The following is a 269,975-nucleotide window of genomic DNA, read 5'->3' as shown; positions in this document are numbered from 1 at the left end:
AGTATTAATTGAAATAAAATATGAGTATACTAACAAAAGTTTGTATTCTGATGATTTCTTGTTAAGATATTTCTGTATGAAGACTTCATTTCATGGATGTTAATGCTTTTGTGCTGTCACACAGAAACACTCCCTTGCCATGTCCAGACTTGATAAGCTTAATCTTAAGTTTACAAATCCATTGAAAAGGCCCTCTTTGTCTTTTATTTTTGGTATCTGAGTATTCTGAAGTATTTTGTAGTGCAAAAGCACTGATATCAACCAGCTAACTCCTAATTTATTTCATTAAACTGTATGTATTTGTATATTATCCAGAAAAGGATTGTCTCAAACTAAAGAACAAGCTAAAAAGGATTGCATTCCTTGCCTATTTTAAATTAACCAGGAAAATGTTGCAATATTCCATGTAAAGCACTACCAGTGGGAAGGTCCTCAAAGTGCAAGACCATTATTAAACAATTGAAAGCTTGTATATACTTTTCAGTAGCTTTTATCTTAATACTAAAAACATTTTTAATGGTAGGTCTGAAAGTGAAGTAAATGTGCATCCTATTACTTCCAGTGCTTCCCTAGAATGCACAAGCAAGGATATAAAATAGAAGTGGCTCTCAGGTTCTTGCCACTTCCTAGACAGGAGAGTGAATTGGTGTGGATTTAGGAACAAGCTGGTATATATTTACATGTATATGGTCATAATTAATCCCTGTCTATCCAGGAAGTTTCTTTTTACCTTTGTTTAAATGCACATTAAAAGGGGTGAGTAGTGATCTACTTGTGGCCTTCTAGGCTCACCTAAGTCTACTTGTTTTAATAAGAGACAAATAAATTTGAAGGGTACACAGAAGTACTTTCTCTTAATGATATTAAACTTCACAAGTGTCTGTTACCTTTTGTGAGAAGCAAATCTGGTCAGTTCTATACACCTTTGTCCTCTATAGCTATGCTTAAGGTTTAGTTTTCACTCTATTCAATCTTGTCTTATGGAGTTGTTGTTTTATGTCTGCCCTGTGCAAGATTTTTAATTTGCCTTGCTCGGGTTCAATGTTAGAAATCAGTCTATACTAAATATCATCAGCAGAATGTTTACTTCTTTTTTCCTTAACCAGTAGACTTGTTTGCATTTGATAATTTGGCATGATATGTTTTCTGTGAGCTGTCTATGCTTCCAGAATTTCTGAAGGAATCAGAATCTATCTTAGAATTAGGGTTGGAGTTTTCCTTTCCAGATTCATTCATCATGCAATAAATGGCATTAAGTTCCATCTGCTGCTCTGTGCACAAGGATCTTGTTAGAATCAAGATCTTTTAGAGTCTGCAGCCAGGGTTAATTCTGAGTTTTCTGTTGGGGTTGGTTGGTTTGGTTTTTTTTTTTTTTTTTGGGGTAGTTTCATTCCTGTCTTCTTTCCACTTTTTTCCCTTTTCTTAGAGAGAGATGCGTCTTAAGTTTCAATAAATTTAATTTAAAAATATTCTATGATTTTCTATTAGATTTTTGCTTTCTGTTACAACTGAAGTTTTGTGTTGGTATATCTGATGCAGAAGAAAAATTTTTCTCGTCAGTGGCTCACACAGAATATTGGCATGATTTTACACTGTGGTGTAAAAATATCCCAATAGAATCACACTGTTAGTGAAGTAATAATTTGCTGCTGCTTGTGGTGAAATACCCACATGCCACCAAGTGACAATGCTGCATGTAAGGTCCAGCCTTTGCTGTTCTCTTTTTATGAGACATCTGGTTAAAAAGGCTAACGAAAAGAGAGTCCATTCTAGACATGACCTACTATTATGATTTCACGCAGCATAAAGGATATAAGTTTAGTGGGTTTAGTACATCTGGAGAGAGATCAAGAATGAAATACAGTCTACTTAAGACTCCATGGTGAACACTTAAAAGTTTCACCAATCTTGTTCTTTAAATAGCTAGGCAAATTTAAAGCTTTATTCTTTAAAAACTGATCTGGTTTAATGCAAAAACAAAGCAGAGACTGTATTTTCTACTAAAGCAGTATCAAATTATTTCACATATTTATAAGCTTTATAACTTTTTATATTTGGCTATTTGTTATCATTAGGCTGGGGCCATTGCACTATGCTGAAAGCTCATTTTGAAGAAACACTGATTGGAATGATAAGTCACTTGAGAGTACTTTGTTCTGTGACTTCTCATGAGTATTTATAAGAAATCTCTCCTCAATTAAATTTGCCTTGCTCCTATTCCATCTACAGGCTTTTTGGAATATAAATATGTTAATTCAGGCATCACTCACCTAACTGCATTTATGATATATCATGCTGAAGTAGTGAAGCAAAACAAAGGGATTAGTTTTAGTCTCGGTAGGTGAAGTGGGTCTAAATCTAGTAACTGTTCATTGGTGCAAATGAGCTCATTCACCCCAACTGCCACCCTGAGGGGCTGTGTGTTGGGGCTGTGCAGTTCACCAAGAAACCTGCTTTGTTTGATGAATGCTATGCTCTCAACTGAGTGATAACATTACAATTCTCCCTTTTGTTACTCATTAGAAAAGTGAAGACTGATGGTAGAAAAATAACCAGGTTTGCCTGAGAGTAGTCAAAGGCTATTAAGTATAAGCTATAAGCCCTGTTACAGGCTGAATGACATGAAACCATACTCTTTTTTGTAAATTTTTATATGTATGCTGGGATTATGTGAGAGATTTGGGGAAAAGAAAGAAGAGGGAAAGATATAATATAGTTTTATATCTGCACACTTCTCTTTATTCTGGCTACATTTGATAGCAAATGTAGGAGTGCTGCTTTGGATCTTCTTTGACTAAATCTGCAAGAATGTTAATCTATTCATCAAGACTATCAAACAGAGGGGGGAATATTTACATACCTATGTATTTATTCCTGTTCTCACAGACTATTGAAAAGCATGACATTTCCTATTTCACTTCCTTTTAGTAAATAGTTACAATTGATGAGACACAGTGATCAATGGAATGAAAAAATTAAAACCCTGAAAAATATACTTATGGAATAATGTGCTTTGTCCTGGACACTTTTCTGTGAACAGGGCTACACAACCACGAAGAAACATTGTGTTATGTTCTATGCAAGGGTCTGGCAAGGCATAATTTTTTATTTTTTATTTTTTTTTAATTGGTAAAAATTGTTGGGAGACTACCTCGGAAGTCAGGTACTCTGCAGGAATTTTAGTTCAGAGGGGCTTGTCAATATCAGAGCTTGTGTAACCTCATAGTAACAGAGATTTGTGATCTCAGGGATATATGGTGTGTTGTTTTTAATCTGAAGTTTGGGTGCAGGTATTAATTCATGCTAGAATAAGCTTTATGACTCCTTGTGGTCTTACATTAACAAATAAGCCTAACTGATACTGCATGGGAAGCTTGGAGGTAATACTCAAGTAATAATGGCTGCTTGTCCTAGCTACTTCTTCTGAGTTGATGGTTAGTTGACTGCATCTTCCTCACTTTTCTTCATGCTTTCTCATAATGTTACAGGACCCTTCAATTCATGCCAAGAGGGTGAGAATTTGGCTGAATGCACTAGAATTGAGGGAACAACGTGCGTGCATCTCATGTGTTCTGGTTCGGATCAATGGAGGCAGACATGTCTTACCACACTAGAGTTTATGACATGGAAAAAATCCTGTTTATGGTTGTTACAACTCAGATCTATATAAACCATTTTTTCTTAAAGCATTCTACTTTTGGTTTCAGATGCAAGTCTCATTGGATTTTTCCACACATCAATACTTTTGCTTACATCAGTAAAGGTGGCCTGACATTTGTCACTGCAGAGAGGACTTACTCTGTTCAGTGGACTTTGATGTAAAACTCAGAGATTTCCTCCTATGCTTTGATAATATAATTCTACAGCTTTGACTCAATGCAGAAATAATGAATGTAAAACTGAAAATACTCATACTTTTTCAGTTTAGAAAAGCATAGAAGCTGTCAACAATGACTTGCCATCTTCAGATGTATGTGTTTATTGTAAGACACAAAGTTATTTAATTGACCACACATATTAATAAATGTATTTCAACAAATATACTTTGTTGAATGTATGAGCAGGAGTAGCTAGAAACAAGCAGAGGTCTAGAAAGAGCAGAGTGCAAAAAACCAGGGAAGGAAAAATGCTGGGAATTCCTGCTTTTAGCACTGCCTGGGTTCAGAGACAATAGGTCATGCAGATGTCTAATTCATTTAACATGGTAGCAAATGAGGTAATTTTATTTCCTTTTCAGTGGTATATTGCACACTAAATCAGAAATGGTATGTGGCCTATGATTCAGCCTGCTTTTCAGACTTTCTACTTCTAAGCGAAGACTCATAGTTTGGAAAATGAAAGAAAATCAATAGCTCTGCAGAAAAAAACTCTTAGCAAGCTACTCAAAAAGATTGCCAACTGTAATGTTCTCCAGATTTTAGTAATGGATCCTATTAGGCTCATCACTTCAGGATTTTGTTCCTCTGAAGTGTAAACTTAGAACAACATACACACAACATACTTTGCTGGTAAACTGACTAGAAGAAATAAAGCCAAGTACAGCATAAAGAAGGATGCAGGTTTTTTTCCAGAAATAATGTGTTCTCTTCCACATACCCAAACTGAAGTTATTGGTTTCAGGTCAAGTATGGCACAAGTTTTTTTGAGTTGCTGGTATGCCCTAACATACCATGACTTTTTTCGGCATACTTCTGTAATTAAGTTAGCTTATGCACTAAATACTGTGTAGCCCACAATTTTATAAACTCTTTTCTTTAACTTCTGCTCATTTTCTTTGGAAATTGCTAGGGAATGCCAAGAATTCATCATGAAGCCTTGAGAATTTGAGTATGTGAATTTATGCTGTTAGAGAGGGGCTGATGATCTTCCTTTTTGACTACAATGATGGCAACTGAATGCAGATTTGGTTATCAGATAAGAGCTCTCTCTCTATATTTGGATATAGAGTTTAGGTATGAAATAAAATGGTGAAGAAAAACAGTGAATATGTTATACACCCTCCTGAATGTACCTCGTATCTCAAGCTGCTTTACAACACTCATTATTGTGCTACTGTCACTTCAGGAACCATGAGCAGTTGCTATGAAATTAGTAACAGCTCCCAAGTGACCCTTGGACAGGACCTGATTTATAAGGAAGAAAACATAGATAGGTGACCACCACTGTTTAATGGTATGGGGTTGTCAAGAAAATTGTTGCATTTTCTTATTAAATGAAGATGTCACTCCATGTAAACTGTAGTATGATGGTAGAGCTGCTCTCTCAGCTGTCTCTGGCTTTAAATCTATCAATTATAATTTGAAAGGGCTGCTAGAATCTAGCTTTAAATCTTCTAAAAAATAAGGTATGCACAATTAGTTGGAGGTAACTAGGACCTATAAGAGAACTAATGCAAATGTAAAGTAGATCTTCAGTCAGTTTTACCAAAATTCAATTAAACCCTGCTTGTTTACCTCAGCAGAGTCAGGCCACCCCTCCTCTCTACAAGACTTAGTTATCTTTCTGAGGTTTTCATAACCCAATGTCTAAGTAGATTTGAGGTTCTGTCCTCAGTCTTGCCTTTTTCTTACCTCAGTAGCTCACCTCACCATTCCTGCTCAGTGTTGTGCTGCCAGGTGCCCAGGTCTGGGGTTGTATAAAGCTGGGTTATTTATATAATTTCTCACTGATTTTCATGCTGTTAACCTGAACTCATCTTTGGTCTTGTTCAGCAGGGTGTCATAAGTTTCCAGCTTGACTCATATTGTTTCTCATGTATTAACTTTGTGCTTCACTTTAGGAATTGTAACCTTTATTCTTCTTCCATGTAGTTGATTGGTCCTTCCATTATGACTTCTGCACTTCAATTGTAAATTACTTCCATTACACTAGTTTTTGTTTTTGTTCAGAGTAATTGTATTATAAGTAAGTCTACCTTAAGAAGGTTATTTAATATCTTGTATGTTAGTGTGAGCACAGAAACAAAAAATGCCTTGCAATTTGTAATCAGATTCATTAAAGTAGTTATAAACTGTGTCTTTGTTTTTTATTCAGTTGGATTTTTCCATAGTTTATGTATGTTTTTATTGCCTTGAGATTTGAGAACAAGTTGGACTGCTTGAGAAGTTCTCACATAAAATTCAGTAGTACAAAATGCTGTTGCCATTTTCTTGGGGAAAAATAAATGAGAACTGAATACTTCATATATTGAAAAGGGAGTGGAGAGAAATTGTTTTTCCTTTTTCAATTGTCAAATTGCAAAGCTTCAAGTAAGAATATCATATGGATCATCTGTTTTCTTATATCCCCAGCTGCCTTTCAGATTCATGCTGGCAAAGTTTATTGTGGTAGATTCTATAAATTGCATGTTTTGAAGTAATTTAAAATAAAGATTTTTAGGGTAGGGTTTTTCAGGAGAATTCAGAACTGGATTCTTTCCAGTCTTTCTGAAGAGTTTTACTGTTGATATCAATAGAACAAAATTTGGAAAAACCCACTGCTAGTTACTAAAATAAAAATCTGTGGTATTCCTTAATCTCTTCAAGTGCCAGGGTGTGTTTGCTTGAGCCAGGTAATTTGGGTTGGCCACACAGAAACTCTTGTAATGTAATTCCATACCTATGTCATGAAGCCAACAGGAAAAAACAATTTATTACCTTGTCAGCACTGAAGGAAATATAGAACACACAGATGTGGTTATAGACTGTCTTTCTATAAGTGTTACTTCATGTACAGTCAAATGCATTAGAAAATATAGATGGTCTTGTAAATATGAGCTATTTTAAATGGCAGAAGCTTGATTTGAGAAAATTTTGTTACTCACATTGCAGTTCACTAAGAACCTGAGCTAGATCTGTGTAATACTTAACTGCTTGATTGAATTTTATTTCCTAAAATACAGTTCTAGAAGACTAGGTATTATTGATAGCTCACACCTATAGTCTCTAACACACTACAGTGCCAATCTGTAAATCAGAGCATCCACAGAGATTAAGATTTCTAGGGGAAAGATAGATTCATATGGAGAATGCTATGGAAAACTCAATCTAGAACACAAGGACAGTTTCAGAGTGTAGTGTGCATACCTCAGTGTTATCATGGGAATATCATAGGCTAAAAGAAAATCCTGCTTAAACAGTAATTAATTGTAATTAAAAGATAGAACATAGAGTTACAATTATTAGACAAATCTGCTTAGAATATGATAACTTGAGGAAGCACCATGAGATGAGTGAAAAAGCATTTATAACCATCCTACACAGCAGTGTTTAATTTCAATTTTACTTTGAGACTGGAAAGCTACCACAAATTTGATTTAAGTTTTTTGGGCTTGGACTGAATGTTTTGTATGTTGTTCAGGAACCTTGAGAGTTCAGTTTGGTTGCTCTGGTTTAGAATACTTCAATAAACACTATTAACTGAGTATCTCTTAGTGTGGGAATTGTATTTTGTCAGTCTCTTAAAAATATTAACTCAGGGGGAAAAAAAATATCAAAGTGCCTGCTAAAGAGATGTTAAATATTTTTCATGACAACATAAGTCTAATGATCTGTTCCACCCATAAACTGTTGATATAAAATATTCAAAATCTAAGTTAAAATGAGAGTTAGTTGGTTCAAAGTTCATCTAGAGCTGATATAAATTTGGCCAAAACCAGAAAAAAACACAGAACAAAATGCAGATATTTTGGGAAACTGAATATCTCTAGTGTGCATTAAAGCTAAATCAGTTTTTCTTCTTGTTTGATAGTTTATATAGCAAAATTAGAAATATTTTACACACCTCTCACATTTCTGGTCTATAACATTAGCAAGAGGTGTGATAGCCAATACAAATCTTTTGTTATCATTGTCTGTAGATTTGTTGTTTAGGGTCTGAAATACACTTTGTTCACAACCATAATTTACTAAAATGATGTCTAAAACACAAATGATATGATAAAGTATATTACATAAAAACAAAGTGATGTTGCTCTAAAAGTTCAATCTGGTATAATTTCCCCTACCTCCCCCTGCTCGTCCCCCCCAAAAAACAATAAACCAAAAAAACAACAACCCAAAACTGTTTACAGGCAGCTTGTCCAGAAAATGAGTTATCCATATAGATAATTGCTGTAATTCAGCTGAAAAAGCCCAAGTGTAATGTCACCCCTGCTTGTTAGAAGTGTGCAAATTCAGCAAAATCAACTTTGAGTTAAAAAAAAAAAAAAAAAAAAAAAAAGTTTGTATTGGCTGTGTGGTTTCTGTGCTTGTCTAACTAGAAACAGAGGCATTTGGGATCAGACACTCTTGGCTCCTTGTTCAGCTACTGCTCTACTGAACCCAGTGCTGGTGGGGTGGGTTATCCGTTTTGCCTTCTGCTTTTGATTCCAAGCTCTTTGGAGCAGGTCTGTTTGTGTAAACAGGCATATGGAAAGGATCTGCACTCAGAATGGGTGGCTATTCAAGATGAGTCTGAGCAAAGGTAGAGGACTCATCAGGAATGAAGGTCTCAGCAGCTTCTGTGGGATATTATGTCTTCAGAGGGGAGTTAAGTAGTGAGGAGGGAACATAATGGAAATGGATGGGGCCTCACTCTAATGGTATACCTGTGACAGTGTCCTCTCAGACATTTGTAGAACAGCAGGACACAGCTTCCTCACTCAGGAGTTCATTCCTGTTCTCTCCATGGAGCTGCAAATCTACAAAGGGATGCAACTAATGCAGTGTGAAAAAAACTCCACTGTAATTTATATAGAATATAGAACCTTGTTTCAGGTTTGGTGGTGCTAGCAGAGAGGAACATGGAAGACAAAGCTATAGGGAACTCCATAAAACTGAAGCCTTCTTGCAGTATGCAAATTAATCTGCTTAGACCTAATTCTGTGGGGCAGTTTGTGTCATGGAATCTGGATATATTGTAAGGGACTTGGCTCTCTATAGCAATGGGCACTCAGCAGCAGTGCAGGATATATGGTATTAATTATTTTATCACAAAGATAATTTTGATCTTCTGCAACTCTTTCATGGCTGGAATTATGTGTAAAGCAATAGGAGCAAATCTGTCTCCTTATAATTATACTTCTATAAATAACTGATTTTACTGCACTGAGAAAATTAATTCCTTCTGGCATTATTCATTACCTCACTGTTCTCTCTGTGCCACAGCCAGACACCTTGGCTACCCAAGGACAAAAGTGTGGTTTTGTTTAAAGATGTGCTTGTGTCCCATTATTTCAGAGCATTGCAATTGTTAGGTTTGCTGCACATGGCAGCAGAGATGTTCTTTCCCAAGTGCTAGTTTATAGCAGGTTTACCCTGACTCACAGAAAATTTAAGGAAACTTCCCAAATCCCAGAAAGGTAAAATTCTAATGAAGTGTTACATATAGGCTTTTGAAATCTAATTATTTGTAACAAAAAGGCTTTTTGATTTGTGAGGGAAATGTTAGTGTATCAAATCTAGGATATTTTGTATAAGGTAGAGACTTTACCTTGGGCAAGTTCAAGGCTCAAATAATGGGTTGGCCTGAAAGAATGAAAACCTGAAACAAAACAAGTGATAAAATGCTGGACCATACCAATGAAAAGCAAAATGAAAAGCATTGTGTCATCAACAAAATGGACACTTCCCCCCATTACTCTAAATTATTATGAAATTAACTTTTGTAATCTAGGTTTAATTTTTATTCCATTTAAAAAATCTCAAACTAACACAAAGAAAAGGAGCAAGAGAAGAAAATTATCCAGAGGGTTGCATTAAGGTTTGCATGAGCCTCTGTAGGGTCCAGACCCACTGTTAAAATAAATAAGGTTAATAATCAACACTGAGGTAATGTGGGGTTGGTAAGACTGGATTGGAGGAAAAACTACTGACTTTCTCCTCTTTGCCTTTATTTTGTAACTCAAAAAATCTGACAGCTGAGGTATTTCCTAAGTAGTTGCTAGTAACACTAATCTCATTGTAGAATGACTGCAGGTTTATGCCAGAACCTGGTGATTCTTTTCTTGGTGAGACAGGCTGCTAGTGAACGATTTTGTACTCATCTGATCTCTCAGTATAGTGGGAACGAGTGTACAGGTACATTTTGTTCCCATAATAATTTCTGAAGAGGTTTCAAAATCATTTGGACATAATCCTTCACCATTGGTGTTCACACTAGCCTATCCTCTAATTTACTGTTTTCTACATGTACAGCATATAGTAAGTAAACACAAAGAACTCTGCTGACCTTCCCTTCTTGTTCCAGCACAGGGGCAGGGAACTCACCAGCACCACACAGTAACACTTGAGAAAATTTTCAGCTGATATTGAAACACCAAGAGACAAAAATAACTGCATGTAAAGTATCATAAAATCATATCTCCAAGGCCTTTTGTTACCAGAAAATAGACTAATTTGTGCTATTTTTAAGGATGCTTATGACCTTTCTGGTAACTATCCTGTTGGCTTGGCGATATGCAAATTATGATTCTATTTAAAAAATAACACCTGTGTGCATTTGCTGTTAGAATATCTAAATGGAGGACAAAAGTCTTAATGAACTCCTAATTGAGTGAAATATGGCTGGCCCACATTTTTGTTCCTGCTGATCAACTGCTCTGGTTTAGCAGCTCCTACAGGTGCATACAAATCCTGGGTGCCAGAGGCCCTTTTCAAGAATTCTGCTAATTCAGTTTGACTGCCTATAATTCTTGTATCTTTTCTATGTCCCTAATTTAAATTGGCTGTGCTTGTGAGTGGTATCAGGTTGTCAGCACCAGGGAAATGAACTGTTCCTTTTGTTCCTAGAACTAGTACATTGTGATCTCTCTCATCTGGTCACACAGGATGACTGGGATGAAGAGGAAGGAAATAGTCCCATCTATCTTTCATCTAATTTTTTTTTTTTTTTTTTTGGAGGACAATGTTGAATAACTAAATCCCTTCTATCACAGAGAAAAAGTTCAGTGTAATATATCCCACAGTACATCTGAACCTCCTTATTTGACTGTTAATGAACAATTAATTTATTATAGAATCATCTTAATATTAATAATGTCATCAAGATCAGAGTGGCCAAAAAAGTATGTTCTGTAGTACTTGCTGTTAATCAAATTCCATAAATCTGTTATCAAGGTTTCTTTGTTTTACTGTCCTGGCTTAACCCCAGCTGGCAACTAAATACCACATAGCCCCTAATTCACCTCCCTCAATCTCTGGTAAACTTTGTGGGTTAAGAACACTTTAATAATTGAAACAAAATATTGTAATACAAAAAGCAGAGAGAAAGGGAGAGAAGAATAAGCCCCAGTAGAAACAACAGATGCACAGCACAGTTTCTCACCCCTTGATACCTGATGCCCAGCCTATCCCTGGGTGGTGACCAGCAGCTCCCTGCCAGCTTCTCCCCACCCTGCTCCTGGCAGTTTGTATCCTGAGCATGACATTCTGTGCTATGGAATATCCCTTTGGCTAGTTCAGGTCAGATGCACTGGGCATGTTCCCTCTGGCTTCTCATGCACCTGCTCACTGACAGAAATGGGAAACTGAGGAGTTCTTGACTTAGAGTAAGTATGGCTCAGTAACAACCAAAATATCACTGTGTTATTTATATGACTCTTGTACTGAATCAAAAACACAGCCCTGTACCTGTTACTAAGAAGAAAATGAGCTCTATCCCAGCTGAAACCAGGACAGTACCCACCCCTTATTCCATATCATTTACGTCATGCTAGGTCCCACACTTTCCAGTGCACCATTAACTGTCCTGTTTTTTGACAGTTGCATATGCAACTATCACTCCCTTAGTCTGTTGACAATGTCTATAAAAGTCTGTTGAGCTCATTTAGTTTGTGACCTGGAGCTCCTTCTCATAGGAGTCTGTGGTGTGTTGTTTTGGACTGTTGCATGTTAAAGTCAATCCTGATTCTGTCACTGCTGCACTTATCCAATTTTATTAAAGTTCATTCTTTATCAACATGGTGATCAAAAGGAAGTCAGGTTCTTAGCCTCAAATCTGGAGTGATGGATACAGGCACTTAATGTGGTGGTGGGCATAAATCCACCACAGAGATTATAATATGCCCCATTATACAGCAAATAACTCCGTACATTTTAATCTACTGATCATTATTGCCCAGAATCAAATCCCCCTTAAGGCACATACTGGACTACTTCATCCTCCTGCATTACCCACCAAGGGCACACAGGTCCTTGAACAGAAGCAATCCCATGGACAGGTTTGCCTTTGCCCAAGGCAGAAATAACCCAGATTGTTTTCCTCAGCATATTTTTAATGTGACTGCAGGAATTCTATCCCTTTCTGCAGTACATAACAATCTTTTTTGAGCAGTGCCAGCCCAATTGGCAGATGCCCTAGTGTTTTCTAAGGAGGTGGCCTTTGCTAAATGTGTATCCCAGTGTTTGAAGGTCCCACCACCCACAGCTCCCATTGTAGTGTTTAACAGTCCATTGTATTCTTCAGTCTTCCTAGAGGCTGGTTCAGGGTAGGGAATGTGGTACACCCACTCGGTGCTGCACTCTGTGGCCCAAGTGTCTATAATGTTGTTTCAGAAATGAGCCCCAGTGTCTGACAATTCTCTCTGTGGTGTCATGTCTCCTTAAGGCTTGCCTTTCAAGGCCAGGAGAGTATTCCAAGCTGTAGCATTGGGACATGGGATATATTCCCAGCCATCCAGTGGCTTCTTCCACCATTGTAAGCACATAGTGCTTGCATTGGTGGATTTGTGGGAGTATGATTTAGTCAATCTGCCAGGCCTCCCCACATTTATATTTTAGCATCATTCTCCTTCCCAGAGAGACCTTAATCACTTGGCTTTCTCAATTGCAGTGCCTGTTTCACATTCATAGATAATCCTTGTGGCAGTGTCCTTGGTTAAGTGCACCCACTGGTCATGAACCCATCTATTTGTTGCATCTCTTGATGGCCCAGGGTGTCATGGACCCACTGAGCTAGAAACCATTCACTCTTATGTTGCCAGTGCAAGTCCACCTGAGCCAATTCAGTTACAGCAGCCTGATTCACCTGTTGGTTATTCTGTTGTTCTTCAGTGATCTGACCCTTGGAGCATCTATCTACATGATGTAGCTTCATAACCAAGCTGTCCATCTTGTCCATACTGTATTGGGCCTCAATACAGTAGCCCAGGTGTCTTTACCTCTGCACTGCCAGTTAATCTTCTTCCATTGCTGCACCTACCCCACAGGACATCTGCCACCACCTGTGAATCAGTATGGAGGTGAAGTGTTGGCCATTTTTCTTGTTCAGTGATGTCTAAACCCAGATGGATGGGTTTCATCTCTGCAAACTGACTTACCTTGTCCTTCAGCAGTTTCCATGTCTTGTCATAATGGATTTCATAAAGTTTTCTTCCACCTGTGATGCTTTCCTACAGCAGGACCTGTGATTAAACAAGGCACATTGCTTCTCACTTACCAGTTTACATACTGAGCACAACATTTAATGGTGTAGAATATCCTTTTGGCCAATTTGGGTCAGCTGTCCTGGACATACTCCATCACAGCTGTGTGTCCACCAGCTCACTGGCAATGCATGGGAAACTGGAAAGTCCTTGAACTGAAGTATGCACTGCTAAGCAAATATCAGTGTGTCATCAAGATTATTCTCATACTGAATTCAAAACACATCCCTGTACCAGCTACTGAGAAGACAATGAATTACATCTCAGCTGAAACCAGGACACTTACCTAGAAAAGGGAGTGGTTTTGGCAACTGCTGCGGATGTAATTGCTCTAATTCAGATCTAAAACATTGTTTGTTCATGTAAAGGAAACAAGTTTCCTGCACCTCCTCACACGAAACAAATTCTCTGTATAGCTTCTCCTTAGCTGGCAAGCACCCTCCTGTGCCCCCACATCTCCATGCCCAGAGTTGTCTCTGGCTTGCCTCCCCAGTCCTGGCCTTTTAACATCATACTTCACCTCCATCTACATTTTCTCCAGCAAGCCTGCAGCAGGGAAGGGAAGGTGAACAGCAGGTCGGGTTAAATTATTTTCCTTCCAAAATGTTAGTTGTGCCTCTGACATGTCTTCTTCCTGCTACCCACTGTAATCTCTCCTCTCCACCAGGTGAGCCTGGGAAATCTACAATCCAAGGTACAAAACACTTAGAAAATAAACAGAGTAAAATGGACCCATATAAATTTAAAAAACCCAGGTATGTAGTGCACTACTTACAAGCCAGTTGTAAATGATTCAATTGTGTATTTTTCACATAGGTTCACTCAAAAAACAAATGTGTCTGTTTAAATATTCAACAAATAAATATTTCTGTTTAAGTCTATTGTCAAGGTGAAGCAAAAGCATGTAGCACAAAATCACTTTTGTTAACATTAGAAAATGATTTTTGCTATTTTTTGTGGACTTTGGATCAGAAATCCTCTGTGTTGTATGTGTTCTCCAATGAACAATGCTGTGTAATTAGGCCCTGGTGTTTCAGCAGAAAAATGCCCTCTAGCCTGCTGCCAGACCAGCACGCTCCCTGCTGCACCTGCACAAATCTCCCTGATAAGGCTGCTCCAGTTGGCACCTGGAGGAATGTGGGATAGATCAGCAGCAAGTCTCCAGTACAGTGGTTCCACTGTATCCTCAGTTTAGCTGTAACTGATATAGAAACAGGAAAAAAAGTTGACTTTTTGTTTGTAACAAGCAGTGCATAGAGTTAGAGAGGATTAGATTTGTATTTTGGAAAGAGCAAATTTCAGTGGCTTTCAAACACTTGGATTTGGTTCAGATCCTGCAACAATGGAAAAGGTTTGCAAATCTAAGCCCAAGCAATTTTAGAATTACTAGATTTTTTTCTCTATAACTTACACTTCTTCTCATAGATAGGACCAAATGAATAGTTCCCCTTTTATTAAATGTAAGTAACAATTATAATCATTCTGCCAAAAGTCATGTATTTTTTCTAGCACTTTCTTTTGAGTATGCATTGAAATTATTTGTCATACATTAACACTTAAATGATCAGTTAGGATCCAAGCCACATTTTGCTGAATGCTGCACACAGTAGTCATGCTCAGGCAGTCTGCATTTTGATAATCTATTGAAATAAAACATACTAATAGGAGGAGAGAAATATTTTCCTACCCGAATACAGGTCACTGTAGAATCATACAGACCAATAAGTTTGGCCAATAGGATTTAGAGGGTCTGAATCACTGTCTCATGGCCTGCTGCTCTTCACACTCCCTGTTATATCCTGGATTTTCACCAAATGTTACAGGTGGTATACCAGCACTTAAAAAGGTAATTGGTGTCTATAGCTCCCTTCATTTAGACAATTGGCTTACCAAGATAGATATTAAAAAGAAGATCAGATTAATCCTTGAGGTTATTTTTTTCAGATATGCCATGTACTTCTAGCTGAATTGTTATCAAGAAGTCAGAAGAGACTGAGGGCTAGAATGGGCCTGGGTGACTGATTCTACAGCTTTTGGAGGGTGTGGCTCTGTCAGCAGGTTGTGTGCCATATAATGCTCATTTTTTGTCTGCCCTTCAGTGCTAGAAAATATGCAGAACAGATTGAGACTTTGTATTGTCATTGCAAAAACCTGTGTTCTAAGAGCCTTTATAAAATCACAGCCTATAAATTGCTTTTTTCCCTTTCTAATATCTGAAAACCAGATAAGCTCTTACTGAAAAGCTTTCAAATATCCTTCTGCTTCAGCTCTCCAAAAAACAGACCACTGGGGCAGTGTTGCTATGAATAGACCACGTCTCAGCAACTTGAAAAGCTTTCCTGACTATGGATGTTTCCCTGACTCAAGTCCAGACCTGTGACAAGGCAGCCCCTTTTGGAGCCACTTTTGCTCTGGTATCTGAGTAGTTTTGGAGTTTTTGAGTCTATTTATCTTCTCTGTGATAAAGTTAACCAGTTACAGCAGCAAGGCAATCAGACTAGAATCTCAGAAATCAAAGACTACCAAAACATGCCTCACCTTGTTAATGTTTTACTAATGGTATGGATGCATTTTACTCCTTTTTTGGTGGGGGAAGAGAAAGGTGGGGGGCATGTTTTGTTTTGCTTATATTCCTAAATACCCTGATCTATCACACTTTGAGATTTAAAATTGCAACTAGAGTTAAATCCCCCTTCATTTTTAGCTTTGTTTTTAGTATGTGAAGTATCATTTGATGTGTTTTGCAATGATTTAATTATTATCCTTTCACCCAAGGTGAAGGAAAACAACAGAGCCTATAGTTTTCAGAATGTTATTTGCAAGATTTTGCAAGAGCCATCCTCTGACCCAGGCTGTGTCTCCACCTTGGCAGGATGCAGTTTTGAGTGGGGGAATCTATAAAGGAGTCCCACTGTGACATGGTCTCAAGGTCACCACAGCTGTGATCTCAGAACATGCAGCTCTGGATAAATTATAGCCTTACAGACCTTTCATGTGGCATATACATCACTGCTGCAACAATGGGCTCACAGTGATACCAGCACTGGAGGAGATAGCCATAAATGTGACATAGCATGTTTGCTCCATGCCATTTATGATGGCACCAGTTCCCACCAGGGAGGCTGGTGAGAGTCTCAGGGTTCTTTTAGAAAGGTTAATGAGGGAAGGGAGACACAAGTATTGCAACTGAATTTCAGAATAACTCTTATCAGATTACTCACAGTTCTCTTGCTGAGGGTGTGGGGCTGTATTTGAAGTGTTTCTACAAGACCAGATACATCCTACTGCATTATTCATGGAAAAAACCTCACTTACTTTAGCCTGAAAGACATGTAGGAAGAAAACTCAGTTCAGTTTGTTTGCAGCATGAGATTACCTTAAATTCTTACATAGCCAGTGTGGCTGTTGGGTTAGTGGTGAACCTGTGTGCTGTTCACAGGGCATGATGCACTCCTGCCACGTGTGACACACACAGGTGTCAGCAGGGTGATGCTGGTATCCTTCACCTGTGGAAAAGGTATAATTAAAAGAACCCAAGCCTTTACCTCAGGACACAGTGAAACAGAGTGAGCTATGTACCAATCGTTTTCATTTCTGAATTTTCATTTCTGATATTTGTCATGTGCACATCATAATAAAATCCAACTTCACTCAGTTTTAAAGATTTGCTGCCTTTTTGAGTAGCTCAGAGATGGAAAATGCAAGGGCAGATCCAGCTCAGAGGTCTGGCTGGTTTCTGTCTGGCCCTGAGGTGCTGTCAGTTTACAAACCGCTACTGAGACTTCCTTTCCTTGAAGATGGTTTTAGATGAATTTGAGACAAGGCCAGTTTCAAAGTGCAAAAGCTCTGGAAGTGTGTTTTTGTGTATTTCCTTCACTAAGCCCACAGGAGCTTGGCTGGAGGAGCTCATTGAAGAAGGTGGGGTACATTCAACAAGTGTCTCTGAGTTACTGGTTATATCTTTGCATGGCTATCCAGAAAAAAAAATATCTTTCATTTTGTTTTACTTGCCCTGTTTATTAATTTGCACTTCATTATCTCAGCTTAAGCAAAGGAAGGAATTTCTCCTTCTTAATTATTATCATTAGTGATAGAATCCTCAGACGTCCATCTTCAAAATGCAATATTCATTAATGTAAAAAGAAGTGCTTTTAAAATAAATGGAAATTATTCATACCTGGTTTTGTTTTGCTTGTGGGGTTTAAGTTTAGGTAAAGTTAGTCTAAATAATAGCCTTCAGACAATGAAACCCTGGCAAATATCAATTTATATTATGCACTGTTATCCAAAGATTCAGTGATGTGGCAGTCAATAGATGCACATATCTATATCCACTTTCCCTGTAGTTAAATAAACTTTCAAAGAAAATGCTCCATTAGCTCCTCATCATCAATCTTCATGTAATAATGGAACTGTTTAAACTCAGATAGGCTTCTCCCTGCCCCCCTCCCAAATACCACCCCATTCTATTAAAATATTTACATTGCAATAACTCAGTAGGGTTTGTGCTTTGGGTTTTTTTTTCCTAAATTGAAGGCCTGTAAGTGAGTGAAAGTATTTTAAAGCAGGGTGAGACTGAAGGGACGTGACATGTTATTGAATTAAGGGCCTTAGAAGGTGAGGGCTGTGCAGTCATAAATTCCAGGAATGCGGATGTAACTCTCTGAATGTGTATATGAAGTTGACAGGGTTTGACAGCTACCATCTGTGAACAATAATGTATAGAACAGCAGGGCTACATGATGCAGGCTGGAATGTACCTATCAGGCTCTAAGGACTATAACAATTTACTACTCATTATCAGCGACTGTGGTCATGATTAGCTCCAGGGGTTGGAATGAAACTTGGAAATTATGAGAACAAAGTTCCCCTTGTTAAAGCAGAATAATTAGTTTAATACATATGAAGAGAAAACAGGCAGGAGACTTCCTTCTTTTTCCTGCTCATGAAAACTAAAAAAATGCACAGTGAAAATGGATAGACTGTTACCTCCTTCTGCATCACCTGAAATATGAGAAAATGGCTATTTTGTAGTCATTCCCTTACTGTACAAGGACTTTCCACAACTCTGCAACCTTTGCAGCATAGAGCAGCAGTGACATAATTATGTGATAACTGTGTTAATGCTACATTCATTTATGAAAGCTGATTTCTTGTGGTCTGTGCTTTCCTGTGTTCCATCACAGCATAGCATTGTGGCCAAAATATACCTTTGAAGCACAGCATCTTGCAAGTAAAGTCTCTATTAAAAAAAAAAAAAAAAAGTTTTTTTTGTTGGAAGATAGGTTGAAAGGATAGTAGAGAAGGCAATCTCTCCCAATGAATTACATCTGTAGTGATTACTGAGGAGTGGAAACATCTGTGCCTGCCCAATGAGTTTGGGTGTTATAAAAGAATGGGTCAGCTGGCCACTAGCTGCAGTTTAAGCTGGAGACCCAGAGTCTGCTGCAGTTCAGAGGGGAGGGGGGGACAGACAGCTCGGTTCGTTCTTCAATTTGTTTCTCCTGTAAAATTGTTTCAGCTAGCTGCTGTACCAGAGTAATACATTCTGACCTAGCACTTAATTCAGCTAACTGCTGTGCGGGAGAGGGATACACAGGTTTAACACAGTCTTTCAGGGACAGATACCAAGAGATGCTATCAGCTTGTCACTTGTTTCCTGCAACAACAGACTCTGGAGAAACCACAGAAGCAGCTCCAGCAGGATCTACTTCAGGGACAGTCTCAGACTGAACTTCACTTTCCTGTTCTTCCCCATCAACTTCAGTTTCTTGCTCTGATTCTTCTTCCCACTCCCTCTCATCCTGCTCTGCTTTCCTTTTCCTTTTAAGGTTTCATAAAGCACTCTCCAATTAGCAGCCAAATCTGTAACTGGCTTGTCCCCTTTAGATATCACATCCTATTGTCTCTTTTCAATGTCTTTTCAAGCTCTGACACTAAAAGCAATGCTTGTATCAGTCTCAAAATCTTGTGACTTAGTCCACAATAGCACACTATGAAGGGCATAGTTAGAGGTCTCAATACCTTTTCTTTTTCAAGAAAGCTTTCCATGTAGATAAAACAATATTTTCTTCACTCCATAAACCATTTCCCATATTGTCCCCAGCAGCTCATATGTCCAGGTATCAAAGTCACTTAGGTCCAGACCCAGCAGCTTCCTCGCTGCTGTCAGCTTCACTGGGCTCATTCTCCAGCTGTACCTCACCCTATAGCCCAAATCCTGATCATCATGTCGGGGTCACCATTATATTGCAGTAGTTGTGTTGAGATGGACTGGACTGGCATCAACACCAGTCCTTTATTAGAAAACTTTCTATGTCTCCTTTCCACAGGCTTGTTTCTAGCAACTTTGATTCCTTCCCTCATGGGAAGCTTTTCACAGTACTGACTCCTTTTCTTACAGGCAACTCCACACAGGTCTGACTCCTCCTCTCCTCTCTGCATGACTGGCTAACCCCAACCTATCCCTTTCCCAGCCACCTTACCCTGACTGTCCCTCACATAACACCTTCTTACCTTGTCTGTCCCTTGCACAACTGCATGTCCCTAAGCTCCACACAACCAGCAGACTCTGGATCTCAAGCTCTAACTCAAACTTCAACTAGTAGTCAGCTAACCCACTTTTTTGTAACACCCAAACTCATTGGGCAGGCACAGATGTTTCCACTGCTCAGCAATCAGTACAGGTGTAATTCATTGAGAGAGACTGCCTTTTCTACTATCCTTTCAACCTATCTTTCCATGTGGTTTTTTTCTGTTTTCTCAGTTTGTATTGCAAACAAATCTGTGGTTTTCCACAGGTTTATATTTTCCTTGGTAGGCATCTTAAAATATAGTGCAGATGGAGCCACAGAGAAATATTGTGAATTCTCATCTCAGGCTGCCCAAGTACACTGTGTGTTGAGACTGAGAGACATTTTATTGCTTAGTATAAATGCACATGGGTCAGTTCCTCCAGAAATTGTTTATTTAAGCTGAGAATCTGACCCAGGAAATCAAGGAAATTATCAGATAAGGAACAGAAAACATACAGTCTCCACAATGTATATCTCAACGTCCACAATAATATATATTCATTCCCATTCTTTTCCTGCAAACATTTGCTTTTCTTACAAAAGTGGCATTAATCCTAGTCTACACACATTAGTCAACAGTGAACTCTGACAGCAGTTTAAGATCCAACAAGGTGCCTAGATTCCTAGGAGGGGCATTTGACTTTGAAAAACATCCAGCAGAAACAACACACTGAAAGAGAGAAACAGCAGGAAGTCTACTGAGCAAGAACAATATCATCCATCCTCCTTTAACTGAAAGAGAAAGGTTAAGGTTGGTTGAGAAGAATGTGTGACCAGACAAGAAAAGTATAGTAAGCAGTTCCTGTGATAGATGGTTTAAATTTAGTTGTTCCTGCCGGGGGTGGGGGTTGTGGGGCTGGACTGTGTGACCTTGTTGGGTCCCCTTTACAGATTTTTAACAGGAAAGGATGAGGTTATTTCTCAGTTGGAAAGGTTGTGTGCTTTTCCATTATCTGCTTTAGAAAAACGTACTCCAGTGAGGTTATCAATAGAAAGCCATTAATAAAGACATATCTTATCCCTGAAAAGTGACTGACTTCAAGATGTGTCTGTCACAGTCACAGACATGCATCTTGGCTCATAGATAAGGGAGCTCTCAGTTGGCACCTCTCTGGTGTTTGGGCTAGCTTGGTATGTTTGTTTCTGCATTGAGATGACTGCAGGCTGAACATGCAATATGCAATGGCAAACAGCTGCAAAAAGTGGAACAAAGGGAGACTCCTTGCTCCTGTGTCCCTCAGCTTGATGGGAAATTTTGCTGACACCAGTCAATGCATACATAGCCTGACTGCCAGACCAGATTGTTTTCTGAATGGATTTTTTTCTACTAAATAACATGAAATCAGTTTAACATTTACCTCAACGTTGTAATTTTTTTTTTTTTTCTTGCAGCAAGCTCTATCTTAGAAAGGGAAGAAAGGTGTGTAGGGTAGATTTTTGATGGAAATGGTTTTTGTTCCAGAGGAATAAAACCCATTTTTTTTCCAACTAGCTCTAACTACCCATGTATAAAACCAGATCCTGAACAGAATGAGCATGCAAATTACTCTGTTACTGGTGTGGGAAGGAGCAAGGAGAGTAATGATTCAGAGTTGTAAGTAGTTATTTTGATAATGATAAACTTGAGTTGTGTCTTGTATAATTCTCAGGTAAGTGGACTGACAAAGCATGGACACAGAAGCTGCTTCTTCTGCTGCTACTGATGTGTCATTTTGTGCCTTGCTTTCTTGTTCAGAGCTTGCCTAGTGCCTGTGAATCCAAATTAATAGCATCAAGTCCATTTCCCCCTTAGAGTGGGCTTCCCTTTTGCTTTCCCCTATTTGCACAGCACCTGCCCCAGCACAAATAACAGTCTTAATGATGATTGCTAAAAAAAAGTTAAGCAATAGGCAGGAGATGTTAACCAGACCTTCTGGTCACTACTTGTAAGGCTGGATTTGAGACAGTCTAAAGACAAAGAGTTTTACTGATTATTTTTGATCTTGTCTCCAGTCATTCCCTAAGTGGTTTGAATCACCCATAGAGACACAGGCTGCCAAACATCTAATAAAAAATACCAGTCAGGAGCCTTGGGTCTTTGTATTCTAAAACTTCCATCCCTGCAGATATTTTTTCCTAGTATCATAGTTAACATGGATGTGATATGCAAAATAACCCCCCTGCTAACAGTCTGTGATAGTGTTTGATGTTACATGTTTCAGTTTTGTCCATAGCCTATTGAGATTTCAGTGGGTCTGTTAATTAGGCATAGTTATCATTCTCATCTACTGCCTATAGGACAGAAAACATGCCTACACAACATGATGGACAGACAGGGACTGTCTGGAGCAAAAACCAGCAAACCAAATATAAACTCTGCTGGGGCAGTCTCTGTAGATATTACAGACACAAGCTGGTGTGAAAAGCCCTTTCTACCTGCTAAGTTTTTGATGCTATCATTATCTGCAGTAGCAAGATAAAAGCTTGTTGAGGATTACCACACTATTTTGTGTCCTTTCTTTTGCTGTGTAGATGTTTCCAAAGGCATTGAGGCCTTTGAGGCTATAGCAGCCTGTAAAAGAGAACCATTTTCTAAGCCTACCATTTTAATGCAGGTAATCTACTGCATTCCTTCAAAGCAGTAAAGAAAATAGCAATGGGACTGAAATTGCCTGTAATTTTCCTCCTAGCATTTTGTAACAGGAGTATTGCTATGTTATTTTACCCCTCTTTTTTATGTGGCTGTGATTTCTGAGGCTTTGGGATCACATTCCTCTGAAAAGTATTTTTTAAAATTTGCTTTAAAACATCACTATTACATTAAAGTTGGTAGAGAAGCTACCAAACAACTTAATGCTAAGTTACAAGTATTTCTTATCTTTACCAGTGTTTGTTCCTCTCCATTCCAGCAAGCCAGTAAGGTAGTGAGTCTGAGTAGACTGATCTCATTCTCTACATTTCCTGCTTGCTCATTTTTAAACCTGTGAGACAGAAATTTGTCTTACAAGTTCCCAGCTCCTTGTTCTCCTTTGCATTCAAGCTGTCTAGTAGTGATTAACCAATTTGTAAACACAGGAGGAATTAATACCAAAAATGGGTCTAACCTAAAAGATGGTAATCTCAAAGGGTTTTGTGGCTACTTCATGCCCAGCAAGTTCAATCTCAACAGCTTGCAGAGTTAACACATTAATTTCTGTGATGTGGTTTTGAGACCTTATGGGATTGTTGAGATTTTTACCCCATCTTGATGCTTTTGCTTAAGCAATAACTTTATGGAAATATTTTCAAAATGTGGAACATCAGTGTAACACAGCAACTATTTTTTGATTTTCACTGATTTTCACTATTCCATGCCATTCTTTGCCTCTATTCCCAAGACACTAACCTATAGAGATCAAAGGACAAAAAGCTAATTCTTAAAGATAATCTACTTTATTGTTGCCTGCCCTTGCAAAACTTATTTTTAGTTTTACTGTCTTTCTTTCCACTGAACACAGCTTTTTAAAGCATTTTTATTTCCACTCAAATACCTGCTATAAAGCTTAACCTTTGTGCAGGGTTCTAATATGTTGAATATACACTGATCTCTGAAAAGAAGTACAAGCACCTTTTAGTCTGTATTTTTTGTCTTATTTAACTCACTTATTTCTGAGATGGTATTTCTCAGGTTTCAGGTATAAGGCAGACCTTAAGATACAAATATTGTAATTCCTGTGAATTTAATGTTTAGTGATGTCCCTGACTATCCAGAAAATGGATTCAAGAGTAAAACCTACTGCTGTCTTTTTGATAAGAAATCTGATAGTGAATAGAAAGCCTCAGCCTCCAAAAATGGGCTGGAGGAGCATTAAACATCCCTGACAGGGCAGCATTAGCAGCAAGCCTGGGGAGCAAGGCACATGCAGGCACCTTGCACTGGCCCCATATCCTGGCTACTGGCTCCCTGCTTCTAAAATGAGAGATAATTGAACTTGACCTTCACTCCTTCTGAGCCTTTCAGAAGTCTGGATCACTGTCAGTCTCTATCCCCTGCTGTTCTTAAAAGCAGAGTTGGGGCAGGGGGTGAAAAAGAACACCACAAAATCCATGCACTTGCTTATGACCTTAACAAATTTTACCCACCCCTCCAAAGTGATCCCTGTTAGGCTGCCTTGCTGCTGAGTTGGCAATTTTTGAGCCCCAGTTATCACCCATTCAGATCTTACCCTGTGACTGGAATAGTCACAGGACTGGTCTGTGAAGTCATGTCTTTGGACTACTCCTGATTCCACCCAGCATGAGAGGGCTCCAAGGGAGGTCTGGGCAGTTGCCACAGTGCATATTGGCTCGTTATAATTATACAGGTTGGCTTGGGCTGGCATCCAGTTTGAGCTCTAGTGAGAGATAGAACATTACATTCACCAACAGGACAGCAGCCCCTACCTGTCCAGCTTGAAGTGTTTGCCTCTGCTCATATGGGTTATGGCATTCTAGCAACAGTCATTGTTGCTACAGAAAACTTGTATTTTTCAAGAGAAGGACCACTCATATTAATTATTCTTACAGCTGGAATGGATGTATACAGCTTCTAAAGTCCTTTTGCCATTCAGAGTTAATAAATGCCAATGAAGACTTCTGTATTTCATTAAATAAAGCTACAGTTTTCAGTTGTTTGGGGTTTCTTTTTTCTCTGAATATTTAGTGCTGTAAAGCATTGGCTGAAAATATATAAACTCTTCTGGAGCCAATGCCTCAATCCTTCAGCTGAATGTTGCAATAGTGGCTGACACAGGGAGGCATTTTCTTGAGTGTTCTCTCTCTCTCTGGCCCTCTGAAGCTTGTTTCTTGTCTGTGCTATCACTCTGCTTTGAGAAAAGAGGCAGGGAATGCCCTGTCTCCATAGAAGTCTCCAGTCCAGAGGTTGGAGAAGATTCCTGAAGGGAGCAAGATATGGCTTTGACTAATCTGAGGCTGAGGAGAACACTGAATGTAGGTCTGCTGCTTTCTGAATGAGCACTCCAGCCTCTCATCTGCCATGGGCAGGCATAGGCAGTCTCCATCTTTCTGCCTTCTGAAGAGAACAAAGTCAGCAGAAGATCTGCACTCAGAGAACTGACCTGTGCCTCTGTCTTAGTGAAGCTAGGTCTAAAAACTTCACAGCATCAGTGTTCATACAACCAAGATCATCATGTGACCCTTTGGACATAAGGAATGGACTGGCTTTGTATCCTTCCTACTAACTCTGTCAGACAGCAAAATCCCTGTGAAGCTCTGCTGGGCCACAGAAAGCCCTGTGGATGTCCTGCTGAAGCTGCTTTGGCCATCCCCCAGGAGAGGATGACCACCACTGACAGCAGGACAGGCAAAGCCTCCAGACTTTTTGCCTCATTCTTGGGTTAGCTGTTGGTACATGGCTCTGCCAACTTGCCAACTTGATAAAAGTTAATCCCTTTTAGGAAATAATGGGATTTCACTCCCAGAAAGCTGCTCCAGGCTTCATCCTTAGGCAGCACAACTTGGCCTCACTTGGATTCAAAAGAACCTGCATTTTTTTCTTTCTTTGCAGGCCACCATTTTACTAAGGATGCATCACACTTTGATAGTGCTTTTCATCCACCTACCTTTGTGTACTTGATGGTGATGTGAAAGATTATTGCTTCATTCCAGAGATGGGGAAAATGGAAAACCAGGCAATTCAGCCTGTTTATGAGATAGTTCAGAACTGGAATTTGCAGCTAGCCTCTAGGTGAATGTTTCAATATTCTGGTCAGTTGGAGAGGGCTAACTACATATTTTGTAGTTAGGCAAATAGCACAGCATGTTTTAGAAATGTGGCCACAATTAATACACCCCCTAATATCTATCAGCAGACTTAGAGGGTAGGCAAGAAGAAGAAAAGAGAGGGGGAAGCATCCTGGCTTTCTTGAAAACAGTGAAGTGCTGTCTTGAGTTTTCTGCAATTAGGAAATCACCTACATGTACATCTTTTCCCCTAATATTGTTTTTGTATACAGCATGTTTTCTCTTGTTAAAGCTGATTGAATACTGGGGATTTCAAGAGGCAAGTATGTAGAAAGGCACTAGCAGGAGGTCTAAGAAACCTCCTGGAGCCATGGTGCTGATCCAAGAATTCATGTTTCTGGTATCAGTGGTCTTGTTTGGGGTTTCATGGAGAGCCACACTAATCTTACTCTGGCTCTCTAAAAAAAGGCATGCACCACAAAATCATAGCCCGCTAGTACTTGTTACAGCACATATTGCTTCCATTTGTCTCCTTGAATGATACTGTATTTCTTTACCCGAAGTTATTCCTGACTCGGAGGAGCTTGACTGTGCTGTGTGCCATCTGGGTCTGCTCTTTCCTCACAAAGGGCTGCAAGGCAGGACATGTCAGCTGAATTTGGCAGGCAAACAAAAGCCATTTGGATGCTATAAGAAAAACAACTGCTCCATGGTTTGGAAGCTCTTGCTGGATGCAGGGTGAATCAGAGCGTGTCCCTTGCTGTTTCACAACAGCTCTGCTCCCAAGGGCACAGCCCTGCAGCAAAGCCAAAAACAAACCTTGTGGCCTATGGATTTTCAGCTTGTAACAACAGCTTCATTTTCTAGATGTGAAATACATGTCCTCCAGTAATATGTGATGAAATGTAAATTGTGCATGTTCTGTATCCAGCCTCACTGCCTGTGCTGGCAGCCTCTCCTTGGGAGCCTCACCAGCCCTGCATACTCTCATGCTTAAGTTTCCCCATACACCCTCCAACAAAGCCACTCTTGAAGCCATAAGTTTCACCTACAATCCACAGGCAGTATCTTGCATGATCTTCATGGCAATTAGCCAGGGTAAAATTAATGAACAGATGTTGAGGTGACAAAAAAAAAATCAGAAAAAAACCCTTTTGAGAGTGAACAGACTAACTTGCAGTGAGAGATTTGGCTTCCTGACCTCAGAGCCAGGCCATTATCATTTACAGCACCACTGCAGTGTGCCAGTGCCCATGCCTCTGCTAGGAAGACCATGAGCAGATGTGAACCCCAAACTGGAGCTGCCTCTCCCTTCCTCTTTGCACCACTGGGATGGCAGCCACCTGCTGTCTGTGCTCCTATCAGCACTGGTGCAGGATGGAGGAAGCTCTGGCTTCTTGCCCAGCAAGCCCTCAGGTGTGAATGCTCCCTGCAGGAACACCACCAACACAGGGGCTGTGCTTTTGGCTCAGGACACCAAAAGACTGCTCAAGGCATAGGGTAGGAGCCAGCAGACAAGCACAAGGGCTGGGCTCAGAATGTGAGCCATTTGAGGCTATAGGAGTGGGAGAAGGATAATGCAACATAGTTCTTCATGTAATGGAGGAGCAAAAAGACAGAGCTTTATTTAAAGAAACATTACAGTTATATATAGGGTAGTTCGTGCAAAACAGAATAGAAAAGACTCATTGGTCCAAGAAGGCAACACCTCTTTGAAAACATACTTTCTGCAAAACATCATGTAGCACACATAAGGCTCTGTGATCAACAACAGGTATTAATCATTGCTATAATTTCTTGTCCTTGAGTGGGCTGAGAAACCCAAGGCTTCAAGGCTGCCTTTTCCCTGGTTCCCAGCAGTATCCATGGACAACTTCGTACAGGACAAAGGGGGTGGTGAAGAAAAGCAGGGGAGCTTGGTTTGGCTTGGCCTGGTGTTAGTTTGGGTGACAGGAAAATGGAGCAAGCAGATTGGGACATGCTTCATCATAAGGTGTGACCAGAGACAGACCCATGATCACTGCTGTTCAAGGTATTGTCCATCTCTTTACATTTTGATGCCTACTGCTGTCAGTGGTGGCACTCCAGAATCCCATGTGATGTCAGTAAGCTTCTGATCTGGCCATGGACAACAAACAAAGCAAAATATAAAGGTTTCTTACTTCTTCTGCTCATGGCAGCAGCTACTCTGTTTTCTGAGCAAATGAATCCTGTTTGTGTTTCCCTATGCTGGATCACAGGAGTCCATAGCTGAGAGCCTGCAGGTGAGGCTTGCAGCAGGCTCATCTCTCAGGCCATGGACACTGCTGCACATCACTGCTCTCACTTCTGGTGACTGACAGAATGCAAAGGATGTAACCACTGAAACAACTACCTGCAAAAAGTATGTATGTGTGGCTCTATTTAAGAAACTTATGCATTATGGACTACAAAATATTATAGTGCAAAAACATTCTTCCCACAGCCCCACTTCCCATATCCAGCCTGCCTGCAGTGTCTTTCTTTCCCCATCTCAAGTGCTGGTTGTGATTCACTTCCTTTGCAGGATTTGTTTTCCATTCTCTACTTGTAGGATGCTTCTTTTATCATACTCAAAGGATTTTTCACTGAGAATATGTTGGGCAGTTTTTAAAGTGTTAGTGGAGCTATAGACCTGAAAGACAAACCAAAACTCACATAATTTGCCTCTGCATTTTATTTAAAATGATAAAAGATGACAAATAAAATATCCTTGCTTTGTACCTCTTTGTTAACTAAAAGACAGCCTGTCCTAATGTGAGGAAAAATTGTAAGCTAAATTGGTGTAGATGAGATGCTGCACAGCTTGCAGAGAGTCTTGAGAAAAAGGTTTTTCTGTAAATGCAATCTTTTATTATAACTTTGAACAAAGTTTTCCACTTCTACGAAAGATTTAGTAGTCAAAATAATGGGACATCCATTAATAAATATAGATGTTGGTTTAGAAAATACTGTATTAGTAGAGCTTGAGAAAATTATGCTTTTTTGTAACAGTTGTTCTGTTTTTTTTCCCCTGGAGTATTTTTACTGAGCTTTTTTTTTTCAGCTTTTATTTCAGAGTTAACATTACAGTCTCTCCCAGATCAGTAATAATGTAGTTGTACTGCTTGCTGAGAGGACAGAAGAAGGAACTGCAACTTCAGTTTTTTCATAGCTGATTCATAGACCAAAAGAGAATGAATCTTTTATGTACCACTGCCTCCTGGTATTTCAAAAGAATACATATTTTGAAACAGCTGAGATTGCAGTTACTGTTCAAATACAAGTGAAAAACATTCTAGTTAGGTGTTAATGTTTTATTCATTGCTATATATAATATTAATGCAAAATACTTCCACTCCTTAGTTAGAAATCCTATTATCAGTTTATGAGGCTTCAGCTATTTCAGATGTCAAGATGTTTGAGAATGTGGGGTTTTAAGCAGTGAGTCAGCTGTTATCTACATCTACAGCTTAACAATATGACTGGAATAACACCTATTGGACTGGTTTTTCTAATTATTTGTGCAAAACTTACTTCCTATCACTCCCATGGGAATTAAGGAAAGATGCTGACAATAACTACTGGGGAGAATGACCATTTGTAGTTTGACCTACAGATACAGTGATCCTTTGGCTTGAATGCAGTAAAAACCAATATGTATAAAATTTCAACATTGCTTAATTTTCCAGTAGCTGATTCTAATGGAACTACTCTTAAGCCTGACTTATGACACCATAGTTTTCTATTGCTCCTAGCAAGCATATAGCTTTTTTTACAGCTAGTTTGACGCTGATTCTTAGTATTCTTTTCAGCAACTTGAAATACTGTCTCAAGTCAAAAGTCAGTCTTGGCCAGAATCCCTTTTCAATATAAAAGAAAAAATCTGGCTTACAAACACAACTGTGAAAAAGTATAAATTTTCCCAGACCTTCTAGATGCCTTTTTTCCCCAACTTCAGACTATGGGATTGCATTCTGTAGTCTGTAATTCTACACCCATACAATGAAAACGAATGTAAACTTTTATTAATACCAACAGTGGAATTAAACTTCTAGGAAAACACATACTGCATTAGTAGTACAGTGGATTATAATGAGGCATTTTCTTATATATTCAGATAAAGGGGTAAAGGACATTTAACTGCCCCTTCATCTTAAGTTTAAAGTGCAGTATTTCAGGTTGACACATGGAGACTTTAGCTCCAGTCCTTCCTTTGCTGGTTAATACGTGAAAGCAGAGGAGTGCTGAGGTCAGAATAAGCCCACTGGTAGCTAAGCTGTCCTGAAGCCTCTGCAACCTGCTCCAAGTACAGGAAAATGCCCCTGATGCAAAGAGCACAGAGTTGTTGTGAGGTCTCATCAGGAGCAATACTGAAATGAGGATAAGCCACTTGATGTCTTGATTGTTTAGGTGATATTGCAGAGATTTAATGTTTTGTAACAACAAAACCAAGCCCAGTCCTACATCCTAAATGGTGGCTTTGCTGCTGAGAGCCCTGGAGGAGCCCAGTCACTTGCTGGCATGTGCAAGGCTGCCATCAGTCCAAGCCATCTGCCCTGTCTGGACAGGGGGCAATTGCTGTGGTGTATTTGTGTCCCTTCTGTGGCCATCCCATAACAGCAATTCCACGGAAACTAGAAGTTATGGAAAACCACATTAAACCAACAGATCCAGATGGAAATCCCTCTGCCTTTAGCCAGCTGGTTTGTTCTCCAGGCCTCATACCCTCAACAAAACTTGCTGCCCCAGCATGCACCCAGAAGAGAGCTTTCTCAGAGGAGCTAGTTTAAGCCCAGTTTACTTTCACATCTTCAGCTGTGTCCCACAAGAATTAGTAGTGATGGGCTTTATTTTGGACAGTGTGAACAAGAAACTTCCTCTCGAGGTTGTAGTTCAATCTGGTTGGAATGACAAATACTTCCTATCAGTGGACAAAACTCCCCCCGTGCAATGGTGTGTCAGGGCATGGGGTACCCAGGCACAGCCTGTCTGAGGCTCTTACCTCTCCACTTTCTAGCTAGAAGTTAGACAATAAGCTGCTCTCTCTGAGCATTTTTCTTTCTCATTTGGTGGAGATTTCTGTGATTTATTCAGAAGAAAACATGAGCAACGTATTCATACATTAAGACCTTTTACATCTGTTTGTTTTCTGAGAAATCAGTGAGACTGAGTTAAAGGTAAGTTGCAGTTCAGCCACAGAAACACGTCTCCAGGCTATTCTGGGCAAGATTATTTCTTTTCAGAGTTCCTGAATATTTTGGGCAGAAGGCAAAACAGCTCTGTTGTAGCTTAAGAAACACATGGAAATATTTTCATTTTATCTGTAATTGATGCTTTTCTTCCTTTCTATTATCAATATGGCATTATACCTTACAATGTGCAATTGAATGTGGTGCAGCAGCAGTGTGCCCCTCAGCTTGGCCAGCCTGCAGGCTGCTGGGGGAGGCCAGGGTGGAAGGAGGGGAAAAGCTGGGGGCTGGCAGGACCTGGGCCCCATTTCCTTCCTCGCCTGGGGATCCATTCCAGCCATTCCACACCACAGCCCTGCAGGTAGCACAGGGCAAATAACTCTGGGCTGTGAGCAAGAAAGCAAATACAAAAACGACCATGAAAATTGCCCAACCGGTTAAATCTGGCTCCAGCTGGGAACTGGAGTTCTACCTTGAAACACTTAAATCCCATTTGGACAGCATAGATTTACATTCCAGATGAGGAATTAATGGCTTTCACACAATATTCTCAGCAGAGATGCCCCAGCATACCAAGCTCTGTGTTTTTGGTAGATGGAATTTGTAATTCCTCCAGGAGCTGCATTCTTCCAAGTGTTACTTCTATTTTTGGACTGGCTACTTGCTTTATTTAGGGGAGAAAAAAAGAAACCAAAAACCTGTGCTCTTGTGTCAAACTGTAGATGCTAAACGAGTCATCTATATAATAACACCAAACCATACTTCTCTGTTGTGGTGCAGTTCATCATCATCACAAAGGGGTTTATAGAAAACAAACAGAGATGACAGTTTGCTCTTAAGCTTCCTGTTTAATCCTTGTGCATATTTAGCCAGCTGAACAGTTAGCTGTTGAAAAATGGATTGTTATTAAAATGTTGGGTGTTGCAGTAGCTGCAAAGTCTACATTATTAGCATTTTTTGCTAATAAAAATGAATGCCATTCCTCTGACAATTTTTGGCTGCTTATCTGTTGTCATCTGCCTGCACAGTAATTGTGTGAATGGTAATGACGATCCTGAAACTGATGAATAAAATGTTTTTAAGACTGTTAAGACTGCCTTGTAGACAGCAAAGCCTGCTCATTTAAATGCTTTGAAACACATCCTTCACTAAGGATCACCAGTGGTTTTGAGCCTCGAGCATAACAGAATATAGAAATTTATGGTACAAAAACACAGTGATGCAGAATATAACCCATTTTCTGTAGTCTGCAAGCCTATATAAATTGTTAGTAGGGTCTGCCAAGTGGGAATCACTTACCTTCTGGTGTTCCCTGTTACCTTTCTGTTGTTTATCTAGTTTGGATATTGACTAAATGTTTTGAATCACCTGGTTCCTTACGGAAATCTTGATAGTTCCAGGCTTTTTAGAAAACTGTTACAAATCCTTAACAGCAACTGCATTTCTAAAATGGTATGCAGATCAATTTCCTACTGAAAGACAAGATGAAAAGAGTACCTAGTTCTTTTAGGCATTTAAGGTTTGCAAAACCCTCTCATAAGGAAAACCCCCTGATGAGCTGCTCCTTGCTCTAAGGAGCTCTGCTCTCCTCCTTGGTCCCTCTCATGAGAGCTGGCAGCAGGTAATCATCTCCTCTCACAGGCACCATTTGCTAAGCTAAGGCAGTCTGTCCTTCCTCCTCTCTTCTTGTAAAACTGTCATTCCCCCCCTGATTGCCCTTACAGCCTTTTGCTGCACCACTTATACCTGAAAGAGCTAAGCCTGGTACTCCTGGGGAGCTCCCACCCATCTCATCACCCTTTCCTGACAGGTACTTGGCCTAATATGACCTTCTTGCTGCCCACATATCCAGGCTGCCTCCTTTCTCCTTGGTTTTAGGGAAGCCCTTGGCCTCAGCCTGTGAGATTTACAGAAGGCTCAGAGACATGGTCTGGAATGTAGGCTGAGATGTGGTTCTCTCAGCCTTCCTGACCAAGTTGTTCTAGTCCTGAGGGATTTGATGTTCAGTCAGGTAGAAAGAGAAGGACCCCTCCTGTGTTTGGAAACTTCAGGGCTGCAGTCTGCTCCAATGCAGTGTGCTTATGGGGCTTTGCCACAGAGTGTTTGGGTGCATAAAGTATTGAGGTATTTCAAGATGAGGTAGAAACTGGAAGGAGTTGGAGTGGCAGGTACATGCTGGGCTTTGGCAGCCTAGCTTACTTGGAGTTTGAATTTTCCTCATGCATCTTTGAAATACATCATGATAAGCCTATGAAAGAGTTAGTAATACCTGTACAAAGGGAATACTTCCTCTGCTGCAGCATGGGCTGATTAATTGAGGGTTTAAAATAAATGTGGAATAACATCAAGATCTTCAAGTGTATTTAGGTTCTCTGTTCCTATGGACAAGTAGAAGACAGACTGCCAGTATGACAGGAGAGAGTGTAATGGTAGGACATTATGCAATTAAGGCTCTAATAAAATGCATATGCCTGTGGGAGGATGATTAAGGTTGCCCAGGCAATCTTATTTCTGGCATTATCTATATTTTCTGCAACTGACTTTGCAACCTACACATTCACGCATCATAACTTTCTGTTGTAGTCTGTAGCTATGACTTGAATTTACATCCTTCTTGCTAAAGAAGTTAGAAATGTAACCTTCTCAGTATCTTATGAGTTCAGCACAAGGCAGCTCAAGCCATGCCCAGTGAGGGTGTGTGCCATCCTGGCTGAAACCCTGAGCAGGGCAGGACAGGAGCACCCAGGGCCACCCACCAGCTGGCCAGTTGCTGCATGCCCAGAGGTGCCAGCTGAAATCTGGGGAGGTGGTAATCAAAATGCTGCCTTCCCTCTCTGCTATTTCAGGGATGCAACTTCTGGCATGACCCCAGAAACTTAAAGGATCTGCAGTAGTTAGACTTGCAGAACGAACATGAAACAAACTCTTCATTTACTTAGCAACTGAGAGAAACTGTACCAGCCCCAGAACTTGTCTGCCAGTGTCAACACCATCCTAAAGGTGTCCTGGCAGAGCAGGACTTGTCAGTGACCTTCCCTAATGCAACCCAGGCATTAGCCCCTCGATGAACTGACTCTGTTGTAACATCAGGTGAGATTGAGAGAGGTTGGTAATGTGACTTTAATCCCATAGTTTTTAGAAGGCTTAATATAGATCCTGAGGCATTCCTAAAATGGTAAACAAAAATTTTGTTATGTTCCCTCATATACATTTTTGAATGAAACATTAGAGATTGTATTAATTCAAGACATTTTGCCAGCACTCTGTGTGCAGAACAACTGCTTGTACTGTGGAGGCACAAACCAGCACAAAAAAATACTGACAGCAGATGGGCAGCCCTGAATGAAAAACAAAACCTTTGAGCTTTTCGCTTCTTGGATTAGGGTTTGGTACCATTACATAAAGAGGAAATAGGGAAAAAATGCAAGCTTAAAAGAAGATAAAATCTGATTAAAATGCAGACTAATATAATTGCAGAACATTACTCAGGCTTTCTTGTGGAGAGAGAAAAATGTCTACTATTGTGCTGCTATAGAAACCACACAGGGGCTGTGAGTAGGTGAGAGTGCACGGAGCATGTCGTTCCCTCTCTCCCGCCTTTCTCTCCCCTGGAATGAAGATCATATCTTGCTCTGGAAGCTTGGCTTCTGCTGCCCAGGAGATCTCTCCCAGTACAGAGAAAAGTTGTTTTCCTGCTTATGTAGTTTCTTTTAATATCTCTGCTCCCTCCCACTTTTGTTTTGCTCTTGGAAGGTGGTGCAGGGTGTTGGAAGAGGGATAAGCTCCAGTTTTCTCAGGCTTTTCACAGGGGCTGGTTCACTTGGCTTTTAAAGGTGGGAGCATGGAGCACGTGCCATGGAAAGGGAGCTTTCTTGTACTTACTCTTATAAAGCCACAGAAAGATCTCACAGTGCTTTGGAAAGTAAATGCTCATCTGGAATGTTTCTGCACACCACGTCCACAGCACTTGCTTCTCTGAGGAACTAAGAATTACCAAAGCACTAGGCAACAAAGTAAGGTTTATTCCCTGGAAATAGAAAGTGTAAAAGAAAGAAAGTGTAGAAACCACACAGAAAGTGTAAAACCACATACAAACATACCCTCTGTCCAGCAGCATAAAAAAAGCCCTAGGAATGTGTCCCTGCATTGTGGAACTGTATTCCCACCAGCTCTGCCCTTTGACCTGGGCTGAGGCCTCATCTCTGGCAGCAACAATTTCTGCCTGAAAGGATGATATAAGAATTTTTTTATTAAAAACACTGAAGGATGAGAAAGCCTGTCCACATCACATTAGAACACTTTCTGGTTCATAATACTTAAGAAATTGGTATAAAATTTGAGAAGATTATTCACTGCCGCTAATGAATTCTAAGGGAGCATAAAGCACTGAAAAATACATCTCCTCCTTATTTATAAATGCATCCTCCTTTTTATTACAGATGTAATTTTAGTTTTTGTTCCAGTGCCTTCCTACAGAAATTGACTCATTGACTCAAGCATGCATTTTACAAAAAGGTATTTTGTATCTCAGTTTTTCCAGAGGTTCCACCTTTCAATCTGGCTGATTGTTTTGCTTTTGGTATTTTGAGACAGAGGAAGAAAATTCCATTCTCCAGTTATTTTAGCACTTTCACCCAGTCCCTAATTAATCATCTCCTCTATAAAACCAGTTTACTGAGGCGTCGTCTCATTTTCATCATCCTTTCCCCTTTCCCCTTTTTGTGGTTTCTGCCACACCCTTTCATGTGTTGGAGACACCAAGGCTGTATGCATTGTTATATGTTAGCATATTTATTTATGGAATGATGTTAGAATAATCTCTGTAGGTCTCTAGGAGGGATCATTGAATCTCATTGCCACTGGAGTCAATCACACCACATATTTCCTTCTATAAAATCCTCCAGCTCCATTTTACAGAAATTAGGCTTGATTTTGCTCCTTCCACACTTGTTAGAGATGTGTTCTGGTGTTTTGCTACTCTGACCCAGTTTCTACCCACTTATTCTTATGCTGACATTGGCCCTCAGCTTTAGCTTTCCTGGCTCATCCATTTTCTAAGCTCTACTTTTGTATATTTTATTTTGTCTCAACTATTGAACTGTTCTTACCTGAGCCATGAGCTTTACTTTCTCTCTGATTCTCCTTCCAAGAGAGGCAGGCGGGGGGAGCAAGCAAGCAGCTGTGTGGTACTTAGAGGCTGACTGGGGTTAAACCATGACAAACACTGATTTACTCTTGACTGGCTGACAGAATCACACACTCAACTGAAGATCTTTTCTGGAATTACTTATCTGACATTGTTGGGTTTACACTTCCCTTTTAAAATAGCTCCTGCTCATCTCAAGATTAACTAGTCTCTCTTATGCAAATGCTGATCTTATAGCCAATGGAATAAATTTTTTTATTAATCTCTGCATGTCATTAATTTTATTGAATTTAATTATATTTTCATTAAACCTGTTCTAAGAGACACACAGTTTGCCCAATATACTAACTACTCCCAGCTCTGTCAACAGCAGATTTCATTAGCTTGCTTGTGTTCTTGATGACACCATTGTAATGAAAACATGAAGGATGACAGGAGCATTGATGAATCACACTGAGCACCTTCCTTCAGTCTGACACTCCCCATACAAAACATCCCTCTGTCATTGTCTCCTGATCCACATGCTCTTCTTTTTCAACAGCTGTTTCCTGTCTGGACAGCATCAGCTATTATTGATCCCCAATAGACTACATCTACTCCATTTAATTTCTTGAAGTAAAAGGGAAACAGAGAAAGATATCCTGCTGAAGCAACACCTCATGTAATTGCATACTTAATTTTTATTCCATTTATTCTCATATCTTTTATGATTCTTTCCTCCAAAATTTGTCTGGATTATTGTAAATTATTTTCCTCCCTTTCTTCAGTCCAAGTATTACAGAATGACTTGAGTGAAAGTTTGTGCTCCTTTCACCCTCATCTCCACACGCTTGGCCTGTTTGCACACTGGACAAGATCTTTTGTTTTCCCCTACTGTAATAATTACCCGTGACTTTCTTCCCATTACTCATCTTCCTTCTGCATCCATCTTCATGCAATCATCTTTATTAAAACTAGAAGCAAAATGCTGCTTGATTTTCTAAATATTGTCAGACTTCCTTCAATCTGTATGCCATGCGACTGCAGCACCCTGTTTCTTTTTCCCTGGTTGAGGAAACTACTTCTAGCTGACATTATTTATCCTCTGCATTTCCTCCTCTTGAAGACAAAACTTGTTTAGGAGAGTGATCCTCTTCACTTTCACCTTTAGATTTGCTATTTCCAATGACCTTAGTTACCAAGATGCCAGATAATCTTCTGGCATTCCCTTTGCTCGGCATGGTTCAGAGTCTGCTCTCACGTCTCATAGGCAGGCAAGGCAAAGGCAGGGCAAGGCAAAGGCAGGGCAAGGCAAAGGCAGGGCAAGACAAAGGCAGGGCAAGGCAAAGGCCGGGCAAGGCAAAGGTAGGGCAGGGCATCAGAGGTGGGTGGCGGGAGGTGTAGGACGGCAGGTGCAACCCAGACTGACAGCCACAGGACCGATGTACCCGCCAGCCTGGGAACCAGGCTGAGCCTCTATGGACCCGCGCCTCTCAGTCAGCCTCCGGGATTTGGGGAGAAGACGGCAGCACCGAGATCTTCGCAAACGCTCTACCCGGGGCCGTCAGGGTGCTGCGGGGGTCTGACCCCCGAAGAGAGGGAGGTCACACATGACACATGACACAGACACAGACACAGACACAGACACAGACACAGACACAGACACAGACACAGACTCCCCATTTCTGACATCCTTCCCCACGCCCCCCGCCCGAGGCGCTCACCCGCTCACCCTGCCCGGCAAGGGCGGAGCGCGGTTCGGGGCGCGGTTCGGGGCGCGGTTCGGGGCGTGTTTCGGGGCGTGTTTCGGGGCGTGTTTCGGGGCGTGTCGCGGCGGTGCTCGGGCGCTCTGAGTGGCCGGCAGGGCCCGGGGCGGGCCGCGGGGGCGAGAAAAGGGCCGGGGGCGCGGCGCTGGCAGCGGCGGGCGCGGGTCGCGGCCGGGATGCGCCTGACGCAGAGCATGTGCACCATCGCCGAGTGCGCGCCCGGCGGCGACGGCCCCGCCAGCGCCCGGCCCCGCCTCGTCAAGATCGCCGTGGTGGGGGGCAGCGGCGTGGGCAAGACAGGTGAGGGGGCAGCGGCCGGGGCGAGGCGGGCGGGGGCTGGCGGCGGCCGAGGGCGCTGATGGTGCCCGTGTGTGGCGGCTGATGGTGTCTGTCTGTGCCTGCAGCGCTCGTGGTGCGGTTCCTCACCCGGCGGTTCATCGGCGACTACGAGCGGAACGCAGGTAGGCGGGGGCGGCGCGGCTTTGTTCCCGGCGGGGCGGGGGAGCCTCCCCTGAGGGGGCACGGGCTGCCAGCCCTGAGAGAGAGGGTGCAAGCCCGAGGCACGGGTGGGCAGGGCAGGACTCGCTCCCCGGCACCGCGGGCGCTCGGCAGGCGCTGAATGAATCCCGGGGCTCCGCAGCCGCTCCCCTGAGAGCCGCTCCCTGCCCGCTCCGCTCGCAGCCCTCGGAAGGGGCACCGGGCACTGCCACATGCGGCTTGTGGTCGCGGCGGCTCGAGAGATTGAACTGCAGGTCCCTGACAGAATTCGCTTTATGTGGGCGAAGTACCCCTTTTTTGAAGGAGTCTTTTTGCTAAGATAAGAAAACATTCTGTAAACCCGCTGTTGAATTGTTTTTTGCAAACTGGGTGCCAGCAGCTACGTGGGCAAGGCAGGGCCAGTTTAAAGGGGAAAAGGGAGAGGTGATGTTATGTGCCTCGTTCAGTGAGTACTGTGCAGAGTAAACTAATGCTGGTGCAAAATATACAGCCTTCTGTTGAGGAAATTACTTGAAATTCCTTTTCACTACATTGTGGAAATACTAAATGACAAGAAAACTGCTTTTCTATGTAAGGAAAGCTGGTTATTTTGCACTCTTACCTTTATCATTAAAGATAAGACAGTCTTTAAAAATGATTAAGTTCCAAGCTGCCTACCTTGTAATGCCCAGCTTCAATACAAGTCAATTCATTTTTTAATCCTAGGTTTCTAGTAACATCTTAAATATAACACCAAAAAAAGCTTGTTACACTGGTTTCTTGCTTCATGAGTGGCAATGAGTTTCCCTACACAACTAATGGGCAGCAGAAGTAACATTTGTCTGTAGAGTGGTGACTGTACTTGTGAACCTGTTGTGTTCTTGTCAGGTAATCTCTACAGCAGACACATCCAGGTAGATGGAGAGATGTTGGCCATCCAAGTGCAGGATACTCCAGGAGTTCAGGTGAGCTAGATGTAACCATGCTACCAGAGTAGTTCTAAATGTTGTGTGCTTGCATCCCTCTGTGCAGCAGCTTGTTATGGTCTTTCTGTAAAATATTTCGCTGTCTGTTTCAGTTTGGTGTTCTGTGTGGGAGAACCTGGGGTAATGTGTTTTAACCAGTCAAGCCAGCTGTGTTGAGAGACTGTTTCAATGAATCATTTGTTCATTGGAGCTGCATTACTTTTGAGTGGCTGAATTACTGAAGTGCCTCATATATATTGGGAACATTAGGCACAAACCCAGAAACAATTCAAACTGGTATGTGAAATACGGTATTTGAGAAAATGCCATGACCACTGCCCAGCAAGCTTTATAAATGTGGATGACAGAGTGAAGTCTGCTACATTGTGGCTGTGCTCATTAGTGTGTCACAAGTTAGAGTTTTGTATAGACCTGAGTAATGCTGGATTGTTGCCTTTTTGAACTGGGCAACACTCCAGGTCTAAATGCTTCCAGCTCATATCTTTGCTTCCCCAGACTTACTGTCTAGCCAGTTAATTTCCCATTCTGTGGAACTACAAAGTCTTTCTCTGCATGCAGAACTACTCAGGTCAATTTTCCATTTGAGTATAGCAAACTCCAGTGTTAAATTCCAGCTTTTTGCAGCTGAATCAACATCTGCATTTATTCGCTATGCTAAGATTAAGTTCATACTTACTATGTGAAATCCAAATATATGTCTGGAACTGTAAAATGCTATTTGGCTTTACAGACTCTTGAAGACAGGTTCCTTTAATCTTTATGACTTCAGCTATCTAATTTGAGACCATTCATTTTTCAGATCCATGAACACAGTCTGGATTGTAATGAGCAGCTGAACAGATGCATTCGCTGGGCAGATGCCCTGGTGATTGTCTTCTCCATCACTGACTATAAGAGCTTTGAACTACTCAGTCACCTTTACCACCACGTTCGACAGCTGCATCCAGGGAACATGGTCCCTGTCGTCATTGTGGCAAACAAAGCTGATCTCTTGCACATCAAAGAGGTGGAGCCTCAGCAGGGACTTCAGCTGGCCAATATGCTGGGCTGTACTTTCTATGAAGTGTCTGTCAGTGAAAACTATAATAACGTCTTCAATGCCTTCCATCTCCTCTGTAAAGAAGTCAATAAACAGCAAATTACCAGCACCCCTGAGAGGAGGAGAACCTCTCTTATTCCACGGCCAAAATCACCCAACATGCAGGATCTGAAGAGAAGGTTTAAGCAAGCTTTGTCTGCCAAAGTGAGGACTGTCACTTCTGTTTGACAGCACAGCCCTTGGTCTAATCAATGTTTAGCTTGAGATTGAAACCTGGGGTGTTTAACACTGGCACATGTAGAATCCAAGGCATTGTGAAATGAGGATGGTTTGAGTAGCCTTTTTCATGGTAGGAGCCTTTAAGCAGTGGCTTAAACAAGGAACAGTATCAGATTAGAAAATGGGAAAAAAAAAACAACCCCTAAAACCTCCTGAAAAAGTTCTAGGATGTGACTTGCTGAACAGGTATTTTCATTTGGAAAGGTAACTTTTTGGTAAATGAAATAATTTGCCTTTTCCCCAGTTGGACAGATTTGGCTTTCATTTGTGCAGAAACAACCTTTTTGCTGTAACTCAGCTTGAGCAGGGAAATGTCCTGAACTGCAAGTCCCTGTTCAGAAGTAACCACTTGAGTTTTGTTCTCACATGGATGAAGGACAGCATGATGCAACTGCTTAATTTTATTGCACAGTAGAACTGTTTTTTTCTGTGTATTTCAAAACAAACAAGCAATCATCAAATGGTTCTGTAATAATAAGTGTAAAATAAGTGGATAGGACTGAGCATCAAGACTGTAAACAATGGTCCTTTATTTTTTACTAGCCATGTTATTGCTGACAACTTGACCATACTCTTTGTATGCAAAGCTATTGTCCACAGGGTGTAAACATATCTAATTACAAGCAACTCTTTTACTGTGTTAAAGTACTTTCCAGACTAAATGATCCAACATGGAGCTTCTGAGGAATGTGTGTGGAGTGATAGTCTATTACAGATGCCATTCTAAGACATCCTTTTTTTTCTCTGTCTCTCCTGTGTGCAGTAGGCACAAAAAGAACAAAAGGTGTGAAGCATGGCTGGCTCCAGGCAATGAAGCTGATGTCTTGTTCTGAGCTGAGCCAGACCCTCTTCTTTCTTAAACACATGGCAGATTTGTATAAATACTTAACTTTTTTTTTTTTATGTTGAGCCAATGGAATTCAGAGCCTAAGGGCCTTATACACATGCACTTTAAAAAGCCACTTGTGCTTTTGTTTAAACTGTAACTTATTTATTTTGTGTACAGTTACTCTTCCTAGGGCGTGGACTTTTCATTCTTACTGCCTGGTACAATATTAAATTTTTTTGAATTGCATGTTTCCTTGTGTGTTCTTTGGGGGTGAGAAACAAGGAGTAACAAACCAATGAAATGTTGAGAGAAAGTAATAGCTTTCTTAAGGTAGTTAACATCCTGCAGAAACAGCAAGGTGTCCTTTCCTGCCTATGCTGTTGCTTGATTAGCATAAACCACAGGGGTTTTGCTCACCCAAGTGCTTTACAACTTCCTTTTAAGAAATCCTTCTAGGAGAGGAACTGAATAAGGCAAAGACCTTTCAAATTAAAATGGGATTCTTCATTTCCACTTGTAAAAAATACTTTGGTCTTTAGTGAGAAAGAAATGGTATGAGGTAAGTCTTGAATTCTAAGTGACTGCCACTTTCCTTTAAAAAAAAAAAAAAGATATTTATGTTTTGAGCTATATCACTATGAAGATCTTAATCAAATTGCAAGTCTTCAACTACTTTTCCCATGTTTAAATAGCTTTACTAAAAGCCTTCCTGAGGAGGATGTTTGTGCTGGTACTAGGCTGATGGCCATACAGGCTCACCTTGTTACTGCACAGCTGAAAGAAGTGATGCAGGGTTCTGCTGTTGATAATCTTTTGGACCCAAGAGTTACCACCCTAGTGACTTAAGAATTCGAGTTGTAAACAAAACTGAGCTTGCCCTTCTATTCTAAGCTTATACCATATAGTGCTTGGCTAATTAATAGAGAAGTAAATCAATTTCCCAAGGGAAGCTCTATGTTTTCTCCTTGCTTTTTGAGTATTGCTTGGTGTTGCAGGCAGAGGACTCAGACACACTTTAATGTGGTCTTGCCCCTGCCCATGCAACTTTCTGCTGTGCTGTTTCTACTCCCATGGAACTGGCAGGAGATTGCTCATGCCTTGACCTTTTCCCCAAGCACAGGGTCCATGTAGCTGCTACAGCTATTTCCTAAAAATAAGCTTACTATTGCACTAGGGTCATTGGAAAGACTCCACTGTACTTTTGGTCTATAAGTACTTAAGTATGAATGGTGGCTGAGTTCCAGCATCAATTACCAGAGCTGTGACCCCACAGGAGAGGAGATTTCCCCAAAGTGTGTGTGGGCCTGGAAAGCCACTCTCTGTCCCAGTTAAAGGAGCTACTTGACCCAGAGGAAGTGCAAGACCACCAGTGTCAGCTTAGACTCACCCCCTGCTTTCTCAATACAGTAGCCTCTATCAGCTCAGGAAAGCAGCAGCATCTCAGAGGTGTGAGTACCTGAGCTCAGCAATGGCCACTGAACACAGGCAAGCCTTTCTGCTATGAGCAGAGTGTAGGAAATGTTCCAGGACAAGATAGAAGGTCTAGATTCCTAGGGGCAATCAAATAATGCAAAAGTAAAAGGGGTTGCAAGAATATGCAGTTCTGGCATGTGTAGCTCTGCATACTAGGAGAAAAGGAGAAGACAGATCAGGTTTGGCATTATGAGAGCATTGCTTTATTGATTACAGAATTTACAAAACAACCATATTCTAAGAAAGATTGAACAGTACGGAATGACAGAAAAACTAAGAGACCAGCTAATTGCTTTCCAGTTGCTCAATTCAAGCTATTCCTTGAGCTTTTAATATTGCAATGTCATAGCATTTCTCTCTCTTTTTTTTTTTTTTAATAGCACAAAGTTCCATTCTATAATCATTCTTATAAATTTCTCTGCCATAGAGGCAACATTGTCCATGCTTTATAATCAGTCCATTGTTTCCTTCCAGCCACTCAAAATTGAACTTAAACCAAAATGAACCCTTCTCTGAAGACCATTATAAACATTTAGGAGAATTAATGCTAGTTAGTGAACAAAATTTTAAAAACTACTTCCCATTTAATCTACTCCTTTGGCATAATAAAGAATGCTATGATAGAGTGAATGTCACTTAATTTGACATCCTTATCTCAGTATAAGCTGTAGTCACAGCATTACTTGGATGAAGCAAGAGGATGCAGCTTTAGAGCTCCACCATTTTATGTTGCAATTTGGAAATCTCAGTGCTATATGCAATTAAAATCTCTATTGGCTGCTGCTCTTTCATCACAGATTGTAGAAAAGTTTTATAAAAAAAAAATTGCATAACTGAATTTGATTGCAGCTCTTCCATGATTATAAATTAAAAATAAAAGCTGTTTTCTAATCATGCTATTCAGAAATCTAGCTCAAGAAAGAATCTGTGCTGTGGCCTCTTGAAAATGGGATCATGCTCTTTTTTTTTTTTTTTTTTTTTTATTTTATGGTTCTTTCTTTTTTAAATGCATGTGAAGGGAAGGTTCTTTTGGGGTTATCATCAAACCATCACAGCCCATATGGCCTCCTGCATATATCTACAGAGAAGAGTGCCATCAGAAACTGTCTTTTCTTCTGGGACTGTGGGTGGAGAAACTAGAGCAGGAAACAGAAAGCTGAGAGAGAAGCAGCCATGTAACCCAGCCCTTGGGTCTGGCTCTCTGCTTCCCTGCCTCCAACAGTCCTGCTGAAAAAGCATCACCAGGCTGGGAGCTGCTGTGCCAGCTAAATCAGGGCAGTGTTCCATGATCTCTCTGGAGTGAGGGACAAAGTAAGAGTAGGCTGTTAACATTGTATAAGGCACACATTTTGCTAGGTAGCATGACAGAGGGTGGATTTTGCTTGCCTCTCACTCCTTTAGCAGCATTTCCCACCAGCCATAAGCCCAGCAAAACCATCAGGAAAAATGTACTGCTTGGAGAGTGCAAATTGTGCATCACCTGGTTCTCAGCTGCTCCTTTTCTAGGGAATTATTACAAACAATTATGACCCTCACCGTGCTGAGTGAGGCTGGGAGTGATTCAGCACAGTGCCATCAAAGAGGGGAGATTTGTTGTCGGCCAACTGGACCATTTTAAAGAGCTGCCCATGAGCTGCAGATGTTCCCTTGCAGCCAGCTGTTTCACTGGGACTTGTAATTGAAGCAGTTGACACATCAGTTTTTGGAGAAGAGTGACAGAGCAGGGATTTGATGTTTCCAGGCAAGGCACTCACTCCTCTTCCCCACAGCCTCCCCCATCAGATATGAGCGTCAGGCTGGAGACGGTCTGGGGCAAACAACAACTCAACAGCACTGTGTGGTGTCAGGAGTACAGAGGAGAGCACAATTACCTGAAAGAAGGGGAACAAGAAGCAACAAGTCAAACTGAAAGGGATTGAGACAGCACTAATGAGCCATAGATAGCAACTGTTAGCTTTACCCAGCTCTAGGCAGGCTGGCTGTTTCTGGTGTTTATTGACATGGCAATACAAACTTGCCCAGTGAAACTGTTTGCTTGTTAATAACTGTAGTTAAATCCCTTTAAGGAGCATAATGACTGGTAGTATTGTATGCTTAATGAATGTGTGCTTTGACACATTCCTACCCATATCTTACCTGGTGATTTATTGTGGCTGCCAGTGTATTTACTACGAGGCACCAGCTGATGAAGCCGAGGTTTCCTCTCCTATAGCACGGATTTGAGTGATGCCTGTTTCCTCTCAGTTGAAGGTGAGCACCATAGAAGTGCCTGCTACAGAGAGCCAGGCTCCCTGTTCCAAAACGTTTTTATAGGCACAGGCTGTTCTGCACATCAGGCTCAACCTTGAGCACTGTCAAATGTAATCACTTTGGTTCCTTCCAGTTTTTAATCCCAGACAGGTCTGATGAATGAAACCATTGCTCACCACAACCATGATACACATCCTGCTAGGTGCAGGTATCTGTTTTCCCTAAGTGAAAACCAGTATATAATTATGTGGTGTGAAGGCTTCTCTGCAGAGCAAAGCTATCATCCAGGAGTGAGTGTGTACACTCTTGCTGTGAGGATCTAATCCAAGGTCAAGATCATGGGACACTGCCCCAAGTTTAGCAGTGTCCATATGGTCAGGATTGCAGGCAGGGCTCTTAGGGCAGATTTAATCACACTAACTCACTTGAAAATGGATTTGCTTCTTCAGCACAAAAGCAAGGAGAGGAAGCACAAACATCAACAACAAAGTATGCCTGTGTGTCCATCTACTGCAGCAGCTATCAAATGCCTTATGCTGTCCTCCATGTGGCTTAAGTATGTGCTTATGCTGCATTTCAACTTTTTTTGTTGTTCTTTCTTTCATCTTTTCACTTCAGATACTGAAAAGATCCCTTCTGTATTGGTAGCCTCCCCCTCACTTCTCCTCTTCCCTTGTCCTCCCACACAATCTGCAGCAAACTGACACTGATTATCTCTTCCTTCATAAGCCTGAAAAACTCTCTGTAACTAGAAGATGCCAAAGGCTGACACTCTCTTATGTTACACGAGAATCAGACTATAGCACAGTATGTGCTCATCTTGTTATCACGCAGCTTAACTCTGAAAAACACGAAGGGACACGTTACCAAAGTTTTTTCAGCGTATAAGCCAAACACCAACAATAGCCATTGACAGATAAAAGCAATTTCTTCTTGGAGTCCTACCACTGAACCCTCAGGGGATTTGTGCAACAAATAGTAAGCCCAGAGAGAAAAATGAGATCTGCATCTTTAAGGTCTCAGAAAAGATGCATGAATCCAGCAGGACTTCTTTCCCTCTAGTGTCTCCAAGGGCTTGTTGAGAGGGATAAATGTGAATATTTGTTCCTTCATTTCTACAGAGAAGAGGGGAATTGCCCAGATAAGTAATGTCCCCCTCTTCTCCAGGCAGCTCTCTTCAGGACAGTCCTTTGCAGACCTTCTCCTTATTCTGTATCTGTGCCTGTCTTGCACCATGCCTGTCATTCACACTTCACCTGAAGGGCTATCCCCTCCTAGTGGCAGCCAAGGTGGAAGAGCCAGGAGTCCCATCCTGACCACCTGAACTCCAATGGGAAGTTTCCCCCCAGTGCAGCAGAAGGCAGGGAAGGATGCAGCCAACATCTAAAAGTGCATCCTTTAGGTGCATCCTAACATCTGAAAGAGTTTATCTGTCTGCCTGCCTCAGCCACAACCACATAGATGAGAGAAGGGAGGGGGAAACATTCTCTCATGCTCTTTCTCCTTTATAACTCTCCTGATTAAAGCAGAAAAGGAGAAGCAATTTCTTCCTTCAAAAATACTCCTCACTAGTTATGGGGAGCTATTTACCACCATCCAAAACCAAATGGTGCACAGGCAACATTGTATTCCTTTGTGCTTCTCCACGAGAAATAAAATCGTCATTCACATTCAGATGCAGAGCAGTTCTGTGGATGGAAATTTCTCTTATTCCACATTTAAATGTCATTTGCCTCAACTCCAAGCCGTTGCTGAAGTAATTAGTGCACCCTGTCAGTTTTTCTTCAACTATTTTACTCTATTTTTGTACTTACACATTTCTCCATTTTTCCAAGAGCCAGTAATCAGTATAAATGTTAGTGCTTTGTTTGACTGGAAAGGACTTGGAAGACCAGTGTTTCCCTATAGCCTGAACAGCACAAAAAGGCTCTGTTAAACCCTGGCTTGAGTTAGATAAATGCCTGGCTTTTTGAAAAGAGAATAATCCTAAACAGGTGGTGCATATTCACAGCTATAGTGCAGAAATCCAGGTAAAGCCAACAAACACACCAACTTTTTTTTTTGTCAGAGACTTGCACAACTGCTTAGTTTCTTCTTTCTCTTCCTCCTCCCACCTCTCCCCTGAAGTTCTTTCACCTCTCTAACACAGCATTTTTGGATAAAGGGCAAGATGCAGTAAAAGCTTAAAATGCTTTAGGAATCTGCCTCAGAGGGTGACCTGCTGCCAGGGTTAAGCCAAAGCAAAGCAACACCAGATCCCATGTCACCACTGTCAAGCCTTAAGTCCCTCTAGAAAGCCCGTTGGAAATCTCCCTGCATAGTTCTCAACCAAATCAGATGTTAACCCTCTGTTTATCTTTCAGGGTGTCTTAATACATTTTGTGTGTGGATTAACTTGTCCATCAGTGTACCACAACTCAATTCCCCTCCAAGAGGGAAAATTTAATTTGATATTTTGAGGAGATTAGCAGTAGACTAATGGGGAAGAAAGAAACGTGTTATCAGATAAAAAAACCTGTTAAAATGGTACTTCATCTTACAAAATACTGCTTGAGACTGCCTTGCAAGGACAATTGAAACATGGAAAGCACATGCCAGACTGAGGGGCTGCTCTGCCTTTGGTTGGCTCCATTTTGCTAATGATTTCTCACTAATCAAAAACGCCTTCCATATGAATTGAAAACAAGATGTTTACAAGCCACCCTAGAAACCAGAGTTATGTTTATGATGCAGCTGGTTACACAGCACTTTAGAGGTTTTGTATTACCCTGTGTATCTGCAGACACCTGATTGGTCCTCCTCAATTAATGATGATTTTTAACATCTCAGGTGCCACTAGAGCTCACCCATCCTCCTCCTCTCCCTCCTCCATTCAGTTTATTCAGGTTTTTATTCCTGTGCTTGCAGGATTACAACTGGAAAGTCACTAGGTAGTACCCAGACTCCTGAGTATCCCTGCACTGTGTCCCGCAGATGCACTGCCAGGGACCCTGTAGCTTTTTGGACAGCAAATGTTTCTGTTTATAAAGAATACAAAGAAACTAATCTTTTGAAACATAACAGAAGCTACTTCAAATTAATACCAGTCTGTTCTGAACTCTCCAACCTGAGTTTGAACTTTTGTTGCTGACTATAACCTGAAAAAACAGAGCCTTTGTGTTGAATACTTGCTGCCTACAGATGTTTCACAGCAAAATCCTAACATCAGTCCTGCCCATCTGGCTGTGGCTTTCTGTAGGTTTGGTACCAGGGCTCTAGGGAACACTGATGAATTTTCTTAGTTTTTGTTTGGATAGGAACTGCATGCTTAGAGCTGTTTTTACCTGGGTACCAGGTTTGCGTGCTGCTACCAAATCCTTCACCATTTTGACCTCAGGGACTGACACTCCTCCAACCATAAAGATGATCAGAAGAGGATGATCACCAGGGTGAGGCCGATTCACCTGTGAAATGAAGAAAAGCATTATTTGTACCTGCTTCATGCAGGTCCAAACCTATGGATTATTAGTGATCAGCTCCCTAGGTAGCTAGAGGAAGACCAAAGAGGAAGCTTAGAAAGAAATATTCATGGAATGCTGTAGCAGCTGAGAGGGAAATCAATGGGGATGATGCCCAGTTAGAACTAATTAACTTGTTTGTTGGGAAATAAAATCTCCATGGATTCCACTGAAACCTGTGGTACTTCCTCCTGAAGTCTCAGGGTTTCTACCTCCATTCCTTCTTCATTACTTTCCTCCCTTTCCCAGAGTGGGAGGAGAGTACTTGGGTGGATGTTTACTTTGGATACACATACACAGGAGACTTTAAGGAATGAGGGGTAAATTACTACCCAGTAGAAGCAAGAAGTCCAGCCTAAACATGCTGGAATCCCTGCCTGAGGTCAACATGGAGAAGAATTTTATGCAATGTGTTTTCACTGGTGGAGTGAATAATCTTTTACAATTCATCCAGTAAAAATAAATCAGGTCCATTATAGTATAAAATCAGTTTATAGGCTTGTTTCAGTTCAGAGTTTTCAATGTTTCTATGACTGCCTTGCAACTAATAGAAAATCTAGCTCCAAGAAAATACTTGTTTAATTTTCTCCCAATTATCTTTAACAAATTAACATCTCACTTCAGTTATTTAATTTTAAATGTGAAGGTGATGCTTTACATCAGTTTCCTCTTAGCTACTTCTAGAAGTTTGAATACTTTGCTGTTTCCTACCAAACTGTTTTCTTCTTGAGAAAACACACTCCCCTGACACTACCTTGATCCATTCTTTAGGAGGGATGTCAACAGGGCCCATGCAATTCCTCTTGTCACATCACCCTGGAGTATGAAACACTCCAAATGTTTGGCTCTGAAAGTGACAAAATACTTTAATTCCTTTTTAGACCCTCTGCCTCCTTTCCTTGCATGAGTGTAGGCCTTTAACAGCATTCACTCAACAGAATGAAAGTGATGTCAACCCATGCTTGGGCAGAGCAGGGTTCTTTTGCTTTCCCCACCACAGCAGCTTGCTTTGATCCTTGTGGCTCCAGCTCCTGGGGGTACAGCTCCTCTTCTTTTCCTTATTGTGGCTTTCCTATATTTAGTCTTTTGGCACTTTTTCATCCTGCAGGTCTGCCAGGCTTTTTGCCTGGTAACCTCCAGCAAGGACTCTTTTGAAGCACAGGGAGATGCCATGTTCTCTCCAGGCTAGCTGGCTTTGATTACATGGGGCTCCCTTATTCAATGCTGCTCTCAGGCAAGGAGCTCTTGAATTCCTGAGAGTTTGAAACTAGTAGAAAAGCCTCAGACAGACGTATTAGGGAGCTGAGTATTTGCACACTGAGTATTTATTCTCTTACCCACCCTGACTTTGCTGGCCATCTTCACTGAGCTGATGGCACAGATAGCATATATACTACAATTCCAAGGCACTGGAACAGGCTTGCCAGGAAAGTGGTCACAACACCATGCCTGCCTGGATAATACCCTTGGGCACATGGTGTGATACTTGGGAATGGTGCTGTGCAGGGCCAGGTGTTGTGCAGGACTTGATAATCCTTGTTGTTTCATTCCAACTCAGAATATTCTGTGATTCTGGAATTCTATGATTCTTAATATCTTTCCTAGCAAAAACAAACTCATAATAAACATGCCTGCATAACACTGGGCACACTGAAAGGACACCCAGTATAAGAATCAGAAAACATGAGCTTTCAGGGTAATGCTAAAGAGAAAATATCTTGACAAATCATTTCTTTCAGTCAAAATAAACCTAGATCCAAACACATGGTGCCTATATAAAACTTATTATTTAGCAGAAGACTAAAGTTCAAACCACAAATTCCAGAAATGCGTATTAAAAATACTATTAGGCATGCAAACCCTAAATTAAATTAAAACAGAAATGAAAAGGGTCTTGGAATCTGTAATTTTGTTATGCTATGTGTAAGTGTTTTGAAGGAGGACAATACTTTGGGTACAAAATATTTGGCTGTGTTAAGAATGCAAGTTTCTGCCAATATTTTTTTTTGTTTGATAATACAACCACCCAAGACTCTCTCTTTTGAAGGAACTGGCTGCATGTAGTTAAACACAAGTAATTTCAGTGTTACAGAAGAAGATACAGAAGAAGAACTGAAATGGATTGCAACAAAAGCAATATGTGTCTTCTGGGATCCTTCTACAGTTTGATTTGGGACATTTCCACTGCTTCTGAATTTACTGTGAATTCTGAATTTTGCCAAAATCCCTGGGTGAAATTCGCTTTCAATCCAAAATGTCATACATTAAGAAAAATTCAGAAAGCTGCCTCAGACAATTAAAAAGATTAACCAAAAAACTCTCAAAGCCATTATGTTGACATGAAAGAGCCCAGAGGAAAGGGGATGGTGCCCTGAGCCAGCAGAGTGTCCCAGCAGGACATCAGGGCCTTCTCCCAGCTCTGAGCTCACCATACAGGGTATGCTCAGGATGCTGGTGGTCAGAGGGCACTTTGCTGGTGCACGTGTCTATGTGGATGAGAGAGAGGAGAAAGTGGTAAAACAGGGTGGCAGTGGCCAATAAAACTCTAAAACTGAAACAGGAAGGTATTAGAGGACAGGTTGCTCTCATGGCTCATGGCAGCTCACAAAAGCTTTTTTTCTGAGAAAAGTCAGCAAAAACAGTCATTATTGTTCTGTAGCTTATCCAACAAAAACAGCAGCACTGATGATTCTGGTATTTGTGACCAACCAGAAACCAATTAATTTAGCTTAATAACTGGAAAAAGGAAAACATGTCAACCACCAGAAACTAGGCTGCTGTGTAGGGCACTTGGTATCAGTGATGGCAAGTTCATAATCATCATAATACATCATAATATCATAAGATCATAATAATAGACATGTGGTCTAGAGCAGCAGTCAAAACAGGAGTCCTTGAGGCAGTGCAGTTTTTCCCTTCACCATTCCTTAACTTCAAAACAAACATATCTGCCAGACAAACAACTTCTGGATGAGAGGTATCTTTAAAAGTCTGTCCTGAACTAACACACCTGAGGCAATCACCAAAGTATTTTTATGTGAGTTGGCATTTATATTCAGGCATTGAGAAAGAAACAAAAATAAGGAAGCTCGCAAAATAATTACTGTGCTGATGTGTGATTGTGTCAGAAATACAGGCTGCTCAGACACTCATTCATGCAACAGTTGAGCAAATGCCAGCAAACCAGGCTACAAACTAAGAGAGCAAGAACAGACACATATTTGTGATGTGATGATGCCTATGAAATGTTTATCTTACACAAAGTTCACTTGCTCATCTCTTAATATTTGTCTCACCAGGAAAGATTCACTTACAGGTAGGTACATATTGCCATAACTACTTAAGTCTCTCTCTCTTTCACACCCACACCCACACCTTCTAAAAGGACAGATTACTCCTCAAAAGGTGTCAGTGTCTCCATCTAACCATTTAGGCCTTCTGAAGTCCTTATATTCTTTTTTTTAAATTTATTTTTCTTTTTAAGAATAAGCTATATTCCTGACTAAAAATTCTGCAATATAAAAATACAATGAGATCAATAGAATTGTGAGAATTACTGGTAAATGAAACCAATAATTTAAAAATTTACTTGAGTGTGCCAGCCTGGTTGCTTTGATAGTGAAATGTGCTTTTAATTCTACCATTTTTGGAGTGTTGGCATAAATTTTTCAGTTCTGACACAAGAATGGAGATACATTGGGTCACTTATTCTACATGTATCCTCTGTTGTCTTAGGGCTTTATCATTAGCTGTGAAGAGCTGAGAATTTCAATTTAGGAGCCTAGCTGAATGTATATTGGAAATCCATTTCAATTGTGGAAACAGATTCCTGAAAACAAACACTGGATTTCTTGATTATGTGCTCAATTCTAGCTTCTTTTGAAATAACAGAAAAATAACTGTTATTCTGGTACTGAGTTCTAGAATAGTTCAACATAACAGTCAAAACTATTTTTGCCACCTGACTTTAAATGCAGGTCTAGCAGGAATTTTCACAAAGGAGAAAAAAACCTTTTTTTCTTTTCTATTACCATAGAATCACAGAATCAAGTTGGAAAGAATCTTTGTAGCTCATCTAGTTCATGTTCCTGCCCAAAGCAGGGCCAACTTCAAAATATCAGGTTGCTCAGGGCTTTGTTTGGCCAACATTTGAATATCTTAGAGATGGAGAATTCTCTGGACTTAACCACTGCTACAGTTAGAATTTTTTTCCTTTATTCAACTGGAATTTCCCTTGTGTCCACTGCCTCACACAGTTTGCTGATGTCTCTTCCATGTGGAGGGGTGATAGTGGTAAAACTGAAAAAAGACCACTGAGCACAATACTGAAATGTGCTGTACTCATAACCATAGTATTGATGTGAATTTAGGGTTGTTTTCAATGGAGAATTCAGGATATGGAGTAAGACAAGGCTGAATGTTCCACATGCTGGCTACTCCATACTTCAACTCTGTAAATATTTAGTGGACACTCAGCATGAGCAAATTTGTAAGGCAGATTAAATTCTTGTAGAATGACTGTCTTAAAACATGCTTAGAGGATCCCCAAAGGAATTTCTAACTTACGGGCTTCCTTCCTCCCCCTATGGTACAAATTGAACCATATCAAATTATAGAAAAGGTATTGAATACAGAGCTCCTCCTTCATTCCTTGTGAGTCCAGATTGTTTATATTTACTTCTATCTCAAGGGTACTGAATGTCCTTCAAGTCCTTTGATGAGGTGCTATGTGAATGCCTTTTGGAATGCCAGGTAGGTAATATGAACTGACACTCCCTTATCAATTTGTTTGCTGGGTGTATCTGAAGAGCTCTAAAAACTGAGTTAGGACTTCCCTTTAGCAAAGCCACATTGCCTCTTCCCAGCTACATCATCCTTATTTTGGTGTCCCCCATCACCCTTATTTAGATGTTCAGTCTGCTGCACTATTATTTTGTTCAGCAGGTGCTGCCTGTCTGCACTGTACCTGCAATGTGGTGCCTCAAGCTATTCCCAACCCCCTTCAAGGATTTAACGCTCCTAAACTCCCCTTAAGTTCTGCTGAACACTATAACAAAATCAGCTACTGCTGCATGATGCTCTGACCTCAGGAAAATCTTACAGGTGAGCTTGGGAAGGCTGGTTTACCTTCATGAACATGCTGAATCCAGTTTTAAGGAGATCAGTGAGGCCTGATGAAATATGCTCAATATCAACAGGATCAGGCCGATCAGGATTGCAGATCTCTTCCACCACCTGTTTCAGCAGAGGTTTGTAAGAAGCCTGCACAAAGAGAACAATGCATTGTGAGTAAACCTGTTTAGACTCAGTGCAACCACAATTCTAAATATGCTATTTCTATTAAAGGGTACAGAAATAATTATCCCAGAAATGAAAGCATTCAGGGAAGTTGTGATCTTGACTGCAGATGGTGTGCACAAGCACAACATCAGACTGAAAAGACTGGAAGACAGCCACACATTTACTCTGTCCCATATGTATTATATAAGTAAAGAGAGACAGGGAATAAAGAGGGGACTTTTACTTTCTCTGGAATTTTTTTGGAGGTAATACAGAAATGGGTAACCATGTGCATGCGACTCTGTTGCCCACTGTGCACCCAGATCTCATTCCCTTTTTAATGATTTTACAAACACCTAATCAGAGATTTTTTTTCTTTAATTGATCACTCCTGCCTTATTCCAAGTGTCACGTCCCCACTGAAGTCTGGATACCAGCAGGGAAGGGAAGAGGCCAACATGCCCATTCCTGCCTGTTTGTCCCTCATGGCAGAGCAGAGCTAAGGAGTCCCTGTTACTCCTTTAGCTTCCATGGCCATGGTATTCCACATAATACTTCCATCTGTGGAAGACTTTTGAAAAACAGGCCAGAGAACCATTACCATGAATGTCAGAGCTTCAGAGCAGTTAGGGGCTAGAAGAACTGGAAAATGTAAAGGTACAAATGGTCAACATGCTGGAAAGTCTACTCCCAAAGGATCAACCTTGTATCCTCTTCAGGATCCACAAACCCAGGCTGAATATGAAGTAGCAGCCTAATAATCTCCACATGCCAATGCCAAGGTTTAAACCACTATGACATGCTGAAAAAATTTTAAGATAAATCTTTTAGGAACCAATGGGAAGATCTTTAATGAAAATTCAAGCTTACTTGGTTTACAGATGGAGCTTTGTTTTACTGCTTTTAACTTTGCCCAAACTGCAACAGAACCATAATAATTTCAGAAAGTGCAATTGTCTTAGAAAATGAGCAGCTTTAAAATTAGCACACTTATTTGGCTTTGGGACTACCCCAGGTATATATCATTCCTTAGATTACTTGGGAAATCAAGCATAACATCATTAATTTTGCAAAGATGATATCTACAAGAGATCTTGCAAGATAATAGCAAAAATGGATGGAAAATAAAACACAAACCACTTGGCTTGAGACTAAAATTTTCTGGAGTCATTAAAGAAATGTTTTTCATCCAACACTTTAGAGTGAGAAACAAAGCTTACAGTTTTTTAATACAATCCTGTCAACAAAGATTTATACAACTCATCTAGTTCTTCTCACAATATGTGCATAACTTTTAGTTGAGCCAACAAAGCAAATTACAGCAGACATGAGCTACAGGATCTTTTAGAACATGTCAAGATTTCTGTCAAATCTAGTCACGCAATAAACAACTGTTTGAAAATACACATGCAGGCATGAAGTCCTATTTATAAAAATCTGTTTAATATCTTCATAGATGAGGAACAGAAAAACATTAGGAATGAAATATTTTTGGAGCAGAGATCAAATCACAGTTTAACAGAGAGGATTACTCCACAAAATTAAAGGAAAAAGATCATCTGCCTGAAATGAAAAATATCATTCAGACAAAACTATGTACTCAAAAGACATTAAAAATGTGCTGTGATTTTGCATGTCTGTATTTTCAGCACCAAAGCTCAGTGCCCTTCAAAACAACCCAGTCAGATTACACATATACTAAAATACAGATAGTATGATCACCTACCTTTTTAAAGTATAATGGTTTCAAATATTTTAAAAAATATTTTATGACTTGAAATTAATCTATTATATTTTTTGCTTTTTTTTTATTTTGGTTTTTTTTTTTACAACTCCCAACAGCTGCATTGGTTTTTATCTCATATAATGAAACTTTTATCAACTTCAAATTTTGGCAGGCAAAAATTGGTTTAAAATAGCTGTTCAAAACCACACAAGATTATAAAGGGGAGAAGAGAGAGAAACAAAGAGAGAAGGAGAGAGAATGAGAAAAGAAGAGTGAGGGTTGGAAGAAGGAATAGAGGAAGGGAAAGAGAAAGGCAGAAATATACCTATATCAAGATGAAAGTAGTTTTAATAGGCAAAATTCTGCTCTTACATGGTCACTACATGAACTAGTTTGAAAACCTGATGAAAACATTTGTCATTTTATGTAAGAAATACAAATTACAATGCTACAAAAAATAGGGGCTATCCAATTCCCAGCTACTTATCCATAGAAACATTTTTATGAGTTTTTAGAAGAAATGGAGGCTTCCCAGCTTTTAACAGACAAGGTGAAAAAGTATGTAAAAGCTAAACCCATTCTCATGGCACTGAGCAGGTTTGGTGATGAACGTGGTCACCACTTCTTCTGAGGAGCTAAACTGAACACACACAACACCTGCCAGTCAGAAGAGAGGCCCATTTCTAGACAGCTGTAAGTATCATGGACAATCACATACTGCCTGCTTATTTCTACTATTATAAATCTCCTGGACTTCCCTCAGCAGAAGGTTTGTTCTACTTAAGAAACTGGATCCCTTGCATGGCTAGATTAAGGGGCTTCAAGGTGTTATATATCCCTTGCTGTGTTCCAGCACTTATCCCTAAGCAAGCAAAGTGGATAACATCCAAAGGACATACTGATGCTAATTACATTTCCAAGAAAATTTTCTTATCATCTCACTGCTCCTGCACTGAACTGTATTAAATTTTTAAGAATTTTCCCCATTTTGGACATCAGACTAGTCCAATCTGCTAGAAGACTTCAGGAACAGGTTTTCTTCACTATGGATTTCAAGTGACATTTTGCAATACTCATGTTCTTACAAAGTAATGCTTAACTTGAACTACATCCCTTTGCTGGTCTACAGCACTGCTAGGAGTTTGGAAGGATTTATTTTCTGGCTCAAGGCTAGATTCATGTTTTATGATATCTCTCTAAATCACTGCTTTCTGCTGTAAAACTCTATTTTTAATTAGAAAAGGTCTTCAGGGGAGACAGGAGAGAAAGAAAAACCACTGCCTATTAGTCCTGATGACCTAAAGCAGTATTGTAGACCATGTGCTCCTGTTTCAGAAACAGAAGCTGCATTTGTCACCTATTTACAAACAAGTTTGTCTCTCATGCTTACAGGGATGGGAGAGAAAATACAACAAGAATATAGTTGCTGTATGGATGCAGACATCCTGCTTCACTCTGCCTTGAGCAGTCTAAGTCAAGAGCCATCCTGACCCAGCCCTGCTTTTCACAGGCATTCACGTCATTCCACAGTGCTGCAGAGCAAAGCCCAAATTTCTTCCTCAGAGCTGCCATTGATATGCATATACCTGAGTCTGGACAAAGGACTTGAGGAAGTTTTTGATGACTAGGTCAATCATAAAATCTCTGCTCAAGTATCCTCTTCATGGGCAGAATGTTTATAGGATTAGCACATCCACAAAATAAGTGCTGTAACTTTGACAGCATGCTAGGGAAATAACAAACACAGGGAAAAGAAAGCTATACTTGCCTGATGGGTGTTGCTGCCTGGATTATGTATGGAATGAAACTGTTTCATGTGCATTCTGACTCTGGCAATATCCCTGAGGCACCGAAAGACACCGTCCACTGCATCTGTGGCTTTCTGAGATGTCAGCTTCAGTGACGAGTCACAGCCTAAAAAATAAAGAAACACACAGCTGAGTGAGTGAAAAATATTCATGTGCTTTGATAATAAACAGTAGGAAAAGGGTAACTGGGAGGAAATTTAAAATTATTTTCATTGTATTATATTCTAGAAACTCAGGGGTTTGTTAGACAGCATGTCTTCAGCATGGCACAAGTCTCTGCAAAAAAGCAAGAAGGCAAAAAGTTCTGGACAACAAAAGGTGTCTCTCCTTGTAACCTGAATCACACAGCATTTTCAGCAGCACAGAGCATGTTTTGCTCTTCACAGCAAACAGAAGGTTCCATGCTAGCAGACCCCAAAGGAGAGCCCCCTGTTATGTGGAAAGGAGCCAGCTGCTTTGCTGGTCTGCTTGGGTAAACAGATATGAAGAAGGGAACTGCTCCTCCCTGGCTGGCAGCCTGCTGACTCCAAATACATTTCCTACCTTTGTGACAAGAAAAATGGAAGAGTCTGTGCTAAATACAGCAGAAATGTCAGCCAGGCATTGGAAAGAGCTGCATAATCATAAAAAAAGTTCTTATCCCTCAAAGTGTCAGAGTTATTACTTCTAATGTATTTTTCCAATGCACTTCTGCTAAGATATAATGCTTATCTTCCACTAAGGCTAAGTTCCAATTACAGGACCACCTAAAATGTCCCTCTGGGTGGCCAGACAGTGTCTTGGAAAAAAAGAAATTCTTAGTCTTGGCTCCATCCCCCTCACCACATGACCTATATTGAACAGAAGCATTGAAAGAAATGCCTTCTCAGCTCTGTTGCTGATGAGAATTAGCCAAGTGAGAGGTAAGTGGGTCACCTGATATTCTTATTGCCTTGTCAACACAGTTCTACTCCTCTTGACATCTTTGCCTGCCTCTCTTCCTGCTTTACTCTTCATCTCTGTGGCAGAAAATCCATCACAAAATAACCCTTCTTGCCACATGCTCTCATCAACACACTCACTCCTGCTCATGGCTATTGTCATCTCCAGGGATGCTGCTGTAGTGGCTTCTGTGTCCATCCTCCAGTTAAGAAACCAATCCTGCACCAGCAAACCTCTGTGTCTGTACAGAATCCTGCTGAGAGGGCAGGGTGTCCCTGCAGGCCCAGCTTGCACTGTGCTGCACCCAAGGAGCCTGGCACTGGAAACAGGCATCCAGACTGTCTACAAGGAACCTGGATTTTTGGGTAGGAGATCCCTGAACAAACTTTCCTCTGCAACTGACAAATGACAGAATCCTTATGTACTAAAAATGTCAATAAAAAGGTGGTAAGTTCAAAAGTCCAGGGAATATTTGACAGTGAATCTGAATTACTTTCATACCTTTGTGTTCCACACAGTAAAAAATAGATACAATATAAATACATACACACACATACACTTACAGGGTTCTGAAACTACTCCTACGAGATGGTGACAGAGCTTTCATTTGTCTGAATATCATGTGTTGAGGAGAGGTGTGGGAGCATTGGTGCACTGGGCTGTGTTCAGCTGTGCCTTCTGGCAAAACCAAAAGTGTGTCTCAAGGAACACTGGAGCAGGGAGAGGTCAATGCCCATTTCCAGTCTCCATGGCAGAGTCTGTGCTGGACCCAGTCTGGGACCCCAGGATGGCATCAGGAGTTGAAGATGCAGTCTGGCTGTCTATGGCTGGCCCAACAGAGGGAAAGGAGGTGTACTTTCAAAGTTTCTCTAAAATGTGACTTCCTTGGTGCTGGGAAAGATAAGGATTTGACAGGAAGGTCTTACAGATATGTATGCATAACAGTCAAGAGCCATAACTGAAAGATCTTTGAATGTAGAATTTGAAGAAAGAATAGAAATGATAGCAAGTTTTATATAAAAGTAAAGAATTGATGAGCCAGTCTTACTGGGTAACAAAGAAGGCAAAGTGCAGGTGAGTTGGAAGGGGCTTTTATGATTTTGAGCAAAGGACAAATTCAGCTCAAACAAAAGATGCTTTTACCTAGCAAAAAGGTTTTCACAGACAAACAAAAATGTCATGTTGCAAGTAGAGAAAAGATGTCAGAATTTTCCACTGCAAGAAAACTAAAAAACAACTTCTAGCTTAAACTATAACATACTAACTTTTTGTGATTGGAAAACAGTAAAATGTATATGATGTTAGTAGTTATGATAGGCTATAGGTAATAGTAAAGGTATTGATTGCTTGCCATGTTGTAAGATGCTCTGTAATGAAAAGTATATAATATATTGTAACCAGAACTAGAAGAAGGTTTTCAGACCAACCCACAGCTGTGGCTGTCAGGCTGTGGGCTGGGCTCTTGTCACCCATGACCCTGAATTGCTGCATCATTTGGATACAATAAACAGCATTTTAAAGAGCCTGCCTAGAGCTCTACATCCCTCATTTAGGCTCTTACACCTTGGGACTTTCCATCAAGAAATATCATGTCTGAGGAAACCAGGGATATTTATTTCCAGCCTGACATCCAGTCCTTCTTTTTTAAACGCAAACGAAAAAATGAGTTTTCTTTACAATCTCTTATTGTTGAAATTGAAATCTCTGAAGGTGCTGTCTACCTGTTGCACTGCACTAGGGTTATAGAGGGAAGCCAGGTTTCCTTCCAGCCTGGAGAACAACAGAATCTTGTTCTTTACAAGTGGCAGGCAGCTACAAATCGCCTTCCGTTCACACCTTGCCTGTGAATGGGGCTCTGCAGCATATGGAGAGCAGAACACAATCCCTCTTCTCTGCTCACTCCACACTACCAAGAAATCTGCTCCTTTTACAACAGTGAAGAGGTGGAATACATTAGCTGCTGCACAGCTCATGAACTAATTAAAACAAAACTTCCTGTTACTGTTTTTTCTTAGGAAGTGAAATGCCATTTCGAGAGCATGCTGAATGAATTCTTTTGAATCCCAAGCCCTATTATATGTGGGAAAAGGCATTTAAATCAAATTTGGGGATTTCTTGTTGGACTTGAAGAAGCCCAGTTGTGGAGGAAAAGAAAATCACCACTAACCTGCAGAGGACTCAAGATTTCAAAGAATACAATCTAGTTCTGCAGCAAGTGGTGCCCATCCTCACTAACACTGCTTCTGTTCTTCTCCTATCCCCTTGTGCCAAATTATGTAAAATGAGTCTGTCAGGAGCTGCATTCAGTGCCTACCAGGATGAGACTTTTGAACTTTTTCATGAGACAAAGTACCTCCTCTTAAGCAACACATCTGCAAGAAATTTTAAAAAAGGAGAAGGAATGGAGATGCTGTTTTCTACAGTACTGAGTGACCCAGGAACCAAACAGGAGCTGCATTTCCACTGATTTCTGAAGCTGGAAGGAAAAGAAAAGGATATGGGCACTGTGAACCCATGAGACCTGTAATTATAGAGCAGTGTGTGATTGATTATCATCTCTGTACCTCCAAAAATGTAACAAATAAGTTTTTCAGACCTGAGTTTCTGTAAACCTTTTATGTGCTTAGTCTTTTTTGGTACACATAAAGCCATTATAAACAAACATGCTCTTTCTCTAAAGCAGTATGATAATTATCAACATTTTGTGAAGGACTTTGATAATTCAGAGACATCACTAGGCCTATGATTCTTACAAAGTAAAAAGTTTAGGAAAGTTGAAAGTTTACCACTCCACTCTGTTTTATTGGTATTAACTTCAGCTCTCTCAACCTTAGGCTCTCTCTGTAGCCCTTTTATAGAAATAAACCAATGTAAACCCTGCAAACGCTGGAACAGAGCCAGCAGAGTAACCAAGCCATTTCAGAGGCACAAATTGAATCATGGGCTAAACCAGAAAACTTGCACTTTGAGGGAGGGAAAATCCAGCATCAGGATTTCATTATGCAGGATTTCATTATTTTCTAGATATGCAGAGTTAATATGCTTGTCAGCAAAAGACAGAAGAATGAGAGATAAAGGGTTCCTTGAAGGACAGAACTCAAAATAAAGCATTATGATATTATTAATTAAAATCTTCTATTTTTATACTTTAGGTGATAGCATAGCAATGGGGGACCTTATTTTTCTAGCAGATAAATCTAAGGACCTACATATGCATAGCCAAAGACATATGTTTTACAATAGTTTTGTTGTATTTGTGCATTAAGACTTTTTATGCAAAAGTAGGTACAAATGTGTACAGGGACACTGATCATTGCCTGTTTTTTCAGGGTAAAAAAAGTGCAAAACCCAAAACTAGGATGTAATTTGTATAATTCTCCTGTCACTTTTCTTCCCTGTGGATTCTACCATACATTTGAATCTTCATTCTTCAATCTGATTTGTACTGAAATGCCTAATGCTCTCTGGTGCATCTAAAAAGTGAAGCTGCTGAGCGAATGTGACACTGTGGGACAAGAAAGGACAGGCCAGAACACAAGAAATCTGCCATTTCCCTATAGTTACATCAGCAGCAGGTGAAAAATTGTAATTGATTCCATTTTAGTCTGGGAGATTTCAGAAGAAAGGTGTGTTCTATAGCCCTTGAGAAGAGAGTGTCCAGGAGGGACAGACACAGTGGTGCCTGTGACAGCTTCCCTGCAGCACATCCATCCCTGGGGCTTGGAGAAGGTCCTGCTCTGCTTGCTCTGTCCTCTGCATTCCCAGCCAGAGCATGTGTGGTGCTGGATGGACAGCCAGGTCTGTGCTGCTGGCATCATCATCACATCATTAAAAAAAAAAAAAAATAAAATTAACATGACCATTTGGCAAAGCAGTGTGTTGGTGCTGCCAGCAGAGAAAGGAAGGAGCTCATCAGCTGGGGAAGGGCAGGCACAGACCTACACAGATAACCTGTCCCTACCCACAGCCTTGGGATGCTCTTTTCCCATCTCCTCTGAGCAAGCATATCAGATTTCTACGGTATCATCCCAGTTCAATCCCTTTTCTCACCCTCCCTCTTCCCTCCATCTTCTGGGGTGGCTCCTTGCCCCAGTCATGCCTCAGCCCTTTGTGGCTTTGGGAGCCACAGCTTGGACCACACGGCTGCAAAACCACTTCAACCTCATGAAGGGCAAGTTATTTTTGTACCAGAAGTGAAGAGACCCAAAGTCTTCCAAGGTGTCCAAGAGTTTAGCATCACTGCCAGACTGGCAATTTGGGAATTCCCAGTCATGGATGTGACCCTTCTGTCAGTCCACACAGCACTAAATCACAGAATCATAGAATATTAAGGGGTTGAAAACTGAGATTTTTAAAGATCATCTAGTTTCAACTCCCCTCCCATGGGCAAGGACATCTTTCACTAGACCAGGTTGTACAAGACCTTATCTAACCTGCCCTTGAACACTATTGGGGGTGGGGCACCCACAACCTGCATGGCCAACCTGTTCCAGTGTCTAACCATGCTCACAGTAAAAAATTTCTTCTTAATATCTAACCCAAATTTCCCCTCTTTCAGTTTGTTCCTGCTACTTTTTGCCCTATCACTACAGTTCCTGACAAAGAGTTCTTCTCTGGCTTCCTTGTAGGCCCTCTTCAGACTCTGGAAGGTTGCTGGGAGATCTCCACACAACCTTCTCTTCTTCAGGCTGAACAGCTCCAGCTTTCTTAGCCTGTCTTCACAGACAGGGGAGGTGCCCCAGTCCCCTTATCAACTTTGTGGCCCTCCTATGGACTTGTTTCCATATCCTTCTTTTGTTGGGGATCCCAGAGCTGGATGCAGCACTCCAGGAGGGGTCTCCACAAGAGCAGTGCAGAAGAGGAGAATCACCTTCTTCAACCTGCTGGCCATGGTCCTTTTGATGCAACCCAGAATTTGGACTGTAAATGCTAGCAGGCAGAAAAGATAGAGAGCAGGAGGAAAGCACAGAATAGCACCATTTGGGAAAAACATTAGAAAAGGGAGGAAAAATGCACACAATATCAAAAATAAAGTTTCTGTGTTTATATAAATTTAATTTATGATCTGATTGGCACATAGAGAATGATGTGCTTTGGGGTAGTCACCAGCACCATGCTGTGCAAGTAGATCTGGTGTCTATGACAGGAGAGTGCATCTGACCAACTTCCAAGGAAACCACAGAAGCCAGCATTGTGAACAACAAAGATGCAATTTGTAGTTTTATTCTCATCATAACAAACATCTCCCATTTGAAAGAAAAGCCCAGGATGCTTTTTTAAAGAGTTAACTAAATTTAGAATCCTATATCTCTGCCTCAGCTTCTAAATGTGCACCCACACTTTGGCAGTGCTGAGCATCCAGGGATTGCACATGAATGCCTCCAAGGGCATTTCAGCACATTATCTGATCTTTATTACATAGGGACACATCCTGCAGGCTCTGGAGTTCCCTGAGGAGCACTGTGCTTAGAAAGGTTGTTTTTGGCACCAAGTCTTTGAACCCTCTTCTGGAAACTGCTTTTTGGTGTACAATGGACACAGCCCCTGTGGATAAGTACTTTGCTGGATCTCAAGCTCTAAAGCTGCACATGTAAAAATCTGGCCACTTACCTGTGTAATTAAATAAGGATTTAAGAGCTACCTTAGGAGAGTAATTTTTTTTTTTTTTTAATTTTGGCCTTAATATTTGTAATTTGTAAGTTTTTTATTCTACAGGAATATTTTATTGCCTTCTTGCCAAAATCCAACAGCACAACACGTAATATCAACTTTTATGAAGTATAGCAAGCTTGGTACTGCTGGTTCTTATGTTACATGAGATTAAGCTTGTCAATTCAATGAACAATTACAGGGAAAAACTACAGAATTTACTACAATAAATTACATGAATTAATTGCATGAGGAATTTAATTTAGGCTCAGATGTACTTTCTGAAGGAAATTAATGGAACAAATTCATTAGGGAACCATTCAGTTGCTCCCTCAAGCTGCCCATATCTTAATTAAAAAAACACAGATGCTAATAAAGCTATGGTAAATGCTCTGTAAGTCCAATAATGCCTCCCAATAATGTTCTTGCAAGAATTCAGTAAAACTCCAGGTTTTGCTAAACAATATAAAGCTGAACATACCAGCCCAGGACCCACATGACCAAAAGTCCTTGCTCAGTCTTTTGCAAATTATTCTCAGATACCCTCTTCTTGTCTTCAGACTGTGGCTACATTGTGGCAAGGACCAAGTCCATGCACACATGGGAGTCTAGATGCTTTATCCACTTGTATTCAGAGGGGAACATCCAGAAAATATGGCAAGATCTGTTAATATCCTTATTAAAAAAAAAAACCCAAAAAAAACCCAACAACAACTTTTCTTTTTTACTTCGATTTAAATGAATCATACTTTTACAACTATAACAAAGTAAAATAAGCATTTCAGTATTTTTATTTGATTTTTTCCATATTTTTTCTTGGACAATGAAAATGAATACAATCAATGTCTTTTGCATTCACAGTCCAATTTGTTTGTGTATTCCTCAAACTGCCAAATCAGGCTTGCAGATTGGACATAATTGGAAAATGCTTCCTCCTGAAAACAATAGCCATATCTAGAATTTGTAAAAATGCAGGAAATTGTTTTAACTCATGGATCTAAGAATGATGATAATGGATAAATGTCCAAGAGACATTTTCTTCCTGAGTTTAAGTTCTGAGCCAAGATCACAGGACTAACAGTAACCCTAAATTAGTGTAGGCAGCTTTATACAATAATGTAAATGTATAGAAACATAAAAAACCCCAGTATTTTTAACAGAAAGACAAAAATAATCACATTCTAATACTATGTATAATTGTCTTTTCCAAAAGGTCTCTTCACCCAGTATACTATAGCACAGGTGAAAAGCCATCTGAAAACTGACAATGGGCACCTAGGTTGCATTCAATGGGCAATATTTAATGACAGAAAAAAAAAAAAAGAGAATAATTGCAATTTAGACATAGACAGCTATGTCAGATACTGCTACTGGCCAAATAAAAACCTAATTCCAGGCTCAGCTCAGAGCAGGTTTGCTGAGGGAATTATGATTTACTGCAGCCTGTTGAGCACAAGCTGAGCAGAAGTCAAGTGGCTCATCTCCCAGGGGCTACAGGTGTTAGGAGGAGGAAGGAAGGCTTCCCTTTTTTCTATACTATCAAGAACCTGCCAAGTTATTAGAGGGAACAATTTTCTACCTGGCAGATTGCACAAGACCTTCTCTTGTCTTTCCATCAGTAGTGCAAGAGCCATGACATGCTGTGCCTCTGCAAATGTAGCCCAAATCTGACTAGGGTGTATGAAACTGATTACAATGCTGAAAAGCAGAGAAATGTGGCTTGTGATGCTCTGCTGGAGACCAGAGATTGTACTGGGCAAGGACCACATTATACTCTTTTTTTTTGTTCCTGATGTTGCTTCTCCTGAAAATGGACATTAACACTTTGGACACTGAGGTGGAACATGGGGGTAAAACAGGGTAAGCACAGAACAACTGTTCTTTCATCCTGCAAGTGAGGATAATTGAAGTATAACGACTTCCAGAGAAAAGCCAGAAATATTTATGGTAAAGGGCTTAACTGCATAACATTAAAAACCCCCTTTTAAACACATAATACTGAAAGCAACAGCCACAATTCTCCTCACTGAAATCAGAAATTCCACTTTAATGGCAACTTGCCACATTGCAAGTCACACATGACCAAGGACAAAAGGACTAAGAACTGGAACACTGAAAATTTCTGCATTCACACTGTGACAACACTCGTCCTGCCACCATCAGTGGTGCTGTGCACACAAAGAACAGACTACATTCCCTCTGGTGTCCCAGCCTTGCTGGGAGGTGCCTCCAGCAAGGAGCTGAGGCTGTAGGAGAGCTGCAGAGAAGCCATGCATGAGTCCTGCAGCTGGTCACACACGCCAGGGGTGAACACAGGGCATAGATGTCCCTATTCTGTGGACAGATGAGAAGTTACACTGAAGCACAGCCCTCCCAATCCCTTCCATCACGATGAACAGAGATCATGGTAAGGAGCTCATGTGGCTTAATCCATGCACAGCATCTACTCTGTGTCACCAGCTCGACCATATGGCATGCTGTGCATAAAACAGACCCTCTGGAGACAAACTCCTGCCTCTGGTACTGTGCTTGATCTACTGAATAAATGACCTAGTATGAAGTTACTGTGTTTCAGATCTTTCTCTGGAGAATACACAGAGAAAAACTGCCCTTGTTGGTACAGATATCACAGCATTGTACATGTGGGCTTAGGATGCATGAGTCAATTTTTGAAGCTATGAATCACGAACAATTTAATTTTAGTATAAAAGCAACATGTATTATCTGTTACCTACCAGAGTCTGATACTAAAATGCTTTACATTTAGGTGAAAAGGGAAATGATAACTTAGCCTACAGTATAGGTGATTATGTTTTTTGGGATAAGCATTATGTCTCTGATAAGAGTAGGAAAACCATATTTTGCAGAGGCATTTGCTCTTTATAAACCTCATGGAAATATGTTTTCTGACTCCATATTGCATTTGGAGTCAGAAAAAAACCAGGAGAGGTCTTCGCCTATTTCTCTTTTCAGCTTTGGTTTAAATGGTTGTTTGTATTTCTCATCACCTGCTGTAAAACTATTTTATTTGAAATAGTTGCTGGAGTACTGTTTCAAAAGATAACTCTTCTTGTTTTTGGAATATGTCACATCTGATTGAGGATAATATCCTATAAATAGTACCTTCACAGAAGACTTTTTTAGCTTTATGGAAGTATAAATTATTTAAAAGTCCTCCTATGCACATCTACACTCATAACCCATTGAAACTGCACTGCCCTTTGCAGAGATCATAAACACACAGATCAGTCCAAACATTTTACAGTCTGCAGATGAACAAGAAAAAGCAAGCAAGTAAAAAGCCTGGGAAGAACAGGAATAAAGCAATAAAAAATGCAAGTTAGAAAGAAAGCACTGCATGAATTATCCCACTTTCTGTTAATTTTTAACTTGAAACTACTTTATACAAGAGACAGGCAGCATGAAGCATGCTGTGGATGAAAAGTAAAATGAAAGAAGTGAGACTGTGGAAAGGATTTGAAGAGAAGGAACCCTACTATGGGAAGATGGACCAATGCAGTGCTATTTTTTCCCAAAGAAGAAACAACACAACCATGTGCCAAGCCACTCCTTCCTCTGAATACATGAGGGTTGCAGCTGCCCTCAGACACAGCAGATCCTCAACTATGAATAATACAAAATTATACAATCAATGCTCATTTTATTCCTCTTCTTGTCTGTTAATTAGAAACCACACTGTAATGCAGATGGCAAGTATCAGTCAATGAATAAAATGATCAGCAGTACAAGCCTCAAGTGCACGTAGGAGTATCCTAGAGTATTAAGTGGAATAAACTCATATTCATAAAACAGACAATAATTCATAATATGTGCAATACATAAAAAAAAAGATGCTAGCAGAGGTCTCAGTTTAACAGAGAATGTAAACACATTCAACTCAGAAGGTGTGATAGGATGGAGTTAGGACAGTGGTAAAATGCCTTGTTGAATAACCCTCTGGTTTAAATTCAGAATTATTTTGCTATTTTAATTAACAAACAATTGGATGGCTTGTGGAGTTGGTCTAAAATGTTTCTTAAGCACACAAGAAGTAACATTTTTTGTCTTTAAAACCAACTGAAAATGGGTGCATTAGTGAAAACACAGCTTTTAACAGAGGTTTGAAGAAACAAGTAACTGACAGAAAATGCCTGAGATCTGTAGTCATTTCCATTTAGTATAAATTGTTCATGTTTTCAGGAAAAAGAAATAATGAAAAACACTAGTCATCTTGTAGTCAAGTTTCAACACCTGCTTATTTATTGTGGCCAAAAATAAAGACAACTTGATTTATGTTCCAACTATGTGACAGAAGAACAGGGATTTTTTGCTTTGAATTGTGCCTGCCTAAAAATGAAAGAAGACACACAATCTCAGAATTAACTGGGTTTTTTTTTTTGTCATTGATGTCTTTTAGGAGACAAAGACATTACTAAGTGCAAACAACCAGTCAAGTCTGATGGGCTGGCAGCAGAAGTTTAGTCATGAGGTTTGTTTGTGGCAGCTGACTGCTGTTTGCTGTCCTGGGACTGGGCAGATGCAGGGTGCTCACACAATGAAAATTGTGTAGCTACAGTAGAAATACCAATATATAATAATCTAAGCCAATAGGTACTCAGATGATCAGCAGACATAGCTTCACTTCCATGGATATATAATGAAGCCTGTGGAGGAGAGGAGACTCTTTAGACTCCTGCCATAACCATGTTTCATTTCAGATAGGGAAAATATTAATTCTGATAGGTTGAGTTTACATGGAAGCACGCTTCTGAACAACAGAAGGCTGCTATCAAAACCCTCCCCTGCCTGATGGACATCCTTCAGTCAATCCTTCTTCTTCCTCCTAAGGAGACTCCCCACAAACACACAGAGGGAGATACAGAGGTCATGCACAGTAGAGCAGCTCAGTCCTGTCAGTGCTGCCACCAGAGCAGCCTCCATGTGCATCATTTCCCCGCTCCTGACAGAGATGTGCAGCCAGCCATGGGGCTTGGCAGCAGCAAATATCACCCTGGAATTGAATCCTGGAGTAAGAAAGTATTTGCATTTTCAAGCAATGAAAAATATTTAACGAGAAAGCTTCCCTATACACTTTATTACTATGAGGTTTTTTTTTTGTCAGATAAGCAGATAAGCAGGCAGCTTACTGCAGATTCTGTGCAACCTTACAGTCTTGGCTAATGTCATGGTGATGTTCTAGATAATTTTGGTTAAGTTTTTACCAACATCAGATGTAAAATTGTGACAGCCTCCATTATCTGTAATGCAATAATGTCTTATTTTCCTCGTATTGGCAACCTAACTTTATTTTTCTTAAACAGATTTTTATTTTTACACAAAAAGATTAGAAATCAGCTATTCTATATGGCATCTATATGGCACCGTTTATGTGCACAGGCATTTAGTCTTTTCACTGGGGCAGAACAGCTCCTATAACTGAATAAAACCTGAGAGTAGAGCCTGGAATCATTACACAGTGATCTTTATGCTAGAGGGAGATGGCAAAAGACAACACCATGCTCAAGCTCCTGGGTTGGGCTCAGTCTCTGCTGCAATACAGCAACAGACCATTTTCAGCTCCCAGGAAAAACACTGACTCACAAGGATGACACCTGATTCAAACCTACCAGGTTTGCCCATTGCAAGAGTGGAGTGCTGCATTTTCTGTGCACAGCAGTTCTGCATCCAGTTCCTGAGCTGAAGGGACTCACCCCAGATGTCACCAAGCAGAGCACACAGCAAGAGAATATTGCTCTGCATTAGGTGTAATATCATGTTTAAGCTTCTACTGCGATGTCCCAGTCTTGGATTGTCCTGTCACAGATTACTGTAACTCTCTGCACTCCCAGAAATTCAACTGGGCCATTTGTTGCTCTTGCAGAACAGCACTAGCACTTGTTTTATGTTGATTATTTGCCATTAAAAAGCATTCTAAATTGGGATTAATCTCTAACAATTAGCCATCTTAAAAACAGAAACCCAGTCCATAGCAATTATTCCATCCCACAAAACCTCCTGGAAAAGGCCAATCTGTCTCCACTGACTAGAAGCAGACTTTCTAAAGTTTCACCTGCTAACATCAAAGTGAAATAATTCCCACTTTCAAGTAAAGGGCCAAATCATTAACATGGAATAAGCTAAAGCAATACAAAACTGAGATAAGAAAGAAGTATTAATCTGTAGACCAAAAGAACTATGACAAACATAAAGAGGCATGTGCTGTTCATCTAAAATCCAGCTATGAATAGATGCCACCGTCAGCCCCCGGCGCATTCAAAGTCAGAAACGCTTACTCTGCAGATATAAATAAACTGTCCTACTTTCTGCTTCCACCAACACTACAGAAAGGAAAAGGACAGAGATATCAGCTAGAATATACCTTGTCCTGTGAACGATAAATGGAATGCAATCCATTTGTGAGGATATGGATCACACTTAATATGTATAATGCTTGCTTAATTTACTTGAGGTTATTTAAATTTTTTTTTTCATAGCTTCTCCAGAGTGCTGACCACAAAATTCAGGGTCTGGCATTTGCAAAGATTACCTCAACCAACTCTTGCAGACAAAGGGAAACAAGTGATGGCAGAATGAAGCAGAAAAGCAGTAGATACAAAGCTCCAATGCATGGAGCCAAAATGGACATAGGTTGGCTTAAAAATCTGAGCACGTTTTTGCAGAGATAGCAGCTAGAAAAACATATTTTCAGTTGTAAATTGAGCAAATTTTATATGAGTCACAGTGGCTGTAAACATGCAACCCCCACAGAGCTGTTTGCAAATTGTTTCTCTCCATATACCCACTTGGTTCAATTGAAGACTGAAAAACTGAGTAACTGCAGAACACCAAATACAGCACATAAATGTAAGGGAAAAGGAAAAAAAATTTACAGGAACCAACAGTCAAGTCACTTGCCTTTCAAAGAGGCACAAAGTTCAATCAGATTTTGAAAAGAAAAACAAAGTGTGAAAAATGAATGAGGAAAGAGGACAAAAGCTGACAAAAGCAAGTGATAATCTAGCTTGCCATACTCATATTTATAGGTGAGATAACTGAGTGTTCAGCTGACAGAAGTCTGGTAGATGATTATTCTGGTTTCAGTTAAACATTTGATACAACACCACCTGGAGAATTAGTTTGGAGTGAAGAGATGGGACTTCATAAAAGAGTTGTAAGGAACAGGTAGAAGGAGATACAACAATGGCCTGGGTTACACACAGTCTTAGAGATGTTCCTTGAGGATTGGTCATACTATGTTTATTGATGACTTTTGCACAAAAACTAGGGAGTGCTGATGAGAAGGCTATGAGGTTTTGAAAAAGGTAGCAGAAGCTGAAATATTATACAAGATATAAGTTCTGAAGAACCAGAAATGAGACAAAAGAGACCAATACAGCAATACAAAATGAGATAAATCTCACATGGGCCATTAACTTAGTGGGCAATAATAGAAAATCTCTCCAGCTGGAACTCTGTGATCAAAAACAACAGGAAGAGAAGAATCTGGGTGGCATTAGTTGATTCAGGGATGACTCTGGGCTACCAGAACGGCATGAGACATGCAAAACTCATCAGACAATATACTGGCTGTAAATATACAGATATGCTAGTTCTGTCCTAAAAATGGTAGAACTACAACACAAACAATTCTGGTTCAACTGTAGCAGACTTAAAGCAGGTCTGTGAGCATGACTACAGAAATAAGAAAGCATTTTTATCTGAAAAAAATGGGGCTTGTTCAGCTCAGCAGTAGGAAAATTGAAGATTAGTAAACTAGAAAGTAGAGTGATGTGTCCAACCACTAAAGGAGCCTTTGTGTGAAAGTAGCTGGATGCATCTGGAAATAAAAGCAGTTTCAAGATGGATTTTGATACCTTTGTAAGTGAGCTTACACAATATATTTGCTTTGGAAGGAGGGTCTGGTTTGGTGGTGAGAGAGGCACCTCCTTGCCCTGCCTTTCCACATACACTCCTGATCATTCTGAACGATTTTTGTATTTAAAAGATTTAATATTACATCAAGGAGAAAAACCATGCAGTTGCTCAAACTCTCTATAAATGTTCCCATAAATGCTAATGTAGGATTTTGACTATTAAAAGTGCAGCAACGTCTGGCAGCCTTTTTGAAAGCCTGCTCAGTCTAGCTGCCAGTGACCAATTTCACCAGGCACATTTTTCTGCCCTGACAAATGGCTCAGTAGATAGCTATGGGACAGCCTGTCTGAGAGGTTTACAACCTGCTATTGATGAACTGCTCTGAGCTGGGAATCAGTCTCTAATAGAAATGAAAATATTTCTCCCCACAGAAAGTTATTACAGTTCTCCTTCCTTCTCTCAAAACATATATGTTGAGTAAGTTATCTAACCATTGGGAAAGCCTGGTAGGAATAGTAAAGCCATCAGAAAACAGAGTTGTGTAGCTCTTTAACTTTCCCAATAAACCAAGCTGCTTCTGCATTGAAATATCAAAGGTCATGTGAGAGGTGAAGCAATGAAATAGTCAAGGCTGAAAGGAAAACAGGCAGAGGAAAACACTTCAAACTAGTGTTATGTATTATATTACTAAAAGGCAGGAGAAGCAAGAGGTTTTGTGGTATACATGGAATTCTGTAGGATGTGCAATTTATTCTTGCAGGGAAGGACTTGCATCACATATTTTTGGGTAGTACGGAAAGGCAGACTTCAGTTTCTTGCTATTTAGAAAACTTAGCTGAGAAGGGAAGGATGAAGCAGGGGATATATCTGTTAAAAAGTATATTTTAAACACCTCCTGCTGCCTGCACTCCAGAGAACAGGGAGGTGGCATTCAGCAACTGCCTGGTTCTACAGCCAGGGACATGCATTTCCTTGCTCCTCTGAAAGTCTGGGCAAGCTGTAAACCTCTGCAAGATCATCACTCACACATGCTCAGCTAAGCCTTGCTGGATTTTCACCATTAAGATGTCTGAGGATGCTCTTGCCAAACATATTCCAGTCTTTCACAGGACATAGTGCTAACAGAACAGTCCATCCATCACTCCTAAAGTGCAACAAGCTGTGATCTGTTACTTCCCAGCTCCTAACTGTGATCAGATAGCTAAAAATGTGTCATTCTCAAAAAACACCATGAGCCTGGTGCATTTCCTGGGCTTTACCCAGACCAAGGCTGCTCACCCAATGCCCTGGTGCCATGGGTTTATACCCAGCGCTTCAGAAAGGAGCAGGCTACTAATGACACCCAGACAATGATGAGACTATGTCTAAAGATAAAGTCCATTTGGAAAATGAGTTATAGAAAGATAGTCTTTCCTTCTTTTTTTAATGTTTAGTAAGCTGTTAAACTAGAGAGGAATTTAACAAAAAAAAAACCAACAACAACAAAAAAAAAACAAAAAAAACAAAAAAAAACCCCCAAAAAACGAAAAACAACTGTACTTATCAATCAATCTATTTATTTTATTAAACCTATTCCTTGCCAGGTTAGCTCCACAAAATTCAGCATCCTGTTTTCATAGAAGACTCAGGAAAAAGACATTCATACTTGAGATGCCTAAAGGGCTCCAATCATGCTCTTCATATTTACTAAGAATGTAAACAAAATGACATGACCTCTGCAGGAATAATTTACTCCATACTTTTCACAAACAATAAACATATGGAAGGAATTACAGAAAGGGAGTCACTAAAAAATACTAGTTCATTCAGAGAAGTTGTTTGTATTATAAAAAAGTGACAAAAAATGGTGAGCACAGAAAAATGAGTGGTAAGGAAGAGTACACTTTTCTTTGGGCAAATGTTTCTTGATGTTCTTGATGAAGTTTCAAGAGCAGCTGCTGCAAGAATGTAAAATGAGATATCAGGAAGCAACAGTCTATGTGTCATATGCAAGGAAGGAAGGAATTTTATCAGGTTTGTTTTAGGGAGCCTTAAAATGCTATAACGGGCAAAAAAAAAATCACAAAAAGCATTAAAAAGTAACATGATTATAAATGTAGAAATTACTAGAAATACAGGACCTAATATGGCTGAGGTTTATTATGCAGCATTGTAGAGGAATTGGAGGCAGTATACCTAAGAATAGTTGGCAGTAAGCATTGAGGAGGACATCAGGATGGACTGGGCATTTTCTGCTGCTTGAGATCCTGGTCAACGTGAGAAGTTCCCCAGGGACAGAACCTGAACTGCTGCCCTCAAGATGGAGAAAGCAGGAATGATCAGAATCAAAAATACTATCTAAAATAAAAGCAATACAGTCTGGAAAGAACAAATCCTCATGGTTTTGTGCACCTTTCAGCTCTTTGGATTTTGCAGAAGACTCAGTGACATATAGCTAGACTTCCAGCTCAAAAGGAATACACTTAGGGAGGATACATGGAACACTATTAGATGAAACCTCAGAAGATTGAGCAGTTGTGGGACATCATGAACTTGGTTTCTTTGGAGAAACTAAGCCTAGCAGACAATCTTTTTACTAGCTTGTAAGTGTTGCTTTTGCATCTTAATGAGGAAAAAAATCCACCCAAAGTTACTGAAAAAGCAGTATTTGAAAGTGACATCATTGGAGCTACATTAAAAGGAGATTAACAGTAAATCTGGGAAGAAGTTTTAAGAACTAAAAGCTCCAGGAGTATTAGTCACTGTTTAAACGCAAATTAAGTAGTCTCAAAATATTGCACTAATCTGTTCTGCAAATATGACTTTAAAACTGTTTTAGAAAGACTCCTTTGGCTAATGGAAAAGTGGGAGACAAAGACCTTGACTTCTAGAGAAGAGCTCTGGAGATCTCTGTGTGGCTCAAGTGTCTCTTCAGGCAACCACTGATCTTAACAGAAGCCTATTCACAAAGTGACCTGAGTTGATAGATCTTTTTTAATCTTATAGACAGCTGCAAATTAGAACACCAAAGCCAGCTTGGTCAAAATAAAAGTCAAAGACTGAACTGTTTCACAGAACAGCCTGGATCCTCCCAGGATGCTGGGAATCATAATGAAACTTGCAATACTGCTGCTGCTTTAGGTTTCTCTGCTTTTAAAATGTTATATGTGTTGAAATCAGAGTTTATTGTTCCCCTGAATGTCAGTGTGTAGCTTCCACAGCCACTGCATTTACTTCACAAACTGAGAAGACCATCTGAAAACACCACATATTTGTTACAACAGGATTTTCACTGCTAAAACCTCTATGAACTATTAAAATACTTTAAGAAATTAACCATATGGGCAAGACTGTACTTTTAGTGAAAATACATTTCATCCCTTGCTTCACCAGGGGAAATACTAAAGCAAAACTGAGCTTCAATGAAATTTGCATTATAGCTGCATTAATAAAAGTCAGATATGCTGGAAGTGTATTTTACACTGAGCATATTTTCAGCTAGGAATCTGAAATGTTATGATAGGTGTCAGCATGATAGGTGGTCAGATACTTTAAATCCTTCCATCTCTAAGCATTAAATTTGACCTGTTTTTCTTAAGAGAGCTACTGGCATGCCAGCCTGCTGTATGGGTGGAGAGCCTGAATGCACAGGGCATACCAGAGCTGGTCACTTGGTGCTGCACCCTGAACAGCTGATGAAGCCCCTCTGCATCATGGCTTCAACCTGGCCTACTTCAACAGGTAGACAGTAGAGAAATATATTTAACCAGTGGATCATACATCTAATATCAGATCAGAGTGATAAACATACACTAAAAAAGGCAGTGGGTCAAATTCTTCTGAAGAGTACACCTGCATCCCTCTGCATCATTTAGGAGAGATAGTCTAATGATAATACATAGAAGCTATAGTTACAATAAACTCTAGTGTTTATTTTAAAGGTGAGATGTCTTCCTTTCACTTTAAGATCTTTCCGTTATAACATGATGGGGGAATTATTTCTGCTTTGATTAGTCTATTATTATGTAACCAAGAGAAAGAAAAGACAGGCAAATTAAATGCACCAGCATTACAGTTCTCTACAGTGTACAAAGTATGCAAAATCACTGCTTTAATCATTTCAGTTCATAGTTCTGATCTTATCTACCCATAAGATACTGCAGACAACACTGAAGCAGAGGCTGAAGTCTAGTTTGCCAATAAACTCTGAAGCTCAACAGGGAGACTCACACTTTCTTCACAGTTGGAGCCACTTCTCAGCAGTGACAGCCTTTAGATCTTCACCACCAGGTTTCATCTTAGCCCTCCAGTAACTGCAACAACTGTTCAGCTATCCAGCGACTTAAAAAAACCACTGAACACATTTTAATCATATTTTCACAGCAGTTTGCAGCTATAGAAAACGGTACTTGTGTGGTGTGATCAGACAGCTCTTGGCAAAGTACAAGTAAAGGCTGTTTGGTCACTGCTTTGGTGCAGGCAGCTCAGGCTTTCCCGAAGTCTCCTTCTCTCCTTCCTCTCCTTTCTTTAGAGAAATCCCTTTGGTAATTCAATACTTCGATACCCTTCAAATTAAAGGAGTTAAGCCAATTGCTCTGACAGACATCTAGGAGATTCCTCACCCTAAGGAATAAAGAACGAATTTTAGCACAAGTCAGTGTGAAAAAGCTACTTCAAAGAAACAGCAATACAACCCACAATTCTATAAACTACTTGAAATGATCCCTCTACACATTCATTAGACTGAAAAGGGGCATGCCATTGTATACAACCACTCCCAGCCTTAATGCTGCCTTCTGGCCTCTGATGTTCAAGGCATGGCCTCAGGGAAAACAGAAACATTTAGAAAGAAGCAAAAGACTTTTTAAAGGTAGCTGTCTACCCAGTCATCCTCCCTTGGGTAATAGCATGAGTCTCATCAGTTTCTATTTGTTATTCAAAAAGGGCTCTTGCAACTGAGAGGCTAACTGAAAAAAAAATGGGAAAAACTAAGAATTGTGTGTTTAGAAATGTAGAAAAGTGCTAGAGGAAATCCCTTGTAGAAAGCTGGTGAACACACAGGCACAGGCAATTATCTGTTATTTGGTAGTGTCTCAGTACAAACTCATTTGTGCTTTTAACAAATTAAAGGGCCTCCTCAAGTCAAGAACTTAAATTTGTCAAATTGTGTTGCATTACTTCCATTGAGCTTTTTTTTCTCCTCCCCTTGAGGCGAAGTTTACTGATGCAGTATATCTAGCAGTAAATCTATGTAGGCTGGAAAGAGGTCAGCACTGTGCATGCAGATTTTTTTATACTTATAAATCCACCTGGTAAGAGAGCTTGGGATCAGATTGTTGATTACCAAAGCTTGAGCCTGAACATTTTAGAAATCAGATAAAGATAAGGCTTTTGTCATGTTCCTACAGAGCTCATTCCCCAACAGTGTTTATTTCTAATATATATAACAGCTCTGTTATCTGTATAAGAAAATACTTTATCCAAAACAAGTTTTATACCAAAAAACTTATGCTACTCAAACTCAAAGCCAAGAATATCTAACAGATCTAAAGATTTCAAATAAAATAAAAATCACACAACTAACTAGCTAAGCTATGACACATTTCTTGGTGGTGTCACTCCAGTTATCCATGCATGACCATGCTTAAAGTCAGTTGTATGTTCCCTTAAAAAAATCATGTAGACAAGCTGACAAGTAATTCTGATTCACTTCCAAAAGTACCTTTATGGTACAGGCACTAAATCCCATTGGTTGTATCTACATTAGATTTTAGTTTGGATTAGGAATTTTGATCTTCTAATTTCCATTTGCTGTGCTTTGATTTGCATTAGAGAGTAACCTTGAAGTGCATGAACAGAATTCCTTGTCACTGAAACTAAACCAAAAATGCCCTCCAATGACTTATGCATATGAAGGATCAGACAAGAATGAGTCTCCAGCTCACCAAGCTGGATTCCCAGCATGAGCTGTGACAGTGTGTATGGAGAATAAGCAGAAGGGAAACAGAAAGTTACTTCACTCAAAGAGAAAATGCTATGATATACACACTGAGCTAAGTGATTTAATGAAAGAAAAGTAACATTAGCAGGCAGCAAAGATATGCAAAACTGCAATGAAACCTTCTGCTGTTTGAAAAGCTCAAAAAATAACAAATGACCCAGCTGCTAACTTCCATAAAAGATAATGGTGTGGAAGTAAACATTTTAGAATTGTTAGGATAAAAAAGGAAGGAGATTGTTAGAGGATGTCTCTGAAAAGGAAAAAAAAGAATGAAGTAAAAAATCTGAGTGAGTCTAGGTCACCCTTTTTCTAAAAGGATGCACAAAACAAAGCAGACGTGCTCAAGGAATGACAAATGTCATTAAGGTCAGTCTTTAAACAGATCCTATTTTTTTGTTGTTGTTGTTTTGATTGAGTTCCTCTCTAAATCTCCTCTTAAAAAAAAAACAAAACCAAAAACCAAAACAATAACATAATATGAAAGAAAACCCCAAGGCAAATTCTTTTGCCTCTTTTTTATTTCCATGAAGTTACTGTGTTTCATATTTTCATTTAGCTATGTGAGTAGAAAAGACCCACCATCAGCTCACAGTACTGAACCTTCCAAAATAAACCAAGCAGCAAATGTATACTGTCTCCTGTGTCTGTGGTTTGGGTCTTCAGAACTGGTACAACTGGGTACACCTGGGTTGAGACATGCAGAGTAAAGATGAACCCTCATGCTGACTCCTGTATCAGTGTTTGGCACATGGATGCTAGGAGGGATTTAAGGAGCAGAAGTTTCTCTCTTCCTTGTACTGACAATTGCTTGTACAGCATCAGGTGGCACAGTGACCCCTAACAGGTCTGTGTTACCATAAATGATGATCAGGTCTTTCCTAGCAGATTCTTCAAACCTGCTAGTAGGAGATCATTGCATCCTTCTTAGTTATGTTAATATAATGCTTCCCTGTTTCAAGAAATAAAGGGATCTTTAGGAAGACTGTGACACCTGAGACAATCTCTGAAGACTAAAAAAGGCTGTAGCTCAGCTGACCAATTTGTCTTATACCAGTCCCATATGTCTCCTGTGTCAAAAGACCAGACTGCCAAACTCTTATGTCCATTGATGAGCTGGCCTTGTGCTGTTAAAGCTGTGTTTCCATACTTTTGTAGAGAGGAGGGAAGGATTTCCTCCTGTCTGGAGGATCACCTTCTTCCTTTGCCTACAATCACCCGAGTCACCCTGTAAGACATGGATTGTTTTGGTGGGGAGTCAGAGAAAGGCAAAGCTCAGCGGGTGAGCCTCCTCCCAGGAGAGGAGGAGGAATTAGGCTGGCAGGATGCACAGCAACAGTAGATGCTTATTCATGAGCTCATTGAGCTGTACATCATTGTGGAGAATTAGAGCACTGCTGTTCTGTGAAAGAATTGCACTAAAAGGCTCAACTGCTGTCCTGTGTCAGAAGGCAAAGCTGTCCCTCCTCACGCCATGGCACATGCTTGGAGTGCCTCTGGATTAAGCAGTGCCTCAGCACATTCCCCCTGCTCAGCCACACCACAAATCCCAGCACATGCAGCTGGATGCAGGGATGCAGTGCCATGAAACTGATTTAATGCAGCTCAGGAAAGATACCTGAAAGCGTGTCTAAAATCCCAGATTATCCTCAGCTGAATTAAAAACTGCTGCCTTGCTTTTTTCAGCCCCCATAAGAAACATCCTCTCTTTATCACAGTAAATAAACCCAACATGTCAACATAAATAGTATCCTCTAGTTCTAGCCACTAAACAATTCTGAATTTAATTTACAGTGTATCTATGATACAAAAACATTTATTTCAAAAAAGCAAATGGAGTTTTAAGAGCTTCTCTCTTGTCACTGATGAGAACAAAACATGCTTCCTAAATACCCATATCCCTGCTCACCCTATTTTCTCTGACAGTCTGGGTGCTCAGACACTCCTGTACTGCCCTCTCCTGTTCCAGCTTCAGCTTGCTGGGTTTGGACAAAAAAACAGGCAGCTGGACAACCAAGCAAAGAACAGATTATTTTCTTTTCTTGTGAGGTAGGAAAAAATTAAATTTTAATGCCAGCTGTCAAAACAAAGCTAGAGATTTACAAATTTTAAGAAAGGATATAAACTTCTAATGTGGATGGTAGGTAACAGCACAGACTGCACTGAGGACTGAAAGGAACTGCTTGACTGGATACAAAGCTTTGTGATTTCTATTTGTTCCCCAATCTTTCACCTCTCTCCTTCCATTCTCAAGTTTAACCAGGGTCATCTGAAAGATGCTGCATGAGGGCTGCTCAGGGAACCACATTTCCTGATATCTATGGGAATAGTGTCAAATTTATCATGCTCATAACTGCAGCTCTCTAGGGACAAATACACATGATAATAAACCCTCTTGGGCTGCTCTTGCAAATTACATTTGTCATTAAAAAGCTTTTTGGTACTCTGGGGCAAAGACTAAAAGCTGCCCAGGGTCTGTTGTTACACACCCTCCAGTCCTCCAAGTGACAGAAATTGATGTGTGGAGTCTCCAACCCCACATCCTTTTAATAACTTCTTGAGGTTAATGGCACTGAGAATTCAGAGGATCCTTCTAAAATGCAGTTTTTGCATTTATGACTTGCCAAAAGATACCGTTTTTTAACTACAGAAAAACTAATCTGAATTAGCAATTCCTTTCTGGAGAAAGAAAGACACTGTTTTTGCCAGCTGAGGCCTGAAATATCCCAAGTGCTCTCTGGTTTCCCCACTTCTTTCCTAACGAGCACACTGACCTCTGCTGTCTTGTGAAAGAGCCTGTTTGGAAACGCAGCAAGAAGAACCTCCCTGCCTTCCTCCTCTTCATCCATTCCCTGCCTCACCCTGTGAATAAACTTATTGCCTCTTATTTTTCTTTATGCCACAAGTAAGAGAGAATCCTTCTGGGTATCTGTCTGTCTCAGCAGTGGAAAATCTTGGAAACTCTGCTCTGGGTGGGCATCACCAGCACGTCCCAGAGGTGATTTTGTTGTCCTATGCTTTTTTTCAAAGAACAAGGTGATAATCTGAAGGCTTCCTAATTAAAGCAATGATTCACTTACTCTCCTATAAGATATAGGGATTTTTTTAATCAACTACAACCATGTCAACAGCTTCTCACAGCAGAAGAAGAACTGGTATCCATTTAAATCCATTCTGGGAATCATAAACAGCTTGTTGACAGAGGTCACATCCACAGGGGAGCTCACAGTTGATTAGTTCTCCTTCACAGAGCTTTTGCAGGCAGAGTGACTTATGCTCCAGGAGAGGGTTTAAGACAGGGATGTGCTGAACTAACCAGAAACAATTTCAAGAAATGGTGTTGTGTCTGCCAAGATGCCTAAATAAATGGTAAATTAAAATAGCCATGAATTTTGAACCCAGCTTTGCTACTTTTGCTGTGCACTGTATGTCTGCATTTTGATGTATTGGCTTTTGTTCCCTATGCTGTGTTACACTGAATTCACAGCTTCTACCTCAGTAAAAATACCTCCTATATAATGGCATGAAAATGCTTCCCATCACATTTATTAGGTTTGAACTACAAAAGTGATAGTAGTAGGGAGATTTTTAGTATACTTGAGACACACATCTATAGGAAAGGCATCACTTCATCAGTTCTGAGTCTCTCCAACCATTTTTTTGCATAAGCACTTTCTTAATTTCCTTTACAATTATTTCCACTGGATAGTATTGACTGAATTCCTATTTATTTACTTACTATTGTTTCATTACTATATATTTGCAAAACTCTTGATAAATAAACAAAAAGAATGATAATGTGCAAGACATTCTAAATAAATAAAAGTCCCAGTACCATATATTATATGAACATTCTACTGAATTAGAATCGATGAGTTAAATATTTCACAGTCACTATTTACCCAGACTGTTTGCACTAGCTGGTGTCTATTAGTACTCCAAGACAATGTCCCTTCCAATTACATTTTATACCTTCACCTGTATTTTTCTAAATGAGTAACATTTCTCTGCTTCTTTAAGCTCCCCTCTATTGGCTCTGTCCCCAAAGGATACTTCAGAGTGTACCCTGGCAAATTTTGACACAATAGGCAATTCTTGCATGGCATACAATATTTAGGGTTAATTACTTATCTAAACCATCTCATTAAGTGGAAACAATTATTAGAACTCTAAACAAAAGATATTTTGCAACCCTTTGCCCATATATTTTCAGTAGCTGTTAACATACAACCTGAAACAATATTTGTTTGCCTAGTACTGTTTATTCATATGTATTTCAGTTCTGTATAATATTTTTCCAGTTCTGTTTAATATATTTCCCAAAGACCTCCATGAGGGGATAGTAGGCACCCTTGTAGGCACAAGTTTACAGAAAACACCAGATTGGGTGGGAGTGTTGATCTACTGTAAGGCAGGAAGGCTCTGCTGAGGGATCTGGGCAGGCTGGATTGATGGACCGACACCAGTTGTATGAGATTCAACAAGGCCAAGTTCTGGATCCTGCACTTTGGTCACACCAACCCCAGGCAGTGCTACAGGCTGGGAGAAGAGTGGCTGAAAGCTGCCCAGCAGGAAAGGACCTGGGGGTGCTGGTCAGCAGCAGCTGAACATGAGCCAGAGTGTGCCCAGGTGGCCAAGAAGGCCAATGGCACCTGGCCTGTACCAGCAATAGTGTGGCCAGCAGGAGCAGGGCAGGGATTGTCCCCTGTGCTCAGCACTGGGGAGGCTGCACCTCAAGTGCTGTGTCCTGTTCTGGGCCTCTCACTGCAATAAAGACATTGAGGGGCTGGAGCATGTCCAGGGAAGGGGAAAGGAGCTCGTGAGGGGTCTGGAGCACAGGAGGAGTGGCTGAGAGGGCTGAGGTTGTTTATCCTAGAAAAAAAGAGGCTCAAGGGAGATCTTAATGTTCTCTACCACTTCCTGAAAAGAAGCTGTAGCCAGGTGGGAATCACCCAATTCTCTCAGGTAACAAGGCACAGGATGAGAGAAAATGGCCTCAAGTTGTGCCAGGGGAGCTTTAGATTGGATATCAGGAGAAATTTCTTCTCTTAAAGGCTGGTCAAGCATTGAAATTGGTTGCCCAAGGAAGTGGTGGAGTCACTCCTCCTGGGATTATTTATATGATGTGTAGACGTAGCATTGAGTGACATGGTTTAGTGGTGGTACAGGCTTAATGGCTGGACTTGATGACTTAAGGGACTTTTCCAATAGAAATGATTCTTAAAATTTGTCATTTCATGATTCTATATATATGCACATGTAAAACAGGATTCATATAAGGTCATAGTCTGACCTTTGATTTCTTACCTTTCCAATGTCAGCAAGCACATGCATATGGATAAATAATACTGAGAAATGAAGTTATTACTGAACAAAGAGGTTTCACCTAGTGTTACAAAAGCTGATATTTCTTAATATCCATATATACCAGTGGCTGAAGATTTTAATGGCTGTACCATGAATTGCAGCAAAGGAGAAATGCTGGCATTTTGTGGACCTTCCCCACTATAGCAGTGAAATATCTTACTTAAAGAGAATTTCCTTCCATGCTTCCCCAACTGCACGTTGTTTCATAAAAAGCCCAATCAAACTAAGACCTCAACCCACAACATAGAATACATATACATTCATACTGCCTTTAGTAAGACCCTATGCACCTGAGCTATCCTGTAACCACATTTCCTATATCAGATCTTAGTGCAAGTCAGCACATCATGCTTTTGATTAAGCCAGGGTCTGGATTTTGCCAGGTAATGAACCTTTAGTTGCATGAAATGTTACCTTTCATTATCTCTGGAGCCATCAGAGACAGGAAATTCTAGCTGAAGGTTGCATGCAGAAGTCCTTCAGATTCTCATAGTCTTGTCAAAATGGAATACTTTTAATCCAATTTCTCCTCAAAAAGTGTATGTGCTTAGAAGGAAGGAGTAAAAATATTCCGTCTGCTCCTGGGAACAGAGAAGAGAAAGAGAAAGAGAAAGAGAAAGAGAAAGAGAAAGAGAAAGAGAAAGAGAAAGAGAAAGAGAAAGAGAAAGAGAAAGAGAAAGAGAAAGAGAAAGAGAAAGAGAAAGAGAAAGAAAGAGAGAGATTCCTTGCCATTTTAAATATTTTCAGCAGCTCACTTGCTTATCTTTGCCCTAACACCTAGAAGTAGCTGGGAAGCTTAAATCTAGGTTTGAGATTAGGTAGGTATATATTTTACTGTGTCTGTTCAACATCTATTTTGATATGGCCAAGTCTAAAGTGTTTTTAAAGCACACAGCTGTACCTTATGAATAATGGCCCCTGAAATGCTTAGGAGCAGCTGGGAGATCCCAGAACTGTGAAGCTGGAATCACTGTACCTAGCTCCCACCTGGGGTATTTCCACCGTTTATGCACAGCCCAGGCAAACTGAGGCAGGAAGGAATGACATAACCTGCACCAGACCACACAGAAATTCACAGGAGCTCTCTGAGAAGATGCAGCTCTCATGCCCATGCTGCAGGCTGGTGGCTCCTCAACTTCCCTTTGGGAGCTGCCCTGCCAAGGGTTGGGGTGGGACCTTCCTTGGATAGGAGGAATTTAAATTCACCTAGTTGTCTTCTGCCAGGTCTAGGAAACATGGGCAGCAAAACCCTAGTCTTGAATGAAAAGGTTTCATTTCCTGCAGAAAGGGAAGTGCAATTTTTTCCTGTACCAACAAAGGGTGCAGAGGAGATGAGTTACTTCTCCTGACAAGTCCCATTCCATTCTCTTTCCAGTGGCACTGCTAGGCATACTGACACATGGCATGCTCCAAGGGAAACCTCTACCTATCCCAAAAGGAAACTGGAAAAGGAAAAAAAAAAAAAAAAAAAAAAAAAAAAGACTGACTAATTGAGCCCAGCTCAGGAGATAGATCTGTGAATTATTACAGTTCTGACCCCCACAGCAATACAAATCCTAGGATGTGCCAAGAACAAATTAGGCTGTCTGCAGCTGGGACTTCTCCCCAGAAAAAAAGCCTTTTTTCTAGATATAAGAAACAAGCAGCTTTGCCAGTGCCAGAGAGCACACAGATAAAGAGTCTCTCCTGGAAGTCTCATTTGGAAAATTCAAGGCTTTAACAGAATGAAGACAGGGTTGTATTTTTTTTGTTGTTGTTGCTGGTTTGTTTGTTTTGTTTTGTTGGCAGGGGGAGGTTAAATTAGCTACACAGCAAAAAAAAACAAACTGAACTTTCACTAAGTTCATGGCCTTCCATTTCCATCGCTGTGCATCAAACACATGCTCCTGGGGGCTCCATAATGCTTTAAAATAAGAGGTGCTCCTACCTTGACTGCACCCAGGTGCTCGTGGGCTCTGGCTGAGGAAAGCAATTTTAACATTATTCTCAAGTATCCTGTTAATTTTCCAGTCTCATTTTGTCTGCCAGACACAACTTTCCTTTCTCTTTTCAGAGCAAAACGAGATATACGTAAACAAAGAATCTGGGATTTGAGTTTTGCTTCCAAAAGCAGTTCTTCAACAGAATGAATAAAAGGCAAAACATTAAATCCCAGGGGCCACTGGAGTCACAGAGTTTCTTGGACATCCCTTTGAAGGAAACTGAAGCAAGCTCTTAAAAAATATACTTTTCTGTACACTGCTAATCAAAGCACTTTTCTTCAGTGTAGAATTAATTTGAGCCATAGTAAAATTTCAGACATATCCAGACTTGCAACCCTAAAGAAAAATAGTAGTTTGAAAGTGATGGTACTTTTCAACTGGTGTGATTTGTGTCAAGCTATAATGAAGGGGCAAAATATTTAGTTTTTCCCAAGTTAATCTCTCTGTGCTGCAATATAGGCACACTGTTGATCCCCAGATTCATTTGTGGTGCTCCAGTATAATTTTGTAGGATGGCTGTTCTCGAGTTAGCTGTGCTAGGCTGGGGGAAGTTCACTTGAGCAGAGATAACTCACGCTAATTCAGCTGTCAAAATAAAGCCAAAGAAATCTGAGAGCAGTGGTGCAATTTCCTAATATTATCTTCCTCACTCATGTTTCATTCACCCCTGGGACTGTAATTGAGTTCCTACTCGCTGTAAACCCTTCGCTCTACAGTCCAAACGGGAGGGAAGTGGCAAAGTCAATCTGGAATATCACACTTCAGCATGCCTGCAGAAACTGAAGCACACTCACATTGAATGTCTGTCACTATTTTTTGGTACCTTGCTTGTGGGTTTTTAAAAATGTCCTAATTTGTAACCAGTTAGTAGTCTGTAAGTGAATTTTCCATACTGACCTGTGGCCATTCAGTTTATGTACAAGCCACGGGTGGATGAAATGCAAGCATTCTAGCCAGAGGGTCTCAGCCAACGAGTTGATTGCTGGCACCCTCATCACTCTACTCACTGAGCACTAACATGTCAGAGTTAATTCTGCAGAAGCCACATTGACTCTTCTCTCCAATGGAACTGATCAGACACAGGTTCATTGGCTCCCTTGGCTGTTACAGAGCATTACACCTCCAAAGCAGAGCAATGTCAATAGAAACTGCTCAAGTCTGAATGCAATCAGAATTTTCTTTAATTAGCCCTTAAATTTTAGCACCTCATGAAGAAAATTTTTGAAGAGAGTTTATGAGATAATAATTTACTAAAAAAATCATTGTGTACTGTGGAGAAAATGCTCAGTTAAAGAGTAACTGTCAAAAATGGAATACAAAAATTTAAGTTACTAAATTTGACAAGTCTGATTAACCTGAGGAACACAAAAATGATGGGATTGTTTAGCACAGTGAGAAATAACCTTGGAGAATGAACTTTCCTCCATTCAGTATACAAAAGATATCACTGTTTTAAAGCCTTCCATTTTACCCTGGAAACAGATAATCTTTGACTACAGAAAAATGGTATCCTTCACTAAACTATTTGTTCCTCCAAACCCTTTGCAGCTACATAAATAACATTTGAGCTTTACTTTGCTTAATACTGGCAGGGAGAATCATCTGCATAATTTGATTCATCTGAGTTTAGTTATTTCTGAACTAGCATTCAAAAACTGGGCAATTTAAATTTTGAATTCTTTCATTGGCTTTGGCACATCTCAGGTTCATGTTTTCAGCCTCTTTTCCCAGCCACAGGGGATACCAACTTATTTTTCTTCTTAGCTAGTAGCTTAAACTCAGCTTCTGGAGTTTGAAGTGGAAGACCAAAATGTGACAGGTGAGAACATGGGGCAAGTGGAAGAGATACGATTGAGGGAAGAATTCTAACTGACACTGACCCTGCCTGTACCACCACTGAGTGGCACCAGGCTCATTTCTTCCAACAACTTGGACCTGAGAAAGGCTGATAGGAAACAGTCTTATTTCCATGCCCAGAATTCTTAATCAAATGATTTTTTCCCACATCTCTGTTGTGTTTCTGACTCTATTTTGACAAAGCTACAGAGCGGATATCAGAGCACTGGGCTGTTTTTCTGTTCACTGAATATTGCTGAATGATATTTGCATCCACACATGCCTTGATTCACACTTGCACTGAAGCAAAACCACCTTGCAGTTCCTGTTGTGCACTGTGCAAGGTTTCACGAGTCACAGCCAAAGCCTCCCTCCCATACATTCAAGCAAAAACACCCCCAAGACTTTTACAGTAAGTAAGATGATCTCTTTCCTCTGGGAGTGGCATGTCTGCAGATATTCAATTCCACCCAATAAATGGAAACCATATGAACATAAGGCAAAGGAAAGTGCAGCTAGTTTTCACTGCACCCTTTCCACCAAACACCTCTCCAATCTTTGCATGGGGAAAGCCTCTTCTATAGTTGTCAGACCTGTTCATGGCTTGGGATAATGCCAGTACAGATGTGGCCCCTTTTGTAGGTCCCTGAACAGTTATCAAATCTCTCTTTTACTCTGTCCTTTTTTCTCTGGTTTCTGTACCTTGCATATATATTTTCCTTCTCAGACTTTCCTAAAGGTTTAATTTCCTCTAGGTGGATTTTGCCATGTATGTCAGTGCTGGTTCCTAATCACTAATCAGGTTTAAGGTATCTGAGTTCTTCCACTTCAGGTAATGCCAGTCAGAGCTGTCATTGCTCCTTAGGGAAACTATGCAATTCCAAGAGGTCTAAATCCAACCAGAAGCTAGAGTCCATCACCAGCCTTCGAATGCAAATACCCAGAAAAATTACCTACTAGCCCTGAGAGATGTGCCTCTGATCACTCACACAATACTGAGAGCAGGAAAGAGGTAGAGAGCATCTTTTTCAGTGGCTGACTGTGAGAGGTGCCCTACAGTACAGCTACTGAAGTACATCTACTCACTTGAAGAGCTGTTAACACAAATATAGTGGGAGATGCTATGCTTGGAGTTCTGACTTCAATTGTTTGCACACAGGTCTACGATGTTCTAAAATGTAAATAATACCCAAACAGTTCTAAATTACTAACTTAGGATCCCAAGTTGGGGTGTTGTACCAAAGAAGGCACTGTGCTCTACATGACCCATGCTGCTGCTCTTTAATCCTCTACAGAAAGCAGATGGCCAAGGTAGTCAGCTCTTTGTTACTACCTAGCACAACTGCATTTATATTAATAGCTAATTTTCAACTGCTCTTACAACTTCATCTGGTAAGATACAGAGCCATATTCCTGGAATTGACTCCACCAAAAGGTGCTGCTGACTGAGTTGGGCACTGTCTGGGGAATGGGAGAGGAAACATGCCTCTCCTATCAAGCTCACTTACCCAGGCAGAGAAGTCCTTTAAATAAGAAATCTGTAGGCAGTTGTCTTTCCCAATTTGCATGGTTGTCATCTTTTCCATTGTGTTTTCATTTGCTTGTCCCTACCAGACAAAAGACCTGCTCTCCCTTCTCCTGAAGTCAGTGGGAATTCTGCCATCAATTCCAGCGGTAGTTGGACTGGGGCCAAAACATTAGCCACTCCACTTCCCCTTAAATCATTCACAAACAATACTTCTTTGATTACACACCGAGCCTGAGGGGTCTTAGTTATCTTCTAACCCTCTCCTTTATATCTCCAGTATCTATGGATTCCATAGTGTAGGCAGGAACTGTTTGAATAGAAGGGCCCTAATCATCAAAAGTACTTTTCTTCCTCAGCTGTGTTTTTTCTCAAAGGGAGTTTGTTGCTAATCCCTTTGGGAATGAGATGGGGGAAAATGAAAAGGAAATGACACCACTTTAAAGAGAAGCTAAACCAAAGAAACCCAACCTCACAGAAAGATACTTTCTGACATTTGAGTACTAATGTACCTATGATCAAATTCACCAGAAGAAAAAATATCCTGGTCACACTGAAAACGGCAACTCTTAAAATGATACTGGATGCAAAGATGGTACAAGCCACAAGGGTAACCTTGGCTAGATTTTCAAGATGGTTTGCAATAGAGGGCAGTGAATAAGAAGAAGGGGGAGCCCTATTTATTTAGGTAACTACACATAACAAGTCCAAAATAGCTTCAATTGATTCTGAGTATCTTCTTAGACTTCTAAACAGTAATTGTGTTCTCCTTTAATTAGACACTGTGATTGCTATACTCTTCAATAAAGCGAAGGCATACCTAGATAGTTAGTTTTTAGCCACAAAGGGAAACACCACACTACATATGGTTATGTCTTAAAGATGGCACTTGGTAAAGAATGAAATGGCAACATGAAACAATCAGTCTAACTCAGAAGACTAACACAGGATTCTGTCCAAACTGAATCCTGCAAATAATATTCTTGCAACTGCAGAACTTTGGTGCTGAAGTTAGTATAATTTATAAAAACACAAAGGAACATAGATTCTGTTGCATAGCTGAAGAGCTTTACTACAATTTGGACATACAGCAGATTTCTTATACTTCAGGTAAAATATATTCACTGTCAAAATAAGACAGACGAGAATTTGGTTTTGGTTTTGTAAAATGTGCACACAGAGAGGATGATATGACAGCTGCACTACGCAAGATATAGCTCTCCAAAAGGGTGGGCATTACAAGAGAGGAAAAAGTACTATCAGCAAGAGTCACTGTATTTTACTCTTCCACCAACAGCAGGTGAAGAAATGAATAGATTCAATATAAAAACAATTAACAAATAAATTAAATATAAAATAAGCACATAATATTACTAGATTGTCTGTTTGAATTAAAAAGGCTAGGTACTGCAACACAATGTATTTTACTGTTTTTCTCTGATTAGATATTCTTAACGGTGACTTCTAAGACTATACTGATTTGGGCCCTGAATATTTTGTTGATGAATTTTGTACATGACATAATATTTGGGCTACTATATGAAATCATGAATGAATAATGTCAAAATACTAATTCTTTATTTCATTCATGCAGGTCTTATTAAATATATGATACACTGCTAGAATGGTGCCCTTTCACAACATGCTTCAAGAAGGAGTAAAGTGTGCTAGTTGGCAAAGGAAGTTCTAAATTAAGAAGGACCAGCAGGTTATATTTCTATCTGGCACACAAAGTTAGGGATTTAACTTTCACATCATAGGAATGTTTTAGGAAAACCATCAGCACATCCAACCTGACTCTTTTGTAAGATTCCACTGTGATATGCAGAATTGGAAGGGAAGGGTGTAAAGAAAAAAAAAAAAGCAATCCAGGCTCTAAAAACGACTGTGAGAGAAAATAACTGTCTACATAGAGGTGGTTGAAGCTACACAAGCACATCCAGAATCTGGACTTTTTTTCCCCAATATTCACTTTGGTACCAAATAAAAACAACTGTCTTTTAAGTAATTCCTCAGAAAGGTTGTGGGATCTTTCTCTTCCTGTTTGACTCACTGAAACAGAGCCATTGAGGAGATTTTTATATTGTTGGTCTCCCTAGGACAGAGTGGTGAACATGGATGAGAGCAAGCTCACTTGTTTGATGTATTTGCAGAAGACTGAATGCCCAAAGAGCACAGCAAATCCTGCCTAGCTGCAGTCATCTGGTGGCACTGCAACACGTCTCAGGTGGGATTTCTACACTGGGCTAAAATACAGGGCAGTGCAGGAAAGGTTCTGTTTGTGATTGCTCACAGCCAGGAACCCTCATCCCTCAACCTCTGAATGAGCAGTTGAGCAATCCAGGTGAGTGGCTGTGGTTTGCACACAAGGAGTCACACGAAACAGCAGAATAGTGGTTTGCACAAAAGCTCTAATCCCAGTGGTGCTGTTAGCCACACTGGGTGGCCTTGTGCAGGCCTATTGGCTTGTCCCTGAACTTGCATACCTGGGACAAAGAAAGGACTTTCACTGAGGCACTGTGCGCTCTACCCAACTTATGTTTTTACTGCACATTTTAAAATATCACACACTGATTTGCCTTCTGCTAGATCTCTTTCATGTGAGTTGAAGGAAAAAAGGCCTTAAATTTGATCTATGGTCATTCACAGGCACTTTAAACTAATGAGAGAGGTGCAAAGGGACCTACCTGGGAACAAAGTATGAGAGTCACATTCAACATGTGATCCCTCCAGGCACACTTCCAAACATACCACCACCTTTTATTGCTTCTTAGCAACACTTCTGACTAATGAGGTGGGTTTGTTACTAGAAAGCATTTATTTTCTCAGGAGTTTTAAAATAGATCTGTATCTGAATAAGAAAGCATGTAAATTTGTTCATTTAATAATTATGAAAGCTGAGCTATGAATAAGAATAGCTCATATAATAATAAAAATAATGATATTCCTGAAGAATCTTGAATAAAGCTAGGCAGACTGCAGGCTGTAGCTACAGAACTTTGAAAATAGCAATGGCAAGAAGCATCAGTCCTGCAGAAACCCAGTACTGCCATTTATGATGAGTAACAATTCATTTACTAAAGATATTACAGCAATAAAACTAACCTGCTTGTTTATTTAATGTTTACCCATTTCTTTTCAAATGTGAAAAGATATTGTTTTCTTTTCCAAACAACCAGTGTAAGTTATTTATTAGATATTATATGTTATATCCATGATATATATAAATGTACTACCTTACCAAAGATTTGAGACATGCCACTGTACAGGATGCTGTTGAAGTAAATGCAAAGGCTGATTTCAGATGTCAAAATATGATCAGGCCATCTTTTAGTCCAACAGGAATTATTTTTTCCACATCTGTATTTCATTGTGATTCCAAACACTGGTGTAGCCACATGTCAATAAGCATGCTATCTTTCACATTCCTCCAGTATTCCCTCCTTCAAACTGAACACACCACTGTGCCAGACTTACTGTTAGGAAAAATCCCAGTGTGACTATGTGATTACTTTAATTAATCAAGGCCTAACATATGATTTGGGCCTCTGGGAATATTATTACAATCAATCCTTCAAGAAGCCTGTGCATATGAATGGTGGATTTGCATAGGTCAAAAATTAATTTACTCTGTAGTTATTCAATTCACTCTTGGAGAAGTACTCTAGAATATGTTAAAGACAATAGTCTAATGGAAAGTTATCATCTAGCTCTAGAACTCTCTGTGATAAACACTATATAAATTAACTCAAGTATCTGCATTGCACTTCTGCAAAAGTTAACATTTCTGTCCTAAGGCTCCATTTATACTGGCTGTAATTCAGAAAATAAATACCAAAACATACTCAAAACACCTTCATGAAAACAAAATTATGGCAAAAATTACCAGCATGTTTCTAGAAGGCAAACACATCCTTACATTTAACAGGAAGACATTTTACTGAAGCCCCAAATATTTGTCTGTTGTTTCAGAGTTAGAAATATTTTATGATTACTTACATATAATTTTTCTTAAGCTGAACAATGCAAGACATGAGAAAGGGGCTATAATTTCACATTTTTCTGCTTTGACACTTAGGACAACTTAATTTCTATAACTGAGACACTATTACAGGCTTGCTGTAAAATCTTCATAGTACATCCTTTGTGCACCTTATGAATTTCTCTACAACTTCACATTAAAAAAAAAAAAATCTGATTCCTTTCATAATAATAGCAAATAGTTCCAGTTTTTCCAGCTGCAGAAGTTTGCTGTCCCTAGAGAATTGTCATGGTACAGCTCTTGCTTCCAATCAAAACAGTGACATAGTGGCCATGATTTACAGCTTGCAGAGGCTTGATTAGGGGACAGCACACTACTAAACAAATATTAAAGAACTTTTAATGTGCAGCAGAACTTTTAATCTTTACACCCCCCAAAAAAATTTAAAAAACCCAACAAACCCGAGAGTAAAGGGAAATAGTAGCTGGTATTTAAGACTTCTCTTCTTCTATTGTTAGGTTTCAACAGAAATAATCACCCATAAATGAGACTGGCTCTGTAAACAACTTCATCCTTATGATTTTAAATGGTAAACATCTGCACTAGTAACAGTAACAGAATGGCAAAACTTGCAGGATAGCAGGGAAGAATAATTAAAAGGCTTAGCATCATAAAAATGACTCTCAGGTAAAATTGGCAGTTCTCCTTACAGAATTATTAAGAAATAAATAGTGAGAAGAAAAATTAAAAAAATATAATTTACTTTAAAAGACAGTGAGTTGATATATGAAAGGAATATTTGCATTTCTATGTTCAAGCAAAATGTCTTGATTAGCATCAAGAAAAAAAATTACTATGTGATGCTTTTCTGTTGTTCCCATTTTATTTGCCTAAGCAGAATAGAAATGGTAACTATGCATAAAAAATTCTAGAATTTTTATTTTATGTTAAAACAAGGCTTAAAACAGCCTGCAGAACAATATAAAATGACATTTAGCAGGCTGATGATGTTTTGAAGTTTAATTAGTTGCCAAGCTGTAGTCTTTGTTACTGAAGTCTAGTTTCTACTCAAATCTAGCAATTTCATTTTGAGAAAGTTAAATCTATTGCACAGGATTTGAGTGGTGATAAAGTGATCTCAGTTCTCGCCACTAAAACAATATAATAGATGAATGCAAAGAACATGTATTCTAGCTGTTAATTTCTATCATTTTATGATCTATTTTTCAGTGTGAGGTGGAATGAGACACCAGCAGTTTAAGGTCCATATTTCTGAAAATGCCTGGCTTCACATGCATGGTGAATTTTGATTTTCTGTTTAAAATACTGGAGCTATGAAAAAAAGAACCACAATGACGCTGTATAGATTCACCACTTGACAGAGATCTGAAGCCACAAATACAAACAATACATGGAAATTTTATGAGTTATAGGGTCCAACAGTGAAATATTTACAAATGTTGCTATTCCTTCTTCTGCAACCGTAGGGATGTATCTTGCAGAATACAGAAAAAAAAGTCACGTTCAAACCCTTAGCTGCAATGCTAATTCTGAATATACAGCTTAAATCTATTATTATCACATATGTTACTTATTAAGTAAAAAGCCTGAAGCTATTTGTCTGTCTACATTTAATCTGATAGTCTATTTTTCCTCCCAATAAACTAGTTTTTAACAGGCAGATTTTCCAGTATTTTTGTTCACTGATAGCAGAATTCAGGTTTGCAGAATTGTTTCATTTTCTGCAATTTGGAGTCTTCAGTGAAGAAGCTGTTTACTTCCAGCGTGGTTACACAGTGAAAATACATCTGCATTTATGGAGTTAATAGTCCTCTTATTAATTTTACCCTGCCCTTTTTTTTTTTTTTTAATAGAAACCTAATGAAAACCATGTTTATGTGCTCAAAGGCACAGAGGAAATTCATTACTCTGAGGAATAACACACTCCACAAGTGAAATGAAAGTAATCTTATTTATGACAGGAAGGGGCCTTCACTAGACTCAACTCCACCACACTTGGACTGATACTGGCTGCATGAAAGAAGCTGCAAATTCAGGAACTGGTTTCAAATGTAAGCCTCATCTCAGCAATAAACACATTTGCAGTTTAGTCTCACAAACGTTTAAAATCTGCTGAAGGGGAAGCACCCAGTTATTATATTTACTATAAACATGTGACAAAAAGAATGCAACAATTACAAGAAAAGTAGGGATATGGCCTCTCATTCTGGGTGCCTTCCTTCCACTTGGAAATGAGCCTCCTTCTGTTCCTTGTTCAGTATCCACCACAACACACACCCATGGCTATGGCCAGCCTGCTGAGTATCAGATCTGGCCCTTTGCTTTGGGTTTAACAGCTGTGCTGCAGCAAGTGAAGTTTCCATGTACTTGGTATGGGGAAAAGAGAGGCTCATAAATAACCTTGCCTGGAGAATCCCTGAACAGTGGGAGGTGGAAGACTGTGGGGAAGGATAGGTGCTGCAGGGCTGAAGCCTCAGCTTGCTAAAGGGTTCAATGCCCAGAGGTACCTGGGCAGAATTATTCTGGTACCTGGTACCAGAATTACCTGCACAGCCAGGTAATTCCCTAACCAGAAAAGGGAAATCAGGAATGCTGAAAATGATTTACTGTTCCATTCACCCAGCCCTGTACATGTGTGTGCCTGAGCATCTGGCATCCATGTGCATGTATGCATATGTGTCTGAATTTGAAAGAAAGAGAAAAACCTTCCAGCAGAAGGGAAGAGAATGAGAAAATGTCCGACAAGTTATTGCTACATCTATTTTGGTGTGAGATCGCATCTTGTTCTTGAACAAAATCAAATCAGAAAAGAAAAACGTTTCTTAGCACTGTGAAAGTCAAACCCTGTGTTCATCCCATTTCTAGAGACTTCAAAAGAGAGCTTTCATTAATGGAAAGTTCTGATGTACAGCAAGCTGGATGGCTCCACATGCGTTTGCAATTTCTGTATCTAAACCCACATGTTTTACATTCCTTGGGTTTCTTCTCCGAATCGTCTCGAGCTAAAAAGGGGCAGGAAGGAGGAAGGAGCTGCTGTGCCAAGGCTTCCAGGAGGCAATAAGCCCCATCGCCCACAAGACGGCACTGTGGGTTAAAAAATAGGAATATGCCGGGATTTCTGGAGGGAATTGAGTTTTTAGCTCCCGCCGACGGTAAAGACCCAGCACAAGATGTGTGGGTTTCTCCAGCATCACAAAGGACAGCTGCCTTTGTCTGCCTGCAGATGTTTGGCCAGTTGCAGTTTGGATGCTTGACCAGTGAGAGAGATAAGCTCTTCAGCCTAGCACAAGGAATTAACTGATATTCTTGTACATCTTCCCCCAGAAAGAAACTTACAACACTAAAACAAGCTTGACAAATTTGAAGATTTAGTTAAAAGAAAACATACTTGGCTTTTTCTTTGTTATATTGCTTTTGCAATTATAATATGTTTGCATTTGTACAGGCACTTCACTTTTTCCTCATGTGATCTAAGTCCCCCCCTCTGCTTCATGCCACAAAAAAGCAATTAATCCTTTGTTTGCAACATTGGTCAGTTGTCATGGAAATTAAGATGATTTCACAAATTCAAAAGCATGAACATTTTTGGATCACATATTAAGAGAATAGGGTGTCATAGACAGATCATGTCTTTTAGAAATAGCTCGGTATGCAGTGAGTGCAACAGAAAAAGGATATTTTGGAAGAATAGAAAACTTTTTAAAACACATAAAAACCCCAAAGTCTTGCCTTGGCCTAAAATATCTGAGCATTTCTCCCAACAAGCATGTTGTACTTTAGATCTTGAACATTCCTCCCAACAGGAAAATTGTACTTTAAATCACTTGCAGCTTTTCGTTTGCACAGAAGATTTCTCAATCTCTTTGTCTGGATTTGAACTTGTCAGCTAGGAGAGCAGAATTGAGCCTCTCCTCTTCCCTTGACAAATGATCTATTTGCTGACAGAGATGAGCAAGGGAGTGGACAATCTCAACAGTGTTTTTCTACAGCCATATTTTATTCCCCTCTTAACGTGAACACAAAAAGGCAGAAGCAGCTGCACTGAAGAAATAAGTGAAGCTGCTCTCTATGATGTCTGTATACCTCAAAAAGTGCCTGGCATGGGCCAAAATTCTCCATGATGACAAGGTTAAAGGCCAGCACAGAGCCAATGCATACACAAGGTCACTGCAGACTTAGATGTGCTTTCAGGTAATGTATATACTGAGGCTCCTACAGGATCCTGGATGAAACACTGTCTGAGCCTCGTGAACAAGATGACAGATAGTGCCAGACGCCTCCTTGGGCTGTGGGAGCTGCCAGACTAGCTCCATACAGCTGAAAGATGTTGTACAGAGAGATCCCTTGACATTATCAGAATTGAATTAAGTTGAACTGGCAATAACAACAGAGGTAGTATATGGAACTGTTTGCTTTCCAGCTCATGCCTCTTCTCCCAAATTAAATTAGCCACCCCCCTGCCCCAGCAGAAAGCCACCAACCCACAGCTCACACATACCACCTTGTCTTGGATTGTCAGGCAGGAAGGGGACACAATTCTCTCCTTTCCACATGTCTCACAACTGCTGAACAAACTTGTATCACAAAGCACAAGCCATGCCAGTGATCTTTGCCCAAAGATACGGAGGTGGAGTTTATAACAAGTATATTCACTCTCCTTAAAGAGATTTTGAAAATTTCTAACACCTATGGTTCTTCCTCTTATATGCATGCCACACAGATGTTAAGCACCTCAAAATTGTAAAAATGAAGGAAAGCTTGGGTGAAAATGTCAGCCTTTGATTCCACAGCAATCCACTCAACAAAAGAGGGAACAATGGGGCAAGTGTTCCCTTGCAACACAGGAAGCCAATCTCAGTGAAACCCACCAGCTGACCCTTTTCTGTCATGAAAGAGAAGTCTAGATTTATTTAAAAATTATTCCTCAGATATTCTAGAATATGTGAAATTACATTTTTTATTAGTATTTCTGGTTATATTAGAACTTTTGTGGAGCACTGGTATCTGAAAACCAATACTCCCCCGAAGCGTTTGTAGTTCAATCCCTTGAGGACACTTTCAAGGAGAACTGGTTCAGCATACAAGTTTAATTTTACTTCTTGGGCACACACATCACATCTGTATTCAACGCTGGAGTGGGGCCACAGCTCATAAAAATCTGTGTAGCTTTAACTCATGAAGCTACTACTCCTAGGTAAAAGAATACAATTTATCTTTACTTTGATGAGATTGTTTGTTAGATCACCAAATTACCTGCCTGGATACCTGGATTCTGCCACAGCATGGATGTTAAATAAACCTACCAAATTTTAAGCCTACCATGAGACACACAGACTGAATGAACTGTGTGAACACTTAATAACACAGTAAAACACGTATGATGAAGAAAGTCTGAAACTACATGAAGAGAAATGTGAGGCTGCACCTTCATCTGGGGCAGTTATCCTACAGCAGCAAGCAAGCAGAGGAAAATGCCCTAAATCTGAGAAGCTCCATTTCACTCTCCAATAGCTGCCTAGATCCTTTATCACAATGACAGAGCTGATCCAAGCAGCATGATTTTGGAAAGGTGGCTGCCTTGAAAGAGCCTGTTCTCAGTCTATAAATAAAAATGTACCAGCCAGGTTCCCTGGAGTATTCCCCTGCAATATTTCAGCTGACTACAGCTAGTAAATGCTTGGGTTCATGGGTTTCCTTCTTTGTGATTTTTCCAAATGCAAACAGACCTGAGGGTGATGCCATCCATGAGTTACTGGCACTGTTTCAGATTCCACTCAACCCTTCCATTAGCTGAAATACAACCAAGCTTACAGCTAACAATTTGCATCCTACTATTTTCTTTATGCTTAAATAGGTCTTTCCGGAAAATGGATCTCTGCATTATCTGTACCAAAGATCATATGTAAACTCTTGAAGAACTCAGAAAATATAGTACAGCTCATGCCAGTCTAACTTTGCTCATTAATAAGTACATAGAGGATATGTTCATACATAACTCTGGGATTATACTTGTACAACCACATTAACCTTTGGACTGCTGGTGTTTGCCCATAATTTACTGCATCTAGTTTTCAATTGCATATACAGTGCTGCTAATAGTACAAAAATACTATCCCACAAAAATCATAATCACTGATAACAAAGCTGATAATGGAGTAGAATGTTTCACTTCCACCAGATTAGTATAATTACCATAGAACATCCATAATCAACTGTGTCTGTATCACAGAAAAATGCTCTTATTTGCAGCCTTTGCTGAAACTCAGCCTAGAAATATTTCAGTGGGGGTGAAAGGGATGAAACAGCAAAGGCAGGGGAGGAAGGGACAAGTCAGTAACTTTCCCAAGACACTGATTTAATTTAAAAGGGTAGTAGCTTTTTTTTAGTAGCTGGGCCCAGAGCATTGTTCCCACATTGCCTGCATTAGTTCCACCCCATTGCTAATTACTGTTTGAATGTGATGTCCTGTGCAGATGCTAAACAGAGCAGTCTCCAAAATCTCCCCCAACTGACTCTATCTTGCTGAGCAAGCAGGAGAGACTTCTGATGAGGGAGGATGGTGCTTGTCAGGCCAGGCAGAAGGAACCAGCCTTCATCCAACCCAAACCCACAACAACAGGACTCAACAAGAGCCTTCCCTACCCTGAGTGAGCACCAACAGCACGTCTAATCTGAGGAGACACCAGCAGTTGTTCCCAGTTCGCCTGTTTGCTTTGAGCAGCCGTCTCCACTGTTGGTGCTCAGACAATAAACCAACAAGTGGGATCTGTGCTGACCTCAGGTTTGCCCAAATCCACAGGGCAACAGACATTTCAAAAACTTTCAGCAGGACCAGCAGACAAGTGTGACAAACCTTGCATGGCCCTGCTTTCGTTTGGGTGGGTTCTCATGATGTGTGGATAAATCACCTGTCTCCACAGAAGGTCCCATTCTCCTCTGTGATCAGTGAGTCTGAATTCCAACCCCAAAAAAAAGCAAAATGCCCCTTTGTTGATGAAGTAAGTATACAGGTGAAACAACAGCACTCAGAAATGCTGAGCTGGTGTTCCTTTGATACACACAGTATTGGTTGGCAGGGAAAAGAAAACCTACCATTTTACAAAATAAACCTTCTACATAGTAGGCTTATTATAGTTAATATTTTCATTATAGTTAACTCTACATATAAGAATATCCCCCTAGAAAATGCAGATTTTACTGTAATTATCTTAGAAATTACCTTAATATAAACCCTATGATTTTAAAAATAAAACTATCTTTCATAACCAGATTCAACAATTAACCTTAAAATATCAGTGCAAGGAGAGAGGGAAAAAACTGAAAAACTAACCCACAGAAAAAACCTAAAACCTATTTCCCTTTCAAAATCATGGGTTTTAACTTTTTGACATGAGTTGGGGAAGAGAATAGGAATTTCTTTCCAAAGCAATGCATCACTGCATGAATGTTTTGATAAGGATGTTGTTTTAATTGCCTGCTTTTACATTAGGAACACATGGCAAACTGAGGTGTGTGTGCTAACACAATATTCTCAGGACAAAGTTGTGAGAGTGCATCTACAGTGACCTGTTCTGAGAAAGACAGCTGTGCTCTGAAGCTCTCAACAAAGTTAGACTATTTCAACTTGTGTTCAGCACAGCTGAAAAAAAACCTACATAATTTGTTTCTCATTTCTTACAGAAGAACAGTAAAAGAATGCTCATTGTGTAAAATTCTGGTCCTTCTGTAAAAAAAAACCTCACACAATACAGTTTGTTTCCTTCAAAACTGTAGTTTCCTTTACTTTATGCAAATCATCACCATTTTTATTGCTAAAAGAAAGACTTCATTGCCAAGAGATGCAATGGATTGCCTGCTCTCCTGCAAGGGCTCTTGGCTTGAGAGAGACCTAGATGGCAGCTGAGCAACACCTCCTGAGCAAATGCCAAGACAGCAGCTGGAACCCATTACAGAGTGGGACAATCCTGTCCAAACAACTGAATGCCAGGATCTCAGGGTACGAAAGGCTTAGAGGATTTGCTATAAAAAAGCAAGGATCTTCATGAGAGTTTGGATTTTTGGGTTTAAAAGCAGTTTTGCTGGCTACTGAAAACATTCCTATAATTTTGTTGTTTTGATAATAATGTGAAAGGACTTATTCCCCTAAATGTGGCTCTGAACAGTCACTGGTCTTCTGGGAGAAAAATAAATGAGAAGAAAAGTAGACTCAAAGTGCTTCACAATTAAAGAAGAAGGAAAAAAATATAAAATATTTTTAAGCTTAGAGCTAGTAGCTATCTCCTAACACCACTCAGGAAACAGAAATTTTACCCCAAAGTGTTGCTCATCTCTGTTGTGACATGATAGGTTTGCAATAATTTTCAGTAACTATGACTTGGACTTCAATGAGACTGAAGATAAGCAATTCTGTTTTGAGAAACTTTTGAAGGTAATCACTTTATGGAAAGGTCTCAGTCCAAACACTGGAGAAAGCTGAAAGATAGGAAATGTGTAGATAGCCATCTACTGCTGGAAAGCAGCTCCAAACATACCAAAGGACAGTCTGGGTTGGAAGTATTTCAGTTAGGAATCAGGAGGGAGAGGGGTCTCTGAAATAAGGAAAGAGCACCAATCAGCTCAAGATGCAGCAGCCTGTGCAGCCTCTCCCTTAAACAGTTCCAAGATGCTGGTTTTTGTCTGCAAAGTCCTTTCTTGTGCTGGTCCCAAAGAGCTGCTGCTGCTAATTAGCCCACATCAGGAGCAGAGGAAGACTGAGAGGAAGATGAACAGTCAGTTGCAGTTGTAAAAGCCAGAGTGACCTAGCAGGAAAGACAGGGAGATGCCAGAACCCACTCACCTGCAGGATGGAATTCAAACCCTTCATTTCCGCCCTACATATTCCCCCAACAAAGAAAATTAAGACTACAAACTAACCCTGACTGCCAAGACACCAGCACCTGAAATGTGTTTTGGACCTTGTTTATGCTAACTCAGTTTCTGTGAGGTACTCAGATACCACAGCCTGGGAATAGATTGCCATTTAATAAGGACTTATAGCACAGAATAAACAAGCACAGATAGAAACCTGCTGTTTTCAGGGTCTGCCAGACACAAGCCAATACCAATGGCAATTTCCTCAAATCACTCATGGATTCTGTTGCATTTGTGCCTCTTATTTTTGATAAACTTTGAATCAAACAGCAAATGGCCATATTTACCAAAGGCAGGTCAAGAGAAAGATTTGAGCTATATTTTTCATTACACAATGGCAAAAGCTATGACCAGCAAAGCCAAACCCCACAAACAGCTGCAACTGAACTGTACAGGGAGTGCAAGCTCTGCAGGGCAACCACTGGAAAGGAGCAGAGAAGAAAAGGTGGGAGAGCTAAGGTGGAGGAAGGACAGCCCAGAATGAGAAACAAAACTACCAGAGCAAATATGCTGACAGTGGGTTAGTTAAAAATATGCCTCTGGTCTACTTAAGTGATGGAGGGAGAAGAAAATATTGTGGCATCTCCTAGGATAAAAAGCCTGCCAGTGGTGGGGAGCAAGGGAATTGCTGTTCTGGTTGTGCCTTTGGGCAGGTTGCAAAGCCTGATTCCTGCCACTCTGGGGTCATGAACACACTTCTCCATGGGGAATGATGACAGAACAGCTCTGTAGTTTAATCTTGGATTCAGGTGAGAGGAGAGATTAATATCACCACCTTCCTAATGAGGTGGTAGACAAAGCTTGCAGGCATGAGAGGGGCTTGCATGGCACAAAGGAGGCTGCCCAGGCAGGGAAGCTAAAAACAGCCTTAAGCATCTGGGTCTGCTGCTTAAGTGGCCAGAAATCTGAGAAATCAGAAAAGGAAAATGGGCCCCAGAAAAGAGCTGAAAATGACATTTTTCCAGCTTCAGGAAGCTGACAGATTCTCACGTTTCTGGGTACAAAACCCAACACAAACTCAGGAAAAATAAGCTCATACTTCGAAGAGTTAATGTCTGTGCACAAAACAAAGTGGAGGATCACACTTTGGGACACAGGGATATCGGGAAATCAAATATAAAACTCAAGATGAGAAACAGGCAAAGAAGGAAAATGGTATCTACAATTTCTGGCTTTAATCATTGCCCAAGAGCCAAGTCTGGAGCAGCAAAGACATGTGATGAGTGCTTGGATACTCCTGAGGGACAAACTTGGCTCTAAGAGAAGGAAAACCACCCCTTACATGGGACGGATGGGAGCATGAGCAGGTGCCAACTATCACATTCCACCAGCAATTTATGGTGTTTGACATGGATGCACAATAGTTTTTGCTCTTCAGATGCTGCTTTCCCTTTTTTGTGAGGGAAATTTTACATATACTTCTGTCCATACAGCTTAGAGAATTCACTTTTTAAGCCTGTAATTTAAAAAAATCTTGAGTTTATTTTAAGAACACATATACAGCCTCACTTTTCAGATTGGTAACGCTGAGAATGACAGTAAGTAACCAACTACTGATCTTGTCTATTGTAGATTTAAGGTCATAAGGAGAAAGGCAGTCAAAGACTCAACATGGTCTATGCCTTTGGAAGCTCTGCTGCTGTGCTGTTTCACTTTGAATGTTTGCAACAAGCCCACAGCCATAATCCCTAGTGGAGGTGGTGCACCAACCATAGACCAAAATTAAATTAAAGTAAGAAGCACTGTTTGTTTGTGTCTGGGTCAAGAACTGTTGCAATCAGACCTCACATTTCATGACCATGATCAGAAACAGATCATTTTACACAAGGGGTGTCAAATATACCCAGCAAAAATTTGGATTTTTGCTTCATTTTTTATTTTATTTTTTCCCAAAACGGAAATATTTTCTTTGATTTCACTGAATAGATTTTTGCATTTTCATGGAAAGGATTTTCTAAAGTTTAAATCTCTATTGTAAAACAAACGTGCAGGCTAAATCTGAAAATACTCTCCTCTTTCCTAAAAGCCTTGTGTGTAAGATACACTGACCAAATTCTAGTCTGTTCACACAAATTTCATATTAAAAAAACATTAAAAATATCAATGACATTAAAAATTAACAAAACAAACAAAAAATACCATGAAAGCTATTAGTGTATACTATATGTATTTTATCTATTTGATTATATATATATATATATATATATATATATATCACAAATGATTGCCTTGGGATGCAAAGAAAGGGCAGAAAATTCTGAGTGCTCAATTGTTTCTGTAAATTTGGCCATACAGTTGTAATATTTCTGTTACAAATTACAAGAATATTTTCCTTCCAGCCCTAGCTTTGTGCTAAAGCTGTGCACTCCCCATCTAAGATCTCACTTGATTTGTTAATAGATGTTTTACAAACTTGGCAAAAGAGAAGAGATCAGAAGTAGAAACCAATCAGAATTATACTTAAGGTTACTTATGCATAGACTGTACTATATAGTTATCTTAAAAGAAATGCAGACATACCTCCTAATACTTGCACAGTTAAGCACACAAATAACTGTGCTCACTCTTGTTCCATGATACACTTTTGATTGCATTTAAAGCATTTGCAATCCCAGATGAATGTAAACTTGTTTTTAAGGACTTTCCCCCCACATTCTTACTTCCTGCTATTAACAAAAGGAGTTAAGACTGCTTCTGTTTGAATGTTCAGTTTACTTTCAAAGGTGGTTATATCTGAATGTAAGATTTACTGCTATCCTTGACTTGAGGGGAGTTCCATCATTCCTGCAACCTCTTTATCCTTAAGTCCTTTATTTTTTAATAATCTGTAAACATTCCTTATTTTATACATGACTATAAATGTCATATATGGCATTTCCATGGTTTGAACATATACAGTAATAGACACACATATATTTTTATGTACATATTCATTGCTGTATCAAAGCAAAGATGGTGCATCCCCAAATAAGAAAAGTTTACAGTTGGTAAACCATCAGGGGATCTATGGAGCAGAGCAAGACAGCTGAGATCAATGAGCAGATCTGGTCCCTGGTATGTCAGCTGGAAGTTGATTGCAGTAGCTGTGCAAGGTTGGCATTTGCTGAGAGTGAAGACAGAGTCCCCTTCTCACAATAGCTTGGAGCTTTAGGAATCTCTGGTTGCCTAAACTCCCCTAGAAATGGTGCCTAATGAGCATGAAGCAAAAGGCAAAGATGCTATGGGGAACCTCTCAAGCACTGATGGATGAGCTGGTGTGCAATACATCAGAGCATCAGCAATCAAGTTGCTTAATTAAGGAAAGGCAACTCTTGATGTGAAAAACAGCCTTGCTGCAAGATTTGGCTTATATTTAACTGCAAGAAAGAGAAATGCAGACCACAGAGTGCTTAACAACACACACAGTTCTGCATTTAAAGGAATACATTTTTTTCAGGAAAACACCTCTGTACATCTGAGGTCCTACCTCTGAGATACCAAAACTAGCTGGTTAATCTATCATGAGAAATAACTGTTTACCTCTTCAGCTGATTTTTCCTTTCCTTTTAGGATTTCCACCTTTATGACCTGCTAATGTAGTCATGTGGCTACCCAAGTTTCTGCTATGAATGCTGTTCCAGCTCACTGCAGTCAGTTGAAGCTGATGTCTAGCAGGATATCACACAGGCATGGAATAAAGACATTTTAGTCCTAAGAAATTTGGTTCCCAAGAATTTGCCATCAGCTTCAGCAGATTCAGGGTTTCAATTACTGCTCCTAGGCCTTCCAGAAAACAAAATAAACTCTACAACACACAAGCTCATTGTTCTAAACCTTGAAGGGATACAAATGGTAGTCTAGTATATATAAACCCTTTTTTCACATTACTTAACTGCTTTTCAGTAATAAAATGCAATAAATATGGGTCAACCCATTACAAAAAATTAAATAACACAATATTTTTAATTTTTGAATGAATAAAGATACTAAGACTTGCTAAGCAAGTCCATAGTATGTATAGTGTATTTGTAAGTGTTTCATAAGACTTTTAACATGTGGTTTTAAAGAAACACATGCACACCAGCTGTGCAGAAACAAAAATAAACGTCAGAACTCCAAGGACCCATTTTGAGGTATCTTTTAGGTCAATTCTCTGCAAACTGAGTCTGAATCTGTACAACTTAGAAAACTAAAATCTCCATAATTTCAGCTGCTAAGTAACATATTCTGAAAAGTCTCCAATGCATAGAAACTCAAGTACCTGAGTCAGAGATAGGAGGGTACTGTGCAATCAGCAATATTTTCACTTTGATAAAGTGAAATGCTTGTCTGAAACACTCCCCATGCCTGGAATAAAAAAAGGAGGGTTGATCTTCATTGCCCCACACAATCCTCTCTTCCTACAGGTCTCAATAAAATTTGGATTTTGATTCCCCCTGCCCCCACTGCTATCTATGCCTGCCTGGTCAGCTATTGTACAGTTTCACACTATGATCACAATGATACACCTGTCTTTGAAAAAAAGTCTGTTTCTAAGCTTACTTTCTGTAATTTAAACATAATCTTCTAACTTACTGATTTACAAGTATTATGGAGCAGGTCAATGAAACTAAGCACTTCCAGTTCAGGTAAATGGATTAGCTTTCCAGCATTCATCCAGTGCAGAACTGGAAGGAAGATCACAGTGACTTCATCCAGCCAATAGTGCTGCCAATGCACTGCTGAATATAAAATCACTTCATGCTGGGGCTGCAAAACAAAGGGAAGGCCTGCCAGCTGCAGGAAATCTAGGAAAGAGGGAAATGTGATTTTTAGCATTGAGAAGTTAAGGGCAAGCCAACATGATGGTGAATTGCTTTGAGAGTGGGCTGAGCCATGAGACAGATCTAAGGTGAGTTAGGGACAGGCATCACCACAGCCCTTAGGGAATCTGCAGGTGGATGGGTTCCTACTATTTGAAATTATTGAAGCTCAGCTGAAGTTAAGTCTTAATTAAGAACAAGCCTAGACATAAATGAGGTACTCAGAAGACATCTGACCATACGACCTGCTCTCATGCCCATCTAAATATAAAGTTTAATGTAATTATAAATATACACAAAACATAAATTTAAACAGCACTAATAGCCAGAGACAAGCTATCTTCACAAATTTTGACATCAGGTGATCTTTTTAAACATGTAAAATCTGGGCAGGAGATGTGTGACTTTGCATCACAATACCAACCTGTGAAAAGAACTTGTGTGGCCTAAGAAGTTCCTTTTAGCCAGTCATGTCCTTCAACATCATTCTCACTGCTGTGGCCTCTCCAGGGCTGAGTGGGTCCTGCCATGGTATGTCCAAATGGTGCCGAGGAAGAGTGATGCAGAAGGTGTCAAAATTAATTTTTAAATGTCTTCTCTATGAATGCAATACACAGTCTGTAGAGAAGCATTTAATCAGCATCCATTCTTTTGCCATGTTCATAATGTCTGGAAGTTTTCCAATTTTGTCTTCATAATTCTCCCATCAGAACTCTCAATAATTCATATTTAGTACAAATAAACATATTCTCCCTTAGTCAACAAAACAAGAAATGTCTTGAATTTCAACTTTTTTTTTTTTTTTAATGCAATGAAAGTAAAAAACACTGACTATCCCATCTTTTGTTGAGATTTCAGATATCTGTGAGCAGGACTATACTATTTTCAAAGAGATTTAGTTTAAACTCCTGACCCTGTTAGGCTTTAGATTCTGCACTTTCTACTGAAGCTTTAGCAGAATTCTTCTCATCCTGTCAGCTGAAATTTCTACTTTGTTTCCTTCCATTAGTGTGTGAAATGCCATTAGTTTTATCATCTTAGCAGGACAAAAAAAGTGACAAGTAGATTTTCAAAAGTCCCTTCTGCTATTTCCATATAGGTTTTGCTTGCAAACTTTATTTTCTTTTCTTTTTTTCCTTTCCCACTCTTAAACTGTACTTAAGCATTTGTTTCCCACATTCTAGAAAGGTTTTTGCACATTATACATCTTCCAAATATTGCTATGAAAATGTTGTTCTATTTACTCAGATGCTCAGTTGTTAAAAATATCTAAGATTTACTGTTACATCTACAAAAACAAACAGAAAGTTTACTTAAAAAACTGCACAACACAATCAAACAAATGGCAATTAATACATAGATATAATTAGATACACTATTTTTCAGAAAGTCCTTTTGATTACATATTTTCAGAAGTAACACACCTGAGATGCTGTTCAAGTAACCATAAAAACATACAGTTGCAGAAAGTTATTTCCTCTATCAACTGATTTTTAGAAATCATCCATTTCATTAAATATATATATATATATATATATATATATATATATATATATATATATATATATATATATACACACATAAAGAATATCTTCCCCAGCACACAATGAGTTTTTATCCACTTTATATGCCTGCATTGCACCATTCCTCCTGACAGAAACTGGCAATGGGGACAAGAAATGCTGGGGCATGTTATCAGCCAAAGCAAGAATACATAATCACAGATCCCATGTCAGTGGCCAGGAGTTCAAAGCAAACCACAAATAAATGTATCATGTTCATGCACGTCTCCAAGGGTTGTTTAATGTTTTTGTTCCCTGCATTTCTGCATGTTCTACAAATAAATCATCCTGCATTTAGGAAATGTGTCTGGCCTCTCCACTTCTCCAACTCCAAAACATTTCTACTGCCAGTGCTACCATATGATCAAGAAAAAGCACCATCTGTCTCTTCCAAATGTGGTCTTATTCATTTACCACTTCCACCTTACAGTTTGCATATGCTGGTTGTCACATATCTGCTTCTTTCCCCCAATTTCTTTTCAAAGCACAGAAAAAGAAAAAAAGGCCACCATACTGAAACAACACAGGGTAGCTATGATTTAAGTTTTTCCAGGTTAGCATACAGTGATTAAACTTTCCTTTTTTCCAGTTTGTACATCATCAGAGTTTCAGATATGCATGCAAATATATATCTCCCTCATATTGAAAGCTTTTGCTAATTAATTTCAGTATTTTTAGAATAGGAACACTCATTGAACTCAGAAAAGCATTTCTAACATTATCATGCAACACTGGCTCTCAGCTGTAGTTTCTTCTGGTGCTCAGATGTTCAAAACTTTTACAGAAGCAACTAGCAGAAGAACCATTCTTTCTAAAATTGGATAATACCAGAATACACCCTTTTCATGGTCAGAAAATTGCTGCTGTGTCTGGATGATGTAAAGAAGAAATAAACATGCAGTTTTTTTTCATCTTGGAAGATGTATACCAGAGCAATTTGCAGAATTTCCCTGTTGGCTTTTACTTCATGGCAATGAAAAGAAGTGATTGTCCCAGGCAGTAAGTATCCCAGTGTTTACATGGCAAAGACACAGTGGGGAATGGTATTTTCTTTTAGTTTAGAGAAGCTGTTTACTACATAGTGACAAAGTTTAACTAAAAATGGCAGAATATTTTCTTTATGGATGGGGAAGGAATATTTTCATTATTGTGAATAAAGATACATATATACTTATATCTATATAGATATATATCTATATAGATATGTATATATATTTGCAGATATCTATATATATCTATATATATCTATATCTATATATACATATAGATATAAAAGTTCATATATATATATATAAATGTGTGCACATATATGTGTGTATATATATATAAATATATATATCTATATATATATATAATGAATATGTATGTGAACAATGCAGCATCCAGAACTTGCCACCAAAACATTCACAGAGTGCACACCTCCAAAGAGCCAGCAATTTCAGGAGCACAAGGTGCTAAAGCACAAACATGACAAGAACCATGTAAGACCAAAGCAGAGACAGATTTGTAGATCTTTGATGTCTCAAACTTGAAAGAAGCCTGGACCTGCAGGAATGCTGATGAGCATCCTGGAATTTCGGTGGAGATGAGGTGGAGCTCCTGAGGTGAACAGGCTCATACACACCATGCTCCCTACCTGCACCCTCTGCATCCCTGCTGCTGGCTCCAGGACCCCTCAGCTCAGCCCTGTGCTCACTCAGGGAAGGTCAATCTCAGGCTATTTCCCAATTTCAGGTGATGTTGTGGCCGTATTTTCATTGTTTTCTCGAAAAAGTATCTGAAACAATTTGAGCTTCCCTGTAAGATGCCACAACATTGTACCCAAGGGCAATACAGACCTAAGCTTCCTCTGCTGGCACACCCCAGAGCTCATCTCAAGCCTGTATCTATGTGCAAGTTGTCCTTCATGTTTATGCAGAACTCTGCCACCCTAGCCTAACATACAGTGTTATCATATGCAAGATATTACCAATTCCCAGAATGGGCAATTCATCAAGTGAAAAGAAGAGCATTGCTGAGAACAATCAGTCACAACTCACCATTTGTCAGCACCATAAAAAAAACACTATTACCTATCTCCTGTGAAAACAAGGCAATGTAGCATAATTTTGTAGTTCCAAACAAAACTATAAATCAAACACCTTATTTTCTGTAATCTTTCATCTTGATGGATAAAAGTCTACACAAAGAAAGCTTACTTAAAATGCAGCATTCCAAATATTGTATCAGCCTCCATACTCCACATTTAGCATTTTCATACAGCCTTATTGCAAGAGACTTCTTTACAGAACTATTGCTACTGGCTCCCTGCCACTAGTAAGTTGTTGATCACCTGTGGTGAGAAGTACATTTTCCTGTAAAGCACAGATTTACCAATGCTCACAGATCCACAAGTCTGCATTCCTGGCAAACTTCTGTAATTCTCATGGATCTCAGACTGACTCACTGCAGTAGATGTCAGACCCTTGCAGGATGGTGCCCAGGCACCTTGTCTGCCCAGTGTCACCACACGGTGTCACAGCAAGGCATTACAAGATATGACACAAAGCACTTGGCCAGGTAGACCTGACTATTGCTGAGACTGTCTCATCCACCAGACAGGTTAAATTACTAAATTTGTGAGAGGGGGGTAGTGCAATCTAAAGCTCTGCCCTCTATTGTGAGACTCCTTTCAGACATAGGCAGATTTTGCCACCAATAGTTGGGATATGCTTAGCTATCTCATAATCAAATAGGCATTTGAAATTTTGCTACAAATACAATACAAGCTTGCTCCTGGAGGTTTTGTAGTATTTTTCACTAATTGTGCAAGGCACAAAAGTTATTTTTCAAGCATATATTGCAAATTTGTAATTAGCTATGTCACCTTTAGCTCCTGTATTACAATCAGTAAAGTCCTTAAATGTACAGCTGCTTTTTTTTTTTTTTTTTTTTTCCACACAGGTAATAGAAAAAGTCATTACAGGCAGGACTTTTTTAAATTTAATTTTTATGAAAAAACAGGAAACTTACTGAGATTGTAGGTAGACATTAGCAAAAAACGTGAAATTACTGAGTTCACCTGGTTCAGCACGGGAAAAGGAAGAACAGGAACAAAAAGGATCTATATTTAAGAAAATAGGCTGAAAAAAACTAAGCAACTTCGTATACAAGACTACAAAGAAATCAAAACTACAAAGTAAAAAGTTACTGTTTCCTAAAAGACACAAATCAAGACATAAGCATAAATTTCCCCTATGAGGCAGAAAACCTAGAGAAACAGGAGGAGATCCTCATGGCTAAGCCATGAGGACTTTGCTGACTTCAGAAACAAAAAGTTATGGGAAGCACAACTCAGTTCAGACCACTACAGATGAAATACAAGCACTCAGGGGCAAAATCAGAATGAACAAAGGTGCTTTTAATGTCCCCTGAAAGGGATGGCAAGAAAACACTTGAAGAAGGAAAGAGGAAGATCAGAATGGAAGGAAGAAATTTCAGAGACAATAACAAAAACTTCAAATTTTCAACGAAAACTTTACTACCATTATTAAGTGCAAGGCAAATGTATCCACAGTTGTTACTGAGAAGGTTAATAGGTTTGAAGCCTCTTTGCTACAACCTTTGCTAGGAAAGATAGGATAATCAGATGATTAGAGTAATCAAGGATAGACTAGAGGAAAACCAGACTAGATAAGTTGAGATATTTTCATGTCAGCTGGGCCAGATGAATTGCACCTGAGAGAATTTCAAGAGGTCAGTGAACTAATCTCAGACCCATTACAGGCTTTCTTTGAGGAGGTACAGGCAATGGCTGAAGTTTCAAAAGGCCAGAAGGAGGCAAGTATAATGCCTGTTTTCATGAAGGGGAGCACAGGAACAACCCACTCTTGCAAACAGTGCAGCACCATGGCAGAAGAAGCAAGTCCCACACTAGGAATTACAGACAAGTATCACGTGGAAGAAACAAGAAATAATCCAGTCTTCTGCTCTGCATAGATGACTCTTTTGCAGTATTGCTCCTCATTGTGACCACTGCACTTGAAAAAGCACAAGGAAAACTTGGAGACAGCCCAGAGCAAATGCCCAAAATCATCACACAGCTAGCAAAACCAAGAATAAGAGACCTTGGTTTGTTTAGTCTGGGGCAGAGAAGACAGGAAGGAACAGGGGAACATTTTTCAAATACTTTTCTTAGTCACGCTTTACCTAACAGACTTTTCTATGGCCAGTGAGGCTGGAGTTAAGATGCAGGAAGATTTAAGGTACTGAATGTTAGGGGAAACTTTTGTAGTAAAAGGAGTTATGTACTTGATTCTCAAGTTTTGTATGGCAATTTTTAAGAGCTGTGGAGAGAGAAACATCTAGTAAGAAGGGTTTAGAACTGGGCTGCTCAGGGTTGGCAATGCAGTGAGGGATGTTTCAGGATCCTGTCAGACTCCATCTCCTGAAGTGCAGAAGACCTGGCACTTGGGAGCACAATTGTCTCTCCCTCTGGACACATATATACATATAAATACCTTACCCAATAAACTCTAATAGATGTATTCAATAGATATCAGTGTTCAAATGCTGATTCTATGTTTCCTTAATTCAGTTTATAGATCTTAACTGTGTCAAACAGAGGAGAACAATGAACTCAGGGCACCTCTTTAAGTTATGGGTGGGAAAGGACAAAGGATTGCAGCTAGGAATTCTCCCAATAATGACCAACCTGCCCTAAATGGAAAAGGAACATGATCTGCCAGATGCGACAATGTCGAATAGTTCCAGATGTGCTCCCAGTGAACTTGGCAGTAAAAACCTGGTAAAAATTTGTCAGTGCTGTAATCTAGCTAGGGGATTTGTTGTAACACAGAATAACATTTACAGAATGTTCTTGGTCCAACCTGACACGTTGATAAGCATGGGATACAGCAAGAATGCTTGTCTTGCCTGTTTCAATTTCGGCTGCCCACAATGACCTGCTTGAGTTTGAAAAATCAATTTAATAAAAATAATTTTAATTAATCTCTTCATATATTAAGAGAATGGGATAGAAATATCCACAATGATGGGGATGAAAGCATTGATCAATCTTTATATGGAATTTTGAGATACAAAGCTGGAAGATAAGAATCAAAGTTCTGCATCTACAAATCATGAATGCATTTATCCAAGGCCATTGGTGGTTACTTGAATAGGGTAAGCATATTAAATAAAGCCATGAAACAGAGGATGACATCTTCTTTCCCACCTTGGCATCATGCAAAGGGCTGATGTGGTACAAAGGAAACTGATGATTCCTTGTTTTTGCAAGGAACACTTTCTGGTACAAAACTCTGGCAGATTACTAAAACAGCCCTCCAAGGAAGATTTTCACAACTGTTGGCATATAGAGAATGGCATCAGGAGAAGAAACTGACACAGAAATGCCAAAAACTTTGTGCCCCTTTTAGCAGCTATTGGATGCTTCATTTAAGAAGTTGTGCTCCAGCTTGTTTCTCTTAAGACTCTCCCATCCCCAGAGCAGTGCATTAAGTAGGAAGGTGGAAGATGATGCAAAAAGTACCCAATTCAACACAGTCACTCCTCATCATGTTTTGCCTTTGTTTCTAATTCTTAAGACCTATGGAGCAAAATTGTATTCAGTGTATTTCCATTGTTCATTTGGAGAATTTTATGATACAGATTTTTTCCCTTGTTGTATCAAAAGCTATGGTCAGGGGAAAAAAACCCCAACAAACCAAAAAACAGACACTGATTTACATGCATATAAATATATATATGTATATAAGGTAGAAGCACAAAATTACAAACCTGAAGGATGGAAAATTCCTACAAAGTAGCTAGTCTTTCCTTTTTTGCCAATAAATATAACATCATGGAGCAGAACTAACACAATTATGTGTGTCTGACACAGGTGGGATATCTGAAACCCTTCATTTCAAGTTGGAGATAGCCATCTCCTTCTGCTAGAGCATCACTTATAGTAGAAAATAGAGTTTTGGTTTTCTCATTAGGAGGGGGAGATGATCCTTATGAGAATTCTCAATCTCAGTAATTCTTTAAAAAAACCCCAACAAAAATGGAGCCCCTAAACCAAGACTGAATGTGCTTTTTAGGTCATGGTAGATGGCAGCATTCTCTAAAGATGGTTACCATAGACAGATCCACAAAGGTTATGAAAATTATGGGACAAATTCTCAATTGGATTAAAACAACACAGATGCTCATGCTTATATGGAACTACCCCAGCTCATTCCTGTTAAGAATTTGCCAGTTGTTCCAGATTGATATATCCATCTACCTGAGGGGTTAACAACTTCAAGCCCCTCAGATACCATGATGACAGCTCCAAAGACAAATGGAAACTGTGTTCTTTGCTTGAAAGCTCATCATCATTACTTACTACTTACACAGCATCAACAGCATGTACTTTGGGACTTAACAAAAACTGTCTACAAGTCAAGTCCCAAGATCAGAAACTACCTACTGCTGTTGCCATTCTCTTAGAAAGCAAAACTGTAGCCTCTCTTTTCAGTTTAATTACACCTGTAAACATAAGACCATAGCATAGCATAAGACCATTTCTATTCCTAGGGCTTTCTGAACCAGTTTTCTACATAATGAAGTGAAAACTGTACAGAAATGTTTTTGGAAATGTAAATATACTGAAGGAAAAGCAAATACTTCTGTATCTAAAAACCTTTCACTGGGACCATCCTGGAAATTTGAGAAGGCACAAAAGAGACTGTAAAGCCTGCATGAACAGACATATCTAGGTGCTTAGAGCACAGCTGCCAACAGTATAGGAAGCAAGAATTTATAGGTGATACAAACTTTCAGAGCCATTGCAGAGGCATAAAACAAACTACTAAAGACCTAACAGAGAAGGCTGAAACTAGTAAGATACTCAAACTACAAACCACACAGCTCTCCTTTGAATTGGCTCTGACCTGACTCAAGTGACCTTGAAGAGCAGAGGATTTGAAATTGCATAAGTGGGAGATGCAGAGGAATGGATTCTTGGTTCACTCTGGACCTTACAAAGTTACCCCCACACTTTTCTTTTAGCAATTTTCAGGGCAAAATGCCCTCTACATCTTCTTGCTAAGAAATAATAGCATGCACACCAAAGCAAATAATTAGCACATACAAGCAAAATCACAGAAAACATGCATTCTTTTTATGGGTGAGCCTGACTCCAGGTGCTGTTCCCCATGTAGTCACTCAGATAGAGAAAGCAGAGCTGGCATTTGCTGAACCAGCAGATGTTAGTATTCCAGTGCTCACAAACAACACGGTGGATTTGGTATATCTAGTTTTTCTTGTTTCAAACTACACAGATCTTCCAGTCTAGTATGTGTCTTCAGGGTGGAGGATTGGATGCAACCTAACATCTGCCAACAAACAGGAAGGTTCTTTCTGCCATGATCACCTAACAGCTAACCTCATGGCTGACACTGCTTTTTTCAACAATTCAGACTGAAATATCTTCATGCCTTCATAAGCTCATTTTTAATTTTTATTAGCACAAAATATTTTCTGATAGTTGATATTTGTGTTAGTCTCAACTTTTTTCAACATACACTTTAAAGGTGGGGGGTATGACCAACTTGAATTTTTCAATCTTTTGGTGCCCAGCATCTGGTGCTTTACTAGAGTTTGACTATCCACTAATTAGAACCAAAATAATATTTGTGTAGGTGTTAAATTTCCACAAAGTTTAAAAACTATTCTAGCTCAGTTTTAGTTTTAGACAGTAATAAACAGTTTAGTACCTTTACTTCTCTCTGGTGACCAGGCAAGAGTATGAAGCTGTGTAAGGGGAGGTTTAGGATGGGTCTCAGGAAAAGGTTTTTCACCCAGAGGGTGGTTGAGCACTGGAACAGGCTCCCCAGAGAAGTGGTCACAGCTCCAAGCCTGACAGAGTTCAAGAAGCATTTGGACAGTGCTCTCAGGCATAGGGTGTGACTCCTGGGGGAAGGTCCTGTGCAGATCCAGGAGTTGGATTCAGTGATCCCCCCTTCCAACTCAGCACATTCTGTGATTGAACATGCAGAAACTGTAGGCTCTTTTTCCCTTTCTGAAGATTACCAAAAAGGTACTCATGACATCTCACCATTGCTGCCATGATTGCAAGAAAATGTACATTGGCATTTAGTGGCAATGAGGTGCTTGGCTTCAATAAAACAGATTTAAATGAGCTCTATGAAGAGCTGCATTTTGGTACATGAATGAATTAATGTAATCCTACTTTCAGCAATTTGCAACTGAGGAAGGTGAGTGTGAATAAGGGTCCTTAAGCTTCCAAAATAAAGATGACATAACAGGTACTGAATTAATGAACACTGGCAATAGTCCTAAGCAGGTGGAGATTAAAATATGGGAACACTAGGGGTTTAAGAAAGTAATGACATGCAGCTCTGGCAATGTGGTTATACTTACATGTCTCAAATGCTGCAAACCAAAGCTGCACAGAATAAAGTTTTGAAGTGGCTCTAAATGCAGAGAAGGAGAAAGCTGTAGAAATAAAGGAGATGGAGCTCATGGTCTGAGGGAGTGAGAGACAGCAAGAGATTTCCACAATGATCTCTGGTACAAAAATAGGCCATACCAGCAGAAGAAGCCATTTTCAACTTGAGAAAGACATTCTTAATATTTTAGGTCATATTACTCTGTTATCAGAACCAGATGTTACATTGCAGTAACCTTCTCTTTAAGCCACAGTACCTACCCATTTTCTGTTAAAAATCCCCCTGTGCTTCCACCTATTTCAAATATCCCTTAGTCTTGCAGTTTATAAATCCCATAATTCCCCTTTCCATTATACTGCCATGGCTGCTACAAGATCCAGCACTAGCTCTGCAAATCTTGTAATGCTCCAATAGCTGGAGAACTCAGTGGATATCAGGGAAGGATCACTCTGAGAAAAGTAGGATTTTTTATTTCCTTGTAGTGGCCATTCCAGACACAGGCACTACCCTAAGCCACGGTGTGTTCCTGAATGCTCTTCATATTTCTTTGGGATTCTGAATCATTTCCATTTAAGAGAAAACAAAACCAAAAAAACACCTTCCTCTCATTCCTACTCAGGTTTGGCATTTCCAAAGTGCAAGCACCATCTCCAGACTTCTTACAATATTCTCTTTAAGTATATGATTTATAACAACAATTTTAAAGTACAAAAAATTCTACAAATATGTAAAAGTGCTGAGTTCAGCTGTTCATTTAACCTGAGTCACTACATTCCTGAACAAGAATAACAGATGTTTTCCATTTGCTTCTGTGCTACTGTATTTATTTAGCTACCATTCCTTGTAAGAGCAAAAATCAAAAGGAAAGGGGAATGCATGGTAAAACCAGGCAGTGAGTCATGTGAACTGGATTTTTAACAGAAAATGTCTCCTTTACTTGAGCAGCAATATCCCCATTTATTTATGAAAGATCCCTCCCCATACATCGAAAAATTGAAAGCAACTGACCTCTTTAAAGTTCTTTAAGCACAAATATTAAAATACAGGAGCAAACCCAACTTTTTTCTTTCATAAAGAAAAAAAAAAGATTATGAGTTGGATTTGACACATTATCTGTGTGTTTGTAGCTTATAGCAAAGTCAACATCAAGTGAAATGAAATGATGAATCCTGGGTAGGGGGTGAGAATCACGTAAAGGAATTTGGCCTAGCTATCTGTGGTTAAAACAATTTAATTACTTAGGTGTATCATGCAGTCAGTCAGTCTCTATGGCATGGACTGGCAATCAATTATTTCTCTTCACGGCATTTTTATAATGCATTTTTGTATTTTGGTGTAAAAATAAAACATATTTACTGCACTGACATTTTTCAAATGATATATTAAGCATTTTTAACATGCTCAGAAAAGCATGAAGTGAGTTTGCTGTTACAATAAATTTAAAGAATAGGTGAATTTTGATTGTATGATGGAATTTTGTTATACAAATAAGTTTTTCTCAGTGATATATTTAGATTAATTTAAAATATGCCTCATTTAAAGCTGTGGGGTCATATGCAAAATATTGACAAAGGCTTGATACATACCCACTCAAGGTCTAGAAATAAAGCCTTCTTTGCCTCCCTTCCTCCCCAGCTCTGTCTCTCCCACCGCACCCTCCCATCCATTTAGCTCTCTGCTATTGCCAAGGTCTGGAGAAAGCATGGGAAAGGAGATCTGTGTGTGGAGCTGCTGGGAGGTCACCCAGCACATAATTGCTCCCAAGCAGTGTGCTCTGCTCTCAGGCTCCTTGTCTTCAGACAGCAGGGTGGTCGGCTTCGCACCCTGCTCCACTCGAGACAGCTGCTAATATTCCTCTTAGCATGAGCCAACTGCTCAAAAAATAACAGCCCAAATTTTAAACAAACTGCAGCCAGTAGAAAGGGAAACTGTAAAAGAATGATACAATCACTGGAAACCTCTCCAACAAAACCACATTTTGCAACAACTACAACTAGGGAGTGACTGAAAGGTGTGTAAGAGCATGCAGTGTTTCAGCAGCCACCTGCTACCACCTGGCTGCACATCAAGTACCATTTTTTCACAAGTCTCTTGTTTCTTTGATTCAGTGTTTTTTCTGAGGTGAACCAACACCTGGCACAGCCATTAACATCAAAACACAACCAGCACATATAAAGAAGATGCATGTCTGCTTTGAATGTGTTAAAATGAGAAGTGCTAGGCTGCTGAATGCATGCTGGGTTCTTTGTACATTACTTCCATTTTACAAAATACTTAAGTATCATGGGATTTACAGCACTAGACACTGAATATGAGAGAAACATCACAAAAAAATAAACTCACATTCTACTGCAGGAAGATTAACTTCATGTGGATTTATTGGCTTATAATTATAGTTATAATGCAAAGAACTACCCAAAGCTTTGCTTAGAATATTATGTAAGTTTTATTTTTAGCTTAGAATATCTACCATCTCTAAAATGAGGTTGTACAGACAAAAGAGAAGTCACTTTTTTATCCATAAAAGCAGCATCAAATAGAATGAAAGGACTGGAGATGCCAGTATTTTAAAACTCCTAAAATAGCCAAGGAGGATGAAACATGACACTATATATTAAAACATAAAATATCATCCTGAAATCCACGATTATAAAGAGGCATTCACCTTATCGAATGGCAGATTAACATTATAGCACTGGCTCTCAGAAACTGGAGGTATTTGAGTTAAATTTTTTATCCCTTCCATCTTCTTTTCATCGCATGGGAACATCTAAAGGCTGAACACTGAACTTTTTATGTTCATCTTTATGCCAGATACTATTGCTGGCAAAGCTGGAGCAAAAAGAAAACTCCTCTTATAACCTCAATTTAACTTCAGACGGATGTACATGGTACAAAGCCAGTGAAGTGATAAATAGTTTCTGGCAGCTCACCCTTCCTACCTTGAGTAGTGTTACAGTTTATCATTGGGACTCGCCATTCACCACAGGAAACAGGGGAAGCAGTGTCGTGTTGTCTCAGGCTATATTCACAGATACTTCATAGAAATCCTTGGCAAATAGTCAGCAAGTACTAAAAAGCATAAAAAGTGTCTTTATTTTGCGAACAGATATATCTCAAAAGGATCCGCTAGGAAGCCCAGGAGAGGGGAAGCCAAGGCTGGGGTTAAAATAGCTGGTTTATTCACTTCTGCACAGAGCACAATAGTTTTACTGATTCAATCCACTAGTCATTTGCTAATTTTGCACCTTGGAAATGAATATGGACACACATACAAATCAACACTTGCAGCAAAAGCATGTGAAATTACTATTTCTCGAAGCAAATATCAGTTAAAACCATTTAAAGATTCTAATTGCTGTATGCAACAGCTTCTTTGGCAATATTGTAATTTAATTCTGCAATCATTACCATCAATAACTTGCAGCAGTAACTACTTCATTTGACAATTTGCAAGAATACAACTGAACTCTAGTTACAGAAGAGGACCTTCAGTAATCTGCAGTCATCACCCTCCCAAATGCAGAAAAAAAGGGATTAATAAAAATACTCTCTTCTCTTCAGTGCTAGTCCTTAGTAGAACAACCATCATCCAGAAAATTGCCTACAAATCAATACCTAAAGGGGCCCTACAAGAAAGCAGGAAAAGGACTTTTTACAAGGGCAGGTAGTGCTAGGCCAAGGGGGGATGGCTTTAAGCTGAAGGAGGGTTGGTTTACGTTGGATATTAGGAACACATTCTTTACTGTGAAAGTGGTGGTTGCCCAGGAAAGTTGTTGATGCCTCACCCCCATTCAAGGTTGGCATGGGGCTTTGAGTAACCTGGTCTAGTGGAAAGTTCACTGCCCACAGTAGTGGAGTTGGAACTCAATGATCTTTAAGGTCTCTTCCAACCCAAGCCCTTCTAGGATTGTGTGATTCTATGAAATGACTTGCCAATAAACTACAGCTGAAGCCACTTTTCCCTGACCTCAGGTTACTCCTCTTTTACTACCAATTTTTTTGATGGCAATTCTAATTAGAGAAGTTATTAAAAAAATAACTCATTTGAAATTAATGTCACAGCCTAAATGACCCCTGCTGTAATGCCACTCAAATCAGTTAAATTGTTTCAGGAATTAATTGGAGTCCATGTGTTTAACATTTGTTGTTTGAACAAAGAATGAAAAAGGTGCCAAATTTCTTGACACTGTATTTCTAATTAAACCAGCCATTGTGTGAGCCTTTACATCTGCAGGATTCCTTATGGAAAGAACAGATCATGTACAGCATAATGAGTATCAAATGCAGAAAATATCCACAATAACCTTTGTAGCACAGAATTTAGAAACTGGCTGCTCATTTGTAAAATATCTGATTCTTCTCCCCTTCCCAAAACCAAGATTGTCTTCCACACTGGAAATTGCAATTCAGCGAAGGAAAAGTAAATAAGTTAACTCACAAAATAAATTCCTTGTGTTATAAATAAATTCCTAATGGAAATGGAAAAACACAGTTAAATATCATGAACATAAAAACTGTTCAGTAACATCTCACAAAACAGAGGTAAAGCCATTGCCACATGTTAGTGCTATTTGCAGAAGGCTCACCATCAGATCAGACCTAATGCTCAGAACCCTCAAAGGGTCTATTTTTAAGCAGACAGTAAGGAACATTGTGATAGGAAAGTGCAGGGAAGGCATGATCCAGCATGACCTTGGTACCTGGTACCAGGGTGCTTTTACCTTGACTTCATGGCTCACTGTGCATCCTGTCCAAGGAGGGCCCCTCTACACCACTCACTGACAGAGACAAACCCCCATATAGATTCAGTGCTGTTAACAAACACTATTACTGTCACCAGCACAACTCTGAAAGGTCCCAAAGCCTTGTTCCAGTTCCTCCTAAAAGGGACTGGATCAAGCTGAAGGCCATGTGTGTCATCTATAGCTCCTAATCATGCTGATAGCCTCAGATCTCAATGGCTGAAAGATAGCTTTGGTCCTTTCTACCTTACCACTTTTGCCAAAGCATTCTACAGTGTGAAATACCTGTGATGGAGGCTTTTCTTACATCAGCAGAAATATGATTGCCCCCTCACTCCCTCATTATTAATGTCCTGCTTCATAGAACCATAGAATAGTTGGGTTGGAAAGGATCACTACAGATCTTCCTCTCCAACCTTCTGCCACAGGCAGGGACATTTTCCACTAGACCAGGTTGCCCAGAGCCCTGTCCAATCTGGCCTTGAACACTTGCAGTTATGCAAAAGATCCACAACTTCTAGACTGAATTTTGCTTATTTTAGATCTCACAGAGAGCACTTTTGAAGGAAGTGCTACCTTTGATAGAATGGAGAGAGTTTTGTAGCAGGCTTTGCCTTTCTATGCAGGGAGACTGAAAATTGCCTGGGGACAGTAAAGTTACACATTCTTGAAACACAGATTAATGGCCAGCATGCAGGTGAGACTGTCACAGGCATGTGATAAAAGACTCACATGACTACAACTCATCATGAGACTCTCGGCTATCCAATATATCCATTGTACAGGACTCTAACAGATACAGTTTTATATAGAACTACAGATACACATAACCTGCATTTACTCTAGATAAAATATGATAAAAGAAGCAGGACATCAATGGGCTCCTTTTTTCCTTTAGTAACAGACTAAATGAGAGAATCAGTTAACTACTCTAAGACTGCCCTTGCCATTACAACAGAGTGTTTTTTAAGTTGAAGGGGTAAACCACAATGAATTCTATGCCTGATAAATAAAGTATTTTGTACACAATCTAGTTTTCTTTTGAGACTGGAAATGCCATTATCAGCACGATCTGAAGAATGCGTGTCTGTGTGTACATATGCACGCATATGGACACATTTTAATGCTTAGAATAATGTAACTGATCACTTTCCAGACAGGAACATGTGGTTCCCTTTCTTGCTGTGTGTCACGCAGCCAAGCAATGACTTTAGACAGGCTTTCTACTTGGAGGTTTGGGTTTATTATTTTTTGAAAGTGCTATTTTAGAAAATGTTTTTGCAATAGGAAAATGCCTGTAACTAAGAATCATGACACATTTTGAAGACAGCCTCAAGTTACTTATTGCCATTAAAATCAGATACTAGAGCAACTGAGCAGGAAAGCACATGAATTTCTAGCTGTTGGGTGTATATAGCATGTATACAATATAGTTACAGAAAGAACCCTTCCTTCTGGTCACTTTTTAATGTGATATAATTCATCTATTTGAGAGTGATGACAAAATTTGGGAAGCCCTCAAAAGAACAACCAAAAGAAATGCAACCTGACTTAGCTATGAGATTTGCCATGCTTATTACAGCTGATTCTCTTCTAAATCCCAGCTTTCAACAGAAGGTAGCATTAGAAAGCACATCATCATCCTAAACATTTTTTATTAGTCTAAAAGATATCATCTACCCTTGCTGATGCATATTTTTTAAGAGAACGGGAAATGCTTTCATTGTTCTGGGGACTGGAACTTTTACTAAATAGGAAGATACGGAAACTATTTCACAAATCCATGAGCCACCCCCACTTAGGATAAGTGAATGTATGGAGAAGTACACATAAATGCTGTACACAGCAGGTGAAACCCTAGCTCTGTAACACTCAGAGAGAGCTCTGCCATTGGCTGCAGGGCTGGGACATCAGGCTGCTCTCTCCCACACTTTTCTTCTGAAATTAATGCATTTTTATGCTTTCCAGTGCTTATTAGTGAAGTCAGTAATTAGGGCCTTTTGCTGTTCGATGTACATTCCCCTTTTCCACTGATATTTTAGCAATTAGTTTCAGTAACACCTCTGTATCTGACATTTATTAGAGCACAAATCTATGTTAGATACTTGCTAGCTCATCAGGCCCAGCAGCAGACTACTTGAGTCAGCTTGACAAATGGCCAGAGTTCAGAGTCTTTCCATAAATAATGACTTTGTGTTGTCAGTTATTTTGGCCTGCGCTTACAGCAATGAGTTTCCAGAGCAGATGGAGCCGCTCTCGGCTGCCATCCCCTGTCTTCTGAACTTCCTGTTCTGTGCATGGTTCTCATCAGCACCCATTCTGCAGAAAACACCTACTTCATAAAGTTGAAATATGTCTTTTTTAAAGCAGAAAGAAAATGGATTAATATCTTCTGTGGTTATAGAATTAAAAAAAACCACCCAAACAAACGTGCATTTGAAAGAAAGTTTAACCACACTGAAAGCTGTGCATTGTTTCAGTTCAAAAAGAACCCTAATCTGAGTTTCAAATGGACTTAAATCCTATTACAGATTATTCAGAAATTTCATCCCTTTCATGTAAAAATGCTTTTATGATTTTTAATTCTTGCTCACATAAATGTTACCAAAGTCACTCTCATTATTAACTTCTAAATTCATAAAAATATTTAACAGTTTCTTCTATCTTATTATTTTGAGGGCTGATTTGCACAGCGGTGTCTAAAGTGACCTTGAAAGTAAAAAAAAAAGCATCAATTCTCTGCAAATTAGCTCCCCTGCTGTCACAGTACATTATGTGCATTGTGTGATTCCCATACACAGCTGTTCACAATTCTAACAACTACACTTTAGACACCGCTTTGCAAAGCCTCTTTATTTCAGTGCCCTCAGAAGTTAAATATGGGAAAAATCAATTTTAAAATACTGAAGATTTGTGGAATTACCAATTAAATTGAAGTTTTAAAGACATTTCTATTTACAACAGCTATGTTTCCTTACAAAAGTTTAGAGACAGATGTGTAGCCAAATCTAGCTATAATCCTAGACAAAAATAGTTTAAGGAAAAAAATGCCAGACTCATACTTTCTAACTCTTTCAGTGTTGGGGTTCCCAATTCTCATTGCTTGGTTTTGCAGAAGGGAGTCATTACCTTCTCTTACTTCAGCATGCAACAAGCCCAATTTGTGAGGCTCATTTCAGTGGATGCATGGTTCAAGCAGACCTGGACAAATGATATTGCACAGTCATGGCACGTAATCCAGGCATGTGCACACATGGATCCCATATTTCAGTAAGAGAAATGTCAGCTATGCAACAGTCTGTACATGTGCCATGCAGCCCATCCATGGAGAACCCAGCATGCTGGGGACATGCCTGGCCCATTCTGCATGCACAACATAGATGCACTGCATAGTTACTGCTGCACAGCTACTGCTTTGGTAGAAAAGAGAAGAGAAGGGCACCATGGAACAATGTAACTCCTTCCTATTGCCCCAAATTGTTCTCCATGCCATCCTTGTTAAGTCTTCAATTTTTCAAGTCATTGGGAATGTAGGTCCCAACTACCCAGATCTTGGCAGTCAGACACACCCATTCTAAGCACCCATTCTTAAAGGGAGGCTGAGCCACAACATCCATGCTGAAGCCAGAAACATGAAGATGGAAGATGATAGAGCATACTTGGCAGACTTTGCAGCTCTTTTATAGACTAATTTATTTGGTTCATCTCACTTTACAACTACTCTAAACATCTTTTGGATTGCATTATAACTACAGCTTCTATTCTAGCTATTGCTAAAGTACTGTCAGTCACTGAATCTATATATTCCTGGCATGCAATGATGTCATGAAGCCAAAAAAGACTTACTGTGCCTTTTTGTTTGAAAGCAAGACATAAGTGGGAGAATCTATATCTACTGTTAAGGAATGTGCCCATATTAAAGTGGATCCTGCTATGATCATCTTAAAAATGTGAAGATTTTTACTGCATTTGTAATGAAGATTTGTAAAATATAAGATCTTTGTTAGCTAGAAAGAATAGGAGCCCCTTCTCATCTTCATTCAAGATGGTTTCTTAAAAGGAGTCTTGGACAGCAATTTTTGATAGGCATCAAATAATAAAAGCTTTGAACTGTCCAAATGCATTAGTTTAACAAAATTAGAAATAGCTGAGGGGAGGGGCATGGAGTAGGAAAGGGAAATCTGCTCATCACCTACATATTTCAAATGAGCTGAGAGCACCTGCCTTTTTCCTTCAGGAAAGAGAGGTGGGTGATCAGCAAAGCTGGAAGCACTGCTGCTGACTTTAAACTAAAAGAGAGTAGATTTAGATTGGCTGTAAGGAAGACTTTTTTTATTGTAAAAGTAGTGAGATATCAAAGCAGTGTCCAAAGAAGTTGTGGACTACCCATCACTGAAAGTGTTCAACATCAGTTTAAACGGGGCTTTACACTCAAGATAGTGACAGATGTCAAGACGCATGAGATGATCTTGGAAGGTCATAATTCCATGATTCTATGATTCTACTTAATTCTTCTCCTCTGACTGTAATGTCAAACAAGCAACATCACTGAGGCACTCCACTTGGACAGAGTGATAAGCTGAGGAGTGTATAAACACATTTCCCAGAGGGCAAAAAACCATAGCACAAATATAATTGCAGCTACCTGGGTAGCAATAATTTACTGTAAGCAGAAATGTATTAGAGCCAACTGTATGTCAAAAAGTGCATGTAGAAGACTGCTCTGGTACCTAAGAGTGAGCTAGTTATAATTAAACTGAAATCCCCCAGGAATACCCGTATGTATCCAGTGCACCAGTGAACCATCTGCACAAGCCCAGAGGAGCTCTGTGGCACAATGGCAGGTGGGGAACCTGAACGGAGGACTCAGAGGAAGGGATTTATCTATATGTACATTGTGTGTGCATGCAGCTGCTGGGAATACATCTTCAGCCTTGCTACTGGTTGATCTTGGGGACATGGAACTGCAGCAGCCCTGCATGTCATGGGCTGTCAGATCCAACAGAACATAATTTTCCCCCTACAAGTATGGCAATATATTTTCATTTTTCTACTAATAAATGCAATTTCAGAGCAGAAAAAAAAATAGTTTAAAATGCTTGAAAGACATAGAAAGAGAGATATTATAGCTAATAAATCCCTACATACTTTGTGTTTACCTTTCTGGTATCTTATAACTCAGGAACAAAAAGGACTGGAAATGTATATTTTGACAATTATCAATCCCTTGTTATTAATTTCTTATTTTGTGGGCCACCCTGTATTATACACTCCTACTTATTTACAGAGCTCTGTTTGGAGAACAGGATGTTACAGGGGGATTTCTGTGCCCTCAGACCTACATAAAGTGTGCTACTCCACAGTTAGAAATGTATTACTGGTTTCCTACATTATTTATCAGTTTTATGTTATTTGTTTTTACACCAGTATTGTCCTCTCAGAGATGCAGCATACACCACCGTTCACTTGGGTTCTGGCTCCCAAGCATATTTACATAGAGCATCCACCTCCTCCCTTTGCTTTTGTAATGCTATGCAGTTCACACCAGCTAGTCCTCCATGTAAGATACTCCTGCTTTGCTCCCTATTCTTAATCATTCTCCATCCTGTAAAATGCATGTTCCTCTTTAGCATCTGAAAACTCCTTCCTTAACACGCAACAAGCTCTCTTAACTTATTCCAGCTGCAGCAACTTCTCATGCATGTGAGCAAAAAGAACTAGAGGAAATCTCCTAGGCCAAATTCAGCAACATTAATGCCACTTCTGCCTGGCTGTAATTTGCTGCCTGACATGCACAAACAGGAAGTTCTAGTTCAGGATCACCTACCTGTCTGTGATACCTCGGCAATATACCAAGGTCACACTTTCTGGACAATATAACTCATTAGTAGTCTCAACATCTATTTTGACCTTTGAAATTCTGCCCAGTTTCTAGTTCTTTGACATTGTCTTGTTCCTTTCTGCATGACAGCCCATCATCCCCTGTACTGACAAATGAGTCACAAGCAACCTACATGCATGCACCTCTAATATGCTAAGGCCATTTATGGGACACAACTGCCCTGAGTGCACCACCATTGAAGAGCTTTGCTAATTACCTCTCAGCATGACCCATGTCGTCTCCACATCCAAACATACTTTGTTCAAAAAATTGAGCCTTAAAAACAAGATCTGAAATGTGCACAAGTACACAGCTGTTGAGGACACAGTATCCTTGCAAATGACTTTCTAAATTATACCTGTTTCTGAGACCTTTCTCAGGCCTCTTTCTCAGGCACCAGGAACTGATGCTCCATTTCACTGACTGCTTTGTTATAGAACAGAAACTGCACATAAATAAGTCAGTTCTAAACAGACACTTCTTTGAAGAGACTCTTCTCAAAACTGATCTAGCTGGCAGATACTGAAAGAATTACTACTTTGGCCATACCAAATGCACCCTAAAAAACTAAACAGAAATATACACTTCTGGAAAGTGGTATAAACTACCAGATTGTTATCAGGGAGGAAGAAAGTTATCTGGAAGTGTCATTTATACTGACTTGAGAATGGTTATCAGGAATAAACAACGCAAGATCTGTTGCAGAACAAGCGCATCCTGTTCAGAAAAACTATATAAGGAAGATTCTGTATCCCAGCCACAGAGGCTATATTATCAGGTCTTTACAGCCCACTTGAAATAGAGCCCTGTGTAGTTCTGTTTTGAAAGCCTCTGAAAATCTATTGAAATGAAGGATAGGGAGAACTGAAGAGGCATCTTAATTAAACAGATTTGAAAAAATATCCTTCTTCCTTCCAATCATTCACGGACAAAGCAACCAGGCATTCCTACTTCAGCAAGAGTAAAATATTCAGGAGTTTTAATTCAACTGTGACCCTGGGAACTTGGCTCTTTCATCTTGGTGTGGCAGAAATATTTTAAATATGCTCTTTTCTTCTAAAAACAAAAAAGAAAAAAAAAAAAAAAGAAAAAAGTCTTTTCAATGCCTTCAATGCCTAAGATCAGGGCTTCACCAAGCAGCTTTTCTACTGCAAGGTTTTGCAACAAACTGCATGGGAACTTGCAGTAATCACCTTCATTCAGACATAATTTGATTGCAATGGTAAGACAGAGTAAAAGTAAGCTTAGTCTGTGGAAAGAATAGAAGATAGGACCATGTACTTGATGCAACTAGCAGCTATCTGATCAGTACAAAATTCCTCAACCATCATCCCTTGGAGGATTTGGAAAGGCCATCTAGACTTACAGATAATACCTGCTTGAGACAGCAGAATTCATCACTGCCCAAGTGCCATGTGGTAAACACCAGCCTCTCAAAGATGAGTTTGGTGCCAAAAGAAAGACTTCACATCCAAATCCAGCCCACACTCAAAATTATAGCAGCAATTACTAGCTGCTGTATTTTACTCTTCCACGGCAAAGCACGGTGGAGAATATATGAATACTTATGTTCAGTAGTAACTGGAACCTGAAGTCCTCTCCAGTGTCTCAGTTTGGCACATCAAGCCTTTTGCCTCCTACTTTGGTCCTCACCTTTTTGAGCACATTCAAAGTAGCAACCCAGCTACCAGACACTGCATAACCTCATCAGACAGCTGTCAGGAGAAAAGTGCTCCCCCTTGCCAGGCGAGTTTTATATTGGTCTTAAGGAGACATATTCATAAACACAAGTCTGCAGAAAAACTAACTTTAATGTAAAATTCTCAGAAAATATTGGTGCACTTGAACTTTTTAAGCCAAAAAAAATTGTGACACCTTAAACCCTGAATGAGTAATCCAGTCAGGAGTTTTGTAAATATTGTTTAGGTGACCTGTGACATGAAGCAGATCAGAGGATTACTGGGAGAGGAGTATCCTTTGAAGTGTTCTACTGTGAAATATGGCATTTTTATTTTTATTTCTACCACATCATTACTGAATAGAATATATTTCAGCTATTTTTAAAATATATTTATAAGTCGGGAATTTGAGGGCTTTTTTCTGATGAAATGGTGCTAGCTTTAAAACCATGAACCTGACAGTCTGATATCAGCATGTGCTCCCTGCAATGTGACTGTTTGCATCCTGCAAACTTTGCTCAGGCAAGAGCACAAAAAGGGAAATTAGTACTAGATCTTGCCTCATCTCTTCCACCCATGGGAAGACTTTACAGGGCACATACCTTCAGGGAAATACATGAAGGTGAATATGTGAACCACATAACTGAGTGTGTCTCCTGGGTTCACACTAGAAAATTAACACAAGGGCTGTATCTGAAACACCTCCACTGATAGCCTCTAAACTATCTACCATTTTAATTTCAGCATCCCCATATCACAGGCAAATAAGAACTCTGAAAAAAAATCCTCATACAAAAACTCATGGTTTAGACTTGTTTTTTCTCCTTTTACAAACTTTCCCAGATAACCCTGGGTCCTTGTACACTCTTCAGTCTATTCACTTCCCATTGCTTCATTTTTTTTAACCTTGTCTATTAATTTATAGAACCAAACATAATAAAGAGAAGAATAACTTCATTTTTAAGTGTCAGTCTTAACTTATGCAGAATAAAACCCTCAAGAATGCTAATAATAAATTAATTTATTGGACAACTGCTGTCCAGGCTTAAAACATAGCTATTCTCCTACTTGCAAAAGACCTAATCAGATGTCATTTGGTACAAGCCAAAGAGAGAGTTATATACTCTTTCCTGCATTCCAGTGTGGTGAATTTCTGTAATTGTTTTCTAAATGCATAAGATTATCACAATATGTCCACATTTTCATGCAGAATAAAGTGAAGAGGACTATCACTGATTAAGCTCCTTCCTCCTCCCATCACGATGTGAGGGAAGCCCATCAGCACACTGCTGATGGTCCAGGTTTCTGATGGCTACTGTGCTATCAGGAGAAGCAAGAATTGATCTGCAGTGCCATTAAAAACTGGGGTGAATTCCTACATGGGTCATTGCTACCTCCTGCAACCCCTGGCCACTGCCCTCCCTTGTATCCCAGAAGTTTCCTGCCTTTTTACTTCTCTCTTCAGTACTTCACTCTTTGTTCCAGTAAAAAAGTAAGGTTCATAAATATACTCACTTTCCTAAACTGGTATGCTGTCAGCCACACCAGTTTCTTTGTTGAAACTGTTTTCAGTAAGTTACATGTGAATGTAACTCAGCTACTTCCTGAAATTCTTCCAGAAACCTTGGATGAACACCCTCCACTCCTAGTGACTTAAGGAAATTATGCTCCCTCCCTTGGTTTATATTTTATTTCCTTTTAAAATAAATACCTGTCTCTGCTGGCAGTTAACCTCCATCGGCTGCACTGACATGATCATATAGAAAAACTGTACTAATTTCAGAGACAAGAGGATGATAAAAAACAGGTATTAAAAATTGCCTCAATCAACAGTTTCATTGAATTTTTGTGCTTATTAAGATTCTAAATTGAGATTGTGCTAATTTTTAAAGGGCTATACTTACATAATAACCCCCATTGATGTTCATTTGTTGCTGAATTTTCAAATAACATCAAAGTACTAAACTGGCAGAAATCACTGGCTGAATCCTAGGGATCTATGTTTTTTGAAGTATTCCTCTTTTGGCAGCTGCAGCTTCTTCTGCAGGTGCAGGGAGAACATTTTATTTGAGCCACTTTATTCATGTAGCTCAGTTCAAAGGCTAGTTCACTTGAAGCTGAGAAAATCCTTGCTTGTTAGATACAGAGAACCAATTTCCAATTTATGGATAGAAACCAGATAGCAACGGAAGAGGTCTAGTCAAATGAAGCTTTTAGGATAGTATGATCTATCAGTTCTATTATTAACTAGAAAAATTTGCATTTAAATTTATCAAAATGCCTTTGAACTCAGTTTTTTAAAGCCTTCAGCACACTTAAAGAAGCTTTATATAACTCATTAAAAAAATGGTTTGCATTTTTAAAATTTAATTTCACATTTCATCTGGGCAGAGATTAATACAATTTATGAGGAAAAAGTAATCTATCCAAAAAATGCTAAGAGAGGCTATGGTATGTAGTCTCTTAAATAAATGTGGCTGCTTAAGACATAATTTTCTGGGGCAAGAAGGAAGTCTAACCATTGTGTTGAAGCATTACTCCCTTGTGGAGCAGCTTAGCAAGCAGCTATTTAGAAAGAATAAAGTATGAAAAAATACTGCAAGGACTTCAGTGAGCACATTGCCAGCTCTGTGGTATTACCTTATAGGAACCCCATATCTGAAGTGATGTTCCTGAGCAGTGATATAAACATGCCATACTGAGGCACTATAAAATTCCAAGATAATTGGAATACTTGCCCCAAGGGACCATTGCTAAATGGTTCCCCTCTTGCTGTATTTACTGGATGTATGTGTTAAAAATGCAGTATTTTATAGAATAATAGAATGGTTTGGGTTACAAGTGACCTTAAAGATCATCTAGTTCCACACCCTTGCCATGGGCAGGGATACTTTCCACTAGACAAGGTTACTCAGAGTCCCATCCAACCTGGCCTTTAGCACAACCAAGATGGAGTATCAAGAACTCCTCTGGGCAACCTGTTCTAGTATCTAATCTAAATCAATCCTCTTCCGGTTTAAACCCATTCCCCCTCATTAAATCACTACATGCCCTTCTAAAAAGTCCCTTGCCAGCTCTCTTGTAGTACTACCGGTCCTCTCCAAGGCCTCCTCTTCTCCAGGCTGAAGCCCTTGTTGCTGAAAGACAAAATGCAATTTGTATCTAGACCTCTGTGTTCCACAAAGCACAAGATATTTCCCTGAGACAACTCTCAGGGGGCCAGGGGAGCTCCTCTTGACATGACTTCCTGTCAGGAAGAGGAGAAAATGATGTAAGGGAGGTAGATTAGATTAAAATGAATAAAGGAGAGTATATACAGATATAATTAATGCCCTAGAGAAAAATGCTGTGGGGATGGGGAGGAAAAAGGGAAGTGGGGATTAGCACCCATCCAACAACATAACTGATAGGATGCATTTCTGCTGTTATGAGGAGATAAAAGCTGCAGGACAATGGTAGCACCAGCTACGTGCTGAAGGGCATCAGAGGGGCTGCCACAACTTCTTCCATCTCCAAGAGGAGTGCCTGCTATTTTATTTGACCAACAATTCAACAACCAGGGTAAAGACTGAACAGAAAGAGCAGGAGGATGCAGTGGTGAAAGCTATGGAATTCATGAATTTGGCTGATTAAGTGCTAATCATGTGGAACAGAGTTCACAAAACAAATGGTTGTCTAGGCTGCCCAGCAGGCAGGATGACAGCAGGAGTCCTCAAGCCTCCCAGCACCCTCTGGCACTGCAAACCAACTCCCTCAGCCATGCTGGTACAAGCAGATAGACAAGCTGCACTGTGAACTAGACCAGGGAATTAATCTAAGTTAGAACCAACAACAGCCTGTAAAAAAAATGCTGTAAACTACTGTAAATCCTTGCTTTTTTACAGGGTTTCAGTTTTTCATTACTTGTCCTTAGACTAATGGCCAGAAAACAATCTCCTTTCTGTTGAATTGTCCTGCAAAAGGAAATAGCTTTTTTGCAGGTATTTAAGAAAACTGAGGAAGCATTTTGCATAATTATGTTAATATTTATAATAATTATTAAATCATTATGGCTATTTCATGGTGACCTTTTGCTTTTTCTATGCTGGCTTTTACAAACAATGGCACTTGCTTATGGTGCAGCATTTGTGTGGATAAACTGAGCAACTTTGTCTGAACAAAACAACACTTGTACCCATAAATAAGAACATATGCTATAAAGCTTCATTCACAGTTTGAGGTTTAGGGAAGAAAAATCTGCCATCCATTTTAAACCATGTAAAAACTTGTATTCCAGACAATCTTTAGAAAAAATCTACTGTTTCTTATGAAGTGCAGAAGATGCCAAAATCACACAAGAAAATGAGCCATTTCGTTCCATTTCCCCTTGGAAGAGAGAAAACAGAAGCAAGACATTGCTTGTAGAGAATGCAAATTGATTGTGTGAAGGAAGTTATGAAATGAGCTAGTGGATAAGGCTGTGTTTGGAGGCATATCTTCTTCTTCCCATCTATTCCCATGCAAAAATCCAGATAACCATGACTTGTAGGCCAGCAACATTCCTTTCTCACTTCTGGGCTAATAAGTACCTTCCTCTTTGATAAACAGGGTTTGGGAACACAGCCAGTATTCACAGTGTGCACCTCTCCACTGTAATCACCAGCACTTGCCCTGCACTCCATCCAACCCAGAGGAGGTGAGGGAAAGCACATTCTCCAGGGCTCAGCTTCTTGTTTTAGATAAATCTGAACTTCAGAGACCCTCAGTGATGCATGGTGCCCTCTCCAGGGCCTTGTGGCTTTATGCTGTGTCCAGAAACCTGAGCTGAGATCCCCTCTGGGTCCATCTGGACAATATCTGAGAGGCAATTTCTACCTGAGCTGTGACTGCAAGGGAGCACCTTGCCCATGGTGATTGAAAATTGTCTTCACTGATAATCTTTTCAAAGTAGCTGGTGAATTGTGCTCAAAGAAGCTACTCCATCAGCTGGACCATAAAGCAACTCGAAGAAATCACATGGACTTGACTCTCAGGGGTGAGGAGCACCAATCTAACCAGTCCTCACTCCTGGGAAGTAGAGACAAACAGCTTTGGAGATTCTGCCACCATCAAAAAATAATCTCAGGCACTTGATATGAACAAAGAACCACTAATAATACCAGGGCTCCTCTGCTACTGAAATGCATAAAGTATAATTGAAAGCCTTTGCCCAAAGAACCACTTAGTTTCCTCAGCCACTGCTACACCTAATATACTGAATTTGATACAAGCTGGAAAAAATGCACCCAGTGGAGGTAGGAGCACTGACCACAGGCATAAGCCAGCATGATTATTTCCACCCTTCAACAGGAGCTCTGTTTTTACTAACCCAGACACAAACACAGAGGCTGATACATCGTACAATGTGATGCATAAATATGTACTATCCTCTCAAGGGAATAATTTAGCATGGAACAAAACTAGAAAGCAGACAACATTTTAGCATAATGATATAAATTTCTTTCAGTTTTCTTTTTATACCTAAAAAACCTCAACTTTTTAAAAAAATTTAACTAAATAAAATTAAATATTTATAATACTTTTATCAAATTTCAGTACATTGTGCTTTTTCTTGCTGTAAAGATAAAATTCAGCCTTGCACAGAAAAAAAGGTGTACTATTATTAAGGTTTCCAGTAAGGTTAATATATCTGCTGAACAAAAGCAAGTAAAAGAAGTAAAAGGGTTTGCATTTTCAGACCCACAACTGAAGGACTTTCAGTTAGTATTTCTGCCAACTCTCAATTCAGACTGCAATTAGAAAATTGCATTCAACAATCTAATAATCTAACAATGCTTTTCTCATTCTATGACTATTCTTCCTCTGCCATTCAGAAGGATCTGGACAGAATTTAGCATCATTTAATGCAGAAAATATTCTGCTTCTCTAAGCTTTTTCAGAGAGAATGATGAAGACGTTTGCCTTAAAATTAAGCTTAAAAATCAGATGATTTTTTTTTGTTGTTTTTTTTTTCCCCACACTTTTTTATCCTGAATTCATGTGTTTTCTGGGATATTTTTAATTTTAGGGAATTTTTCTTCCCTTTTATTTAGAAGGCTATTTTTAATCCCACAGGATTACTCAGTTATAATGTAATGGCATGAAAGGGTTAAATACAGCCTTTTGATTTTTCTTCATTTCATGTTTTCCTATGAATACTAACAGAATAACATTGCATACTATCTTGTATTTCTTTTTTTCTCCTTATTGTGAAACAATACAATACAATACAGTTCCATTTAGCTGAATTCCTAATTTTTAGGTTATTGAACTCTCTAATCCAAGTATGTTTTCATGGTTCCTGATATAGAACTTCTTAATTGTTACTATCATCTACACCATATCTTTCCAAACGTCTACATTATACATATAATTGTCATGATGATAAGACTTTCAAAACAAAGATCAAAATGCTTTTTTTTCTTCATAGATGATCCAGTGTTTGCTTAATGATTAGACACTCATGCACCAAAATCTTACACAGTGTTTTATCACCCACCCCAGCCTCTCATCACTCACACTAGTGTGGGCACAGGGTGGCAATGCCAAGATGTTTTCACCAGGGTTAGGTGAAAGGTAACTTTGATGCAACAAACAGTTCAGCTTTTCTTGTGGGGCTCTTATCTCTGTTTTTCTTGAGGAGTTGACTGGAGATAGAATCAGTACTTCAGGCTATCATTGGTTTGTAGCACACCAGTTTTTATGTTGTAATCTCTTCTGGTTTGGCAAGCAAGCACAACAGTTTATTAAGGGCATGACCTAGAGCATGCTGATGCAAGTGAAGAATTCATATTAACTTCAATGATCTTTGGGCTGATGCCTAAGTAAACTCAAAGACACAAGCCCTGTTTAGTTAAAAATAGCAATTCTCTTGGGACTTTCTAATGCTTCTAGGGGAGAGAACCATTCAAATCAAAAGATAAATGTTCAGCTCAGTGTTAAGGACCCTGTGGACAGCTGCCGTTAGTAACTATAGATGCTCTTCAACAAACTTTTAATTTGCACAACCTGCATAGCTTAGACACTTGACTGCATGACTTGCATGCAAAACCAATGGGAAATCAGATTTGCCACAGATTTAAACAACAGCATCAAGAGCTTGCACAATTCCACTCAATTGTTTACAAAGTGTCCTTTTGGCAATGGTGTACCTTGCAAAGATTGTGAAGTCCATCTAATCACTTAATATAAAAAAGTTGTTGCAAACAAAAAAAAAAGGGCAATTAAAATTAAATTCCACTAAAATTAAGGGATGTCTTTGGAAAGTTCCAGTCACAAAAAAAATCCCAGAACTTTTTCATGTTTGTTTTCCACTTATTTAAATGCTTTTCTACATAAAGAAAAACTTATCTGTCATACCAGAGATGCCTGCATTTTATAAACATAAGCATAATTTCTCCACTTCCCAAAGTCTTTCACTATGAAATCTTTTCAAATTAAATAAAAATCCATCAAAAAGTCAAGCAGAAACTCACACAAATTTTCTGGTGAATCAAATATAGAAATAGATTAACACCTACATCCCTAGCTATAGCAACTTATTTATTGGTGCTATAAGCCAATTAAAATCAATTAGTATTATTAGCTCATTTACATTTTTATTTGCTATTTTTAGCTCATATCATAAGTCCTCTTTAAAATGAAAAGGCAAATTTGTAATGTTAGGGAGATAAGATAAAAATATTTTATTAAATAGTAGTTTAGGAAAATAAAAAAGGTACTCAGTTAAAGCTGAGAATATTCTGCAGATGTTTTTATTTTGGCTACATCCTGACATAATGAGTCTAAGAGAGAGATATTCAGGTAGTGTCTATAAATGCAGCAGCTCCCAAAGCAGGGTTTTCCTATGAATTAGCCTTACAGCATAAGCTGGTACCAAAACAGGACCCACCAAGGCACGAGTGTGGAATCAGACTACCCAGAAAAAAGCTGGGAGTTGGTAATCTGGCAGAACAACTTAAATGCAGCATATATCTTTTAAACCCAACAAAGTAGCAGGACTAGAATGAAAATCTAGACTAACTATACACACGGAGAATTCGCTCATGGCAAATTCTTGGTCCAATTTTGCATTGCTGTTTTTCAGCACCTTCTTGCAACAGCTCTCAAGCCATTTTATACAGTGGATACTGGGATCAAATCCACCCTAGTGCAATCAGTTGTCCTCCAGTTCAACCCTTATGAAGTCCTTACAACATAAATGGTGCTTATGGGGTGTAGTTTGTGAGGCCAGTTTGTTGCTGGAAGTTGATACAGAACAAGGTAGCTTAGAAGATGCAAGCAACTTTCTCCTCAAAAGCCTGCCTCTGAAATAAAAGGCAAACTAATAACTGAGAGTATTGTATGTTTCAAAAATAGACCAGGCTTACTACTAAAGAAAGTTACTGATTCAAATAGACCATTGTCAAAACAGTCAAAAGACCACGCAGAAACCAAAATTTCCACCAGAATAAATCCTGCAACTGCCGCGAAAAAAGCAAATAAATGTACTTTATGCCACTATTTACTATCCTTAAAGAAATTCCTGCATTAAGAAAGGGAAGTTAAAAATGTGGGGGGGTTAGGGGGAGGGAGGTGGGTATTTCTCTGAGATTAACTCTATGTCAGCTCTGGGGCCTTGAAAGACTGCCAGCTGTCTGGGTGTACATATTTTACCACTGAAGTATGCTTTTGTTTCAGAATGGTTGAGACCCCCAAAATGATGTAATCCCCAGCGGAAGACTGACAAGCTTTGAGATTTTCCAAAACACAGATGACAGACGAAATAGCAAGTAATCTGTGTAACTATATTGAATATTATCTTGTGAGAATCCGACAGCACAAACCTAATGCACCAGATAACAGCATTGCTTTGAGCAAACCTGGAGTAGAACATCACAAAGATTTCTGCAAAGAAGAAATCATTCAAGAAGGACAATTATCTACATGGGTGGAGGGAAGAACGGAGGGGAACATATGCCTTTTATAATTAGGGGCCTGATTATACTGTAGCCGAAAGGGATTTTTTACATTTTAAATTTGATTACATTTCAGAGTGAAGCACACTAATTGGTATTTCTGCAGTCTGTTTGAAGAGAACTTCATCTACTTAGGGAGGGGGAAAAAATAACAAAAACCAATGACCTTCATACCATCTATGCTTAATATCTATTTTTTTGCCTGAAGTATTCATGGTTTTCCTTCAATTGCTGAAGCTATCTCTGGGAATAAGTGCTTTATGACTCATTGCAGTTTATCTCCAGAAAACCAGGGAAGAGATACTAGCAAAATATACAAGAATCAAATAGATATTAAATCCAACAATCCCAGCTGCTAGAAGGAAAAACAAATCAAACCAGTCCATCCACTATTATAAATAAGAGACTGGAAGAAATTATTTGCACAGGCAACACCCAAGATGGCACCTTAAATTCAGGGCCACCAAGAGAGTTAATTAAGGAAGGTACATGTGCACTGGAAAATCTAGAAAGCCTCACTCACTACAGAATCAAAGGCATGATGCACTTCCAGTTCTTGTCTATCTGCCAGAAACACTGTGTTGAGGGAGAAGATGGTAAATTGGCATGACAAATAAGAGCAAAAGTAACAAAGAATGTCTCATAAAACTTGTAAATGAGCATATATTACCATGTAGACATATTTTTCTTTCTCAAATACATGCCAGACAAATGCATATTTCCTGACTAAGCCAGAGAACTGAGAAGGAACATTATAAACATAACTTAGGGGCCATGAACTCAAAGTAAAATCGCCAGACCTTTGGACAAGGACAGTGTTGGTGAGAGGAGATGCACTTCCAATACAAGATGAACTTCCAATATAAGAATATTTCTGAAGAAAAAGGGTTTTACAGAATGTAAAGGAAAGAAAAAGGCATAAATTAATAATTATGAACAGAAACAAAGCAATATCAAACTTTGCAACCTGACCTTTTTAGACTAAAGCCCCCAGGAACAGATTAGGCACTCAATGTCACCATCCTACTGTGGCCTCTGGCAGATAAACCATAAACCAGGCAGGGATGCCTGCTCTCTAAGTACAAAACCAGCTTGGTGAAGAATGGTTCCCACAGCTCTTCCTTGGAAATGGAGGGACAGGTACTTCCTAAAGCTGGTTCAAGACATCTAGCTATACAAAAAGTTAAAGAAAAAAGTTATAAATAGAGCTATTTTTAAAAAAAGCATTCCTTTATTTTATTTTATTTTATTTTATTTTATTTTATTTTATTTTATTTTATTTTATTTTATTTTATTTTATTTTATTTTATTTTAATTTTATTTTATTTTATTTTTTCTTTAAAAAAATTAATTTCATAACCAGATGTGCATGGAACTGTCCTAAATAGTTTATTCTGCAGAACATGAATGGGATAGTAAGAACATGGCATTTTCACCTGTATATAGCCACTGGTAACTGAATAAATAAATGCCTGACCTGAAATTAGGAATAACAAAGGTTAAGAAGATACTTCACCTACATGAATGCAGCAAAGGTACAAGGTAGCCTGCAGGTGGGAGTCTGGGGAAATCAATGGAAAACTTTAGGAGAAAGTAAACAAAAAAGCAAATGTAGCAAGGAGCTAAGGAGCTAAGGGCTGGATACATGTGAGTGATGGAGAGACAGAGGCAGCTGTCTGGAAATGGGCCAGATGTAAAAACAGATGGACAGGTAGGAATATGAGATGGATGGTGGAGAAAAAGAGCTGTGGCATGAAGAGACAGAAGAAGCTAAAATAAAATAGGTAGAAAATCTCAAAGTGAATTAATTATTTGTAAATCTCAGGACTCTGTTGCTGTTAAATACCTGCAAAGCTTAGGTGGTACGTTTACCCGCTGGTAAAGATTTGGTCCATTTGGAAGACAAGGAAAACAACCTGCTCTTGCATTGATCACTTCACTAGTACTAGCAGCAGAGAGCTACAATGTGCAGACAAATTATTTGAACTTGCCAGTAAAATAAGTATCATTCACTATAGCTGAAATGTTGTTTCATCTTTTAAGTTTTTTGTTTGCTTACTTCAGAAATTATGTTGAAAGCATCAAAGGAATGACGGTGAGTTTGTGAAGGCAAGTGCTCAAAAGTTAACAAATGCCAGAATACGGTTCCTCAGCATGAACAACATTAAGATGCAGAAGCAATCAATTAGCCCCTACTACTTCTTTTGCCATTTCTTCTTAGTGCACAGGATTTTCAGGAATGTGGGCAGAGCATGGAGAAAATGATGAAAAGGTGCAAAAGATGAAGAAACTGAAGAATTTGTTTCATTTTCTCAGACTCCCAATTTTCACCTGCTGTTAGGCAAGGCTACTGGAGATGTGGCTTTTTCCAAGTTTTAGTTCGGTTTTTCTCTTTTGTAGCCTCCAGTCTAATAAAGATAACACAAGATATCTCCTTTAAGATAATACAGAGTGCTTTTGCCATTTCTATATATTCTCCAACTGCTCAACATTTTAAGAGAAGAAAGGCAGAGTTTTCTCTGGGATCCTGGCATATCTCTGGGAAGACTTCTGGTATAGACATGCTGATAGTCAGTAACAGCCTGGGAAAGAAGATGCCATCTAGGAACTGCAGCTTGGTGAACTGGCAGCAGCACCTCTCCTTGGCTACAAGCAGTCCCCAAAGACTGTTTTACAACTCTAATTCTACCTCTCTTTCTCTGTGTTATTTTTTTAAGGTCTTAGTGACTACATCAATACACATGGTATACACAGATCTGTAAAACAAATATGTGCAGAGAGCACCAGAAACAAAAGCCTGAAGGAGATTTGAATTAACAAGGAACATTCACACATTATATCCACACATTCCCCACTTTAACACAAATCCAGGCAAGTCAAATTCCTCATTTGTATTGTTTTTCCCTAGATAAATTTGTCTAATTGGTTGTGACTGGCTGTTGCCACCTCTCATCAGGCAACCACTTCCACAATGTTTATTTTAATGAGTAAAGTGGGAAAGTAAGAGAGAATAAGACATCTGGTACTAAACTAGACTTAGTGATGCATTTGGCTTTTTTAAATTGTGTATGACACAAACATCATTATGATATCTGAGAAAGAGGAGGGGGGAAAAATCCTTAGGCTATGCTCTGTGAGCTTTCCTGTCTTGACAGAACACAGCCCCAGTGTCTGCAAAAGAGAGCAGAAGGGTCACAGAAAATGTAACTTGACCTGAACTTTAACCACCAAAGGTGACATTTACTCAACTACAAAATTTAAAACCAAACAAGAGCAAATAGGGAGAAAGGACTATGAGAGTGCCTTCTCCATGTTGATTTAAAATTGAAGACCATGAAAGATCTGCTTCTTAGATCTTCTTTACTAGAGCTTCAGTACACATGAAGAGATCTGTGAGAAAGTACTGATTTAATAAGGTAGAGATTTTGAATTTCTGTAATACAGGACAATATTTGGACATTGTTGAAAATGCAAATGATAGTAGCACTACTACATTTCTAAAGAATGTATTTAATTTTTATGTGGAAAAAAAGGTTGCATTAGGCAAGGTTGACAGATCAATAAAAATATTTAATTCTGCTTATCCCCCTAAGTCAGAATTGATTCACAGAAAACATCAAAACAGTTTGATCCAACCCTTAAACTTGACTGTTGCAAACATGAGGAGAATTGGAGTTTTCACACCAATTTATACAGAAGCAGAACTTAACATTTAAAATACTGTGCATATGTCAAAGTATGTAAGGCAGTAAATTATCTTGAGTAAAATGGGCAGTTAACAGATGTCCAGAGCCAAGATCCATAAGTCTTCAAAATCTTGAGATGAAGACAGGAAAATCAGGGTATGCTGACTGAGTGAACTGCATGGGCAAGTGATGTATTTTAAGCCATAAACCCCTGAGCTATTTATTAAATTTTAGAAATTCTTTTGAATGTGATTTTTATAGTCCTGGTTCTTCTGTTGAGATGTTAAGATGACCAACACAGCAATGGTGTTGCAAGATAAAAGACTTCTTGGTTATTGTCCATTATTCAGAAAGATTTCTTTGGTTAAACACTGTGGTATCACAGAACCGTGTAATCCATTTTATGTGTGGGTTTGACTCCTCCTTGAAATACTGGATTTCAACATATTGCATTATCATTAAAATATGTGGAGATTGTTAACATGACATAAGTTGACTCTCCAAAATTCGAAGAACAGCATTCACCTCTGATATAATCTCATGGTTTCAAGAGAATTACCACCGAGCTGAATAAAATAACTAGAAATATCTAAAGATAGCAATTATTCCTCCTTGCCTCTGCAGAGAATTAGGCTAGAATACTTAGAAATTCTTACAAGAAATCGTTTAAATGAACCAAGCACAATTTTGCAATCAACAGCAAATACTTTAACATTTGTGTCTGTATACAAAAGAAAAACAATCCTAAAACAATCTCACTGGTTTTCTGTCATATGGGTGATGACTGACAAATTTTTATTTTTGTTTTGACAGTTATTTAATACTTCATGATTTTTGGTTTCCCAGGCTGGGTGTGCTCTGCAAAACAGCAAGAATTTACTCATAATTTTACAACATGACGTCAAAACTTGAAGGTTTGACAAGGAAGAGATTTGTATGAAAAGAAAAAAATTATTTAACCATGCCACATACATACAAAAGTACCATTTAAAAAGTTACCTAATTTTAATGATGCTTCTGTTTTCATTTTATGCTTGAAGCAAAGATATATTTGATACTAGAAGCATCTTCTACATGCTATTGAAATTGCACGCTGAAAAATAATATAAATCATTAATGAAAATTGCAGGGTATCAGTTTCCTGTTGCAGTTGGCTGTCTGCTAAGTTGGCAGTGAGACAGTGGCCTGCAGAGCTGCAGGCATATGTCTCATGTTAAAAAAAGAAAAAACGACTTCATGTTATAAACTCTTCAATGAAAATTACTATCCAGTTTGGAACCAACTGAGAGCAGGTGTTGAAGACAAAATAAACAGACAACATATGAAAGGTTAAAAAAAAAATCCCCAATGTCACTGGCCTTCCACTGGGATTGTTTTCTACCATAGATTTTAATGTCATCATGAAGTCCAAACAAAATATACATGCATGTGTAGAAAGCAACCAGATTTTCTCATGTTTAGGACCATAGCTTTTTAACAGTGATATTTAAGTTATGCCTGAAATTTTTAAAGCCTATTAAAAATATGCCTGTGCAAATTTAGATATAAATTAATCCAGAAAACCACTGCAATTTGTCTTTCAAACAATTCACTAGGGACCCTTCCATGTTTCTCAGCTGAAAAATAGGCCAGAAATCCACCAAAGCAGTGACACAAAGCCTGCAGTCAATTGATTTGGTTCACTTGTATTCCACTTGTGATCCACAGATTTTGAACAGAAATGGGAAAACCCTTTAGAAAGGTCACAGCAGAAAGCTATTGTGGTCTTGGAGAGCTCAAGGATCCTAAGGAGAGCTGGTAAAATTTAGGATATGTCCATCTGCAAAGTCAGCAGCTAAAGCAGAGCAGGTCATTGCTTCGGTGCATACCCAATTTCTCCTTGTTTTAGCAGAGATCACAAAAACCCCCATGAATCCTTCTGACTGTTGTGTAAATCAGATAAATATCTTGGGACATGTGAAATGACCTTTTTTTGCCCAATGGCTCTGTTACCATGAAGCAAAGGACTGAAGTGTTGCAGCAGTAGCAGCATCTCAGGATTAATTAAACTGCAGGAGCTCCCTAAGCAGCCCCCCTCAGCTGGCCAGAGAGCAGCTTTGCTCGTGTCTTCCCAGTGCTCCTGGCAGGATGAACATCACATCCACCACCATCTGGGACTGCTGGAGCACAAGTGCTTTCCTCTGGATCATGTCCAAAACACACTGAGAAATAGAGATACCAGGAGGTCATTTTAGACACAGTCAGAGAGGGGCATTTTAGGTGTCCATAAAATCTGCTGAGGCAACAGGAAAAAAAGATTCCTAAACATCTAATTTTCATTTCAGAATTGGGAAGAAAATGATCTGGATTTTCTCTAGATGCAGTAGTAATGCCTGCATAGCTGCATGATGAAAATACTTCTAACAACAGAGCTTACATTTTGTTGCCTAACCCAAAAGGGAAAACTCATTCCAAATGCATCTTATCTGCATCTTATCTCTGTGACATTTCTGGCATTTGCCTTCACTATGGAACTGCAGGACTTGCAGAAAACAGAACAGAGATTACCCAAAATGCAGCCCACAATCATGCACATAGACAGACTAACCTGGTGGAAAGAGGTCTTCTTCCCATTTCAAACCAGAGTGCAAAGATTTCCCACTAACATTAGGCATGAGTATAACTATACATATTCAAGGACTAGGACTAGAAGAAGCTGATCAGTATTTCTGAGAGAAGCCTATTCAGACCTAGAAAATGTTTAGCTATTTGATGTGTTAAGACATTCTCTCACCCCCTGTAACCCTTGTGAAATTTTAACACGAACCATTTTGATTATTGTGCTGGTTTGGGCTGAGATACAGTTCATTTTCAGCATAGTATTTGGTATGAGTCTGGTTTGGATTTGTGCTGAAAATAGGGTTGATATCAGATGGATATTTTAGCTACTGATGAGCAGTGCTTACACAGAGCTCAAGGCCTTTTCTGCTCCTCACCTCAGAATGAGTCTTGGGGTGCACACAGAGCTGGGAGGGGACACAGCCAGGACAGCTGACCCCAGCTGACCCAAGGGATATTTCAGACCATACAATGGTGCCATGCTCAGCACATAGAGTTGAGGGAAGAAGAAGGAAGGGAGGGGTGAGACATTTGGAAGGATGGCATTTTTCTTCCTAAGTAATCGTTACAAGTGATTGGACCCTGCTTTTTTGGGGATGGCTGCATTCACGGGAAGAGGTGAATAAACTCCTTGGTTTGCTTTGCTTATGCACACAGCTCTGTTAAACTGTCTTTATATCAACCCACCAGTTTTCTCCCTTTTATTCCTCTGATTCTCTTCCACATCCCATAAGGAAGGAGTCAATGAGCAGGGTCTGGATGGGGCTCACAGGGGTTAAACCACAACACCTAGAAACCTTTGTTTTGTTGGGATCAGATGCCTATTTACTAAATCTACTGGCATCAGTTTTCACACACCTAGAATCATGGATCAATTTTTAAATCTGAGTCCTGAGACAGGCAGGAATGCCCCAGCAGGATCCAGCATTGCTTACACATGGCTCTTGGGTTTTTTTCACAGACAATGCAAATGCAGAGTTCCTGAAGTGTGAATGGGCAAAATGGAAGATCTTGAGAAGACCTGCAGACAGAGCAGCTCATTAAGACTTCTCTAAATATTCAAAACAAAGAACTTTTAATGTCTTGAATTATGTAATCTCTACAAACTCAAAAAGGACAATATTACATTTTTATTTTTCTGTATTTCCCTAAATGATAGCAAGCAACAATTTGGTTGCAGATTTTAAAACTTTACTTTGGATAAATACTGCCAGTTGTAGCTCCCGACATAAATACCTACACTACATGGAAACACCAGATTAACCCAATTTTATTTTGTCTATATGTTGCCATTAATGTCTTACTTTTTTTCTTTTTTCAAGTCATGACTATTTTTTTCCATCAGTTCTGCTGCAAAATTCACAGATTACTTGGAAATAAACTAGTATGCAAGGAAGAGGGTGGGCTAGCCTTCCACTGAACTACTGCAAATTTTGTTAACTTTACAGAAAACACTTGTTTTCTGTAAAAGCATGGAAACTTCAAAACCATCAGAACTCACTCTTGGATTTTATGCTTTAAAAAATGGTTTATTTTTCTGTGTGAATAAAAAAATCACCACCAGATACCTGAGATATACCTCCGCTGTGAAGCTGGGAAAACTCTCTCCTACACAGAACAAGTGGCACATTTAGTCTAAAGGGGATATAGTTTAACTTCAGCCAATTTCATACCCTACCTACCCACCCACCCATAAAATATCCAGGTTTGGGAAATCATTGCTCCAAACCAGCAGGGAAGTGAAGACCACAACCAAATAAAAGTGTGTATATCTGTCCTCTGAGAGAACTGGCTGTCCCTGTCTAGGAATGCAAACGTTTATTGCAAAACCAGAGGTGATTTTAGGATTAACAATACTTTGGCCACACTGACATTATTAGCATGTAGCTTCATTAACATGAAACATCTCCACCAATAAATCATGTGCAAAGGACAAGCAGAATCCATCAAGAAGTGTCTAATCCAATATGGCAATGCCTACACTCCACAGAATCATGGATTTACAGAATCACAGAATGATTTAAATTGGAAGGGACTCTCTGTTTCCAACCCCTCTACCATGGGCAAGGAACCCTCCACTGGCCCATCACCTTTACTCCGTTCTTTCAAATTTGACCCAAATCTATGAGAAAAGAGGAAGAAATAGCATCCAACCTCTCCCCCCACAACCAACAATTTAGATGTATCTCCAGACAAATAAAAGAAAAAAAGTCTTATGATTCCCAGTCCCTAGATTCATACATGGGTCAAAAAGGGTAAAATTCAGACTTCAGACAGCTTGTATTTCCTTTGTGCAAGACTCTAGACATTAAACTCTAGACATTTCCACTTTGGTCTTTACTTAAAGATTTCTCAGTTTGCTTCTCCCTCTTCCCCCCACATTACATAAAATACAGAATATAGAAAAAGCAAGAGAAAGGTCCAAAAATCCATTTTGTGATTAAAAATTCCAGCAGTACCTGGCACAAAAGAATTCCCATTACACCTGTGCTCCAGAGGATGCAACTGATACAGCCCTACCAGGTTAAAGTTACTGTATATGCTGTATATAGAGCCTGCTGCCTGTGCTGGGGCTAGGCTGGGGGTCCTCAGAGCACACCATGAAAAGCAGATCTGCTCTACAAAGCTCCCACAGAGACTTGCAGATGAAAAAGAGAGAATGGTGCAGCTGAAAAAATAGATTTTTTTTATTGCTTTGTGGCTCTATTAGCATTACTTTTGCAGACGTTTGCATTTGCACACAGCTCTACACAGACATTGAGAGAACTAGATGAACAGATAAGAAGATAAAATAAATATGCTATTTTGCAATGGGTTCTTTTTTCCAAACAGCTGCCAAAAAGCCCCACCCCTAAAGCTCCCAAACCTAGCATTCTGGGAAAAGCATCATTTTCCATTATGCTCTGGTCTATTCTTTTTCCCCTCCAATTTGTAACATTCTGCTGGAATCAGTGATGAAGAACATATGTTTGAGGTAAATTACACCCAGGAGAAATCTTGGAACTGTTACATTCAGTTTTATTACCCAAAGCATTAGGATACTCTAGCACTACACTTATTATTTAACAGTTCCATCAAACAAGACATTGCTAATGTACTTTAATATTATTAGGCATGCAAAAATTAGTATTGCATTTCTTAATGAGTGATTGATGCACTGCATTTTCATTTTACTTAACAGTTCCAGGATATTTTTTAGTGCTCCAATGAAACAAGGTGTTACATAAATGCAGAATGCTATTGTACAAATATTTGGGAAAACATATGTTCAGGCAAGAGTAAGTTTGAGTAGCCTAACACTCAACAGCCAGGAAATTGGAAGGGCTTGTGCTTCATACACAATATAAGTTTGTGCAAGTGCTGCATCTTTAACGTATTCTGCAGAGTGCTGTAACCTAGAGTGCCCTAGGGGAACCTAGTGTGGCCAATGGGACAGACAGGCCCTGTCTCTGACAATTGCTTTCTATCCTCTGCTGCAAATACTAGCTCAGTTTCACTAGGTAACACCAAATAGCACAAATATCCCCTGTGCACCTGTAGGCTGCTTCTTTTGGGGGAGATTTGCACAAGCTCTGTGAGGTAGTCACATAATTAGAGATTTCCTACAGGCATAGACTCAAGCAAGCATCAATAAATTTACATTTAACAAGTACCATAGGAATAAAAGATAACTCATACAAACGTGACTATTATTTTGACTGATAATTTGATTTCAAAAGCTTTTAAAGCTTTTAAAAGGTTTTGCATTGCATTTCTCAAGTGACTCTATGGGAACAACAAATAAACCAAGAAAAATGTGTACTTGTCAAGACTGCACAACTTCCATGCTTTGCAGAAAAGAAGAAAGCAAAAGGCTGAGGCAGCAGTTCAGAACCACAGCTAAGATATGGCTTTTAACTTCAATTTCAATTGAAATTAACCACAGAGCCTGAGTACAGTGTTGGGCCCAAGCTAAAAACATCAGGCACCAGGTGGATCAGGAAGTAGAACACAAAGTCCCCTCTGTTCAAAGACATGTAATCACTAATACCTCAAAATGTAATTTAATTACTTTCTGCTTCAAGTTCCAAAATGAGTCACAAGTTGAGAGCACCAGACCACTTCATCAACTGCAAATTGAGAGCCAGAGAAAGTCACTTGCTGAATATCATAAGAGTCTCACTTACTTTATTAGTACTTCTTCCTCATGTGAGAATAACTGAAGCTATATTGTTCTAGTTCTCTGTGGTCAGTCCATGCAGTGAATGCAGCTATGGGTCATAGAAAATACACTGTATAGTCATGAAATTGAGGACTGTGCTACAATGTACACATGAGTCAAATGCTGGTTACATGAGAAAATTCTTTACTGGTATTTCTCAGCTTTGAAGTACTTGGATTTGCAGCCTATGTATTATTACTTCTGAGTGCCTTTTTTTAAAGGCAGCAGTAAATTTTGCTATCTCTTGCTATAACTCAAGCTATCCAATCATGGATTTCCAGCAGGGTTTGAAACTTCAACATGGAGGTGAGGAATGAGCCAGCAGGCAGTGTCTCAAATCCATCCAATAACTGGCACAGTTTTCTCTCCTGATACATCCCATTTAGCATTCTTCCTATTACTTACCTTGATGTGCAGGTGAAAATAAAAGACCATGAGCATTTCACTTTGTTCTGATCATGAATGAATAATTTTAAGTACTACTGACATTTATTTTAGTCTAATTAAGTTTTATGGCTCTTTAAGAACAAGAAAAAGGTTTTCTTGTTCCTGACTTAAAAGTAAAATGAGGGCAGAATGCTGTAGGTCTGGAACATGATCTGTCCAGACTCAAGACTGTTGCTAACTTGCAGAGCTATGTGGATTTTGTGAAAATATGTCAACCTAAAATGAATAGTCAGTTCATAGATGTTCTGCTGGTAGCAGAATATGTCTTGGCACTGTATCTACAACTGTACAAAAAGGAGAAACAGTCAGTGCTCTCTATTCCCTGTCATTCAGCCCTGCTACAAAGAGAATCCTGCTGTGCCTGTGTGTTTGAAGGAAAGCTTGTGGATGGTCCTACAGTTCTAACTTGCTTTGCTCTCAAGCAGCAAGCAAGCTACCCAAGGTTCAGAGGGCAGCAGGCTGTAGAACACAGATCTGGCAAAACAGAGATCAAGGAGGAGTAGGTCTAAGGCTGGTCAAATTTTAAGTCTTCCCAATTCAACTGTCCTGCAAATAGAGCAAATTGCAAATTCAGCAAATTTCACTAGCACTGACAAAGCAAATGGATAAATAAAGGCTTGAAAACTACCTATGGAGTAGTCCTAGAAATTTAATGTGATAATTTGGTGCCAACATGATGTTTATTTCTGATTATGACAATACCTGTTATTTTCCTTTGCCCTCTCCCATAAATGACTCAAAATAAGTTAGATGTAAACCCAAAAATGTGAAAGAACCAAAAAAGTATAAAGCAATAAGTATACAAAAAGGATGCAATACTGTCACCTACTAATGCAGATCACACAGACATAGTTGTGTGAGAACAGATACAGAAATGTAAGGGTGCAAAAACTCTGGCTTTGTGTTATGCAATTAATTTCATCATATAATAGTGATGGGTTTGGTCTAAAACAATCTGTACTGTGTTTCTCCTAAGCAGTCTCTTTGGTACTTGGCTGAAGTTTTAGAGACTTAAAATCTTCACATAGTTACATTAAGCACAATGAAGACAAACCGATAAAACTGTGATTTAAAACTTTGATTATAGGAGAAAGGGAAAAATATGAAAACAGATTTAGAAATTACTACATCCCATCCACTAGAAGACATCACTGAAGTCGTGAGGGAAACATCATTTGCTGGACAACATGTTCAGTACATATTGAAAAACAGGAAGGCAAAAGCCTATGAGAAGCCTAGGACACTGTGGGCACTGTGGCCAGCAGTATTAAAATAACACCACAGTGCAAATATGACACATTCCTACCCTAAGTTTTTAACTATTACAGTATTTTCCACTCAAAGCAATAGCACACCAGGGGACCACACCTGTATTTTGAACTTGAAGTGTCCTCAGGGAATAGTACCAGAATAACCAACAGAGGTATTATTTCACCTCCCTTGAGACTCCCCACTTAGGCCCATTCTTGGCACATGCTTTCAATCGTAAACTCCTCTCAATATCTTGATTTATGTTCATATGCTTCCCACCTCAAAGATAATCTGGTCAATGACCTGCTCAATATTACTAAATACTGAGGAAACTGATAGCAGGAAGTAAGATTCCCCTCTGCCATGCTAGGCCACTCCTGAGCCACAGCTCACTTAAAATTAAGCTTTTAACAATTATTTTTTTCTAAAGTGTGATACCAGCAACAAGAGGTTAGGGCTTTCCTCTTCTATGAGTGCTCATCTAAAAAAGGCTTAGCATGCTATTTTTACAGGCTAATATTCATGTTGTTTCAGGGAAAAGCTCAGTGTTGGTTTTAGACACATTTCTATTTTATGCCAGACAAGCCAGCTCCTCATATTCACAAAGCAACTGTGGTTCACTGAACATGTTTCCAGGATTAATTCTGACTTCCCAGGGTCAACTTCACACCAATCAATGAAAGAAATTGTGGAAAAGATTACCTTAAGAAAACACACAAATTTATCCAACCTTTAACAAAAAGAACAACTTGTAGAGCTTTCATCAGACTCAGCACTCTTCAAGGACAGCCTGTCAGCATTTGGCATATATGAACACAGGAGATGGAACAAATCTACAGGAAATCCTTGTGCTTACTCATGTAGTCTCAGCACCACAGACAAGTCAAGCCATTTTTACACACTTCTCCCAGTTCACACGTTCCCAGACATCCAATTTCTCACCACACAAGCAAAATCTTACCTGTAATTTTCTGCAACAAAGGAGATGGTTCTGGCTCATCACAAATTGCCTTGACAAGGGCCTTTTTCACCTCGTCTTCAGCTGTGTCCAGCTCTTTTCCACATTTGATTTCTCCAACCACAGAATATATGTATACCAGCAAAACAAGAAAGTCCTCGCAGGCATAATCATCTTTTGTCCTTTTGTTGTAAGACTTGATCATTGGCAATAACTGGTTCAAAACACTGGGCATTTCTGACTCACCAATAGTCTGAAAAACAGAAGGAAGATTGTGTCAGATTGCTTCCATAGTGCTTGTAAGTTAGGAGCAGATATACTGGCACATCATTCAATATTCACATGCTCAGTAGTCAGTAGATGGTGATGAAATTTATTTGCTGCTCAGACAACAAATTTATTAGTTGTCTACAGCGTTTTCTTAAACATTCATGGGAGCAGCATTTTAGCACTTGAAAAGCCTTATGATTAGATCTTTTCCAAGTACAAGTGTGATAAGAGGATAAGAGCCTCCATGCCATCCCTTGGTATGGGTAGAAATGGTACAAAGCACAAGGTCAAACACTTCCTCTAAATTTTAGGCTTCATCCTTGGGTCTGATTTTGTGCATGAGCAGGGGATTTAAAGCCCAGCTTCCATTGACTTGCTGACATCCACACCATGCAATGCCAGGGCTGGCATTTAGATCCATTGTGCAGGTCTCTGACATTCAGAGACCATCAAACTGCCACTCTCCCTGCCTACAAACACCTGGGGATGAAACTTCTACATGCTAATTGGCTTATTTGGGAACTCAGCAGCAGGATCAGGTGAGAGGTGGGAACACTGCAAGGCAAACAGGAGGAACACTCTGCCCTTGTATGGGGAGGGAAGTGTGGAAGGAAAGAAGAACAGACTTTTTTCTCCTGGTGGTAGTGATTGCTCCATCCAGAAGGTCTCCTGCAACACCAGTACCCTGCCCTTTGTCCTGTGATTATCCAAAAGATCCCCCTGTGAAAACCTGTGGGTCAGTTCATACTGTACAGTGAAACATCAAATCTCTTGTAATCCAAGGAGTCAAGTCTGCAAACATTTATCTTTGGTTGTTACTAAGTAATTTCACACAGACATGGTAAATAGGCACCACAGCCAATAATAGAGCCTACTAGGAAGACAAAAAAGTTCATACAATAGCAAAACCATGCAATAGCTTTAGGAACACAGAAACTGAAAGATTTATTTCCTGGTATTCTTCATACAAGATTTCAGGGGGTCTGGTTGTATTTTCAGTTGTTCGTCAGTCTCAGAAACACTAATAAGCATTTCATAAACTGTCATTTTTATACCTACACTGATCCACCATAGATCTCAATCATTAAGAAAGCATTAATTACTTAAGCTCCAAGAATTTATTTTCCTGGCTGTGCTATAAGAAACTACACTTTTGTGGACATTTGTATCCCACCCCACTCTTGACATACAAGTTTTGCCATGGACCCATCTTTTCTGGGACTTCAGTCTGGTCAGATGTTATGTTTCCTTTAGAATACAAACCTTGGAGAAGAATTTTTTAACTACCCACTAAACCTAACAGTAAGTGTAACTGCAGACTTGAAGCACTAAATTACAAATCTGCAGTGGTCAAAAGCATGGGGAAGCCAAGAAGGAACATTCTGAAATCCAGGAGGGGTTGGCATCCTCTCTGTTTGGGCAGTGAGTGCTAAATCACATACACAGTAAGTTCAAGCACTGCTCCACCCAGGAAGAACCTCCATGGTGTTTGGCACTGGTCTGGCATGTGCTGGTAGCTGGGCCATCCTCAAGACAAGGCTGTTTGATTCTTAGATTTCAGCTCAGCCCTGCCTTAGTTCAGTATTTCCTCTTCTCTTCTGAAAAAGTGACACAAATAAATTCTCATCTGGATGCCAGTACAATAAATAACAGACCTTTCAGATCCTAAAATGGAAAAAGACAAAGCTTCAAGAATTCAGAGGTATGTATCTATCATAAGGAAGCCATCTGCAATGAACAAGAGCCTAATCAGCCCTAAAAATCTAAGAAATCAAGATAAACCTACATGTGGAATTATCCTGGAATAGATGACGAACTTCAGTCTATATTAACCTGAATTCATTTTTATGAAGAGGCAAGACCTATGTCAGGTATTACTGAACATCATCTACTACTGGTGCATCACCTATATCCCCTTCTCCCCTATCCCCCAATACACAAACTCTACTTCATTCCAGCTCTAAACATGCCATAGCATGCCGCTACACCACTTTTTCTAGAAAAAGCTGTATTTTGCATGCATGGATTATCCACAAGCACAGAGCACTGAGGATGCACACGGTTGTATAGAGCAGCAGAGTGAACAGTTTCTGCTTGAGGATTGTAGCTCCTGCAAGTACACATGTACAGCATCTTTGGCAAACTTCCAAACATACGTGATTAAAAAAAAAAAAAAAAGTTTAAACTTTCAGGGTGATTTACTAGGACAGGCTAAAACTCAACAACTTCAAGTAACAATTGCCACCTCTTATCTTCAAAGTAAAAATGAAAGAGGAAAAAAAAATTAAGGAGCTGTAATAAACCATTAACTTCAGAATGCACGTAGGGTCCTTCTGGGGTATGAACTTCTCTGGAATGTTTCTCCCCTTATCTCTTGGGAAATGGCACTGCAGAGACTTCAAATGGAACTTCCAAGTTTCAGAGGCTATTTGTCCAAACAGGCCAGTTGGACTGGACCGTGCATGAAAAAAAAAGGGAGTCACAACCTCACTGCAGAGCATGGCTCCATAGGGAGCTGGGAAATTTGCCTCAAACAAAATCCACTGGCAGATTGTCATTATCTGACCACCTCCAGTGATTTAGAGGCTCCCTCCACCACCTAACAATCAATCAATTACCCTGATTGAACAGCCCTAGAACACAAGTTTTAAAAATGTAACTACCCATGACCCAAGTTTCCTGCTGGCTATGTTGGCCTCAAGTTAGCCCCATTTGTCTATCATCAAGGGAGCCAATAAAAATAATGAAAACAGGTCAATTCTGAGCTTTCCAAAGACTGTATAAAAACATTAATGCTGCTTAATGCAGAGCCAGCTAAAAGGCCCAAGCTCAAACACTTTCTGCTCGGTTTCATTGTTTGGACATTTTAATGCTTTAATCATATATTCTCCAGAATTCAGGGAGAGTTTGTGACAGATTTTTTTGTTTTCTGTCTCTTTCCTCCACCCCCTTTAGTTATTTATTTTTAGAACTTAAGTGGTATAATAATTTGATGTCTCTAAGGATAAATAAACTGATGTCAATTTGCTGATTTTTGCAAAAAACCTGAATTTTGGCAGATGGGGGAATAGTGAAGAAAGTACAAACATATTTTTGGGGGGGGTTTAAACACTGAACATGACATTGTGCTTCAAAATCTTATTTTAAATTTTATTTATAGGATCTACAGGAATTAGGAGGAAGTGTAACAACCCAAGAAAAATGTTTTGCAACTCTGTGAGAGGCAGTATTATAAGTATTAAAAAAAAAAACCTGTAAGAATCTATAGCCATATGTATCATTAGACTTATTTTATACAATAGAAAACAGAATTTACTTGAATTACCATGTGTCCCTGACAAAACTTAGAAGAGAACTGAGCACTGTAACCCCTGTGCTTCCAGCCCAGTGTCCTCAACTCATCATTAAAAAAATTAAAGCAAAAATCAACTTGAACCAAGTGGAATTTATTTTCTTTAAAATCCAGGAAGAAGGTGGAGATAAATCTTGAGAGAGTACTTCACTATGTAAATATTCTAGTGACTTGCCATTCAGGAAGCAAAACATGTTTAATTCCTTCAGAGGTCGCAGGAGTTAAACAGAACGTCTTGGAATGGGAACCACACAAATGATTTTAATACAAGTGAAGAACTTTACTGGGGAAACCAAAACTGAAAAACAGCCCCAAAATCCAGCTGCAGGCAAAACCAGCAGAAGAATCAGTGGAAACTCACAAACCCTTGGGTAACTTGCTGCCCCATGCTCCTGGACTGGCCTATTTAATTAATAACAGCTCCTTTTATTGATAACTTAGGTGGGAAAAGAGATGTGGAATAGGCTTTCCAATGTTGCCCTATTTGATTTTTCATGTTTTACCTGGGCTTGACTTTTTGTGGTTCGTGATTTTGCCACACTGCATGTTAACTTTCCCACAGAGGCAAGAACATTCAACTGCTAAAAGTGACAATGGCACCAAAGGAGGACCTCATGGGTATGTGAAACTGGCTCAGATCCTTTGATGGTAATAGATCTCTACAGCAATAGTCATTTTAGTGAAAACAACAGTCACTGCCAAGCCAAGGAGGAGTCCTTGCTGCCTGCAGTGCTCAGCTGCCCATAAATTATAATTAAAATGCTGCAGTTCTGCAGTTTTACACTGTTTGGCTGTCTGAGATTCAGGGTTGATTGCACAGAATTTCCATATGGATGGGAAGATGTCTGTGCTTCCTGCAAAATAATTATTTCATGTACTTAGTTTTTATTAAATGGCCTAGAGGTGACTAGTGATTTGACACAATAAATCAGTCAAGTATGATCTTACCATTCAAATTATGATTTGCCATATGAAGGTCTAGAAATCATTATAATTATAGGCAGGTTTTGATAAAAATGTACCTCTGCTTTGTCTTCTCTCTACATATTTCTAGGGTATGATTCAAGAACAAGCAACCCAGAACACAAAAAAAAAACAAAAGGTCTTCAAAGTACCACACTCTCACCATTAAGAAACACTTCAGTCTGAATATGTCAAAATATAGAGCATACAGTTATTCAGACAAGTCATTTTAGATAACCAAAGTCCACTGTCTATATATTTTTATATTTTCTTTTGCAGGAAGTAAAGTTTTAGTCTCAAATATATGTTTCCAGCTGGGGAGGGGCTGACAAAGCCTCTCCTTGCTTTAACCTTAGGAGAAAGCAGACAAAGGAACTCACAGCAGATTGAGAGTGGAGGTGTAAGACGCTGGCAGTAAATGGCTGCCTCCAGTTAAAAAAAAAACCAAGGTGTAAGCCATTAAAGATCAGGAGAGACATCAATTGCCTTTTATTGGAGACCAAAAGAGCTTTATGACTTGTCCCTGCCAATACCAAGAGACTGCATCTTCCTCTCTTTAATGGCAGCATCTGTCTATTCACTTGATAAACGATCCAGAAACCCACCAAGAATACACATATAAAGAAAACAGTGGACAACTAAACTGCTAGTGAGAGATAGGGGAAACAGTAAAAGAATCTAGGATCTGTCTCCTCTGTCAGTACTTTTAATGATTCTTCTGCTTTAATGAAATATCCCTACAGAGCCAATTCGATCTCCTGCCCTTTTTTCTGCATTTATCGCCCATCCTGAGCATTGCCCAAGGAACTATGTTTTCAAAACTGCAGAGACAATTCTCAGGGTCTCCTTGTAGAGAACCTTAAAATTTTACTGTAAATAATTTAAAGAAAAGGAGTAAGCTTTCCAGAAGCTATTTTTAACCTGCCTCATGCTGTCAAAGATACAGATTCACATTCATCCTATGTCCATGCTCTCCCAATTAGACTTCATTCTCATCTTCCACTCACCATAGCAGCTCCTTCCTTCTGCATCTGCTAGAGTGTTTCTGTGACTGTACATTAAAATAAATAATTTTAACCATACTGGTTCTCTGCTTGGGTTTACTGCTTGGCCACAGGAACACACTAATTGTGAAGGACAAAGATTGGACTGCCTCCTTATACAACAGTGCTGGCTTGAAGCTTAGATGAACTAGAGTTTAAAGTTGCCAAGAGATAAAAGAAAATTACAGAAATAATCACCTGCTCATTGGATGACTTCTTCAATACACTATCATATGGCCAGATGCTTAATTGGTGTCTTATCAGGACAGCATCATCAACCCTTTGATACACGTGATGAATACCTATCCAGGATGTTAGATGTTGCTACAGAATGCAGGGACAAGTCAAAGGCAAGAAAAAATAACTGACAACATAAAACTTTTTAAAAGCACATTTGTAAGCTCTTCTGGTCAGAGATAATTTTTTTAATGTGTCTTGCATAATTCCAAAAACACAGCACTGACACTTAACAGCTAATATGTGATAACAACACAAATATTTAAAACCAGCTCTTCAAGCCCTATCATTTCTAAAACCAAAACAAAAGCAAAGCCCAGGACAGTTCTTTCTGCCAATAACTCCCTAGCCTATGATCATGACCTAAGCAATTGGCTTCTATCTGGATTCCACAGCCAAAGTAGTATATTCCAGTATTTTTCTTTAACTAATATCCTTAGGACATAAAAGAAACTATATTTTGAACAATATAATTAAGATTTCTTTTAACACATTTCTCCTGTCTTCACTGAGCACCACAGTTGCTTGACAATTTCCTGGTTTTAATCATCTTACAACTTCTTCAGTTATTTTTGTTTCTTCTGCTACAACAAGCAGATTCTGTCACTATATCAGTACTGCAATACTTATACATTTTGAGAAAATTCAAATGCCCACTGATATCTCTTCTTCCACATCACCAAAATCACCTAATTGTAGTGAGTTCTGCTGTTATGCAATGTATCACTACATCATATGGCCCAGTTCTTCTCTCTCTCTTTGGAGATCATCAACATGTACAGCTGTGTTAAGATATTTTAATGGGTTCATGGGGGCTCAGCAGCAACAGTGTACTGAAAAAAAGATATTTAATAAGTCTGGATTTTATTAGACAAAGCTCTTCAAGGATAAGGAGAATTTTACTTAAATCACCTCGTGTCTGACATAAGAGACTCATCAGCAGGTTAAAAAGGGAATATTTCCAACCTAGTCAGTCAAAGCTTTTAGCTGTGATAGCTTCTACAGACATGCTTGGTAAAACATGAATCAACACAGCAAAAACAGTGTCAGAAGAATGAAAAAGGAATACAGACACAGTCAAGACAAAACCTGTATCAGAAAAAGACCTTGGTGCTATGCATGCCAGGATTTTTTGTATGTGGCTTTTGAGGCTGTTTGTTTCTATAAGTCTTAGAATACTGAGAAAATTGCCAGAAGATGGTAGGAGCTCATAACTGAGAAAAGGGCACAGGGATAAAATAGTATCCTATGAGGTTAAAACTCCTATCTTTGAGGGAAACAATGGGAAAGCATTCAGTCACTACAAAACAAGGGATAAGAATCCAGAGAGTTAGAAAACAAATAAAAGGGGTGTAAATCAAGAAAAATATAATATAACTGGTTTGGTCATTCAATAGTGCGGATCATGTCCGCAGAAGGAGGGGATTCTGTCCCAGGAGATGATTACTGAAAAATATTTGGGAGATGCTCAGGAGAAAGAAAAGGATTGAATTCCTGCTTAGATGACTAGCTATAATAATTCAGATTAGAAAAATAGATGACCCAGTAGAGAGAAAAGGTCAAAAAAATAATGAGTGTACTAGAGAAGGCAGGTCACTATGATTGCTCACTCTGTCTCACCACAACAACAGAGAGGCAATACACAAAGCTGGTAAGGAGCCAGTTTAAAGAGCATATTAATGGAGGTATTTCCTCATGCAATTTGCTCAGATGTGGAACTTCTTGCCAAATGTAACGTTGTTGTCCTGCTAAATTCTTATTTGGGCTCGCAAAGATGATGGGAAATCTCACAGGGAAAAAAATACCATCAAATATTAGTAAATACTCAGAAATCACAACTGTTACAGAACTCAAAATGGTTGGAACAGGGAGAATATCATATAACCTTGTCCTCTTCCCTTAATCTTCTGTAGGCAGCTGCTTTTGAACAGGAGAGAACTTTTTTTTGTTTAACAAACTAGCTCAGCTGCATTTTTCATCCAATCCATAATAAACATACTTACATCAAGGCCAAGGCAAAAGGACCAATGTAACTATAAAATACAGTATCCATGGGACAGAAGTAGGAATGCAGGTTCACTACAGTATGTGGCACTGTCAGGATTAATTCCTATACATTTTGCCAAGTCCATATTTCTAAGAGGATGTGAAAAACTAGAGATAACATTGAAAGGAGTTACAAAATAATTGAAAGGGTAAATTTTCTCATAATGGGAGACAGCTCCTTATCAAAAGGAGGAGTAACAGTTTATGTATGTATGTCTGTGAGACAGCTCTTGAATCTAGTCAAGAAAGGCATATGAGGAACAAGGGAAGTTGAAACTATGATTTTTTCCAGTTCTCAAGTTGGTGAGCATGTTCTCAGTGGTGTGCACATTTCACAAAGACCTTTGGGGATGGAAGGGCAGAAAACAAGCAGAAAGCACAGACTAAGGGGTCTCTATTGAATAGAATTCCGTAGGGAATTCTCTATGGAATAGAATACTGTGCTTTAAATACATATGATGAATAAAACTACAAACTGTTTAGCATGGTTCTTGATTGCAGTAAAAGGAATTGTGAACTGTGAGGGAAAAATACTTCAGAAACAGCAGAAGGGATGAAGGCAATACATGCTGTGAAGGCTGTAAGCACTGAGTCATAAAAGGAGATCGACAGTCAAAACAAGCCCATCTTGTGCTTTTCCTTCACATTCTTGCCTTTTCTATCATCTCTTTTCCTAAAATCTTCATTTTATGCATCATCCTTCACTCCTGTGTTAATCTAACATCAGATTTTTCAGAAGCTCCTCAGGGCTGCAGGAAAACCTCCAGACTTCTGGTGATGGATCACACCATGGTGGACACTGGTACCAGAAATGAAGGCTGAGGGCAAGGGTAAAATGGCAAAACCAGTCATATCAAGTGAAAAACAAAAGGAGTTTGGAGCCTGCCTGACTATGTGGGTCCATTTGAAAGACAATAGTTTTTTAAGTGCTATTGGTTTTTTGTGTTTAAGTGTGTTATCTTACCACCAGACTTTTAAAAATAAATCCAGTCACCTTCTGCCCCTACAAGTTTGATATTAACAGACAACCAGGATATCAATCATACATTGCCACAAGCCACAATGCTGGTTTGCACCAAAGCATCACTCAAATCATGATTTCAACTAAGGTTGGGCCAAACATCCACCTGATATCTTTTAGTGATGCTTAGAGATCATACTATTACATAAAATATGCTGAATAAGGATCCTATCTTGACCAAAACATACCCCATTTTTCAGTATCCCTGAGATTCAACTTTCTATTGGCTATTTCAGTGGATACAGATCTGAGCAAAGCAGGAGCAATCCCTTCTATTTTGCTCCTTTATTTAAAAAAAAAAAAAAAAAAAACATCCAAGAAACTTGGTGAAAATCTACCACTAAGACAAACACACCTACCAAAAACTGCTGGAATTTACTAAAATACTAGTAACTGACACTCCTACATGTCAAGAAACTTGAAAGACATTTAAAACATCAACTTGCATGAGGTGATTGCACGAGACTAGATGCCAGATCATGTTGTTACAGGAATTTAAACAGTAGCTAATTCGAAAAGGTTTTTCATTGTATTTGAAATATTTTACACCTTGGTTTGCAGATAGACAAAGACATAACACATAAAAATATAAGGATATGGGAGGTTTGCAGAGGGGACCCCAGTGTTCTGTCCTCAGCCCCAGCGGGAACCACAGGAAGGAGACACAATGGCAACACAGACACACGAAGGCAGATTATCAGTCCTCTGCAAAGCACCACGGCTGTTAATCAGTACAGTAAATGTTATCACAATAGAGTACTGACATTTCTAGCCCTTTTACAAGGCTCACTGTGCTTCAAGCAGGATTCAGGCTTTCATGATGATTAAAGGCAGATGTCGTATGTATAAGTAAGTTTATAACTTAGGAATGCCTGGTTCATTTTTGCATGTGGAAGGAATCTTTCCTTCACAGGACATCTTCATTGGTGGATACTCACTGTGGCATGATTTGCACAAGGAAGAACTTTTTTTCCTCTCTTCAGGTTGGGGAGAACAAAAGTTAATTATACAACCATATCTCGTTCCATCCTATGAAATGTATCAGGTTAAAGTTTTAACTTTCCTGTCCAGTTTTTAGTACCACTTAATCAGGTTACCACCTCTCAGAGAGCAGCAGATGGCAGAACAGTGATACTTGAAAGAAAAGGACATTTTTTTCCCTCTAAATGCATGAATTGCAGCAACAATGACTACTCAGCATGTGTCTAATATTAAACATCAAGTGAAATACAGGCATAGGCAAAATTACAATTATGGTGAAACACTACTGAAATCCCACTCTTCTAATCTTATCATCCCATTTTGGAAATGCTTTCCTGCTCTACAAGTTAACAGGTCTCTTTTCAAGCACAATTTAACTCAAGTGCCAACAAGCTGTATCTTCAGCTCCCTAACTGGGCAGGACTCTTCAGTGCTGGCATTCACCTGCAGTGGTGACCAGACAGCACAGCCAGGGATGGGCACACATGTGTGAATTTTTAGGATGCTCATTATTAGTGAGCTCACACAACACCTGCTTGTCAGTCATGATGTTCTTTGCTTCTTGGGCTAGGTGTCCTTCCCTTGGCTGGCATGTGGCAAGTCCTCTCCTGTTCTGGCTCCTTTCAGTGTTCCCATCATCCCTGTGTTGAGCCAGGCCAGCTGGGTGGCACTAGCCATGGTTTTGCTGCTGGCTGCTGGCTCTGGGTGGAAAAGACGTCAGACTGCTTCCCCACTGCCAGCTGCAAGGCCATGTGAGGGCATCCTGGCTGCCAGGGATTGCTCCTGCCACACCTCCTCTCCAGCTGCTTGTCCAGCATGAGCTACAACTAGAAAAACAATCCCACTTTCTGTCCTTCTGGGATTTCCCTCCCACTCAGCCGAACGCCTGAGTCAGCACAGCTATCCCTCATGATATCCCATTTGTGCAAAGGGAGATGACTGGAGCACAGGACATCTGGTCCTAATATCTAAAAACACTTAAATCATGCATGCCATTCCAAACATTTAAGGACTTCAGAAGTTTTCAGTTATTTTCATATATATTTCCTAGCTGCTTCATGCAGAAAGCATTTCTTATGTTCCAAGTTTCCCTCTAAAGATGTGGGCAAATGTATATTCCACCTCATTTTAACCAGGAAAAATACACCCTGCTTTAAAGATAAGACCAGATTTGGCTTAAGCTACTTCTATGTTAACTACTTTTTAAAAAATTATTTTAGGAGAGTATCAACATGTCCTGAAATACTGCACAATTCAGATTCCATTGGTAGGCAAAAAAAAGGTGGTTATTATATGCAATGTAAAAAAAGCACCAAACCTATCCAATAAAGAAAAACCCCACAAATTCAGCTGTATATGCTAGAAGGTGAGGTTCCAAGATGTTTTTCAGTTGATTACCCACTGTGATTTTTGGTAGCAGAGAAAGGACTCCTGGCCCAGTGGTCAGCACTAGACTGATCCTCTGGAGACCAGTGCTCAGCTCCAAGTCCAACTGTGAGCCTCTTGCTTTTCTACATTAGATTGAGTGCTCTGATAGCCTGATGCTGAGGCCTGGGTATGAAAAATAACATTCAGTGTAGCTAAGAACTCCCTTTACAGCCTCCACTTACTTATATTGTGAGTCATGCATGGCATGCTGAAGCCAATACAACAGAGGCACACTTGAGCCTGCTGTAACCTATTTAGTGTGAGCATCAACAGCATCCAGGTGTCACAAGACAAAGCTCACCATCAACTGGCTTCTTGTTTCAAAAGCCAGTATGGGTATGTCTGTGTATCTCACAGTCTCTCTTGCAAAGGTCTTACAGGAGAGAAAATAATGCATTTTGATATAGTTTCTTTCCCTCTTATCTGGCTCCCTACACTTCAGGAAGAGAGTGCTTCCAACCTTGACCATTATAGCATATGTATATCACTATAATAACAGAAAAATCCAAATTCCTTCTTAAAGAACTACTAGAAAATTCTTAAATCACTCCACAGCACAGAAAGCTTCCACTTTCTTAACAAGCCATCTGTCAGTATGCTCTCAGGACATGATGATCAGACTTCTGGGTCATAAGTGATATTCCATATGGAGACACTATCGTGGCAAAAAAAAGAAGGTGTGAGACATCCTAGTTTGATGAGAGAATCCAGAGGACCTTAGTCATATTATAATGCATAAAATATTTTGAATCATTTATCTGAGTCTTGGATCATATTTTGGAAGGCAGACTAGTACTACAAAGCTCTTTAAGACACTGTTTATTAACATCAAAATGAAATATGAAAAGCACTTTCTGTTAAATCCAGGATCTGAACAACTCTTATAACGTATCCTAAATACAGTAAAACGGTATTGCAACAGCTAGAAATAACTGTTATTACTAAAAATATTTTTTTTACTGCACTAAAGTATGCTTACTCCTTCTAAAAACAACCTTTCAAAACAACCTCATCACAATTAAGTTACCCAGAAATGTTACAATGTGGGTAGCACTCCACTCGTCACCTGGGACCCTCACATCCCAGACTATTTCCAGTTTTCCTGGAGCAAACGTTTTGATCTTCCCAGCAGACAGTGCTGCAGGCCCTAGCAAAATCACATACCCCACAAAATGCCTCTGCTACTGTTTAAGAACAGCAGCATGGGAAGGGGGTGGGTGGAGATAAACCTAGACACAGTTGTTTCTCTTTAAATTTTCACTTTTTTTTCTTTTTCTTATAACCACTACAAAAAACCTAAACTAGTCTCAGGACAATCTTTTCTCCTCCCTCCAAACAATGTCCCTCTGCCACCTCAGTCACAGCCACTTCTGTCAGACCCTAGCAAACTACCGGTTGGTGGTCCTGCTGCTCTAGCCTGAGTCATACTTTAATTAGTAAGAGCATTGAGAAAAGATCAGTATACAGATATTGGTGAATCTTCAAACAAGAGTACACGCTGTCCATTTTATTCACAATGAAAAAGCTCTTAAAGAGATTTTGATAAAGATTTGCCTCCTGCTCGCAGCCCACGTTTGTAATGTTTATATAAGTGAGGGATATAAATCTTTTTCAAATGAACCCCACGGTTTTTAAACCAGCCTCGTTATAAACTGCCTGTTTCCGCTCTGCCTGCCTAAGCAAGCAATGCAGAGCCTGCTCGGGATAGACTGGAACTAATTTAATGTGCTCCAGGTTTAATCCCCATCCTCCCGGCTTTTACTGGCAGATTTTACACAGAGGACTACTGCTGACTTTAACAATGATTCATGTCATAAGTGGGTTTTGATTTGTTTTTCCACATCAGAAAACATGCAGGAGAAATGACACCAAAATCACTTTAATACAACACGGCAGAGACGGCGTCAAGTTAAAAGAAATAAGAACAATTAAACTTTAACACAAGAACTGTTTCTCTGTGTTTGAATCCATAGAGGTGAATTTCTAGCTCGCTTTACGCAGAAGAGCAAAGAGAAGTGCGCGGACCTTTCCGCTGCTGCGGAAGGAGGCTGGGGCGCAGCGCCGCAGCTCGACACGCTGGAGCGCGGATCAGGGTGATGAGGAAGGAGAACCAGTGGGACAGACGCCACGGTGGGACAGATTCCACAGCGGGACAGAGTCCGGGCAGGACAGACTCCATGGCGGGACAGATTCCCGGCGGGATAGCGCCCACGGCGGGACAGACTCCCGGCGGGACAGACTCCCGGCGGCACCGAGCGCTCCCGGCACGGCCGCGCCCTGCAGGTGGCGCTGTTGGAGCGCCGCGGACACGGAGCCGCCGCCTGGAAAACTGATCCAGGCTGAACTCGGCTCTCTGCAGCAGTTACCCAATATCAGGAAAATCCTAATCCTGCTGCGTCGCTTCTCTCTCTCGCTCTCTCTCTCTCCTTTTTTTTTTTTTTTTTAATTTGTTTTAAATTGTCCAGAGCAAAACGTTCATTAACACGGCAAAGTGAAAAAAGGGACAGCAATTGCAGACGTAGTAACTGTTTATTTTTGCAAAGGGTAACTGAGTGACTGGTGCTGAGACCACGTAGATGCTATTTTGCAATCTTTGCGTGTATCGAATTCCCTGCTCATTTACATAAACCAGATGTTTCCCCAACAAACCAAATTCCTTGAAGAAAAACCAGAAGTTGCTCGATTTCATGTCCAAAATGAAAGATGATGTGAATGTTCCATTAGCTGAAGGCAAACGTATACGTTAAGTGAACAGTTTCCTTTTATTTTGCACAACTTTTGTGGGGGCTTAGATGATCCTCGGCAGAAGCATCAGAAAAGAAAAATGAAGCTACTTAAATTTACCCGCTGGCCTCAATAGCTCCCACTTCCCTCGGGAGTGAAATGCCTCTGCCAGATCTTGACCCTCAAACCAGCCCACGGGGTGGACAAAAACTCTGAAACAAGTAATCAGAATTCCTCATTCCTGCAGGAGAGTTGCCTCTGGAATCTTTCTTTCTGGTACCAGATTCCCAGAGGATCACTAAAGAATAAGAATGATTGTTTTACTATTTAGTGATAATTTAAAACTTGCAACCTTTTAGTACACATGGGTAAAGTGAGGGACATGAAAAATATCTATCTGCTGTTACTGAAAGAAAAAAATTATTATCAGGAAAAAAATCTGGAATCTCTCAGTTACGCCTAATTCTTACTGCTTTTACCTAAAAAAACCTTGATTCTAGATTACTACAGCAACAATAGAGTTTTAAATTTAAATTGAAAGGCTGAATTAATGGAAGATGCCTGAAGGTTACACTTTTTACTCACCTAATCTTCCAGAAGATACCCTTATTCACCCAATACGTGGATCCACCAACTTTTGGTGTTAAGCCATTAAAATCCTGGTAAGAAGGGGAAGTCCTCAGGCACAGAGCAATAGAAAATTTGCAAAAAAAGCAAAACATTCAACCTGAGAATAACTAGTAGATTACTGATCAACAATGAAATGGCCAGTAATAACCCAAACATCAGGAAAAGAGCAAGGATGAGCTAGAAAAGGCAGTATTTCATGCTGTTCTCTGCAAAGAGTGCTATGAAATATAGAATATTTAGTGTCATGGACACAACATTCAGAACAGGCTCTGATGCTGCAGGTAGGAATGTAGAAACCACATAGCAAAGGCAACTATGCTAATGGCAAACAATGGGTAAAACTTCTTAATTTGAAAAAAATGTTTGGACTCTTGGGATGTTCCAAACTCACTCTTTATCCTGAGATCCAGGTATCAATGGGCTTTGCAAGAGGTGAGTCAGCTTTCAGCTGTAAGAAGTTCTGCTTGGAACCAGCACAACCATCTTTTCTCAGCCCTTCAGCACAGACTAGCAAACACTGAGCCAACTGCAAAAATACTGAGAATTGGACATCCAAGAAACCACTCACCAGTTCTCAGTCTTGAATTAAGTCACACAATTCACTACCCACCCATGTCATCTAACTATACCATGAATTTAGAAGTCAAGGTTATTAAATCTCTGTATCAAACCATTCAAGGAACTTATGTGGTAACTTCAATAAAGCAAAATTGAAACAAAACACTCCAGAACAATGTGTTACAATTAACCTTTACTATTGGTCCTTTCAAAAGACTCTGTGGCCCCAGAAGGGCCATGTGGCCCTAGTGCATGGCAGGCATGTTTCCCTCTCCTGACAACAGCACAGCACTGCCACAAAGCCCACAGTTCTCACATCTAAATGCTCCTACCCTGGCCACTGAGACCTACACCCTACCCACTACTGTTAAATCTTCCACATCCACAAAAGCTGCTCTGAGTGTCTCAAAACTTTCTGTACTTATGTTTCCATTTTCTGGCAAGAATGATTACATGAATGTGATCATGTACAAAAGGATAAATATCTATCCACAAACTGAGCCTCCTGCCAACACAGACAAAAAAACTGACATGTATAATGGGGGAAAAAAAAAGTTAGAATACTATTTTGGCTGCATCTCTCCAAGCTGCAAGGAGCAGCGAGCCTTCGAAAGACATTCCTCCAAAATCACAAGTTCTCAACTTACAGTTCTCTCCACATAAAATAACATGGCATTGTCATATGCTGGCAGAAATTTAACTCAGTCTAGAATAGATTTCCCCCCAAATCTTATTATGCAAATAAACAAACAGCATGACTGATCCACCATTTTAACACAACATAATCTGAGCAATTCTAAGTCAGCATTTATGCTTTTTTTTTTTTTTTTATTAATGGGGAAACAGCCAACCTCTCAGTGTATCTTTTGAAAAGATCACTCACATGGTTTGTTCCCAACACTCACCAGTAATACACACTAATTACCATCAGAGGTTCCCTTTATACATCTGATATCACAGGGGAGTGTTGAATCCAAGCCCAAGCTACATAATTAAATTCAATGTTTTCATCTTAGAGCAAAGACCAGATTGACAGCACGGTGAAGCAAAAGTCCTTATCTACACACTGATAAAGTAAGTATGCAAAAGCTCAGGAGGTTAGGGGATAGCCTGAGCTCCCATACTACCCAATCTCTGCCAATTTGGCATCAATTAGACCCCTAAGAACAAGACCGATATTCTCAACTTACTTGGTATGTGCCACGGATGTAACACTGCCTTTAAACCAAAAACTAATTTTCTTGCTTATTGCTTATCAAAATCAGTGTCAAAGTGATTCTTCCAGTCACATCTGATGTTTTTCAAATAATTAGTAATGATCATTGCCTGACTGCAATATTTGTGATACACTGTGTTATCTTTTAAATAATGTTGTAGTCTGCCAGCTTCAAAGCTGACTTCATAATGTCAGGACTTCAAACTATTGGTGGAATTTTAGTATTATTTCTACCAGGTCTCAAACTTTCCAGTACTTAACTTTTATGTTTAAAGTTATCCACTCATGAAGAACAAACAAGTCTCTCCAGGGATATGATATAGACACTTTTTTAAAAATCATGGTGCAAAACACAAACAGCTGTAAAAATTAAAATATCAAGTCAATTTTCCCGACACTTCATAACTGTTCCCTAGAGTGTGTATTTTGTTCATAATAAACTGTACTGTGTGAAGAACTGAAAAAGAAACTCAATGTATTTTTCTCAGAAAGTTTTTCCCCTACAGATTTTTGTCAGAACATCCTTTGTTTCTCAGTCTTCTATGCCTGCTACATGATTCAGCTGCTAGACTAGTGAATTATGAGGTTATGAATAACATGATGTTCAGTATTTATATGAAGACTACACTTAAGATGTTTTTTTGGAAGAAATGCAAAAGCAGCTTGTTTCTCAAGAAAAAAACTAAAAGCGCATGCTGAAACAGACATGGAAGACTGACATTACAAACACTGAGGAGCACTTGGAACTTCTGCAATGGGTGGGGAAAAGTTGGGAAAGGCAGCAATTAGAAATGTTTTGGAAGAAGAAAACATTTTTTAGGGTGAAAGTTAATTTTTACTGTGCCAATCACAATTTAAGTTAAATTCAAGTTTATTTTTCCTCATTCAGTTTATGATCTCATCTAGTCATCAAGGATGATTGATGATGTTTCAGCATTTGAGCATTTGCCAGTTGCAAGTAAAAGGGAATTATTTATTTTTCTTTAGCACTACACTGCTGCCATTAACTATATCCCACCCCTTTTGTTTACAGCCTGTCACTGAAGCCACAGCTTTATTTTAATGTGGTATAAGCTCTTGTCTGGGGTTGATAGTGTAAGTGATCTAGCAGACGTCTTGCACAAATAGCAGCATTTTGCACAGAAAACACACAGCCTTTACTTCTGAAGTGATCCCTGCCACTGATCCAGAGAGGTTTGTCTTCTCCCATTTAAATGTGGACTTCAAAGCCATAAGTGAGCAATGGATGCTGTCATTTTCCTTGCAGTAAAACTACATTTATTTAATCCCTTTAAAAACAAACAAACAAGAAAATTACTTTGACCTTTGCCTTGGCACAAGGATTCTGATTTGAAATGTGTATTACATGTCTAATGCCCTGTAACTGTGTCCAGCTGAACTGGGTCAGATTTATGTGCAATTAGGAAAAAAGGAAACCAAAACTATTTCGTTTTCATGTTTGTTAATATCAAAACATCTTGTAGCAGCATTAACTGAAACACACAGAACAATGAGAAAATAAAATAACTGGAGAAGGAGCGATCTGATAAAAACTGCATTAAACAAATAATATGCACTTTCTCACTTGCACTTTTTCTGGATTAAACTATTCAAAAATGTATGTTTGAATGTCCCCACTTTGGCTGTTCATAAACCACAAGGAGGTTTTTTTGCATGAACTCTTCAACCTGAGAGTTTTAGCAGAAAAGCTTCTTTACAAGGCTTAATTAAAAGCAGGTTTAAGTCGGGGCCCTCACTCAGTCTGGGTTTTATTTTGGCCTTCACTCTGTGTCAGAAGTCAAGTCCCAAAAGAGAAATGAAGTTCATTATTGAGTCAGGAGAATATTTTCTCCTTCATTCTAAGCCCAACTAAACATGTTTCAGGTTTGAGTTTGGGTTTAGGTATCTCCAAATGAGATTTTATATAATATGCACCTAAGGGTGAAATGTAAGAAGATGCTAATCATGATGTCTACTTTGCCCTACATAATAAATAATGTGTGAAAAGCACACTGCAATCTTCTTTGCGTGCAACTGGTTAGGTACAGGGAAATGTATATTCTAAACAGATGGTGTTCACAATGAGTGCACTGCACAGCGTCAGATGTTCACGATAAATGCAACGTCATTGTCACGAAACAGCCATGCAGTCACACCATAAAATGCACTGAGCAATGGACCTAAGCTGAACAGCACTGGCAGATCTGTCAGAAAACAGTCAGTTTTCCAGAATGTTTGAAGTAGTAGTTTCTTGGAGACTTTTGACATTGAATACTATGGTAGTGGTTTTTAGAGCATGCTCTCCTCAAAAGCAAGATTATATTTTAGCATGAATAACTATAAAAAAGTTCACTCCTATCAGTCATTCCAGTGCAAGGAACAAGGACCAATAGTCAAGCAGTTAATCACTTCAGTTAACAGGAAATGTATTATGTTATCATTGGTGGTTTTGTAACTGGACAGTAGGCACAGCCTAGTGCATCCTGTTTGCAACCAATAGCAGAAGCAGATGCAACACTGTGATATTTGTCATAAGCATTTCTAAGAATAAAAGCATGGTGATGCTTTTCAAAAGCTTTCCAGTGTTCACCAGATGTGGAGCACATGTGACCCTTGAATGTGAGAGAATAATGTGACAATAAAGTTGAATCAATACAACATGTGCCAGTAATCACACCAAGATGACATGCAAATGTTTTAAAAACAAAAATATGTAAATTATTTTTAGTTCTTCAGGACAGAAAAACCAGGCACCTGGTCATCCATGAGTTGCTGTTTCCATCCTCATTTGAAAGCCCATGTGCTTGAAATATGTTTCTCCTTGTGTGAGACAGCATCTTGTTTTTGTATTTTTACATAAAGAAATTCCATTCCTAAGCCATTACTTACAGAAAACAATCAAGAGTTAAGAGATTTAAAGCTTTCCACTGCCTCTATGTACTTCATGAAAATAAAACTCCTATGAACAACACACAGAGGAAAAGGATAAGAAAACTAGTGCCAGGGAAGAGTGCTTCAGTAATGTCTTAAAACTGTCTCCTCCTTTGACTTACAGAAGGGAACATAATGATAAGAGGCACACCAATTCATGCTTATCTTCACTACTCTAAGTCTACCCACTAGATACTAAAGAAACAATTCATTTTCTTCTAGTGATCACTTCTGAAGGAGATCCTGCTCAGGCTATGGATAAAACACATATGCACACAGTGATAGGCTAGGAAACAATTAATTTCACAGAGGTAACAAAACCATTTGCAGATGCTGATATTTGAAGTTCAAACCGATAGTCTTACATGGGTGAATTCACACAGAGAAAAAATTTCGTTCCATGTTGCTCAAAAATTGGATGAAATCAGAACCCAAAGCAAAACATTGAATTCTTCCAAGCTGTTAACAGCTTCCCCTAAAACACATGGTGGCTTCCCAATCTATGCATTTGTTGCCAACGCTCGCAGTCAGACCCCTACAAATTAAATGTGGGCAAATATGTCTTCAGCATATTCAACCTCTTCTCTGTAGTAAACAAGCAGATGAAACTGGTACACAAAGCAGGTACACAAAGCCAAACTTGGCCTATGTCAGTGAGTGTCAAGCCCTTGAAGCAGCAGCACTGTTATGTCCTTGTGCATCTGCTGTCAACTCTGTAAATGCAATGAGAAGATGTTGTGAACCATTTCCATCCTACAGTAGGCAGCTTCTCAAACAGCCTTTTGTTCCATGGGACAGAGAAAATGCACAAATTTCCAAAAACTGTGGCAAAAGCCAAGGTCTCACCAACACAAGCTTGGAGAAACAGTTGATAAGGGGACACAGAAGGTGCTAACTGAGTTGTTCTAAAGCTCTTCAGAACTACTGTGGAATTCAGAGTACTTGAATGTTGTGTACTGACTGCTTGAGCATTGAGTATGTTTTTGTGGAATTCCAGAAATTAAATAATCTTGTCAGAAAATACACCTATAGTCTGGGGGAAAACCTACACAGAGGGAGGCACGATATTGAAATCAAGTGAGAAAGCTAAGAGAGTTTTTCACTTTTTTTTTTTTTTTTAGGTGGGGGTGGGTACATATATTTTGAAACATGTATTTTGAAATTTGGAACATATATTTTGAAATGTATTCCTATGTATCATATACTTACAATCAGAAGAATTATGCCCAGCTGAGGCTACTGTGAAGTGGAGATACTGAGATCTAAGTAGTGGTATGTGATAGCAAGAACTTGAGCTTTTTAAATATTCTTTGTTTGTGATGTAAGCAGAGACTTGCAGAGTTTTTTCATAACCATATCTGTTAAAACAGATATAAGAATGAATGATTTTTAAAAATATACTTTCAAAACCAAACAGAACTTTAAAAAGTCATGCCAATGAGAACCTGGTCACCAGGGACACCAAAGCCATAATTAAAATATATGTTAATAAAAAGGCAGTTGAAGATCTGTGCCAGGGATCCTTTATGGCTTATCCACACTGATACTGTTACTGGAAAACAATATTCTGAGCAGATACATTTTATATCTACAGCTATTAATAGTTACAGATATCTTAATACAGTATCTACATCTTCCCAAATTCAACTGTCCTATCTCTGAAGAATACTGGGTTAAGAAATTCAGATAAAGCCAGAGACAATTTTTAAAAACTGAAATAAAATGCTCCTTATTTTTCATCAGAGAAGAACATCTCTGCTCTGTTCAGAAAAGGCAACAGTACTATGCAAGGGTAAGTCAGATGCAACTAAGAAACACGCCTTTGCTGTCTATGGCTTAGCAGCTATATCATTTTCCCTAGACTTGAGTATGGATAGAGAAGAAATACTATAAGAAAACTGATGGATAGAATTAAGTCATGCTTGGAGAGTTTCTCATCTCTGGCACATTACCTTTTCCTCTTCTCTTCCAAATGCCCTCGTTAAAAAGAATTTGAAACTTTTCCCTTCCCCAGAGACTCAGATTATAATTTATTACTTATCTGTTATCTACATTTTATTTTCCTGAAGAATAAACCTACATCAATCTGACAGTTGTGCTGAATGGCAATCGTTTATGGACCAAGTAATTTATTTATTGTAACTACAACCATATGTTTTAACCTGCTACAAAATTATGAAGTACTTCCCATCAATAGTCAGTCCAAGTTAGATTTCTATACTGAATTGCCTAATGTGAATGTACAGCATTTCTGTACTTCAAACAGACAGTGTGAGGACGTAAACAGCAGTTAAATGTATTCATGCCTTATTAGACACAGCTGCACAAATGAGCTGTCGTATTTCATTAGAAAACACCGTACAAGTTTTACGTGTGCACAGTCCCCTTCACTTCTGCAGGCAACATGACTACTTCAAATTACAGGAACACTCACAGAACCACATGCTATTTGTTTGAAAGGCACACAGAGGCAAACAACCTGGGATGAGAGGGTGCAGGGGGGACATCCAGAGGGAAATTTAATTTCTTCTCTTATGCCTATCACATTTTTATTTAACAAAGCATTCTTATTAAATACACAAAACAGTAAACACAGAGACCACAATTCTACAGAAGCTTCAGAATAAAGAAATACAGGTAATTTCTAGATATGGAGCAAGTACTTCCTTTGGCTTTTTGGGAGAAGGTGGGATACAAATGAAAATCAAGCAGTCTTGTTACACCAGTGTGTCTCATATCGGCCCTCACACTGCTCTGCACCAAGCCAGTAACACCACAGTCAGCAGGCAGCTTTAAGCATAAATCCACTTTTGTCAGGTCTATGGTATGCTGACTTCAATATTCTTCTGCTCAAATATGGTGCCATGGAGTGAAATAGGGAGGCTTCTGAAGAGGCATCTTTTTAGACTGAGAGAGTTCCTAGAGAAACTAGGGGCAGTAAGGTAACTAAGTAAGGTAGGAATAAGTAAGGTAAGAGATGTGAACTGGAGAAAACCTAAAGAAAGACAATCCCTAGAGGAACATCTCTCCTCATGTCCCAAGAAAACTCAGAATGTGTGGGAACCTAAACCTAGTAGGTTGAGTTATTTGTCTGTTACATATACCTGTGGGACAGCAGATGTAGTAGTAATTTCTTTGATTAAATGCTAATATTCTACACCTCTCTAAGAGAGAAGAGTTAGAGCAACAATTCTTTTCAGTTTTAAGTAGAGCAAACCGGTCAACTCCAAAATGATGCCTGGCAGTAAGTACTATACAGTCAGAACTCTGGCAAGCCAGATTGGATTTTAAAAATTATTCTTCATTACCTACTGCAGAGGTAAAATTCCACTAGTATTTTGCTGGTTAAATCAGCATGTTGCTTTCAAACATAACTTGCTTTTCCAACCTAAAGAAAGAGAGCTGAGCCTGCCTTCTTTGCTGGAAATGAGAAAACAATAGCAAACAAGTCTATACATATACAAACAATTATGAAATAATAATGAACAAAAATCTACTATGGCTCCATAGCTGGACCAAGCCACAATCAGTTTGTTGTGTACTAGTGTCTTTTTGTGTAGCTTCCTTTGGGGGTAAGGTTTTCATTGAAAACAACAGAGTTTCGTGAGTTCTCCAACACACTGCCAGTTCCACTTCACCACATAAAAGACAAAATCTAAAGTCAGAAAATGAAGTTAAGACATAGACCACCCTGATCTCAGCTGGCCTGAAAGCTCAGAAAATTAACACCACCTTGTTTTCCATCAAATAAGCAAAATCAGATTTAAGAATATTCTTGTTTGCCTACTGAATGTAAGTGCACCTCTATGCCTATACATGTTTCATGTGCTTAGAAATATCTGATACAATGAAACACAGGGAGCCTGTTGGAAGTTAATACAACACATTAAGGTGGGTGGCAGCCCCACTATTAATTTTGGATATTGTCCACCATAAAGTTTTCACTACTTTTCAGCTGTGTTATTTCACTGCTTTCTCGTCGCCCAGTCTGTAGGAAATAATCAAGTATATCCTCCAAAGGAAGGAAAACAAAACTGACTAATATAATCACACTCAAACTCACATATACAGTGCTGGCACTATTCAACTGGTTTGCAGATAAGAGATTTGATAGGTGATTACTGCCTTTGAGCTAAGAAACACAATGATAAGCAGTTCCTATGAATAAAGCTCTCACTACACACTGTGGTGTTGACTTCATTATTATTACAACAGTATCTGCTGGGAGGGAGGACACACAGGATGCAAAAATAAGGCAATGCTCGTTTCCTTACAGACTACAGTATACTTAGTGAAAACAGAAAAAAAATCCAAAGGTAAACACAGTCTGGCTCTAAAAAGGGGGCAATATCCAATTACAATTATTAGCTAAGAAATTCTACATATCATCTCAAAATAAACCCCTTACCTTTCTAACCTAGCCTATGGCAAGCTGAGTGAACCATTTTGACTGAAAGCACTAAAAAATTACACCAAACAAGTACTTTTATCAAATGAGTAGCATAATGAACAAAATTGACACAAAATAAAATACTAGAATGCAAATGGAGCTGTCTACTTCCCCATCTCCATTCATACATGACTTTGGCTGCCAGTAACACTCAATTAACATCAAATTGATGAGCTTATTAGCAGAGACTTAACACCACAGAAACACAGTTGGTTCAGTACTCAGCAAAACCTTGACAATTAACTTGTCCATCAGGAGGTTAATGAATGGGCATTGCTAACAAGATTTCTGTAGTCAAGGCAAAAAGATGAACTAAAGGAATCTGCAGTCTTACACTGCTACCTCTAACCACAGAAGCCACATCTAAAAAGGCACTGCTTTTCAGTCCCTGCCTTCCAATATGTAAGATGCTGCTGCTCGACTCCTCCACGTTGTTGGATCCAAAATAATGAATGCCATTTTTCTGTGGGGTTAATAAGCCATGACATTTGTCCAGTCTATTGGAGACAATTGCCATGTAGGAAAAGTGCTTTTTAAAACACATTTCATGTGTAACTCAGCCTGTCCTGTGCAAGTAAAGCTAGAAAGAAGCAAGATAATTTTTTTTTTTTTAATCAAGGTGGTACCAATCTCGTTAAGAAGCAGAAACCAGATCCTGTATCTAAAGGAAATCAGGTAGTAGGCAACTCTTATCACTGGAGCACTGTGTAGAGCAAAGCAAGGACTTACTGGTCCTGACAGTAAATGCAACAGAAGCTTTGCCTCTTGGAGCACAATTATCAGTGTAAGAATGAATGATGACTTATTCAATATTGTTAATACTGTGTCTGCTCACAACTCCTCTACATACACTGGCAGGGATTGTGGGCATTTGCCTTTTGGCACAGTTAATATTAACTCTTACAGAAAGTAAGGAGTTAATGTAAGACTTCAAGGAGAAAAGACACAGAGGAGAAAGAATGGAGAGTGGCAGGCAGAGCCATAGCTCTGCACAGGGCTTCCCAGGACTGGTGAAGGACTCCAGGTTTCACTGGAGGAGATGTTCATGTGACACTGAGAATAATGATGCCCCTCTGCAGAATGATAGCAACTGCCATGTAATCACAAGATTATTGAAAAAAACCTGGCAAGTAAAAGGTACTAATTGTTTAAGCATCTAACAAAAAAATAGAAGGGGTGATGGTGGTTTTCTGCTTTCCCCCCTGAAAAGCTGGCTCCTATTACAATCATTTATACATTGAGATTCTTCCATTTTACAAGAAGTATTTTGGTTTTGTAGATAGAACATTAATTTAACAGATCCAATTGACTCAGTATGTTTAGCCTCTTCCCACAAGGATTTAAAAGTTTTACAGATGTTGACATTTGTTCACTTAAGAAAGCCTTTTCTTCGTTTAGTGCTCATTTTAGAGGCTTTAGGTGACCTGTGTCTGGATACAAAGAATTAGCCCTTTCACAGGGTGAGGGAGGGAAATCTTTGTGTTTTAAATGAGAGCCATAACGGTAATACTTGGCAATTTTCAGATCAAATGCAAACACATTTCTTTGACAAGAATACTGAAATATATTCTTAATTCCCATGTGATATGGTAACCACACTTAAAATATTTTAACCCCTTGTCAGCCAAAGTCAGAAAAACTTCAAATAGTTTTCTTTCAACAATTTAATAAACTATCAATAAAGACAGCATCTGTTCACTTTCAAAGCACTTATTTAATGTTAAAACAATTCTTACCTGTATTTTATTTTGTACTTTCAAAGTAATCAGAGCAAAAGCATTCTACTTACAGGAAACTATTTTAAGTAGAAGAATTCTATAAACACGTATCAAATAAAAAAATTTATACATGTGTATATACACACATACACATCTTTCTTTCTGAGTAAAATTACTTGGAATGCCTTAATCCTGGCATGCCAAACCCGGGAAATGGCCCATAACTAAGCTCCCTAAGCACACGGAATGTGAATTGTAACCAACAAGCCACTTCTCTATGGAGTGTCACAGATGGTGACACAAAACCAAACACACCCAAAAGAGCTCATCACTTCCTCAAAGTTACTGTTTTATCTGTATTGCTGTAGTACTAAGATGCCCCCACAAGTTTAGGGTTCTGCTTTATAGAAATGTTTAAAAAGACATAAACATATCTGAATTTCTGTTAAAAACAAGGGAGCATGAGCATAAGAGGCACTGAGCAAGAAAAGAAATTAATGAACTGAGACCATGTGAGACAGGTGTCCAGATACTTCAGGGTTTGTATATACCAATTTTTGTGAAAGGCCATGAAATTTACCAAAAATTTTATGTAGAATAAATACTTAAGAAGTTAAAAATATCACATGTGTAAGGGAAGAATCCAAATGGGTTTACACGTAATGGAGACAACTCCAGTGTAAATGCAAGCTAAACAAAAACTAACAGTAAATAATTTGGAAGCTTAAGTAATTGATACATAACTATTTTCACTTCATCAAGAAATTACATTTGATTGTTTAGTTATGCAAGACAGAATGTGTATCAGTGTCCAAACTGCAATCCCATCTAAAAGATACCAAATTCCAGAGGATGATCTTTGCAATCACCATGGCATCATGCAAGACTCCCACCAAGACAATTCATTCCATATGTAGCTATATGTTGAAAAGTGACTGAGCTAATTTCAAGGGTTTTATTTTTTTAATGTAAAATCTCTAATTGTGAGCAGATAACACTATGGGTCTTCCTTCCAAATACTGTTGCACTGTCTCTTCTGAAGAGATTAACTGATCAACATAGTAGACCACCAAAAAGATAATTTATTGCACTGAGCTGAGCTATGTAATTATAAATTACACACAGAATAAGCAACATAAATAATAACAACAAGGAATGTCACTGATCTTAATCTAGTCTATGTAGAAGGTCTCTCAACAGCTGACCTATGAATTACTCTTGCAGAGCAAGAGGAAGTACTCCAAAAGCTTTTCTATTTTCTCACTTCTTTCTGTTAAACTGCTTGCTTCAGCAGACTGAAGCCCATGCTTAAGCTCTTGCTTTACACCAGTTTAGAGTCAATAAATGTTACCTAGCAACTACTGTATCCTCTAGAAATGCTGAGCAGTCTGAAAACTACATTGAGTTACAGGCAGGGAAAATTTGTAAGCTGTCTTAAGAGTTTCCAAATTTATTGGCAAACAATTCCGTGCAGGCATGCATATGTGAGGAACGCCTAATGTATTATGTGCAAATAAATAATAATGTCACTGCTGATTAAGTAATGAGTTGTGAACCTTACATTTGTAAAAATGGTAAAAAATCACAGCAACAGGATGGCATGGTTGCTAACACCCTAGTTATTAGATCTTGCTACTGAAATATTAACTACATATAAAATACTCAGCAGTACTGTGATTTTTCCACTTCTTTTTTCTTTTTTGTGAGTTTGAACACTAATATTCATAAGAGAAAGAATGATGTAATTGATTAAACTCATAACCACTTTCTGCCAAAAGGAAAATAAAAACATTGGAATGACACCTGGCATTATGTCTCTGCTTCCTTAAAAACATGTTTATACTTTCTGTTTCTCAAGACACCAAGGACAACAGTAAAATCTGTATTCTGACAAATTTTACAGCACCTAATTAGTACTAATTAGTATTTGGAATTTTAAATATGAAAATACTATACTGTCAAGAGCTCTCCAACTAAATGTATGTATACAGCTTCCACCACCAGAGTATTTGACCTACTTATATTACTTATATTAGGAGCGACTAAAAATTCCAGTTGCTTTTGCTAAAATATTAGAATGTTCTCTTTTTTATAGTAGCTGAAAGGATTTTTAGTCAGATAGGTGTCATAAAGACAATTATATCCACTGATCTATAGGATGAAACTGTGAATGTGTTAATGATTTTTGGTTACGGATTGATTTTGTGTATTTGTTGGTATTGTGGGTTTTTATAGTATTATTTTTTATTAATTTAATTCAAATTACTCCTGAGATTATGTGACACTAATCAGCATCACAAAATGAAATGATGACACTTCTGAGATCCAATGGTAGGATGGTTTTTAGATCAATGCTGAAGCTGCCTAATTTCCCGGGAAATTGTGAAATTGGTGCAAAAAGTTTGTGGCACAGAATATCTCAGGATGAAAGATTTCCCTCTCCAACACTATAATAGAAATGAATTTAATAATCTTGCAGATATCATTATTTTTGTCAATCCAGCTATTCTGGTTTCATATGCTGGTACATTTGCAGTTTTAGAAGGAAGTTTATCCCAGGCTTCTTTAAAAAGAGAGAATGTTCTCATCCTAAAGAAGAAAGACATCTTCTTCTTTTGGAAAGAGTCACTGAAAAAAACCCTAATCTTGGAATTTAAATGGTGAGGTATTAATAAAATGGACTTCTACTCAGTATGGCAAGAACTTTACTCTTAAATCTTGAAATAAGTTATGCCTGAAGCATTCAGCCAGTTCTAAGAGGTAACACTCAACTTTGGCAATTTTTAGAGAAGTGGTATTCAAAGAGGAACAGCACTTTCCCTTGGGGCACATTATGGTCCTATTCACATTATCTGCTGGGCACTTTTAAACTGAATTTGGAGGCAGAAATCCCTGCTCAATAAATATATAAGTAGCATCTATTATAAACAGCAAAAGTTTTTTTTCTCTTACAATGTCACATTTTGTTTACCCTGGGCAAAGCTTCTCCTGTGCTTTTGTATTTCATAGGCCCATACTGCTTAATAAACCTGCAGTAAAGACATACATTTTAGAGGAACAAGGAATATAGCTAAAAAGTATGGAGTAGCAACACTCTTACTCTGTTACCTCCCTAAATATAAAATCTTCACTTGCAGGAAAACAAAGCAGTCACATGAGGAACACAAGGGAGTTACAAGCTGTGTGGTGCAGCATTTAGTCTGTGTTCCCTTTCCCATCTATGAGTTTCATGGATGGCCAGAAGGAGAAAAAATAGAAAGAGGATCTCAAGAGAAGGAAAATACAATGGGTTAGGTAGGATATCTCCATGGTAAATAAGACAAACTGTTTCAATTCACATAGCATTCAAAAACTCCTCAGTAGTGAAACTATCATGTGCAGAGGTAGAGCAGAACACAGAAAAAAAATTTGTGATTGACAAAATGAATAATTTTGATGCATTAGATCACTCTTAGATCCTCTTTCCTTTGAGGTAAAAACCATGATTCCATTGAAATCTAATTTCACTTTCTAACTATTCATCATCCCAGGTAAAGAGAGAATACTATGCTAAGTATGCAGCTGCACTTTTAGCAGATCTTTAGTCAAAACCAAACTTCTGTAACACAAAGGTAAAAAATTTAATGAGCCAACATAGGTCTGAAAAATGTAGAGATTTTAGTTATGATAGAATAGCAGAAGTGAGCTGTTTTGACATCTAGTAGGCCATTTTTTGAACTTAGTACTTGCAATTGGAAAGGAGTAGAGAGAAAAAGAAAATTTAGAAAAGGTTATTCAGTGTAATAGTTAGACTAAAGGTTTCTTACCAACAATGTGTTTTTATCTGAAAAGCATGGAATAGACTGACTAGAGAATCACGAGAGCCATCAGAGAGATCCAGTAATGACAGAAATTCCAACACTGTGCAGATTTATTTTTTTGGGAAATCTGAGATTCTAACATCAACTGTTATTACTGGGTTATCTCTTTTAGCATCAGCTGGAGTCTGACATGCATCCATCAGCAGAAAATCTAGAACTTCTACATTGTCAGAATCTAACAATATTAGTCCCAGTAGATCCTTTACAAACAGTTGTCTTCCATGTTGTTCCAGTAAGTAATAGAAACAATATTACTTTCATGTTGAAATAAGTACTTTTTATTGAGGATTCTTTAAGATTTATTATTTTAGACTACATGAAACATAACAAACATGCAAAGAATTTCTCAGTAGCACTGCTAGAATAAACTATCACAGCACCAAATTTAGCACAGTGTGCTATGTACCAATCATTCACAAGGTAATGTCCTAGTTGATTTTTTTAAAATAAAAATATCTCTAATGTCTTGTAGGTCTCAACTTTTTGCTCTCCCTACAAAGCCCTGTCAACAGGGGCTCAAAGACAGGTCATGTGTTCAGAAGCAGATAATCCATGTCAGATTTTGTCTTCTAAACAGAGTCTATGCAATTCAAAATAACTTGTTTGAACTACTGAAAATAAGTATGTGCTTAAGGAACAGTCACAAATGTTAGCCTAGAAAGTTTGATTTGGCTAACACAGTTTACCTTAATATGATGGGTAGAAAGCAGAGGGTATAATCCAAAGCCACCTACGATTATGAGAGTGCTTGTTAAACATTTTTTTACGAAATATATAGTTTGGTTGTTCCTTACCTCTGTTTTCCCACTCCCTGCTGATTTACTGCACGGCTTTTATATAGGCAGCTGCCTGTTGTTGTGAAAACAATGCTGAGCTTGCAGCTTTATTTTAATTCTAAAGCTGAACTGGTTTTAAGATGGAACTTAGCCAGCCTCAGAGAAGAGCTATGTGACATGACTCACCGTGGGAGAGAAGGGCACTACAGGCTGTCAGTCCCATCCTCTACCAAAAAAGTAAAGAATGGCTGGAATGGGTTTTTACCTGCAGTGTGTTTTGTTTTTTTTTTTTTTTTAATAGAGAAAGATTGCCTATGACATTCAAAAATATTTCAGTCTTACCAAAAGACAATAGTTTTGAAAATTAAATTAGTCAAGAGCTTGGTACTATCTAAGTTTTGCAGTTTTTGCTCTCCAAACCTTGCAGAAATTCATTGTCTACAAAGCTATGAAGTGTGGGCATATTCTTACTGAAGGACCAGGAACTGTACCCTGCTGCCAGAGAACACAGGGAAAATCAAATTGGTTGGTTGTTCTAGACACCTGATTTTTACAGAGGTATCTGGTTTTAACTTATTTAAGGCTGACTCTAACTTCATTAGGAGTTCACTTATCAAGACCTGTCTCTTGCTAGGGTTTTAGAAGACGCGTAAAACAATAAAATGGCAGGATAGACAGTACAGGAAGAAAAGTTTTTAGGTTTCTATGAACTTCAGCAGAAACTAGCTTTAGAAAAGGCTCCTCCTTTGTTTGGTACATCTCCAAAGGTTAGTAGGATAAGAGTTCAATATACCACTAACTCTTAATTTCCTGAGAGAAATCCAAATGTGATAGAAAATCGTATGTAAATAATACTGTGGTCACAAACAGGATGCCATAAAAAATGTGGTGGTGGGAAAAACTGAGAGTAGATGACAGCTGAGAAAGAGAAACCTCACTCTCCTGGTGCATGGAATTTCCAACTATTTTTTCATCTACTCAGCAAATTATATAAGTTTTTCACTTACAGAGTAACAAACTCCTCACTGTATTTGATGCAGTACGTTACCTCAAGAAACATACAATAATAATAATAATAATAATAATAATAATAATAATAATAATAATAATAATAATAATAATAATAATAATAATATAACAACAACAACAGCAATTCCATGCAGTGCCAGAAGTTATATCTTCCTGAAATTTCATATGAATGCAAAATTGTCACACAATTCAGATTACTTATATGTTTCTTCTTTAATGCCTACTCTTTTGTTTATAAAATTTCTTAGGAACAGCTATAAAAGAATAAATATGTAGGTTCTCATTTCTTTAATCCATTTGGTAATAAGGAACAGCTTTGTAGCAAGACATCCCAACACACTTCCCCATAAACAAACACAAGTTACAGAATGCAATGGAAAATCATAATATTAAACTTAATGTGTACCTGCAGAAGTAATCTCTCAAAGGCAAGGAAATTGTCCCATTTGGAAGTCTGGGGGTGTTTCAAAGTCTGGACTGTGGCCAGCACAAGCTGTAGAAGACCACAGTGGTTCTCCAAAGCCTTAAGATTGTTTTTGAAAAGCTGAATGTATGAGCTGAGCTGTTCTGGGGTGACTCTGCCTGTAGAAAGGAAAACAGAACACAGCATTCAGTGGTGACAAATGCAAAACGAATTTTTTTAAATTATAGTGAAAAGGTTATAAAGAACTTTAGAGATCTCTCCACTATGGGCATGATCTTAGCTTTGCTGCAACCACTGGAAGCTTCAGCTGCAGCAACTGGTCAGGACAAAGACTTATCCATAATTGTGCCTCAAGGTATGTAATATGGCAGGTTTTTAGCAATGCACAACAGATGGTGACATAAAGGGTAATACTTTTGTTTTCAGACAGACATTCCTTTCAGCTAGGGAAATAATATTTGATGACTACTTCTAAACAATCTTTCTGTGTTTACCAGAAGTCCAATGGGAATTTGTGAGCCTTTTACCTTACAGCAAACTCAAATTTTCTCACCACTTCCTGAGGGCACAATTTTTGATTAGTTTTGACTCAAGAAATAGGTACAATATTAGTGACACAAGGAACTGATTTCTGGAGGTGTTCTTGGAAGGGACACTTCCAAGGTGTGACTGTTTAGTTTCTGACATGCAGTAACCACAGCATGATTTCACCAGCTGTTTGAAAATAAACACCCCAGCGTCCGCACATGGTCCTGTAGATCTCTCCTTATTGAAGGGCATGAGGGACACCATTTGGGCCAGATGAACACTACAGGATTAGCTGCTGTTCCATCCAACAATAAAGTGCCAGCTGAACTGCTCAAGCAATTTATATTTTGGAAGGGATCTCTTTCAGGAAGGAAGGCAGTTCATCTATCCCAAGAAAATCACCACATGCAATTACACATGCCATCAACAGACAGGCAAAAATGGTGTCAAAACATCATCCTAGTTGCAAGTCTGGATTGCAACCCAGTCCAGGGCTGGTTCCAGGAAGTCTCTGCCAGTAACAAATCATCTTCCTCAAGCAAACCAGACCTAAAAAGCAGGGATATATGACATAGAGTGAGAAGGATCCTTTAACTTAAATAGGACAATATTTGGTGCCAGAAAGACATGAGGGTGTCCTGATGCTAAGTGGTTCATAGCTTACAGCACAGATCATTTCAGTCAGAATTTTTCCAAAAAGGAAAAATCTTGTAAAACGGCCACTGTGTTTCTTCTCTGTGTTTGGTTATATCATCACTTAACAAGGCTCCCCATCTGCCTTCATCCTTTCAGTATCATATAAATGGCAAATAAATGATCCCAACAGTGAATAAATGTTGAAAGCTCTTCCTCTTATTTTCAGTGATACCAAAGGCAGTCTTTGGAAGAGCATTTGGATTTGGGAAAGCTGCTAAACAAAGCGAAAACACACAGGCTCTTTATGTGAATTTTAATGGAGAGCATCAAACCAAGAAGTCAGCAAATTAACACACAAATCAAGCTGACACCACTCAGGCCAGAGGGCTGACAAAAGGCTTCCACAGTTAGCCCACATAGGCTAAAACAGCAACCACGGCCATGTGTGTTTTTAGACTAAACACTGGAGCTTTCAGTCTTGTTTTATTTCTTTTAAAGCTGTGTCAGGCAGATTTACATGGTGATTTGAAAATGTCAGTCCATGATGCCTTGCAGCATACCTTTGATAATGACTGCATTATTACCCAGAGCAGTCCTGATATATTGTAGCATATTCAAAATCTGATAACTTGCTTCAATTGAGAAAACATGCAGTTGCCAGTCCTTCCCTCATACAATTCAGAAAAATAGGAGGGCTTTCAAGACTTCTGATTTCAATTAAAAAAAAAAAAAATCAAGAGTTTTGTTCCATATTGTTCCTTGTGAAAGTGAATCCAGATGCAGCACAATTTGAGATCCATTCAGCACCGTTTTAGATAAACAATCAAATTCTTTCCCACCCTCAGAATACCACCAAAAGAAAGTCCAACATATATGTAAGTCTAAGGAAAATCCTGACCTTACAAGTCATTAACAAAACTTATACTGGCATTAAGGAGTGATATTTACAATACCCATAGAACCACTCATATCCAGGGTTTGAGAGTTCCAGCCAACTTCTACACAAAAATCTCCCTGGACAGCTGATAAATATAGTTCCAGTATTCTACTATTCCAGTAGCTGAGGAAAGGAATTTGGGAAAGTAATTGGTGGTAATCAGCAATTAAATGACTTTTCCTGAGGCCTAAATCCTCATCATCTTCCCTGCTGCTTGCTCACAGAGGGAGATATCAGCACAACAGACTAATGTTAATCTAATTTCAACCCTACCAGCCTTAGGATTTTTAAAGTCCCTCTGTTGTTTCAAGTAATTTCATTGCAGTGTGGCAGATAGGTCCTAAGAAATAAAGAGGAGATCTATTTCAACCACATCATGTCTCAACTTTCATTTTGTTCTCTTAAAGAATATTTTGAGGTCCACAGGCAGAACATGGCAACTACTGGCAAGAAGATTTTAGTGCAGGCATCTTGTCCTGCTCTCTTCTTCCTGCCCCATGACAGTCATACACTGCTCCAAACTCTAGATCCATGCACAGGCAGAAGTCTTTGTGAGCATCAAAGTCTGACTTGTGAGAAATCCATTATGTTGACAAAGCACTTGAGAATTTTTAAATTCCTGGATGTGGAAAGAAATAGCTTAACTTCAACCACTGTTAGGGGATTTAAAAATACTGGTAACCTTTTTGCACAAATGCTGGGGATTCCATATTGTCTAAGATATAACCTTTGCCATTAACAGTTAGCAAGCAGAATGTGTGAAACAGGTACATTTGTCCCAAACTTTGTAAACTACACTAAATTCCAACACAGGACTTGAAAATATGACATCTACTGAAAGCAATATTAAAACAAAATAAAAACCAGCCACACACACACATAAAAACAACTACAAACCTCAATAACACCACCACCACAAATCACCCCAACACTTTGAAGCCTCATGCCTCTTCATAAGTATAAAAAGAGAGGATAGAATCAGTAAGTAGTCACTGGGAAGTAACACAGTGAAACCCGAAAGTTAACAGAATATAGGAGGATTGGGAGCAGGGAAGAAAAACAGACTGATGATATGTGGGTACTAATTCAGCCAAAAAACAATGAATGGCTATTTTGGCACAATTAACATATTTGTGCACTAAATAAATAATCTTGGGAAATAGAAGGAAATAGTAGTGTAGGGAATGACACTGGATATTACAGAAGTAACAGAAACATGACAGACTAGTCACCAATCTCACTACTGAGGGACCTGTCCCATCCAAGAAACACTGAGCATCAGTGTGATGAAGCAACACTGTGTTTTAGTACTCTGATAAATGGAAGATAAAAAGTAAGACATAACAGAGACTAGACCAGCCTAGGAAAAGAGAAAACTTACATTTGTGTCAAAGAAATGGTGAATTAGCTACCTTATTTAGCTGATGTCAAGAGTGTGAAAAGCTTTAGGACAAAAAAAATCTTATATCACACCTAAAAATGTGAGAAAATGCAAAGAGTGTTTACCAAAGAACATCGTGTCAAACTGATATGCAACCAATTAATGAATTAATTACAATGCACAAGGATTTTACATAGCATTAATTGTGCCATAACCATATTTAAATGGGAAAAGACTAAAATTACAAGAATTGTAGGATACCTAAGAAACATCCAAAAACAGATGGCAGATGGTAATATGCAATAGAGAAGTACTAGCATATAAAAAGAAAAGGTAAAATAAGAGTGCTCTTCTGTGTGCTTGTACATATCTATAGTACAAATTTTGGTAATAAATGGTGCCAAAACAGGTGCTGTCAGAAGCTTGTGGAACATCATTAATATGGAGAAAGAGCAGCCAACAGAGCTGGATTGCTTTGAGTATTGGAAAAATGTGGGATGAAATTTAAGAGTATAAAAATGATGTATTTTGAGGCTAGAGTAAGAGCTGTAAATGTGGATTTAAAACGTGGAAATGACAGAAGAAGGAAATAATGTCTAGGCTTCTTCATTGTAAAAGAGCAGATACAATTCCTTTCAAGTGACAAAGCCTCTCCCTCCAGGAGCACTCTGTGCAGCTCAAATCACTCCCATTCCTGGAAGTTGAACTCAAAAGTGTGATGCATGCACAGAGAGATTACTATATAATTAGGATGATGGAGAAATAAAGTTAGGAAAGCAAGACAGAAGTGTCTGGCTTATATGGGCTCCCTACACCAGCTGAAAAAAAAGAAGCCTTTTTGAATGCATAAAAAACATTTACATGAAAGTTCAATACTGGTACTACAACCAATGGGGATAAATAATACATAAATATATTTACACAAGACATTAAGAAACATCACTGTCAGTCTTTCAGTAGTGGAGGCAAGAGTGGAGGCCAACAAATGTAAGGTGAGGTTTGATGAGTGTCTAATGAGCAGCTGCATAAATGTTCACAAGAATTAATTCAATACAAATGGCCCCCATCAATCCTTTATTCCTATAATAATTAATTTGTCAACATATTGGTTGAATTCCACCTCCAACTTTCTAGAATTTACAGCAGATCCCAAAAGAACTGCAGATCGGTTTTGCCTACTTTTCAACTGCAGAAGGTGTTGCTAGGTTTTGGTTTTGTTCTTTTAATAATTAATTGAATAAATTGTTGCTAAATATGAAAATAGCAGCACTGAATATCAACATTTTCAATGTTTTACCATACAAATATACACAGTTCATAATACATGTACAAATGATGACATGCACAATTAGTCTGAAGGGAAGAAGTATTTCTGTTATTGGCAAAGTAGATCACTCAAAATAGACATACTGTGGCAGAAATTACCAGCAACTCATATTAAAGGTCTGACAAAAATCTGGGGTTTAGCAGTAAGAGTAGACTGAGCGGAACAAAAAGACTTTCACCCTAACAGTTAAACAAAATTCAACTGGACAAACCACATCTGTAGATAAGACACAATTTACCAGTATGACTTTTTTTCCATTTGAAATTAATGCTTTAGTCTATGTAGTGCAATGCAGGCATTGCTTCAAGAATATAATTATTTTTCAAGATACATGTACTGGTAGAAGCAATTTTTCAAAATTCATAATCCAAAAGCGCTATCCCATAAAAATTTATGGATGAACAAGGTGTCTAAAGAGCAAAGGTCAGACTTATCAATGCACTGTTCCAAATATCCAGGCCTCATTTTTTTCATATAACACTTAGTTAATTATCTCCATAGGGACAAGGAAACAAGTTAAGAAGAAAGTACAGCGACCAACTGAGTAAATCAGTGGATGCTTTTCCAAGACTGCAGGAACCGCCAAATAACATGCAGCTTTTAACTTTGCTCAGTTTTGTGCAAGAACAGAGATTCACTGGCTGGAATCTATTTGCTGAGGTCCATTTTCCACTTGAAAGAACCAAGAATAAGAAACAATCTTGGCACGCTTATGTTCACAGATGAGATTTTTCAAGTCAGTAGAGGGCTGAAGAAATCCAGATAAATTGTTTTCCTTGTCCACAGTCTAAGCAACATAGACCTATCTCTTCCAGTAGCAATGCTGGATACTTGTGAGGAATGTAGAAAGTGCTTGTACTCCACAAAGCCAACTGGGAAACTGTGCTGCTAAGGGAGCTGGATATTTGACAAACTGAGTGAGAGCAATTTAGCAGGACAGATGATGCCCTTTACATCTCCTTGTTAGTGTAATTTCCAGATGTTGTTATTAACTCAAAATTCTTGGGAAGCTTCAATAACAATCTTTAACAAGTGCCAGGAAAATAATTTAATCTCAACTTTTGTTTAGCTTACTTCAAAAGTTATCTGGCCCTTAAACTGTTAATAAAGAAACAAAGAACATCAGCTAATCCCTAGTTCTTTGGAGAGAAGGAAAGTAGGCCAGTATGAGATGCTGTTTGGCTGGCTTCTCCAGAATAAGGCTCTGGACCTGAAGAGCTCTAAACTTACAGCAGACTGAAAGCAGATGTCTCAGGCTTATTTTTAACAGCACATGCTCATCTCCCACAAAGGAGCCCATCTGTTCTGGGGCCTCTCCCTTTTTGTGGCAGAAACACCAGTACCCAGATAACTCCATAGTCACAAATATAAGTACAAATAGCAAGTCCCCACTAGATCAATGCTAGGATAAATCCCTTCTGGGAATCTGAGCAGTCCCTGAAGTACACCCCAAAGTATGCAGCCTCCTGCTGCCTATCCCCACAGCACTGTGCCATCAGGGAAGAGCTGTGACCGGCCCTTACTGACCCCCATTCCTCCTGCCACCTTAACACCATCTGCAGAGCACAGGAAATGGATGTCAGCTGCTCTTGCCTGCCTGTCATTGGCTTTCTAGTACATCTCAAGACCTTAAGGGAGGCAGAGCGTGCCACATCTCACATCTGAAGGTGTTTATTGCAGTGGCTTTCATGGAACCACAGACAACATCTAACCCAACTTGGCTTAAGTCCCATCAGCTGCAGCATTGAGTTAGTTATCCCAAAAGCAGTTTATTCTCTATCACTAGATGTGTATGTTTTTATCCTTGTTTTAACAGTGTTCTTATAAAGACCGATTATATTCGCATAAGTGCCATATGCTGTTTTAGCTTTCTTTCCTAATAAGCCTTAATCTTTTACTACAAAATGGAAACCGTTCTTAAATATCAGTTCCATTGACTAATCTTTTGAAATTTTTTTTACATGCCTTAAAACAAATAAAAGCTAATCAATTAGCTTTTTGTCAATTAGGGACAAATATAACTTAAGCACTCTAATATAATCATCAAGATTTTCAGTTCTAAGCACCTAAATCCAGATGCCTAAATAGGACCCTAGTTTTGATTTATGACTCCTAGACCATCTACAGTTTCATGTTTTCAAATACATCCTGAAGGCTTTGACAAATATATGGATTAGCTGTTTCAACATGAACTGGTAATTTTTTTCTTTTATGTCCTTCAGAACGTTGTTTTTAAAAGTTCTGGCCCTTCAAATGATTGTTTCCTTCTTTGTGGATTCTACCTTTCAGTTTTCCCTCTTATGATTAAGTCAGTATGCACAAAAAAGTAACAATCATCTCTAGCCAGGGTCACTCTCTGATTGCCCTCCCAAATATTAAATCAAATTTTTAAAAAAGAAGGACTGTTTGAATAAACAGGTGAAATCGCATCTTCCACAATTAAGCTTCCCAGCGGTTGTCATAATATAAAACTTGTCATTTAATACTGGCATACCAGAGTTTACCAAATACTCCTCAAAATCCTGAGTAAATATGCATAGAGGTTGGATTTTATTACTTAGTTTTTACCACTTCCACCAAGTTAATAAATACAGAGTACTAAGCTGGCTCCCAAACGGAGTGTCTCCAGCCCTTAAAACCCAGTAACCCTTGGAAACAGTAATTCACTGTGACTGCAAAAGGACTTGAAATCTACACATTTGGCTGAATTATCTCCAGAACACTTTAAACTTCTCACAGAAATGAATCAACTTGTTTGTCTTAAAAATAACATTCCCAAAGGAATGTCAGGTGGCTTGTGTATGTCCTCATTTACCCTACGACATATGTTCTCAGACACTGAAACACTTCATTGTGTTCTCGGCACACTGCCCCAGAGAGAAGGAGGTCATTGTTCTTCTTTGGTACACTATTCACAGGACTTATTATTTCTCTTATGATTTCTGGAAGACTTCTGCAGCTGAGAATATCCTAACATTCATTTTGGGTGGTAAGCAATTAAATAGGGATGGAAAATGTGATGATGAATGAGTATGTACAAATGTAATTCACCACGTCTCTTGTGTAAGAAGTCATCCTTCACCAGACTGAGGCTACACAATTACACTTTGGAAAAAAAGCTTTGGGTAACCCACACAGTTGTAATGAATTGCCATGTTCCACCTCAAATTTTACACCTACAGACATTGCAAACACACCAGCATGCATTTTATCTTTGGTTTAAATCCTTTGGCACAGGCTCCTCTCAGTGACACTCTGCTCCTTTACTTCTACATTACTTTCAGCCACTTTAAGTTTGTTAAACTTGTTTTGTTTTAACATAAGCAAATTCTAAAGTCCTTTCTGTGGTCATCAGACACACAAAGTACATTACTTAGTGCTGATACCCACAACAGTGTTCCACCAAAGTGCAGGTGCCATGTGTTCCCACTGCAAGCTAGAATTAGCATCTCCCAACCCACACTCATCAACTCTTCCTTGATGTAAAACACAGTCCTTGTGGCTGATGTACTCTATAAAATGAAGATATCACAGCACACATAACAGCAAGTTCTATCTTATTTTCAATTTTGCTTCCCCACAGATATAAAGAACAGCAATTGCTGTGAATTTCATTTTCCACACTTGAAGTATTTTATTTTTCATCCAGATACAAAAAGGCTTAAGGGACCTGCTCCTGTATTCTTAGTCACATCTTGATTATCACAAATGGATAGTCTACTGTAGAGTGGCTTTTTTTTTTAAAAAAAAACAACTTCAAATTCAAAAATCAAAGTATTTACTTTCAAGACTGAGATGATAAAATAAAACTCATTATTAGCAAAAAATAAAGAAAGCTTAATGAGTAAAAAATCCTTGGTGTTTACAAAAAAAAACCCCACCAAATAAATTTCAGCAGAGAACAGAAGATAGTAATACAATTATATTTTTTCAGGAAGTTGCATCAGCATTCATAACTGATACTTTAAAAAATTATGTGTATGTGTGTATAGATACTTCTTTTCTTTTTAATCAGCTTATTTCTAGAGAGAAAGACTTTTGATCTAGCTTTATCAGAACTGATCCACGGGTACTTAAAAACCAGAAGATGCATTTCAACCTTTTCTGGTTGGATTGGTATAAAAGTTGTTTGTTTAGAGATGCCAGAAACTAACTTGCTACCACTACAGATTCCAGAAAATGAACAAGTAAAGTTAGTTGTGAAACCCCTCAAAACAATACCAGTTACCAGTATATGTGCAAGTAAATGCTATTTAAGTTTTTAAGCCTTTAACTCAAAATCATTTTCTCTTGACGTAAACAATACAAAAAATTAGTAACAATGACGATTTGCACTAAACCTTTGTTTCAAAACTCCAAAAATGTTTAACTACACATCAATGTTTACTCCTAACTACTGTGAACATCATTGAAATTGCCTAGAGAAAGACTGTATTAACACAGGCTTTTCCTTATACTTTTATTAAGACAAAAAGACTCCATACTGAAGCTTATATAAGCTTTGCAGTATGATATTAGGAAATGATACAAATAATGAAATTACATATTTAAAAGAACTTCTGAAGAGCAACACTTGTGTTTATTTTTAAATTTTAAAGAATTATCTTCAATTCTAATCACAACCAGACACAGAAGGAGTCTTGACCCCATGTTTATATTTCGATGTTTTTGTTTATTTTCTACAAAAAAAGCTGATCTAAAAATAATGAAAAATTAAAACTTTATTAAAAAAAAAAATCCAGGCACATAGAAAGACTAATGTCACCCCACTCTCCTCTTAAAAGTAACAGTAAGGTTTGCCAAATAGTCCTGCACCCATGTGCCAACTACAATTTAATCAAAGAAAACATACTATCAATATATTTTTCTTTTTCCCATGACTGCACAGGGTTCTGTATTTCACTTCCATCTGCTAACTGTTTCAGAGTAGTGAAGTGCAAAGTAGATGAGGTATGAGACAAATATGATAGACTTTACAATTTTATTTGGGCTTGAACCATTACTCATCTTACACCACAAGAAACTACTTAGCATGCAGTACATTATTCATAGGACACTGAGAAACAATTGAGACACAAATACCTTTACTGATACTTTGAAAAATAACTTAACCTAAGAACTGTTATTTTTACAAGAATATGAAGTCACAGAAATAGAAATAAAGTAAAAAAAAAAAAAAATAAACAAGACCTTAGGGTAAAACGTAGTATTTGGTACTTCAGAACAAGCTAAAATTTTTCTTTAAACTTAAATCAAGAATGAGTACTCCCAATATTACACTTCTTTTTTAAGGTAAATTCACACAATCTATAATTAAGTAGTCATTAAACAATCAAACAAAAAAACCATAACTCAAACAACCCACAACACTCAAAACAAATTTGAAGAACACTTGTTCTGCTAAACAAGAACACCTAAAAGCCATTTACAGTCACCTGCAGGGAATACCTTCCTAAAATATTGAGGGAGAAATTTTGCCTCCAAACAACTTCTTGCAAAGAGAGGCTACAGAATGGTCCCAAAGATTTTTTTTTTTTTTTAAATTTCAATACTATTCTGGGTAGTTGCAGTTTTGGACTGAAACATCTCTGCTTACCTATTCTGCTTAAAATTTATTTTTTTTTTTATGAATGCACTTCACATTATCAATCTCAGTCTCCTTCTATAAACATAGCATGCCTACTTGAAGAATAGGGCAGGACTTATCTCCCGGGTCTCTTCTAAACTCATTCTCAAAAGTTGTGGCTGTTGTTGCAATAGCAGTAGCCAGTGGGATTGCACATTCCAAAACATTCTTTTCACCTCTACAATTCAGATGAGGATTTGGTACTCCAAGCTACTGGCAGGCAGAGAGAAGTGGTTGTAAATCTCTATTTAGTACTTGAGAGGCAGCATCTGGAATATGAAGTTTTGGGCTCCACAGTACAAGACACACTAGAGTAGGTTCACAGAAGGGTCACTACAATGATACAGGCTAGAGAAAATGATGCACAAATACAGGTTAAGAGAGATGTGTTTGCTTAATCCCAAAATATGATAACAGTGAGGGGTGCTACTGTCTTCATGGATTTGATGAGTGATCACAGGGAAGACAGAATCAGACAACTTGGAGGTGCAGAGTGAGAAGACAAGAAGCCATGGTCACACACTGCAGCATGTGAAAAATCAAACTCTACAGAAAGAACATTTTCTCCACAAAAGCGGTTAAGACTGGTGCAAGGAAGCCAGACAGGCTGTGGAATTCAGTAGCCAGCACTCAACCCACCACATTAACATTCAAAATCCAGCTGAACAAGGCACAATGTATCTAGTCTAACTCTTAAGCTGCCCTTGATTTGAGTAGGAGGTTGGACTCCATGAACTCCAGAGATCCCTTCCAACTCAAGACTATTCTACAGTTCATCTGTATTTGTTGATATCTCTCATTCTGTGCTATGATGGAAGTAGTTATAAAAAAGGGCAAAATTCCTGCCAGAGCTTTTCAATCAACTTTATATCATGTAATTCTTCCTTTGGGATGCACTTGATAAGAAAGGAAAGCTGTGCTCTCAAAATGAGCTTTCTGCCACTGCCTTATCTTCTTGTTTACCACCAAGCTTCTGCCACACAGTTGCCTCCACACCAACAGCTTTTTCCAAGCCCAGTAAGAACTCAACTCAATCTTCAACCTGCACAGGATTCACACCAAGAGCATAAATACTTGCTCCTCATAAATCACATGATTCTTTCAACTACAGGAACCTATGTGTGCTACTCAGAAAATAAAAAGGATGGATAAATTGCAAAATATGCATAGGGACATCTCATGTCTCACTTCACATAGATCCAGTTATTTTGAGGCGTGCTTGTTTTTTCTCTTGAGTAACTGTTTTAAGCTCTCAAGGATGCTACTCTGAGTATCAGCAGGTGAGACTGAAAAGAAAATGAACAGGCACAACATCCAGCTTGAAAGAAGTATAATGATTAGTACAAAGATGACTCCTCAGATGGTGATGCTTCTAGACAATGCTACATGCTGATGCAGTGTCACTAATGAAAACCAAACTTCCGCTCATGAATATCTCTCAGTCTCAGCTACTTTGTCATATCTCCTGAGAAACAGAAAACTTAGTTGGTAGGAATATGAATACCCTTCATCTTTTCTGTTACATAAGGAGATTAGGTGAATAGTTTAGTTGTTTAAGAACACCAGCAGAAGGCTACATTCTCTCTGCACATGTAGAGCTTGGAACATTTCTGTCCTAAACTGGCAAACCCAGATGACTATCAGAAGATGGGATCTATTTAGTTAGTTAGGTGAACCCTCAGCAGGGTTGAAGCCCTGAACTTCAGCCTGTTTTAACACTGCAAAGTGAAATAGCCATAATATCAATGTCTTTCTACAGTTCTCAGTATGGTAAATACTGTTCAGAAACCACCTTCATCAACAGTTACCAGGGAAAGCCTACCCCACGATGCTCAAAGTGCATTCCCCTGGGAATGCAAAGGCCTATACAGAAGCCTCCCAAGTAGGAATATTTCCATATTTTACAGAAACACTTCAAAGTCTTCAAAGACATTTAGCACACTGAGAAGCAAAAAGCTTTCCTGCCTCCGGGGGTGAATGATGCAACGAAACATCTGCTATATTGACCATCACTGAGGTTGGGAACATTTGCTTCAGGTCAAGATTATGTTTTTAGCTGCACAGGGAGAAATCAGGAACTCACTATTGCAATAGGATGGATAAAAAAATCCACTTGGCTAGAAAGTCCCACACTGCAGGACTCCTGTTACTTTTAAAAAGACAAAGAGCAGACTAATTTAACTTAAGAACTACATGTTCAGGATCCAGGCTGCACAATGGAAGGAATTCAGGTCTGAGAAAAGCAGCATTCCCTCTTCTTGGAAAAATGCCCTGAGAAGATCAGGAAGCCCTTGAAGGAGCACTGTGAGACCCACTTTTAGACATTTGGGACACCTCAGGCTAAGCCAGGCTTAACTCAGTTGAGTTAACTTACTTCATGAGGAAGTAAGTTAACTTACTTACTTCATGAAGCCACTTACTTCATGAGGCTGCCTGAAGGAGAACTTCGGCTGCTGCATAACTGATTCTGCTGTTACTCTCCCAAAGGATTTGGAGACCAGATAAACAAGCATCAGAGAAACTTAATAAGCATCCCAAGAACCAGTCTACAATATGATGTCTTCTCCACAAAATAAGAGGTCTCCAAAGAGGTGTCTCCAAATCCAGCTGTTATCCAGACACCTATCACATACTCAGAGACATGCTGCAGAATGGATTCAAATATCCCACAGACCACACTGCACCCTGCAATGATGATCTTCCTTCTACTCCCTTGTACGGACCTCAGACTCAGACTGGTGTCGTCTCACTCCTTGTCTCCATCACAATATTGTCCTAATGGTTGGTCAGGGTAGATTTAAATACCTGAGATCAGATTTGTTTTATCAAGAAAGAGATACATATATATATATATACTTACCTACCTTATTAGTTCATATTAGTTCATTATCTTGGCTGGTAGCTTATATCCTTAAAATTTCAGAAATTTATGGTATAGAATATTCTTATATTGGTTTCATAAAGAACAAATAGCATGTTGCAGTCCAATGCAACTCTTAGTAAAAAAAAATAATGCACATTTAATATGCTTTATTTTTTCAGATAAAGTATTGATCTACTGTATCAATTCTGTCCATTTTAATCTATTGCTCTAAACTCAAAATATTATTTTGTATTGTCCCACTAGAATATCAGCATCTTCCTATTTCTAGCAAGCAAATAAGAGTTCAATTCAACCCATACAAACCACCCCATTTGAAAAAGTTACAGCACTGTTTTTACTTCACAAAGACTAAGACTTCGCTAATTTTATAGTGAGCTTGGTTTTCAAAACTGTATTTGTACAATTCAAATGGAAAGAAACCAAATGGCTTTTCTCCCTCTAACAAGGGCTTGTGTAACAGCCCACTGCACTTTGTTTCTGTTACTAGACCAGTGTCTCGACTTTCATCAGTCTCCATGCCAGTAAAAAGACACAATAAAGGAATTCAGACTTAGTCAAGGTTTACTGTGCTCTTTTCAAATGGAAGAGTTGCTAAAGCCACAAAAGAACACTTGTAGCAAAGTTTTTACCACTGCTAAATACTATGCTAATAGTAAAGCTTTCAAGGAGAGAGTCAGGAGCCCATGCTCAGAGGATGAATAAGATATGCATCAGACCTATGAAGAATGGAGCAGGAAATTCAGGAATGGAAAAAGCAGCAATCTCTCTGCTGCTCCAGAGCAGTTTCATTACAGTCACTCACTAAGCAGTGGGCAGAAGTAATCCCTTTCCAGTATTTACAACTTCACGTAAATTTAGCACAATGCTATAAATCTTATCCAAAAGTTAGTAAGACAATCTTGTCTTCCAAGATCTTTTCAAAAGGATATTTAATTCTTTAAATAAAATACATTTTAAATGTCCAGATTTTTATTATGCCAAAATAAATTACACCTATGTATTTGCACCTACACAATACGATATCTGACCAGAATTTGGCAAGTATTTACCAGCATCCATCTACATAACATATGAATATGTACATAACACACGAATGCAAATACCTCAGAGGAAAGATGTATTTCTTAAAAAGTGTTGTTTGTTGGCTTTTGGGTTTTTTGAAGTGTGTGTGTGTGTGTGCATAGATTGACATGCAATATTTTAATGCCTCTTTATTTAAATGGCATCTAGAAAAGGACAGCTTCACCTATTTACATGCAAACAAGTATTTCAGACATCCCCACTACCACTTCCCTGGATACAATTAAAACAGTGAATATGCAACTCAAGAACACCTGAAAGCAGAGCTCAAATCTACCCAGCTCAAAAAAATGTAACCATAATTGTTGTATCCTTTATTTCTCTTTTTTCTCCTTCATCAGATCTCCTCCCCTCTCTTCCTGCTGATCTAAATGGAAAAAGATGGACCTCCCAGTGACCTGCAGACATCTGGAGGTGCTGGAGAGAAGATGTGTCTCCTTCTACAATTTTCCTACTTCTCCTTCCTTTTCAGGAGGAGGAAGACACATTCAGAAGGTATCAGAAAGCAAAAGGTTGAGCTGTGTGTCCTCCCAGAACTGTCATTGCTCCCGCCACATACAGCCAGGCAGAGAAAGAGGAAAGCTGAGCACCAGGAACATCCCTTGCAGGGGAAACATGGGCAGCCTTTCGAAGACCAGAAAACAACAGAATTTATTTTCCTTTCACTGAAAATACAGAAACAGGATGGGATTGAGTTTCCCATCACTGCACAGGGCTCCCATGCTGCCAGTGTCACAAGTGATGCAGTTTTTCAGGCAGGTGGCCACTGCAGGAGGGCTCAGCTACACCAAATGGAATTCAAAGCTTTGCTTTCAAATGTAATTTACTCCTTATTTCCAGGGGACAAAAAAAAGCAAAAAAGAAGTAGTAAGGAAAAGTCTTACCATCTGACACAGCTGGTCTTAGTAAAGAGAGTAAGAGGAAACTTTCATGCTAGAAAATCTCTGACATTTAATATCAGGGCCATAGAAAACTCAGAAAGTACCCTAAGTGTTGAGAAAAACAATGTGCAATCCACTGAGGTTTTCCAATACAGGCAGAACCTGAGATAAAATCATAACTCAAGTTTAAGCACAGAGCCCAGTGAAAGCATTTCCCTTCTCTCCAGCCAGAGTTGCCTCATATCACAGCTGCAGTGGTAGAAGCCTTTCATAAAAACAGCAATCAGGACCAGAACAGACCAATATAGTTTCTTGCTTCTCAGCAAATGCAGCAATTGATAAACAGCACAATTTCCAGCTTCCCTACAGAGAAGTAAGGTGTCCTGTAGCATGGTGAGCAACCAGTGAATGCTATATAAGATGTCCAGTTTAAGAAGTCATTAACAAATATGTGTCAGCACAATATGACATCTGGGTGTGAGTTTCAAGTTTTCTGCATTTCTGCTCAATAGGAAATGTTTTATTTTGGTGACTGTAGTGCCCCCCTCTTTGTTTCTGATATTACCCCTGTTTATCATTTACAAGAGTGCCTCAAACTTGACTTCACCCTTTGAATTTTGACTACAAAGTAAAAAACTGATTATGATTCTAGTGCAAGATAAATATACAATCTGCAGAAGAACAAAATTCAATGAATATTACTTTATATGATATTTCAACAACAAAAAAACCCAGAAATTTGTTTCACCATCAACTCATACTGTTTCCATTTAGCACTGCATCAGGCCCATGTATGCAAGACATTCAGTAAGTGTCAGCCACTGTGATTAAAAACTAGGTTACTACAGCCATTTACTGGATACCACAGGGAGGGGACAGAGGAAAGGGTGGCTAATCTAATTCACACAAAAGAGCAAAGGTCACAGATGGATCATTACCTCTTAAAGACAAGAAGCAATTACTTTTATAACAAAGATTAATTTCAACATTAATAATAATTACTTTTACAGTGCATGTCACAGAAAAATAGTCAGGGCTTCTTAACATTATTATGGTCAATACACGCATAGTAAAAACTTAAACAAGATTTTACTGTTTACTGAACCTTTCCTCCTTCAGACAAATTTGTAATACTCTTTTCTGAGCTACTCCTTTTCCATTTCTTTAAAACAGCTCACAACATTACTGTTGCAGAAATCCAGTATTTCTGATTAATAATCTATTAAATGCATGCTCTAGGCATTTGTAAAGACCATACAATATCTTACATGTTATAGTAGTAAAGAATTCATGAGTTAGATGTAAATCTAATTCTACAATATCTTGGCAGTTTACTCTGGAGTCACAGATAAAAGTCTGTTACACTTATTCCATGAGGATCTTTCTCTCTTGATGAAAAATTCAGCTAGAAGTAGACCTAAGAGTATACACAATACAAAAAATATTGCTGTATAGAGGCAGTATCAGTTTTTATATGCCTAATATATCAATTTCCGCATTGTACTGAGTATGGTAGATGGTGAGATAGAGGTTCCAAAAGAGCTGTTGAAAGCCATTGTGTCTTAATCTGTTTCTCTAATATTTTGAAAAACTGAGGTTTAAAGTGTGTCCAGACATAGTTTTCAGCTTAAACTCCCTTAAGCCAGGCAGCCTTACTTGACATAAGCCTCATTACCTATGTAATGTAAATACTACCTATATAATGTCATCATATGCAAGAGCTGTACAACTTCCAGTTGCTATTTACAGTGTCTGCCTTCAGGACACAACTTTTTTAGAAAAAAAATTTTCATGCTCTGTAAAATAAAGACAAGTAGCATTGCTAACCATTTACATGCCTTTTAAACCCTCCTTCTAGAACTCCAATGCTCCTTCTAGAACTCCAATGCTTCTTCATGGTTCTCAATCTTTTCAAGGTAGTTCTTTTTAATTTTTTTAAAATTTTCTCTCACTTATATACCAGAAAGATCCTATGGTAGTCATGCAGGTCACCTGAAACCTGTTGACAAGAATGGGGATGAACCAAGAATGGGTAGGTTTTGCCCAAGAGGGTTATGTGGAAAAAGAGAAGCTGACATCATCTTTCACATTATCACTATGTAAGGGAGACTATGCCACATTACTCACCCATGCTCATTTTAATAGGTAAATTTTCTCTGCTTGCAGCCTCCACAAGGTGTCTCCTGGCCTCCATCACAGCTTCCTTTTGTTTGAGGTTCATGAAGGACTCCCATAGAGCTTTGGCAGCTGGATCACTGTAAGAAAATGACACAGTTACATAAACATTGCTTGAATAATGGAGTAAATTTAAGACAACATTTATGTTTTGAGATGAATGCTTCTACTTACTAATCTCTCAGGTGGGCAGGATATAAGCAAAATTAAAGGGATATAAACAGTTGATTATTCTTAGCAGAAAACTTGCTACAGTTTTACAAAAAAGCTAGAATTTTTTGCTACCAATTATAAAGCATCAGAATTCACATATAATAAATAAGCATGTCATTCTAAGAGTAATCACTGCTGTTCAACAATGAGAATGGCAGGAACAGTCCAAATTCCTTCAGTAAGTAAAAAGCCATGAAAAGGATGGGTTCTAACTTCCCCCATGGGAGTTTATATCTCAGCGCTGGTACTTCCAATGCTGAAGGCTGTTGCTATAATTTTGATGAACTACTGTCACTTTGAGTTTCATGGATTCTTTGTATGTGAAATTAATAATCCATAGCAGAAATTAACAGTCCTTACGATTTCTGTAATTACAGATTTCCTTTTTGTTGTTGCTGCTGCTAAACTTTAATTAGGCATTTGTGTAGCTCATTTGCACTCAGTTCCCTGTCAGTCTTCTCTTTGCTCCAGGACACTGCATTTGTTGCTAGTGTGAATGAATTCAGTGTTCTCTCAGTGGCAGGGGAGGATAAGGTAGGAAAATCCCTTGCTCGGGGCTAAAGTCATGCATTGGGATTAATTTTGTTGATTTTGTTTAATCTACTTTTTGTTTTAAAGGAAAAGCTTCCCTCTGTTTTTTCCTCAGGAGACATTAACTCCTAAAGACATTTTGATGTCATTTACAACATGCCAAAACAAGCTTTGTTTCGTGGAAATAGAAATCCCTAATAATTCATTTGATATCCATTCCAGAGCAGCTGTTCTTATGCTCTGCTGCAACAGCAGGACTGTTAACAAATCTGTGCTGTCTCCCAAACCAGGTAAGAGGATCACCAAGCCCCATTTCTGACATCCAAGCAACCTACATCCTCTGTCAAAGCCTGGTGGGTTGAAGGCCTGTGGGAAGAAGCTTGAGTTACCCTTCTTCTGAGCTAATCACAAATGAACAGGAAGTGCAAATTTCACCCTACTGCCATGGTTTAAAGAAAAAAAATCAGATGACCTAACACCGTCTTTCCATTTCACTTTCAGACAGTGCAATTCAACCTCCTTCTAAAAACAGATGCAGGAGGCAGCACCTCCCAAAAGCAGTTGGGGCACCTGCAGCAGCTCCCTCTACTCCATGACCAAGTGCAATCTGAGCACTGATGCTGTGACTTTTCATGGGCAGCAGCTCCAAGGAGATTCCTCACAAGAAAAACAACAGTGATATGTAAAATACAGTAGTGCAAGAAATGAGAGACTTCCAAAGCAACCAGATGCTTGAATACAATAAAAAAATTTCTTTATGGAAAGAGTTGTCAAGCATCGGATAGGCTCCCCAGGGAAGTGGTGGAGTCACATACCTGGAAGTGTCCAAAAATGAATAGATCTGGCACTTTGTGATATGGTTTAGTGGGCATGGGAGTACTCAGTCAAAGGTTGGACTTGATGATCTTGGAGGTCTTTTAATAGCTCTGATTCTGTGATCCTCAGGTAAGCTATTTTTATACATTATCTACTCAATCTACTCCCCACCCAACACCACTTGTAAATGCACAGTATTGATCCGGTTCACATTCACAGTGTATGTTTCACTGTCATTTACAACTGTGCCTGAGGTTTGGATTTTGTAAGTCTACTGCACTGCCTGATAATTAATCCCTTCCTGAACAAACAGTTCCAATACCAAATCTATAGAGATCAGGAATTGGACCTGAAACAGCATGAAGCTAGGTTTAAAAATACTTTTTTTCCCTACTTGGAAGTAAAAGAAGTCAAGCTTCTGTTTCAGATCTTTAACCTATTCTTATTCTCACAATTCTCTTCATCACCATAAATATAAGCACACAGTCTCACACAAACAAGATACCAGGAGCTAAGCCTTTCAAACAAAGGAAAAGAAGCAACATAAGGAAGCTAAAATAAGAGCCTAGCAGATTTTGCACAGGTTTTTGTAGTCTCATCTTCCCTCACTACTATACTTAGGTACTTAGAAAAGATACTTAGCAAACAGTAAAATGTGGAAAACTCATCCTAAAAACATCTACAGAAGTCAATAAAAGAGTGCATGTGATAAGGTTACACCATTTTTCCATAATCCTTGCTTGCTGCTCTCCCTCCCTTTTCACGCCATGTATGTCACTTTAGACAACAGTCTTTGAAAGTATTGTATCATTGTACCAGAAATCCCTGTTTAAGCTGGTACTTCTACTTGTTAATAAACTATAATACTGCTCCAAAATAACAGACCTATTATTTTAAACTAAACAAAGAAATAAAAATTAAGAAGGAGTCATACTAATGCCTTAAAAAAGCAAAAAGAGGCGAGGGGTGTGGATTTGCTTTTTGCTTTGTATATTCTTTCTTCCTCCTTTAGCCACAGTAAGTTGTTTTTTAAACCTAAGGACCAGAGTTTCCAGGACCCCTGAGGTTTGCTTTAGTACAGCAAAAATAACAAAAAGCAAAACAACTATGGTATAGCCTTAAAGGAGATGAGTCAACCACACTCCTGTATGCTACATCTCTGTCATCCAGAGTTTCTGTAGACATTTTTCTTCCCACTGCTTTACAGAATGCTTAGTGGTTTAGGCATCATATATAACTACATATAAGCAGGAAGAGGTCAATGTATATCAATAGCTAACACAGTCAACTGACTAGGTCAATCCACAGAAAACAATTTTTAAGCTCAGTCATTCTTTTTTTTTAATATAACAGGAAAAAAGAGCCACAAAAGTACTTTTCTTTTTTCTGCTGCTAATATTTTTCCTGTTCCCCTTCTATTATCCTTTCCAAGAAAGATATTTGCTTTGAAAAACACCCACTCTTAACCTTCATCAGTGACAAGACAGGAATGACTGCTGGGAATGAGTCAGTAGGACACAGTACAGGGCTCTGGTGCTGCCCCTTGCCTGATCTGAGAAGTAACCACAACATTTTCCTTTTAGAGATTTCTAACACTCGGAAAATATATTATCTTATCTTACTCTTTTGGGGAAACATTTGTCTGCAACTGCTTTCCAGTTCTTGTCATGATGCCCTTCCCCTCCTCTTTTTCCCATCTGCAGTTCCTCTGCTTTGGTGCAAATGCTCCAACCTGGTGACACTGGTAATCAGTGATTTCTATGGAATCCAGCACCCCAATTCAAATTTCTCCTTCATGTTGCATTCTTTGTCTTCCCAAGAACTATGTATTGATTTTAACACATTATCTAGCCAATCTCTGCAATAGTTTTCTGAAATGAAACAGTTTTGTTTTTGTTTTTTTTTTAAATATCCAATGCATTTACAAACCCCTAAAAGACACCGTCTGAATGATGATGCTTTGCTTAAGAAAAAAAAAAATCCTTTATGATTATACAACAGTACAGCTCAGGAATTCAAAAACACCCTACAAAATAAATGTCACATAATTAGGTAAATATTGCAGTACACAGTTCTGTGCACTTCTATTACAAAATGTTTTGCTGGGCACAGCAAGCCTGACAAAGAGAAGAGAACACTAAAATTCAGGGGCCTCTCCAATAAATCAGTTTCACAAGGGTAGAGTTTTGCTCACAGATTTGATACCCTGTCCATCTCCTTCATCACTACAGTCATTGTATTGTACCTAGTCAACCAGTTATATCAGAAAACAGAATTTAATAAAAACAAGAGCATCAGTAACCTGGTAGAAAATTTATTAAACAAAAATATCACATTAAGTAGAGAGAAAAAGCGTAAGTCTTTGAAAAGTCCCATTGGACACATTTACACCATTCAATTTACAGAAAGCAGTATTTGACAGACATCTCATAATTGCATATTTCTCCTTCTCCCTCATGCACAATTTTTTTAAACGAAAAATTAATTAATATTTAACTGCATATAATTTGTACTTTAAAACAACAATGAAAAAGATTATAAAGAAAGAGGGAGAAATCTAGACAACTAAAAGAAGCAGCTTCCCTACTTATGGTATTGCATGCAGTTTTCAAAGCTGAATCATGATGAGGGGAAAAGGACCAAGTCATCAAATCCATAGTTTATATGAATCCTAAAATGAGACACCAGCTGGCACTAGTGCCAGAGAAAAGGTGCTAATGAGAACCAGTGATAAAGACTGGGATGTTCCATGCTGACTAAAGCTTGATGCAAGTTCTTCAAAGCAGCTCCAATTTGCAGCCTCCAAAGGCACACTTTCTCTAAACATAGGAGAGATGGAAAAAACAAGAAGAAAAGTCAATAATAAAACAATTTAGCCATGAAGTGGCTAACTAGCTGGCTTCTCGAATTTATAGTATCCAAAGGAAAGACCACACAATAAAATCTGTCGTTTACAAGATGCAGGGTGAAAAAGCCAAAACCCTGAGCAGAAGTATAGGGTACAGTATGGTAAGCAGCATTTTTGGTGATAGTGCACTAGCTCCAGCAATACCCACTGTGGGGAGCTTGCTCTCATTCCCATGGAACTCCTGTCAGCAATGTGTTTTGATAACTAAACTAATTTATTTTATCTAGACATTTACAGGTTGATTACCAAATGTCTAATCTTGCATCTGTTAAAATAATTGTAACTTATTAAATTATAACTTACTCTCTTAATCTGGTCTGGTCCAGTCCTGCAAGGACAACACTTCCAAGTTTATGTGACAGACAGAAAGTATCCCTATCCCTGATCATCTGCAGGCTTAGCCTCAAAGCTACTCATTTTGAATAAATTTGGGGAAAACAGGGGAGGTTGGTGGCACTGAGAAGTGCTATTACCAAGCTGGAGGCAGTAGTCGGGAAATAGGTGAAATCAAGCACCAGTCAATGGAGAGAAAACTCTCAGAGCAGATGCAAAACTAGAGGCAAAGACAGAAATCTGGGGGCAGTTATCCTGAGGGGGTCCAGTGTACAACCACAATTTACCCTTGGCTGAAATGACATTGTGTCTTGCTTCATACTATCAGTACAGAAAGATATTTACTTCCCTTACTGCTTCAGGTCTTGTCCATTATTTACAAATTATTAAAATGTGGTCTTCTTGGTCTCTAATGCAAGAGCAAAAGGTCAGGAAGCAATAAGCCTATACTAGAAAATATGTTCATTCAATTACTAAGTGCTCCCCTTTTACCATTATGTTTTCAGATGTATGAATAGACAATTCCTAACCCTCCCAGCATTTATAGTATTAGTTTGGCAATATATTTCTTTAATCAGCAAGAGTAATTAACCAATAAAAACAAAGCCAAACACTCTTTTCCAAGCAGCATACCATTATCACCAAAATTATCAGCCACATATGCAGTCTCTGGCAAGCCATTGTGAATTATTATGATATGATCTAATTTCCAGTCAAGAAAGATAAAAGTGACATGTACATTATCTATTACTGGATTTTTGTCTGGACTTCTTTGCTTAACAGGACAAATTCTGGTCATCAGGTCATCCTGTTTTTTTCCTTATAAAACACTGGCATTTTTTTCAGTCACATGTAGGCCTTGCCATGCCCCCAGGCTTACTGAACAACAGGTCAAGAGTCTCTTCCATAATCTTTTCAAAGGCCAAATTGAGAAATCAGTATCTACATACAGTTTCCTTCACAGATCTCCTGTCGCTTAAATGAAGGAAGAAAAAGATGACTTTGTACAGTTTTATTTTGGTTTTAAACCTCTTGGCATCAGGTGAAAGCACAGCCTATATCATAACATCATAAACAGCAAATAACCAGGTGGAGGACATCATATGAACAAGATGCTAATAAGGAAGAAAGAATAAGCAAACGTTCTTATTTATACACCTGGCAAAGGACATGGGATTTCAAAAAGCAATTTGCTGACACAGGCTCTGAATAAGAGACAGAAATAACTGAGTGGGCTTCAAAAATTAATCAACTGACATGACAAAATTTCAGCATAAGTAGTTGTGTTTATACTTTCACAGATAAAAAAAAATCAGAAGGAAAGTTGTGGTAGTCTCAACATGTGACATATTCTGTGGTTATTGTATCAGCAAAGCTTTCACCTTTCGTCTATATAGCTTTACAACTCAGCTGCATCTGTATATTTTCACAAGGGGAAGGGAGAAGGGAAAAATTCAGTAAAGATTAAATTAGAGGGTCGTTAATACCACAAAGCTGCCCAAAACTGAGTGACTGCTAAAAAAACCCCAGTGTGCTGCCAAGTATTGCATTTGCAATAACGCACTTCTTTAAAGACAACGCAACACCCACATTAAGTGCAGAGCACTTCAAAAAACACCACCAGGTGGTCAGAAGACCATTACTATGAAGGACAAATCCATTGCTGCAATATGTCACTAGAATACTGATAAACCAAAGAGAAGCACAAGCCTGTGATAAAATGCAATGATTTGGCTCTGAGCCTGGAGCACAGGGCCACGAATCAAGAGTCAGCCTCCCTTCTCCAATTGCCCTGCTCTTTTGGAGACAATGGAGGCTGTGCCAAGGCTACACTGGATGTACTCTGGATTCCTGGGGACAAGCACCAGCCTGACAACTGTGGTGGGGACAGCCAAGTCCCAGACTGCATCTCACACAGAGCAGCCCCCACTGGAAACAACCAACATCTGAAATAGCCTCCATGAAACAGGAGCACCTCCATGCCACAAGCGACATGTGGGGAATACCAGGTGGATGGATGAGAAGAGCTCCACACTGCCATGTTCCCAGAACACAGCTGGGCTCAGAGAATGAAGCTGCTCTTCATTTCACCCTTCTGAAAGTGACCAAACAGCTTCAGCACAATTTATGTAAAATTTTACATACAGAAACAGCTATCAGTATTTCCAGGAGCTCCGTCTCTAACCTGGCTGCAGTTTGAGCACATGGCAAGAATGATGGGCTAAGCCAATGTGTGTCCAGCTAAAGATTCAGCAATACTTTACTCAGAGAGAGATACAAAATCCACAGAACTTTTGTTTTCAAATAAATGTAAGTTGCACATCCCCAGAAGGGACCACCATTATTTCTAAGAAGGCAAAATAACATTAAGTTTTAAAGTGGTTCCTAGCAGTGGGCTGTCATTGTGCTGTTGAACATTTTGTACAGTTGGCAGATCTGCTCAGTCTAATTAAATGCATTTCAGACAGTAGAAACTGGAACTATTTTCCAATCCATCCTAACATCAGGAAAAAATCATACAAAAAGCTAATGTCATCTTGGTATTGTGCTTGCAGAAAACTGCAGGAGCATGAAAATTACCACCTCTGCCATGGATTTGTAAACATTTTGCATCATGGCATAAGACAAAAAACCTTTTAAAACATAAACTCTTTGCAGCCCTTCAACTTAGAACATTATTCTCACATGCCCACTAAGATGTATTGGTTTTTATGATAAGAACACGACGCAAATAGTACAAAAAAAAAGTGTCCAACAGCCAATATTAAGGAACATAAATATGTTCCTGAATAATTTAATGGTTATTTCCCAGTTTCACTTCAAGCCCTCAAGCCACTCGGTGGATGTAATCTGTCCTAGACTCAACTGTGGCTGTATACTTTGGCACTGAGTCAAAACAGAGAGGTTATTGTTTGATTTATATGCCAAGGGCCTCTTAGATAAAGGGCTAATGGCAGGCTGATAGCTTCAGCCTTTGCATATGGTGTTTATATAGACCCTTCTTCCCGCTCCCTTCTTTCTGTGTATACTCCAGGAAGGCTGTGTCACATCAAGATCAAGTTAATTAATTAACTCATACTAGCATAATTTGATTGATAAAACAATTGGTTCACTAAAGGTTACACAGAGTGCTGTTAAAACACCAACTTTTCTGCCTCAACAACACAAGGTTTTGAGATTTGCATTTTGCCATGCTGCAAACAGGGATTTTTAAGAAATAATATCACTAGAAAAATAGATGAAAGAAGCTATGAGAAATTAATCTGTCAATTAAAGTGCACTGCAAAGTTCAGAAAATAATCAGTGCTTCATCAGATATTTAAGCAAAAAATAAATCATGTCCTACAACAGAAAGGGTCACATAAGTTAATTTTCTATATTGTTAGTTCGCCAAACTATTGAGCTTCCCCCAAAAGAAAACTAGAGGCCTTGCATATGTGATATACTTTGCTATTTACTATGTCCAAACTAGTAGTATTCCTTGTATATAAGTTTCTATACTGTTAAAATACTTCAGAACATAGTTCTGTATGACCAAGTTATTACTTACTAGATGGAAGGGAACTTCATTATCAAATTATACAGTAATTAGTTTTCTGCAAGGCAAAAGCACCATAATTTTTTAAGTAAAAAATATAATCTAATTTTAAAAATATAGACAAAAATCATTACAATAAAACTAAATGTTGAAGAGCCTTTTGTCACCAATTTATTTTAAAGCACTTATTTTAAACAACAGACATACAAAAAAGAAGCTGCCAGGAATTTTTTATTATTCAGAGCAGCTCTGAAATAATGTTTAAAGTGGTGCAAATCAGCTTGCAGCCACCAAGGCTGAAGGAGCTTGGAGCAAAGCTGGAAGCTGCTTATCAGTCACCAGTTTTGCAATGGATTCACCTCTGGACTACCTGAAACATCTGTGGTAATAAAAAGGCGAGAAGCGACAGGAGTTTGTCAGTTCCCTGTATGCTGTTCAATATTCAGGTATACATACAAAGGAAGTGCAGTATTCACTGGACTAATACAGTAAATTCATTCACAAAACAGCATGATTCACCACTAGAAATCAACATTTCCTTAATATTTTGCCTCCTCCCCTGTTTTTACTTTGGCATGGGTCTCCTTGTGCCAGTAATACTGACCCTGTATGTAGAATCACTTTGCAAACCAAACCAGCCACAAAGAACTTCCTTTGCCTACTGCTTAACATCTGGGAGGTGCTGCCAGGCAGTTCCACAGGATACAGCCCACGTTTTCCTTCATTACTGGTTTTGTCTACAGCTGACTCAACATGGCCATAGAAAACCCCAACAGGCAGAGCACAAGGGTTACTCTTTGAAAGCTCTGGCTCACAAAAGAAGGGTATGCTATGGAGTGCACCAGGGAAAGTTGGTTAAAACACAGCAGTAAGACAAGGAACACTTACTGTACATTATATTCAAACCATGATATTTAGCTTCATAAAGGCAGAGATACTGACAGATACAGATACTGACACTTCAGGGCAATGCCAGTCAAGTAAACTTGAATTTTGCAATCATTTTCAGACATGAGATGATAAAACAGATTATTGCTTACCATTAGAAGAGAAAATAAGATTCACAAGAGACAACCAGTGACTAAGACCAACAGTAACAGGAAAGTGTTCTTTGAATTTGTTATTGAACATCCTGAGAGAAAGGAGCATATGGAAGTATGGGACATGATTTGCACAAACATGATTGGAAAGTCTAAAACATGTTGAGAACACAAAAAATCAAGTTTATTTCAGACAGACAAAAAATGTGAAAACAATATCAAACCAAATTTTTAAACATCATAGTAATTTAAAGTTGCAAAATTGCAGTTTTGTACAAACTATAAACTACTATGTTCCAAGAAAACCATGACCACTATACTCCAAACCAGGAAGAAATATGCTCCCTGTTATCAGCAGAGCATGGGAGAACTTAAAAGTAAACATTTCAGGAGGTACTTCTAAACACAACCAACACAGCAACCCCAAAACGTCACAGAATTTCTCTGTTTACCTACAGCTCTTTGTTTTGGGATGATTTCCTTTTCCTTCCTTTATAGATAATGGAAAGTAAAAGACTCTTAACATTTGACATATTTTTGGTCCCACAGGTGAACTGAATTACAATAAAATTTAATAAATAATTATTAAAAGGTTGGCAAGGATTCAGTTCACATCAGGAATTTATTAAAAAGAAGGGAAACAAAACCTCCCAACAAAAGTAAATGATAACACAGCATTCTACATATCCCCTCTTCTTCCTTAAATAAAAAAAAAAAAAAAAAAAAAAAAAAAAAAAAAAAAAAAAAAAAAAGAGAAACTTAATTCTATTTGGCTCATTCATATATCTACTTTACAGATGGCCATACTTATAAATTAAAATATGTACACAAGTCTGATGAGTGTGGTCAACCACCATCTGAAACATGTTCATCTCTTGCCAAACCCACCATCTTCAGTTTTATCAAACATTTCCTCGATCCAAGCATCATGTAAACTTGTAAGGACAAGCATTTTAATCACAGTCTTGTTTCATGTGGATCTAAATATAGACATACTTGTAAATATATATATATACACTGTGATACACATACAATAAGTGTTTTGGCTTTAGAAAGCCAAAATTTTAACATACACACTTTAGCATCTATGACACAAAACAACTTTACTTGCTAATAACCACATACATGAGACAATGCAGCTGTGCATGAATGATGTTATTAAAAAGTAATGCAACTCCACTCACTGTTGCTTCCAATATCAAAGAATTACTGTGTAAACAGTATACAGTGTAAACCAATGACACAGTGTGCATTAAACCAAGATAGTAGAAAAAGAATCCCTACACTATATTTCACCATAACACAAGTCAGCACAAATGCATGCATGCACAGATTACCTGAAAATTGATTAAGAAATCCTCTTATTCTATTCCATTTATACAGACTAGTAATACAGAATTTCTGTTTCAGCTTAATATTAGAACACTCAGTGAAAAAATTCTTATCAAATATCTACAGCTTTTTTTAATGTAGAATTTTATATAAATATATCAAATTATTTGGTCACAATAATCCTCTAGCCAGACAGCATCTCCACAATGTTTCAGCTGATTAGAGATGGCCAATACAGCACTTTTCTGTATTAAAAAACAAAACTCCACAGTCCAACAAACAGCCTGGGGAGCTATGGATTCTTGTCCTTTTTGAGTTCTGTTTATTCTAACTATTCCCAAGATCATTAATATCCACTTGAACCTGTAAACCTGAAGGTCAACAAAAGGTGAAACATGGAATATTCAACTAGATTATATATTGTGAATCATTAAGGCAGTTTCCTTAAACTACACTTATAAATTTTTTTTCCTTTAGTAGTAGAAAAGATAGGAAAATAAACTCCATATTAAGTCAGAGTTTAATTTGGAGGATTCACAGAATGACTAAAAATTCCTTTTAGTTAGTAATTTTAAAATTAACTAACACTGCCTTTCTAGAAAATGCTACGCAATCAGAATGAAATGAGTAGAAAAATAATTATCAAACAGTCTAGAGATGGAATAAAAATATGCACCCAAAACTGTAATATTGTATAAATATCTTATCACTGTCACAGGCAACATGAACCCTCTAACCTAAGTCTGCATTGACTGTTGTTAAGCTACAGCAGTGACGTGTTATGTTACATGTATAAGCTTGTGACCAGCAGCACTGAGAACACACAAAAGCTTTACAAATACAACACCTCTCAAGATGAAGAGGGAGCTCTTTGTGGACTAAACATCAAGCAAAATCTCTGCAATACCTGGACTACCTTTCCCCTCATAGCTATCCTTCTGGAAATGACACATGCCAACACTAACAAAGCTATACATGCAGATGAACCAGATCATCTCTATTTGTGACATTAGAAGAAAATACAGATATAAATTGTCGTGCCCTACACGTGCTGTGGCATCCAAACACAGTACACCAAATCTGTAAAATAAACTGACTAAACTGAAGAGGCTGATACTGCAAGGAGAAACTGCTGGGATCAGGACTCTTCATCTTCCCCAACTACTCTGTGAAAAGGAGAACTAGTGCTTAATTCCACAAAGCCCTGCTGCCTGCAAATTACAAAATTACTGAATTTAGGTTACTGACTGGTGCACCAAAGCTCCCTATGGAAAATTCTGATTTAAATATAACACTGTCACACACACACATTGGAATTAGCTTTCCAGCTTCATATGGCAGCTGATATACTGCTACAAGATAATTTCTGCATCAGCTATCAAATGTTCAGGTAGAAAGAAAATTTCTCTGAACAAGTAAGGCTGCTCTGGTGAACTGTTGGAAGAAGCAACAGCAGCAGCATGAAATGGCTGGTGAAGGAGCAGGTTCGACCTAAATAAATTTCTAAAGCCAGCTCTACTCACATTCTACAAAACCAAATGCCAGTGATGTTCCATACCACTTAATGACTACTGTGCAAATTGCAACCTTTTTTGTCATCATGCTTATTCTGGAAGATGTTACCCTGAGGCAAGTCTTGAGGAAACAAAGGCACGTTTGGGAAGGAGCGTAGGGAAAGGAAGCCATACAGGGTTGCTGCTGCTCACCAGGCTGAAGCATGAGTGGAAGGGAAGCATTAGTCACACAAACAGCCTGAAACAGAAGCCATGCCTGGCAATTGTATCAACAAGAAACAGATCAGCATGCTCGCCTGAAGTCCTTTTATGACAGTAACTTATTGAATGAACTTCAAGAATGTCTGAAGTCTATAATCTTGCATGATTATTATCCTGCAACCAAATGCCTCTGAATGTCTTAAAATATATGAATTTCAGTGTGCCCCTTTTAAAAGTTGGATTATCTCAAAAATTTTACTGAAAGTATATCAAGAAAAGAGGGATCTTATTAATCTTTTTTTAAGGCTTATTCTTTTTGATCTACAGCAAGTGCACTTAACAAACACAAGGCTGGATCATTTTAACCTTATTTGCTGACAGCTGAAGCAGAGGGAGCTAACAGTTTACTTCGAAGGTAATGGAGAACAAAGATGCATCTCAGGAAAGTAGGGCTGGTTTTGACAGACGCCAACTGATCTGTAGGTTTTACTAATCCTTGAAGTATTAAATCCCACTAAGCTCCATCTTGTATGCAGACATGATTTTGAACATGTTCTGTGCAAAGAGGAAAGCAGATTAACTATACACTGGGCAAAGTCTCCCAGCTCTAAGATGTGGTCAGGACACCTCAGAACAATTTTACCTCTATCTTTCCTCTAACCCCTAGCTATTTCTTTTAAAAATTATGTTATTTAAAAATACATAATAGATACTGTTAGAATTTTTATCTATTAACCAGCTGGTAAGGTTCCCTCCCTTCTGCAACAGCTTCACAGCACTCATCTCTGCAGAAGAGCCTTTATTACAGGCAACACAACATATAGCAACTCTAAAACTTTTCTATTATTAAGTAGTACTAAAGGGGATCTTAAACAATTATGGTGATACTGAGGCACTCTGTGGAAAAGGATGCATCATACTTGAACTTGGAAAAGCAAGTTTCAGTTCCAACCAAATATATGGTAGTGTTGTCACTTCTTGACAGGTATTCAGAACTAAGCTTCTCTGTATTGACTCAGTGTGGGACCAGGTCTAGGAGTGCTCCTTCCTATTCTTCTCTTTCACCCCCATCCCTACAGTCATAACACATTCCTTGGAAGTCTTCAGAGATTTCTCAAAAGGGGCTCCTGTAGAAAGAATAGAAAGGTAAAATGCATAGCCTGGAAGAGCATGGATTCATTGTCAAGTAGAGTTAAAAGCCAAACAAACAAAAACCCAGCAAAAATACTAAACTAAAAAGGTTATTCTAGCTGCCCACCACCATTCAAAATCTGAAGTGACACCTGATCTTTAGAACCCAGAGCAACAATTAAATGCAGACTGGTCCAAATAAACAACCAAGTACACCACAGCAGTTGGAGGACTGCCAGAAACAAAACAACTGACATCCAGATGAACACTGAGGCCAGTTTGCTTCCTTCAAGACAAATGAAAAAATTACTGAAAAGTGAAATTCTTTTCATCAGAAGTAGAATTGCTTATTGTGACCCAATCCACCCTTTTTTGCAATTAGCAGATCTGGATATATACTACCTCACAAGGTAAAGGGAAGGATTAATGCTGAAAGGCCTCCTAGACATATCACAGGCCTCTTAATGCTCTTGCCTACTGTAACAAAACAGGCCATCATTCCAGCATTACCCCAAAATTCATTCTTGCTCCTCTAACAGTGGCCAAACTCTGAAGGGGTGAAGGAAAAAAAGTGCATACAAATAATTTCTTAAAACTTTCTACTCGTAACCATCACTTAACCCTGACTGAGTTTTAACTGGCTGCTTTTTAGTCCAACAAAATGTTTCAACAAACTGTTTCACTCCTACAAGCTGCAGGACAGCTTATGCAGAATGCCAAACTGAGTTACTGCATGAATCAAGTTAATTGAAAGCTTCTGAGTAGGATTTTGTGCACGACAAGGTAGAGCAAAATTCTTGGCAAGCATCTTTTCAAAGTGTGTATATTAAAGAGTTACTAGTCAGGAATTTTAATTTCAGTTTTGGACAAAGCAATGAATTATACTAAATATGAAGTCTGATCCTTACAACAAACATATTGCTGGAGAATATTACATGTAACACAATAGGTTACTTTAGAGCATTCTGCTCTGCGTTTTAAAGCTATTGCATAAGGTTATTTTAATAAAAATTATTCCAGGGAAAGAGCAGTTAGTAATGAGGTGCTGACAATTGAATCTACATTTAGGGATTGCACTGGAGTGCCAAGTCCACTTTTACAGATGCGCTGCTTAGCTATCCAGTAGATGTCCTCAGGGCATGTAAAACCAATGTATTTTGGGTCCTATTTGGCAGCAGAGACAGATGAGACAAGTGAAAACATTCACCAAGAACACATCTGACGTGTGTTTTTCTTATTAGAGAAATGTAAGAAAATAAACCTAGGTACCATGGAATGCCAGGAATTCCTTCTCCTCAATGTTTTTGATTTACAAGGCAAATTTTTGGTAGTCTCCTTTGACCTCCCTCCCTCATTTGCTTGCCTAAAGCCTGGAGTCATCAATGCAATCTCTTGACTAAACCATTTTGAAGGCTTAATGTACAAAAATACATCGTCATCACAGATGGAAAAATAACTCTTTGCATAGATGGCTCAGTTACCACAAAAATCACTGCTTTATAAGCTTTATGGTATGACTAGTTAAAAGAGCCAAAGATACACTTTTTATGAGTATTCAAGTAGATACTTTGAGATCCAAAATAAATTGTAAAAAAAATAAAAATGAAAATCTGAAGCAGTCTTTACATCTTAAAGATGAATGTTTGAACATGTAGGGCCAGATTCTTTGCTTTGCCAGATTCTTGCGTTGGTGAAACTCAGATCAACTTGAGGGCTGGGTCCTGCCTATCTTCATTATTCCCCTCTCTTACTTCAAAGTAGCATATTTGTCATAGTTTCAATGCAAACCTAGAGTCCCAGCTTCCTCAGATCTCATGCAAACCTAATATGGACAATTCTAGCCTTCAAAACCAAACTGACAGCTATTCAGAAAGAATAAAGCTCCAGCCTCAGGCTTTCATTTTTTATAACCATCTCCATACCCTGGTTGATCTGTCATGAGAAACAGATAAGGAATTCTGTTCACATTGCATATATGTACCTTGTGCTCTGGGTATCTTCTCACAACCCCTTCCTGATACACTGCTGCCTGCCACAGGATGAGTGATGAGAGCAGAATTTTGCCCTAATCCAAAATCTCTGGATTTTTGGTCGCTTTTTGTAGTCATTCAATATTAACTCTGCATCCTCCTCCTAAAACAGGCTTCTATAATCAGTGTTTTTGGTGCAGTTTAATTACCTCCTCCTCCTCCACATGTCGTCCTTACCACCAAATCAAGTGTCCCACTGATGGCATTTTCTGACCAGTCAAAGATGGTCTGAAGCCATGGCCCATTCCCATCACCAATAAGAACTGCAGCTTTTTCTGTTTCTTTACTTTTTTTTAAGGGGTGACTGGAGCTTAAGCAGCCACATGCAGTGTACACATTCAGCGTGTGTTCTGTGGCTGTTTCCAATTAGTGAAAACGACCTGATATGGATTTCTTTTTCTTGTTACTTATTCAAATAAGTAGTAGAATTGTGCAGATAATTAGGCAAGGTCATAAAACTTTTTTTCTCCCACATAGGTTAGAATCTTTTCCAGCTGAAGATTATTTAAAAAAATATACTCACAACCTACAGAAACTAAGTGGTACTTGGTGGGGCACAGTCACCCCGAGCCTGCAGAAGGACTGCTTGGGGGTTGCAACTCAAAGCATAAGAACTGGCTTGCCTTGGTCAATATTCACAACCACTTTTGAAACTGAACAGTTATAAAGTAGCAATACTCATTTCAGCATCCCCTAACTAGAACAGTGTAGAAAAAGAACACACACACACACACACACACACACACGCACACACACATGTAAACATTAGAGGTAGGTATAATGAATTAGATTCCACAGATTTGACATCTAAATAACAGAAGCCATGCTAAATATTATTTACCAATGCTAAATAGCAGAAAGGAATGTTGGATTCTTGGCTCAATTAAATTAAAATCAATACTTGAGTATGTATTTATCTATCTAAAAACAGTATTTCTCTGTGCAACATTCCATCTACTTTTCAAAGTAAAAGTATCTTCAAGTTCTGACAGGTAAATAGCTGACTTCACATAAATTTAAGCCTGTGTAAACTTTGATTCCTGGTTCATATTAAGTCTGGAATCATAAAATAACCCAAATCATATAGTCAAAACTTGCAATCAGATCTGTTGCCAACAGATAATACTGTTTCCTTCCCAAACATACTTCGTCATCCAAATGAGCAGTTATCATTTGTTCTTCTCATCAGTCTATTACAGCACATTTCTCTCTGTTGTAAGATAGAGCAGACTTGCTTTACAGCATAAGAATGATAAACGAAAACACCCCCCAGGTCACTCAGTCACTCTGCTCTGGCACTATGGCTGAACAGCAAATTAGTAATTCTGCAGTATGTAATAAGGCCAAGGCATATCACTGCATTTTAAAACCTCACTGTTGAGGTCATTCAGGAGGCAAACTTGAAGGCAGATGGCCAAGCAGAGTAAGAGCTAGTCTTAGAAAAATCTCACAACATCAGCCAAAGCAACAGTCTCCAGGAGATTGTACTGTAACACAAGAAAGATCAGAGCTCACTTTAGAGAACCATAAAGTCTAGTTAAACAGACACAGTCTTTATGCTACTATTAAACCCTGAACACATCTGCAGGAAAATGCACTGTGGCCACATCAAGAGAAAAGTACTTTGCAAACTTACACAGGGGAAAAAATAAGTTCACAATATTCACAAAAACATTAAGGGAACAAAAATGTGATGTCAGTTTTAAAACAAATGCTACTAAGAGACAAAAAATCATTGCCTCTAAGCAACACAAAGATCTTTCCTTTCTGTCCTGACTGCAGACAGTACTTACTCTTTCTGATAGGCCATCAGAAAGAGACTTGTCCTTCTTTATATTTTGCAAGGAATAAGTCTGCAGAACAGAACACAGTGGTAACAAGGAGACAGCTAGAAGATCAACTGAGGGGTTGCTCTCACTGAATTTCCTTATAGGCATATAAGCTACCTTACTCTGACAACCAGGTGAAGATTCAAGTACTCAGACACGTTGATGGCCGAACTACTTCAGGGTAAGATTCAAATTTATTGTATTTTTCCATGGACAAAGGAAAGCCAAAAACTCAGGACTTAATTGCAGAACTCAGAGAGAGAGAATATGGAGAATAATATAAATACAGGGAGCCTTTCTTCTTCAGAACTACTAAGGTCTTCAAAAAATTTAAGCTCGAAGGTTCTGATTTTGACATTTTCACAACCTGATTCCACATGCAAGAGTATCTCAAACTTCTTGATCCTTGTATTATGCTATCATAGTGTTAGAGGGCCCAGGAAAAACAGTCTGAATTCCATCTCAACACTTGCATTACTAAGCCTGGATAGCCTAGACAAAGAAGGCAGTTAGAGATTCTCAAAGTACAAGAATGAACTCTTGAGCAGCCCAGCTTCCCACAGCCCTCAGAAGTCCTTTTGGTGGACTGAGACGCATAGATAAGGAAGAGCCATGCAGCTGATGCCAAGAGCCTGTCAGCCCAATTCATTCTTTATCTCAAGGAAAATAAGCTTCAAACTTCCTCTTATCTAGGAGACAACTTCTAAGGCTTCTGAGCCCTGTCACAACAGACAATTGACAAAAATGTGGCACCTATTAGGCAGGAGGATGCTCGGACAAAGAACCCTGGTGAGATTCCTCAGCTGCTTACCTCAACAGACACACCACTGCAGCAAACTGGGGTTTTGCAGAGTGACAGCAAGGTCTTCTAGCAATGCCCTGTGTTACACAGCACAGGCAAGCTGGAGGTCTTGACCTCTTTCCAGAATTTTCCACTCTCAGCACAGCCCTCTCACCCCTTCATTTTTTCCATTTCAAGGAGGTCCCATGTTGAAAGGATCAAGACAAATATACACATTTATTGTAAAATATAATAAATCTTATCAGCTTGTTCATCTCATCCTGTGACAACAGTCAATTATGTTCATTTGATTCAGGCTGGTTTGAGACTGAGCAGAAAGCATCTCCTGGAAAGCTTGTCTTGACTGACAAACCCCAGAAGGTGATCCAGCCAGGGCTCTTATTTCCAACAAGAAGATGCCCTGAGAAATTTCAAACAATGAGGAAACTCTAAATAGGCCTCGATTCAGGACTGCGCTCTAAGCCTGTATGAGCACAACAAAGTAGTGATCAGGAAGGCTGCCAGTCCAGGAACACAGGGGAGGAGAAGAAGGACTGCTGTTTTGGGGCACTCCTACTGCCCAATCCACCATTCTGTGAAGCATCTCATGGCTGGACTGCTGAAAAGGCAAAAGGTACCAATATAAAATCCCTCTGAAGCACAGTTCATCTCCCTGAAAATGGACCTAAGTGGCACAACAGGAGTCCTGGAAGCACAGGGCCAGGCTGTAATTTCAGCTGTCATTGGTGACAGAAAGTTTCAGAGTTTTATTTAATGCAATGGGATGGCTGCTTTTCATAAATTCTGCTGTTAAAACTTACTTGTCTCCCGAAAGTGCTGCTCACTTTGTTCAGAAAGGCAGATAGGAAACAGCTGTAGCACGGGTGGCAGCTTCTTATGGGTTGGTTTGGGATATTTTTTTTTTGTCTTGGGGGTGTTGAGTTTAGGTTTCAAACAATCTTTAGGAGCAGAGTTCAGCAGAGCACGCAGCAGAGACAGGAGGCCAGGTCCCGGGAGAGCAGGAGCGTGCAGCTTCCACCAGGGGGAAGTGTCTAGCAGCAGAAAAGCAGGAGGAAAACCCCAGCAGCAGGGATGGCCAGGGAGCACCATCAGACCGGGTGCAGATACAGATACAAAAGCAGCTATTAGCACAAAGCTGTCTCTCTCCCCATCTAAAAGACCTTTGCCATCGTTTGTTTTGGGTTACCCTTCCTCCTGTGCAAGACTCGCAGCGGATATGAAGTCACGACATCTGGATTTTCTTACTGCAATAGTAATGTTTCCTCTTTAATATTAACATTCCAGAAAGGAAAATTACTCTAATTTATGCCATAAATTTCCAGCTCATTCAAGAATAACACTGTCCGAAATTACCTTCTCATTATAAGCTTCTAAAAACATATGCACGCAAAAAAAAAAAAAAAAGTTGTGGCTTTTTTCCTAATTAATATCTACAGCTGACATAAAGGAAATATTTTTAGAAGACTGAAAATACCAAAAAGATCCAAGATACATAGTGCTTTAAAAAAACCAAAACACCAATATCCCTCAGATGCTTGTTTCCAGATTAAAAAACCAAAAAAAAAAAAACCAAAAAAAAAACCAAACCAAACCAAAAAAAACCAAACCTCCAAGAGAATAAAATCACCGATTCAAAAAAAAGTTTATTTCCCAGATTAAAGGGAGACTTTACTCTTCAGTTTTACTTCATGTTGCCCTTTTCTTTGCCATACACACACAAAAAAATCTTTCATTTAAAATTGACATCATACATGTGACAGTTCAAAGAATACTGCAGTGTGTGTTATACAAAGATCACTGGAACTGCTGTTCCATCAGTTCCCAGGAAAGGGGGGCCAGGTGAATACAACTCAAAACTGTCTCCCCTCCCCAGGGCAATAAAGTAGAGGAGTGGAGTAGGAGTGGAAAAGACACAGTACCAAAGAAAGCACAAATGCAGATCCTGTGTTCAACAGTTCTTACACCTTAACTCCCCTTGTACTCATCTGCAGTTACTTACACCCCCAGAGATCAGAACCCCTAGGATTTTTCTTCCTTCAGTATGCAAACTTGTATCCTAAGAAACTCCTTGTTTTACTGGTTTAGAAAACAAGTTCCTTGGACAAGGACTACAAGAGGAATCAGAGGCAGCAAGGAATTAAATGACCCATCTGAGATCATGCTGCAAGCTGAAAGCAGAACCAGGACTGGAATACAAGTCCCCTCACCTCATGGTCTTCCTTTATGTTCAGGGTTGTCCAAGTCCCACCAGTACCAGAGGAGCATTGAATCATCACATCACGCCCAAATGCAAAGGTGAAGCTGGAGCAGGGCTTTCCTCTCCATCCAAATTGTATCATTTGTAAAAAGTACTAGTAAGTCCAAAATGTGAATAACAACTTCAGAACCAAGAATAATCGGGAAAAGTACGTATTTTCAACTGCCACTAACATGAGACATTGAAATTTTATCATTTCATCTCCAGGAATGTCCTCATTTTTAACCCATTCCCCCAGCAAATCTTTTCACTCCTTATACAAGGCCTGAAGAAAGATGCTTGTGGGTGCTGTGATTCAAACATCTGGCCTGCACAAAAATGCTTTCTACATCATACCCATCAACATGGTCACTTCTTTCTCAACTTGTTATTTCTCCCCCCAGTTACAGATGATTTAGAGGCTCCACCTGCTCTGTCTAAAGTGCTCAGACACCTCAGCTATATTACTTATTGAATTGTTTTAGGCATAGCAGCCCAAACATGAACTGTGTTACACTAAAGTATTTCATTTTTATGGAAAAATGCTTGTTGTAAGAGTCCAATGGTTCTTTGTAGATTGCATTAAATACATAAATATTTTAAATAAAAACCTGGATTTTAAAAAAGATTTTAACATCATTCTGAATTCTAAGAAACCTGCAAACTTCAAACATTGGAGAAAGGAAGCAAGAGTGGAAAAACAGGCAAGAAACCTCTATTCAGCGAGTTCTTGAAATGTGCGTAAGCAAATTAAATATTCAGTCCATTCAGCAAAATAGAAGAGCACATCAGAAGTGTTCCTGCATAATAAAAAAAGGACATTGAAAAAGAGTAAACATAGATATTCCTTCAGTAGCCCACGGTGTCATATAAATCTTTACTTCTCACACACCAGAGGACTGTGACCATGGTTCAGGCACCTGAACCCTCATTTGGGGTTTTAGGGAGCCATGGAGGCTTCATGCACCTCAGCTCCCAGATCACAAGAGGCAGAAAAACCTCCATCAAAATAAACTAATTACTGACAGCAAGATGCTTCAACATACCAAAAAGAAAAAAAAATCTTAAAAACACGAGATGAGTGCTTTAAGAAACAATGTGGCCAAAATGTTATCAAATGTACAGGATTGCCCTCAAACACACAGAGCTTGACATTAATCCAAACAGATAACATACAGAAGCCACTACATGCCTGCTTAAAATTAGAAGCTGAAATTTGGAAGAATTCCTCCAAAAACAGTCTATGGGTTATCAAAATACAAAGACCAGCAAGAGAACTGTAATCAATTTTTTCAAATCACCCCTACCACTAAGCTTTCACTACAATTTCACTTCTATGATGCATCATTTGTTTGAAAGGACAGGGTGGTTACTACTTTTCTGAATCAGACACCAGCAGTTCTGATCATAAGTAGATGTCTTTAACTAAATATTTATGAACTGTTTCCCTTCTGTTAGGTACATCCATCTGTCTATAAAAATGAATAAAATATTTTTACACAATTCTGAAAGAGCATAACTCTACTATCATCCACAGCGGAACACCAACACATCAGTGACTACAGCAGGACAAACAATTACTCCGTGAGATTTCTGAGGCTAATAAGACCAAAAAAATCAAGAAGTGTAGAATAGTTCAGGGTTTTTTTTAAGAAATTCCCTTCCTCACAAAGAGAGCACCTTCAAAGTACAATAATTCAAGCAGCATATGGCATTTACATTTTCATCTAAATCTTTAAAGAAGCCCATTATTTCCTTAGATTTGAGAAAAGAACCCTGCTTTATTTCACCACACCAACCATAAATTATTCATTAATTCTGTTTGTTAACTCTGTAACTGAGCCCAGATGTTTCTGCTGGAGTGGCATGCCATAAGAGAAGTTAAATATAGCAAGCTGTAATGTGAGGACCAGACTCTCTCTCTCTCCCCTCACTACAGCATGCTCAAATATTACTTGAGAGAAAACAATGAAAACATTTAAAAAGTATTCTGAATATGCGAGTCTGAAATGCCACAGTCTGATCACAAAATTTAATGTGAAAAAGCCCCCACACATTTCATTTGGGTGTAACTGAAGTTGCTGGTCCTCTCTCTGGGGAAAGGGCTGGCACTTTCACTCACCAGAGTAAACAGAAAATTTACAAGCAGAGGACCACTTCTTGCCATGCATCATTTACAAATACAAATGAAGACTTAAGTTTTCAATTATAAGAAACACTTTGGAGCCAGCTACCAAGGGCAACAACCAAGCTGATGAGGAATTGAGAGCGTCCTAAGAAATTTCTTATGGAATTGACACAGAAACCTACTGGTGGGAATCTTTAATCTGTTCCAGTACTTCAGAAAAACAACCATTTTACACTAGCAAAAAGATTAATGTTAGCATTTATAAGCCAACACTGAAAATAGTCCTGTTGGAAATGGAATGGAAATGGAATGGAAAGTACCACTTTCAGCCACTGTTATAGTTTCATGCACTCTTCATCAACTGTCTCATGCTAGTTTGAAAGTGCCTATTTTAAACTAGGAACTATTCCTGATTATATAGTTGGAGAAGAAGTGAAAAACACGTTGAACATCACAAGGTCACTTGGAGTTTGGAGACTCTTCTAAGGCCCACAACTTCTTCAGTTGTGAACTGTGATAATGAGAGATTTTCAGAGGTCATCTTCTCCATTTGCTGTGCTACAAGGCAAGATTAGGACTGTTTAAAATATTTGTCTGATCTGTTCCCAAAAATTTCCAGTGTAACAGATTCTGTACCATGAGCTTGCAGAGGGAGGGTGTTTTGGAGATGCTGTTATAGACCAGTGTGTTAATGGCATCACTGCTTTGGTACCAGGTGTCAGCTGCTGTTATCCAACCTTGCCACACATCTTATAGCCAAATCCTGCTGTTCTTTAACCAGCTGTGTCCCTATGAGACTTTGCAAAAGACTTTGCAATGTTAAGATTAACTACAGTTAAGAGAAGGCACCTTCCCATTAGCCAGCAAATAAGCAAACAAACCTTGATGTATATATAAACCACTAGCCACCTTAGAACATAGTAAAACTCTTGTCAGCTGTTACTAAAAACATAAGTACATGACTGAAGTCATAATTTAGCCAAGGGAAGGCATACCAGCACTATGTTTAGTCTCCTCAATGTCATCAATGTGAGAAACAGAGTGGTAGCACAGGTCAACAACCTCAGGGCAGCAAGTATCTTTTTTTTCCCTTAGTCCCCACTGACAGAATTTTCTTTATTTCCAATAGCTACTCAATATTAGCACAAAAAGTTACCACAAAGTTCTGCTATAGACCATGACCTCTTCATTTTGCTGTGCAGACAGATCTTTAAGGATATCTCACTTCTTCTTCAGTAATCAGCAGGAAAGCAGACAGTGAGAAGTAAGCCAGAACAAATTTTATTTAAGCTAGTCACCCCGGCAGCAAGTTACAACTGAGTCCACCTCTATGAGGAAATGTTTCCTGTCCAACTTCTATGGAAGAAGAGAGGTATGCAATACAAAACCTAGAAACTGGACACAGTTACAGCATGTGTGAGAAATGGAAGGTGACAAAGGATCTGGAGGCTCTCAGGAAAATAAAGACCATATGTTGCTAATGGTGGAAATCTGTGTAATCTTTTTAGGGGAAAGGGAAAAAAGATACAGTGCAGGTGCAAAAATCACAAAACAAGTCAAAAGAGAAGAACAGAAACTATATTAAATAGCCCATCTTGAAAAACCATTTTCTAATATATGAGGAGAGCATTATAGTAAAAGAGAAAGAACTTCTAATATCCTTTGCACTGTTTTAATTTCTAGAGCACTGCTGAGAAAAATTTTTCATGTGGAGTGAAATCAGCACCTGGTATGTTTCCTTGTTTTTGCATAGTAACAGAAGCTGCGGCAAAGTTTTGGTTTGGACAACTAAATTTAAAGTGAAAAATCTGATGCACTTTGCTTGTACAGTCTTAGTTACACATTATACATAGCCAAGCATAATTGTTTGAAGTTACTGCTTTTAGATTGTTCTTGTTTAAGCAAAGATCCAGGCCCCATGAAACGGTCTGTATACCTGAATTTGTGCCTTATTATCCTTCTCCACAGGTACTGTGTTTGAAAACAGGGCTAAAACCTTAAATTAACAGTACTCTAACAAAAATTCAGCATCCAGCTAACTTTATAAAGAGGCTTATGGGAAAAAGAAGTCACCATGGAGATCTATCTGTTGGCATGACCTATTAGGCAGAAAAAGAAATGCCACAAGGAGAATTCTTGTTGTTAATTTGTACTGATTTCTGCTACAGTAATCTAAAGCAATTTAAACATCCCAAATCCAAATTAAAAAAAAAAAAAAAAGAAAGAAGAAAAGACTGTTTACTTTGGTTGTGCTAAGCAGCCAGGTGCTATAATACTGCAAGTTTCATCTGTAGTCTGCAGTGCTGTAAGTTCCACCATGTTAACCATCACATCAGTCTTGTGGCCAGGAAGTTTCGGAAGCACAGAAAGAATCTTCTCTGCAAGATTGTCACCATGATGGCCAACTGCTCCTGAGGAAAATGGAAAAAAAAAAAAAATCAAAAACTATCAGGTGCATAACTAGAAAAACAAACAAACACAAGGAATTAAAAAGAAAATAAGCACATGTTTTTGGGAGAAGGACACTGGTACTCCTAACATCAAAACTACATTTAGCTTTTCAAAATTATTTTTCTATAAAAGTAAAATTGACTTCTAGAATGTGCAAACTTAAAAGCACTTACAACATTTCAGAAAGATTCATTTAAAAAGCACAAATTAGATTTAGTTTTACAGCTGTTATATATTCACTGATTTTACACTTAGACATGAGAAACATTTTTCTTTGCCTAAGGAAGTTGTTAAATAATATTTGCAATGATTACTGAAACAAGCAAGCAAATATTTATATAAACACTCACACACATACTATACTTTTCTACATAAGCTAATAGGGCTGTGCTTAAAAGGACTATATATAAAGTTGCATAAATAGCTAGCCAGACAGGCCAACTTAATATTAAAAAAAAAAAAATTACCAATGGCATGCCAGAATCAAAATCATCACTTTATACGAACTGAGGGCAGCTCAGGTGAAGCAAACATGAAATAACTAAACCAACCCAAGTTATAAAGTATGAAATGTCAATTTGACCATATTCCAAGAGAAACTTTGAACTCCAGCTGGCATGCTTTCTTCAATTTTCCTGATTTCAAACACACATGCTTTTCTTTCCATTCATGAACTCAACACAGGCTCTACAACCAACTTAAAAAATACTGGGGCTGAGCCAAGTCAAAGCAGAAAAACGTGACACACACTACAGATAAAGTCAAGAGAGAGGGACCAGAAACCTTACTGTCTTTAGGTCAGGAACAAGTTGAAGCTATTTGTAGTCTGCCACTCAAGCTACAGCTTGCCTATTAAAACAGGGCTGGGCAGCAGTGCTGAGCTTAGTTGTGTAGCCCTAGCTTTAATCATAGAAAAATAGGAACTTTTGAAGCACCACTGAGAGGCACGAAAACGTTCTCTCAAGCTATGGTCCCACTCCATGTAAGTCAGTCTGTGTGGCAGCTATCTGCTCTTACATGTATCATCATTTCCAAAGACAGAGAAGATCTGTTTCAACAGTTGAATTGCTGCATGCAAGACAAGATACTTGGCTAAACAAGAAACATCTCAAATGCAAATAAACCCACATTAATTATTAACATCCCTCCTTTCTTCTTGGCATAGGGGGAAGACACAGAGTACTCAAGCTGCTTCCATGAACAGCCAGAGCCATCTCTTCCCCACAGCTGTTAATTCTTGGAGGTTTTCACTGGTCCACTGGTGCCACTGGCTTTTGCCATGCCTTATCAAATCAATCACAAAACATCTACTGGAGGTTTTAAAAGTCACTGTCAGCCCAATCAACTGCATAAATCAACTAAGCCTGAAAACATTGTTAAACTTCACAAGACTAGGACAGGAAATCACAGGAAGTCCCTTTCAAATTGCACTGACTTCAGAAGGGTGCATGGGACTAGTTTTGATCCTCTCTACTCACCACTTCTGAGGACAGTCAATGACTGCTCAGCAGCTTCTCATGAGCAACAGTGTTCAAGGCACAGGTGATGGTTTTGAATGTTGCCTAGTACAGACAGATTGAGCATTTGTGTGACCAGAAGTTATCTGACCACTGCCAAAATTGGAGTTTTGGTGCCAGGCTAACATCCAGCTTTCAGGATACAAGAACGCTTATGCATCATGCTGTTCTAATTTCACTTTTTCTTTGCATTGTAATTTACAAACTGAAATAGGTGACATTTGATACAAGTTATAGCTGATACAATTTGCAAAGTCAACCAACCAATTCTTTAATAGCAGCCAGGAACTCACTAATCACACACCCTACTTCCCCTGTGTATTTTTTACTGTACAATTTTTAGCAAACCAACAAAACAAATCACATTGTGTGGCACCAATTTCAGGTTCATATAGAGCTTTTTCTCTGAAATGCACTAGATTTTTCTTCCTTCAGTTTGCATTGCATTTGATAGCATGAGTATCACATCCAAAGTATAGGAATAATTTGATGAAATTACCAATGAATTCTGGAGGCATTTGTTGGTAACAAAAGAATGGTTGCATGCAGGGATCTTAATTTCATTTATGGATAGTGAGAATAGAATCCTAAAACAAACAAGTGTTGTAACTTCTCATCCTTATTCAGTAAGCTTTGATGTTTCCTTCCAATGCTGCTCACTACAGGCCTGATGTTATCTCCAAAAAACCTTCTCCTACTGAAGTAGAAGATTCTACACTTCCCTTTCCAGGTTTAAGCTGGTACCAATTATCTCTCCTCATACCTCCTCAAGAGTCTCCTTGTCAGGCAGCTCCCTGTCATCCCACATCTGGTTCTTTTTCCTGTTTTTATTCTTCCTGACTATCTGAGTGCATAAATAAATCCTTTGCCTGTTCCCACCCCAAACCAACACTCTTCTCACAATTCCATTTTAAGGCTCCTTATCCAAGTCCACTTTCTGTCTTCTGATCAATCTTCCCAACCTCAACACAGCATTAACTGCCTGGATCCATAGCTGCTCTTTAGCACATTGTTGACAATTATGAAACCTACAGCAGTTCAATGATACGCAATGGGCAAATTATGGGAGGAAAAAAATACAGAGAAAATTCAGAAATAGATGAGCTGCAGGGTGCAACACTGTGCCAAGTACTTGCTACATGTCATGTGGTGGCAAAAAATTATGAACTGAATTATCGAGTACAAGCAGAACCAGGTCCACACTTTGTGCATGCCAGCAGGAGGTATGTATGATGGGGATAGCAAATATAGTAATTTCTATATCAATACACATATGTACAGAAACACCTTCAGGCATATAGGTATGGCTAAGGGTTACACAGAGATGTGTATCTGCTTAGACAGATAGAAAGATAAGAGTGACAAGTAGATACAGTGGATACTTCACAGCAATCTGTAAGGCTGAGTCTGAAACATGCAGACTATATCCATCACACCTCAAGGTAGCACACAGGCAGAGTTAAGGTTTCTAGTTTGCAGCAAAATGGAAGTGCTAGAAACAAACCTTTGTATGTCCAGCAGAGCCTTCTGCTTTACTCTTCATTTCTATGATTCACTGGGATACAAGGGTGTGCAAGTAGCCATCATGGCCATGGGGTTAAACATTCTCCCAGTGTGGCCAGATGAAGAACTGTTTGCACACCTGGTGGCTTAATACAAGGATTACTCTTCAAACCACTAGCCTGTGGAATCAAACTGCACACTGCTTATTATGTAAGATCACATTAAACACAAACCAAGAAGAACAGGAGAGTAACCAGCTCAGTTATGCCAACTTTTCTCCTAATCTGGAAAGCAGCACCAGTTCACTGAGTGGTTAAGTGACTTTGGGGTCACTGACCACCAGGGACCACCATTTAACCAAACCACTTGAGCTATTTCTGCATGAAAGGATGCACCTGGCACTAGGAGTATTGGCACAGCATTTGGGATCATGGAAGCAGCCTGTAAGGTACTTTTCCTAACAACTGGATAATGTGAGTAATGGATGATCTGGATGCTTGAGAGCAGTGACTTTTAATCCAGGAAGCATGAAACTGACACTGGGACAAAAGACTACAGTATACATATCCCACATGGCAATAGCTGTTTTTTGAAACAGAAAGAAGGACATTGGGCATCACCAGTCGAATTCTGGAACACCAATTTTCCTACTGGAGCAGGATGATGTGGAACTCACAGTAACTATTGCTTCAAACCCAGACATGTTTCTCCAAGCTTCAGAAGAAGGCCAGATCTCTACCATGACTGCCCAGTAACCACTGAACAAGTGTATTCTAGCAGACCCGATCTCAAGAGCAATCCCACCCGGGACCCGGGACTGGAGCTATACACCGATGGGAGGAGCACGGTGCAAAGTAGAATATGAGTTTCTGTCACACCAGGTTACCAGGGTTCCCACTTTCTGACACTCTCCCGTTGGGGTGGGTATGGGCTCCCTGGAATGACAGCCCATACCAGCTGAGGGCTTCTTACCAGCGAGGTCCAACGTCCTGTCCACGAAGATGACAGAGGCCTTGTTGGTAGCTGTCCTCCTCCTGTTTTTGGCTGGAGCGTAGCTTGCCAGTTCAGCGGCGACCACCCTGCTAAGGGCCCCCACAGCGAAGCTCTCCTCCCGCAGACCCAGGGCGGTGAAGAGGGAGTCGAGGTCACCCACCAGGGCCCGCACCGCCGCCCTGAGCTCGGCGGGCAGCGCGCTCAGCCCGACCTCTGCGGGGCCGGGGCCGCCGGGGCCGCTCAGCGGCGGGAGGAGCGCTGCCAGGGCGGGCAGCAGGCAGAGCTCCGCCGAGACGGGCGCCAGGAGCGGCGGGCCCCGCAGCACCACCTCGGCACAGCCGCCCTCGTCCATCCACCGCCGCAAGGTCTCCTCCAGCTCGGCCGCCCCGCCGCCCTCCGCCTCGTCGGCGCACACGAGCACGCAGTGCCGCACGGCGCTCCGCTCCAGCACGCCGCGCACCGCGGCCGCCGCGCCGCCCCGCAGCGCCCCGCTCACCACGAACACGACGCAGGCCGCCCCCGCCGGCACCGCCGCTTCGGCGGACAGCGCGCTGACAGCCAGCGCCCCGGCCGCCAGCAGCTCGCCCGCCCCGCCGGCCCAGTGCAGCGCCTCGGTGGAGGCCGCGTCCATGAGGACGGCGGCGCGCTGCGCCCGGGTCAGCGCGGGCTCCCAGGCTCGGCGGCTCAGCTGCCGCAGCACCTCCGGCACCGCCATGGCGGTGACAGCCACAACACGCCGCACGTGCCGGGCGCGCGCCGGCGCCGCGCGATGACGTGTCAGGCGCGGGTTGGCTGCGGGCGGGCGGGGCCGGGCCCCGTTCGTGAGGCGGCCCCGGCTGCGGCGCGGCGCTGCCGGGTAACACCCCGGGAGCACACAGCTGCTTCCCCGGCACTTCGAACGTACAGCACCCGAGAGGCGAAACCTTCAGCACTGCTCCCTGCCCTAGCATTGTGTATTTCGTGTGTTAGTGTTCACGAATGCTTTGGTGAATGAGCTGGCAACACGGAGTTATCTAAGTAGTTTTTACAGCTTATTTAATCCCCTGTGCAAGGTGAAAACTACTGTCTTAGAAGAACTGTACTAAAGGGTTCCCATAAACTTGATATCTTTTTGTGGGTTTCTGGGCTGTAACCCAAGATGAAGATGGAAATGCAGCTTGCAAAGATGTGTTGTCTTCAACCTTTCAGTTACTCAAAGCCTTAGAAAAAACTGTTTTTGCAGGCCAGGACTGTTCAAAGTGGATTTTTCCATCACCACCAGCTCTGTATGATTTCTCTTTAAAGGTTTGTACAAGGAAAATTGCTTGGAGGATCTACAACAAAGTATTTTTAAGACATTTTTTGTTCTTAGCCTACTCTTGGTTTGTTGTATTTTTCTCAAACTGGTCTTCCTTCTTCTTTCTTTCTTTCTGTCTTTTATGTCTGCAGCCAAAAGAAACTATTCTAATTCTGCTGTCATTTAATGTCAGCCAGAACTGTGTTAAATGGCAAACAAAACAGGAATGAAAATTCAGACACTGATGTCTACGAAGAGGTATTACATATACACATTTGTCTTAGGAGCAGCAAATGGCTCAAAATTGTGAAAAATGCCTTTGCTGACTCCACAACTATTTGTTTAAAAAATGAAATAGCAAGATGAAAACCTACCCTATTACATCACATTATTCATTTTCTTCAGACATTTAATTTTAGGTGAAAAAAAAATTTGAGTGGGTTGGTTGTTCACCTGAACTCCAGTGAAATGCCATGCCATATATGAAACTTTCAACTAAGCTTCTCTATGCAGGCAATTCAAATAAGATCCCCCCACTGAGAGTTGTATTTATGTTACAGTCAAGTCCTCCAGTCTGATTTTTCCCGAACTGACCTGCTGTGAAAAAGCAGGTCCCTGTTTTAGTTTTCACATACATCCTGAAACACCATAAGCTCCATCTGTCGAAACTTGTTTGGACAGTTGTTGGTACTTAAATATTCTAATGCATCTTGCAGTTGTTGTCTAGCATTCACAGACGTAAAATGAGCAAGTCACTAGGAAAAATGGCTCATTACTCCCCACTGCTTTTAAAAGAGAATTAATGGAATTCATAGAAACACTTTGAACACAGAAACACTTTGCAACACTCACTATGAATGTTAAACTCTTACTCTAGCTAAAAATAAAATAAGGAAATCTGAGGAGGAAAAAAAAAAGAAATGAAGAGTTGTTAACCTAAAATACTGCATCCGGCTGGGGTGTTCCCTGAGCAGAGGGACAGTAGTAGCAGAAGCAGCGGCGTGTTTACCCCGCGGTTACGCTCCCCCAGCAGCTGCCAGCAGATGCACGGCACTGGAGTGTAAGCGTGTTTAGCCAAGTCCTGCTCCGGAGACAGGCAAGGATGCTCTCGAGGAGATCTCCGTGCTGCCGGTGATCCCTGCTGAGGGGATGGACGGGCGTCCAGGCACGCAGGAGAGCCCAGGGACCACCGAGAGCAAAGGGCAGCCAGAGGAAGGGACGGCAGCTCTCGCAGCGCGCCGCGGGAGAGCGGCGCAGGAACAGCCGCGGTGAGTGGCAGCGCACGGCCGGTGCCGGCCGGCCCGGCGGGAGGGCAGTGCCGGGGCCGGGCCGGCCGGGCCGCCCCCCGCAGCCCGTGCCCGGGGCGCCGCGGGGCCGGGCCGGGCCCGCTTCCTGTGCGTGTCACTCACGCGGGGGGAGGGGAAGCGCCGGGCGGCGGCGGCGGCGGCGGATCCTCCGCGAGAGGCCGCGTTGGGCGTTCGCAGCCGCCCGCCCGTGCACCGCCTGGCCGCGGCCCGGGGCGCCGGGGGAGCGCGGGGGCGGCGCGGCGCGGCGGGGCGGCCGGCGGCGGGAGGCGCTGCCGGGGCCGGGGCCGGGCCCGCGCGTCCCGCGGGAGGCGGCCATGTCTACCGGCGAGGCGGAGCGGCTGTCGGCGGACGCCGATGGGGCCGCCGGGGACGAGGAGGAGGAGTGGCTCTATGGCGGTACGGACCTTCCCCGACCCCCGTGCCCAGCCCGCCTCCCCAGCGGGCCGGCCCGGCGCCGCCGCGGCGGGGGGGCCGTGCGGGGGTGCGCAGGCCGCGGCGTGCGCCGCCTGGCCGGGCCGCTGGACCAGGTCCCCCGGTCCCGCCGCCCCCGGGGCTGCGCTGCCCCCTCTCTCCTCCCGGCCGCCCCCCCGGTGGCCACGGCTGCCGGCCCCTTCCCCTCCCCGGTCTCCGCTGCCGGTGCCGCGGGCCCTCGGCCCGGGCCGCACAGGCCGAGGCGTGCTGGGCCTCAGCAGCGAGAGCCCCGCGTGGTGTCCCTGCCCCATAGGCATCCCTGGGGGACCGAGTTCTCCCTGGTGCTCTCCTGCCCGAGCTCCCGGCTCCGAAGTACTGAAACAGACTTAACCTTTTATGTATTAACTTTAAAAAAAACTTTAGGGTCTATCTTTACGTTCAGATATTAATGAAACATATAAACTAAACCTTGCCCATGTGGTGGACCTGTCAGTGTAGAGCTCTGTGAGCGCTCAGGGGTCTGGTCGACTGATTTCACAATTGAAATGTTACGAACATGTCTTAATAGTAATCTGAAGACTTGCCTAATATTCTACATGCCAAGATAATCTGTCACAGTTGATACCCTAGGGATTTTATTCTTAAATATTGTGTTTCTTTTCTCTTATGGTAGATGAAAATGAAGCAGAGAGACCAGAGGAAGAAAAATCTAGGTGAGTATCCTGACAACTGAAAGCCCTGTAGCATGGCTGCACAAAACCTGTGTTCACTACATTCTTCTTCCCAGCTCCTTGAAAGCTGGTAGCACCTGAACACACTCTGGTGTCTTTGAAAATATCCTTAAGATAGTATGCTTGAACTCTGCTTTTCTGTGAAATGGCTGCACCTGCGAAATTGGGTCACTTAAGTATGAAAGTTACTTTAATTGTATGGACAGCAATAACCCCTCACAAAATGCCAACAGGTCTTTTACTTTTGTAATTATTGTGCTTTGTAGTCTTAATGATGGATCAGGACTTGTTTGAGATAGTTTAGCAATTAAAAACATCTTATCTCCCAGTAGTTTGCAGTGTAGTTACAAAAGCAGAAATACAGGGAAGCTGTGGAAGATTATTGGGTAGTTTGATATACAGATGACATCTGCTTCAGGGTTTTACCAGTAAGACAGTATTTGAAAGAAACTTAGAGAAACTTAGGAACGCTTTGGAGTAATTTGAGGGGAGCCTTCTTGAGTTACAAAGAGCTGTATGAGAGCACAAAGATGCTCCCTTGAAAATTTAACGAAGTTAATGGAAATGAATAATGAGGACTGACTGGAAAAGGGAATCAGTCATTTGTGCTGAATGAAGGAAATTCTCATAATTGGTAAAATATGGCAATTATTGATTGTCAAGATAAAAAAATAAAGGGAAAATCACTATGTGAAAACATACATTATTTTCTATAGATGTTTCCATTTTTTTCAGTGAGAACTCTTGCACTTAGTTAGCCTTGGTGGACTGCTTGTTTATAAGCTTGCTCAGTTGCTCTTTTGAACTCATGTCAACTTTTGACAAGCAGCACAGAATGATAAAGCAGGAAGGACTTCCACCACATGACTTCATATGATATCATTGTGAAGCAGCTACTAGGTGTAATTATTTGATTCCTGTTATTTCTGTAGTATAAGAAACAGAGTTGTTTTCTTTCACTTTTTCTGTGTCACATAACCGGTTTTTAGACCTCTGTTCCATTTGTCTTGAATCCTGTCTCTTCCAGGACAAAGAATTCTAGTTATTAATTTGCTTTTTTTTTTTTTTAGAAGCTATTCCATATCAATTGATTCCTTCAGTTACCTTTTTTTGACCTGGCATCTTTGCCACTATTACTGTTATTTAGGAAAATTACTTGCATGGAATGATCTTTAGAAACAGTATACTCCAGTTTTTGGTCAATAGTGTCTAGCTTGGCATTTGGTTGTCTCAATGCATAGTTGTGGACAAAAAGCATAACAAATATTAACTTACGCATCTTGGGAATTGTGTTTCGAACTGTGGAAGTATGGGGACAGTTCAGCTGTTAAAAGTCTTGGTCTCTGGCCTCTCAGTTATGGCATTGTTTATATATAAAGAAATTGTGAGGTGTTATTCAGGTTCTGTACCTAGTCTGTCATTTTACCAGGTAATGAATTGAAATTATCATGCTTGAATACTGAGGCAATATTGAGTGCAACACTTATGGGTGTGTTGCCAACAGAGTATGTGGTTAAAATCATTTTATTCAGTAAAAATTGGTAATTGCACAGTCAGTTTCAGAAATTCCTTTTCAGTGAAAGAATATTGTTTCTAGATGGCTCCCTGCTTACTCTGTTATTTGTGATGCAGCATCCTAGCAGCTAATGGATCTGTGGTGGAAGTTAAAGTATTGCTGTGTAGGAAGCAGCAATAGTTTGGCCCAGTGAGACAGCTCATTTGCATGGATTTCACAGTACTCATCCTTTTAGATGGACCAGTAGTTTTAAAATTGTTACAGTTCTCAGTCTACAATTAAAATGTAATTGGTCATTGAACTGTAACTATTCCATATGGTAGAAGAAAATTTCACAATGCTGATGTGGGAATTCTCATTCAGTGAAACATTACCTGTGGGTGTTTAAATGTTTTTTTTTCCATTATGTTTTTGAAAAGTATCTCTCTGCAGGGGAAAAAAACCCAAACAACTTACTCTCCCTTCATGTGTTACAAAGTATTTCAGTTTGATTTCAAAAGAATATCCAACTGTAATGCCTCATTACTTCCAGCTATTCCACAGGCATCCAGTTAGTATGATTTATTATAGCTAAATATTGCTAATATAAAGTTATATTCATCTTGGTTTTTTTTAATAAGTCAACTTTGTTTTTTTTAATTAATGCAGAAGACAACTAGAGCTTTGGGTTTTCATCTGGAATGATGTAGCAAAGCTTCCTCATTAGCTGATACTTGAAATAACGTGTGCATAAATATCTAGTTTCATCTTTTCCTGTTTGTTTTTGTTTAAGTGCTCCACTCCCACCTGGAAGTGAAGAGGAAGCTGCAGAAAATGGCATTGTGAAAACGGTAGTTTTAAATGTGTTTTTTAAATACTGTTTTAATACATTTTGATTCTATGATTTACTGAGAATCATAATTTGACTAGGACTTATATTTAAATGAATTAATGTCTAAGTGTGTGCCTTTTTTTTTTCCTAAAATGTGTTTGAAATCTGCAGAAACTGTAGAAATTACTAAATTAGGAAATCAGATTTCCAGCTGCAGTCTGCTTTTTAAGTCTAACTTAAAGAATATAAATGAATAGTGCTCCCAAGTTTCTTTGGGGGGCAGAAAGATGGTGCTTGAAACACCTCTCTTTTCTCAGAGACATCCTTTTCAAAATGGTCTATTTTTTCTCAGTGATAAGAAAGTAAAGTCCTCTGATCATTTTTCTTTTTTTGAAAGTGATAGACAACCAGCATTTGCAGAACTATGTGAAAGTGTGAACCAAGAGATGAATTACACATGCCTTTCAGAGACAATACTTGTTTTGTAGTAGTCTTCAATATTTAGTATTTCTAATAACGTCAGTGTTAGCATGATGAAAGAAAGGACCAAGAAATTAAATTTATAGTTGTTGTATTGATTAAAGGATTCAGATTACTGTGAATGGGAAAAATTAAGTGTGAGAAGTTCTATGAGAAAATTGTTGTTTTACTTCAGTGGTACTTTTTAGCTTATATCTTCCAAGAAATAACTTTAAGTGATACAGAAACCATTATTGAGATACTTGTGCAAGTCTCAAGGACTGGCCTCTTAGTGAAGTACTTTTTTACAGTAAATCTAACACTTTTAAAATGGAAGGCATTACAGTGTATTTAAAATTGAAGGAAAAGTTATTAAAACTTTAAAACTTATTTCAGTTGTTTAAACTGAAAAGCTACTTCGAGTACATCAAAGGTGCACTTTGTATTTCTGGAAATCCTTATAGGCTCAGTTTTCTTGTATTCTTGCATATTTTTTTATTTTTCTATCTATATAAAGCCTGACATTGTTATATTATCTCCATAAAATTGAAAACTTCACGGTAAATGGTGTCCATGAACATTCAGCAGCAGCTTAGAAAAATGGTTGTTGATCAAGTTGGTTGAATAGGAGCAGGTGAATATTTCTGTGAGGATGGAACTAAGAAATCATTGATTATAAGTGAAGAGGGTTTTGGTTGAAAAGGTACGTTGTCCAGAATAAATTTTATTTCCTGTTTGATGCCTTTTTAATGGCATCTCTGTGAGTTGCCTGGTGAATGATGGATGAATTTGTACTTTTCAGCCATAAGGAATTGAAAGACTGTCTTCAGCTGTCATTTACAGAACATCCATACTGATCTAGACTTGCCCTATCTTTCCTACCCCAAGAATTTCATCGTTATGAAATGATATTAATGTAGTGTAGCAAGGATGAGCTGCACTCCAACATCTTATCTTCTAAGGAACTGTTGATTTTTGTTGATTTTTTTATGTACCAGGCAACTTAATAAATGATATAGTAAACATGGGCTAGAACTCAGCTCTGTATGGATAACTGCAGGCTGCCAGGGCAGAATCAGCTTGGCTTTGATGTGTTCAGCCTTTTGCTGAAGGATTCCCATATGCGAATAAGGGTGATTTGGTTGGAAAAGTTCACGTGGATTCCGCAAAGTTTTTGAAGAAGTTCCTCACCAAAAGGTTTTTAAAAACTATGCAGTTACAAAATAAGTCCTATGTGGATAACTGATCTTATCTGATTTGTGATAGATATGCGTGAAAGCACAGGGTAGAAGTCAACATTCTGTTTTCACAGTAAAGGAAAGTCACCTCCAGGGAGGATTCTCTGGAATTTTATGCTTAACCTGTGCTGTTTAATGTATTTACTTGGAAAAGAGCAACTTTTTGAAATTACAAGTTTGCTGATGATACAAAGTTAATCAAGATAGATCAAGGACTAACTGTGAAGAACTGACTAGTTAATACATGGTTATTGAATTCTGCATAGAAAAAAGGAGAGTGATGTTCATTGGGAGGAAAAGAACAAATCTACAAATGAAATGGTCTGAATTGATCATTGCCATTTAGGAAGGACATGTTTAGTGCTAGTCTGGAGTCTAAAAAGCTCAGTATATCATATAGCATGCTCCTGTATCTGATTTTTCAGTCTCTTTGCTGAAATGTCTCAAGTATTTTATGTAGTTTACTTATGTTAGGAACTATACAGATTTCTCCAGTGTTCATCATCAACTGGAAAAACATTTACTTGGGTTACATTAAATAGATAATTGATGATGGCAAGAAGCTAGTCATGCATATCTTTTAGTTATTTCCTGAATGACAAGGTAAGAATAGAATCAGTGTGTATGAGGTAGATAGAGGGAAGAAGGATATTAGATAGTAGAATCTCTTTTGTGCTTGAGAAACTGAACCTAGTGTTAAAGACACTTCTCTATTTTAATCCAGTTGTTTCAGATACTTGTAACGTCCAAAATTTACTGTTAATGCTACTAAATTCTAATGTCTAGGAAGTGGAGAATTTTCTTCTTTGAAAGATTTCTAGAATGGATAGTTTTGTCTGGATTGTGTTTCCATTGTGAAGGTAAGTGACTGCTTTTTGTCTAAGCAATGACTTTTTCTTTTATAGAAGGTGGCAGAGGCTGAGGATGACAGTGATAGTGATAGTGATGATGACGAAGATGATGTTCAAGTCACCATAGGGGATATTAAGACAGGAGCTCCACAGTTTAGGTGAGTTATTTACAAACATTAACTGGGGAAACTTTTGAGATTATATTTAATTACTAATGCAGTCACTTTAATACTTGCCATTTATTTGCCTTTTTAATATTTTTATATGTTTTTTAATTTTATATTTGCCACGTATTTGCAATTTAATACTTGCCAAAAGTGTCAGATTGTGTGCACAATTACTGTCAATTCAGAATTTTTTCAGCTCTTTAACAATGTTTTTAATGATACAGTGGCTTGAAAAAAAAACAGAATTAAACCAGTGGAATACCAGGAAGAGTTTTGTATGAGTTTAAATTGTGTTTTCAGATTTTGAGAAATAATTGGATGAAGTTTGTAAAGGAGTGAGTTTTTTTTTATTATGGAATGATTATGTTATATAGCTTTTTTGGGGTCATTACTGTGCCAGCGTCATTTTGGTTGCAGAGGATAGAATGGCAAGAACATGAGAAGTGTTTGTCCCTCATCCTGTTTTCAGTGGATACAGTTCTAATTAGACCTGTGTAGTTTCAATCCCTATTGATATTCTCAAATAAGATTTTAATGTACTTGAGGATGGAGCTGTGAGTCTCGGAGATTATTTCTCTTGATAATGGTTAGGGCATTTGTACTGATCTTGCTACTTTTTATTGCCCCTTCTAGTCTTGAAAAAGGGGTTGTTTTTTACAGTGCTAATTTTACCCAAAATTATTAAATAATATTTTTCATTGTGTGGAAATTTTCTGAGGGACATGGTTTGCTTGTTTTTCTTGGCAATCATAGTATTTTTATACTTATTAAAACCAGAGTTACTAGGGTGCCATTTCTTAATGGAATTATGACAGGTCTGCAGGTAGGTCTGACTCATGTATAGCATTGTATTTTTAACTTCAGAATGCAGGTGATTTACTCCTGTTTGAAACACAGTATTTTTAAACTTTCAGGATTTCATATTCTAAAATACCATGCAAATCAATGTACTAGAAAAACGCCAATTCTTTCAGTTCTTTATTTTTCTGCTTTCAGTAACTTGCAGTATTCTTGTGGTCTAGACAGGGACTTCGAATTTGTAATACTAAAGCAAAACTAGATTTATATTCTCAGTGGATTTGCTGATGCTCTTTATGTGAAGGAAACAATGAGCAGATGATCCTAGATCTAATTAGAGTAGAAAGTTTTATATAGGAATGCCTGTCTTCGCAAAAATCTTCTTTCCTGGACAAATTGGACAGAAAGTTCATGGAAGGGCAGAAATCTAAAACAAACTGAACGTTGCTGTATGTTTTAACTGCAGTAGAACAAGTCTGTTTTATAAGATTAAATTTTTCATGTAATAGTCAATTGCAGTTTAAAAAACCCAATAGATTTGTTTGACAAAATCATGCAGAAATACAGCATGGCAGATCAGAAGGTTAAATGTTTTTTGTCAATTTTGTGCGGTTGTAGAACTTGAAAGTAAACAAGAACTGCATGGAAGTGGATACTGTAAACTATACCCTGGCCTTCTAATTACATGCTAATCTCATGATGTATATGGGTCACCTGTGAGGATAAGTTACATTACACACAAATGGTAGGGTGAGCTAGCTCTTTATGTTACAAATGAACAATACTGTAATTCCTAAGCTAGTTAAATCTTTTCAGCAGTTAGATTTCTCAGTGCATTTTTATGAAGAAAGGTCTCAAGTATTTTAGAAAGTGGAAAATTGCATACTTTTCTGTTGGTCACAAGGATATATGATTTGTAGAAGTACATTGAAACAGCACTTCAGTAATTTTAGAGAAATGCTTGTATTTTCCACTTCTGTGCAGATTAAATGGAATTATTATGAAAAGAGAAAATGATCCATCCAAACCTTTCCTTTTTTTTTTTTTTTTTTTTTTAATTTATTTTGTTTTTACTCTAATCCCCAGACTGTCATCTGTATCCCTAAATGAACTGCATTTTTCCTTTCTCTCTCTTCTTCTGGTTCTGTCCATTCTTGTTTCTATCAAGGTCTTTATCCTTTCAACTCAGGAAGAGTGACTGGGACTTGCTTCACTACTGTTTATTAGTTGGAGAAGTTGCTACTGAGCATAGAAAGGTACTCTCTCTTCCTCCTAGGCTGATCTCTTTACTTTTACAGTTACCAGCTTGGAAAGCTAGAGATTCAGGATGGTGATTGAGCCTAGGTCCAATATGTTTCTGGATCTAGCTATCTCTTGTTTTGTATTTTCTTCGGGTTTAAAAGTTTTCTTTGTCTAATTCATTTTTTTGTTAATTTCTTGAAGTTATGGAGCAGCACCTGTGAATCTCAATATTAAGGCAGGAGGACGAGCTTATGGATCTTCTGGTAAGAAAATTTACACAGTAATATTAGTAAAAATAAAAAAAAAAAGGATTGTTTTGGATTAAGGAAATAATTGTTACTTTTAAAACTTCTTGATAAATTTGTCTGGCTTTTAATTTATTTTTTATTATTTTAAGTGTAATGGTACTGATAAAATTCCATTTGGTAGATACAGAAGGCTCTAACTTTAACTTTTCTTCACAGGTGCAAAAGTCAAAGGACTGGATCTAGATGCACCAGGGAATATTAATGGTGTGCCACTTCTGGAAGTGGATTTAGATTCTTTTGAAGATAAACCTTGGAGAAAGCCAGGTAATGTCTGGTTTATGTTACCTGATACATAGGTATTCAGTAGGTTATTTTAATAGCGATTCCTGTTGACTGCATGTGGGTGTCATCTTACCTATCCCTCAGAGGTACTGGAAGGCATAATTTGGAAAAAGCAACTGTGTTACTTGTTGCCTTCCTGCTGTGCTACAGAGTGCTTAGGTGTGCCCTGTTTGTTAGTATACATTCCCGTCATGTGTCAGGAGAAAGAGACAGGCCATTTTTTTTGATACATGTGTATCCTGGATGCTCCTTGGAAATATGTGTTTCTGTGGAGATTGCTGCCATTGCTCTGTGCCATGGAACACAAGATAAAGCAAAATGGTAAATAGTTCTGACAGGTTCTTTAGCATGAAGAATGGTAAAACATAGCTGTGCGTGCTAGGTTGTGTCCATGCATAGCCATCCATGGGCTTTGAATAAGAAACTGAGACTTGCTGCACAGATTTTCCATGAGTCTCCTCTGTATTGTCTCGTTGGCTCAAGTGATTTGTCCAGATTTTTCTAATTATACCAACATTGATTCGGTTTTTATTACCAGTACATCTTGCTGCTGCAAGTGTTTGCATATTGCTTTGGTAATACAAATAGTGTCTGCAAAACAGGAAAAAAAAGAAGCTTTTGTTGATTTTCTGCTGTTGGAAATGTTGTAGAGATATGAGGAATTATAATATCCCATTATATTCTCTACTCTTGGTCCCCACTTCATAATGCTAGTCAAGTTCCTGTTTCTGACTCAATTTTAATGGTTTTACAATTTTAGCCAGGAGTACTCTGTCTGTTAATGAATTGTACATTTCAGTTGTGCTTATTTAGATCAATACCTAATCAGTTTTGATGCTCTAAGTAGAAATGCATATATGTTTGGTGGAGAAAAGATAAAATTTGTAATGTCCTAAAAAACCTATGCTTCTCTACTTAAAGGGGCTGATCTTTCTGATTATTTTAACTATGGCTTCAATGAAGATACTTGGAAAGCTTACTGTGAAAAGCAAAAGAGAATACGAATGGGTCTTGAAATTTTGCCAGTTACCTCAACCACAAATAAAATTACGGTAAATAGTGTTTTTTTGTATTTTAGATGTTTTTTCCCTCTAAAGCTGCTTGTGTGTTGTAAGCTTGTTCTGCCCAGTTCAGTACATTTGTTAGAGTTTGCACCCGACTCCCTTCCCTGAACCTGGAGTGTTACTGTGTTGCTTCACTGGCAATTTTGTGGATAGTGTGACAGACAGCTACAGCTAGATTGCATCTGTACCTTTACTGAGACTGTGGCCCATCATTTAAGAGTTGTGTGGTATCTTAATGGGCAATGTGTTATTTAACTTAGGCTGAAGACAAAGCTATGGAAGTAAGACCAAGTGCAGAGATTCTCGATGGCAGATACCATCTTTTTAAGGTGAATTTTAGTAAAATTTTGTTGGTTGCTCTCATTTTTCTTGAGTATTGCTTCCCATGCCAGCACAGACTGATAGAAGAACAACTGATATGGACCCAGCCATTATTTCATACTCTCATCTTACATCAGTGACTTTCTGTATATGTCACAAAACGTGGATTAAAAAGTGTTGCTTTGTTCATCACTCTCCTGCAAGCATGTGAGTTAGTGGCCTGAACTAACAAATTTCCCAGTGAAATTAATTTTTTTTGATGTGGTGGTTTATTTGTAGTTGTAGTGCATTCGTTTGTGCAGATTAGAGAATTTGTGCAGATGTGGTGGGGAAGCTTTTGTAGATTATGGCATGTTTGTTTTTCCTTGGCATTGGCAATTGTAGCTATTACTACAGTGTTTTGTAACCGTTATCCTTGACAACTCTGATATGAAAATCAATCTTCCGTATTTTTGTGCTGTCCTTCTGAGGTTAGCTGACAATAAATCAAGTTATGTATAATAATTTTTCCATTCAGGAATGCTGATTTTCAGAGAATAGAAAGACCTACATGATGGCATTTATCTTAAGGATTGAACATCTTTTATATCTTCTCAGTTTCTCATTTACTTGTTTGATGCTAAACTTAAAATTATAGCAGAAAGGTTATTTATTTTACCTGTTCTTAATATGTTGTTATTGTTGTTCTTGAACTGTCTTTGAAGTGACTTGAAACTGTTTCTTTCTTCTGTACTCCTGTCAGTTGCAGATACAGAACTGTCAATTGGTGATGGGTGTTTTGTTTTCTCTTATATGCTACTTGAGAATATTTAGTTACTTTGATTTTATTTTAGCAAGAATGGATCAGAAGGTTTCTGGGGCTTTATACCTTTCTCAGTTATCATTATAATAGTGCTGTGGGACCGTAGAAATAGTGAACAGTTGGAGTTACAATTTGCAACTGATGGTAATCTCAAACTTCTCTGAAATATTCTGAAGGAAAAAGGATAAGTTGTCCAACCCAAAACTTCCTATTTCCAGCTCAGTATTGGCTCTGGTGACCAAACAGTACAGGTAATAATTGTGTTGTAAGAGTTTGTCATGTTTTAAAAGGAGTTTAAATATGATTACTAATTTCATTAACTTTTTTCCTTCTCTTCTGAAACAGTCTAATGTAATTTACATTATATTTACATGTAATTTATATTCATCTCCTGTAACAGGCAAGAACATCTTCTACATTTTCCAATTGGTCATTAATTTGTAGAAGTCTTTTTCAGATAAATACTTAGACCTTTCCCCCTTTATATTTCTGGATAGGAAACATTCATTCAATTTTTAATAATTTTTAACTATTTATGTGCATTTTTGTGGGTTGGGGAAGATGTGCCATTGTGAGGTTCTGCAGAAACATAGTTCACTTCCTTACAAGCTGTGAGATCACAGCTTATATAATGTTATAGCATGGGTGAATTAGCTACATAGAGTGATGTAGCTTTGTAGCTGGTGCAGTGGGAGGAACTTTAAAATTAAATCACTATATATTTGTCTTTAATGCTAACCCATGTAGCTGCTGCTGAAGTAAAACAATACTTGATGTACTTGCACCAAAGGTTTTGCATAGCTTTAATAAAAGAAGTGTCTGGAATTTTGCAGTACTAAAGCAACAGCAGGGTGTTTCTGAGATGTTCTGTCTGAGCTAATGAAAAGTCTTTTGCAATTTACATAACCCAGAGTATGAGATGACTTCCTGGTATGACTCAGAAAGGTGGTTACTAGATCTCACAATCAGTGAGGCAAATGGAGAATCCATTCAAGTTTCTTGTCTCATGGTTTGTTGGTAGTGGATGGCAGGCTTGTTAGATATCCATTAATTTTTAAAAGAAGGAAACTTATTTAATTTTTTTTTCATAATCTTAAGGTGTAATTTTGTTCATACAGGGAATTCTTCAAGAAAATCAGTTTGGTCTGTTCACATACAAATGAAATACTTGGAAAATAAATATTTAAGCTGTCTAATCTTCTGTAGCAGTTAATTCTCTGGTATATTGATTGTTATATGTATGAAACACAGTACTTAAGTAATACATCAATACCAAATATATAATTTTGGTAGCTATGCAGAGGTGACAATTTTTGAAATTCTGGATAAAATTGGACTTTCTTTTTGTGTTGGCTACGTGTTTGTTGGGTGTTGGAGCTACTACACTTGTGAGGGTAAACTAATGATGAAACATTATTTTGAAGGTACAGCAGGGCAGAACTGGAAATTTGGAGAAAGAGTTGGCAGTGCAGTCGACCAAACCTGATTTCACATCTCCTCCTGCCTTATTCAAAACAGGAATTCCAACAAACAGGTCAGTTAGCTGTAACTCATGACCAAAAAACTCTTTGTACTGCTACCTTTATGTCTCTGAAGTGTACGATTTTTGTAGGGGAAAAAAAGGAAAATACTATTCTGTAACAGGTAAAAAAGAAGGTTAGGGATAGCCTAATCACCTTCTTGGCTATTTGGGAAAAAGTAGAAGAAAAGGAGAGAAAAACCAGCAGGACAAGTAACAAGACAGTTACAAAAATCCAATTGTTGATTTATGACACTGTGTTTTCTGTTTATAATTCAATTTGCCATCATAATATTTCTGGTTAGGGTCCTTTTGAGTATTAGCTAACTCATTTTTTCAGTTAAACAGGATGGAATCTGACAGCTGTGACTTTAGCAAGTGGAAGAATTCCTGAAACTTAGTCTCTTTCCTGCAATGCAGCTTTGGTTTCTCCATATTTGAATATTTTATTATATTTTCTTCAAAATGAGAGAAATTATTTCCTTTTCCTAGCCCCAGGCTTTAATAAGTTCCATCTTTTATATCTAACTCTAGTTATTTAGTGATCCTGTTTAGAAGTTTTGGTTCTGTGCAAATTGAGTGCCCTTATATCACCATCATATCACAAACAATGGTAAGAAAGGTAGAACAAGTTGTACATTGTACGCTTTCATTCTCAACCATTAATGGATACATCTGTAAGTATCTTGACTAATTTAGAGGCACTGATGTTCAATTATTCCATCCTGTAAGAGTCAGTTGAACACCCAAATGTATTTTCCTTGGGGGAGGAGGGGAGCAGGGACAAGGGGAAGTCAAAAATACCCTTGCTTGCACTTTTCTTTCACTTCTAGAATGTTCCTTCTGGTAGCCTAATTTTTTCTCCGAGCTATCAGGTTGTGCTGCTCTGTGTTTAGTAGATTTTAGTTTTTTTCTATTTTTCTTTGTCAAAGAAACGAGAGGAGTCTTCCAAACTTTGGAAGTTTATTATTTATTTATTTATTTATTTAATATTTCATTATTTATCATTTTTATAATTAAATTTTTATTATTATTAAAATTTTCTTCTCTGAATTGCTTTTAATGTATGATGTTCTTGTAACAGTTCTCAAACTGGAATGTATTGCTCACGGAGTAAGGATTAGCATAGGTTTTGTTACAAGATTTCAATTCCTTGTTCATCTCAGTGGTGGACAGAAAACCTTTAAACTACTTTCGGAAGCAATTGCCCGAATATGAAAATGTAGTCAAGTTTAAAGTTGTAGAAAAAGTGCATTGTGTAGATTCTGTGGTTGTGTGAAATTTGCAATTGTGATGATTGTGCCACTTTGGGGAATTTATTTTGACGCATCACTTTGTGACATATCACTTTGACAACTGTATCAGTGGGTAGAATAGATTGTTTTGTATATATTTAGTGTGAATACTGTAATTATAAGTTGTTACAATGACAAAATGGACATCTTCCCTTATTTATTACCTGTTCCTTATACTTGCTTAATTAGATTCTTCAGTAAAGAAAGGTTCTATGAAGTGGTCAGAAGAGATTTTGGAAGAAAACTGTCTTCTCACAAGTCTGAGAGTAGCTCAATGCATGAATATATATTATCTGTGTGGATTATATATTTCTACTTTAATGACTTCTCCGTAATGCATCTACTATTTTCTGTTTATAAGTGCCTGTACTACTTGCTAACTTCTGTATAACCGTACTGTTTTATGGGGTTGGACTAATTTCTTGCTGTAGTTAGAGAGTTTATTTTAGGTAGGTAGAAAATTTTCAGCAATGTAGCTCTTCAGTAATTTAAAATAAATGCCTTTATGCCTGTGGCATTTGCAATAGCCTTGTTGAGAAATTGCTGGAACCATTTCTCATGCAGCAGAAGAACACTGAACTTCTAGCACTAGTTGATGTATTTTGTGAAAGGGAGAGAAAACTGATGCAATTTGGTATAGCAGCACTGATGTGGGGATTTGTAAGAAAACAGAAAGACCTAGGCAATTTACCTCACCAGAAGAAGCAGCAGCTCTTCTTAGTTACAGACAAACACTGCCTCCAGAGAAGCCAGTTGAGGCATCAGAAAGTGATAGGAAAAATACAGGAGGGGCCAATCATGGTGTCTTAGGTTGCAGTGGGAGTTAAGGTAAAAAGGAAAAACAATTCAAGGCATGATGCTCATTTACCATTTTAGTTCCTCACTTACTAGGGAGGGCTGTAATGTTGCCTCGTGGATAATTTTGCACATGGACATTGCATTGCATATAACTCTTCAGTTGCCACTCTGGGAACAGATAGTGGTGTTTAATCTTTTTCATTTCTTTGTAAACAAACATTAAAGTAATTTTGTGCTTATGTTTTTATCTTTTTTTTATTTGAGTCCAGCAAATATTTGCATGTGATTGTAAATTGTGTTTAAAAAAAACCCAAAAAACCTCTGAGTACTAGCAAAAATATTGCTTATTATCAATATGGAAGTTGTAGTTAATGGAAAAGGAAGAGTATTATTGCTCACCAGCAAATAAATGTTGCTAATTCACTAGAATTGCTTTCTAAATGTGTAGTGCAAGTGCTTGTGCATACAGTGTATCTCTGGGAAATTTTGCTTGAACAGTTGCTATCTTAATCATAGCTGAGATATTAGTTGTGTAGAAATGACACCTGAATTTCTTACCTTGATTATGTGATACTTAGGGCTGTTAAGTAGCATAAAGTGTTGCATAAACCCTGGAGGAGTTAGATCATCAGGGAAATAGTTTAGTAAATGGACATTGTATACAAACTGTATGGTACACAATAAAATCTTTGTTTCCAGAGAGAGTTAAAGGCTTAGTGTGCATGTAGTCATAATTATGGTAAAAATCGGAAACCTCTTTTCACTACAATGCTTTCTAGACCATGAAGAAGACTTTGACATATTTCAAATGTGTCCTAACCAACTTCTTCATATAAGTATTTTGTTTTCAGACCAGTGCTTTTCCTTATGTCATTTTTTAAGGATTGTGAGATAGATAATTTTTCTTTAGTAATAGAGAAATAAGCATAGGTTTCATTTATAAGCTGGCTACAAAAGCTTGTATTTTCTCAGTCAAGTAGTACCTATTACAGCTCTCCATCACAAAACATTTTTTCTGTAAGAAATTTTTTTTGTTTTAATCTCCATTTATGCTTTTACAGTTACTAAAGTGTGCATTACATTTAAGTGGGTTTTGCTTTCAGAGAAATTAGCCCATCAGTGCATTGGGCTATTTATCAGCTTTATCTGTGCATAGGGCTTTTTATAAACAGATATTTTATAGAAAGTGGATTTCTCATCTTTCTTTTCTATGAAAAAAAGACCAGTTTCAGCCTTGCAAGACTGAGAGATGGAAACTCAGATGTTATTTTGAAAAAAAGTGGGTTTTAGTATGAATGATTTCCTTATTAAATCTATTTGGTTCTTATTCATATCAGTTAGTGGTGAGCTCAGCAGAGTTGAGGCTATCCTCAAGAGGAAGAAAATAAAATGTAAAATACATTAGCAAAATAAGAAAGAAGAAATATTGAAGCATATTCCATACATATTAGATAATACTATAAGTCTACTGAACAAATGTGGCATCCTATAGTTAGTCTGATTCTTTGGAGTCATATGGAATTGTTCAAGAAAACAGCTTATTTATTTTATCTGTGGTAAGGATAAGGATTTTTGAAGCTATGAACTTAATAACTGGGTTTTCCTTCTTTTTTGCTTCTTTTTTCCTCTCTTTCTCTTTGCTCTGTGGAATCTAAGCTCAGCTTGCCAAATGAGATTGAGTTATCTTTCTGAACTAATCTCGATGGAAGTGGTATTCATAGTGCAAATAGCTCATAAATAACCATTCTCTAATTAGAGTGAGATAACTCAATTCCAATTGCTGGAATGTTCCTTTTAAGCAACACTTTGTATGAACTCTGCTGTGGGTTCATGTGCATCCCACACGTTTGGATTGCCTTTTTATGTTTCAAAGGATCCATTGGGAATGCATCTGTATCCCAGGTGCCTCCATCGTGGGACAAACCAGGCCTTTCCATTCCTTTGCTTTTGGCACTGAGACAGAAACTGAGTATTGCCTGCTGCTTATCATGACTAGATAATGTCTGGGGAGTCTTGGAAATTTCTCCTTGTGCCAGTTTGCTGTGACTTAGTATGTGTGACTGCATGTGATTCAAGATGTCACCTGCTGCTTCATTTGCAGCTGAATCTGTGCTTTCTCTTGTTCTATTTCAAGCTCATTTAGTGGAATTCTTAATAAAATCGTTATTGCAGTCTTGGAAATAGAAAATTTGTCAAGTTCAAGGTATGATGGCAAATTCCCAAACTCATCCATTATTATGAAAAATAATTTTTTTGAAGTTGTTGGGAAGAACAAGGGACATGTCACTATAAAGTATTATTTGAATAATAAATATAAAGTATAATCTCAGTGAGATGGAGTGAGCACAGGTATATTCTTCAGAATCTAAAAAAAATAGGTGAAGCTGTTTATTTCAGTAAAATTAATGTCTAGGAACCAACTAATTGGTAGTCTAGGTTTGCTTCATTTGATACTGCAGTGGTGTGTTTGGGCTGCTTCTCAAGCCAGAGTTAATATTATTGTGTGATTGAGGCATATATTGCTTTAATGTCCAGTACCCTTGCATTGGTGCCACTGTGTGTTTTCAGTGCTGATTCTAAGAGTTGCCAGCAATATGCAAATAGTACAAGAGAGGAAGAGTCTTAATTCTGCTGTGGAAGAATTAAGTGGAAGCCCTGTAAATCAGTGGAATGAGCCAGGCATGGACTTTTTGCTGCAGAAAAGTGTCATTTGTATTCACAAGGACTAAAGCTATGTAAAATGAGTTTTCTAGGATATGGTTTAGATATTTAAGAGAAGATACCAGTGATGGAGGAGAAACAAGTATCTTAGAAGTCTAAAACCAAATGCACTGTCAGTGAGGACTGGGATGGTGAGAATGGTTGTTTTAACAACTGTTTTATAATACCTATGTTCTCAATTTAGTTTCTTAAAAATAATAATCCAGTGTAGCAGTGCTGGAAGGCCATTGAAGACTACTGGGGAAGTTTAGAAAAGCAGATGTTGATTATTGGAACAGTCTACCATCTATGATGGGGTATTAGAAGACCAGAGAAGTTCTTAAATTTCTGTTATCATTGTATAGTATATTCTCTTTAATTTTATGGTATGTTCTCAGACTCTTGTACCATTGCACTGTTTTTATTTGTTTTTTTTTTTTAATTCTAAACTGTTAATAAGCTTGTGTTATTAATGTGCTTAATAAGCTTGCTTTAACATCCAGGAGGAAGCTCTAAACCCAGATACTGCAAAGCTCAGAGGACAGGCATTTGGATTATCCTCAGTATGCAATCTGCTAAGGAACTTCAGATTATCTCTGGGAGATCTAACTGTTCCTTCATGCTCTAGTGTCTGCTGTGTCTTTTTCAATTGCCTTGGAATCTAGGTATTTGAGCAATTGGAGTCCAAGTTATCAGTCTGGCAGAGCTCTGAGCCTATAATTCCAGTTTACAGTTCTCTCTAATATTTGTATTCATGTGGTTAGTAGAACACTGGATGCAAAAAATACAAGAACTTGTCTTCTGAAGCTAGAAATATTTTTTTATTTCTATGGATTTGTTTCTATGGAAATTTCAGGAAGGTTTTTTTTCCAGTCTTTTACTATTATATATCATGCTTTTGGTAAATATTATCAGTTTTATCTACTATGATTTCCCTTATAGGTGAGACACAGATTTTGTACCTTTGTTTCTCTTAACCATTAGAACTTTAGTTTTGTACCTCGTTTTCTAACAAAGTTGACCTAGGTGAATCCTACTTTTTAACCTCTTTTAGAAATCAGCAGTGGCCTGCAAAGCAGGTAGAATTGTAGAATCTTAAGGTTGCAATGGATCACCTAGCCCAACCTCCCCTCCTGTGTGCAGGGACATCTCCCCCTAGACCAGGTTGCTCAAGGCCTTATTCCAACCTGGCTTTTATAACTTATGCAAATAGGTTTTGTTTTATCTGCATAAGAGTTATACATTTTCTATAAACCTTGGTTGCTGGCATTATAGGGCTGCAAACAGGAAAGTTCATTATATTTTAAATTATTCCTCCCTTCAGAATAGCAATTCCTGTTGTCACAAATATCAGGCTTTATTTTTATTAGGTGACATTCAGATACTTGTCATATTTTCTGTTCTAGTGCTTGGAGTACTTCTTTTATGTCAGTATATTCCTCTAAGGTTAATTTACTGAAGATTTTGAGAAATTGATTATACTTTAAATTTTAGTGTTTATGTTTTATGCTAATGTTTTTTTATTCTGTTTTACCTTTGTTTGATTTCCATGGAAACCTTCATTGTGGTTTCATACAGTTTAGAAATTACTTCTAATTAATAGTTTATAGCTATTTTGCGTTAGATTTTTGTGGAAATTTGCTTAATATATTCTTTTCTTACTGAAGTTTTGTGATCTTTTTAGTTGGTTGAGGTTTTTTTTTTATGACAGAGCAGAGGTACTATCTTTTATGGGAGGGAAGGAGACTGCTGTAGAGTCAGCTTTTGTCTTATCAAAGAAGTCTTTTTTGTTACATTGTTTAGTTCTATACTCTTGCACAGTTCAGCAAATTCATCATCTTTAATGTTCTTCAGAAACAGTCTTTTATGTTTCTACAGAAGAAAACTTTTGCCAGTTAGAATGAGAGAAGCCCATTAGGCTTTCTTCTCTCTTTTTTTTCCCCTTTTCTGATCCTGCTTGTTGATTCTGGTTTCTCCTGTGTTGCAGGCGGATATCTGGCTCAATAGATGTGATTGGACAGACCATCACTATCAGCAGGGTGGAAGGACGACGGCGTGCTAATGAAAACAGCAACATACAGGTTTTACACTGCAGTTTTGCATTCTGGTTTTGATTAAAAGACGTTTTTGCTTTCTCCATAGATTCTGACTAAAGCATCTCTGTATATGAATGAGTAATACATAAGTAGCTTTAAGTCCAGGAATAAAGTTTTGTCAGTTACCAAAATATATTAAGGTGAAATACTTGATAAATTTCAAAAGAGAAGTGTTTTAGTGTACCTCTTACTGAAAAGAAATGAGTGATATTGCAGACTTACAACCCAAGAGACAGCATTGGGTCTACTAGATCTGTGTGGGATTGTCTTTTGTGGAGTGAAAAGATAAATATTTAAACTGCCCATTTGTCCCCCTATTCCTGCCAGATGCTAGTGCTAGAAGTGAAAGCCCCCTTGTATGCAGTTTGAAAAATGCAGTCTTTTAAAAATAAGGTGTGAAGGAATAAATAGTTGGTAGTAGCTTGTTTTTAATTATATTGTAGTACTTTACCATAGATTGCAAAATTAGTCTTTATGGTTTTAGTGTAGACTTTTATTATCCTGAGAAAGCAACTAAATCTCTAAAGATGGAATACACTTCTCTCCTGAAGAATCAGTGGGAAGGATCAGGGTTGCTTGGTACTCTAGTTGCATTTCCATGCCAACTTAGGTTGAGGTTAAACTGTGGAAATAGTAACAGATTGTAGCACTGATACTGAAAACACTGCTGTGTGTTTTCTGTCTATCTCAGAGTATTTAAGTAATTTATAGTATTGGGTTGTTCTCATGCTTTTCATATTGATTTTTAAATATTTTCCATTATAGAAATTTAAGGTGCTCTTAGACCTTTAAAGGTACTTGGCAAATATGGGACACTGTACGTAGGTATGCAGGTAGAGCTTACATCATCTGAATATGGGTCTTTAGGTGTGCTTAGGGTCTATTTTAGTAACTGAAAGAGAGGAAACCTGTCTTCTACCCTTTTCACATAGCAATTGTAACTAAAGTTTGATATTTTACAGGTTCTTTCAGAACGCTCTAATCCTGAAGTAGACAGTTTTACCAAGCCACCTCCATTTTTCCCTCCAGGAGCTCCACCTACTCACCTTCCACCACCTCCTTTCCTCCCACCCCCTCCAACTGTCAGTACTGCTCCACCTCTGATTCCCCCACCAGGTAAATATCCTGCTCTACATAGGATGTGAATAATGACAGATTTGTTAACATCAAATTCTTGAAGTGCATGGTGCAGAATTTTAGAATTTTGTTTTTTCTTTTCTTAAGTGTATCTATAAGGTAAACCCAGAAACTTTTATTTTTACTTTCTCAGTAAGCATAATCCTAAGTAGTAAATAATTATTTAAAGACTAGCTGCTGGTTCATGTGTTCTTGAAAATGTTTGAAGTAGAAGCTGTTTTCTCTGATTCAGTAACTGTTAATGCAATTGCGAGGTACATGTTAACACATCATTCTACAAACTTTAGAACTATAAGTATGAATTTGTGTCACAAATTGGATTCTCTGATGTCTAAGGTCAAGGCAGCAAGAGAAGTTCTATTTCCCCTTTTCTCTCACAGCATGTATGAGTTCCCAAAAGTCTAATAAGTATTGCATTTGCTCTATTGCTATCCTTTCTTTCTATTTTCTATTCTTTCTATCAGTTAGAAGTCTTATTAATCCCTGATGTTTTTTCCAGTGTTCTGTGTCTGTGAATCTTAGAGGAATCAGAGCTCTTTGAGAACTCATCACATTATTAACATGTTTTGAAATTTACTGGTATTTCCTGAATATTTACTGAAATTTGACATATATGGAAATTTACTGGGAGAACTGTCATAGACATTTGCACAAGTGGTACAGTGACCTGTACTTGTCATTTTAAGACATAAAGTTCAAAAGGATTTGGCAAGAAACTAAGAAGAATGGTCAGTGAGAAATTAGAATAGATGAAGAATCTTTGTGGTGTATTTGAGTAGGAAAGTGAAGCATTTGTCTACAGAAGGGTCTGATTTAAGGTAGAGCCTCTTTCCTTATTTTCTCCTATTCCTTGAATTCATTTTCTTGACTTGTTCTGAATATCATGTTGAGCAGTTTCTTAGCTATTCTGCTTGCAGAAAGTTCTCTGTTAGTATTCTTTTGTAGAAGCAAAGAAGTAACATTATTTGAGTGCAACTAGTATGACCTTTTATAGGGTCTAAATCCTCATAGGAGAAGTTGCTTCTTCAATTTTAAAACTTAACTCATTCTGCCTGGCAAGATCTGGCTTCCTTAGTGATGACCATACATAAAAATCATAACAGCTAGAAAACTGAGGAGAAGAGATTTTAGAATGAAATAGTTCTCTGCCCTGTTACTTTTTTTTTTTTTTTTTTTTTTTTTTATATATAAAAATAGAGTATCTGAAGTGAGATTATGGTGGTGCTCTGGTGATTTTGTGATGTTTCCTTACTGGAGAGGGGGAAGGACAGAAAGGGGATGCATGTGACCATAAACCATAATGCTTGCTGCGGTTTAAAGCTTCATTTCAACCTTTCTGATATGTCTAAGACATTGCAACCTTTTAGAAAGTAATTATTTTAATTATAATTGTGTTCAGTAAAGGTGTTCTAAGTTGTATATTATTAAAAACATGAGACCCACCCCCAGAGACACCCCAGATGCACTTGGTGCATGGATGTCACCTACAGCTACTGGACTGTTCTTATGAAACTCCTCACCTGTTGAGATTTTAAAAGTGAAGGAAATCCACATGTGTTGCAGATCAAGCCAGCAGGTTTGGCTTTAGTCTCATGATTTACAGGCAGGTTTATGACACAGACTTGTTCAGAAGGTCTTCTGGAACATCCTTCCGTGCTTTGTGTAGATTTGAAAATAACGATTAAGAGCTGTAGATTTAGTTTCCTCAGGCCTGTGTTTTAATTGTGCTGTTGCCAGCTTTTTATCATCAAAGCTATTCCAAAAATAGGTTCTGCCATCCCTCCTAGGTTTACTGGAGGAGGAGTTAAAAAACTACACTTACCCAATATTAAACTGGGACTACTTGCCAGAAAATTTAAGTATTCCAAATATAAAACATCCTCCAAAAGCTTCTTTGAAAAAGGATCTTGCTTTGAAGTTAGGTCTCTTGTTCTATATCCATTCACTCTTGTGATTCAAATCTTTTTTGAGGAATAAGTCCTGGAACAATTCAAAGCACCAAATGTAGAAAATTCTCAAATAATCCTAGGAGATGACTGGCTGTGGCAAAATATGTGCTAGTTTCTGTTTGCTAGGTTTATTGCTATGTTGGAGTAATTTTCTTCTAAAGCAAGACATGTATGCTTGTTACTTAGGCTTTAAAAGTTAGTTAATGTTCCTTGGTTTAAGTCTGTAGTTAAAAATGTGATGTGTATTAGTGATTTAAGAAAAAAGAAGCTTCTCTGAAATATCGAACTTCTGTTGCATAACTTTGCAATGTATTCCAGGGTTTGGTAAGTGACTGCTCAGGCTCAGCATCCTAAGTGTGTACTTTTTATCTTTGGATACAGAGAATTTGACCTATTTTAGCCTGTGGCAAGAGAACCAAGTTGAGTTATATTACATTTCTGATGGCTATTACACAGTTCAGCTAATTTACAGTATGTTCTTAAACTCTGGTTGTGTTGTTCATGTTTGATTCCTTACTCCACAAGCAGTGCACGTGTGGCATTGCTCTCCTTTAGTAAAACATGCTTGATTTTCTGTAAATACTTACCAGCCCTGAGCTAGTAGGATGGTATACAATGTTCTGAAAGCAATTTTGAGCGTGTTGGGTGAAATGATGCACTAATGGCATTTGGGATGCTTTTGACACACAAGTCTGAGTATTTTGGTTTAGGCTGGATGTGTCTTTATGGCAGCACAACCATGTTGTAGGGACATGACAAGGTTTATACTAAGCCACCTTCTTGCATTGTTACAATGTAGTCTCCTCATTTTGCAAGAAATGACAAATTATTTCAGTGTCTTTTCTCAGAAGTAGTAATTGGCTGGTGACACTACAAATATCTTTTCATACACTTAGAAGGCAAAGGAGTGAATAGTTAGAAATTATTTATTTTCCATTAACTGAAGGTTATGATTTTTTGTCTTGTTTTGTGTCTTATTTGTGTATTAGGAAGAAAGGTGAGGAAAAACATTTGCTTAGATCTTTTTAGATCTTTTGTCAATTTGACACGTAGAAGCTTTCCTCCTTTGTGATGCTATCAAGTAAATTAACTTCTGTTTTAAAATTATATAAGCATTGATCACGACTCTTTAAAAGTTCTTAAAGGTTTTTTGTGGGAAAAAATGCTTATGTGGTTTTTTTGTCTAATGCTCTACATTAACCAATTAATTAAAATTATTTGGACATTTGATGTCTGGATTTTAGTTGTATTCAGTCTGTCTTAATTTTGTTTGAATGGCTGTTAAGTGAGATTTTTCATTTGGCTTTTAGTCTTGTGGTAATACTTTACTTTTAATTCTGTACAAGGTAATGTTCTTGCAAATGAGACATATATTAGTTTTTATTATAATTTTTTTTCCTTTATGTAAAGAGGAGTTAACTGATGGATTTCCAGGCAGTTCTCTGGATAATGCTGAGTGCCATGTGCAGTGCTAAAAATATACTGGTTTTAGTGAGCAATTGCAATCTTTATTAGTCTAAGGTGGAGCTAGTATTTCACTTTGAGAGAACTTCTGGTATTTTTCTAGCTTATGTTCTTAACATTGCTGTATTATATAATATATACATGCTTAACATCTATATATTATATATATGTTTTTTCTATGTTTTGGACTCATGAAGGATCTATTAATTAGAACAATTAACCAAAAAAGATTAATGGTAAACGCTTTGGCTGTGCAACAGTTTGAGATCTTAATACTGATTTTATTTCAGGAATTTTTATCAGAAGTGTTTGGTCTTTTAAATGTTACACTGTCAAAAACTTTATGGTGTGATGCCCAGTGTTCTTAACAACCGTAGTGCACACTGGAAAGCTTGTGTGCTGGTGAAGGCAAAATGGCTCATGCAATTTAGAAATTTGGCTGTTGGAGCTCACTGTCTCCTGATTTACATTTTGGCTAAGGGAACAGATTTTAAATCTTCTAGATTGGACAGAGACCTCAATTATATTTCACCATGTGTTTAATCGTATAGGATTAATGGTGTTAGAAATTCATGTCAGAGAAATTGCCAGCAGTTAGTGAACTTCGATATTGATCACTGTTCCTCTACTTGCATATTCCTTCATTCTGTCCTTCTATCAAAGCAGTCTGGGAGCAGTTGGCATTTCTAGACATTAAAAATATGTAGATTTAGTAAAATGTTGCTACCATACAATAGTCTTTTAATTTTAATGTTGAACTAATGAGATGTATGTAAATTTCATCATGCATTGCCAGTACTGTTCTGCATGAATGTTTATGAAGTTATGTCAACACTTATGAAAGCACTTGCCAGAGTTTTCTGTACTCTCCTTCCCCAAAGTTTTGCCATGAGCTGTCATGATTGAACTTACATAATTTTTAATGGAAGCAGAATTGTTGATAACTGAAAGTGCTTTATGGCTGGTGAAGTAGTCTATTTTCTGCCACTCTTGTTTTAGCCCAGTTTTTTATGTAGCAGTGTTATGTATTCAGTTCAGGTAAAGCTAGTTCTTTGCAAAGCATAGGAAGATAAGAACCTTTGAAGCATACAACTTACTTTTACCTTGTAATTATTCCTTCCAAAATCAGTAAGATAGGTTTATATGATGAGGCAGTATATTTTGTTAGGTCAGCTAATTTAGTTAGCTTTTAGTTAGATTCATAATAGCTTAGCTAGATCTGAAAATCAGGTTAGAGTAATTCTTGCACATGTTTCTGTTAAAGGATGCTCCTTTCTCAGATAGTTACAAGAAAATAGAGAACAAAACAACCTTTTTTCCTCCACGTAGCAGCTGAATGATGAACTGCAGTGTCATAGTGTTGACTCAGACATCAGATCTTGCTTAGTGCTGCCTGAATGCTTTGTTCATGCAGACCTACTGTTTCCTGTGCCAAGCTATTGAAGGTCAGAGGCCAATTGCATTTCCTTCCATCCAGCCATGGAATGTAAAATAAAGCAAATGTAGTCTATGAGATGTTGCTTTCCTTCTTTATACTAAGCATTTTAGGATTATGAATTTAATTCTGACCTTGAGACCCAGAATCATTCTTCACTATTCTTGCCTCTAAATAAGTAGGATCTTAAAGAATAGGAATTTAAATCAAGAGCTAGATTTCACAAGGATCATATAAAGTTTTAAGAATTAGTATTAATGTGGCATCTTGACCTGAGGACACAGAAAATATGTTGTCATTCTTCTTAATCATGTATGTAGTGAAAGCTCAATCTGGTTTTAGATCTATAGATTAGAAACTATTACATATATTACTAAAACTGATATATGTTGTCTTTTTAGGTATACCAATAACAGTGCCACCACCAGGTAAATTTGCTTAGATTTTTTTTCCACATTTGCTTAAGAGATGAAAACTTAACTGATGTGCAACTTACCAACTTCCTTTCAATTATATAGATGAAGGGTTGTATATATGTGTATAGGTAGACTCAGTTATTTTGATGCTGGGCAGAAGAGCAACTGTATGAAAATGCTGTTGACTAGTGAACCTAATCAGTCAGTTTTCTAGATGTATATTTCCTTCTTTTCATTAAAATCTTCTTTTCTCAGCAATGCAGTAAATAGTTTTGATTGTTTATTGAGTATTGTTAGAATTTGCCCATGCTTCTATATCACCATGTTTTTAAGAATGATGAAGTTTTTAAGTTAAAGCACTGATAATACATGTTTAATGTTTTGCCTTTGTCAAGCTGAAAAGCAGTACTTAGTCTAACAAAATAAAAATCCATTTACATGGAAACAATTTTTCATTGTTCTCTCTGGGATTTGTTTGCCGTTGTATGCTTGGCCTAGTTCTTTTATGTGTTTATGGGTGGTAGATTTTTAACATTCTCCCCTTTTTACCTAATTTATTTTTACAGGTTTTCCTCCACCACCTGGCGGTCCTCCACCTTCCCTCATACCCACAATAGACAGGTGATTATCTGTTTGAAATCTTACTAAGCAATCTATCAGTATTCTGTAACTGAAATAAATAAGTACTCTTGCATTGCCCAGTGTTTTATGGATTTGCATCTGTGAAAGGGGAGACAGCTTCAGATTTTTACAGTAATTTTACAGAAATGTTACTAGTCTCACCTCTCAGCATATTATTTGAGTAGCTTACTTGGCCACTTACTAGTTTAGTTTTGACACAGTATCAAAATACCAAATTAGTTACAGTTTTGATGGTAAATCAATGCCAAGGGACTGATTGTTAAAGTGTTCTTTAGTAGTCTGAAGGCTTATTTATATGAACTGTATACTTTTCAGCTGTCATATCCTTTTTTACAGATGTACACAAAAATTTGAGCACAGATTCAAGCCCTCATAAACTATAAGAGTGCCAGAGTTCCACAGAATGCAAATTTGTATTTCTGTTCTAAGTATTCAGCTGTAACAGGCCTAACCATACTTTTTCAATACCATTTTTATATGCATTTATATGTATACACATACATATATTTGTATATATAGATATAAATATATAAAAGGAGGAAAAAGGTTGGCTAGCACCAACCTTTTTCAACTTTCACCTAGTCCTTGAAAAATATTTGTATTTTGCTTTAGGCCAAAACCAGGTCATATACAAAACTCACTTAAGATGGTTCAAGCCACTTGTCAGTGCTCTGGAGCTCACTGAAGGAAGATGCACACATCTGTTCCTTTGAAATTGAAAATTCTGTTAAAATACATGATACAGGAGGATGATGGAAAATCTTAGAGAAAATCTTCATATGATTTAATTGAGAAAAAATCCTAATTTAATACATCACGTGTGCATGAAAGTAAATTCAGTACTTTGTACTGACAGTTGCTATGAGTGCTGCTTCTGATTGTATATATTGTAGACAATATATATATTATATACATGTATCTATTTATTAAAGGAGATAGCTTTATTGCTAAAGCTGAGTTTGAGCTTTAACATGCTGAAACTGGTTTTGCATGTATTTTCTACAGTGGACATTCTTCTGGCTATGATGGTCGTCCTGTTCGTGCATTTTCATATGGCAGTGGTAAGTAAGCAAGCTTGCTGGCTTTGAAAATTTTGACCATTGTGATATCAAATTGCTTGATACACTTATAAAGTTTTTAGCTAGAAGACTAAACAGGTCCTGTCAGTATTTCATTATGAAATCTTATTGCTGACCATTGTAATAGATACATGCTGTTGCAAATGTAAACACTATTGGTAAATACTCTTGTTTTGCTTATTAATTTATATACTGAATGTCTTTTCCTGCTGCTGTTGCATTTGATTTTGAAGCATTATATACCATAATATGGACTGCAAGCCAGGGAGAATTTTTTAAGTATTTAAAAGCAAGAAAACTTGACTTTGTGTTTTTTTCAATAAAAGTGAAATAAGAGTGAACTAAAATAAAAGCTTCATCATGTGCAACCAAATGGACATCCACAGAACATATGCTGAGTTTAGAACTGCTAGCACAGCTCTGCTTCTTGAACCAAAGCAGAAAATAAGAAGATAAAGTAGGTAGAAGTATAAAATTATTTAGGTTGGAAGGAATCATCAAGGATTATCTATTTCAAGGCTCCCTGCCATGGGCAAGAAGACCTTTCACTAGACGAGTTTGCTCAAAGTCCTGTCCAACCTGGCCTTGAACACTTCTAATGGTGGGATATCCACAACTTCTCTGGGCAACCTGTGCCCCACTACCATCATCACAAAAACTTTTTCCCTTATGTCCAATCTAAACCTACCCTTTCTCTCAGTAGAACCATAGCCCTTTGTCCTGTCACTACAGGCCCTGGCAAAAGATCTGTTTCCATCTTTCTTTCTTATAATCTCTTTGCAGTATTGAAAAGCCACAATAAGGTGTGCCTAGAGCCTTCTATTCTCCAGGATGAGCAACCTAAACAACATAGAAGAGATGTTCCAGCTCTCTGATAACTTTTCATGGCCCTCCTCTGGACCTGCTCTATCATATCTTTGTTATACTGGGGTCCCAAGAGCTGGATGCAGTACTCCAGGTGGAATCTTTTGAAGGCACACAAAGAATCACCTCCCTCAACCAGCTGGCCACTCTTCCTTTTGATGCAGCCAGGGTACAAGTGGCTTACTGGGCTGCAAACTTGCACTGCTGGCTCATATTTGTTTTTTCCACTGGTATCCCCAAGCCCTTCTCTGCAAGGTTGCTTTCAATCAGTTCATCACCAGTTTGCACCAACCTTGAGGACTGCCTCCACCCAGATGCAGGACCTTGCACCTTGCAAGTCACTACCTCTGCCTTTAGTACTGCTGCCATCCAGCCCCATGCCTTGTGCCTTTTCTTTCAGCTAAATTCTATTGCCTTGCTCCTTGTTCCTTTGAACCCTAGCTGGTGAGAAAAGAAATTGTAGGGAAAGTTTTGTCTGTTTCTGAGGATGTGCATGTTCAGCACAGATGAAATATTCAGCAAATCTATTTCCCAAATGTTCTGAAGTCTCAAGCAAGGATATACAAAATGTCATTTTGTAATGAGTTGCAATTTCTTGAAGTTGTAGCACTTAATGGAGTAACAAGCAGTATTTGGTTGACATTGTAAGGATCCTCATCAGTTATCAAGTGTTTGCTTTCATGTATTGAAAGCTTGTTATGTTTTCAAGAATTATTGGAGAAGGATTAATAAATATCAACTTTACACAGACTTCTTTTTTAGCAATAATTTAACTGTGTTTTAGCAGAAAGGTAAAAGCTGAGATGTACAACTAAGGCTATGCAGAGTATCATGAAGAAAGCAGTCTTACTAACACATATTAATGTATATATGTGGCAAATATTACATAGTCTCCAGTGTAGAATGTTTTTCACTTTGGTATCTCTTTTGTTAGAATTTTCTATTCTGTCAAGTATTGTCAGGGACATAAGAATATTTCCAAGGTTAAGCTGACCTTTAGAGGTGATGGCATGCTAGTATTGTTGCAGCACCAATTTTAAAAGGATGACTGTTACCATGATCATGCTAACATTGAATTTGAATTTTTTCAGCAGGATTAAAAAGTTTTTTGGCTCTATATGATTATGGAGACCAAGGAGCACAGTCCACTCCTATCTTCATAGTGTGCTTCCAGTGTATCTGGTATCCCTGTTGCAGCAAAAACTTTCATATTTGCTGCACAAAGCAATTGTCTGTCTCAAAGCTGTCTGTATCATAGGGATTTTTCAATCTGTAGAGACTCTGTGGCATTTTATCACTGTTGCTCATCTCTTAGTGAAAAATGTTTTCCTAGTCAGCTTCATACTCTCATAGTCCCTGTTGTGCAGTGTGATCACTGCTCAGTGTTCAGCAGTGCTCTCTGTGAATCACTTGGGGACATTGAGAGCTCCATGAGTGCAGCAGGGTACAGATACCACTGTGATTTACTAAGCATATTTATTTAATAGTTGCTTTGGATGATAGCACTGAATCTCCAACCTGTTGTCTTCTTTGACAATCTTCTTCTTTGACAATCTTCTTTGTGCATTTCCCAGCTTTGTCAAAATTGCAGGGGAACATGTGCAAATGGAGCACATTGCAAAAAGTACCAGTCTTGATTAAGGTACTAGCCCTTCTTCTGCCTATTCACATTCCTCAGTCATGCTTTGGTGTTTCTTCACTTGTGGTCAGTCAGGTTTCCCATTGCAAACCCTTCAAAAAGTTTACATAGTGAAATAATAACTTATAGCTTCAAGAATGTCTGTTTTGTTTTTGTGTTCTTCCACTAGGTCTGTGTGGTTTCATCAATTTGCACTGAAATCCTTTCACAATTCAGTGCTACCTTTGCCATCATATCTTTGACTTTGCTTGAGCTGTGTTTGATCAGCCACTGAAGTGCCTTCTATTGGATGCTTGTTTGCTTTTTCCTCAAGCAGTTCTCTAGTCTGTGCTCTAAATGCTCTTTATATCTTAGGAACCTGTAAGACATTTAACATTACAGAAACAGTTTGAGAGTCAGCATTCTTTGAGGCACAAGGAAGAAGCATTAAATAGTTTGCCTTATGCCATGAAGCTTTATGTTTGTAAATCATCTCCAAAACAGGGCTTATGTTTCCAAAACTGGTAATTATTCAAAGCTCTCTTCCTGTTTTAAAAGTAAGATCAGAATTCTTCTTGTAGAAATTATTGGAATAATCCATGTAGAAATAAGAGAAGTGACAAATTACTGCATTCAATGTAGAAAAAGCAGAACACAGTTCATACTAGAAAGTAAGCTGGTGTGTTGTGAATAATTCCTGGTGAAAATCTAGATATAAAAATGTGCAGTGTGTCAAATTACCATTTTATCTCATGTTACTGGGGAGAAATACTTCTGCCTGATGAGAATTACTCAAAATGGAGTATCTAAAATTTATTGTAAAAGTTTGTACTACCATTAATAATTGGTTTGTAGTAAACATTTAAAGTTAAGTTTAAATTTTAGACCAGAATATGTAGGCAGCTGGTGTCTCATGTACCATACGTGTATTGTTGACATAGGGGCAAGTCAAGGAAATTAGCAGTCTTTTAAGTCCAGCTGGTTCTTTTGCTATTTCTGGCTGCTTTCCTTCCATGAATTTCGGGTCTTGGCAGTATAATGAACAGCATAATATTGTATTAGGACATTTTTTTCTGTTAACCCTTCCTTTTGCTGGTAGACCTGAAGTTAAACAGTGTCAAGCATTTTATCAGAGGCAAAACCTTGTATAAATGCTTTTTTAAGGAATTACAATACTTTTCATTGCAAATGTATTTTAACAATGAAGTGTTTTTTCCTGCTCTACTGCCTGCTCTAAAGGTCTTTTGTATTCCTCCTCTGGATGCTTGGCAAACTGCTCTCTTCAGCTTCTGCCAAAGCTTTCTGGGGCAGGCATACCCCAGACGTTACAGGCAAGGCAGTCTGAACATAGCTGTCAGCAGAAGCCACTGGTTTTATAACTCAACAGTATTAAATACAGCACCAGTAACACACTTTACATTGTTAAGTGGATATTTATGTTAATTGTACTGTTGATCTCTTTGTGACACCATGAAGTCAAGTAAATATTGTTCTCGTATTATAGATGATGAAGTGGAGCTCAAAACAAACGATTTATTGAAAGTTAGGAAAGCTAGCAAGGCAGATAAGCAGAAAGGGAGAAGTCCTCAGTACTGTAAGTCCACTAGAGAGTGCTGTTTCCAGATAAATGCTCAGCCCTTGTTTTTCCTTTACAGGATGCGTTCACAGCTCTTCTGGTGAGGGAGGGCAGGACAGATAATTGGGGCATTAAAAGTAGCAGTTCTGTATTGCACTGAAATTGGCAAAGAGCTGGGGAGAAGCATGTTCCTTCTCCCCATTGCTAGCTATGTAAAAAAAGTTGGGAGACAGTGTTAAGACCTCCTTCTTAACATTTTAATATGCCACTTCTAGATTAAAACTATGTTTAATTTTCTTAAACTGTTACATTTTAGTGGTATTAGTGTTTGTGCCGGGTATTCATCAATGTTATCTTACAGAGCACAAGTGGGAGCATTATTTCTTCTCTCCAGACTGAATTTATTTCTAAAGCTCTTTTTACATCTGTAATCAGAAAAGTATGACAAAGCATAGTATAGAATATAAATTAGCAAATGAAAACTTCATAGCTGATATTATATTTTAAATACAATGATTTTAAAGTGTGAGAGATAGAAATAATAGCATTTAAATACAAGGCTGGAAGTGTCCTTTTTCTGAATTGTATATTCAGACCACCTGAGTTTCAAAGTCAGTTTTGTTTTCTGGTTGTTTTTGTTTTGTTGTTCCCCCAAAATAAAGCCATTTGACTGCATAGAATCAGATTATTTGAGCAAGTATTTGCACAGAATTTTTTTCCCCCAAAAGTGTTTAGACTGTCTTTGGGATATATTGCCTGGTTCTGTACATCCTCATAAGAAGTATTTAAATGAATGCCAGAAGTTTTTGTAATCATCATGGAAAAAATGCAGTGTTTGCTTAGAATTGACTCTAAAGTGGGGAAGATTAAAAAATGTTGTTGGAGGAAACTGACAAACGTGTTTTCATGCATAAGTTTTCATTATGATATTTGATTTTTTTTCTAATAACTACATCTCTTTCTTTAGTCACCTTTCCACACCCTGCAGGTTCTGCACCCTCATGGTCTAGTCTTCTGGACACCAGCAAACAGTGGGATTACTATGCACGAAGAGAGAAGGATAGGGAACGTGAGAGAGAGAGATCCCGAGATCGGGATCGCGACCGGGACCGAGACAGAGACCGAGACCGTACCAGAGACAGGGAAAGGGACCGAGATCATAGTCCCTCTTCAAGTGCATTCAACAGGTCAGTGAAATGTCCTCAACGTGCTGTAACTCTGCTCAAAACCCTCTCTCTGTTAAACAGTGTACTTCAACATTCAGATTCGGTGTTCTGCTGTGTATTCCAAAGAGCTGGGTGGGGTGGCTTCCTCACCTTCACCCTTTTCTCTTGGAAACTGTAATTCTGGATTTCTACATGTGAAACAGAAGCAGAAAAAAAGGACAGCATACATCCAAATTGGTCATAGTGCTTTACAGGTTAAAGGTGATTTAAGTGTTGAGAGTGTCTGAAGTTAGCAATCTCTTTTTGACGTCAGTAGGTCTAGAAAAAATCTACATAAAAATCTGTAGAATTTTAGTTGCCAGTTCAGTACTAAGAGCAACGTGTTGCAAGATTTGACCTTAATTAATGGTGTTAAAAGCCTGCTAAAATGGTTAATATGATTGGTAAAAATGGCTGAATACTAATCTCTCCTCTCTCTTTTAAAACTATTATTTCAAGGTCAAGAACTTTTCTTTAATTTTGACATAGACGATGAAAGTCATGTCAGATAACTTTATTCAGCTTTCTAATTGCTTTTTAAAAAAAAAGCTTCAACTGTTCCGTGGTTCATGTGCTCAAGTACAAAACATTTAATGTTGAGCTCACTGTGGCTCCATAAAACAGAGGTCTACTGGTTAGCCAGATTTTTCTAAATTTCCTCTGCTTGTTATCTACTAAGCTTTTTGATATAAATATGGGACGATTTTCTCAGTGTTTGTTGTTAAATTTAAATTTTTGCAGAATATATATGTTAGCTGTTAGGCAGATTGTTTTTACCAATGGTTTTAAGCTGAAGGGAATGAGAGCACTGAGAGTCAACGCTACTGTGGTTGAGAGATGACATTGTTGCATGATGATTGTTAGCTGAAGACCCAAACTGGGTGCAGGCTGGGGGGTTTTCCATGTACACTGGTGTGGTGAATGTCTTCTCCTGTGGGTGTGTGCTTCGTTCCAGGGTCAGTTTCTGAGGGCTGAAGACCTATCTAAACATCTGTTTCTCAGACAGCTTGATTGAAGGCCAGAAAGAACCCTGGTCATTCAAGGGTGCTTGAAATGAACCTTAATAGCTTCCAGGCCTCAAGAAATCTCTGTGCTGCTGCCAGAGTTATCTGTAAAGGAGGGGGAAGAGCAGGCCTCGACTTTTTTATGTGACTAAATTATCCACCATCTGTAGCAAAGCTGTTGCCACATGGCTGTGTAAGAAAATGGGAGGCCCTTAACTAGGATTAGTTGGTTTGGGAATCACAGAAGAGGTGGGAGAGGCTTAAGAAAGAACATGCAGATATAACATTTCTTAAGAAGGTTTATTTTCAATTCTGTTCACTTACGAAAATAAAATGAATGGAGCTGTGAGGAAGAGAACATGAACTATTTTAAAGACCTCACAGGTTTATAGCTTTCGTTTATATTCCCTTTGTTTAAACTTTGATCAAATGGTACTTTGGTGCGGCTTGTAGTAAGCATCAGGTTTAGCATTCCACTGCTCAGAAATTATGGCTTTCAATGCTTTTAGCAGTTGTTTTCCAGATGAATAGCCTGTGTTTTTGCTACAGCATTTCTTAAAATTACAGGAAAATGGGATTATTTTTATTCTATTATAACCAAAATGTGGTTTAAAAATGAACTTTCAGCTATCTTTATATTCTGTTCTGCTTTTACTCTGCTATCCTCAGAGAAAAGTGTGCATTTTTCCAATGCATCCCACTCTGCTCTCTTGAGAAGATGTCATTATTTTTGGACTGTTTCCCTTATGCAAAGGTTGAGACTTTATTTTGTTTGTTTGGGGTTTTTTGTTTTATTGTTTTATTTTGGTAGTTTCAAGTCAATTAGTTACCACTAAAAATGTCGACATTGGAATTTGATTGATATGTTTCTGCTTTGTGGTTCTTCCTCAGCAATTTGAAAAATTAAAAATAAAAAAAAAAAAATACAGAAAAACAAATCCCAGCAACTGTGTTTCTAAGTCCTGGAATTTAATAATCTCGTGCAGAAGAGGAGATAAAGCCTGGCTGGATTGCAGCTTTACAGGATTTGGTGTCCTGGTGGTCAACAAACTGAACGAGACACCACGATCAGTGTGTGATAAAGGTCAAAAACATTGAGCAGCATTAGAGTGTTCCTGAAAGCTCCCAACACACTGGTTTTGGCAAACTGATTTTTTGCTTTACTTAGAGAAGTTGTTTATTTTCATCAGACACACTTATAAGCTGTCATGGTTCTTTAGCAGTTTGCCAAAATAAAGTATAAAATGGAGTATCAGTAATATTTTTAACCTTTTCTAGAGTGTTTTAAAATAACTGGGTAACAAAACAGAGTGTGAGTTACCATTAAGGGCTTTGGATCTCATCTTTGAAACCAAGCTGTAAGTCTACAAGTAGCCATCTAATTTCTCATGGCAAACTTATCAGAAGTTAGTGGTAGACATTCAGATTTAACTTCTGAATTAGATACTGTTCATCAAAATATTAGTTTTGGGAAGCAATATCAGATATGGGAGGAAACTGCAGTTGCACAGAGAGGCTGGGGAGTCTCCATCCATGGAGATATCCTGAAGCTGTCTGGACAGTGGTCAGTGGGTCCTGATGGCCCTGCTTTAGCTGGGGTTTGGTCCTGATGACCTCCACTCATGCCTCAGGTTTTGTGCCATTTGATCACAAATGTGCTTTGCAGGATTCCATCAGCTTACTCTCAGATCTGAGGGTATAAATGCATTATAAAATCAATGAAGTTGTATTACTCGGTGACAAATCATAATTTTGACTTCTGCAGTTGTAGATACAGTTTTCCTGGTCTTGATGTGTGAATATTTTTCGTGTCCCGTAGAAAAGCAGAATTTTCTGTGGGGTGGTTAATGCTTCCTATAGTGTCTTAAATTACTAATTTCTGACATTTGCCTAATGATGGTAACCGTACAGGGTTTCATATAAAGACTAGTGCAGTTGCTTCAGGTGTTCCTCCTTCTCACTCTGAGTTTTAATGCATAGCTGTAATAATCATTAATGTAATATCCTCACTTGGGAAATGGCCAGAGGATCCAAGTTGTGGCAGATAAAATGGGTTTGATCTCAGCTTTCGCTGCTCCAGGACGTGAGAAATCTCTTTAGGCTTGAGCTGTTCTCTCTGTGTGATCTGTCTGATCTCTTCTGCTGCTGCGGGGACCTCAGGAAGATACTTTCTTTCATGGTAAATGTTGGCAGAGACAGAAACACTTGCCTTTTGTTAGGTCAACTGTATCTAAATTGTTACTGATTTTACTTCTTTTGAAAGAAGTTACATTGTGCCTTCCTTTAGGACTTGGTGTGGATCTCCCAAACGATGGTTAGAGAAGACTTCGTGTGATATATAAATAATTATACTAAGTTAATTTGTATTGAAGTTGCATTATAAATGATATTGGGTAGGATTTTCTTAGTAGAGAAATGATGAAACGATCATGCCTTTTTAAAGCTATGCTAAAGTAGCATTTTAGCATTTGAGTCATGTTGGCTAACAATGGACAGTGTTCTCTTTTTTTTTTTTTTTTTTTTTTTTAGATTTCAGTAAACTGTTAGAACTACCCTTTTCATCAAATCAAAATGCAAAAATGTGTTTTTAAGTAAAGCCCTTGAATTCTTGTCTAACCTGTGATATTTAGGGGTTTTTACCAACATTGTGGCAGGGCAATCCAAGAGAGATGTGGAAGGTAGAGATAGCACTAGCACTGGAGAAGAATTAATTTTAAAAGCAGCCCAAAATATTTAACTCTTTGTACTTAGCTTTTTCTTTTTTTGAAGCAGATGTAAGGAAATAGCTAACTTTACCAAAATCTAATTTTAATTTACCCAGATTGTATACTAGTCAAAAAGTGTGGTGGTAAGTGTTGAATGTTTCAAACACTGATCTGAAAACATTACTGAAGTTTTTGTAGGATTGTATTTCTTTCACAGTTAGGTGAAGGTTCAAGCTAACAACTAGATAACTTCTATATAAACTTAATGCGGCATGGTTGTATTCTTTTTTCTTTCATTTTTAATGAACAATGTCCTTTCAAAATTGCATTAACTGCACAAGTCTAATGTATAGCATGAAGAACTTTATTGTCATTTAAGCACTGGAACTCATGTAGACATCCAGAAGAGATATTAAGATTTTCCTGTCATTTAGCTTCTGATGCTCCTTGGTCTTACTGTCCTGAACATCTCTTCTTTCTGAATCAGTGATGAAGAACGCTACAGATACAGAGACTATGCAGAGAGGGGCTACGACCGCCATAGGACAAGTAGAGAGAAGGAAGACAGACACAGAGACAGGAGACACAGAGAGAAAGAAGAGACTCGACACAAGTCATCTCGAAGGTTTGACTTCTCTTTTTTTTTTAATAGGATATGAAAGACTTGCCCAGTTTAAAAAAAAAACCAAAAAAAAAACCAAGTAAACTTTTAAAAGAACCCCAAACAAACGGGAGGTTTGTGGAAAGACTGTAAACACTTGAATGTGCTACTTGGAACAAGTCTGCCATATAAAATGTGGACAGACAAAAAAGCAATGCTGACCCTGGGTAACCTCATATTGAGTGATGTATGTGACAGTCAGTATGTGAACAGAAATTAGGACATTGGGGAAAGAAGGGTAAAAATGGTGAGTCAGAAATGAAGCAGACATTCAGCAGCATGAACAGAACATCTCAGCAGTCATTCTCAGTAAGTAACATAATCCTCACAGTCACTGGATAGAAATTGTTCTACATGATCCGTTTTAAGTTAGAAATAAAAGTCAAGTCCAGAAATGGGGTCAACAAGAATGTGAAATTATAAAGGAATGCCAATGACATTGTTAAAAGTATTGCTACTAGAATATGGGTTACAAATGTGAAAAATTCCATTTTTCCCACAAAAAGTACAGGATGGATAGATGTATGTTCCATTCCAGGAAAAATTCAGTTGTTCACTGACATGCAAAAACTCTGAGCTGGGAGAAGATGGCAGTTTTCAAATATGAATGCAGAAGCTTTTTTTTTGTACTTTGTCATTAAGTAGGGCCTGAAGTGTCAAGTGTCTGAGGCATGTTTTCTCTCTATTTAGTAACAGCAGACGTCGTCACGACAGTGAAGAAGGGGATAGCCACAGAAGGCACAAACACAAGAAGTCCAAAAGAAGCAAAGAAGGAAAAGAAGCCAGTGGTGAACCTGCTCCTGAACAGGAAAACACTGAAGCTGCCCCTGTGGAATAGGCTTGTGTGATTTTTGCCTACTTGCATATATATTAGTGCCAGAAATAGATTACTATAAATCTTGTTATTTTTCTGGGAATTATAATAATTTGCTCTTAATCTTGTTCTGTTAGTTTGAAATCAAAGGTTACTTTGGTTTTTTTTGAAAATAAAAGAACGAATTTTTCATGTTAAGATTCTTGGGCTGACTTTGTCTTTTAAGAAACAGTGAAAAAACATCTTGCAGCTAGAGGCTTATGTGCTTACAATATAAGTAGGCTTAAATTCTTTGTATTAAATTGTCTCCTTTTTTCATAAGCCAACGGGAAGGTCATTATTTTACTATTTTACTTTAGAAACAGTGTGCATTCATTTTATTATATACCCAACATCTGGAACAGTGTGGGTTTAGCATAGCTTTTGGAGTCGTATCTGGAAAGGTCATCCTTTGCTACAGGGACACACAGGAACTGCAGGCTCTTCAAATGTAATAACATGAAGAATAGAAACTGGGGAAAGTGGGAAAGGTGCTGATTGTTCTTAGTTGAATGGAACACTGAGCATGGTGATGATACACTTGGTAATTATGTCTGGTTTGTGTGGGGGCATAGGGATGCATTAAGCTG

The 269,975-nt window shown here is 38.8% G+C and overlaps 3 protein-coding genes across 4 annotated transcripts; 2 read left to right on the top strand and 1 right to left on the bottom strand.

Moving 5' to 3' along the window:
- Positions 1–37,855: 37,855 nt before the first annotated feature.
- On the top strand, positions 37,856–41,592 carry RASL11B (RAS like family 11 member B). Its single transcript, XM_056490521.1, has 4 exons — positions 37,856–38,036; positions 38,141–38,197; positions 39,102–39,178; positions 39,999–41,592. Exons 1-4 carry the CDS (start codon positions 37,913–37,915, stop codon positions 40,464–40,466), a joined length of 726 nt encoding a protein of 241 aa, XP_056346496.1. The 5' UTR covers positions 37,856–37,912; the 3' UTR covers positions 40,467–41,592.
- Positions 41,593–42,994: 1,402 nt separating this feature from the next.
- Positions 42,995–229,534, bottom strand: SCFD2 (sec1 family domain containing 2). The gene is made up of 9 exons (XM_056490506.1): positions 228,765–229,534; positions 224,564–224,732; positions 199,692–199,819; positions 182,267–182,442; positions 150,631–150,880; positions 57,341–57,486; positions 53,694–53,828; positions 48,393–48,512; positions 42,995–44,690 (listed from the first exon to the last, which is right to left on the bottom strand). Exons 1-9 carry the CDS (start codon positions 229,498–229,500, stop codon positions 44,598–44,600), a joined length of 1,953 nt encoding a protein of 650 aa, XP_056346481.1. The 5' UTR covers positions 229,501–229,534; the 3' UTR covers positions 42,995–44,597.
- Positions 229,535–231,492: 1,958 nt separating this feature from the next.
- Positions 231,493–269,544, top strand: FIP1L1 (factor interacting with PAPOLA and CPSF1). 2 transcript variants are annotated; one of them, XM_056490507.1, is made up of 17 exons: positions 231,493–231,764; positions 232,453–232,492; positions 234,799–234,856; positions 237,440–237,543; positions 239,794–239,855; positions 240,057–240,164; positions 241,104–241,234; positions 241,507–241,575; positions 243,794–243,903; positions 250,669–250,762; positions 251,740–251,893; positions 257,164–257,190; positions 257,745–257,799; positions 258,826–258,881; positions 263,925–264,144; positions 268,359–268,496; positions 269,223–269,544. In XM_056490507.1, exons 1-17 carry the CDS (start codon positions 231,683–231,685, stop codon positions 269,368–269,370), a joined length of 1,656 nt encoding a protein of 551 aa, XP_056346482.1. In that variant the 5' UTR covers positions 231,493–231,682; the 3' UTR covers positions 269,371–269,544. The 2 variants fall into 2 exon arrangements, with proteins under 2 accessions (XP_056346482.1, XP_056346483.1); XM_056490508.1 differs by lacking the exon at positions 241,507–241,575 and having other exon boundaries at positions 231,602–231,764.
- The last annotated feature ends 431 nt before the right edge of the window (positions 269,545–269,975 follow it).

This window comes from Oenanthe melanoleuca, chromosome 4 (assembly GCF_029582105.1).
Source record: "Oenanthe melanoleuca isolate GR-GAL-2019-014 chromosome 4, OMel1.0, whole genome shotgun sequence".
NCBI classification, from domain to species: domain Eukaryota; kingdom Metazoa; phylum Chordata; class Aves; order Passeriformes; family Muscicapidae; genus Oenanthe; species Oenanthe melanoleuca.
The sequence above is the reverse complement of the archived record's forward strand: the minus strand, read 5'-3'. Positions and strand labels throughout refer to the sequence as shown.

Coding starts and splice junctions, on each gene's coding strand:
- FIP1L1 (XM_056490507.1), top strand. CDS start 231,683: ATGTCTACCGGCGAGGCGGAGCGGCTGTCGGCGGACGCCGATGGGGCC. Junction 231,765..232,452: donor GGAGGAGTGGCTCTATGGCG/GTACGGACCTTC, acceptor CTCTTATGGTAG/ATGAAAATGAAGCAGAGAGA. Junction 237,544..239,793: donor ACAGGAGCTCCACAGTTTAG/GTGAGTTATTTA, acceptor AATTTCTTGAAG/TTATGGAGCAGCACCTGTGA.
- RASL11B (XM_056490521.1), top strand. CDS start 37,913: ATGCGCCTGACGCAGAGCATGTGCACCATCGCCGAGTGCGCGCCCGGC. Junction 38,037..38,140: donor CAGCGGCGTGGGCAAGACAG/GTGAGGGGGCAG, acceptor CTGTGCCTGCAG/CGCTCGTGGTGCGGTTCCTC. Junction 39,179..39,998: donor AGGATACTCCAGGAGTTCAG/GTGAGCTAGATG, acceptor TTCATTTTTCAG/ATCCATGAACACAGTCTGGA.
- SCFD2 (XM_056490506.1), bottom strand. CDS start 229,500: ATGGCGGTGCCGGAGGTGCTGCGGCAGCTGAGCCGCCGAGCCTGGGAG. Junction 182,443..199,691: donor ACCTATTAAAATGAGCATGG/GTGAGTAATGTG, acceptor TCCTTTCTACAG/GCAGAGTCACCCCAGAACAG. Junction 53,829..57,340: donor CAGGCAGCAACACCCATCAG/GCAAGTATAGCT, acceptor CTCTTTGTGCAG/GCTTCTTACAAACCTCTGCT.